Genomic DNA, 269,652 nt, shown 5'->3' with positions numbered 1-269,652 from the left:
GATCAAAGATATGTGTAACAAAGCTGTTGAGTTTTTTTTTTTTTAAGATTATTTATTTATTCATGAGAGACAGAGAGAGAGAGGCAGAAACACAGGCAGAGGGAGTAGCAGGCTCCACACAGGGAGCCGGACGTGGGACTCGATCCCCGGTCTCCAGGATCAGGCCTTGGGCTGAAGGCAACACTAAACCGCTGAGCCACCCAGGCTGCCCAGCTGTTGAGTTTTGAATTTCATGTGAAGAACTTTGGATGTTATTTAGAATGAAATGAGAAGTAGAGGATTTTAAGCAGAGGTGTGACATGGTATGGCTTTCCTTTTGAACTGAGCAGGCTAGCTTTTTTGTAGACAGACTATAAGGGTTTGAGAATGGAAGTCAGGAAAACAATTAGGAAGCTATTGTGATAATCCAAGTGGAAGACGATGTTGGCCTAGACCAAGATAATGTCTGTGGGGATGGTGGGAAGCAATTTTATTCTAGATATATTTTGAAGGTAGAGCCAACCAACAAAATTTGATGACAGATTGAATGTGAAGTGTGAGGGACAAGTCAAAGTCAGAGTTTTTAGAAGGATGGAATTGCCATTTACTGAAATATAGTGGAGCCAGCTGGGGAGGTGGGGATCAAGGTTTGGTTTTGGCTCTATTGAGTCTGAGATGCCCAAGGGACATATCCAAATGAAGATATATGGAGTAAGTGAATAGATCTATGAGTCTCAAATTCAAGAGAGAAGTATTTAAAGCTATTGAACTGATGAGATCAGCTAGAGAGTGAATGAAAAAACTGAAAATACCTATTTTGCAAATAGAATTAAACACTGAGGAATCAAAGTGGAAAGATCCCATAAGTCACCCCCTTACAGGAGTGTAACCTGATGGTCTTCGTAAGGTGCAGTGTTTTTCTGTCTTCTATCTTTACCTACTTCTTTGATGTCTTTGTCCAGTTCACCATTCTAATTGGATTCTCTGATCTGCCCTGATAATATGCATCACCTTCTTTACCTATGGGGTCATTATACTAGCTTATTGAATGTTCTAAAGATACCGAATGCCTTCCTTGAGGGGGTAGCTAGTTGAAAAGATGACTCAGAAGAAAAAATAGGATAATGAAAGTATGCAATTATATATTAACAGACTTATAAAATATGCAGAATAAATTTCAGATGTTGGAGGGGTCCTGCACTTGAATGCTGAAGGATGGTTAGAGCAATGGGGGCTGACACCAAACCAAGCGAAGCTTATCAAAAAAGACTAAACAGAGAATGTGAATCTTATGTGTCAGAGAGAAGTGTACATTTTTCAAAGGACAAACTTCGCTTAATAGACACAAAGACTGGGGTTAGAAGAGGGAACTGGTAAGCCATATAGACAAATGCTGGAAAGCCTTGATGTGAACATTCAGGCGTTCTTTTTTTTTTTTTTTTTTTACGATAGTACAGAGAGAGAGAGAGAGAGAGAGAGGCAGAGACACAGGCAGAGGGAGAAGCAGGCTCCATGCACCGGGAGCCCGACGTGGGACTCGATCCCGGGTCTCCAGGATCGCGCCCTTAGCCAAAGGCAGGCGCTAAACCGCTGCGCCACCCAGGGATCCCAACATTCAGGCGTTCTAAACTGATTTGAGATACCCTGAATGGGAGCTTTTAGAAAGGAGTAGTAGAACGTGATCAAAATGTGTAGTTTTAAGAGAACAACTCTCTTGTCCTTAAAAGTAAATTCTATGAAGGTGCACCTGAGAGGCTCAGTAGGTGTAGTGTCTGACTCTCAGTTCCGGCTCAGGTCATGAGCTCAGCATCCTGGGGCCAGGCTCCCCACTTAGCAGGGGAGTCTGCTTATTTCCCCCTCTCTGCCTCTCCCCGCCACTCACGTGCTCTCCTTCTCTCTAAAATAAATCTTTTTTAAAAAGTATATTTTATGAAACATGAAAAAATTATGGAAATGGAAACAGAGAAGTCAGTTCTCAGTTATGAATATATGACAATGACACAATATACACAGACCTTTAGCATTTTTAAAAACAAAAATTCAAAAAAAATAAAAAATAAAAATAAAAAATAAAATTCCCTCTTAAAGAATCAAAATAAGACCACAAAGATTAGCTTCTTCAAATCATGGAAGCAAAGAGTAAGTATTAGTATCCATTATTATTAAATACTTTTGCAAAGCTCATGGCATCTCAGGGGAGGCACTTCACACACCTAAATTCTTAGGAATCACCACCTTGTTCTCAGCAGTGACTAAGCTGACACTAGCCACAGTATGTTTCCTTCTACTGAAAGAAGGAACTTTGAAGGCAAATGCCTCTTTCCTTGATGTAGAGCTGCACTCAGGAGGTAACACTAGAACCATCGATTCCAGAATCTTATTTTAATGGTTATTCTTAAATTTTTAGTTCAGTGTAGTTAACATACAGTGGTGTATTAGTTTCAGGCATACAACATAGTGATCCAACAATTCCATATATTACTCAGGGCTCATCAAGATAGGCGCTCTCTTAAGGCCCTTCACCTATTTCACCGATCCTCCCACCTACCTGCCTTCTGGTAACCATCGGTTTGTTCTATATAATAATACAGTCTGTTTTCTGGTTTGTCTCTTTTTTTCCCTTTGTTCATTTGTTTTCTGAAGTCCCACATATGAATGAAATCATATGGTTTTGTTACTTGAATAAATGAAAGTCATTCACTTAAATCATTGATACAGTATAACGTCAGAATCATAATATATATTTAAGCCTAACAATTGCTATATTTAAGAGCTGTGTTGCCACCCTAGGGAAGCTTTAAAGCAAAGATGAGTAGTACTGAACCAGATCTGTCAAAATCTTATGGCTCGGGCAGCCCTGGTGGCCCAGTGGTTTAGCGCTGCCTTCAGCCCTGGGCATGATCCTGGAGACCCGGGATCGAGTCCCACGTCGGGCTTCCGACATGGAGCCTGCTTCTCCCTCTGCCTGTGTCTCTGCCTCTGTTTCTCAAATAAATAAGATCTTTAATCAAAAAAAAAAATCTTATGGCTCATATTGTCGATTGAACCGCGGTGAGGACCCTGGATAGTTTTCCCAAAGGATCAGCTCTTGGCCCTCTCAAGCATCTATGTAGTTAGGATCTCAGCTGCATTATCTAAAAGCTATTTCTAGGTTGCCTTCAAAATAGAGGCATCGCCTGCTTGATTCCGCTCTGACCACAAACCTCACACTACCTTTTGGCGCTGCATTGTGATCCTTTCAGGGCCTCCTGAAGAACTTGGCTGTTGACCAGGGTTAAAAAAAAAAAAAAAAATCCTTCTGCCATGTTCAAAATACTGGTTAGAGGTAATGGTGAAAACATTCAATTAAGTGATAAGCCACTATCATCTTTGGGGGGGGGGGTGGCACAGCTTCCCCTAAAACCGGTGGCCAAGCTTGTCCCCAGGATACGCTAAGGAAATTCAGCAGAGAGCGCCACGGAGTAATTACCCTCTACCCCTCGAAGAGCTGGGAGAGTTGCGTCCCGTGTCTGCGGCCATCCTGCTGTGGAGTAGAGAGAAAGCAACCAAGTTCGGAGACGCAGGGAGCCGCCTGGCCTTCCCGCGCCACGTCCAGGGGCACAGCCACGTTCCTCTTTTGCGTTTTCCTGCGACGGAAGGTGTGCTGTGACTGGCCGGATTCAGGTGTGACCCACAGTGCGGATTAACGGATGACACGCGAGCCGGTAACGACTTTAAGCCCACTTTTCTGAAAAACCTTATTTCCCACAATCGTTGCCACCGGAAACGGCTACGATTCTGGGCCCTGGGCACGCCGCGCGCCCACTCGGCCTTTGGAAAACTGCGCGGAACACGTCGAGCGAGGACGAACGCCCGCCGGCCGGCGCCGTCCCCGCTTAGCCCCACCCCCGCCGGGGCCCCGCGTCCTTGCTATTGGTTCCTTGCTACTGGTGCCGTCGGTTGCCGTGGAGACCAAGCTATGGCAACCGGGAGAAGCCAAACTTGGTCCTCCCTCGCGAACCGCGTAGGGCCCCCCGGCGAGCGGCCGGAATCCGCGAGGCGGTCATGGCGCTCTACGAGCTCTTCTCCCACCCGGTGGAGCGCGGCTACCGCGCGGGGCTCTGCTCCAAGGCCGCGCTGTTCCTGCTGCTGGCCGCCGCGCTCACGTACATCCCGCCCCTGCTGGTGGCCTTCCGGAGCCACGGTGAGCTGCTCGCGGCCGCTGCGCGCACAGCTCCCCGCGGCCGGCTGCGCCCGCGCCCGCCTTCCTGACCTGCTGTCCACCGCCCTCTCCACCGCAGGGTTTTGGCTGAAGCGGAGCAGTTACGAGGAGCAGCCGACCGTGCGCTTCCGGCACCAGGTGCTGTTCGTGGCCTTACTGGGACCCGAGCGAGGCGGGTTCCTCGCCTGGAGCACCTTCCCCGCCTTCAACCGGCTGCAGGGGGATCACCTGCGCGTCCCGCTGGTTTCGGTGCGTGGTTCCCGCCCGGGGCCTAGAGGGCTCCCGGGACTGGGCGGGGGGGACGGGGGAGCGGGGAGAGGGCGACCAGCCCCGGCCGTGGGAAGCCCAGCTTGGGTGTTAGGGGTCCCTGAACCCACGGAGGTTGTGTACAGAGACGCGTGGGCTTGGGCGTGGATTTAATTCCCCGGGAAGTGACTCCTGTTTCACTCGACTTCTCCAAGCCGTCCACAGCCCCCAAGAATGTTAGCCACTGCTGTCACCATGTGTCCTACCGAAGCCTGGGGATGGCCTGTCTCCGGCCCTCCTCGTTTCCGTGGGCCTGGCCTGATGAATGCGTGGTCGCGAAACTTTCTTCAGGAGTCACGAAGGCCGAGTGGTGTTCTTATTAATTACCCCAATTTTTCGGTGCAGTTGTGCATCAGAGCACCGACCGGTTGGACATGCATTTTTATGCAGACCTAACACGTGGAAACCGAGGCGCTGATTGGTTCAGCGATCTACCCAGAATGTGCTTGGATCCCAGCCCCGCCTCTCTGAGCTTGTAGAATTAGATGCTGCTCTTCTTGCAGTTGTCCAGGATGAAAAGGAGGCGTTTTACTGTCTTTAATTTAGAATTTGGTTCAGGATGAGTGAGTACTTCCTTTGCAATCGTTACCTTTCTGCTCATTTCTGAAAACATTTTCCTCTAGAAGTATGAAAATTCTACTTTTTCTTCTTCCAAAGCTGAATCTCTTTGCATATCTCAGAAATGATTGATCTACAAGGCAACTTGTGTAGCTGAAAAAAAATTCAGACTTTTTTTTTAGCAATTAAGTGAAAAAAAATTTTTTTAAGATTTTATTTATTCATGAGAGACACAGAGAGAGAGAGGCAGAGACACAGGCAGAGGAAGAAGCAGGCTGCCTGCAGGGAGCCCAGTGCCCACTCGATCCCAGGACCCCGGGATCATGACCTGAGCCAAAGGCAGACACTCAGTCACCGAGCCACCCAGGTGCTCCAAAAAAAACTTTTTTTTCCCTTTGATTGGTCATATGAATAACTACAAACAAACTAGAGTTCAGGTTACTTTTTTCCTGATTTTTCTGATTATAAAAATGCATATAAAATATATAATACCTAAATGTAAAATATTAAAGACTTGCAGATATATATAATGACATAAAATTAAAGTTTGAGTTTGATATATGTACATTTATTAATCTTACTCTTTTAAAGATCTGCATAAAATTTTCATTATAGGGAAAAAGTAATGGATTTAACTAGTTCCCTGTTGGTGGGTTCATGATGGGCTTTTACTATTTTCTTTCTTTTTTTTTTTTTTTGTTAAGATTTTATTTATTTATTCGTGAGAGACACACACAGAGAGAGGTAGAGACATATAGGAAGAGGGAGAAGCAGGCTCCATGCAGACAGACTGATGTGGGTACTCCATCCCAAAACTCCAGGATCATGCCCTCAGCCAAAGGCACACGCTCAACCTCTGAGCCACCCAGGCATCCCAGGATTTTACTTTTTTCACTATTAAAGAGCATACTGCAGTGAACAAGATTCTACTTTATTTTACTTAGAGACACAGGCAGAGGGAGAAGCAGGCTTCATGCAGGGAACCCGACATGAGACTCAATCCCGGGTCTCCAGGATCACGCCCTGGGCTGAAGGTGGTGCTAAACCACTGAGCCACCCGGGCTGCTCTGGATCAGATCTTTTAAAATGATTTTAAAAAGTAAAACTGGAGTAGGAGACAAATTTCCCTCAATAACTCCTCTCTAATCATGACCTGTTGCCCATTTTCATTCTTGAGATGATAATGCCTGTGGGGAAGTGTGACTACGGAGAGAGGCTGTGTCAAGGTATGCTTTTCACGGTGTACTCACTGTATTTCTGGTGTTCTGCATGCATGGGTTTCCTTTCCAAACGTGGAAGCAAAGGTTTTCTTTATTCCAAACAAAAGATATACTTTATTATTATTATTTTAAATTTTTAAAATTTATTTAATTTATTATTTTTTAGAGAGTGAGAGTGCGAGCAGAGCGGGGTGGTGCAGAGGGAGGGAGGTGGAAGAAAGATAATCTTAAGCAGGCTCCACACTGGGAGGAGGCAGTGCTCACTTCCACAACCCTGAGATTATGACCTGAGCTGAAATCAAGAGTCTGATGCTCAACCAACTGAGCCATCCAAGCGCCCCTTGTTAGTTTTCCTTAGGTTAGCATTACCTGTCTTTTAAGTTTTTGTTAGAAGTTTTTGGGTTGTTTTTTTTTTTTTCCATTACATTTGAGTATTCCTCTCTATCATACTCTCAGGTTACTTGAGTCTAAGTGTGCCCTCTCTCTCTCTCTCTCTCAAATAAATAAATAAAATGAAAACTTAAAGTAATCGTGAAAGCAAGGAGAGAGCATTAGAGTTCATTCATTTGTTCATCCACTACAACTGTTTGGTTCTCCAGTTGGACTGCTAGTTAGTTAGGCTCTGATCTCCATAACCAGGAACTACTCCCTTGAGACCACTGCCCATGTTCTAGTGTCTGTGTGTCAATTTTTGATCCACGAAACCAACCATACCTGTATTTATATGGTGCCCAAAATTATTAATCATTTTTAATAGGGCAGATTTTACACTATAAAACACAAAACCAAAGCTCCTTTTTCCTAGTCTTTTTCCCCTCTCTGTTGTAGGCCAGTATCTATAAGTAATCCATGAACTATTTCATCTGTGTTCTTTTCAGTATATGATTTGCTTTCTTCCTAGCGAGCTCTTGGTTTGAGAATATTTTGAAATCTTGAGATACAAACAAATGAGCTAGAAGTTATAGTGGAAGTACAACAGCAACCCCAAAGGATAAACTCATTAGGAATAAGTTTAACAAGAAATGTATGCTTTTTTTATTTTTTTATTTCTTTATTTTTTATTATTATTTTTTAATTTATTTATGAGAGAGAGAGAGAGAGAGGCAGAGGGAGAAGCAGGCTCCATGCAGGGAGCTGGACGTGCGACTCAATCTCCAGGATCACACCCTGGTGGTGCTAAACCACTGGGGGGCAGCCCCCGTGGCGCAGCGGTTTAGCACCCCCTGCAGCCCAGGGCGTGGTCCTGGAGACCCTGGATCCAGTCCCATGTCGGGCTCCCTGCATGGAGCGTGCTTCTCCCTCTGCCCCTCTCTCTCTCTCTCTCTCTCTCTCTCTCTCTGCATTTCTATGAATAAATAAAATCTTTAAAAAAAAAATAAACCACTGGGCCACCGGGGCTGCCCTGCTTTTTTTTTTTTTTTAAAAAAGATTTTATTTATTTATTCATGAGAGACACAGAGAGAGAGAGGCAGAGACATAGGCTGAGAGAGAAGCAGGCTTGATGCAGGGAGTCCGATGGTGGGACTCGATCCCAGGACTCCAGGATTAAGCTCTGAGCTGAAGGCAGGCGCTCAACTGCTGAGCCACCCAGGCATCCTGAAATGTGTGCTTTAAAAAAAAATGTTTTTAAAGGAGGGTCCCTGGGTGGCTCAGTCAATTAAGCATCCAGCTCTTAATCTCAGCTCAGGTCTTGATCTCAGAGCCATGAGTTCAAGCCCAGCATTGGGTTCCAGGCTGGGCATAAAGCCCACTTAAATTAATAAACAAACAAACATTTTTAGAAAATAAATGTGCAGGATCTTTAGGAGTAAAATTTAAAAAGACTGATGAATGGCACAAAGAAGATAAATGGTAATCTCTGTCATATTTTGACAGCATGAATATATCCTCCTTTGCTTAATCTATAATTTTAATGCATCCTCAATGAAAACATGACAATTTGGGGGTACAGACAGCCATATGGACAAAGAAGGAAAAATTCTAGGAGAAAGAGAAGGGTAATACAAGCAGAATAGCTCTCCCAAATATTAAACTGTACCTTAAAGCCATAATAAGTAAAGCAGTGTGGTTTGGGGAACTTGTATAAAAAATATAGAAAAGGACTCAAATATGATGAAGGTGGCATTTTAAAATCAGTAGTGAAAGATGACTTGTACGATAAAATGGGAAGTTAAGATGGAGCCAATGCTTAGACTATACATTAGAATTAATGTCCAGATAGGTCTTGACCTATTCAATTTAAAATATGGAATAGGGATGCCTGGGTGGCTCAATAGGTTAAGCAACCGATTTTGACTTAGGTCATGATCTTAGGATACTGGGATTGAGTCTTGAATAGGGCTTCCTGCTCACTGGGGAGTCTCCCTCCTGCCTCCCCCCAACGCCGACTTGTGCACTCTCTCTCTCTCTCAAATAAAATCTTTTAAAAAAATTATTGGCATGGTAAAACCATAAGCACAATCAAAACACAAATAACAACTAGGAAAAAAGCTTTATCATTTGTATCACTTGTGAAAAGCTCATTTTCCTAACATAAAGTGCCTATAGGTCTATAAATAAAAGGCCAACGACCAATAGAAAAATGGGCAAAGAATGTAAACAGTTCAAAGAAAAAAAACCACATATGACTCTTAAACATATGAAGTCGCACTCATTATTAGAGAAATGCAAAGAATGTATCGATGCCATTTTTAAAATGTATCAAATAGGCAAAGCTTGAAGTCTGACAGCACCATGGTCAAGACATAGGAAAACTGGCGACCATTTGTGTATATCACTGGTGGGACTGTAGATTGATGTACCTCTTTGAAGGAATATTTGTCCATATTTATCCAAATTACAAATGCATGTGCCTGCTTCCACTTATAGTAAGGTATCCAAAGATTTGTGCATACACGTGAAATGACATGCATAAAAAGTTGCATTTGCAGCATTGTTATAACATAAATAACTAATATAGTAATAAAAGATTCATCAGAGAAATTGTGGTACTTCTACCCAGTGGAATGAATGTTGCATGGCCTTTTTTTTATTTTTATTTTTTATTTATGATAGTCACACAGAGAGAGAGAGAGAGAAAGGCAGAGACATAGGCAGAGGGAGAAGCAGGCTCCATGCACTGGGAGCCTGATGTGGGATTCGATCCCAGGTCTCCAGGATCGCGCCCTAAACCGCTGCGCCACCCAGGGATCCCTAGCCTTTTTTTTTTTAATGAGGTAGATCTCTATATATTGATGTGGAATTACTTCCAAAAGAAACTGATAAGTATAAAAAACAAAAATTGTATATAGTATGTTTCCACTCATATAAAAATAATAGAAAAATAACAAAATATGTGTATGGGTGTGTATACATATATGTACATGCGCATGCTCTTACTCTTTCTGACAACACTTATTGCTCTGCAGAAGGAACTAAGTGGCTGAGGTTAGGGTGGGGGAGAAACATTTTTACTATATATCCTTTTGTACTTTTTAAATTTTGTACCATGAGAATGTAGTACATAAGACTTTTAGATTATAATGACAATAATTTTTTAAAGATTTTATTTTTATTTATTAATGAGAGACACACAGAGAGAGAGAGAGGTAGAGACACAACACAGGCAGAGGGAGAAGTAGGCTCGCATGCAGGGAGCCCGACATGGGACCTGCTCCCGGGACCCCAGGATCATGCCCTGGGCTGAAGGTGGCGCTAAACTGCTGAGCCACCCGGGCTGTCCAATGACAATAATTTTTTAAAGATTTATTTATTTGAGAGAGAGAGAGAAAAAAAAAAAGCACGTGAACAGGGGGAAAGGCAACAGGAAAGGGAGAGAATCTCAAGCAGACCCCATGCTGAGCATGGAGCTCTATGCCGGGCTTGATCTCACCACCCTGAGATCAACAACTGAGCTGAAACCAAGAGTTGGATGCTCAGTCAACTGATCCCGCCAGGAGCCCCATAATGACAATAATTTTTAAAGGAAAAATTTACAAGTAAGGCAAAAACAAACCAAAAAACAATGAAAATTTAAAAGCAGGTAAGGGGACACCTGGGTGGCTCAGGGTTTGAGCGCCTGCCTTCAGCCCAGGGTGTGATCCTGGAGTCCCAGAATCGAGTCCCACATCAGGCTTCCTGCATGGAGCCTGCTTCTCCCTCTGCCTATGTCTCTGCCCCCGCCCCTGTGTGTGTGTGTGTGTGTGTGTGTGTGATGAATAAATTAATAAATAATTTTAAAAAGCAGGTAAGTATATAAAATGACATAACTGCTTTGGAAAATAGTTTGCAGTTCCTCAAAAAGTGAAACATGGAATTAAGGTATTTTCCAACACTTCCACTCCTAGGTATATGTGTACCCAAGAGAATTGAAGAGCTGACAAAAACTCGTGCGCAAATGTTCATAACAGCTTTATTCCTAATAGCGGAAAAGTAGAAACAACCCAAATGTCCATCAATGAATGGTTAAACAAAATGGTTATAGCCATATAATGGAATGTTATTCAGCCACCAAAAGAAATGGAATCATATGCTATGGCATGGATGAACCTTTAAAACATGCTAAGTGAAGCCACAAGGTAGCACAGTTTATGATTCCATTTATGTGAAATGTTCAGAAGAGTCAAATCTGTAGAGACAGGGGTTCCAGGGGGTTGGTAAATTGGGGGTGGGGAGAAATGGTAGTGACTGCTAATGAGCATAGGGTTTCTTTTTTGGGTGATGAAAATGTTTTGAAATTTGAATTAGGTGTGATAGTTGTACAATTTCATGAAATCCTAAAATCTAACAAACTATATTTTCTGTAATTTTATGGTATGTGGATTATGTCTCAATTTTGTTTTAAACAGGTAGGTGATCCCCTGGTGATAAACTTACAAACCATAGTAATAAAAATTATTGTTGATTTACTGTTTCAGGCATATGCTAGGCATTTTATCATTAGATAATACATTTAAAGTCCTTTACATAGAACTTGGCCTGTGATAATCACTAAGTGTTAGCCCTTAAATTTTTTTTACATATATTATGTCTTTAATCTGCATAGTAACCATGTGATGTAGAGGTTATACCCCCCAGAGAAGTGACATCATTTGCCTAGTTCTTTTTTTTTTAAGATTTTATTTATTTATTCATGAGAGACAGAGAGAGAGAGAGAGAGAGAGAGAGAGAGGCAGAGACACAGGCAGAGGGAGAAGCAGGCTCCATGCAGGGAGCCCAATGTGGGACTCGATCCCGGGTCTCCAGGATCACACCCTGGACAGAAGGCAGCGCTAAACCGCTGAGCCACCCAAGGCTGCCCATTTGCCTAGTTCTTAATTGAACAGTCAAGACTATAACACAAGGGTTTGTCATTCTATATCATATACTCTTAACCCTTATTGCAACAAAATGCTCCCCCCCCCCCCCGCCAAATCCCAACAGGCTAGACTAACTATAGCCTGTCTAAGAAACTCCACAGGAGACCAGGGAAGCAGTGGTTTTAGGTCAAGGTTTGACCAAATACTTGGGGGTGGCTTTGTGGTTGCTAATTTGGGAAAATGCCTCAGAAGCCAGAAATAGCCTTCCTTCTGCTTTAATCAGCTCACCTTGGACAGCATCTCTAAAGTCCCTGTGCTTTTAATGCTTTATAAATCCGAGTTTCATATTGTTGCTGTTGTTAAGGACAGAAGAAAAAAAGCACAAGGTGACCAGTCCCTTCAACAAGCCTGATTTAGCCCTTTAAGGCATGTGTGGACCTGGAAACTATGGGGGCTGAAGGCTATAGGAGGATGCAAGAAGAGTAGAGAGCATCATGTCTAAGATACAGTTTGCACATTATTTTAACCATGAAAACCAAATGTTGAGCAAAACCAAATGACTCAGTCAGAGGAGGGGCAGAGGGAGAGAGAAAAAGGATATCTCAAGCAGACTCCATGCAGAGCATGGAGCCCATCATGGGGCTCCATCTCAAGGATCCCAAGATCATGATCTGAGCTGAAATCAAGAGTTGGGTGCTTAATCAACTGAGCCATCCAGGCACTCCAAAAGCCTTCTTAAGAGCCCAGACCAATGGATTTAGTTCCATTTATGGATTTTTAAAAAAATGTATCTCCAATATGCTTGATGGCATCAAGGACAAAATTTCGTAGACAAGTATGAATATCGGGCAGCCCAGGTGGCTCAGCAGTTTAGCACCACCTTCAGCCCAGGGCATGATCCTAGAGTCTCAGGTTCGAGTCCCACATCAGACTCCCTGCATGGAACCTGTTTCTCCTTCTGCCAGTGTCTCTGCTTCTCTCTCTTTCTGTGTCTCTCATGAATAAATAAATAAAGTCTTAAAAGTATGGATATCATTGAGTCATAAAGTGATGCAAAAGAATCACAATGGAAAGAAGTTTTAGGAATCCCTAGATCAATTTATTTTGCTTATATTTTTATGTGCATAAATATGATCTAATATAAATATACCTAGAATCTAAAAGCTTTTAATAAGTATAAAGGAAAAAAAAATAAGTATAAAGGAAATGCTAGTAATTAGAAAGCATTGTGTCATAATTTAAAGAAGTATTGTGCTTTTTTGTTGGCATATAAAGTAATGATGCATTTTATAATTGATAGTATCTTAGCTTCATTGAAATACAGGTAGCAAGGATTTGATGAGTCTAGGAGCCATGAAGTATTGGTCCTTACTCTGTTGGAGACCCAAAGACTGATGCCAAAGAGTATTTTCAACATTAAAAGAAAAAAATGAAACACCAATGATGACAAGTATATAGTAAAATAGACACTGGTATAAAGTAAGAAATTAGGGGTGCCTGGGTGGCTCAGTGGTTGAGCATCTGCCTTTGGCTCAGGTCGTGATTCCATAGTCCTAGGATCAAGTCCTGCATCTGGCTCCCCACAGGGAGCCTGCTTCTCGCTCTGCCTATGTCTCTGCCTCTCTCTCTGCATCTCTCATCAATCAATAAATAAAATCTTTATAAATAAATAAATAGGGCAGCCTGGGTGGCTCAGCGGTTTAGCGCCTGCCTTCAGCCCAGGGCGTGATCCTGGAGTCCCGGAATCGAGTCCCACGTCGGGTTCCCTGCATGGAGCCTGCTTCTCCCCTGCCTGTGTCTCTGCCTCTCTCTCTGTGTGTATCTCTCATGAATAAATAAATTAAATATTTTTAATTAATTAATTAATTAACCTTGAGGCACCTGGCTGGCTCAGTCAGTATAGTTTGCGACTCTTAATCTAGGGGTTGTAAGTACGAGCCCCATGTGGCATGTTGAGATTACTTAAAAGAAAAATCTTACAAAAAATGAAGACATTAACTTTTAATAAAAGAATGTGACTCAAAAGCATAAAAGTTATGAAAACAAACAAGATCCTAACAAAATTCCAACAAACCATCAAATACTTTGCAAGTCAGAGCACTCTGGAAACAATGGCAGTGATTAAGTTTACAGTAACTCTTACAGTCACATGGTATGCAGGTTAGTGAATCTTGTTCCAGCTCCAAACCCACTCTCCTATATGCTCCTTTGTGACCTCACGCTGAGTTGCTGAAAACCACATTCCCCTTCACCCACTGGCTCTTGAGGTCCTACCTGTAGGAGGTATGATGAGCCTGCTTCTGGGAGTTGGAAAAAACTGCAACCAGAGTGAAGAACCATTCATAGGGGTGGAGGGGAGGGAGAGGGTGATGTGGGATGAGGAACTGATGCAAACAGGAAGGAGAAAGTCTCCTTCAGCCTTACTCCCTCTAGTGGGTTCTTTGTCTAGGTTTCTGTGGTCTGGCCCAGCTCCAAGAGGTAACACTGGTCCCTTCCCTTCCTTCTCTAGCTCTAGGCACAGACCTCCATCCTGCCATCACCCTCTGCATGTTACCACATAATTCCCTTCCTGCCTTTCTGGTCCTCTAATACCTTAGTTAATAATTATCTCCTATACTAAACTCCCTCCATTAAAGTTATTGTTTATTTTATAAAAGATTTTATTTATTCATGAGACAAAGAAAGAGAGGCAGAAACACAGGCAGAGGGAGAAGCAGGCTCCGTGCAGGGAGCCCAATGTGAGTCTCGATCCCGGGACTCCAGAATCATGCCCTGGGCCGAAGGCAGGCACTCAACTGCTGAGCCACCCAGGTATCCCCTAAAGTTATTGTTTATTTTAGTTTCTGTCTTCCACCTTGCACCCAGATGGATCCAGGCTGACTGATGAGAATTGACCAAACCTGCCAATGCCTATATTGATCTCATCTAGTATATTAGTATTGGTTTCACATATATCCTAAAGGATTACCTGCTTTAACTCCCAGAAATCTTTGAAGTCAGATTCTTGTGGGTTATTATAGAAGGAACACATAATAGAGCCTGAAATCTAAGTCCTAGCCCCAGTTTTGGCACTGGGCCCCAAACCATCTCTTAGCCTCAGCATAACTATATAAAGATCTCTAAATAGGGACACCTGGGTGGCTCAGTGGTTGAGCCTCTGCCTTTGACCCAGAGCGTGATCCCGGAGTCCTGAGTTGGGGTCCCGCATCAAGCTCCCTGTGTGGAGCCTGCTTCCTTCTGCCTGTGTCTCTGCCTCTCACTCTCTCTGTGTCTGTCATGAATGGATAAATAGAATCTTTAATAAATAAATAAATAATAAATATCTCTAAATATTGCTAATTATTACTATAACTGGGATATGCAGAGGAATCAGATGGGACAATCAGTGGATATAAAAATTGTTCCAGTTGTATATCTGCCTTATAAAAATAAGGTGCCAATATAACTTACGAATTCTCTTAGCCAAACACACCGATTGGGTTTTAGATACTAACCTTGAACTTGTGTTAAAGAAGTATTAGTTCTCCGAATGCCTGTCTTTGTAACTTGCACATGTGTTAAGCTTGATTTGAACTAAATGGAACAAAGGAGTGGATTTCATCAGTGGTCCGAGTGCTGGCATAGAAACAGCCCACCCTGCCAGCCCCGTGGGGATGAGAGCCGGACCTGGCAATGGGCACTTGTGGGAAATGCAGTGTTTGCATCATCCTTCACCACATGACTACCTTGGCCTCTGCTTCCACCTCCTCCTCACTCACTCGGCTGCACTGGCCTTGTCGTTCCCATAAGCACTGACCCACTTTGCCCACTTTGCGTAGAGCACAGAGCAGGTGCGCTCTGTCCGCAGGGATCACCCTTCCCCTAGATGTATCTGTGCCTCTTCATCTCACTTCATTCCAGCCTCCCACAGTCAGATCCTCCTGAATATTTTCTGTACAAATGGCTGTGAAATCATACCGTGTCATTCTTTAATTGAAGCCTGCTTCATTTCTCTTTGTGGTACTTATCACATTTATTTGTTTATCGATCTGTTTTCTGCCTCCCTGGCTGGGAATGTAAGCCCCATTAGGATAAGGAATTTGTTTATTTTGTTTGCCATTGTATTTCCAGCACCTGACAGTGCCTGGCATGTAGTAAGCCCTTAAACAAATATTTGACAGAGTAATGAGTGAATTTAACAAGCATACACTAGCTATGGTGCTGTGCCAGATATCTATCCTGTGTGAACATGGAGTAAAAATATGTGCACAAATAATATACTTACTGACTTGCTCTCAAACTTTTGATGCTGGCTTTTTGCAAAAAGATTTGTCCTACCCAACATCTTCTCCTTGAGGGTTTGTTGTTGTTTTTAAGTCTAGACATTTTAGTCCTGGAAAGAGGACCAGATTTGAAGTCAAAGACATGGTTTCAAATCTTTACCATTACTAGCCATGCCCAATAAATCCTTCAATCTCCCTGTACCTCGATTTTCTCATCCATACAGTGGGGATAATACTAGCTCTGCTTACCTCAGGCTTATTGTAAATATCAAATGAAAAAAAAATGCATTTCTCTCACGCTGCGTTGGGGTCTGGATTCTTCTGACAACCCCCGCCCCCCCACCCCGGCCACTATCCTGTCTTGCAAGGTGAGACATTTGATCTTTGTCTTCCTGTCCAACCCTAAAGACCCAGAAGCCATGGATCCACTACAGAGAGTGAACCTGACTTTGTCTTGCAAGTCTTCCCAACTGAAGAAAATTCACAGGAAGACAAGGCAGCCTCTTTTCCATCCTACTCATAGTTGCTCATACATAATTGCCTCCGTAACTTGATCATCAGCCCTGGTAACAAATCTCCCTCCCCTACACCTGTGAAGCTGATGGAACAGGACAGAGAAAACAGAATCCAACAGAAGAGAAAGGGTAGGTTTCTCTAAAACAAGGCCTAGGATAAGGACATTATTGTCTGGAAGGAAAGACATGATTAAAAGGTCCTGAAAACTGAGATAGCTCCATCTCAAACAACCTTAGGAGCCCGAAAAAGGACAAAGAATGGCTTCCTTGCATAATAATAACAACAGTGGAAAGCAACGTGAATCCATTCACGGAGTATGCCAATGGGAATGTTGATATGCCATAGTAGAACCCTTCTGGGACCCTGCAGGGGAGTAGGATCAGTTGTAGCAACAGGATCCAGAGCTGTCCCGAGGAATCATGTCCCCAGTGATCATACTTCAGTGACATGACTCCTGTTAGTCATTTTAGGATCAATATGAGGTCCAACTATGGGTAGTAAGACTGGATTCTGGTGATTTTTGTGAGCTGTCATTTGTAGTTTTTGTGCTTAGATCTCTATTTTCCCTACCTTCCTGTACATAGTTTATAAACCATCTGTGTGGTTTTCATGACTTGCTGATTTTATTTAGGTTTCTCTTTAATTGTATTGATTGGTACTAAAAGATGCACGAGGCTTTCAAGCCCTGATGTCAGTGAGAATGAGTTCCAGTATCAATAGTCTGAGGGCAAAGACACTTGTGGTTGAAAAAATTAAAATAGAGTTTGGTGGTTTTCTCCTGAGTCTGCTTGGGAGATGAATGTATAATGATTAGGATACATTTCTTTTTTATTAAAAAAAAATGACTTCTAGAGCAATAGATTTTAAATATTCTCTACAAACTCAAACATGTTTAACATGTTTCTTTTTTTTTTTTTAAGATTTTATTTATTTATTCATGAGAGATACAGAGAGAGAGAGGCAGAGACACAGGCAGAGGGAGAAGCAGGCTCCATGCAGGGAGCCTGACATAGGACTCGATCCTGGGACTCCAGGATCACGCCCTGGGCTGAAGGCAGCGTTAAACCGCTGAGCCACAGGGGCTGCCCTCAGACATGTTTCTAAAGAAAAAAGAAAACAGCAGCAACAAAACGCAAAAGATTGAAGGAGACAACTAAAATAAACAAACAAGCACACATATATATGCCATCAGGTGTTTTTCTTGCTGCCTCCGAGCTCCTCCTGTTCAGTATGACCCTTGAATATTTGAGAAGCATGATTATGAAGTTCAGGTTCCAGCATATATCCAGCAATATCTTTCCCCTATATTGATCCACTTATACCCATGTATTATTTCTTTTTTTTCTTTCGGTGAGGGAGATAAATACTCTGTGTAGCAGAACAGTGGGTTACTGTGTACAGCGGGTACTGTGGTTTTTAGCCAGGTCCCTGAAGGACCAGGGTCACTGGCTCTCTTTGGGTTTCCTAGACTAGAGAAGAAGACAGGAACCAGGATGGGAAAATGGACATGCTGCATTTTAAACTGGAGCTTCCTCTGCAGTCCACGGAGCATGTTCTTGGTGTACAGCTCATCCTGACTTTCTCCTATCAATTGCACGTGAGTCTATTCCTTAGGGAAGCCCGTCCCTGCCTTTTTGTCTTTTTTTAAAGATTTTATTTATTTATTTGAAAGAGAGAGAGAGAGAGGGAGCAGAGGAGGGGCAGAGGGAGAGGGAGAAGCAGACTCCTCATAGAACAGGGAGCCCGAAACAGGGCTCGATCCTAGGACCCTGGAATCATGACCTAAGCCGAAGACAGATGCTTAACTCATGGAGCCACCCAGGTGCCCCATGTCTCTTAATAGAACTGAGCCCTCTTTCTGATTTCTAGGAAAACCCATGCTGCAGAAGACTCTTTTCTGAGATGTAGTTTGGAATTTAATTGAGGCAAATCATGGGTTTCTCATTGGAGTCGTATCAATGTGTGTGAGCCTTCGACAGCTCAGAGGGTTCTGGGCAGAGGGCTTCCTGTATGGCTAGGCAGGTGTTTGAGGGGCTGGCATGCTGCCGCCACAAACAGGGATGCCAAGAGCCCACAGACTTCAGATCTACCTGAACTTGTCTCTCCTAATGATTTCAGAGGATGTCCACGTTCGTGATGCAGAGCATGGCGTTTCTCCAATCGTCCTTCGCTGTGCCAGGGTCCCAGTTATATGTGAATGGAGAGCTGAGGCTGCAGCAGAAGCAGCCTCTGAGCAGTGGAGGCCTCGATGTCCGATACAACGTAAGGAGGCTTCATATTGTCCATCTCTTTTTGTTTCTCTATGTTACTGTTTTATCAAGTTCTTTGAAGAGGGAGACATGAATGTTAGAAATAGCATTTCTCTGTGGGTGGTACAGAAAAGGATTTCTGAGGAATTCTTGCCATGAATTCTTTCAAAATCTAGAGATAGATACACCTATATTTACATCTAAAAAGAGGGACGCCTGGGTGGCTCAGTGGTTGAGTGGCTGCCTTTGGCTCAGGTCCTGATGCCAGGGTCCTTGGATCGAGTCCCACATCAGGCTCCCTGCAAGGAACCTGCTTCTTCCTCTGCCTGTGTCTTTACTGTCTCTGTGTCTCTCATGAATAAATAAATAAAATGAAAATGTATTTAAAAAAGAGAGAAGAAAAATCTGTCCGTAAGAACTAAAATATTTATTGTTTGTGGGTGTGTATGTGCACACACGTGCCATATTCCAAGTGGTCTTTTTAATTGGGGAAGTCATACTAACCACTGTTAGGGAGCATATAATGTATGCCAGCCCTGAGTAATGAGGTCACAAATTATCATCTCATTCAGCCATCACAGCTGCCCCACGAGATGCCTGCTCCTGTCGTTTCCCAGCTGTCCAGCCGCTTGTCCTGTCATGGTCCCCCTTGCTCCTTTCTAGCCAAACCGGCCCTTTTGCTGTTGCTCAAACCCACAGAGCAGCTCCTGCCCTTCCCCCCCAGCTTTCCCCATTGACCTTTCCCTCTGCCACGTAACTGCATAGCTTGCTCTAGGTAACTGCATAGCTTGCTCTACGGCTCCATTAAGGTCCCTGTTCAAATGTCCCTGAGCACCACCCTTCCCTGACACCTCTATCTATTCTAGATACATGGATTTATAGTCCCTCTACCTGTAGTCAATATAAATTTAAATAAAAAGGAGGGGAGGCTATAACATATAACTTGTTATTTGAAGGTTTATATATTAGATTATATCAATTGGAACGTGATATTAGAAGGCAGGAGATTGTTTCCTTCTTCCAAAGATCGTTTGCTAGCTCCATCTCTGCATTTAAAAGACATAAATTACAGAGCATCCAATATGCATTATCCTAGTTCCTAGTTCCATCTCTGCATTTAAAAGATGTAAATTACAGAGTATTCAATATGCTTATTATTTGCACTTGATCACGTTTACATCTCTACATTTAAAAGTGGTAAATTACAGAGCATCCAAGGAAAAGCAAAAAAAAAGAAAAAAAAAGACAAAGGAGTTGAAAATATGGTCTCTTAAAAAAAAAAAACAAAAGAATTATTGCTCCTCTTGAAATAGAGAAGGGTATTTTATAAGAAACTGTAAGACTTGTTAAAGGTGGATATTGACCCCTTTTCCTATCTCTGTAAAATGGAAGACTGAGGAGTGCCTGGGTGGTGCAGTCAGTTGAGCATCCAACTCTTGGTTTTGGCTCAGGTCATGATCTCAGGGTCATGATACCAAGTCCTGTGTTGGACTCCGTGCTCAGCTCAGTGTCTGCTTGAGTTTCTCTCTCCTCACCCTTTGCCTCTCCCACTTGTGTGTGCTCTCTCTCTCTCTCTCTCTCTCTCTCTCACTCTAAAGTAAATAAATCTTTTTTTTTTTTTTAATTTTTTTATTTATTTATGATAGTCACACACACAGAGAGAGAGGCAGAGACATAGGCAGAGGGAGAAGCAGGCTCCACGCACTGGGAGCCCGATGTGGGACTCGATCCCGGGTCTCCAGGATCGCGCCCTGGGCCAAAGGCAGGCGCCAAACCGCTGCGCCACCCAGGGATCCCTAAAGTAAATAAATCTTAAAAAAAAAAAAAAAAAAGCACCAGAAGACTGAATGTAGATGATTTAAATTGTTGCAAGGTGGGCAGGGGATAAAGGGTTGGTGGTCACCATCTCTCCATTTGTAAAAAAAAGGATTACGTATGTAGGAGTAGATCACCAGGTACAAGAGGGTGGTCCCTGAGATCAGCCTGGGTGGGTGGAAGGGTGGAAAAAGGAGTGGAGAAGTGGCTGGGGGCTTATCCCACATCCTCCTGCTGTTTCCCAGGTATCCGTAATCAACGGGACCAGTCCTTTTGCCTATGACTACGACCTCACCCACATTGTTGCTGCTTACCAGGAAAGGAATGGTGAGTCATAGGTACAGTTCATTCAGCCACTTCTCAAGGACCTTCCAGATTAGTGAGAACATTGGAGACCTTGTCATGATGAAAGTGTCAATACTGGTGAATACTCAGTGATGGGAGGGGAACAAGCTACCCAGATTTATCCTTTGCCTCCTGATCTAAAGACCCACAACCTTACCCCCACCACACTACTCTTAGAGTCTAGCAGGTAAGTGCTGATTTATGTGCCGTATTTATTTATTAAGTGCCACATTTATCTCACCACTGGCTTGATGTATTTCCTTTTTTATATAATTGAGTTGCTCCCCACCATACCTACAAAAGAAGCCAAAGACAAATTGTTATCCCTAATTTTCAGATAGAATGAAGGAATGTGAGTGACTTACCCCATGTAAGCAGTGGAGGTAGAGCAGAAGGCCTAGGCTGGAAGGCAGAGTGTGTCCATCCCTTACAGAGGAAAGGCTCTCAGGCCAGCCCAGGTGTTTGACTCAGCACTTTTGGCTGGTTGGTGGTCTGAGGTTTTTCTCTGAAGGCATCTGAAGCATTACTTGGCAACAAGATATCATGAATACTGTACACACATACTTATCAAGTTTAGAAACTGCAGTTCCAGTATTTCTTCCTGATTTTTTCATAATGCATTGATGGCATTATTCCAAAACTAAAGGAATTTTAAAACAAAACCACTCATCTACAACTTTTCTTTGTTTATTTCTTCCAGTCTTTGTCCATAGCAGATTTTTTTATACAGCTCTTATCGTAGTTTAGAAACATTTTAGGATCCAATTTTTTTTGTACTTCGTAATATAAATATTTCCCCACGCTGCTACAAAGTTTTAATTGGTATTATTTTTAGTGGTAGTATAGGATTCCTTTACTTAGCCATTCAGCAATTGTAGAAGAATATATAGACGGTTCCAAGTTTGTTTGTTTGTTTTAAGATTTATCTATTTGAGGGAGAGAGAGTGTGGGTGGAGGGGCAGAGGGAGAGGAACAGAAATCCTCAAGTGGACTCCCGGCTGAGCACAGAGTCCATACAGGGTTTGATCCCACGACCCTAAGATCATGACCCGAGCCAAAACCAAGAGTTGATGCTTGATGCTTAATTGACTGAGCCACCCAGGCACCTTCACCATTCTGTTTTTAACAAAAAAATTTTAAGTATGTTCTACACCCAGCATGGAGCCCAGTACACAGGGCCTGAACTCGTGACCCTGAGATCAAGACCTGAGCTGAGATTAAGGGTCAGACGCTCAACTGACTGAGCCACCCAGGGGCCTTTTAATATAAATATTTTGACAAGTATTTTAACAAATTTGTGAGCAACTTTGCATATTCAGTTCTCTTTCCTTTTGAATCATTTCTTTGGAATAAGTTCTAACGTGCAGAATTTGCCTGAGAGGCCAAAAAGTACTTTTATAGCCCTGATTATTTTATTGAGAGAGCATTCATGGATTAACTTCTGCTTATATTACAGTAACCACCATCCTGATGGACCCCCACCCCATCTGGCTGGTGGGAAGGGCTGCCGAAGCTCCATTTGTCATTAATGCTGTCATCCGATACCCAGTAGAAGTAATTTCATATCCTTTCAGTTAAAGAGCCACAGTAGTTCAGTTTCCAAAAAGGAGGGTTCCTCCATCATCCCCAGAAGCAACAGATGTGGGAAGCCTTTGATTGGAAACTGCTACGTTATTGTGGCCCCGCTCAAATGACTCCATCTGCTGTTCATACAGGGGGAATGATACTCATTTCCTCTTCATATTTCTCTCTGGGCAGTTCTTCAGGTCAAAATCATCCATATTTATATCTTAATCCTCTTTTATCATCCCTTTTATCTTAAGGGTATTTGAAACATTTTTGCCATTTCCCATCTAAACTAAACCTTTGGTTTAACTTCCATTTAGAAAATATCATCTGGGACTCCTTAACTCTCTGTACATATCTACCAGGATTCTGGGAAATGATCAAGTTTGCCTGGATCCAGTATGTCAGTATCCTGCTTATCTTCCTCTGGGTGTTTGAAAGAATCAAAAGATTTGTGTTTCAAAATCAGGTGGTGACCACAATCCCTGTCGCAGTAATGCCCCAGGGAGAAACATATAAGGAGCACTTATCATAAGAAGACCACTTGTGAGAACTAAGCAGGACCCTGGCTACCTCCTTATTGTCTGAGAACTGCCATCTTAAGAAATTTTTGCAGAGAGCCCATGGACACGTGCCAGTGTGTATGCTTTTCCTATCAGAGACAAAGCACAATCCTTTCTCATTTTTCTATATACAAATTCTGTATTTTCTAAGCACCTCACCCGGGACTAGTTTGTAGAAACATCTAAGGGTTCCTGAAAGCTATAATTTGCTTCTTTTTTTTTTTTTTCCTTGCCTTAGGCTTCAATTTCAGGAGACAACTACAGTCATTTTAGAACCCTTGGAAAGAATCCCATCTCTAATCGAGCAAAGACTTTTCCTCTCTTGAACTGAGAAACATGCTATGCATTTCTTCCCACTATTGTAAACCACTTTTTACTCTTTTCAGGTCTCTTTTGTGAGAGATGTGCAAATCAGTAAGTTGCACTTTCCACTGCTGAGCATCAAAATTTCCCACTCAAAACTTTGGTTTCCAGCACCGAGAGGCCATGAAGGGGAGAATGGAAGCGCCCGAGAGCACATACACGAACACGTGTATGGGTGGGTGACTCCAGGACACTAGGACCATACACCTGCCCTCCAGCTAACAGACAGTCGTCTATCATTATTAGCTCAGCTGAGCGGCCCTTTATCCCTGCCCTGCCATGGCTGGCTTGTTGCCCTGCCTTTCGCCCTTTCTGTGCCCCTGGAACAGCAGGCTTCAGCCAGAGTGCTGTTTCGTTCACAATCCCCTCGGCAACAGTGGGGGAAGTAAGGATTGCAATCGCAGTTTCTTTCTCTGGCCCTCATCCAACAGGCTGGACAGTTGCCACTCCTCCTCCTTGACAGCCCTCCCCTTTCTTGAAAAGGACATGGGTGACAGAGGAGCTGTTGTTGGTATTGGCTCCCACTGCCAACAACCACAGAGTTTATTTGGAGGGCTAGCGGGAAACCCAGCACTTGTATTTCCCTTGATGAAGGAACAGGGTGCCCATCAGAATGAGCAGCTTTGGGGCGGACACACAAGGTGCAGCAAGGGGGTAAAGAGGATGCTCACCCAGGCAACTTAATCTGACCTGGCCATTAGCAGAATGTCAAGTAGTCCAGCAGGTTCACCCTCTTGCCTAAGTGAGCGTCTGTAGGATGGGACAACTGAATGCGGCTCTGTTGCGCATGAAGACTAGTTCTCCATTCTTGCCTTGAGGAAACAAACCGTCCTCAAAGGATAAATGGATCTACTTTATGATCCTGAGATATCATTGACACTGAGACATGCCTGCTCTGATCCATGCTAACATACTCCTCGGTGAATGCTGCAGTTTACCTTGGAGATTCAGTTGTCATTTCCAAAGCACCTTTTCTTCCAGGCTGACCAAAATAAAAGTTTTGGAAACAGCTGTTTTGAAGTATTCAAGTACAAAAAATAGCTTAACACTGGCCCCTCTGCCTTTTCTTGTAATATCTAGGGCTGTTTATATACCTAAGCATTTTTTTTTCTTAAGATAGAAATGAAAAAAAGGGTTTCTGGATTGAATCACAAAAAGGTAATGAGATATGGAAAAGAGCTAAAGACATGATGAACACTGCTTTGCATTTTGTTAAATTATTTTAATGCAAAATTTGTATAAAGAACCATGATATTTTTTCTACCTTTCGAATTAAAATACTCAAAACGGAAGGTTTCTTGTGGCTTTTTCAAGAAGAGTTTGGAAAGGGGGTGGGGAGGGCAGAGGTTGCGCACACTTCTCCGCGTTACTCACCGGCAGCCATGTGTTGCCAGGTCTCTGCCCAAAGACCTTGGAACTTTTGTTAGCTCTTTGGCAACGTCCCCTGGTCTGGCCCCAAGTACATGTGAGTTTTTGGTGGAATCCACATAGCATGTGGAAAACACAGGCTGGAAAATTACAGCTGTGTCTGGTGAATGTCAAATTATTTACAGATCAGATGTTGGTGGCTTCTGAACCCGAATGAAACAATGTACCTGCGAGAGGGAGAAAGGTGAGAAATACACAGGATTTTACCAACCGAGCTGTAACTCAGAGCTAAGCTAAGTCAGGGTTTGAGACAATTACTCAATATTTGTTGATTGGGATGGGGGGAGATCTCTAACTTTGGCGCAATGATTATCCAGTTTCTGTGTGACTCAAGTGAGGCTCCGGAGCCCCCTGCTTAGGTCCCGTCATCTAAAAATTTGGTCTTCTTTTTTTCTTTCTCCTCCTATTCATGCTTTTTTTTTTTTTTAATTTTTCATTTATTCTTTTAAGAGAGTATGAGGGGAGGGAAAGGAAGGAGAGGGCCAGAGGGAAAGGGAGAAGCAGATGCCCCCTAGAGCAGGGAGCCCTGCAGGGATCACCACTTGAGTGGAAGCAGAATCACCCAGGTGCCCCATCATGTTCATGCTTTTTTAAAGATGTCTTGTTTCTTTTTGACCAGATAAATTCTAAATGCCTATTGGCAGAAAATGTAGTTACAGAAACCTGAAGAAAATAAGTTGTCCTTAGACGTCCCATTGGTATTCTGATACATGTCTTTCTATTGTACTGTTTCTAATTTTTTCACTGTAATAACAACACTTCTATGAACTTTGTGTATAAATCCTTGTTGCCGTTTCTTTCCTTAAAATAGATTCTGGAGGGGTGCCTGGGTGGCTCAGTAGTTTAAGCATCCAGGTCTTAATCTCAGGGTCCTAAGTTCAAGCCCCATGATGGGCTCCTGCTGGGTGTGGAGCCTACTATTAAAAAAAAACAAAAAAAGATAAATCCTAGAAAGGAATTGCTAATTCAAAAAGCTTATGGCTGTTCTTAAGGATTTCGGTTCATGTTGCCAAACCGCATCCTGGAAAGAATGCACTAATTTATAGTCCCAGCAGCAGAGGCTTCTTTTAGATCCCACCACGAACTGCAAGGGGTCAGGATTCTCTTTTTTCAGATGCCTGGACTCTTGTTATCTGGGTGGGGGAGGGCCTGCTTTACTCACTGAAACTTACCCTGTATTTATCCGGACCTGCTCTCAAGCCCGGACCTCCGGATCAGGCTAGAACGGAGGGGGGCAGCCAGCCCCGGGCCCGGCTCCTACGGACCTGGTGTCCGGCCCCAGCTCGGCTGCTGCTGGGGAGGCCGCGCGTGTCCGCCGGGCATCCAGAGGCCTCGGACGGGGCGCAGGTCAGCCGAGGCCGGGGGCTGGGGCGCGGCCTGGCTCCCGAGTCGCCTCGCTGCGAGGATGCACCGAGGGCGCGGAGGACGCCCGCCCAAGGAGGGGGTCTCCTTCCCCGGGACGCGCGCGGGAGGCCGCTCTCGTGGCGGGTCGGGAGGCTGAGAGGGAGCGCGAGCCCTTCGACGTCCTCCCCGGCCCGGGCCCACCTGCGCCCGCCCTCCCCGGGTCCCCCGGCGCCCGCCCCCGGGCGCGCCCCTCCCCCGAGCTGGGGACGGTGGCGGGAGCCGGGGGCCAACCAGCTCCTTCCTTCCTTGCGTCCCTCCCGCCCGGCCCCCGCCCGCCGGCTCCGGGACCGCAGCCACGTCTGAAAGCGCCTCATTGTGCGCGCTCTCCTCCGGCGGCGGCGCGGAGCGGCGGCACCCAGCGCGCGGGGCGCGGGGGCGCGGGGGGCGCGCGGGGGGCTCGGGGGGCGGGCGGGGCTGCGGGGGCGCGGGGGGCGCGCGGGGGGCACGCGGGGGGCACGCGGGGGGCGGGGGCGGGCGGGGGTGGAGGTCCAGGGCCCGGGCAGGGGCGCCCGAGTCTGCGTCTGGCCGCTGCCCGGCGACTGCACCCCCAGCCACCCCACACCCATCCCGTCCCCACGACGCCTCCCCTTTGCCGAGACCCTCCTGCCCCGGTGCCGCCCCCCGCCGCCTGAGAGCTCCCGGTGCCTCCGACGTCGGTATCCGCCGCCCGGCGCCCGTCCTCCCCGAGCCTTCTCGCGGGTGTCACCGGGAGCCCCTCGCCGGCCCTGCGAGCCTGCGGAGCACGTCGGCCCCTGCGGACCCTCGGGCGAAGCCTGGAACCGGGAAGCGGCGAAGTCGGGGCTCCTGCCCGCCTCGGGAGAGAGGCGCCGCCTCCGCGCCGCGCCATCGGGCCGGCCGCCCGCTGCGGGGTACGTTGCTTGGTGCTCTCTCGGCGCCGGACGCCCCCAGCCAGGGGCACCCACCCGGAGCGGGGCAGTCGGGTCTGGGAGACGAGCTGAGGGTGGTGATTCGATCGCAACGAGGGAAGGGCCCTGCACTCCAGGCGCCGGCTGCAAAGTGCGTTCCTGCGGCTTCGGCTCACCTGAGATCGCTGCTGGGGATCCCCACACTCCTGAAGCGTGAGATTCCAAGGGCAGGGAATTAATCTAGGCGCTTCCCCCACGGAACTCTCCGGGGAGAGCAGCTTGGTGAGTGAGTGAACGTAGAACCCCAGGCCGCTGAACTGGAGTCTGGCGGCCCCTGCTTCGGCTGCTGGATCTTGGGCAGCAGTGAAGACCTCTCCCGGCCTCGGCACACAGGAACTGTCCTTTCTCCCGATCTTGGGCGGGAGCTTTGCGGGTGGGATGCCCGAGGCCTACGGAGCGGAAGGACTTGGCCGCCGGGAGCGGAGAGGGAGTGTGCCGAGCACCAGAGCCCGGGAGAAGAGTGTGCGGCTGCTGGAGCGTTGGCCCAGCTGAGGGTTCTGCGGTTCCATTTAGCCCTCTCCTCCCACCCGCGGGGCAGGTGCTGTTACAGCGGCCTTTACAAAGGAGCCAGCTGAAGCACCAAGACCTGAGGGGTGCCTTGCTCAAAGTCACACCTCAGTGGGGCAGAGGCAGAAATTGCACCCCGTCTGGCTTCAGAAGCCAGCCTTCCAGCCATTATTTGCTGCTGCTTTGCATGTACATGTTCTGTCCCTGCCCCGGCTTGCCACATTCTCTTGCTAGGATGCTGGGTCACTTCAGCCAGGCCACGCTGTTGTTCTTGAGCTTTCCTTATGAAGAAGCTTTCGATGGGATCCCTAGAATATAGCTGTAACCCCGGATTTGAAAGATTGAACAAACACAAGCATATTATGTGGCAAGATATTGTTCTAAAAGCTTGAGCAATATTATTAACTCGTCGAATCTTCAGAGCAGGTCCTGACTTGGGTTATATTACTTCCTCTATTTTATTTTATTTTTTCTTTTTTTTAAAGTAAGCTCTAAGTCCAATGTGAGGCTTGAACTCATGACTCCAAGATCAAGAGTCACAAAGCTCTATGGACAGCCAGCCAGGCAAAATTTCCCCCTTTTATAAAACAACAGGTGCCAAGAGATTAAGTACCTCGCCCAAGATCACACAGTCAATGATCAAATGGAGTTCATGAGCCACTGGGCTATTCCTACTCCCTGTCACGGGACAGCATCCTGCTTCTAATCTAGTAAGGGGAGATAAGTACAGAAATACATGAATAAGAGTATTCCACATGGCGATAGTAGCATTGACAGATATTTCTCAATATCACCTAGTACTCGTGCCATGTTGAAATTTCCAACTGCCTCAAAGATATCTTCTTGCCCTTGGTTTGTTTGAATCAGAATCCAAACAACGTCCACACACTGCATCTGGCTGTTATGTGTTTTGAGTCATCTTCTAAGACAGCCCCTTCCTTTTTTTCTTTTAATGTAATTGAATTCTAAGAATTATTTAATTCTCAAAAAATAATAAATTAATCAAAAGGTTAAAAAATAAACCAGAGAAATTCCAGATTATCCCATTAGATGACTCAGTCAACACCTGGAGAAACACAGGAGGATGTGCTAAATGTGCACTCCGTACCCCCATCCCCTGCATATGTTACTTCAGAAAGGGGGCGGAAGCCCCTGCGCTTCAAGTCTCCCTAGCTGTAAGTCTCTATGATTAGGTCCTGTGCAAAGGGCATTTTGAGGATCCCCAAAATTCAGAGCCAGGGAAAGGTGTTTTGTGTTATCTGCTCACTTGCTCTCAAATGCCCCCAGGGTGGCTCGGAGCCAGGGAGACTTAAGAGTCCTTTCCTGGACAATTTGATTTCATTTCCCAATAGATTCCTGCAAGCAAATCTGTTTCCTCCAGCAGCATCTGGCCTGTGTGACTCCAGCTTCCCTGCCTCGGGCTAATGCCACGGAGCCACTCATTAGCACTGGCAGAGAGATAGCAGATGTGGCCCGGGTTGGGCTTAGGCCGGATTCCCAGGTGACGGTGGGCTTGGGGATCTTGATACCCTTCAGTGCATAGGAAGGAATTCTCCAGCCCATGCTTCTGTCCTACTCTGGCCCACTGGTACCCAGGTGAGCTGGGAGATGGATTTGCAGGCACTTCTCCTTCTGCAATGAAAGCTGGAGCAGGCAAATTCTATCCATGCCTCCTGTAACCAATGTTATGATTCTATAATTGCCAAGGTAATACAAGTCTATCGTAGACTGGAACCTGGAAAAGGCAGCAAAGCACTAAGAAGAAAAAAGTACCTGTAACCTGGCCATAGAAAGATAACTACTAATATTCAGTACGCATCCTTCCAGATTTCTTCTATACATTTTTGTGGGGTTTTTTTTAAAGATTTTATTTATTTATTCATGAGAAACACACAGAGAGAGGCAGAGACATAGGCAGAGGGAGAAGCAGGCTCCTTGTGGGAAGCCTGATGTGGGACTTGATCCCAGGACCCTGGGATCACAACCTGAGCCAAAGGCAGACCCTCAACCACTGAGCCACCCAGGTGTCCCTGTGAGTTTTTGTTTTTTTTTTTACTATTGTATTTATTTAATTGAGAGAGAAACAGGGAGAGAGAGAGAGAGAGAGAGCATGAATGGGGCAAGGAACAGAAGGAATGAGAAGCAGACTCCTCACTTAGCAGGGAGCCCCATGTGGGGCTCCAACCCAGGACCCCAGGATCATTACCTGAACCAAAGGCAGATGCTCAACCAACTGAACCACCCAGGTGTCCCTTGGATATATATTTTAGAGTCGCATTGCTGCATCACATAGTAACCCTATTTTTAAACTTTTGAGGAACTACCTGTTTTCTGCAGGAACTACACCATTTCCATCCCCCCCACCAGTGCATGAAGATTCCCCACCTTCTCACCAATACTGGTTATTATCTACCTTTTTTATTATAACCATCCTAGTTGATGGCAAGTGGTCTGTCATTATAGTTTTGTTGTTTTTTCTTTTTAAAGATTCTATTTATTTGAGAGAGAGAGAGAGTACAAGCAGAGGGAGGAGTAGGGAGAGCAAGAGGGAGAAGCAGGCTCAGCTGAGCAGGGAGCTTGATGTGGGGCTCCATATCAGGACCTTGGGATCATGACCTGAGCCAAAGGCAAACGCTTAACCAACTGAGCTACTACACAGACACCTCCCATTATAATTTTTTTCCATTATAATTTTTTAAAAAGATTTTATTTATTTATTCATGAGAGACACAGAGAGAGGCAGAGACATAGGCAGAGGGAGAAGCAGGCTCTCTGTGGAGAACCTGATGAGGGACTTAATCCCAAGACCTTGGGATCATGACCCGAGCCAAAGGCAGACCCTCAACCACTGAGCCACAGGCATCCCCCCCCCATTATAGTTTTGATTGGCATTTCCCTAATGACTAAAAATGTCAAGCATCGTTTCATGAGCTTGTAGACAATTTGTATTTGTATATCTTTGGAGAAATGTCTACTCAGATCTCTTGCCCATTTTTCAATTGGGTTGTGTTTGTTTCTATATTGAATTGTAAGAGCTCTTTATATATTCTGGATCCCTTGCTACACATATGATTTGCAAGTATTCTCTCCCACCTGGGGGTGTCCTTTCACCTTTTTGATGATGTCCTTTGATATTTGTATATATTTTTATATTTGTGCATTTTTAACACACTGTATGTTCTAGTACTTGAACATACATAGCATTTTCCACTCAACACTATGTAGTTAAGAGCTCTAAAGTTAGATGGCTAGGACTTAAATTCTGACTCAGCTGTGTGGTCTTTTAGGCAAGTTTTTTTTTTTTTTTTAGAGATTTATTTATTTATTCATGAGAGAGACAGAGAGAGAGGCAGAGACACAGGCAGAGGGAGTAGCAGGCTCCCTGCAAGGAGCCCACAGGCCTGGATCCCAGGACTCTGTAATCAAGCCCTGAGCTGAAGGCAGACGCTCAACCACTGAGCCACCCAGGAGTCTGCTTTAGGCAAGTTTCTTAATCTTTCCAAACCTTAGTTGCCTCTTCTGTAAAATAGGGAAGAGTATCAGGTCCATGTCAAAGGGTTGTTCTAAAGATTAAATCAGAAGATGGGCAGAAAAGTCATGGCATATAGGAAGCCCTCAACAGATGGTATTTACTGGTGTTCCATGTTTCCAGTCCACCATAAACATGCATCCTTCTCTCCTCCCTTGCTTTTCTCTCTCTTTTTTATTTTTTCTCTTTCCCTCCTTTTCAACCTTTTCCCTAACAGATGCCCTAGACTCCATTAGAACTGGTTTGCCCCCAGGGGTGGCCCTTGATGCCAAGAGTCCACTGATCCTTCATCTGGAATCTGTTTTTTCTAGTCCTTGGGATTCCTGAACAGCCTCCAGCTGATGCCAAACAGAGAAATCTGAGCCATGAATTTGTACCTAGTATTATATTTCACTCCCTTTGATACCCTGCCAGGGCCGGGAGAGGCTGTGCACAGGAGATGCTGCTGAGTGAGGGGTATGCAGAGCTGGGGTACAGGTGAGGATTTCCCAGAGAGCTGGGTTCCTGGGCTTGCATCAGTCTGATGCAGTCCTGAGTGCATCAGTCTGTGGAACATCAGACTCTTGATCACAGCTCAGGTCTTGATCTCGGGGTTGTGAGTTTGAGCCCTGCATTGTGCTCCACATGGAGCCTACTTAAAAAAAAAAAAAAAGGTAAAATGCTTAGCAGGAAGAAACATGGGGCACATGGGGAATTCCCCCCTTTGGATTTGGATCACACAGTATCTGACTTCCATTAAGCAAATATTTATTCTTCATAAATTTTATTTACTTGAGAGAGAGAGATAGTGAAAGCGAGAGAGCAAGAGCATGGTCAGGTGGAAAGGGAGAAGCATGTTCTCTGCTGAGCAGGGGGCCAATGTGGGGCTCAACTCAGGCCTCTGGGATCATGACCTGAGCCAAAGGCAGACACTTAACTGACTGGACCACCCACGTGCCCCAGGCAAATATTTATTAATATCATCGACTCATTCAGTCTTCGGGGACATTCTTGGACATGATAACTGTCTTATTCAGCCAGGATTCTTGACTTTTTATTGAAATATAACATAACATGCAGAAAAGAACACAAGTCATAAAAATATAGCTTGATAACACACTCAGGTAGTTAGCACCTCATCAAGAAACACAGTGTGACCTGCCCTCAGAAGTTCTATCCATGTTCACTACAGTCCTGCCCTCTCCCCACCCCAACCCACCAAGGGGACCACTCTCTAAATAAAACACTTGGTTGTAAATGGCAGATATTGAACTCATGCTGGTTTTACTAAAAATGGAGCCTTTTCCCCAGCATGAGAAGTCCAACCGAATCCAGATGCTGCCAGCTGCCCATGCGCTCTCAGATTTTCTTTCTTTAGCTCAGTTTCTCTGCTGGCTTTGTAACTAGGGAGTTTCCCTCTTCCCTGCAAATCTAAAAAATACTGAGATTGGACTTGGGGCAGATGTCCTTTTTTTTTTTTTTTTTTTTAAGATTTCATTTATTTATTCATGAGGGACACAGAGAGAGAGACCAAGACATAGGCAGAGGGAGAAGCAGGTTCCATGCAGGGAGCCTGATGCAGGACTCGATCCCAGGACCCCAGGATCATGACCTGTGCTGAAGGCAGATGCTGAACCACTGAGCCACCCACGTGCCCCAGATGTCCATTCCTAAGCCTATCACTTGGTCGGGGGATAGTGTATGGAATATATAGATGAACCAGGCTTGAGACACATGATTCCTTAAGAACCAGGAAGTGAGTGGTCAGCCCCATGCAAACCACATGCACTTTGTGTGAGTGAGGGTGGTTCCTCGAAGAAAAATCTTGAGGCTGTTAGCAGAATAAGGAGGAACAGGTACCGAGTGGACCCAAGCAAAGCCTGTCTAGTGCACCTGTGTAGCGTGAGCCCCACACTGGGTGCCTGGGAACAGACACACTTACTTACAAAAAAAACCCCACAATCTTGACTCTCAAGTTGGTCACAGGCAAGAAGGGCAGAGTGATGCATGCCTTAAGAAAGGCACAGGTGGGCAGCCCGGGTGGCTCAGTGGTTTAGCGCCGCCTTCGGCCTGGGGTGTGATCCCAGAGACCCTGGATCGAGTCCCATGTCGGGCTCCCTGCGTGGAGCCTGCTTCTCCCTCTGTCTGTGTCTCTGTCTCTCTATCTCATGAATAAATAAATAAAATATGAAAGAAAGAAAGAAGAAAGAAAGAAGAAGAAAGAAAGAAAGAAAGAAAGGCACAGGTGAGGTGTCTTGGGAGGAAGCTGAGATGACTCCTGGTGGGAGCCAGGGCTGGGCACTTAAAGCAGAGCAGAGGAGAACATGGGTGTAATGATTCCAGGTGATCTGACACACAGGATGCTGAGTGGGGACTTTTGGGAAGTGAGGTGGGAGAACCGAAGGTTGCTGAGTAGGAGAACGACAGCATCTATACAGCATAGGCGGCTCTGGTGGGTCTGTGCAATGTGAAATGCTGAGAGACACAGTGGGGGATTTTTCCAGAATCCAAGAGAGAAGTATGCAAGCCAGGACTAGCACAACCCTCCCCTGGCACTGGATAGTTGGGCCACTCACTCGGACTACCATCTGGTCCTTTGGCCACTTCATCGGTGTGTCCCTGAAGCCTAGCTACATTGTCTGCTGTGATAAGGACGTTACACATTGGACCTCCTGGATTGATCATGCTCTTGCTCTCTCTCACACTCTTGCTCTCTCAAATAAACAAAATCTTTTTTTTTTAAGAGTTTAATTTATTTAGTCATGAGAGACACAGAGAGGGAGAGAGAGAGGTGGAGACACAGGCAGAGGGAGAAGCAGGCTCCATGCAGGGAGCCCAATGTGGGACTCGATCCTAGGACTCCAGGATCATGCCCTGAGCCAAAGGCAGACGCTCAACCACTGAGCCACCCAGGGATCCCTCAAATAAACAAAATCTTAAAGATAAATAAAGCAGCTAGAGGTAATTTCTACTTCCCAGGAATGTTGAGAGGATGCAGTTCAATCATGAAGAGAAAGGACTTATCCCAGTGCCTTCCTGACCTGTTCTTCCTAACTTTGAACCCTGAGGCAATTGAATTTGCTACACCTAAGGCTTCTTATCAGAAAACTCTCCTGTAGGATCCGCAGGACCCTGCTGTCTCTGGATACTCTGCATGGGGTAGGATGTGTTAATTCCCTTCCTAGTTGTTGAGTTCCAATTAATAGGATCAGATATCAGTTCTGTATTGTGTGAGTCACCTAAGAAAACCTCTGGTTTCTCTGGAGGGCAGGTAACAAGCACGCTGGCCTGCATTCAAGATCCTCCCTAGCCAGGAAAGGGCTGGGCTGGCCAGGGCAGCTGTGTTTGGGCCAAACTCAGGATCCAGTGCTCTGCAGGGATTTCGTAGGAATGGGCCAAATGACTGTAATGGGAGAGCACTAGGAACTTTGAGATGGAAGTCCTGGGTTGGGGGTCCCACTTGCCCTGCTGTCTTTCCAAACCTTGGGTCCTTCACAGAAATAATGGAAATCATAATGTCCACCAAAGGAGCAATTGAGTTAAATCACAGCATCTACACTTGTGTGGGGTTCAGGACGCAGTGCTGGAGTCAGTAGCAGACCACAAAGCTGCCGGCCGTCCTCCACCTACTCCGGAAGCCTCCAGATAAGTGAAATCTGCTCACGATTTAGATCTGGCTTCTGGTGGTGATGTGGACAAAGCAGGGGCCTTAGTGGAGAGTAAATGCTGTGAAAGCACAGAAGGCCCCTTCCTTCCAAACCTGCTCTTCCCTGAGATCATGGCAAGAGCAACAGGTGCAAAGAAAAAACCCTGGGACCTTGGGGTGTGCGAACCTGGCTCAGTGTTCCTTTCACTCTGTGGGTCAAGTGTGACATTCTTAAGATCCATTGAAGGCCACAGGGATGGTTGGGACCAGAGGTGGTCACAGGAGATTCTGGGATTCCAGATGTAGGTGACCTCAGCGTGTCTCATCTGGGTAGAGACCTCCCAAGGTTCCTTCTCTCCCAACACAGCATCATCAACAGTAGCACGAGGTGGAGGTAAGGCATCGGCAAGCCCTTCCTCATCTGTGTTGGTAGCAGCTTCCCCACGACAAGCCCGAGAGGCTAAATGTTATCATCCTCATTTTACAGAGGACAAGACTGAGCCTTGGAGAAGTCAAGTCATTTGCTCCAGGTTTCATAGCTCCTAAGTGGCTATGAGAGGGCCCACTGCCAGCCCTCTCTCCTCCACCCAGCAGGAGACACCATCAATTCACACTCACTTGGAAAAATGTACCCAGCCCCTGGTCTGTGCCCAGCTCCAGCCAGGGGCTGGGTCGCTCTGTTCCCACCTGCAGAGAACTTTCTGTCCGCCTGGGAATGCAAAGCCCTCCCACGGTGCAGGGCTCCTTCCTCCGTGAGACTGACCCAGCCTCCCTCCTGCTTTCTCAGGCTCTGAAAAACCTGCGGGCACTTTCCATGGATCTGTGACTGAAGTGTGCAGCTCTCCGGGCAGCCCTGGACTAGAGTGAGTAACCCCAGCATGGAAAGGGCAGAAAGGCCAGGAGCCTGCCTGCTGTCACCTCTCCCTTCATCGCTCTCTTCTGCGCCTTCACAGGGCTCCAGAAGGGTACCCTCCCCCTGGAGTCCGTGCATCCTCTAGCCCTTTCCTCCCTGTAGATGGCAACAGTTGGTGTTCTTTGTCTAGGTCATCATTTACTTTTAATAATAAAAGCTATTATTTGCTTGGTGAAAAGAAGTCCGGCCAACCCAGAAGCACACTGTGTAGAAAGGGCAAGTTACAGGAGTTACTACATGCCCTGCCCCCCAGACTCCTGTCATGACTCCAGTCCAGTATCAATCCTCTTTTTACTGATGAATAAACTGAGTTACAGATTTATTAAGCGTTTGGTCCAGGATCACAGACTAGGAAGTGGCTGAGCCCAGTGAAGGAGTCAAATCACCCATCAAGCTGTTTTGCTGGGCATCCCTGGGTGGCTCAGCGGTTTAGCGCCTGCCTTTGGCCCAGGGCGTGGTCCTGGAGTCCTGGGATCGAGTCTTGCATTGGGCTCCCTGCATGGAGCCTGCTTCTCTCTTTGCCTGTGTCTCTGCCTCTCTCTCTCTCTGTGTGTCTCTCGTGGATAAAAAAAAAAAAAAAAAAAAAAAAAGGCTGTTTAGCTAAACAACCTAAAATGGTCTCCCTACAAAGGAAATTCTCAAGCAAAAGGAAGGAATCCTTTTTAAAAATCGTTATTTCCCTCTCCAGAAAAAGAAAGGAAGAAAGAGTAAGGCAGAGACAGAGAGGGAAGGAAAGATGGGAAAGACAGGAAGGAAGGCACTAGGGGTGAGCATGTATCTCCCATAGCATCTGCAACTGGCCTCTTGCTCTGCATAGACAAGATCTTGGCTGACCTCTTAAAGTCCTCTTCCTGGGAGAGGCTCCACCTGAGACGGCTGCGGTCTGGGGAGCCCCCCCCCCCGTCGGGTGGTCGGTCGGGGCGGGGGTGCTCCCTGCAAGCGGCAGGCTGGCGCTGGGGTGCGGCGGGCCCCGGGGTGCGGTCCCTAATGCTGCCCCGCAGGGCCACCTGGGTCGGCTGCGGTCTGGGGAGCTCCCCCCACCCAGGTCGCGTGGTCGGTCGGGGCGGGGGTGCCCCCTGCAAGCGGCAGGCTGGCGCTGGGGTGCGGCGGGCCCTAACGCCGCCCGGCTGCTCTCTCCCGCGCAGGCCCGGCCGGCGGCATGTGGCTGCCGCGCATCTCCAGCACGGCGGTGACCGTGCTCCTGCTGGCGCAGACCGGCATCCTGCTCTTCCTGGTCTCCTGGCCCAGGCCGCCGTCGCCCGCGAGCGGCAAAGAGCGGGTGCACGTGCTGGTGCTGTCCTCGTGGCGCTCGGGCTCGTCCTTCGTGGGCCAGCTCTTCAGCCAGCACCCCGACGTCTTCTACCTGATGGAGCCCGGGTGGCACGTGTGGACCACGCTGTCCCAGGCGAGCGCGCCGGCGCTGCACATGGCCGTGCGCGACGTGGTGCGCTCCGTCTTCCTGTGCGACATGGACGTGTTCGACGCCTACCTGCCGTGGCGCCGCAACCTGTCGGACCTCTTCCAGTACGCGGTGAGCCGCGCGCTGTGCTCGCCGCCCGCCTGCAGCGCCTTCCCGCGCGGCGCCATCAGCAGCGAGGCGGTGTGCAAGCCGCTGTGCGCGCGGCAGCCCTTCCGCCTGGCCCAGGAGGCCTGCCGCGCCTACAGCCACGTGGTGCTCAAGGAGGTGCGCTTCTTCAACCTGCAGGTGCTCTACTCGCTGCTGCGGGACCCCGCGCTCAACCTGCGCATCGTGCACCTGGTGCGCGACCCGCGGGCCGTGCTGCGCTCGCGCGAGCAGACAGCCAAGGCGCTGGCGCGCGACAACGGCATCGTGCTGGGCACCAACGGCACGTGGGTGGAGGCCGACCCGGGCCTGCGCGTGGTGCGCGAGGTGTGCCGCAGCCACGTGCGCATAGCCGAGGCCGCCACGCAGAAGCCGCCGCCCTTCCTGCAGGGCCGCTACCGCCTGGTGCGTTTCGAGGATCTGGCGCGGGCGCCGCTGCCTGAGATCCGCGCGCTCTACGCCTTCGCGGGCCTGAGCCTCACGCCGCAGCTCGAGGCCTGGATGCACAACATCACGCACGGGTCTGGGCCTGGCGCGCGCCGCGAGGCCTTCAAGACCTCGTCGAGGGACGCGGTCAACGTCTCGCAGGCCTGGCGCCACACGCTGCCCTTCGCCAAGATCCGCCGGGTGCAGGATCTGTGTGCCGGGGCGCTGCAGCTGCTGGGCTACCGGCCCGTGTTCTCGGAGAGGGAGCAGCGCGACCTCACCCTGGACCTGGTGCTGCCGCGCGGCCCTAGCAGCTTCAGCTGGGCCTCATCCACAGACACGCACCCTGGACCTTAGCGGACGCCCCTGCGTTGTGGCGGTGGGGAGGGAGCCGGGCACACAGGTCCAGGGCAGCTATTGGAGGGGCCGGGAGTTTGGGAGCCCTCCCCTGTAATAGGAACAGACTGAGTCCCCAGAGCTCCAAGCTTCTTCCTTCTTGCTTCTGAATTTTCTTTTGAGTGCTCCTTAGCAGCTGGATTCCCATCAGGCGCACACTTCATGGAAAGCAAAACTGTGTCCACACTTCTGGGCACAGGGAATGAGTTCAGGTGACTTGGCTGTACTCAAGTGCTTTCTTCCAAAGTCTGTTTTCCTTTTGGATGCATCGTCCAGCAGCTGAGAAGGGGGCCCCAGCCCTGTTTTAGAGTAGAGGGGCATCGTGGTGAGGCCGGCTCTGAAATCTGTACAGCACCCCCACCCAACACACACACACACTCTGGACTTCGGTCCCCCATGTCCCACCGCCACACTCTAGCAAAGCAACTGGCCTTTATATTCACTTCTTTCTTTCAGCAAGAAATCAGACAAGATGCCTCTTATCTTGTGATCTCCCTGTGGCTTCTCTCTGCCCCGTTACCTGCCCAGTTACCTGGGGTAAACCTTTGATTTGTCTTGACCCAAAGGATCCTACCCACAGAAATAAACATAGTAATTTTTGTTTACTGGACTTCACAGTCTGTAAAGTTGAACAAGTGAAATGCAAAACTGAAGGGACCCGTCCAAGGTCACACAATGAGAGGAAGAAGGGAGGAGGGGAGTTTTGCTCTGATGCTATAGTAGGAAGGAGAGGGTGAATCAGGCTTGCACAGACCTGTCTCCTTCGTGAAGGAGGGTCAGATTTTCCCATCTATCTGCACTAGGAAGAGTAAGCAGCTGTAGTTGGGGCCGCAGGTGCAGGATGCAGGAAGTGATGAGGTATCTGGGCCCAGAGTGCAGAGCCTAGGGAGCCTCCTGGATAAGCCTGGAGGGAGGCAGTGAAGGGGAAAGGTAGAGGATGAAAAGGATAGAGAGGCCTGGACAGCAAGCCAGACAGAGTGTGTGGCAGAGCAAGAGGTTGGCATCAGGATCAGTGCCTGGAGGGCAGGTGGCAGGATGACTGTAACTAGATAAATCTCGCCAGGAGGGCAAAAGAAAAATGGCTCTGCTGTGGTGGTTTTCACTTGGTCCTCCCAGGCCAGGCCCTAGAGGAGAGCAGAATCCCTTTCCTACCTGTAAGCCCTGGCTCCAGCAGCAGAGACTTAATAAAGGGATGTTGGATGTGTAGAGGTCTTGGTCCTGAGTTCAGGAAATGAGAATGAGAGTTAGCAAGTGCCTAGTAGGTGTTTAAAAGGGAAAAAGAGGAGGGGGAATGAAAGCTCAAAGAACCCCTGAGAAGAACAGGGACGCAGATCTGAGTGAGCACAGACTTGGGGCATGGTGTTGGTGCTAGGACTGACATTTGCCAGAACTTGCATGCCTGTTACCTCTGGAAATGAATGGGCTGCCTCACTTGCCATCAGTTGCCAGAAGGGGTTCTGGAGGTTGCCAGCTTCTTTTTCTCAGCCCAAGTGTGGCCTTGGACCGGTGGGACCTCGGTTGTGCACCCCCATCCTTGCTGCAAAGCAGGTGGGCAAAAGGGACTCTGGCACTTCTTTTCTTGCAAGGAATAGAGAGATACTGACCTTGAAGCTGAAGCTTGAGGACATCTCACTTAAGGATCTGTAAAACTGTAGAAGCTTCAGGCCCCATAAAACCTCCATCTGCCCCTTCACAATAACGTGGGAAGGTAATTAGAACTCTGAATTTACTGGGGCACCTGGGTGGCTCAGTTGGTCAAATGCCTAATTTGGCTCCGGTCGTGAACCCAGGGTCCTGGGATGGAGCCCCACATGGAGCTTCCCACTCAGCAGGAGTCTGCTTCTCCCTCTCTCCTTGCCCTGCCCCCTGCGCCTGCTGGTGCTCTCTCTCAAATAAATAAATCTTTAAAAAATAAACATTTTTTTAAAACCCTGAATTTATTAATGGGGACTCTGCAACTTAGGAAGGTTCAGGCCACAGAGCTTAAAATACAGGACAGACCTCAAACTCACATCTCTGACTTCAGTGCTTATAGTTCTAACAAAGTGAACTGGATGCAGTAAAAGATCCCACTACAGGCTTGGAAAGCCACATCATTTCATCCAGTACTGACATGGCTCTCTAGGGGTGAGGGAGTCCTCCTGGCATTGGGCTGCAGATATCTTAAGGACCAGGACGTTGGAACGTATGGTGTGCAGTGGGCTGGGGCACTGGGACCCCTGTTGTTGGCCTCTTTTCTCCCTCCCTGCACCTTCCTGTCCTCTGCCCTGTGCTGGCCACTGGGGATAAAAGCCAATCGGCCTGCCTGGAAGGAATGCAATGTCAACTGGAAGAGTCAGCCTAGGAATGTTCCTGGACAATGTGGTATGTTCAGGCAAAGAGGGATAAGCAAGAGGTTTGCGGTGCCCGAAGCCAAGAACGGGGAGACTCTGATCTCTTATGGAGTCCAGGAAGGCTTTTGGGATAGCTCGAAGCCCAACCTGATAGTGGCATCATACAAATTTCATTTGCCCCTGCTCTGGTCATGGATTGTATTGATGGTCACAATTAATGGTCCTTACTGTGTGATTCATTCATCCTGGCTGGACACCCGAGGTCCCCCAAATGGGATGCCTGGCTCCCAGACTTGGCTCCGTGCATCTAATGTACCCTGGGCCTCTGGGTAAGTTCCCTGGCATATCGGATTCTAAGCAAGCCTGGGGGTGAACCCAGATCAGGTTTCAGGACAAGAACAGGCAGTGCCCAATTGAGTGCTTCAATGAGTCAGGGCAGTTCAGAACTTGGGGACAAAGTAGGGGGAGACCAGTAACAGACCTTGCTCTTGTGGAGAATGCAGACCCCAAATAAACAGTCCCACAGACAAACACGCAAATGTAAATGTCAATCGTGCTCTAAGAAGAAGCAATAAGAATGGGGAGAGGATGACCCACTGAATCTAGGCTCATGAGGTAAGAGAAGCCCCTAAGACGTGATCAAGTTTGTATGTCTCTAGTAAAGATTCCTAGAAGTAGGACAACTGGATCAAAGACCATTAATGTCTTTAAATGTGAAACTGCCAAACTACTCTAAAAATGGAGTAACAACTCATACCCTCCAGAATGAGGTGAAGAAAGCTCTTCCCATCCCTCTTCTTCTAACCACTCCTACCTCACAACTATCACCTGTACAGGTAAGCCAGTCATTTCATCCTTACTACTATTACTACGTGCTAAAAAGAAATGAGCTTAACAAGCCATGAAAAGACATGGAGGAAATCGAAATGCCCATTATTAAGTGAAAGAAAAGTCAGTGGTTACATGCTGTACAATTCCAACTATATGACATTCTTGAAAAGGCAAAATTAGGGCAGCCCTCGTGGCTTGGCGGTTTAGCACCGCCTTCTGCCCCGGGACTGATCCTGGACACCCGGGATCGAGTCCTGCGTTGGGCTCCCTGCGTGGAGCCTGCTTCTCCCTCTGCCTATGTCTCTGCCTCTCTCTCTGTGTGTGTTTCTCATGAATAAATAAATAAAATCTTTAAAAAAAAGAAAAGAAAAGGCAAAACTAGGAAGACAGTAAAAAGGATTAGTGGTTGCTAGGGAATGGAGATGGGGAGGAGAAGGATTAATAGATGTAGTCAGGGTTTGGGGGGTAACGAAAATACTCTCTATGATACTATAATGATGGAAATGATGGGAATATGTTATTAGATATTTGTTCAAACCCACAGAATGTACAACACCAAAAGCAAATTCCAAGGTACACTATGGACCTTGGATGATTATGATGTGTGCATGTAGGTTTATCCTTGGTAACAAATGTACCCCTCTAGTGAGTGATATTGGTAATGGGAGAGGCCATGAATGTGTGAGGGCAGGAGGTGTATGGGACATCACTGTACCTTTCCTCAATTATGTTATAAACCTAAAACTGTTCTAAAAAAGTTAAATCTTTTTTAAAAACTGGAACAAAAGTATTGGTAGCCTGAGGAGGATGTGAGAGTCTGCTGAAATGAGAGGATTTGGCCAGTTACATGGAGACTGAAGCAACCACCTAAGACTGGACTTACAATTTTCCTGGGGTGGGCAGTTCTTCAGTCAATGAAGTATTTTCTCACTTGGGGTTAGGACTGGAGAACCTGGTTGGCCCTATAGTTCTTTTTTAAGATTTTATTTATTTATTCATGAGAGACACACACAGAGAGAGGCAGAGGCATAGATAGAGGGAGAGGCAGGCTCCCCACAGGGAGCCCGATGCAGGACTTGATCCTGGAACTCGGGGGTCATGCCCTGAGCCGAAGGGAGACACTCAACTGCTGAGCCGCCCAGGAGTCCTGGCCTACAGTTCTGGTGCCCTTCTGATTCCAGTCTTCAAATCCTCCACATCTCCATTCATTTGTTCAACACACATTATGAATTAAGCATAAATCAGTGCAAAAGGAGGGAAGAATCACTGGGATTAGGGATGTATGTACATAGGGGTATGAGTTGCAATTTTTAATAAGGTGATCAGGGTAGGTCTTATTTAAAAAAAAGTGATATTTGAGCAAAGTATTAAAGGATGTGAGTCAATTAAGGGGTAGCTACAGGTAGAGTGTCCCAGAGGAGGAAAAAGGCAATACAAAAATCCTAAGGAGGGAAACAATTTGGTATATTGGAAGAACAGCAAGAGGCTGGTGGGTCTGGTGCGGTGGGCCAAAAGGAGAGTGCTAGATGAGAAAGTAATAAGAGAGAGGAGGTCAGGGGTGCCTGGGTGTCTCAGTGGGTTAAGTGTCTGCCTTCTGCTCAGGTCACGATCTTGGGGTCCTGGGCTGGAGCCCTGGGCTGGGTTCCCTGCTCAGCAGGGGGTCTGATTCTACCTCTCTGCCTCTGCCCTCCACTTGTGCTCTCTCTCAAATAAATAAATAAATAAAATCGAGAGAGAGAGGAAGTCAGATCATGTAGGACTTTACAGGCCTTGGTGAGGAGAGGACTTTGGCTTTTACTTGGAATTAGAGGGCATCCAAGGCCACTCTTGCTCTGTGGTACTCCTTTGTCAAACAAATACGCACATAATATTAAAAAATGTGTGCAATATGTCAGATATTTTTTAAAGTAATAGAATAAGTACTCAGTTAAATAAATATTTCATTATCTGGGACGCCTGGGTGGCTCAGGAGTTGAGTATCTATCTGCCTTTGGCTCAGGGCATGATCCCGCAGTCCTGGAATCGAGTCCCACATCGGGCTTCCTGCATGGAACCTGCTTCTCCCTCTGCCTGTGTCTCTGCCTCTCTCTGTGTGTTTCTCATGAATAAATAAATAAAATCTTTAAAAAATAAATAAAAATTTCATTATCATTTCACTGCTTACATTAATATGAATTAATGTATTGTTAGTTCTGCAAGTTTTTTTTAACTGGATTTAAATTAATCACACTGTGGGGCCACCTAGCTGGTCAAAATAGCATGGGACTCTTGATCTGGGGGTTGTGAGTTCAAGCCCCATATTGGGTGTAGAGATTACTTAACTAAAAAAGAAAACTTAAAAAGTTAATCTCTCTGTGGCCTTCTTCTGCAACTTAGATTTTCCCCACACCTTTGTATTCATGAGATTCATCATGTTGGTTGCAAGTGTAAGTCATTTCTTAAAAAGATTATTTATTTATTTATGTAACAGAGAGAGAGAGAGAGAGAGAGCAAGCACAAGCAGGAGTGGCAGGCAAAGAGAGAGGGAGAAGCAGACTCCCTGTAGAGTAGGGAGCTGGACACAGAGCTGGGATCCTGGGATCATGACCTGAGTAGAAGACAAACACTTAACTGACTGAGCCACCCAGGAGCCCCAGGTTTAAGTCATTTATTTCTATTACTGAATAGTATTTTGTTGAAAATCATATCACAGTTTCATTTACCCATTCTCGTCTTGATGGACATGGCTTGTTTTTAATTGCTTGCTGTTACATGCTACTAGGAACCATCTTGTATGAATCTCCTGCTACAAATGCTATAGGATATTTACCTGGAAGTGATTTGCTGGATCATGAGAATCTTCATTTAACATTGTTCCAAAATGGTTGTTGTCAATTTACTCCTCTAGAGTTCCAGTTGCTCTACAATCTCACCAACAACGGACATTTTCAGACTTTAAAATTTTTGGCTATCGAGTGGTTGACAAATGATTTCATTGTGATTTCATTTTGTGTTTCACTGATTAATAATAAGGCTACATATCTTTTCCTATTTTTGTTGGCAAATTGTATTCTTTCTTTGATGAAGTACCTATTCAGGTATTTTGTTTATCATTTTCTTATTGAGTTTTAGGAGTGCTTTATAGATTCTGGATACTACTCCTATTCCAGTTACATGTATTGCAAATATCTTTACCCAGTTTGCGGCTTGTCTTTTTGCTGTTTTTATAGTAACACTTGAATAACACAAGTCTAAAAGTAGTTAGATTTATAAAGTCTTTCCTTTATAATCTTTGCTTTTTCTATCTTAAGAGCACCTTCAGTATTGTGAGGTCTTACTGATATTCAACATTGTCTTCTAAAAGTTTTTACTTAAGGGGGGGTGGGGTAGAGGGAGAAGTAGACTTCCCGCTGAGCAGGGAGCCTAATACAGGACTCAGTCCTGGGATTCTGGGATCATGACCTGAGGGGAATGTAGACTGAGCCACCCAGGCACCCTGTCTTCTAAAAGTTTTATAATTCTGCATCTCACTATAAGTGAAATAAGTGAGGTTGTGGAGTTCTAAAAAGCAAGCAAACAAAAAACTTAGTTGCTTCATAATTTTCTTACAGTCTTGTGTTTTTTCCTGGACTTCGTATTGCCTTTCAGTTTTTTTCCCATTAAGAGAAAAAATAGATACCTTTTTCACCCTGCCATTAAAAATTTGAGCTTAACCATTTTTTCCATAGCTTGAAATCAATTCCACTATTTTTTCTGAGGATACTCTTCTTTCTGTTCTAATCTGCTTAGATGGCTGCTAGAATTGTGCACAGAAGTTAGACTAAGTAAATCCATCATTTCTTGTATTGCACATCTTTCTCTTTCTTGATTTTCACTTTCTAACTTAATTGGAGGACATACTCAGCTTTCTTAGAAAGCGTATATAAAATATATATATTCTGAGTCCTGCTAGTATAAAAAGTCTTTTTTTTTAAGGATTTTATTTATTTGACAGAAAGAGAACACAAAGCAGGGGAAGCAGTAGAGGGAAAAGCAGGCTCCCCACTGAGCAGGGAGCTGAAGCTGGGTTTGATCCCAGGACAATGGGACCATGACCTGAGCCAAAGCAGATGCTTAACCAACTCAGCCACCCAGGCACTTAAATCTCTTTTTTTTTAACCTCTCGATTCAGAATTTGACTGGGGATAGAATTGTAAATTCAGGGATCCCTGGGTGGCTCAGCGGTTCAGCACTTGCCTTCAGCCCAGGGCGTGATCCTGGGGTCCCTGGATTGAGGCCGGCACGTTGGGCTCCCTGCATGGGGCCTGCTTCTCCCTCTGCCTGTGTCTCTGCCTCTCTCTCTCTCTCTCTCTCTCTGTGTCTCTCATGAATAAATAAATAAAAATCTTAAAAAATAGAATTTTGTAAATTCAAAATAATGTTTCCTAATGTGATACACAATTGATTGTTATATAACCCTAAAATAATTGGTTTCTTCTATTTCACACACACTCTGGTGGTCTGGGAAATGTACCAAAGATAGCATTATTAAATATTTCATGGCTTTTATATGCCTATTCTTGCTGTTTTATTTATTTTTAAAGATTTTATTTATTTATTCATGAGAGACACAGAGAGAGAGAGGCAGAGACACAGGCAGAGGGAGAAGCAGGCTCCATGCATGGAGCCCGACGTGGGACTCGATCCCGGGTCTCCAGGATCACGCCCTGGGCCAAAGACAGGCGCCAAACCACTGAGCCACCCAGGGATCCCCCTACTGTTGCTGTTTTAGATATGTTTCTTGGTTAATGCAAAATTGCAGTTGCGGTGTTGAGGCACTGGCGTTAGCTCTCAAAGTCTTCAAGAGGGAACTCTAATAAATAACTTGCTAATATTCTTGAATTAATATTATGTAAAATACTATGAATTTTGCACTCAATTCTTTTTAATTTAAAGTAAGCTAAGCTTTCAAAAAAATCACTTTCCCTCCAAATACTGAAGGTATTGCTGTATTGTCTTCCAGCCTCCTTCTCCAGGTTCTCATCGCCAGATCCATTTCAAATCTACGCGTCAGGTGTGGGGTCGGTATGCAATTCCCCCACTTTCTTATAGGTGGCGCTGCAGAGAAGGGCAGAGTAGAGCGCATCCTAATGGACTGGAGAGACTTGCCCAGTAGGGGGGCGTAGCCCGCGGGTGCCGGGTCTCGGAGAGCCGCACGCAACGTCAGGGGCGGGAACAACTCTCGCCCCGCCCCCGGCCATCTGCGGCGCCCTGTGATTGGAGGGAGGGCCCCTCACTAGGTCGCGCCGTTGGGCTAGGAGGAAGAGGGCCCCATTCGAGGGTGACGCTGAGGCGGCGGAGGTGCGGGGCGCTCTAGTCCGTGAGTGCTAGCGAGCCTCGACAGCACCTCGGACGCTCTCCTCGGCTCTCTGCGGTGGATGGCGGCGGGATGGAGCACGAGGCGAGCGGCGGCAGCGGCGGGTCGGCCGGGCTCCTGCAGCAGATCCTCAGCCTGAAGCTCGTGCCGCGGGTGGGCAACGGGACCCTGTGCCCCAACTCCACTTCTCTCTGCTCCTTCCCAGGTACCGGCCCCGCCCCGTGCCGCGCTTGCGCAGTGCGCGCCTCGGCGCCGCCGCCGGCCCGCGAGGCGCCCCTTCCTCAGGGGGCGGGCGGGTGACGGGGCGCCCTGCGCCGGGCGGTCCTACGCTCCGGGAAGGGGGTTCCCGCTCGCTCTGTGGAGAGCCGGCGGAGATAGCCCTTCGGCGGTCGCTTCCTCGCCGGCACCGCGGGCGGGTCACTGCGACGCGGCGCTGGAGCCCGAGCGGAGCGAGCGGCCGCGAGGGGCCGGTCCGCGGAGGGAGCTCGGACACCGCCCGGACTGACGTGGCTTTTGGAGGTTCCAGACGCCCCCGGGTCCCCCTGGGACCCGGAGGAGCGCGGGAGGCGGTCGCCCCTCCTTGTTTGGGCCCCTGTGGTGCGTGCGGGCCGCGCTGCTCCGTCTGGCGGGCCGAGGGGCCGAGCGCAGCCTCCCTCGGCGTGGTCTCGCCCGCAGGCTGTCTGCAGATCGCTCGCACCTCGGTCCGGAGGCGCCCACCCCGCCGGCTTCTCTTTCTAGGAGTCGCTTTCCGAGACCTGTTGCCGAGCCCCCCACTCGTGCGTTTGAGATCTTTGACACAGGTTCCTTTTCCTTCTTCTTACGCCCACTGGAGCTTCTGCTGGGCCTGGTGTGAGGGTTTTTCGAGATTATAGGACGAGGTGGAAAGCTCGCGTGCTCCGAAAGCCGGGAGGAGGAGAAATTGCTTGGGAAGGCTGCTAAAGGCTTTGAGGGGAGGGCACAGTTCGATGTTGGACTTCAAAGGCAGGAAGACACGACAGTGGCGATGGAAGGGCGAGGGTGAGTTGTCCAGCAAAGCTGACTGGTATCGTGACTCAGTAAACAATTCGAGCCCTGGGCCTGAGACCCGCAAAGGAGGGACGATTGGATTACTGACGGCAGTCATAAACAAGGCACCCGAGATTTCTCACCGCTGGGAAGCGACTGCCAGGCGCCATTCAGTGGACGCCCGGGACTCCCTGTGTATTACCTGCCTAGTGTTTTCCCGGACAACTGATGATAACCGTGTTGGGGCAGATGCAGATGTCAGTGTGGAACGATACCTAAAATGATAATCTGGCAACTTTGTTTCAAAACCTGAAATCACATTTGACAGTGACAACAGAAATGTAGGGCATTCCGGAGACACTGTCTAAAAAAATGAAATGTTCGTGCAGCCCGGAGGTACTGCTGGACCAGATTAGCCTGTTTTTGTTTTCTTATTTTCCCACCCAACTCTTACTTTGAAATTTCCAAACATACTGGAAAAGTGAAGTCCTAGTATAATGAAGAACCTATAGTCTTTACTTAGATAGACTCATTATTGATATTTTTATTGTTTTTGCATCTCTATGCACATATATGCATGTATTACGTATGTGTATGTATACGTATATACTTCTACCTTCTACAGAGCCATTTCAAAGGAAGAAACATTTTTGCTTTCTACAGAGCCATTTGAAAGGAAGTTATTAAGTGATGGTGCCTGACACCTAATACTTAAGCACGTTTTACAACAAGTCCACTTCCTGTCTTAGCGAAAAAATCCATATCACACCCAAGAAATTTAACATTAATAAAATAATGGTGTCTAGGGGCACCTGGCTGACTCAATCCATAGAGCATGCGACTCTTAGGGTTGTGAGTTCAAGCCCTGTGTTGGTTGTGGAGCCTACTTAAAATTAAAAATAATAATAATGCTGTCTAATGTATAGGCCTTATTTAAATTTTCCAATTGTCTGAATAATGTCTTTTATAGCTTTTTTATTTAAAAAAAAAAAACAACCAGATCTAATCAACTATCACACATTGCATTTAATTACTGTCTTTTTTAGTCTCCTTGAATCTAGACCAGTTACTCCATCTTTGTTTCTTGAGATTGATATTTTTGAAGTCTTTGTTAATTTCCTAGACAGTCCCATAATCTAAGTTTATCTGATTACTTTTTCATGGTTACATTCAAATAAACATTTTTGTTTAGAATACAAGGGGCACTTGGGTGGCTCATTCGTTTAAGCTGGTGACTGTTGATTTTGACTCAGGTCATGGTCCTGGGATTGTGAGATGGAGCCTCCTGCTGGCTCTGTGCTCAGGAGTCTCCTTGAGATTCTCTCTTTCCCTTTCCTTGCTTGTAAAATAAGTAAATCTGAAAAGAATACTATCTATATAGGTGATGCCCATTTCCCACTGCATTACATCAGGAAACACTGAACATCAGTGAGTATCAGTAATGCTATTAATAATCGTTTGGTTAAGGTGGTGTTTATCAGATCTCCACAGAAAGGGTACCTTAAGCCTTTTGTGATAAGTCATATGCAAGGTTTCTTTGAAACTGAATATTCTCTTTAGTCTGTCTGGCTTTTGTTGCCTTTTTAGGATTGAGATAAGTGGATTTGGGACAGTAGTTTTAACATTATGTTATAGTAGCTATGACAATGAGAATTGTTTTGCTTTCAGAAATTATTCTGAAAATAAGAAACTGCCATATGTACGTGATTTTATGGGTGCTTCAGTGGATGTATAATTTGGAGGTGTCGATTACTAGGAATTATTCATTCAGGAAGTATGTATTTGGCCCAGTGCACACTCTGGGCTGGGGGTATAAACATGCATGAGATAGAGCCCTTGACCTCAAGTTGATCTGAATGTGATGGGTAAACACATAGCCTACCTGCTGTGTCTCATTTTTAACTGGACTAATAGATGTTCGGGGCACATGGAGTGTGATCCTTTTAGAGGCATCAAAGCCTGCTTACAGTGAGTTCCATTCATTGACCTGAATCTGGAATAGTTCCTATTTTGGCCTCACAGAAAAGGTTATTTGCACTTTATGCTAAGTCACTATGGTAAAATCACCGCTCTAGAATGCTCAGGTTTGTCACTATCAGGAAGCTTTGAATTGATTTTTTTTTTTTTTTTTTTACCTGCACTTGCAATTTAGCCATTTAGATTTCTGCCTAACCCTCCTTATTCCAAGTTGTTCAGATTTCTTTTGTTGTTGTCATCAGTTTTTGGCAAATCTGAATGCCAAGAAAGGCAGACCTTTTCTTTTAACAGGAATGGTATTAACTCTCTGAAGGTATGAATTTTGTTAATATGAACATTAAGTATGTGATGGTTAAACCTACTTGTGTTTTGGTTGTGCCATTGCTAGAGTCAAGAATGGGTCAACAGTTTAAAAAACAAAAAAGAATGGGTCACAATTGGACCAATTATTTACTCATTCACTCAACAAATATTGATTCAGGTCTGTTGCCTGCCTTCTCTAGGTACCAAGTAAAAATGTAGGGAACAAAACAAAGGAGCTTTCATTCTGACGGGGATAGAAAGAAAATAAAATTAAAAGAATGGAAAGGAACAGTCAGTGGTGAGTGTAAGATGGTTGGGCCAGTGAGTGGTGGGTCTTGTGTGTCAGGTGGAATGCTGTCTTAAGGTCACGGGGACACTATATGATGATGCCATTGGAGCTGAAATCTGAAGTACAAGGGGGCAAGACACACAGCTATTGGGAGAAGAGCATTCTGAGCAAAGGCACAGTAGGTTCAGAGCCCTGGAATAGGAGCTTGTTTAGGAAACATAAAGAAGGCCGTTGAGGAGAATGGAACAGTGTGGGCAAAGTGGGAAGGCGGAGGTGAGGTCAGATTCTGAAAGGTAGTAGTGCTGGAGGGCTTTGAGCAGAGGAGGGATGCTCTGATGGACTTTTTCTTTTAAGTGCACAATTCAGCGATTTTTAGCATCAACAGAGTTTGCAACCATCACCACAAGCAACTTTGGAATACTTTATCAACTTCATCCTCATTAGCACTGACTTTCTGGCTTTGTGTGGAGAATAGATGGAAGGCCAGATCAGGGCAGACAAGATCTAGCCAGGCTAGGACCAAGAGACCCCTGGGGTGAGGCAGGCCAGATGGGCACGACCAGGGATGAGCAAGCAGTCCCTCAGTAGTGTCAGGAAAGAGGTGGCAACCCACAGTGGGTAGTCCCAGTGGGCAGGTCATCACTGTTAGGAGTGGAAGGGTCTCTAGGAAAAACTCACTGCTTTCTTTTATTCTCACACTATTCTCGCATTCGCAGTATTCTGACAGCAGTTATATGGGTTTTCTGCACATCGAGCAGTTCTGTGACACTAGTTGGGTGTCCTGCAGCTCAGTTTAGTTTGTATGCTGTCTTCCTGGAGTTAGCACCAGATCCCACAGGTTAAGGGCTCAATTTCCCCACTTCACATGCCAGCCAAAAGTCCAGATTGTCCTGTGTGCTTCTGACCAGCTGGCTCTCAGCCGGAGATTGCTATGACCCCCTTCCGTGGTTAAGTTCTAGAGCAGCTCGCACAACTCAGGAAAGCTGCTAGATCACCAGTTTGGGACACAGGATATTAAAGGATATAAATGAACATCAGATAAAGAGATATGTAGGGTGAGGTTCATAGGGGATTCTGAACAAAGGACCTTCTGTCCCTGTGCAGTTGGGAGACTGCCACCCTCCTGCACATAGGTGTATTCACTGAACCTGGAAGTTCTCTGAATCCCGTGCTTTTGGGATTTTATGGAGGCTTCATCGTGTACCCAGGATTGATTATTAAATCTACTTCCAGCCCTTCTCCCCTTTTTAGAGAATGGAGGGTGGGCCTGAAATTTCCATGCTTATAATACCTATTTTTTTCTGGTGACCACCTTGCAGCCCACAAAGAGTTCTGTCCTGAGAACAAAAGAAGTGCCTGGAAATTCCAAGGGATTTTAGGAGTTCTGTAACAGAAACCATGGTCAAAGACTAAACATTAGAACAAAAGATTTTTCTAGTGCTACATTTTTTTTTAAAGATTTATTTTAGAGAGAAAGAGCATGTGTGCGTGTGGGGGGAAGGGCAGAGGAAGAATGGGGCTTAAGCAGAATCCTGCTGAGCGTGGGGCCTAACATGGGGCTCAGTCTCACGACCCTGAGATCATGACCTAATGTTTAACTGGCTGAACTGCCCAGGTGCCCCCCAGCACCACTATTTTAAGGGTTTTAAGTTTCTGTGTCAGGAACTAGGGCAGAAAACTATATATATATATATATATATATATATATATATATATATATATATTTCTTATTATTTTGCAAGAGAACAGATGGACCCCCTGGTAGGTAGGGGGTTCAGTAAGGGAGGGGTCTCACAGTGAGTGGCGTGGAGAGATGTAGGCTGGTGGGCAGTTAGTATCAAGGCAGTTCAGCATTGAGTTGAGGACCAGGTAGGACTACAGTTCCTGGGAGGACTGATGTGGTCTACTTAGAACCCTGGCTTCAGAGGAGCTGACTGTGTTCGTATGGTTGTTTGACCTGGAGCATAAAATAGAGTGGGACCAGCTAAAAGGATAGCTGAGTGCTGAGCCTCACCCTGCCCACTTGGCTTAGGCTTCTTCCACTGCTATTAATCGGGGCCAGGTTGGTCTTGAGGCCTTGCTTGGAAATTGGATGACTCTGCTGTGGAAGTAAGAGGGTCAGGGGAGCCAGTCATTGCTAACCCCCTTTGAGAATACAGAACTCACCTAGAAGAATCTGCAACCTATGTAGCTTATCTAACTGAAATGTCTTCCTGAAAAACAGATTCTTAAAGATAATAAGCCCCTTGTGGGCACATCTTGTATCTTGTCTTATTTCATTGATGGGCCTGAATCCTCCTATGCAGTGGGCTCAGTAAATACTTTGTCAAATGAATTGACTCTTAGTGCTTGTATTAGTTTGCTGTTGCTCCTGTAACATCTTACCACAATTCAGTGGCTGAAAACAACACAGATTTATCATCTTAGAGTCCTGGAGGTCAGAAATCCCAAATGGGTCAGCAGTTCTGCTTTCCTTCTGAAGGCTCTTGGAAGAATTGGTTTCCATCCCTTGTCTAGCTGTGGGAAGTTGCCTGTACTCCTTGGCTCACGGCCCCTCCCCTTGTCTTTAAAGCCAGCAGCAGAGCATCTTCAAATCTCTCTGACCCTTCTGCCTCCCTCCTGCAAGCATCCTTGTCATTACATTAGCCCTACCCAGAGAAGCAAGGCCACTCACTTGTTCCAGGATCCCAATTCTAATCACACTCGCAAACTGCCTTTGCCACCTACGCACAGGCTCTGGGGATGACTGTGGACATCTTTGGAGCCCAGTCTGTCACTAGTGCTTAATCTGATTTCCCCTTATAAATTTTTTAAAATATTTTATTTTTTTATTCATGGGAGACACACAGAGGCAGAGACATAGGCAGAGGGAGAAGCAGGCTCCTATGGGGAGCCTGATGCAGGACTCAATCCCAGGACCCCAGGTTCATGACCTGAGCTGCTCAACCACTGAGCCACCCAGGTGTCCCCTTATAATTTTTTTGTTACAGATAACTTATCTGCTTTATACTTCAACATAAAGGGGGAAGTGATGTGACTTTAACTGTCAGAGTAAGCAAAGCTGAAGATAATGCACTTGATTTGAAATAGTGAACAAAGAAACGCCGTAAGATATGTAGACACAGATTTTTGACAGTGTGTTGAACCAGAGAAATGAAAAGTACTATATGTTGATCAATAAATAGCTATTAAATAGCAAATTAAGGTACAGTAGGTTAAAGGAAAATCACTTAGTTTTCTTTTAAGTGTTTTATTGATCGAGGTTTGCCTTTGCTATTAAGAGTCCCATAATAATCTCATCTATCTGAAAAGTGTTTTATAAACTATACTACTCATCTAACATAATAAAGCCTTTTTTTCTATTTAATGTGACTTAAGTGACGCTATATAAAATATGTAGGCACTGAGGTAGCTAATGGATGCAGCTCAAGGTTGTAAGAGGGTGCAGTGTGTGTCCTCTTCTCAGAAACTCAGGGAAGTGCTGACCTGCCATGCTCATCCTTGTTTACAAATAGGCCTTTCAGCTTATAGGAAACTGGAGATGTAGATAGTGTCCTAGCAATCCTCCTTGGGCAGATGCTGTTCTCCAAGGAGATTGGAAATAAGTGAGTGTTGGTGTCTTAGTCTGCTTAGGCTGCTGTAACAAAATGCCCTATGTTGAGTGGTTTAAATAACAGAAACTTATTATCTCACAGTTCTGGATCCTGGAAGTCCAAGATCAGGGTGCCAGCATGGCCATGTTGTATTGAGTGCTCTCGATCTCGCTATGTCCTTGCATGGCAGGGAGAGAGAGAGGGAGATGACAGGGAAGAGAGAGAGAGAGAGATCTCTTTCTCTTCTTATAAGGCCTTATCCTATTGGACCCACTTTTTTTTTTTAAAGATTTTATTTATTTATTCATGAGAGACGACAGACAGAGAGAGAGAGAGAGAGAGGCAGAGACACAGGCAGAGGGAGAAGCAGGCTCCATGCAGGGAGCCTCATCTGGGACTCTATCCTGGGTCTCCAGGATCACACCCTGGGCTGAAGGCAGCAACCACTGAGCCACCCAGGCTGCCCATATCGGACCCACTTTTATGGAAGTTGTGAGTTGGTGTGTCTTGGTGGGTCTAGGCCTCCCCTCCCAGTTCACTGTCCTAATGGCTCGATTGCATCCAGTGGTGAAGCCAGTCTCTAGCAGTGCCTTGAGTTGCTATGGAAAGCAGTTCTTACTTCTAAAACTTGGGGACCTCCAGCAGGACCTGAGAACGGAGTCAGGTCACTGGTGGGGTCTCAAGTCAGTTGTGGCAGCCAGCAACCAGTATGGCAACTGCTCTGAGTGCTCAGAGGCAGATTTGCATCCCTCTGTCCACCCTGGAACAGTGGTGTTCCTGGTGCCACCATAAGGTTTAGCAGACTAGGTGGTGGAATGGAGGTGAGTCTGTGAGTGATCTGAGTAGCTAGTAAGGGCTGTGGGATTGAAGATGGGGTTACTGCTCTGGAAGGGTACGGCATGGTGCTGTTCATGGCCTGGGGTCAAGCTGGCAGTAGGTGGTGATGGGTGTGGGGAGTGTGGGGCAGTGTGGGGGGGATGGTTAGGCTGGGAAGACCAGACAGCTCACTGAGCCAGAGTGCACATTGGCTGCCCAGGCAGGAGGGATCTGTGAGTACAACAGCTCTGGCGGGTGCACATTTATTGGAGGGACAGTATCTGGATGCTAGACAGTGCAACCTCTGCGAGCTGCTGCGAAGAAGAGAGGGTTGAGTCTCCTAAGTTGTGGAAGTGAGAGGAGCTCTGGCCTGAGGCTGGAACGGAAGCTGCAGTAGTATAGGTCTGTTTCCAAGGAGAACGGGGCTCAAACCCTGAGAATTGAGAACCCTGCCTACAATTTCTGATCAACACTATTGACTGGAAAGGTGTCTTTTTTTCTTTGGCAGAGGGACAGTAGTTAATTAGTATATGTATATATATTTTTTAAACATATTAGTGTCTTACATTATGCATATTTAATTTTTAAGCTTGGGACCTTACCTATTTGAATCACTTTATGCTCCATATTGCATCATATAACTTGGTTTAGCAGAATTTCCCAAACCGTCAAGCAGAACCCGTTTCAACAGTATTATTAAATTATTCTGAAAATCTATCTTGTTCAGCAAAAAAAAAAAAAAGTTTCACAAACGGTTTGAAACTTTTTATAGCTAGCTAATAGCTTTTTACCAGAGTGCCAAAACACCCTCAGTCATTTTTTTTTTTTAAGATTTTATGTATTTGAGAGAGCAGGGTGAAAGGGGCAGAAGGAGAGGGACAAACAGGCTCCCTGCTGAGCTGAGCAGAGAGCCCTACATGTGGCTCGATCTCAGGACCCTGAGATCGTGACCTGAGCTGAAGGCAGATGCTTAACCGACTGAGCCACCCAAGTGCCCATAGTCGTTTGTTATTTTTATTTAAAATTTTTTTTTAAAGATTTTATTTATTTATTCATGAGAGACACACAGAACAAGAGAGAGAGGAACAGACACAGGCAGAGGGAGAAGCAGGCTCTATGCAGGGAGCCTGGTGTGGAACTCGATCCTGGGTCTCCAGGATCACACCCTGGGCTAAAGGCGGCACTAAACCACTGAGCCACTTGGGCTGCCCCGTTCGTTATTTTTTTTATTTTTTTTTATTTTTAGTTGTTTATGATAGTCACACACAGAGAGAGAGGGGGAGGCAGAGACACAGGCAGAGGGAGAAGCAGGAGGCAGAGGGAGAAGCAGGCTCCATGCACCGGGAGCCCGACGTGGGACTCGATTCCGGGTCTCCAGGATCGCGCCCCGGGCCAAAGGCAGGCGCCAAACCGCTGCGCCACCCAGGGATCCCCCGTTTGTTATTTTTAATAAGCCTTGAGCCCTAGATGGGGCATGCCTGATACTTTAACTTGGAGCCTTTCATCCAGACTTGGACTAGGTGTCCTAATTTAGGTATGTGTAGAATATGTTTTTTTTTTTTTAAGGTTTATTATTTATTCATAAGAAACACAGAGAGAGGGGCAGAGACATAGGCAGAGGGAGAAGCAGGCTCCCTGCAACGAGCCTGATGCGGGGCTCTATCCCAGGACCCTGGGATCATGCCCTGAGCTGAAGGGTTCAACAACCACTGAGCCCCCCAGGTGCCGCAGAATATGGTATTAATTGAAACTTTGTGAGTCAGAATGAACACTGAGAATTCAGTCATCAGTGACAACGCTGTCAGTGGTGGTTTGAAGGGATTTGGCCTCCACTCTTAATCTCCCACCCCCAACAATTCAGAAATAATCTGGAAAGAAAGCATGCACAGCAGTAATCCTTACAACTGCTTCGAGTACAGCTTCAGATACAACTTTGAGAAAAGCCTGTGATCCTCCCCTTCCTGCTCTCCACCATCCCCTGGCCCAGTGGTGCTCCTGATTGTCTCTGTAATTGTTCATTCTGATCAGATCAGCCTTCCTGAACTGCTCTTTTAGAAACAAAGGCTCTTTTTTTCTTTTTCTAGTGTTTTTTATAGTAATTTTGTAAAAGCCAATAAGCAGCTAGAAAAGCTTTTTTTAAAAAATGAAAGTAGGGGCTCCTGGGTGGCTCATTCAGTTAAGCAACCCGCACTTGATCCTGGCTCAGGTCTTGATTGCAGGGCCATGAGTTCAAGCCCTGCATTGGACTTCTCACAATTAAAAAAGAGAAAAAACAGTCAAAGTAAAAGAACGGTTATCAGTACTCCCCCAACCTATCCCACTCCCCAGAAATAACACTTTTCTGTTGCTTGCTGTACAGCACGAGACAGCATAGAGAATGAGAGCATGGCCTCGGGTGTCAGGCTCCAACCAGGCTCCAACTAGACTCCAACAGGGCTCTGCCTCCTGCTGGCAGTGTGGGCTCACCAGCAGTATATAGACTCCAGGAAGTTCCTTTCCCCCCTTTGCCTCTGTTTCCTCATCTAGGAACCAGGGATATTCAGGATCTGTGCCTCATAAATTTGTGACAGGATTGCTTGTGTTAAGATTTGTAAAGCACTTAGAAGAGGGCCTGCTCATGTGTAAATATTTATTAAATGCACCTATGTCCAGACTCTTCTCTGGAGTACATAGAATTATTTACAGACATATGTTTGTTTCTTTTGTTTTGTTTTTACAAAAACAGGATCTTTTTCTATATACTATTCTGCAGCTTGCTTTTTTTTTTTTTTACTTCCCACTGTGTCTTGGACATCTTATCCCTTCAGTATATAAATATCTATCCCATATTTTCATGTGATTGTGTAGTGTTACATTATGTGGGTGCACCAAAATGTATTTGACAAGTCCTACATTGACATGCAAGCAGTTGATGTCTAGCCTTTGCCATGAGAGATCGTGCTGCTTGGAACACCTCGTACCTCTGCCCTCACCTGCAGGTGTATCCCTACAGGTGGTATTCTTGGAAGTAAAGTCACTGTGGCAAAGGGCATGCACACTGGAATTTTTTGGATGTACACTTCTAAATTACCCTCCAGAAAGGTTTTCTGGTCTGTATTCTGTAAGGTGGGACCTGTGACATAATGTCCTGATGACTCTTTACTGCTTAGAACCTTTAATGGTGCTTCTAGGGCTCTCACATTGAAGTATTTAGTCTGGCCTTCAAAACCCACTATAACATGACCTCATCTGTCTCTGTAGCTTTTTTTTTTTAAGTAGGCCCCATGGGAATCCCTGGGTGGCTCAGTGGTTTAGCCTGCCTTCAGCCCAGGGCGTGATCCCAGAGTCCTGGGATCGAGTCCCGCATCGGGCTCCCTTCATGGAGCCTGCTTCTCCTTCTGCCTGTGTCTCTGCCTCCCTCTCTCCTCCATGTCTTTCATGAATAAATAAATAAAATCGTAAAAAAAAAAAAATAAAGTAGGCTCCATGCCTAATGTGGGTCTTGAACTCACAATTCTGAGATCAAAAGTCATATGTTCTACTGACTGAACCAGTCAGGCACCCCCATCTTTGTTTTAACTGCTTTTAATTTTATAGACCCTCTGGTTCAGTCAGACCAGTGGTTTTTAATCGGGGTGATTTTTGACCCCCATCCCCACCCCAGGACATTTGGCAAAGTCTGGAAATATATTTGATTGTTGCAACTGGGGAGAGGGTGCTACTGACATATAGTAGAGGGTAGAGGCCAGGGGTGCTGCTCCATATCCTGCAATGTGCAGGACTGCACACAAACACAAACACACACACACCCCATAAAGGGTTAACTGGTCTGGATGACCGTAGTGCTGAGTTAGGCTGTTTACTGAAATTGCCTATTACTTACCTGCTTCCAAAGCAAGGATGGATAACAGATTTTATCTGACGTGGCACCTTCATTGTACCCATGTGGGCACCAAAGGGCTATTTTGAGAATTCTAAAGCTTTGCCTGGGCTCAGTGGGGGAAATTGCCATGTGTGCTATTTTCCAGATTGCAAAGTCATGACGGCAGGATGGTTGTTATCTCCTCCTTTTTTCTATTTTCCAAGGGGACTCACACATTGGTTATCAAATATTTTAACATTGCCTGAATTGCAGTCATCTTAAAAGTTAATTAGACATTCCCCATAGGAACTGGCTCCTCCATCACTGTGTGCCATTTGTCTCTAAGCCAGACACTCCTATTTTCTGGTATTTATTTCATATCTTAAGGAACTTTGCTATTCTAAGAGGCAGTGGACTGATACTTACTGCTTTGTCTTGAAAATGATTGTTGAATGAATAAAATCGTATACATTTTTCATTTTAAGACTAAAATGATTAGCCACTTTAGAGGTTGACCCACTTACTCTGGAAAGGGCCATATAGTAAATATTTCGGGCTCTGTTTCAGCTCTGCTCTTGTAGCTTGAAAGTGGCCATAGGCTGGGATCCCTGGGTGGCGCAGCGGTTTGGCTCCTGCCTTTGGCCCAGGGCGCGATCCTGGAGACCCGGGATCGAGTCCCACGTCGGGCTCCCGGTGCATGGAGCCTGCTTCTCCCTCTGCCTGTGCTCTGCCTCTCTCTCTCTCTCTGTGACTATCATAAATAAATAAAAATAAAAAAAAAAAAAAGAAAGTGGCCATAGGCAAGACTTAAATGAATGGGCACAGCTGTGTTACAGTAAGAACTTATGCACAAAACAAGCTGGTGGCGTGTGAGCCGTAGTTTGCTGATCCCTCTGGAACCATCAATATGTGAATGTTTGACTGATGAACCTACACTGCACCTGGATGGCTTTGAAAATGAAATAAGCGGGTATGATGACTAGCCCCTGGTAATCAGTGTGCTAGGAAGGTCGGTGGCTTACAACCTTTCTTTGCTTTCCCTTGTAGAGATGTGGTATGGTGTGTTCCTGTGGGCACTGGTGTCCTCTCTCTTCTTCCATGTCCCTGCTGGATTACTGGCCCTCTTCACCCTCAGACATCACAAATATGGTAGGTTCATGTCTGTAAGCATCCTGTTGATGGGCATCGTGGGACCAATTACTGCTGGAATCTTGACAAGTATGTTAGACATTAAAATACCAGTCAAAACGTTTCATATGACTAGTCATTTAATTTCTGGATCCATTTTAGAAACATGTCTGAGTAAAATGAAAAAAAAAAGCAGCTTTTAACCACGGGCCCTTTTTTTAGTGTCTTTGTTTTTTTTTTTTTCTACCTTTAATCCCACCTCTGCCCATTATTTGGCTAACATCTTTGATTTCCTAAGTTATATTGTCTCATATCTTTCATGTAAGCCAGATGAGGTTTTGTGAGATAGGTTACTAGTAAGAGAAGCTGTTTATGTTTTTGGAAGCTACTGCTTCTTTCTTGTCCGCTATCTATCAATTAACTGGTGGCATCCCAAGATTGTTGATGAGTTTCTTCTCATTCAAGTGGTCACTTGAGGGATAGAAGACTAATTCCAATGACAAGAATTCTTGTTTAGACAAGTACCTGATTTGTCTTCTAGTATTTTTCCAAAACCCCTCTCAGAACTTTCTGAATAAAAATTGATACAACAAATACATTATTTTTACTTCTTTTTTAAAAAATCATTTGACTTTTAGTCATATCACAAAGATGAGAATAAGTTTAAATCATTTTTAAGCTCAATTAAGTATAAATATCATTTATGTTTTATATAATTTAAAAATTTTAAGGAAGCAAAACTAAAAACACTCCATTATCACATCCCTTAGTGAAAGCCACAATTTGCATTTTGGTATATGCTTTCAGACTTTTTTCTTGGTATGTATGTAAACAAATATATGCTTAAAAAATAGAAACATGTTCCTCCTAATTTGTAATGTATGAATTTAAGTCTTGAGTTTTACAGAACTGTCCCTCTGTCTTTTCTTTGACTTGAGTTTTTTGGGGGGATAAAGTGGCCTCATTTCTGTGTGTTCTGTAGGTGATGAAAAGTTTGTGGTAAAAAGAGGAAGAGGCCAGTTTTCTCCGGTCTGCATTAAGGTTTCCATAACTGGCTTTATATAGTATTTTTAACTATATCACCTGCTGCTGCTCTTGAGAGACCTGCTCCAGTTTCCTTGTTGGACTCCTGGCTCCTAGGGCCTGTCTCAGATTTCTCATCAGTAAAATAAGAATAATACCATCCACCTCAGATGCTGTGTGATGATAAAAGGAAATGTTTAAAGAACTTAATATAATACCGAACACTTAGAAACTGTGCACTAAGCCTGTCTGTTCTATTTTTAAGACTCCAGTATGAATAGAGTCTCTTTCCTGTTTTGCTGCTCCCCATGGCCAGCTTTTCCCTTTCTTCCCTGCCTCATCATCCAGACCCCACTTTAGGGCCTACTTCAAATTTCTCACACTTCTTTCTACCTAGCCCACTCTCTTTGGAGCTGAACTACGAAGGGTCTGATGAAATGGGTTTGTTGCAGATGTTAATAACAGTATGTATATGCCTAGCCACTGGAGACTGTTCAAAGTCACAGGTGTTCCAGGCAACGATACAGATAATGGTTAATTTGCTCTCTTTCTTTAAATGTGTTAATATGCTTTCATATCACAGGTATAAAATGTGTAGATGTTTGATTTGAGATGCTGTATATTGTATTATTCAAAGTTTGGTTCATGCTTATGCTTTCTGAGTCTCGGCTTGGTTCTGAACATTGATGAGAATAGGGATCATCCCTTATCAGACGTAGAGGTAAATAAATATTAGCGTGAATGAACACACTGACCAAAGAGCATCTGTTTGGAACAGTTTTTGAGAGGAGGATCCTTTGGGAACTTTGGGTCTATTTTTTGTCCAGCTTATGAATTCTTGGCTTTCTCGGTACAATGCTGAGTCCCTATAGCAATTCAGATGGGTTTCTAGGGAGATTAAGATGTTTGTGTTTGGTTTATTCAGTTTCTTGGAAGTTGTGGTGACTAACATAATAAAAACAATGATATCTGGAACAGAAAGGATCCCCTTAGGAACTCTCCCCTCATGCCATTAATAACAACTTCACAAGTGTAGAGCCATCCTCTCCTTTTCTCATCCTCTGCTCCCTCCTCTATCCACTTTGAGAGGGAAATTCTGAGTACAGTAGAGGGTGGATTGAGGATTCCCTGTGGCTTCTGAAATATTTCTTGCTTAGTCTCACATAGAAGCTTTGTTGGCATTCATTACCGGGATTTTTTTTAGGTACCTGTTAAATGCTAAGCATGGCAAAGAAGAGATATTTCTGAATTTGTAATTGGGTCATGTGGAAATTGCTATATCTTTGTGCTTTTGTTTATGACTTCCAGATTATTTTATTCAGTGAATCTAGGAGTCTCAGTTTTAAGAACTCACTTTTCAACATCTAAAAGCACTAAGAGATTTGCAAATTGTATGGGGAATACTTAAAACCCTAGAGTAGGCAGCAAAAAAAATATAAGGAAAAGAAAACATTTTTACAATATTTAAATTTTAATGTAAAACAATCCAGAGCATTCTACGTATGATAGGATTTTAAGTGCTATATTTTCCTTATTATATTAACTTTGATTTTTTTTTTTAAACACCTCTTGAATTTTTGAACAGGTGCTGCAATTGCTGGAGTGTACCGAGCAGCAGGAAAGGAAATGATACCATTTGAAGCCCTCACCTTGGGCACTGGACAGACGTTTTGTGTAGTGGTGGTCTCCTTTTTACGGGTTTTAGCTACTCTATAGCAGATAGCCTTATGTCATGATACTGAACCTAAGTTTTACGGAATCCTCAAAAAGAATACATTATGGAATGTAGTGTTTTCTTAATTCTTCAAATGGAAGAAACTTGGATGAAGAAGTATGTGAAAAATGACATCTCAGCCCTTTCTTCAGTTTGAAGCTCCAGGAATTGAAGATCTTTCTGGACTCCAATTGTTCTCAACCAAAACAAACTGAGTTTCTTAGCACTTTTTTTGTCCTTTTTTAAAGTTTAATTTAAGCAGTTTTACAGGTGCACCTTTACCCATGCTAGGTCAACAGTGTTTCTGGGTTGACATCCTTCACACTGCAATTTACAATATTCTGTGAGAAAATGTAGTGTTGCATATTTCAGAGAAGCTATGAAAAATACTGGTTTCTTTCTGAGCAGAATATACTGTACTATACTGTACTAAAATCTAACCTTGATTAATCTTTGGCAGGCTCTTTTTTCACTACATCTGAATGACATTAAGTGCCAAGTAGGTTTTGGTTGAGTAGAGCTTTGAGAACAAATTTGGTAAAATGTAATAGGAAAAAAAATCCTACAACACAAGTAGTGGGTGGCTTCATTTCCACTGTTGAAAGAAAAAGATGATGTGACATTTTATGGATAACTATCTTGACCTCTGATTACTTAATATATTTTAAGAGATGTGAATTTGTTGTTTTGTATATTTTATCAGAATAAGCTAGCTAATTGAGACCCCCCCCCTCCAGAATTCCTGTATCCCTTTTCTCATCACTTTCATTCTATTGACTTTGTTTAGTTAAATTGGGAACATACCCTATTAAATAACTTGAGTTCAAAATTTTAAGCCAGGTTGGCTAGAATGCTCTTTGGACATTGAGGTACCAAAAAAAATTTTTTTTAAACACTCTGCTATAGTTTTTCTTAGTGACTTTGGTTGAAATTGTAGAAATGCAGCTTAAACTAGACTTAGTGGTTATTAATTTCCTGGTCTTACTGTGATTACCACTTTTACAGTATTGGTGTCACTCCCAGAAAGTGCCTAAAGTTTAATTTTCAGATGTGCTTCCACATTTATATTTCCCTTTAAGAGAATGTATATCCTTACAGAGAATTAAACATCAAGTTTCTTAAACCCAATTTTAGCTATCTTAATTTTTCTTCTACTGCCTAACTTTCTTTTTCATTAAAAGGCCTGAAAACTGTGACCTTCAAAAGAGAAATGATTGCAAAAATTGTCTACCTTGATCCTTACCACCTCAACTGTGTTAAATGGAATACAGTCCTTGTTCTCTGGTTGAATATATCAGAATAGTTTCTGATCATTAAATCTGATGTTTTTAAAGAAAAGTTTTCATTGTAACAGTGAGACTAACAGCCCACAGGTCATGTACACACAAACACATCCGTTCCATTTAAAGCAACATGTGCTCTGGCTTCTGATTAAAAATAGCCAGAAGGACCAACTAACCAGGGAAAGTCAAAGGGGAAAGAGATCACAGAAGATTAATTGGACACTTTCTCTTTAACTAAGAAGCCATTAGACTACTTAGCAAAATTATAGTGACATATGCTCAGACCAGGTGGAAAGTTATAAGTAGGCTTGGAATGCCAGCAAATGTTTTTATAAATTCCCCAACAAGGAATGCTCTTCAGTGCTCAAAATCTTTCAAGCAAACTTTAAGTGTTTTTCTTAAAGATTTTATTTTATAAGATCTTCTTTATTTATTTGAAAGAGAGCACACGCACATACATAAGGGGAGGGGCAGAGGGAAGACCGGCAGAGACATGGGGCTGGATCCCAGGACCCTGAGATCGGGAACCTGAGCCAAAGGCAGACACTTAACCAACTGAGCCACCCAGATGCCCCAAGGTTTTAGTTTTAAGTTCTCTCTGTGACCAGTGTGGGGCTTGAACTCACGATTCTAAGATCAAGCGTCGGATACTCCACTGGCTGAGCCAGCTAGGAGCCCCTGAGTCTCTAAATAAGACTCAACATTTTTCAGTTCAAGGAGCTGTGATTTTGCAAAGTAGCTCTTCACTTTAATACATTTGAGACATTCTTATCTTTTGTTATAGCAAATGATTATAATCATCTCCCTTGAAGTATGCCTCTTATTAGAATTCTCACCTAAAACATTCTTTTGGATAGAATTTTTCGAATTGAACATATAGACCTATGGTTGTTAGGCCTCCCCCCCGAATACTAATTTTTGAACGTATTGATGGATGATTTAAATATTTGGTTATTAGAGCTAAGACACAAAAATTAATGCATTTTGAAAGATGTTTTTGTTTCCATCTGTTTCTTTGCTGTACTATGGTTATCCACTTTTTAAAAACTTCAAATATAAGATGTATCTTCAAATTATTGAGGATTTCATCCACTCCAATATATTAACATCCTCCTGTGAATAAATTTATATAGACCTTCATATGCATTGAGCTTTGTAGCTTGAAATGTTTTTAAGGAGAAACTATTTGAATGATATAAAGAATGTCTAGTTTTCTTTGGGCTTTTTTTTTTTTATTTCTCAAATACACAATTATTTGTGGGTGGTCACTTAAGTGAAAAAATATTTGCATTTGTGTTGAACATTTTACTTTACCATATATAATTTTTAAGAATTTTTGCCAACAACTGGCTTTCTTAGGGCCTGTGCAACCACCCCTTCCCAGCTGGACATCTACTTTTCCTTTTCCTTTTTTTTTTTTTTTAATTTTTTTTATGCAGGAGAGAAGGAGGCAGCTCTCAACCATTAAAGCTGCAGTCTTTAATATGGGGGTTTGGGATGAAGGCATTTCATGAAGACAGTCCATATACAAATGTGTAATAAATATTCCAAGAAAAGAATGTCTCTTTGTGCTCTTAACTCATTTTTTAATTTTGCAGCAAAACATTGCTTCTTAGGAAATGTTTAAACCATGGAGAAGTTGATGCAAATAACTAAACCATTCCTTATGTTTTTTTAAATCTTAAATTATATGTTAGCTTCTGATTTCAGTGTCCTTTCTGACTGCTCTGGTTTGAATTAAATTCTTAATACAACTGCAGTGCATACCAAGCTTGCCTAAGACACCATTTCCTGGAATGTGAAGCCTTGGTGCCATCAGCTATCCACACAAATGCAGAAAGTTTTGTGACCGTGTGTTTCTGTTTTGTGCACTGTTAGGCTGGTTGTGATGAATATCAGCTTAACTTTTGTATGAGATTATTTCACTAACTGCCACAGTCAAAATGATCAAATCTTTGTACGATGGAAATTATTTAAATTTTATTTTTCTACTGACATTTCTAATTCTGGTAAAATGTTTATCAATAAAGAATTTAAATTCTGTTACCTGGAATGGTTCTTTCTTTTTTCAGTGGCCAATGAATTTAATCCTTTGCCGTAAAGTTGTCCGACTTAAATTTTTGAGTTTTTCAGTAACTGAATGCTTTACATATGTTTAACTGTATTTCTTTTATGTCCAACTTCTTACTAATTTTGGTAAAATTCTTGTTCAAGGAAGTGATTAAACTATGTCCATGTGTACTTCAGTCCTGTTAAATGCACTTCGTGGGCTGTCTCTACCATCAAGAAGCTTTTTGTCTGATTGCACACTGGGATGGCTGAAAGCTCACATAGTGTATGACAAAAATTATTCCAACAGTAGGCTCACATGAAGAGCAGCTCCAACGTTAGTTTGGCACTCTTGGTGACATCATAGAAGTCTTCCTCTGCTCTGCCGTTTTCAGCAAATTGTTCGATTTGGGTGTCACGGTCACAAGATAGATGACCACTGCAGTCACAGGCGGTGTAGATAGACATATAATGTCTGGCAGGAGACTGCCCACCCATTCTATTTTTTATTGAGGTATAATACACAGAAAAGTGCCCAAATCTTAAATGTATAGCTTGATGAATTTTTATGTATTCACATGTTTATGTGACTACCATTCACAACAAGGTACAGAACAATTTCTAGCGCCCCAGGAGAACTCTACATGCAGAGTTCAACCAGAAACCGCCAGGATTATATGTATCCAGGACTCAAGGTAGGAGGAAATTTTCTTCAATTTTCAAAAGGTGATAACCCAAGATTGGACAATGGAAGTAGACTGTGTAAGATGAGGGGCTAAATGTGCGCAGTATGGTAGAGAGGACCCCATAAATCATTGCTAAGAAAACGCAGTAATAATGAACCAGGAATTTTCTAGGGAGTTGAGGGAATTTGTACTCTGGCCAACTGGAGAGCCCTGTGTAAAGGGGGCCAACCATTGCTTATTTCCAGCCCATTTTTACTTTGTGAGATTTTGAGCCCAGAATAGTCAGATTTTCCAGTTTTTCAAGAGAAGTTGGAAATCAAGATTATTTGAAATTTCCATTTTTAAGCACTTGCAACTAATCTGACTTCACATAAAATGCTTTTCAGGTCAAACAACACATGCCTTTGGCCTGGAGTTGGCCTCTTTATTTGAAACAATGGAAGGTAGCTCCTACCCTGATTACCATTAAAGTGGTTAGAAACTGAATTTGGGTGCCTGAGTGTCTCAGTCCATTAAGTCTGCCTTTGGCTCAGGTTGTGATCCTGGGGTCCTGGGATCGAGTTCCACATCAGGCTCCCTGCTCCTCAGGGAGTCTGCTTCTGCCTCTGCGCTTTTCTCTCTCTCTGATGAATAAATAAAATCTTAAAAGACATTTTGTTAATTTGAACAAATGTTTGGAGTGCTAGTGAGCTGTAAAGAGACTGGGAGAAAAAAAAAAAGACTGGGAGAAATGAGATGATGCTGGAGGAGAGTCTGCTAGAGAACCCCAACACATCCTTTTCCCCAGACTTGGACCTCATTGATGGGGCAAAGGGCTATGTCCTGGTGTGTCACTGCAGGTTCACTAATGCTATCCAAGGGAAAAGGCTGAGCATGTTAAACTCCCAAACACCAGGTCCTAATTTCACATCCATTCTTTTCTCCTCCCATAAGGAAGATCATAGACCTAAATGCACAAACTAAAACTATAAAACTGAAAACAAGAGTTAAGTTTCATGATCTTGAGCTAGGCCAAAGCTTCTTTGGTAGAACCCCAAAAGCACCAAGGACAAGAGAAAAATAGGTAAATTGGACTTCAAAATGAGAAAAAAATTTCCTTTAAAGATTTTATTCATGAGAGACAGAGGGGCAGAGAGACAGGCAGAGGGAGAAGCAGGCTCCATGCAGGGAGTCTGACATGGGACTCGATCCCTGGTCTCCAAGATCAGGCCCTGGGCTGAAGGCGGTGCTAAACCACTGAGCCGCCTGGGCTGCCCAAAAAGAAAATTTTATGCTTCAATGCATGCCATTAAGGAAGTGATGGCACACAATAGAAAGGCCTATGTTTTATGAGATTGATATTTAGAATACATAAAGAAATCTTGAAACTCAACAATAAAAAGACAACCTGATTTTAAAATGGGCAAAGGATCTGAATAGACATTCTCAGAAGAACATGTAACATGGCCAATAAAGACATGAAAAGATGTGAAAAGATGCTTAACATCATTAGTCATCAGGGAAGTGTGCAAATGCAAATCAAAACTACAATGAAATGCCACTTCACATCCACTAAGATGGCTTTAATCAAAAAGACGAGTATTGGCAAGGTGTGCAGAAACTGGACTCTTCATACATTGCTGCTGAGGATATATAAAAAGGCTCAGCTGCTTTGGGAAGCAATGTGGCAGATCCTTGAAAGGTAAAGCACAGAATTACTATGTGATCAAGCAACTCCACAGGTACACGTCTAAGAGAAATAAGCTCTGAAGATGTGCTAACTGAAAGAAGACAATCAAAAGACACACTGTATAATACCATTTATCTGAAAAGTCCAGAATAGGCAAATCTATAGAGACAATAAGATTAAGCCTGAGGCTGGGGATTGGGAAGAAATGGGAAAGAGTCTCGTTTTTGGTGTGATGGTTGCACAAGTCTGTGAACTTACTAGAACTACTGAGTCGTGTACTTTAAATGGGTACGTTTTATGGTCTGGGAATTATGCTTCAATTAGGCTGTCTTTTAAAGTTTGCTGGCATACTGTCCTTTTAATCACAGATGCTCAGCTATTTTTTAATTTAGATAACTGTAGGACTAGGTGCCTCAGACCCAGTCATCCAGAGTATCAACAAGCAGCAATTTTCAGCTGAAAAAAAACTAAACCTGAACAAAGAGGATGTTAATTGTTGATGTCTCATCTGCATTTGTTTCTGATTACTGCCTCCCATAGTTGGATTATAATTTTAAAAGTTTTAGTCTGGTAAAGTTATAAAGATTGTATATGGCTATACTTCTATATGGATATACTTGAAGGACTCATGGGGATGATGTCTAAATTCTAAAATGCAGCTGATTCCTGTCCACAGTAGTTATGTCTACAAAGTCACTGCGCACACTCAATTAGAGAGTACTGAACCACTATTGGGGGAAATACAGGGTTGGGTTCCTGCGAGTCTCTAGTCACAATATTTTTGTCAACTGATCAATATATAATTTTGTTTTATGTAGGTTTCTGTTCAAAGACACCTTATTTAACGTATCTTTCTTACAGTAGTTACGTGCAGTATTTCTTTATAATAAAACTATTTTAATTATAGCATTTTTGTGTGAACTACAACACTGACACTGTATTACTTAACTCTTTCCGTCAGTCTATGCACACATGCAGTACACGTATATAGTACATGTAGTAAACACATAACGATATTCACAGAGTATTGTGAACACATACTGTATACTGCACAGTAATACAAATAGGGTCCTGAAAGAAATTAGAGATTTCATTAAAATGGTAATTAAAATCTTACTGTTGATGGAACAGCAGGATGTGTGTTGCAGCATACAGTGTGGTTAAACCTCTTGACCTTGGCTTGCCCCCAAAAACCAAGGAAGAGGTTGGTGGAATTTATTCTGCGGAAGAGGAACAGGGCAGCATGTCAGTGTTTGGCAATTCAACCTCAGAAGTTTGCCTCTCAGGACTTGTTGACAGAGCTGGCAACCTTCCCTCCCAAACTGGCTCAAAAAGTTGGGTCAGCCTTGTCTGCTTGGCTTTTTGCCTCAAATCTTTAAGCATCTTGGCATAAGGGGCAAATGCCAGTGAGGTCAGGCATTTAAATTTAAGGCTGCGATCAAGCATAGGGTCACACTCTTCCATGTCATTGAAAATTCTTTCCAAGGCAGAATTCCATTCTGATATATTAGTCATTGTAAGAGGGTCAATTCTTTTTTTAAAAAAATATTTTATTTATTCATGAGAGACACAGAGACAGAGAGCAACTCCACAGGTACATGTCCGAGGCAGAGACACAGGGAGAGGGAGAAGCAGGCTCCACGCAGGGAGCCGGACGTGGGACTCAATCCCGGGTCTCCAGGATCACACCCTGGGCTGAAGGCTGTGCTAAACACCACTGAGCCACCCGGGCTTCCCAAGAGGGTCAATTCTTGAAGTCTTAGGCCGACTTTCATCACCATCGCCGACTCCAATGCCTTGTTTTGCCATCTCGTCCAGGTCTTCATTGGTGGGTTCCACTGCCTTCTCTGCCAAAATTTCCTCCACATCTTCCTCCTTCACGTCATCAAAGCCTTCTCCACTTATTTGCCGTGTGATATACGCTATGTTTTTGACACTGTTCTTTATACTCTCTGTAACACCTTCAAAGCCTTCGGAATTTTGCACACAGTCTGGCCAAACAGGTTCCCAACAGCTGTTGAGAGCAGCTTGTTTGATGCTGTCCCAGGCTGTCCCAACATAATAACATTGCGTAGAGTGACTGACTTCCAGTAGTCCAACACGGTAGTCTCTGCGCAACTTGCCTCACCTGCTAGTTTAACATTGTTCACGCCAGGGATCCCTGGGTGGCGCAGCGGTTTGGCGCCTGCCTTTGGCCCAGGGCGCGATCCTGGAGACCCGGGATCGAATCCCACGTAGGGCTCCCAGTGCATGGAGCCTGCTTCTCTCTCTGCCTTTCTCTCTCTCTGTATGACTATCGTAATAAAAAAAAAAAAATTAAAAAAAAAAAAAAACAAAAAACATTGTTCACGCCACACCGCCTCTTGAAACGCGCCACCCAGCCAGCGCTGGCCGAGAGAGGTTTCACGTTTTTCTGGCCCTGGGTTACATGACCGTAAATTTCTTTGGCTTTCAGCCTCAAGACAATGCTGTCCACCACGCCTTTTCTGTCGGTTGTCATCTCACGAATCCACAAACTTCGTCGTTTTTCCATCTTTTCCGTAGCTTCCTCATGTACTATAGACGTTACTTGCGCACTTTCCGGGGCGGCCTCCCGGACAGATGGGCGAATTTCCTTTTCCTTTTCCTTTTTTTTTTTTTTTTTTGATGTACCGGATTGTTGATTCCTTAACATTGAACTCGCGGCCAGCAGCGCTACAGCTCGCGCCGGCACGAAGCTTATCTAGTACACGTATTTTCCCCATACGGCACCTCACAGCCTTCTTGCGCTTAGGGAGCACTGGCAGCACTTCGCCACTACGTCGGGCGGTCATTTTAAACCGCGAAATCACCACCAAAAAGCACAAAAATGCAAAAAACCCCACACGGCCCTAAGTATATAGAGAAAAAGACAATCCTTTACACCCAGAGAGAGGAAGCAAGAAAGCCCAGTGCGCCTGCCCTGTTCAATCTCAGCTAGTTTACCGCACCGCTGCTGGACTCGAGTTTCACCCTCTGCGCATGTCCGCGAATAACCTCAGAAAGCACCGCGAATATTGATTTTCGGGGTTACAGTCAGTGTAAGCAAGTAAGCGAACTAGAAAATACCAACCCATGAGTAACGAAGGTCAGCAATATCCCCACGGACACGTAATTCTGTTTAAGCACATTTATTAAAGCAGAGACCCGACAGCGCCAAAGACTACAAGTCCCGGCATGCACCGCTTCAGCGCGGAGCCTGGACTCTAGTCAAGCACTATAGTCCCGTCAGGGGGACGAGGCGTTGGCCTGGAAGTGTCGCGTTTGGACTACGTAACACTCTCTGCGCGTGCGTACACGTCGCGGGGTGGGGGGGGCCCGCCCCAGCCGCCGCCGCCGCCGCCGCCGCCGCCGCCGCCCCCGCTGCAGCTTATGGTCTCTCTCTAGAGCTTTGCCGTTTGGGGCAGCTGCTGAGGTCGTGTGGCTCCGCCCGCCCCGCGCGGCAGCGACATGGAGGAATTCGACTCTGAAGACTTCTCCACCTCGGAGGAGGACGAAGACTACGTGCCGTCGGGTGAGCGATTCGGCCGGAGGCGAGAGAAGGCTTGCCCCGCCCCCCGCTTCACGTGAGGCGCTCTGGGCCCGGCGTGCGTGGCTCGGCGGCGCGGTCTCCGGCGGCCCCGTCGCGCAAGCCCCGCTTCCTCGGCCGCCTTCCCGTCCGCGCGACCGCCCCGGGCCGAGACGCCCGCGCGGGGGCGGCTCGCGCAGCCGACGCCCGCGGCGTGTTCGGGCCGCCGCCCCCTCTCGGAGCGCGGGAACCCGCACGTGGACGCTGGCTGGGTCGGTCGGCGCAGGCGCCGGGGCGGCCGCTCCAGTGTTCACGTCTAATGGGACGCGGTGTGAGCCGTGTAGGTTGTCGTCAGACCCTCCTTGCGTCCCGAGGGACTTGCTAGCTGGCACCACGTCCAGGATCAGCCTGTCTGCTTTATGCCGTCGCGTGGCGTCTGGTTATTAGAAATTCACCCGATGAGGCATTTTGTCTCTGCGGTGCATACCTATTCCTCTTTTTTTTTTTTTTCAGGCCCCTCTTCCTCTCGCTTTTTGGTGGTATAGGCTTCTCAGACTAAATCTTGTCAAAATAAGTCTTGTCACTCAGACCTACCCCTTCTGCTCTATTGCTTTCCCCAGACTTCCCATCTCATCTAAAGCAGCCATCCACACACACGTGCTGGTGCAAAACAGAAACCCCAGGAGTCACTCATCCTTGCTTGCTTTCTGTCTTCTGGTTCAGGCAGTAAGTTCTGTGGTGTCTATGTGGGAAGCTGGTTTCTGACCGCCTCCCGGCCCATCTCGCTGTCCCTGGACCGCCATTCTTTCCTAGGATTAGCCGTAGCTTCCCAACTGGTTTGCCTGACTCCGTTTCCGTCCTCGTCCACCAACGTTGCTCTTACGGTAATGGCCAGAGTGATTCAATGAAAACTAGTTTTCATTTTAATCAAAGTTGTGAGTACTCATACTTAAAAATAGGGGTGCCTGGGGGCTCAGTTCCTTTAACGTGGGACTCTTGATTTTGGCTCGGGTCCTGGCCCCAGGATCGTGAAATTGAGCCAGGGTTGGGCTCCAGTGCTAGCGGTGGAACCTGCTTAAGAGTCTCTCTGCCCCTCCCCCATCTCAGTCAGTGTACTGGTCTGTGTTTTGATAGATGCTTAAGAGTTGCATGACAGTCACCAAAATTAACGGTGGCAAGGCCACCCTCCTCCAAATAAAACATAGACCATGATGTTTGAATAGAAACAGTTTTATTTCTTCTTTTCCAATAGGTATGCTTCTTGTTTCTTTTGCTTGCTTTACTGTTTGTTTGTTTGTTTTTTTTTTAATTTTATTTATTTATTCACGACAGACAGGCAGAGAGAGAAGCAGGCTCCATGCTGGGAGCCCAATGCGGGACTCAATCCCGGATCTCCAGGATCACGGCCTGGGCTGCAGGCGGTGCTAAACCGCTGAGCCACCCGGGCTGCCTTGCTTTACAGCTTTTAATAAGACTTCCATGGGGATTCCTGGATGGCTCAGCGTTTTAGCGCGCCTTCGGCCCAGGGAGTGATCCTGCAGTACAACATCGGGCTCCCTGCGTGGAGCCTGCTTCTCCCTCTGCCTGTGTCTCTGCCTCTCTCTCTGTCTCTCTCTCTCTCTGTCTTTCATGAATAAATAAATAAAATTCAAAAAAAAAAAAAAAAGATGGGATCCCTGGGTGGCGCAGCGGTTTAGCGCCTGCCTTTGGCCCAGGGCGCGATCCTGGAGACCCAGGATCGAGTCCCACGTCGGGCTCCCGGTGCATGGAGCCTGCTTCTCCCTCTGCCTATGTCTCTGCCTCTCTCTGTGTGTGACTATCATAAATTAAAAAAAAAAAAAAAAAAAAAAAAGACTTCCAGCATGATGTCAAATAGGAGTAGTGAGAGTGGATGGATTTGCCTTGTTCTCAATTTTAAGAGGGAATTATCACTGTTTCACGAGTTAGTATGTTAGCTACAGTTTACAGATGCCTTTTGAGTCTGCACGTTTTAAGTCCTTTACATTGAATTATACATTATTAGCTCACTCATATGATGCTACAGAGTATGTGCTATTCTCCTCATTTTACAGATGAAGAAAATGAGGCACAGAGAATTTAAGCAAATTGATCAAAGTCATTCAGCTACAGAGTAGCTGAACTGGGATTTGAACCCTGACAGTCTGCATATACTGCTCTTCACATGCATTTTATCAGGTTAAAGAACTTCCCTCTACTCATGATTTGCTGAGAGGAGAATTTTGTCAGATGCTTTTCCTCCATAGGATTCTGTGTGGTTGATTTTCTTCCTGTTAATATGGTGAATTACAGTTACTGATTTAAAAAAAATTTTTTTTTTTTTTACACTGCAGCACTTTATTTTCTTCACACGATGACACATTGCTGGGGCCTAATGTTCTCACATGACAGTAGAATTTGTTGTCATCTCTTAAAGAATTGAGAATTGTGTGCAAAAACCTTACATAAAAGGATGAATAAATTTACAGTTGTAAGTGCAAACCAGCTCAAGGCAATTAACCACCCACAGTTTCTGGCAGGTGATTTTTAAATTTTGAATAGCCTTTTATTTCTGGGATAAAACTCCCTTGGTCATAGTGTATTATTCTTTTTAGACATTGCTGGGACTCTTGGGTTGCTCAGTCTGTTAAGTGTCTGACTCTTGATTTTGGCTCAGGTCATGATCTAAGATCCAGCCCCGCATTGGGCTCCACACTCAGCATGGAATCTGCTTGAGATTCTTTCCCCCTCCCCCCTCCCTCCTCTGCTCTTTCTACTGCTCTCCCATGAGCTCTCTCTACTCTCTTTCCAAAATAAATAAATAATAAATAAACAAATAAATAAATAAATAAATAAATAAATAAATCTTTTTATATGTTGCTGAATTTTGTTTGCTACTATTTGTTGAGAAATTTTTTAAGATTTATTTATCTATCATAGAGAGAGAGGGGCAGAGACACAGGAGGAGGGAGAAGCAGGCTCCATGCCAGGAGCCTGACGTGGGACTTGATCCCGGGACTCCAGGATCACGCCCTGGGCCAAAGGCAGGCGCTAAACCGCTGAGCCACCCAGGGATCCCCCTGTTGAGAATTTTTGTATCTGCTTATGAGGGATATTGGTCTGTAGTTGTAATTTCCATGTCTTTAGTATCAGATACTGCTAGCCTCAAAAGGAAACATTTTTCCAATGTGATTTTTTTTTTTTTTAAGATTTTATTTATTCATGAGAGACACACACACAGAGAGGCAGGCTCCATGCAGGGATCCCAGTGTGGGACCCCATCCTAGGACTCCAAGATCACACCCTGGGCTGAAGGCAGATGCTTAACTGCTGAGCCTCCCAGGCATCCCTCCAATATGATTTTTATTTGCCTGTATATTTGCTTTCAGTTTTATTAGATACTTTCTCAGATTTTCAGTGATTCTTAGTTTGGCTCTTGTTTAATCATGGGGATCTAAAAAGGTGATTGGAAGCTCTGGGTCTTTGAACAAGGTATGTTCATTTTGTTCTTTGTTGTCTATAGGGATGTTATTCTGCTTCTTAGTCTTTTTTTTTTTTTTGTCATAGTAACTGCATGGAGCGTGATCTTTTTGTGCATGTGTATAATTTAAAAGTTGCTTATCTCTTATCAATGAAATTGAGCATTTTAAACATATGTAATATCCAAAGCCATATTTTTCTCTTTGTTTGAACTGTTTGCAACCCTTTTATGATGAAAAATGATCTTATGTTACTACAAAAGTAGTGTGTTAGCTTTGTAGAAAATCAGAAAATTCAGACTGTTAAGCATAAGAAAATAGAATCATTGCATTCCCACCACCCAAAGATTATTGTATTAATCCTTTAGTGAATCCTTTAGTGAACTCTGAACTTTTTTACACCCAGGTATAGACACTTGTGTTTTGTTTTGTTTTTAAAGATTTATTTATTTATTTATTCATTCAGAGTGAGAGAGAGGTAGAGACACAGGCAGAGGGAGAAGCAGGCCCCATGCAGGAAGCCTGACGTGGGACTCGATCCTGGGTCTCCAGGATCACACCCCAGGCTGCAGGCGGCGCTAAACTGCTGCACCACCGGGGCTGCCCCGACCTTTGTGTTTTAACCCCAACTTGAAATCATACTTTTTCATGTTATCTTGTAACCTGCTCTTTTCAGTGAACAGTCTCTCCCTGTTCATTTCAGTAAACTTTTGATTCATCTTATATACAGACCTTATTAAGATATTCCCTCTGGGCTCAGAATAGACTGTAGCTTGTTTATCCAAATCACAGTTAGGTTCAGGACTACTCATATTGTGTGGTTGTCCCATCCTTTAAATTTGTTTTAATCTGGCATGTTCTGTAATGACATTGATTTGCCTAAGAGATCAGGCATTATGTCCTGCAGAATGTCTTACCTTCTGGATTTGTCTGGTCACCCCCTCCTGGTATTTTAGGTTGTTCCTTTATTCTTTGAATTCTCTGGAATTCTGAAGTTCTGAAATTCCTGGAAGTTCTATCTAGATGCTTGATGGGCACCTGGGTGGCGTTCAGCATCTGCCTTCAGCTCAGGTCACCATCCCAGATTGAGCCCCTTGTTGGGCTCTCTGCTCAGTGGGGAATAGGCTTCTTCTTTTCTCCCTCTTGTGCTCTCCCTCTCTCAAATAAATAAAACCTTTTAAAAAAATACTTGATGGGTTCAAATGAAATATTTTTGGTTAGAATACATTATAGATGACTGTGTGTTTCATAATGCATAACGTCAAAAGACCTACAATCCTTGGTTGGTTCCCATAGTTGCAACTATTGGATTCAGGGGATGAGAATCTGAGCCCTGTGTTGTGTAATTGTTTCTTCCCTTGGAACTGAAGTATTCTGTGTAGTAAAATATAACACTTCATTTTTTGAAAACATTACTTGATAATCCCTGCCTAAATTAGTATCATTACAGTGTGAGAAGTGATATTTTTCTAATTTTTGTGGTTCTTCTACAATTATTAGTTGATCTTATTCCCTAAAGTATTGCTTTCCCTCATCAGTTGGGACAGGATAAATGTTTGATTTATTTTCTTTAATTATTAACTTTCAAAATAGAGAATAATTTTAATAGTAGCTTTAAGTAGTATAAATTATCTTTTGTCTTTTTTTAAAACATCATAAAGGGCTTATGGATTTATTGATTCAATGTGTTTTAGTCCACTAGCAGGTATTCCTTTTAGTGCTCAAGTCATCATGTTTGGCCACTAGGAGTTCTTTCAAGCTGGATCCTAAATCCTTTTAATGCGACCCATTATTCTTAAATAATTTCCTTGCTTTCTGCACAGCAAGATGTCCCAGTTTTACTTTGTTCTTTCCCTCCCTCAGACCTGAAATTAGATGGTTTTTTTTTTTCAAGGATCCCTTTTTATGATGAATCGTATAAAGTAATATAATCTGGACTCTGAAGAGATGCTCATTGCTACCAGAGTGACATTGTTTCTGTGCCATTTCAGTGAACAGAACTAGAAAATATTTATTTTAGAGAGTACATATTGATGGTTTTTTAAAAAAGATTTTATTTTTCAGTAATCTTTACACCCAGTGTAGGATTTCGGCTTATAACCCCTAGAACAAGAGTTGCATCATCTACCTACTGAGCCAGCCAGGCGCCCCTCATATTGATATTTTTTTTTCATATTGATATTTTTGATTCAGTTTTAACATTTGAATTTTCATTTGATTTCTTTGACTTTATAATCCTGTGTCATTCCTCTGAAGATCTGGATCCCTAATGTTTAACATAATTACTTGCTTTAGCCTATTATGAAGGAAGTAGTTTCAAAATACCAATGTTGATGTTACCACATGGAATAAGGGCTTTTTTCTTTCTTTCTTTCTTTCTTTTTTCTTTTTCTTTTTTTTTTTTTTTAATCTTTACAATGGGTCTTGCTAAAGGTGCAACAGTCAAAATACTGTGTTTCTGAAGTCCTTGGAATAAATCCTGTCTGTCAGTTATGTTAATGCTTGGGTATGGGATCCCTGGGTGGCGCAGCGGTTTGGCGCCTGCCTTCGGCCCAGGGCACGATCCTGGAGACCCGGAATCGAATCCCACGTCGGGCTCCCGGCATGGAGCCTGCTCCTCCCTCTGTCTGTGTCTCTGCCTCTCTCTCTGTCTGTGATAAATAAATAAATCTTTAAAAAAAAAATGCTTGGGTATGCAGTTATTTATTCAAACAAGTATTTGTTAATTCAAACTGTTCTTAATTTAAGAGATTTTCAAAATTCTTCAGAAAGTTAATCACAGAGAATTCTCCCACTCTGTTCTACCCTTACCCTTATAGGTACTTTTTTTTTTTTTAAGATTTTATTTATTTATTCATGAGAGACAGAGAGAGAGAGAGAGAGAGAGAGAGAGAGAGAGAGAGAGGCAGATACACAAGCAGGCTCTTTGCAGGGAGCCTGACGTGGGACTCCATCCCGGGTCTCCAGGGTCACTCCCTGGGCTGAAGGCTGCGCTAAACCGCTGAGCCACTGGGGCTCCCCTACGTATTCTCATTAGTATTTTGTTTATCCTTTACAAATACAAAAAATAACATTGCAGCTACATACCTACTTAGCTTGTAGTTTGTGTTTTTTTTTTTTTTAATATTTTTTATTTATTTATTTTTATTTACTTATGACAATCACACAGATAGAGAGAGAGAGAGGCAGAGACACAGGCAGAGGGAGAAGCAGGCTCCATGCACCGGGAGCCCGACGTGGGACTCGATCCCGGGTCTCCAGGATCGCGCCCTGGGCCAAAGGCAGGCGCTAAACCGCTGCGCCACCCAGGGATCCCTAGTTTGTGTTTTTTAAAACTCTTTTTGCTGAAGTGATTTTTACAGGAGTTTCAGAGGAAGCAAAATGACATTTGTGCATTTAGACTGCCATCTTAGTCTGGAACTCAGTCCTGTGTTCAGGAAACGTTTTTACTTATCGATTGGTCTGTGGTATTCAGTCTCAATGTGTATTCTGCAGATTTTCACATGAATGGCTCCTCATCAGCTTTGTTCTTTTTAAAATCTCTGCCATTATATTTGTAGTTTTCAAGAGTTTAAAACATTTTTTAAAAGTTTTTTGAAAAATGTTTAAGTCACTATTTCATGAATGCCATACTTTCTCTTACCTCTTTGAGGCTATTAACTATAAAGAAGTGTGTGTTTTAATTTCCTCTGAATTCCTTTCTTGTTTTAGTCTTACCTTTTTTTTTTTTTTAAGATTTTATTTATTCATGAGAGACACACACACACACAGAGAAGCAGAGACATAGGTAGAGGGAAAAGCAGGCTCCATGTGGGGAGCCCGATGTGGGACTTGATCCCCGGACGCCAAGATCACACCCTGAGCCAAAGGCAGACACTTAACCGCTGAGCCACCCAGGCGTCCCATCAGTCTTACCTTTCATATTGGAGGCTTTCCTCAAGTGTTTGGTGGTCCTTGGTTCATTATGAGTGAAATACTTAGAAGCTGATTGGATGTACCAGAATATTCAAAACATTACTGTTTGTAACAGCCCCAAATTGGAAACAACCTAAATGTCAGCCCTAGAATGGATAAGTACATTGTGGTACAGTTGTGCAGTGAAATACTATTTTGGAATGAGAGTGAATAAATTAGAGCTTCAGTGAACAGTATGGGTGACCAACACATAGTATATTGAGTGAAAGCCAGATGCTTGAGAGTGCATATTGTAGGCGTCTGTTTAAGGGTAAAAAGAAGGCAAACATGGGATGCCTTGGTGGCTCAGTGGTTAAGCGTCTGTCTTTCGCTCAGGGCGTGATCCTGGGGTTCCGGGATGGAGTCCTGCATCAGGCTCCCTGTGAGGAGCCTGAATCTCCCTTTGCCTATGTCTCTGCTTCTCATGAAAAAATAAATAAGACCTTAAAAAAAAAAAAGGCAAACTTAATCTTTGGTATTAGGAGTCAGGATGGTTCTTGGAATGGGGTGGTGGCTAATGCCTGGAACAGGCATGAGGAACCTTCTGGGATGCTGGTTTGTGTTCTGGTTCTTGAGCTGGGCCTGGTTATACAAGTGTGTTCACTTTGCGTAATTTCATCAAGCTATAGAGTAGACTTGTGTGTTCTTCAGTGTATGTGTTATACTTCAAGTAAAAGGGTTTTTTTTTTTTTTAAAGATTTTATTTCTTTATGCGTGAGAGACACACGCAGAGAGAGGCAGAGACACAGAGAAGCAGGCTCCATGCAGGGAGCCTGATGTAGGACTTGATCCCGGGTCCCCAGGATCAGGCCCTGGGCTGAAGGCAGATGCTCAACCACTGAGCCACCCAGGTGTCCCTACTTCCAAGTAAAAGTTTACATGAAGTTAAAAAAAAAAAAAAAAAAAAAAAAAAAAACCCGGCTGAATTTCAATGTGGACAGCATTTATTGACTGATACCCACAGACTATGGTTATCCTGGGCATCCAAGTAACACCCTCTTATTGGGGACCCCTGAATGTTAGTGTCTGAAGATGGGAACTAGACATGTTTGATCTTTCTGCTGTGTCTAACTGGAAGTCCTTAGACCTCTTTTTTGTCAAGGTTTCTTTTGATTACTTTCGAAAGATATCCAAGATACGGTGGGAACATCAATTTCTTCTTGGAACAGTTTAGTAGTAGAATTGGAATTTCTACTCATTTATTCATTCAGCACATACTTAACAAACAAGATCCATGTCCTCAAGATATGTAGAGCATAGCAGAAATTGCAAACATTAAATATAAGTGGATACACTTATCGGGGGAAATATGGACTGTCATGGAAGCCTGGAATAGGGTAATTTAGCTTAGTCTTCAAGAACAGGAAGTCTTTCCTAAGGAAATGATATTTTAGTTAGATAAAGAATAGAGGAGAGTACTGGACTTTATTTTTAATGAAAATGTCTTGTCTTGATGTGAAAATCTTTACTCCTGTATGTCTGACCACTCTATTATGTGATTTCAGGTGGAGAGTATAGTGAAGATGATGTAAATGAATTAGTGAAGGAAGATGAAGTGGATGGTGAAGAGCAGACACAGAAAGCCAAAGGGAAAAAAAGAAAGGCTCAGAGCATTCCGGCCAGGTGATGCTGCCCTCAAGGTCCTTAGAAGTCGGGCTACTGTCACAGTATCCAGATGGCTGGGATTGGTTTCAGGAGTTCTCCCTCCCAGGGTTTCTTACCTTTGTCTTTTCAAGGGAAACATTTGTGACTTTAGGATTAAATTCTAGGTCTTAGGTGAGCTTTAAAAGTTTTTGAGCTTTAATTAAAAAAAATTTTTTTTAATAGATACCATGTACACTCGTTAAGAATTAAAAACTCAGTTACTACAAGAATGTGTACCCTCAGTATCACTTGTTGCTTTGAGAAGAACTATGTTGTCAGAGATAGTTTGTGTATGTAGGTGTATATTTCCTACTCTTTAAAAAAAACAAAAGACACTCCCCCCCACCGCCAAAACAAAGAGTGACATACTCTGCTTATAGTTTCTCATGTTCACTGTTTCTCATCTTAGAGATGTGTACCATGGGAGTACATTTAGCTGTACTTTATTCTTTTCAGTGACTGCATAATGTTACATTATATGGCTACACCTTGCATTATTCAAGTATTCCCTTATTAAGGGACATTTAGATTATACCTGCCTTTACTATAACCAACAAGACTTCAGTGAATATTCTTTGTTATGTCTTTGTATACAAGTACAGGTATTTCTGTAAATCAGATTTATAGAAGTAGAATTTTTTGATCCAGAGTTCTATGCAGTAAAAAATTTTTTTTTCATAAATACTAGCGAATTACCTTACATGGGCCTGGTATTGAATTACACTCCCTCTGCCCCAATTATGAAAATTCTAACAGGTTATTTAGCTCAAATAAGAAATGCCTCCATTGATATCTTTTACCTCTCTTTCATTGGTGTTTCTGTCTTTTTGGGCATTGAAGCAAAAAAGCAGATTATAGTTTATAAAAATGAGAAAAAAAAAGAATTTTAGGTATTAGATGATTCACTTGAAGTCAGAATAGACTAAGAAACAATTTACTCTTTTAGGTCTTGGGCCCAGTTCTTTTGTGCTTGAATTTTTCTGTATTCTAGCTTTCATATTTTAAGAAAGTGGGAGAAACCGATGTCCTACCCCCCCCAAAAAAAAAACACTAGGAAAAAACAGTGCAAATGAATTTGAGGCGCTCCTCAATAGAACATGTTTTCCAATTGGAGTGTATATTCTTGGAATACACTTTCTGGATTGTATTCAGATTGATTCAGTGAGGTGATTTTGGGTGTTTTCTTGGTGAAAATAGCTGGTCCTGATTTAGGAGTAGAACACTATATTTTGATTCTAAGTTTTTGGGGAAATTGCTAACTGTAAGAGCTCAGTTCTTCTTTTCTTTCACAAAATCTCAGCTTAACCTCCCCCCTTCCCCCCCTAATACGGGTGTTAATCAGTAGTTCCAGATTTTAAAATTTTCTCAGGTTTGCAACATTATGTTTGGAATTGAGGAAGGGATAGCAGAAATCATTTTGCACAATTTGTCTTGTCTCTCCTTTTTCTTGTGACTGTTGGTGATTAGGAAGAGAAAACAAGGTGGCTTCTCATTAGAAGAAGAGGAAGAGGAGGATGCCAATGAAGAATCAGAGGGCAATAGCAGTGAGGAGGAAGATGCAGCTGCAGAGCAGGAAAAAGGCATTGGGTCAGAGGATGCAAGGAAGAAGAAGGAGGATGAACTGTGGGCCAGCTTCCTCAATGATGTTGGACCAAAACCAAAAGTGCCCCCAAATACACAGGTTAAAGTAAGTCGATAGCCAAATGAAATGTAGGCTTTCCCAGAAATACCCCAAGTTCCCCAGGTAGATTTTTTTATTTCCATAATGAGATTTGATGCTTACAGCAGAAATCAGACTAGATGCCTTTTAACAATAATTCTATCAAGTGAAAAGCAAAGCATTCCCTATGGTAGGGAATAAATTTCTGATGGGTCTTTCTTTAATTGTGTAGAGATGAAACATTTAAGAACAGCCCTAAACAGCATGTTAGGATGGTTCTTTTACTTTCATCCTAATGTGAAACGGATTGCATTTCTTACCATTTCATAGAGAGGAGAGAAGCCTGAAGAGACGAGTTCGAGTAAATTGTTGGTCAGAGCAGAAGAGCTTGAGAAACCGAAAGAAACTGAAAAAGTTAAAATCACCAAGGTGTTTGATTTTGCTGGTGAAGAAGTCAGGTAAGGTGGCCTTCACAGATTTCAAAACTAGTTCTTTTAAAAATGAACATCATTCTGAATGGTGTTGGACATCTCTCCTCATTACGCCCTATCATCATATAATATTTTGGAAGAGTTCTCTATTACTCCAGGGAAACGATGGCTCCATGAATTATCAGGGAACATGGGAGGAAAGGTCCTTTCATATACAGTGATGTAGTGCTTGCTTCAGCAGTGCAGTATACATATACAGTGATGTAGTTGTGGGTATTAGGAACTATTTGGCTGAACACAAACAAGAAAATGTAAGAGTTTAGTATTCGGTTCTACTTGTCATGCTTTGTGACTTTGAGTCATTTCTCCCTCTGTCACTTTCCTTAACTGAAGTCTAAGCCCCACTGAGGCCCCTGAAATCAGGTAAAAATTTAAAGAAGAGAGAAATTTGGTTCCAATATTATTTTATGATCTTGGTATAATTTTTAAAATTGATTCATAGGTTTGTTATTAAAAAAAAAACACAACAACAGTAGAGACTTAATAACCTCCTGGCTCTTCTAGGTAGGAGCCACATGCCTAGAATTTCCTCTCCCCCTTATTTAGATTTTATTATGTGAAAACAACAGACCTATAGTTTAGAGCTAAATGGGAACAGATAAAGTACCAGTCGATAATTTTATAGGTGGCCACATTTATTTTACTTGGCAGTAATTAAGTGGACCTGTATGCTCTGAAAATGTATTTTGCCCTCAAATTTATATTTTTAGAAATAATATCTGGTTTCCAATTTCATTTATTTCATCTATTAAAAATAGATGTTGGAGTAAAAAGAATTTGGTATTAGTTTTATAAAGGGTATGGAACAAAACTTTTTTTTTTTTAATTTTTTTCTCCTCAACCTTTTCTTCTGAAAGATTTCACCCAGAAATGTTGCCATAGTTGATATTACAATGAACTATTACATATACCTGTTACACACATTCACCAGTGATTAATGTTTTTTGCCTCTCTTTCCACCATCTAGATCTGTGTTTCTTTTTCTCTTGCCTGAACCATATGAGAATTGCTTGTAGACATCATGATACTTCACTCTTAAATATTTCAGTGTTTTCCTAAGAACAAGGGCATTCTTATCATGACACAATGTAATGGTTACATCTAGTAAATTTCATATTAATGCAGATTATTACCTACCTCTGTGGTGAAGGATGTTGATTACAAATTTTCAACCTTATTGCAGGCCCCTACTTTTGTAAAACACAATGAAAAGGAATTGCTAGGAAAATAAATTTAAAAGATGTAGAAAATACAAGCCTAAATTTTTAACAGTGAGATTCAGCAGACATAAAGTGATATTTCAATAAATATAGTCAAAATGAATATCACATAGAAATAGGAAAAGATTTATATAGCTGTACATGCTGTTTAATAAAGTATGAATATAAATAATTAGTACAGGAAATCACTTAAAATTATACCTTTATTCTATAATTGAAACAAAAAATAAGAGTAAAATATTAATTCTAAGTACTTAACATCTAGGTGCACACTTTGAATAAATGCTGTGTGTATTTTTAGTTTTTATTGTGACAAAATAGCTCACTTCTTATTAATTTATTGGGTCTCTGGGATACATGACTGCCCTACTGGAGGATGATGTCTATGTAAGTTATTTCTATGTTTTCTTTCTTTCTTTCTTTCTTTCTTTCTTTCTTTCTTTCTTTCTTTCTTTCTTTTTTCTTTCTTTTTTCTTTCTTTCTTTCTTTCTTTCTTTCTTTCTTTCTTTCTTTCTTTCTTTCTTTCTTTCTTTCTTCTTTCTTTCTTTCTTTCTTTCTTTCTTTCTTTTTCTTTCTTTTTTTCTTTTTTAATAACATTCATCATAAAGAAAGTCATCTTACAGAGGTATTTTCCTGAGGATGGAAGTATAGATTTTAAAGCTATTCAGTAAGTTCAAGATTTTTATTTTTTACTTTTATATAAAGTGAAGCCAGTGATACCGTATTTTCAAAGTTCATCTTCAATGTTTCATCAGTAGCCATTTCCAGCAATTTATCCTGTCAAATTATAATTAAGTTATATTTCAGTGGAAACAAGGAATTCTGCATGCATGAGTGTCCTGTGTGTGAATATTCTTCTGATAGAATAGAAAATGGACGGAAGAGGCACCTGCGTAGCTTAGTGGTTGAGCATCTGCCTTTGGCTCAGGTCTTGGTCCTGAAGAAGAAGGGATCAAGTTCCGCATCGGGCTCCCTGCAGGGAGTCTGCTTATGACTCTGGGGGAAAAAAAAAAGGATAGAAAATGAAATTCAAAACATTCAGTGAAACATGTTAATTTGTAGAAACTTTTCCTCTAGGATTCTAGCTTTCATTTTTACTCTTATAATTTATTTGCTAGTGAAAATCATGTTGAATCATTTTCTGGCATAGAAGATTATTATTATTATTTTATTATTTTTAGATTTATTTATTTATTTATTTATGATAGACATAGAGAGAGAGGCAGAGACACAGGAGGAGGGAGAAGCAGGCTCCATGCCGGAAGCCTGACGCAGGACTTGATCCCGGGACTCCAGGATCGCGCCCTGGGCCAAAGGCAGATGCTAAACTGCTGAGCCACCCAGGGATTCCCCGCCCCCCTTTTTTTTTAGGGCATAGAAGATTATTAAAAATACCTAAGATCAAATAAGCCAGTTTTTTTTTTTTTTGAAGATTTTATTTATTTATTTATTCTGAGAAACAGAGAGAGAGAGAAGCAGAGACACAGGCAGAGGGAGAAGCAGGTTTTGTGCAGGGAGTCTGATGTGGGACTGGATCCCGGGACTCCAGGATCACGTCCTGGGCCGAAGGCAGGCGCTAAACAGCTGAGCCACAAGGGATCCCCAAATAAGCCAAGTTTTACTTTCTAATTAAGACCTTTAGAATTGGAGATCAACTGTTTTTTTTTTCTTTTAAAGGCACTAAGTTTATTCTAAAGCTCATTGTTCTCAACAGCATTTTTCCCTTGCATATGTGCACATTTATGGTCAGCTTTCAGCTTATCACATATAAAGACAGTCATTGAAAAATGTAATGCATCAGTCTTACATAATTTCAAATTTTTACTACTGTACTAAGAACAGTGGGGTTGTTAGTTTGTTTTGGTAGCAAGAATTTTCTCAATGAAGGAAGCAGTATGTTAATTTTATGTTCTAGCACAAGCTCCTTAATCTAATGTTTTCCTGTCTTGCAGCTGTGCCATTAGAGCATACTCTTCCATACACTTAAACCTCAAATCACATTTGTTGACAGTGTGATTCTAGTTTTATTTTACGATTAGTGCCAGTTATGTTGTCAGCCAGAAACTGATCACAGACTCCTTTATATCATGGTCATGTTTGTTTGTTTGTTTGTTTGTTTGTTTATTTATTTATTTATTTATTTATTTATTTATTTATTTATTTATGATAGTCACACAGAGAGAGAGAGAGAGAGAGGCAGAGACACAGGCAGAGGGAGAAGCAGGCTCCATGCACCGGGAGCCCGACATGGGATTCGATCCTGGGTCTCCAGGATCGCGCCCCGGGCCAAAGACAGGCGCTAAACCGCTGCGCCACCCAGGGATCCCTCATGGTCATGTTTAAATCACATACATAGCATGATAATTTTAATGTTAGTAGTAACCTAGCATTCTTCAAATTGCATTGATAAAACATTTTGCTAACTTTATTATCGTTCTCCCTATGAGAAGCCAGTTTCTGAGGACTTCAAGCTGTGGCATCACTGGAACATTACACTTGAATCACCTTCGTCAGGGATTCACCAAGCTTTCCAAGCAGACATCTTTGATACAGTCTTTTTCTTTTCTTTTCTTTTCTTTTCTTTTCTTTTCTTTTCTTTTCTTTTCTTTTCTTTTTTTTCTTTCTTTTCTCTTTTTTCTTTTCTTTTCTTTTCTTTTTTTTAAGATTTTATTTATTTATTCATGAGAGACACAGAGAGAAAGAGAGGCAGAGACACAGGCAGAGGGAGAAGCAGGCTCCATGCAGGGAGCCTGACATGGGACTCGATCCCAGGTCCCCAGGATCAGGCCCTGTGCTGAAGGCGGCGCTAACCTGCCGAGCCACCTGGGCTACCCCATACAGTCTTTTTCTAATGTCTTGGCAGTGGTTTATTCTTTTTAATTAGTTAGCAACGTAAAGCACTTCTTTCTCGGAAGACTGCAGTGCATTAACATTAACGTATGGAATTTTGCATCTCTTTCTATTTGACTTTTTAGATCAGTATGCTTTCTATCAATTCTTTTGATTTTGAATTTCTTTATGTTTTGTATGTAAATGCCACTGAGGTTTTGATGAATTCATTGCTTCATTAGCCAAAACCTTTGTAAAGAACTCACTAGGATTTTAGCGCTGCATGATCAACAACCAAATTCTGTGTGAGGGCTCATGTAGTCAAAGCAGTTTGACCTCAGTTGGCCTTTGTTTCTTTGGAATCACTTCCATTATCGTCGTGTGGTTTACTACTACTGTCACATTCAGAAAAAGGTATGTTTTCTTTACAGAAATATAGTGAGGTTTGTTTGGCCATCAGTAAATTAGGATTAAGAAAAATATACCAATTTTACTCTTCTTTTTTTTTCTTTTTAAGATTTTATTTATTCATTCATGAGAGACAGAGAGAGAGAGAGAGAGAGAGAGAGAGAGCTCTGGGGAGGCAGAGGGAGGAGCAGGCTCCCTCCCTGGATCCTGATGCAGAACTTGATCCCAGGACCCCAGGATCACGACCTGAACCAAAGGAAGAGACTCAACCACTCCAATTTTACTTTCTATTTTTTTTTTAAGATTTTATTTATTCATGAGAGACAGAGAGAGAGAGAGAGGCAGAGGCAGAGACACAGGCAGAGGGAGAAGCAGGCTTCAGGCAGGGGAGCCCGACGTGGGACTCGATCCTGGGTGTCCAGGATCAGGCCCTGGGCTGAAGGTGGTGCTAAACCGCTGAGCCACCCGGGCTGCCCATACTTTATTAAGTTTAAGCTATAAATTTAAAAAGTCATACTAGGTTATCAGTGAAAATGATTGTAAAAATAATTTATAAAGATAAATGCTTAGATTTTATCACAGTTTTGAGTTTTGATACAAAAACCCTAAACTATCATATGCATAAGCATATGTCTCACTGTGGATGATTAATCTGCTACTGTTACATGTGACCAGCTTGCAAGTTTGACAGTACCAGAACTGGTCTCCATTCTGGTTAATACAGTGAGTCTACCTATCATGTCTTGGCTATTGTGACATTGTCAAATTGCTAAACAGATTTCTAAATATTTACATTGTCTGTACCCATCTTGTTTTGAACCAATAACAGGTAGTTTTGTAGCCCAATTTCTAAATAGCTCTAGATATGATTCTACTCAAATTTTTTACCAATTATTCCAGTAATATTCTTTTTTTTTAAGTAATATTCTTTATGTAGCTGTATTTTTTATTCAGTCCGACATCCAGTGCAAGATGGCACTCTACTTTTTATTTTTATTTTTGTTTTTATTTTTTATTTTTTTTAAAACATTTTATTTATTTATTCATAGAGACACAGAGAGAGAGGCAGAGACACAGGCAGAGGGAGAAGCAGGCTCCATGCAGGGAGCCCGATGTGGGACTTGATTCCAGGTCCTCGGGATCACGCCCTGGGCCAAAGGCAGCGCTAAACCCGCTGAGCCACCAGGGCTGCCCGACACTCTACCTTTTTTTTTTCTTTTTTTTATGATAATCACACAAAGAGAGAGAGAGGCAGAGATACAGGCAGAGGGAGAAGCAGGCTCCATGCACTGGGAGCCCGACATGGGATTCGATCCCGGGTCTCCAGGATCGCGCCCTGGGCCAAAGGCAGGCGCCAAACCGCTGCGCCACCTAGGGATCCCAAAAGCCTTTCATTTAAAGTATTTCATGACACTGACATGTATAGTTAAACCTTGAACAATACGGGTTTCAACTGCACGGGTCCACTTATACGTAGATTTTGTTTTGATAAATACAGTACAGTATCATAAATGTATTTTCCTTATAACTTTATCTTAATCACATTTTCTTTTATGTAGCTTACTTTATTACAGGAATACAACATGTAATATATATATAACATACAAAATGTGTTAATTGACTACTTATGTTATTGGTAAGGCATCTTGTCAACAGTTAAGTTTTGAGGGAGTCAAAGTTACATGTGGACTTTCAACCGGCGTTGGGGAGGGGCAAGTGGCAGCGTCCCTGTTGCTTTTTTAAGGGTCAGCTGTATGTTTTTAAGAGTTGATTGGGGATGCCTGGGTGGCTCAGCGGTTGGGCGCCTGCCCTTGGCTCAGGGCATGATCCTCAGTCTCAGGATCTAGTCCCGCATCGGGTTCCCTGCCTGGAGCCTGCTTCTCCCTCTGCCTATGTCTCTGCCTTTCTCTCTCTGTGTCATTCATGAATAAATAAAATCTTAAAAAAAAAAAAGTCGATTTGTTTTGCAGGATGATGCTCAGTTTGGAATTTTGCAGTTTCCTCATGATTAGCTTCAAATTAGTGACTTAGACAAAAATGCTATATTGGCGATGTTTTGTCTTCCTTAGTGCATCACATCAATAACAGTATTGGTAGTGATAAATTAGATTGTTTAGGCAATATCTGTCAAAATTCTCCATTGTAAAAACACCCATTTCCTTGATAATCAATCATTTTGGGTATTCATTAAGTAATTCTTGATTATATAAATTAGTGATGTTATTTTACGGCCAGAATCACACTGGAAACTATTGAGTTGTCCAGTAGAGGGTAGCAGAACACTGACAGTAAGCCTTTAATAGTTTGGAAATCCTACAAAATAATGCAGAAGTTGTTTGATATAACATTAGGAATATATATTTTAAAATGTTTAGAAATCTTTCTTGGCTTCTGTTACTTCCCATGTGTCATAAAAGATATCCAAAAAAGATTTATTATAATTTTACCATTGGCCCTACAGAGTAAAAGAATAACTGTTATGAAAAACCATTAGATTTCCTGATCAAATACATTTTGTGGATGTATTAATATCTATAACAATGACACAAATTTCCTATTTTATTTTAAACAAAGCAAATGGATGATAATTTTAAGTATTACATGGATATTTGGAAGCATGATATTTCTGTCATTTGTCAGAGGGGATGGTCCCATGTCTTTAAAAAAAAACCAAAAAAATATATCCAGGTAAGCACCCTAGAAATACATTCTCACCCATATATTTTATATTCAAAAGAAACACAAGCTTATTACTTTAAAAACCATACATTACAGAGCTATATAAGATGATAAGCAAATGTTCTAATTCCTTCTTCCTTTTTTTTTTTAATTCCTTCTTCCTAAAGAAAATAAAACCCTGCTAATTGGCATGTTGGCAAGATTTTTTTTCACTTAAATTGCTTGTACTTAAAATTTAGATATTATATGGGATCCCTGGTTGGCTCAGTGGTCTAGCGCCTGCTTTCGGCCCAGAGTATGATCCTGGAGACCCAGGATGGAGTCCCACATCAGGCTCCCCGCCTGGAGCCTACTTCTCCCTCTGCCTGTGTCTCTGCCTCTCTCTCTCTCTCTCTTTGTCTCTCATGAATAAATAAAATCTTAAAAAAAAATAGATATTATAAGGAACCCTCACATAGGAACTTGAGAGGCCTGAATTTTAACTGACAACCAGATGCAAACTTGATAATATGGATTTGAGCATATCTTTTATGTATTTGTTTATTTTTTGTTGAGCATATCTTTTAATCTCTTGATGTCATTATTCTGCTTTTTATTTTTCCTTTTGTATCAAGATAAGGGCATTATTACATCTTTTTAAAAGATTTTTATTTATTTATTCATAGAGACACAGCTAGAGAGAGAGAGACAGAGACACAGGCAGAGGGAGAAGCAGCCACCATGCAGGGAGCCCGAGGCGGGACTCGATCCCGGGTCTCCAGGATCACGCCCCGGGCTGCAGGCAGCGCTAAACCGCTGCGCCACCAGGGCTGCCCACATTATTACATCTTTAAGAAATGTGAGAAGGCTAGTGATGACTGGGAAGAATTTATAAGTATAAGCATAAAGTAGTGTTAGCACAAAGTCTTTTAGTTTTTTCTAATTATGTTTTAATTGTTAAGCTTTGGATTTTTATCTTTTTGTTTTGTTTTCTTCCCCCTTGAAAAATGTGTAGCTTATTAACTTTTAAGAATGAGGAAAAATAGTATTTTTTAACCTTTTGTATCACATAATCAGCTGAGCCAGTTAGCTCAGATTTTTCCTAAGTGATTCACCTTTTGGAAAAGGCCAGTCATGGAAAGTTTTTGCCTAAATAAAGGCTTTTCACGAAGTTCTGAGTAAGTGAAATGAAGTTAAAATGACATTTCTGCTGATAGCACTTTAACTATAGCTAATAATGGCCCTTTCCTGTAGGCCTTTCCCTCTCTTATATTAGAAGTGATCTATGATTGCACTGTTCTCCTTGAAGATATTTTGAGAGCTTAATCCCTTCATATTACTTGTTAAAAATAGAGTTCTTCCAGACATACTATTCATGAAGAGTAAAATTCTGCTTTTTTACTTTTTTTTTTTTTTTTTTTTTTTTGCTTTTTTACTTTGTATTGATTCCCAAAGTCCTTGAGAGAAACAGCAGTTTATAGATGTCATTTTTTGTGACTCTGGATAGGACTTTGGCATTAAGAAGTTAACAAGAGATACTCCCGTAGACTATACCATTTTCATGCTTTCTTCATGACATTTACTGTATATCATGTGTTGTCATAACTTATTTCATGGTTAGCTGTCCTAATGGACTGTGAGCCCCTGAAGGGCAGAGAGGCCCATATATTATTATTTATAAGTTCCACATCTAACACAATGCTTGGGTCTGGGGTGCTTTTCAGAAAATGTTCACCGATTTGCTTTAGGTAGCTGCTGCAGGAGCTTTGTGAGTCCTGTGGTAAAACAGGTAAATAAAACAAAACATGGGACACCTGGGTGGCTCAGCGGCTGAGTGTCTACCTTTGGCTCAGGTCATGATCCTCTGTCCGGGGATCAAATCCCACATCAGGCTCCCTGTGAGGAGCCTGCTTCTCTCTCTGCCTATGCCTCTCTCTCTCTCATGAATAAATAAATAAATCTTTAAAAAAAATAAAAACAAGACAAAACATGCTTTGCATAAAGGCTTCTTTTACCTTTCTTATACCTTGAACCACTTGGTCTTCATATTTTATCATGAACATTCTAACATTTTACAGTGATGTTCCTTGATATGGATCTTAAAATTTCCCACATTAGGTATTCTGTGGTTGTTTTTTGTGAAAAGTCATCCTTCTAGGAAATTTTTTGTTAACAGCCTCTTTCATATGTCTTTCTGAAATTCCTACTTAACAGATATAATAATAACGCTATGCTAGGCCATGCTGTGATAACAAACCCAGAAATTCAGTAGCATAGCATGGTACAGTTGACCCTGAGAAACACAGGTTTCAACTGCATGGGTCTGCTTATATGTGGATTTCTTTTTGCAGAGCTGTAAATGTATTTTCTCTTGTATGATTTTCTTAATATTTTTTTCTTAGCCTTTATTGTAGGAATACAGTGATCACACATATGCAAAATGTGTTAAATCATTTGTTCATGTTATCGGTAAGGCTTCTTGTCAGCAGTAGGCTATTAGTAAAATTTTTAGGAAGTCAAAGCTTACATGTGGATTTTCAACTGTGTGGGGAGTCGGTACCCTTCACCCCTGCATTTTTCAAGGGTCAGCTCTACATATTACTGATGCAAAGTTCTATACAGATTGGGCAGCATTCCATCTTGTAACCATCTCAGCCATTTGGAACATACAGCTTTTGAGATTGTTATGGAAGAGGAATAAATAATAAATAGATTTTCATTTAATTATTTTGTTTTCAGAATGAGACGTCAGTCCTGCCATGTGAGCTCGGACCTTCTACAGTTTTCATTTCTCTAAAGAGTAATGGGTTTTGCTGGTTGAGTAGGGGACAGTGGCTTATAATATGAAGTTAGAGAAGGGGATGTGGACCTAGTTGCTCCTGAGATAAACTTTCAACTGATTTTAGCCCTTCTTTCCCTTCAAAGGCTCCCGGGATCTCAATTTACTGAGCCTTAGTAGGATACTGTAGTACAGATTGGCTTATTATTGGCCATTCCATATTGCTACAGGCTTAGATCAGAGAAAACAAAAACCAAAGCCAATTTCTACGTGTCTGTTTACTTCCTACCTTCAGAAAATTTGATTAGCATCTTTTTTCTGTTACATCTTTTCTCCATATCCTTAATAATTTTGCCTTTGTAAATTTATTTACCACTGTTTAGTAGGGTTTTGGTAGGGAGCAGAGAATAAAGCATGTGTTTAGACCGTCATTTCTAAGTGCAAGTGTCCACTTATTTTCATGAGCTGTCTCAGATTCTACCCAGGGCAAGGAGATTTAAAGCACCTTTTTTCTAGTTCAGTAACCCTGGGATTCTGCATTAAGCTTTAGGTCTGGATGTGGGTTTATTTTGATCGTCTGTGTAACACTGTAAGTTACTCCAAAGTTTAGTGGCTTAAAACAATTGTGTTCTTGTCATTTTCCATAGTTGTGGAGGGTAGCTGGGCTCTGGCAGCTCTTGCTCAGGATCTGTCATGCAGTTGGAATTAGTGGCTGGATGTGGAGCCATCTCGAAGACTTCCTTGCTTCCATGTCTTGGGCCTGGACTGGGATAGTCTCCTCAGGCATTTCTTCCTCTGTAGACTTCCCAGGTATTGTGTGTAGCATGGGAGATCCAGAGTAGCCAGGCTAACTTGAGGTTTCAAGGTTGCATTCTTAAGAGAGCACCAGGTAAGAGCTGTGTCGTCTTTTACCAGCCAGCCTCAAAGTCATGTACTGACACTCCCACTGAACTCTGTGAATTGGCAGCCACAAAGACCCACCTAGTTTTAAGCAGGGAGGTGGAAGGGGTGACATATATAATTCTTTCTCACTGGGATGATGTCCGGTTTTGGAAGAGCATGTAGAATGGCTTGTGGCAACCATCTTTGGGTTATAGAATCTACTCCAGGATTCTCTCTAGCATTGCTACTTAATCTCTTCCTAATTCTGGGAAGGTAACTTAGTTCCTTAGATTTCTGATTTCTTGTTCATGAATATAAATGTATCAGCTGTTGTTACAGAAATGCTGTATGACAAGCCATGCCAAACCTCAGTGGTATACAATAATAAGCATTTGTTTATTGCCTGTGTGTTTCCAGGTGTCTGGGGTTCAGCCAATCTGGGTTTAGCTCCAAGCTGCTGGGTGGATTCAGATCTTCAGTGTGTGTCCTTCAGCCATCTTGGACTAGCTGGTACCTGAGGTGTAAGAATACAGGGCTAAGGGGAGGAACTCAAGGGACTAATGAAATAGCACAATATTAAAGCTGCTTTTTCTGTCAGATCAGCTGACATCTCATTGACTATCAAAGCGTGCACCCAGGTTCAACGAATCAGTGGATTAGACAAGTTTCTTCTTGGTCAGTCAGGAAGGAATGTATATTTGCTGAATGATGGTCTGATCTCTGGTATAAATTCTCTCTCTTATTTTTGGCTCTTGGCTCCTGTTACTGAGAAGTTCATTGGGGAGAGTGAGAGATGCACAAATTAAGCCTAGTAAAGAGTAGGACCAGATTTTAGAGGGCCTCGAACAGGAGGTTCAGCAATTGCTGTCTCATCCTGAGTAAGACCGAGCCATTGCAAGAACATGGGCAGGGGAGTAACAGAAGCTGGTGTAGTGTTTAATCACTCCTCAAGATTAACTTGCCAGTGTTTCCCAGGGAAGGTTCTCAATACAGGACTCTCAAACTCACTCTGTGCTCCTGGAGTCAGTGACACCGTACGGAGTGCAGGAGTGAGATGGCTCTCAATAAGAAAACTTACTGCTGCTCCCAAGAGGCCTAGTCGGAAGGAGAGAAGAGGCAGAGACTTACATTCCTGCAAAGTTGGAATTTATCCAATTCACCTGTCAGTATTCTTGGCCCGTTTAATCTGGAGGACCTGGTTGAATGCTCATGGTGCAATGACCTTAATCTTGAACCCTCCTACAGATAGATTGGAATTTCTACAGAATTCCTCAGATGTTTTTGTTGACTTGGCAAGACTAAGCAGGCATTGGACACTTGTCCTCTCGTTAGTAGGAATCTCAGACACTGTAACCTTACTTGATCCTTTAGGAATCAGTTTTATTGAGGACCATTTTTCCAGATTTGAAATCAGACAGGATTCTTTATAGCTTTTTTTCACTCCCAAATGAGTGTTGTTTAGCCAGTTTTAAGGCATTTTGTTTCATCTTTGGGTTATTTTAGCTGTGAAACAGGAGCATTCTGCAGAATATTTCCAGATTATATAGTTGCTCTTCTTGAAATGTTAGTATTTTTCTCCCAAATATTCCATCTCCCCATTCCTCCCCAGACCTTAAATGTGAGTCCTAATCTACATGTGAGGTGGAGTGGGAGAGCTCTCTCAGCCGTCCTGTCCACAGCCCCCAGGGACTGTGACTCAGCAGTGACCACTGGAGTATGTAGAAGCTGACAGAAGTAATGGGGAGATTTTAGGGAGATAGGTACATACGTTGTTAATTCCTTTAGTAAAGGAAATTTATTTAGAACTGTTGTAGTAGACTTAAATCAGAAACCTTAGCCGCCAGAACTCATTGGGAGCCAATTGTGTGTTTTCCTTATTGTCACTTATTCCCTTTCCTTAGATTTTGAAAATTTTTAAAGATTTTATTTCTTTATTAATGAGAGACACAGAGAGAGAGGGGCAGAGACACAGGCAGAGGGAGAAGCAGGCTCTGTGCAGGGAGCCCGACGTGGGACTCTATCCCGGGTCTTCCAGGATCAGGCCCTGGGCTGAAGGCAGCGCTAAACTGCTGAGCCACCTGGGCTGCCCCCTTTGCTTAGATTTTGTTTCTCTCTTTTTATTCTTGTAAACTTGATGTCTCCTTCCTTGGCACAGGGTGACTAAGGAAGTGGATGCTACATCTAAAGAAGCCAAATCATTCTTCAAGCAAAATGAGAAAGAAAAGCCACAGGCTACTGTTCCTGCACCTCTGCCATCACTCCCTGCTGGGTCTGGGTGAGTGTTCTGGTCTCAGGCTCAGGTATGCCTGGCATGTTGAGAAGCTGTTTTCAGTACAAGCACTCACTTTAACTGTAGCTGGCCTGACTTGTTTTCTGAAAGCAGGCATTATGCTGCTGCTTTGCCTTTGCAGAAATAGTTACCAAAATGGAGATGCAAAGAAAAATTTCTTAGTTGATTCCAGCCTTAAAAAAGTGCTGATTTACAATGTTGTTGTTGTTTTTAAAGATTTTATTTATTTATTCATGAGATACACAGAGAGAGAGGCAGAGACACAGGCATAGGGAGAAGCAGGCTCCCCATGGGGAGCCCGATGCGGGTCTCGATCCCAGGACCCCAGGATCATGTCCTGAGCCAAAGGCAGATGCTCAACCGCTGAGCCACCCAGGCGTCCCCTGATTTCCAGTGTTGACCACAGAGCCGAACATGTAGTAGACTTTACACTTAAAAATAATTTTTGAATAAAAATATCAGCAGTTTATTAGCACTTCTAGTAAAGATCAGGGTTGAGCGCTCAGTCCCACCCCGCAAGGACCTCAAAGGAACATAGGAAGGTCAAAGCTGATTTACAAATAATTCTATTAACACGTTATGGGGAATTTAATAGTTTTCCTCTCTTTGTGTTTTCCATATTCCTTGAGTTATTTTTAGCTGAAGACTAGACTTTTTTTCCTTTGGGGGAAATACAAATTTCCTTCTTCATAACCTGTGTGTATGGTGTAAAGCATCAGAGTAAATATGAGAAGCCAAGGTGCGCTAGCCTACAGTGATGGTAACATGGACTGGCCCATCGGCAGCGCCCATCAACCACTGACTCCTGTGGGGAGGGCTGTGTCCTAGGGTTAGGGGTGGAGCAGATCACCTCTGGGGGCTTCTCTGACCTGTCATTCACACAGCTTGTCACTTCTTCCTTCTCTTCCTGAGCATACCTACCTACCTCGTTGCTATGGATAGTAAAGTTTTGTTTTTTACATTACATAACAAAATTTTTTTAAAAAAAAATCTTTGGTTTTCCTATCACATTATGAGCTTTTCTAGGACAGGCCTTTCTCATCTTTGTAGCCCTGGCTCCAAACAGTGCTATATAAGCTTGTGTGCTCATCTAGTTTGTGTTTACCCAAAGCAGACCCCGAGACAAAGGTTTGAGTACAAGTTATTATCATGGGAGGTGACTTCAGGAAGCTCCAGTAGGGAGGTGGAAGACGTGAGGAAGGAAGCCTGGGTAAGATGTATATCTTATATATCTAGCAGGTTATTGCCATTATTGGCTGGTGCTCACTTGGTTCTGCTTGGTATCTCAGGGAGGTGGTGAAGAACATGGCCAGGGCAAGGAGACTGGGATTGTTTTCTTACAGCTCCCGCCTGTCACTGGCTCAGGACTGCTTCTACATGCCCTCAGTCCCCAGCTGTGAGAAGCAGGGACTTGTGGTAAGATGCTGCTCTCAGCATGTGTGATGCTGCTCTCAGCATGTGTGGTGGTGGCGAGTGCAGGAATGTGGCTGGGCCATGTCCGCTTCTGCCGCATGCTCTTCATCTGCTCTTTACCCCAAGGCTTTCTATCCCACTGGAGCTAGTAGGTGGCAGAAGTCACATAGCAATTACATAGAAACTTAAGAAGGAAAAGGATTTGAGAGCTTGCTACCACGGTGGAAATGACAAACACCAAGGAGGGCAGCCATGGGAGTAACAGAATAATGTGAACAGGGCTCTCCACACTGGCCCTGATCATATTTTAAGACAGTAGTTTTCAAGCTGTGGTTTGCGATCATCATTTAAAATGGGGGTGCCTGGGTGGCTTAGTTGATTAAGCATCTGCCTTCAGCGCAGGTCATGATCCGAGGGTCCTGGAATCGAGCCTGCATCAGGCTCCCTGCTCTGTGAGGTATCTGCTTCTCTGCCTCTCCCCCCTGGTTGTCCATGCCTTTTCTCCCTCAAATAAATAAAAAAAAAGAAAATAGGGACACGTGGGTGACTCAGTGGTGAGCGTCTACCTTTGGCAGATCGTGATCCCTGGATCAAGTCCCACATCAGGCTCCCTCTACCTATGTCTGCCTCTCTCTGTGTGTCTCTCATGAATAAACAAAAAAACAAAAAAAGAAAAGAAAAGCAAAGAAAGAAAATGGAATGAAGAAATAGTGTACTATACTATGTGGTATTATTTCATAAAATTTTTATACCAAGTGACAAAATAAACTATTTTTAGTGAGGATTGGGATTAAAAAAAAAGTGTCTATAGGATGAAACAGCATGTTTTTAGCCTTATAATTATATTGTTTGAAAGGTTTTCTCTTCAAACCAGTAGCTTTCAGATTTGGTTGACTCACAGTAAGGAATATGTTTTATAGTATGTCCTAGTATATTTATAAATAATAAGTATGTAAAAAAGTAAAAGAAAATTTGGTGTAATATTTAACTTTACTACGCATGATGAATTCTCATTTGCTGTTTTAATGACTGTGTGTAGTATATGTCATTTAAAAAAATGTTTTGGTCCACTGAATTGATTTCACAATTTACTACAATCTGAATTTGACAAATAGTATTCTGCAGGTTTTACTTGGGTTACCAGGCATGTATGTGGTATTATTTAAACAGTGTCTCTTACATTTATTAAAAGTCCTACTGTAAAAATTAACTCTGGATTAAGTACCAGACAGAAATAAATATTTCTTTTTTTTTTTAAGATTTTATTTATTTATTCATGAGAGACCCAAAGAGAGAGGCAGAGGGAGAAGCAGGCTCCCTGCGGAGAGCCCAATGTGGGACTCGATCCCAGGACCCCAGGATCATGCCCTGAGCCAAAGGCAGACGCTCAACCACTGAGCCACCCAGGAGTCCCAGAAATAAATATTTCTTTAAATAATCCCCTATTGATGCTTAGAGATTCTAGTTGAAAACCATGTTTATTTCAGAAAACACTCTGTTGCTCTAATGATGAAGATAACTAGAGGAGAAGAGGCAGCTTACCAAGGTCAGCTTGCTTCAGTCACTGTGTCACTTGTGGAAGCGTCACTGTTCTGTATTCATGTCTTCCTTTCTTGGAAAGAGTGAATAGCTCTCAAGGATAAATTGCTGAGATGATATCTGTATTAGGGAGACCCAGCAGGAAACAGATGGCATCCTCAAATTAGCATTCTTTCGGGAGAGTTTAATAACTCACTAAGTGATGAAAAACCAGATATAGAATAGTGTGGTGTGCTTGGGGCTAGTAATATAATGCTGTATTACCTCCCCTAGACCTGAGGGGCCAAGAAGGGGAACAGTTTTGACACTGAAAGGGAGGGCCTCCTGACAGGAGCTGAGACCTTCACTTGAGCGATGGGCTCTCTAGAGGAAGCCAAGGACATTAATATCCAGATCTCCCATTCCTCCTTCTTTCCCATTGCTTGCTGTGACACTCCATTCTGACAGTAAAATGGTAAGGAAGACTCAGGATTATTACAGTAGGTGGCAAGACTATCACCATAAGGGGGAGAGATCAGGCTCAGCTCTCAGTACAGCAAAAACAGCTGGGGATTTATGGTCAAGGAGCAGAATGAAGGTAGCCAGGAGGGTGTCTGAGGATGAACATTTACTAAGAGACACCAGGGATAGGGAGATTCTTGTTAAACAGACTTAACAGGATTCTTGCTGAAGGCAGGCTGAGTACTTAGACATCAAGGCTGGGAAATGAGAAACTTACATATCAAGGGTGATCATATATCAAGATTGGAGGATTCTCTTAAAACTAGTCTGGCAGGATTCTTGCTAAAATTGGGCTCAATTGCTAAAATGCAAGCCTAGCAAGGATGGAGGCCAAGATTGAGGCCGAATTGAGAAGAGGACCCAAAGGAGCCTGATTAAGGTTTGATGAAGAAGAGTGTCTTTCTTGAGGTGTTTATACAGAACAGCATCTAGGACAGAGAGCTGAAAGACAGGTGGAATCTGGAGGGGCTGGTTGGTAAAATACCTTTTCAATAGATGAATGGGCTGCCAAGTCCCTTATAAAAGGGGGTCAAGTGAAATTTGATTAAAATCAGTGTCTTCTAAAGATTTTATTTATTTATTTAGAGTGCACCGGAGGAGTGCAGAGGGAGAGGGAGAGAGGATCTTAAGCATGGAGCCCAACATGGGACTTGATTTCATGACCCTCAGCTCATGATCTGAGTGAGCCAAAACTAAGAGTTGGATGCTTTTTTAAAAAAGATTTATTTATTTATTTATTTATTTATTTATTCATTCATTCGTTCGTTCATTCATTCATGAAAGACACAGAGGAGAGAGAGAGGCAGAGACACAGGCAGAGGGAGAAGCAGGCTCCATGCAGGGAGCCTGATGTGGGACTCGATCCCAGGACTCCAAGATCACGCCCTGGGCCAAAGGCAGGCGCTAAACCACTGAGCCACTAGGGATTCCCCAGGAGTTGGATGCTTAATCAGCTGAGCCACCCAGACACTCCAGTGTCTTATAAAATGCAGTAACGGAATGTAACAGATTACAAGATATGTCTGTTGAGTTAAAAAAGTGCTCAGAGTTGTACATGAAAATTTCTGAATAAATTTTTTAATGAGTCCAGAAGGTGACCTTCAAGGTTGTTGGCATGATCATTTTTCTGAAATGCATCTCAGAAAGCTTGTCCAGTTGTAATTGTGCGTGGGAAAAGATGGGGTCAAGAGGAATCCATCTGATCTGAGGTGTCCAAGTGGTCACATTTTATCAGTGCAAACATTAGAATCTGCTGCAGGAAGCACATGCCTGGCATGGGATGTGTTTTCAAGGGAAGAATCTGTAAGAATACAATTTATTAATATAAAATTATTGTAATACTTTTCCACAGATGTTTTTCATTTTCATTTTTTGGAGTTGCTTCAGTTTATAGAAATTGTCCAGCAGAAACACTTATATTTGTTTATTTTTCTCTCTCTAAACAGATTTAAGCAATACAGGAAAACCAGAGCAGGAGGGTAAAACATCCTGTCCCACATCCTTTGCTAGCAAATAAGAACAGATTCACAGAAGCAAATGTTTGTAACTGAAAATGCATTTCCTTTACATGTTTAAAATAGCACACTGCTTGGGCTATAAAAAGCCAAAGTTTATGCTTTGGGAATGAAGTAAACCAAACACCCGATTTTAATTAGAGGCAGAAATCAGAGACAACAAGAAGCGTTCTCTACATTTAGTTGTAGAAAGCACAATAGTCAGCTCAGTGTGTCTGAATTCCTGTAGTCCTGTTGTTCTAAACTCTTGATCCATTTCTTGCCCTGAATGCTCCCCACGACTGCCCACAGCCCCGCCAGTCCCCACTCCAGCATTGACAGCCATTTGAATCCAGCTTTCTTGGGTATTTGGGTAGGTCAGCCTTTATCCTCACACTTACTAGTCACCTATTCCAGTAGTAGGCTATTGTTAAAGTTTATTTATTTTTTATCTTTATTTTTTATGTTTTTGAAAGAGAACCTTTTACTATTTTTATGTACAGAAAATTCAACAGCGTCTACTCAGCCCAGCTTGGTGGCCAGTTCTTTAGCTTTTGCTTTTTCCAGCTTGGCGATGTGAGCCACTGACTTCAAACCCAGGACGTTGCCTCCCCAGTGATGGTGGATCTCATCATATCTGTCATTATAATTGGTTCTGATGGCTTCTACCAGCTTAGCCAGAACTCCCTTGTCTTCCAAGTTAACCTGTGTGAAGGCGACAGTGGTGCAGGTCTTCCTATGGACCAGATGCCCCAGCCTGGCCTTCTCCTTGATAATGCAGTAGGGAACCCCCATCTTACAACACAGGGCAGGCAGGAAGACAACCATCTCAATGGGATCCACATCATGGGCTATCACTACCAGCTGAGCCTTCTTGTTTTCCACCGAGGTGGTGACAGTGTAAACCCCTAGGACACAGAACCCATTAACCCTGGAGGACTGCTCCTTTCACAAAAGCCGTCCTACTACTCTGGGCCCAGCTATGACTCAGGGTTAAAAAGCTTGATTTTATGCTGCACAAAGATTTCAGGTGAGACTTGTTAAAGTTTATAATCCTAGCCGCAGGCATCAACTTACTTAAGGGCTTGCTGTTTAGTCGCTTCCTTATAGATTGGAAATGACCTGAAGCAATGAAACGTAAGAGTGAAAAACATCATTTTTCCATGTAGTTTTTTCTTGTCTTCTTGGTCTCTTGAGTGAAGAGAGAGAGAAAAGACTTTACTGTTGAGTCTCACACATTGTGAGTGGAGGTTAGCAACATTTGCCTCCCATATAGAAAAGTCAGGGGATCCCTGGGTGGCGCAGCGGTTTGGCGCCTGCCTTTGGCCCGGGGCGCGATCCTGGAGACCCGGGATCGAATCCCACGTCGGGCTCCCGGTGCAGGGAGCCTGCTTCTCCCTCTGCCTGTGTCTCTGCCTCTCTGTGTGTGTGTGTGTGTGTGTGTGTAACTATCATAAATTAAAAAAAAATTTTTAGAAAAGTCAGAATTTGGGACACCTGGGTGGCTCAGCGGTTAGGTGTCTGCCTTCAGCCCAGGGCGTGATCCTGAAGACCCGCGATTGAGTCCTGCATCAGGCTTCCTGCATGGGGCCTGCTTCTCTCTCTGCCTCTATGTCTCTGCCTCTCTCTGTGTCTCTCATTAATAAATAAATAAATTCTTTAAAAAAAAGAAAAGTTAGAATTCTGCATAGTGTACTGCTGAAGGTAGGAGACCCAGACAAAAGGCCTGGAGGACAGTAGCCCCCGACTGTCTCTGTGGTTTGTCTGTTCTCAGTGTGCTTGACCAGATGGTCTCCAGGAGCCGTTCATCTGTGCAGCATTCTTCCTGGCTGAGCAGGTGATTTCATCCCTCCCAGTCTCATTGGACAGGAGTTGACAAGACCTTGTTGGCTTTTAAGATTTTTACATTTTTCGGTATACAGCCTTCTGATAGCATTGAGCATTTCACTTTAAGTAACAAAAATTAGGCAGAGCCACAATGTTAGGTGGAAAGGTTTCTAATTTTTCATCAGAATCTCGTGTTACAATGATCAGAGTTCTGATCTATCTTGATCAGCTTTTAAGCCCTTTTACTTTTAAAGGAGCCGCTCTCGTGTGGAGAAGAGCATTTAAAAGCTAGGTGTAATAATATTTTGAGTATCTTTACTAACAGAAGAAAGGACCACCCGAATTATTCACAGTAAATGTATTCGTATCAACAACAACAAAGACAAGCTCCCTTGTCTAAAGTCAGAAGTCTGACTTTATCTCTTGGTCTGAGGCCCTGGTGAGATGCCTGAATAGTTGGTATGTGCCCCTGTTCTGGTGAAGAGATGTACCTGGTGAGGTTACTTTTAATGCGTAGAGAATGGCCACTCCAAGGAAGAGGAAAATCAGCTTGTTTCAAAAAAGTAAATATTATGAGTAAGGGCTTATGGGTAATAATTAAGATGATTGAGAGAAAGTGGGTTTCCAGCAGAAATGACCTGTAATATTATATAGTCTTTAAGGGAACAAATGGTATTAGTTTAATGACTTAAAATTGAATGTGCTTTTTTTCTTTTTAGAAACAGTTTTATTGAGCTGTTTTTATTTGAAATACACAGTTCATTGGTTTTAGCATATTCACAGAGTTGTGAGTTCATAAAGCTCTGCAACCACGATGATTTTCATCACTCCAGAAAAGAAATGCAGTTGCTCTGCATCCTTACCTATCTCCCACACTTGCAGGCAACTACTAATTGATCTTCTGTGTCTACTGGGTTTGCCTGTTTGGACATTTTATATAATTGCATCATACGATATTTGTCCTTTTTGTCTGGCTTTGACTTAGCATAATGTTTTCAAGATTCATTCATGCTTCTGTACTGCATTCCTTTTTATGGCCAAATAGTAATCCCCTGTATGAATATACCATGTTTTGTTGATCCATTCATTTCGATAGACATGGAATTGTTTTCATTTCTTGGCTATTACAAATAAGGTGTCTATGAACATTGATGTACAGGTTTTCATGTGGACATGTGTTTTCACTTGGGTATGTACATGGCTGTGGAATTGTTTTGTCATATGGCAATTTGGTCATGCTCTTGAATAGGAGAATGAGCCATAAGAGAAAAATCCAGGAATGTTACCAAAGGGTGGGTGCTTTGGGTGCCTAGATTTCTTCCACTGTGATTTCTCTGAAGCATGTGCAGTTCTGTTTGTAAGCTCTGGCTATAGGAAAAAAGCTGGGTAGAAAAACTATGATGTGGGACGCCTGGGTGGCTCAGCAGTTGAGCATCTGCCTTTGGCTCAGGTCATGATCCCAGGATCAAATCCCGCATCGGGCTCCCTGCATGGAGCCTGTTTCTCCCTCTGCCTATATCTCTGCCTCTCTCTCTCTGTCTCTCTCATGAATAAGTAAATAAAATCTTAAAAAAAAAAAACAAAAAAAACAACTATGATGTTCAGTAACACTATTATAGCAATGGCTAGAAAAAAAGAGAAGGCAGTTTTCTACTGTCTTAATTAATTCTAGAAATAGAGGGATGTTAGCCTTTTGATTTTTTTCCCACAACCAGCTTTAATCTTTCTACTGAGTGAGATTTCCTGTTTGATGATCATTTGGGATTTTAGTTCAGTTGACTCAGGACTGGCCCTGTTCTTATTTTATTGCTGGTTGAAGAGACGTTCTTGACATTCCCACTAACTCTTGAATTTAACTTTGTTATTCTTAGTGGTTGTGGTGCTGTCAATAGGAGGTGTTCAGAAATGTGTGGGGAAATATTTTGGTTGTTACAAGATTTGAGGAGACCACTGGTACTTAGTGTGTGGGGTTCGGGAATACTAAATATCTGCATTACCTAGGACAGTTTATACTGAGAAGAATTTTTTTTTCCAAAATCCCCTTTGAGACACACTGTTTTAGGGGAGTTGGTGGGGGGGGGTTCCCTCAGTTATATAACCACTGGGATTTTCTTCAGTTTCTGGTTTGAGACCCCGCTCCAGGGCAGGCATTCACAAACTGGCAGTTCCGAACCAAGCCTTCCATTAGATGTTCTTATTTGGCCAGTGTTTAAAAATCAGGAGAGTTGACATAAAAATCTGGATTCCTGGTTTTCTTTAGAAATGAGAATTGTCATTGCCCTCCATCTTTCCTTACAGCAGCATTGAGCTGGAACAGAGTGGATGGGGTTTGCCCTTTCCTGGCCCCAACTTAGCTGCTCCATTTTATGTTACCTGCTGGGTTCCTGTAGTCAGGTGTTTCTAATGCTGGGATGACATGTTTCCCTTTAATGACCAGGTCAGTTTTCTTTTAGGACCAGTTTGTCCTTTGGATTAAATATCAGACATACTATCTTCTCATGCATGCTGCATGTTAAGTGTTCTTTACCTTTTTCAAAAGGATAAACGGCTCCTATTGATAGATTATTGAATTTAAGGCACAGTGCTAAGTGTTTCACATGTATTATTTTCTTGAATCTATACATAAATACTTTAAGAGGTAGATACTAACTTTGTGCCCATTTCACCGACCAGGAAACTGAGGCTCAGGGAGGCGCTGTTAATTTGTGGAGATTCTGTAGTTGTTGGAGGCAGGGTTCCAGTCCAGAATCATTTGAGACCGGAGGCTGAGCTCTCAACCACAGTGTCATACAACCAGTCTTACCCTCCTAATTGACTTTTTTTTTTTTTTTTGGTATCTCTTCAGCTTTATAACTGATGAGGGACTCTTTGAAAGCTATTTTGAGGGGATCCCTGGGTGACTCAGTGGTTTAGCGCCTGCCTTTGGCCCAGGGCATGGTCCTGGAGTCCTGGGATTGAGTCCCACATCGGTCTCCCTGCATGGAGCCTGCTTCTCCCTCTGCCTGGTCTCTGCCTCTCTTTGTGTGTCTCTCATGAATAAATAAATAAAATCTTAAAAAAAAAAAAAAAAGAAAAAAGAAAGCTATTTTGAATTCTGTTGTGTGTGTTTTTTTTTTTTTTATAAGGAAATTAGATGACCCTTTCCTCCCATTTCCTTTGTAGACTTTTTCCCCATTAACCACAGCTAATCCAGGTTTCCTGTACTGAATTTCAGTCCCATTACTATCTCATGAAACTGAAGGGGTAGCACATTTTAAAAAATGAGCTTCAGGTGTGTTTGTACATTGATCATGTGTCAGCAGTCCACAGTGAAGATCTACTCAGTCACCTGGGGATAATAGTACTAATGGTTATTGCTGCTTCTGTGTGTAATTGGCTCCTACTGACTGAATCCTACATTGCAGATAGCTTATGTGAGGGTGTTGCCAAGGGAGTCAGGAGATAATCCTTGCCCAGTTCAGTGGGTTTCTTCTGGCAATCATTTGTTCCAGGGCAGGACTAGCTAGAAGTAGCTTTTAAAATGATTTTTTTTTCAAAGATTTTCTTGAGAGAGTGAGTGAGCATAAGCAGGAGGGACAAAGTGGGGAGAGAGAAGAGAATCTCAAGCAGACTCCCACTGATTGTGGAGCCCAACTCAGGGCTTGATCTCACGACCCTGAGATCACAACCTGAGCTGAAACCAAGAATCAGATGCTTAACCACCAGTACCACTGAGTCACCCCAAGATGTTATTTCAAGGACCTACTATGACAGTGGAAATGATTGATTCTGGCAGAGTTGGTGGTCCTGCTGTTAATCTTACTTGTCAACTCCAGAATGATGTATTTTGTATTATGGCAAGAAAACTCTGTACTGGACTTTACCTTCATGTTCTTCAGTGGATGCTAAATATTCAACTTCATTCAGTTTTCACTTATTCTTAACTGGCTTTTTAAATATACCTCTATGAGTAATGTAGTTACAGAGTAAATGAGTTTGAAATTGAAATTAAATTAATTCTCTAAAGATTTCCACATGAATAGTTGGAATATTTTGAATTTATTAAAGGTTATCTCATTCATGTTCTTAATTTGAGGAGATTGTTCCACGCTAAGCTAGGAACTGGAATAATTATGAATGGAGAGACTAGTAATATTCTTTGTGGTTTTGTTTTGTTTGGTTTAGTTGGGGGAGAGTGATAGAAAATTTGACCATTTGAGTCAGACACTGAAGTGCTGGCCATTGTGAGGGTCTAAATGAGAGCTCAAACACAGAAAAGCTTTCAAAGCAAGAAAATTTTTCATTTGTGGTCACCAGGAGAGGATAACCTCTGTCAGTTTGGATTTAATACCTACAGCAAATACTATGAGCCTAGGAAGTGTCCCTAATGGTTTTCGAACTATATATATTTTTTTATTTTTATTTATTTATGATAGTCACAGAGAGAGAGAGAGAGAGAGAGAGAGAGAGGCAGAGACACAGGCAGAGGGAGAAGCAGGCTCCAAGCACCGGGAGCCCGACGTGGGATTCGATCCTGGGTCTCCGGGATCGCGCTAAACCGCTGCGCCACCCAGGGATCCCTCCCTAATCGTTTTCAAGGTTGCCCAGAGTAGAACAAATTCTGGTGTTCTTAGAAAATCCTTAGGGAATTTGAACTTTATTACACAGAGCAGCCTTCTTCCTTTCGTTCTTATCATTGTGGTATAGTTTAAAAAAGTTTCAAAAGTCTGTAAGTTTAAGAGCCAATGGTTATATGTGTTATAAACTTTTAAAACTTAATTTTGCTATAGTCCTATAACCTCGGTTGTGCCAGATTTCTCTTGGTGCGAAATACGAGTCAGGAAAATGCTTTGGGGGGCACCTGGGTGACTCAGTACGTTAAGCATCTGTCTTTGGCTCAGGTCATGATCACAGGGTCCTGGGATTAAACCCAAGTTGGGCTCCCTGCTCAGTGAGGAATCTGTATCTTCCTCTCCCTTTGCCTGCTGCTCTCTCTGCTTGTGTTCTCTCTCTCTCTCAAATAAATAAGTAAAATCTTAAAAAAAAAAAAAAAAAGCGGGGGGAAGTGTTTTGGGTGCTTCTCTGGGAGTATAGGGAGGAATAGAAAGGATAGTTGAAATTATGACATTCACAGTTTACTTAGTATGATCATTGGAAATGGACTTGGAAGCAAAGTTGTGAAAACCTTCCTTTAAGGAGAGAATTATGATGCTCTAGGAATGAAGTGAAACCATTTTGGTTAATTTAACTAATATTAAAACACTAATTTGTCCATTGTTCTACGTTTCAGCTTCTTTTAGTGTACACTAGAGGGCAGAACTCTCCTGAAAAGATATTTCTTTGGCATGCTACAAGGAACTTGAAGCTTTCCTACATTTGGCATATATGAGTGCTATTATACATTTTTCTTTGCCTAATTATATTAGTGTCTCTTGGCATGAGATTTCTATATGCTATAGGTTTCTATATTTTTCTTTAGTTAAAATTTGTTTTATTTTCAACTCTTACCATTGTGTTTACAAATTGAAGGGTGGTTTTTCTTCTCTCGTTTTTTTCCTTGAGATGCAAAATCTTTTGTTTGTTTGCTTTTTTATCACAAATGAGAAAATAAAAATGACCCATAGTTCTACCACTTAATTTTTTTCAGAAAAAAAAAAAAAAACAGTGAAATTTCCTTGTCACCTGCCTGTTTCTTCATTCCCAACCCTAGAGGCTAATACAGTTGACCTTTAAACAGTGTGGTCTTCATGGTTGCCGATTCCCCTTCCCCAAGCAGTAAAAAATCTGTGTATAGGGATGCCTGGGTGGCTCAGTGGTTGAGCATCTGGCTTTGGCTCAGGGCATGATTCCAGAGACCGGGGATTGAGTCCTACATCTGACTCCCTGCATGGAGCCTGCTTCTCCCTCTGCCTGTGTTTCTACCTCTCTCTCTTTCTCTCTGTCTCATGAATAAATAAATAAAATCTTTAAAAAAAAAGAAAATCTGTGCAATAACTTTTGACTCCCCAGAAGCTTAACCACTAGTAGTGTGTTGTTGACCAGAAAGAAGCCTTACTAATAACATAAACAGTTGTCTGACACATATTTTAAATGTTACATGTATTATGTACTACATTCTTACAATAAAATAAGCTAGAGAAAGAAAAATCTTAAAATCATAAGGGAAAGAAAATACATTTATAGTTCTATACTGTAAAAAAAAAAAAAAAAACCCAGTAGAGGAAGCTGGTGGCTCAGTTGGTTAAGCATCTAACTCTTGATCTTAGCTCAGATCTTGATTTCAGGGTTGTGAGTTCAGGTCCCACATTGGGCTCTACTCTGGGCATCGGCCTACTTAAAAAAACAAAACAAAACAATGCATATAAATGAACGTGTGCAGTTAAAACCCATTAAAACATAAACAGACTCTATGTTAGTCTGCAGCTTGTACTTTTACTTAACAGTCTATTTTGGACATCTTTTCAGGTTCAATATAAGCATCTATGTATTTTAATGCCTGCATTGTACTCCATTATATAAATAGTCTGTAGTTTGAGTAACTATTCCCTTATTGATGAGCATTTAGTTTTCCAAATTTTACAGTTAGGAATAATTCTTTAATGATCCTTATACATGCATTTTTATGTTTCTTATGCTGTTATTTCTGGGGGATGGATTCTTAGAAATGGGATTGTTGAGTCATCATATATGAACCCTAAATCCTAACAGATGCTGCCAGATAGGCAGTACCAATCTGAAGTGTCCCTGGTGTTACATTAGAGGCTTTTTCCAGACACCATTACCTGTGTCTGTCAGGGTTTTCTCCACAGTCATGACATTAACTGGATTCTCATAACCTACTGGCTTCATTTGTGTTTCCTCTCTGAAAACCTTTACCAAATATAGATTGTTTTCAAGATAAACTAATACTGTATTTCTGTGTATTTGCCAAATGTAATTAAGATTTGAGTATCACTATAGGTAGTCTCCATCCTGTATCAAGTCATTAAATTTAGCTAATTCTTAGTTACCAAAGAGTTCAGGTAAAAATCTGAGTTTTATGAACACTGAGAGAAATTGTGAGCCAATTTAGGAACTGTATATTATAGGTCCATCAGGGATCCCTGGGTGGCTCAGGTATGTAGATTATTTATTCATTTGAGAGAGAACATGGAGAGGGAGAGGAATAAACTCTCCAATGCATGGCTCGATCCCAGGAGCTAAGATCATGACCTGAGCCAAAGGCAGATGCTTAACCAACTGAGCCATCTAGGTACTATTTCTACTCCCTGTGCTATTTCTTCCGTAGGTTCTTAATGTTGGAGGTTACTATTCCCAAATGTTGTAAAGTCAGTGAAGAATGTTACTTATCCTAAGCATAGCAATCAGTGATTCATGTGTTCTGATATAGGCATCTTGCTGCCATTTCATGGAAGGTTATGATTATATAGAAAGATTCATATTAAGTAAATATTATAATTTGGGTCCAGGAATTTTTCTTATGGGAGAGGCCGAGCAGCTGTGTTCTAATTATTTTGGTCAGGATTGAAAATCAGTCTGATCTGAAGGCCAGCAGTTACTATATTCAGTTGCTTAGCTCTGGATTCTTGCCAAAACCATTACCCAAGGGAACTTATAAATTTAAGCTGAAATAAGTTAAAACTTCTAAACTAGGCTAATATTTCTGTATCACTGAGAAAATGAAAGACTCTGAACAAGGATTTTTAGATCTAGTAATTCTGGATGCATAAGACCATAAAAATGTCACAGCCTTTCGATTATTAGCTTTTTCTTGAATTTGAAATGTGGTACAATTTCAATAGCTGCTAATTTGAGAATGAACAGGAAAAACCCATGTGTTGCCTTGGCTTCTGCTTTAAACTGAGATCTTTTAGCCCAATTGCTTGTGATATAGATGGTGAGCTATACAAGGGAGAAACCAAAGGAGAAGGAGAGTTTTCTCTACAGTCAGATGGAGCATAACTTGTTTAGACCAGAAAGGAGAATCAGATCCAAGGATAACCATGTGCAAAACACTCTTGATCTTGGTCTCTTGTCTCATGTAACGAGCTTCAAAAAAAGATTTGAGGACAAGTTTCCTTTAGAACAGTAACCACAAGCATCATGTCTGCTTTCCAGCCATGTTTCTGTATTGTGCTGTGGGTGAAGTAATTCCAAGTTTTTTATACTATTTCAGAAAGTCATTCCAGTTTAGCTTTTGTTGGACAGTCTGGACTTCAATTTCTCAGTCTTGATGTGGTGAAGCCAGCTTTCCTATTGGGCTAACTTAGGTCAGCTGTGTGTTTGACATTATTGTATAAGAACCAGAGAGGCCGAATTCCAGCTAAATGAAGGCTTAAAGTATCTGGCTTTATGAAATTGGAGCTATATTTTTTTTAAATTCATTTGAAGTAGGACTTCAGTTAACACCATAATGAAAGCAAAGCGTTGATGTTTTTTAGGCAGGGTAGGGACAGTCTGTGATAAAGGTATTTGTTTTCCTTATAGTTTATCAGTTGCTGACGAAATTAGTTGGCAATGGAAAATGAAACACAACTCCTTTCTCCCCATGATACACTGTCTCGGGCCACCCCTTGCTGATAAGACTGGTACGCCTCTGAGCTTCCTACTGCCACCTTTGCCATATTTAAGGTTTTCTCAAGATTCACAGACTTCTTCTCTTTGTGCATTTAGTAATATCATTCTTCTACTCTAAAGTTTTACCCATCTCTTTAATGTTGATGATTCTCTGTTCTGCCCTTCCAGTACTGCCTTTCTCCTTAGCTCCAGACCCATATGTCTTCCTGCTTGCTAGAAATTGATTCTGAATTTCCTTGACACCACACCAGTCCAACATTCAACTCATTGTCTCCGAGTCCTCCCATTTTACAGAGCTGAAGAAACGGAGTTTGTGAAGTTAAGTAGCTTATCTGAGAGAGAGAGAGCCTGGACTAGAATCGAAGGCTTCTTTCCAGTCCAGTGTGGTCTTCTGTTGGGCCAAACTGCCTGTCTGTCTCTGGAGGAAAACAATGTGCTACTGCTGTTCCCCTCAACCACTTAGGGTATGTTCAGTTATTTCCCTTTCTTTTCCTTACCTCCCCAACTGCCCAGTCCATTCAGTGCTTTTAATTATGCATTCATAAGGTCTATAAATATTCATTCCTATTCTTCTCCTCCTTTCTCTCCCCTCTTTCTCTATGTATTTCATCCCCATTCGCCTTTTTTCTGAGTCTTAAGCATCTGTCTCTGTGTGATTGGAGAATTTTCTAAAGGTTTGTACTATTGTAATCATTTCCTAAGTTTACTTAACAGCCTTCAGTCCCTCTTCCTGTAACCACCCTGTATGCCACTGCTGGGATAATTTGGCAGAGATTCAGTTTAGGTTATGACACTTGCTCAAAAATTTGATACTCATCTACAGTTAAGTTCACATTCTTTAGCCTGATATTAGTGAATGCCATACTATAGCTGTATAGCCAGCCATACCTTATTCTGAATTACTCTGACAGTCATAAAGGAAACCTTCCCTTTACCCATCTTCTCCCTCAGCTTTGTTCAGCTGTTCTCTACTGTCCCCTAGGTGCCTTCATCTGTCCCCTTCATCTATTGGAATCCTGCCTGCTTTTCAAGCCTCATCTCAGCCCTGCCACACTCTTCCCTGATATGTGCCTTCCTTGTATTCCTGTTCCACTAATGGCACCTTAAATGTTTGACCTTGAAGTATAGTTATTTTATTCTTTCTTATTCATGCCCTACCTTTTAAGCTCTTCTCTGTAACTTTGGATTTCTGCAGTTTTAATACAATGTGGATTTATGGCTTTTACAGGTTCTGAAAAATTCTCAAGCATTGTCTCTTTGAATATTGCCTCTTTTGCATTCTACTGTGTCTCCTACAACTCCTATTAGGTGTATGTCAGATTTTCAGTCTGTCTTCCATGTTATTTCACTTCTCTTTTGTTCCAGTTATTTCCTGTTTTCCAGTGCTTTACTTTTTCTTCAGCTGTGTCTAATCTCTTTTAATTTGTCCACTTGGTTTAATTTCAGTGACTGAGCACTTTATTTTTAAAAATTGTTTTGTTTGTTTTGAAATCTGCTTGTTCTTTTTCTTTCTTTTTTTTTAAGATTGATTTATTTATTTATTTATTTATTTATTTATTTATTTATGATAGAGAGAGAGGCAGAGACACAGGAGGAGGGAGAAGCAGGCTCCATGCCGGGAGCCCGACACGGGACTCGACCCCGGGACCCCAGGATCGCGCCCCAGGCCAGGTGCCAAACTGCTGAGCCACCCAGGGATCCCCTGCTTGTTCTTTTTCTATCGGATCTTGATTTTGAGGCTTTCTTTTATATTTGTAATAATTTTAAGTATATACTTATGGTTCCTGATAGTTCTTTTATGAGAAGTTCTTGGGGTTCTAGAGTTATTCTTATTTTTTGTTGGCTCTTCTGTGCATTATTTTCTTTTGTGTTTAGTATTTTTTATTCATCTTTAACAAGGTTTTGTCTATGAGGTGATGTCATATGGCCTTTAATGAAGTCATATTTCTTAGAGAAATAGGAGTGAATTTGTTTTTTTTCTGTATGCCCTGGCTTGGGCTAATTTTTGTGTTAATTTCTTGCTTTGGAGCTCCTGGAAAATTCAGGTACTATAATTGAAATTAGAATTGGGATCCCCAAGTCCATATGACTCTAGGCCCACGGTTTCAGTTCTCAAGAGGTGCTTTTTCCGCTATCCCTTGCAGCCCAGGCAGAAAGGCTTTTTTTGTCTGCTCCCTGGGCTGTTAGGTGAACTTTCCTGATATGTCCTCTGCTGCATAGAGTTTCTACTTTATTTAGGATTTTAATTCTAATTCTCCACCTTCCATAAGCCCAAGACCAGTCCCGTTATATAGGTATAACAAAACCCAGGCGGAAGTTATTAAAACTTCTTTCACCTCCCCATGCACTGCCCTAAAGCTGCTGTGTCTGCTCATGTGCTGCTACTGTGGTTTGCAGTTCCTTCTTCGAACTGGCACTCTGGGATTTCCCTTTCTGTCTTTGAATTTATCTATACATTTTTATTTATTTTTTTATTTATTTATGATAGTCACACAGAGAGAGAGAGAGAGAGGCAGAGACATAGGCAGAGGGAGAAGCAGGCTCCATGCACCGGGAGCCCGACGTGGGATTCGATCCCGGGTCTCCAGGATTGCGCCCTGGGCCAAAGGCAGGCGCTAAACCGCTGCGCCACCCAGGGATCCCCTATCTATACATTTAAAATAATTTGGAGTATATTTTATCTGACATTTTTGGTCTTTATCTGGAAAACGTTTGGGTTGTATTAAGCTTTAGTTTTGCCTGAACTAGAAGTTCACTGTCAGCTCTTTAAGGGCGAATACCCTATATTGCTTTTTTTCATGTTTCCCTACAACTAGTACAAAATGTTCATTCCATCTGATGAATTTGAAATGACCTAAAGGAAACATTTTGACTACTCTGAGCATAGGAAGAAATAGCCAGTACCTTTTAAAATACATCTAGTGAAAAAAAAAATAAAATAAAATACATCTAGTGACTTATCTTTCATATTACTTATGAGCCACTGCTTCTCCTACTCAACATCTGTTGATTTTCTTAGTTAAAAGACTGCCATCTCTTAAATGTTCAGTGCTTTTTTTTCTCTTCTGAGCTATTTAAATTGTTCTATCTGTTGGGTTTCCCTATTCTGTTTAGAAACAATATCTGGGAATACATTCTGATATAGTCTCTAAAACATCCATGAATTTTCCTGTGTAAAATTCTCTTATATCCATATCAGTTTCTTTGTAACCAAAAAGGGGTTTCAGCTGTATCTTACTGTTTTGAAAATCATTATCCTTGATTATTGTGGACGTTCTTTTTGTCTGTCTAGTGTCTGACTCCCTCAAACTTATAGATGCCACCTTTTGTTGGAGGCAAGAAGCTGAAAATTCAAAACCCTTGATTCCCCACCCTCATTTGCTTCTAGTTTTTAGTTAGGAACTTTGGCTTCGTAAATCAGACATCTGCCCAAGGTTTGAATCTAGGGCTTGTGAGACAGAGGCAAGGAGCACTGCAACTCTTGGGCTCTCTTGGGAGTACCAGCTGCAGCATATGCATAGCAGCTGTGACAGCTGTGTCTTCACCAGGATAATCTGTGGTGTGATTTGTGGGTATTCTTTCTAGCCTCTGAATGTGGTTTTTGAGCCCTCCTGGATTTTGTGAGTAACTCAATGCATTATTATTATTAGTATTAGACTTTTTATTTTGGGAGATTGTAGCTTTATATGCAGTTGTTAAAATAATACAGAGATTCTTGAACCCTTGACCCAGTATCACCTTATGGCAATATCTTATAATACCACAACCAGAATAATGACCTTGATACAGTCAAAATAGAAAACATTTCTGGGTTGTCTGGGTGGCTCAGTTGGTTAAGTGTCCAACTCTTGGTTTTAGCTCAGGTCATGATCTCATGAGTTCTAAGATCGAGCTTCATGTGGGGCTTTCAGCAGGGAGTCTGCTTAAAGATTTTCTCCCGGGCAGCCCTGGTGGCGCAGTGGTTTAGTACCACCTGCATCCTGGGGTGTGATCCTGGAGACCCAGGATCGAGTCCCATGTCGGGCTCCCTGCATGGAGCCTGCTTCTCTCCCTCTGCCTGTGTCTCTGCCTCTCTCTCTCTCTCTCAAATAAATAAAACATTAAAAAATATATATATTTTCTCCCTCTCCCCGTCACCACTTGTATGTGTATAAGTGCATTTTCTCTCTCTCTCTCAAATAAATAAATATTTAAAAGAAAGAAAACATTTCTAAGTCCATTAAGATCCCTAATGTTACTTTTATAATCACACCCACTAAAAAACTCCACACCCACTTTCCTGCTGCCCCTTCTGGCAACTGCAAATTTGTTCTCCATTTCTATAATTTTGTCATTTCAAGAATGAAAAACACACAGTATAAACCTTTTGAAATTGGCCCTTTTCACTTTACAGATTCATTCAGGTTGTGGTGTGTATCAATAGTTTGTTTTTATTGCTACTAGGATTCTGTGCTATGGATGCACCACAGCTTGTATCACCATTCTTCCACTGAAGGACATCTGGGTGGTTTCCAGTTATGGGCTGTTACAAAGTGCTGCAAATCTTCGAGCACATGTTTTTGTGTGTATATAGATTTTCTATTGCCACTATGACTAATTACTACAAATTTGACTGCTTACACAGCACAAATTCTCTTTTAATTTTGTAGACAGAAGTCTAAGATGGGTCTCATTATATTAAAATCAAAGCAGGTTTGTGTTTCTTGTGAATGTAGGACTTAGGTTCTCATTTTCTTGGGGTCTTGTCATCTGTGGACTAGCCACCTTCTGGAAACCATCCTCATTCTTGGTTTATGGCCCCCTTCTTCTGTTTTCAAAGCCAGCAACAACTTGTTGTTTTCCCTCTCAAGCTGTGAATCATGACTCCTCCTTCCATCCAGCTCATCTCTCTGACCCAGATGAGAAAGGTTCTCTGCTTTTAAGAACTCTATGATTAGATTGGGCCCACACAGACAACCTAGGATAAATCCACCCCATCCTAAGGTCCATACTCTTAATCACATCCATTTTGCTGTATATGATAATTAATTCACAGATTTTGGTAGCAGGTGAGAAAGGGTGTGGACATCTGTGGTATCCCTTATAATTTCATTTCTCAGAGATAAATGCTCTGAGAGGGGTGCAGTTGCTGGGTCATATGGTGGGTGCATGTTTAGGGTTTTTTGAGTGCTTTTTAAAATTTTTTATCTTAAGTAAACTCCATACCATATGTGGAACTCAAACACAAACCACAAGATCAAATGTTGCATGTTCTACCTGCCTGCAGCCAGGCACCCTGCACATTTTTTTAATTAAAATATTTATTAATGAATGAATGAATGAGAGGCAGAGACATAGGGAGAGGGAGAAGCAGGCTCCCCACAAGGAGCCTGATGCCGGACTCGATCCCCGGTCTCCAGGATCACATCCTGGGCCCGAAGGCAGCGCTAAACCGCTGAGCCACCCAGTCTGCCCTCTTCTCATCCTTTCAAGAGCATCTTTTACAGAGCAAATGTTTTTAATTTTGATGAAGTCCAGTTTATCAGTTTTTCCTTTTATGGATTGCACTTTTTGTGTCAAGTCTGAGAATTCTTTGCCTAGTCTTAGATCCCAGATTCCCACCCCCCTTGTTTTTTTAAAAAGATTCTATTTATTTATTCATGAAAGACAGAGAGAGGCAGAGGTATAGACATAGGCAGAGGAAGAAGCAGGCTTCTTGCAGGGAGCCTGATGTGGGACTCCATCTGGGATTCCTGGATCATGCCCTGAGCTGAAGGCAGATGCTCAATGCTACCCAGGTGTCCCCCAGATTATCCCCTTTGCTTTGTTGTAAAACTTTTATAATTTTATGTTCTACCTTTAAACTCATGATATATTTTTGATTTAATTTTTATATAAATTCTGAGGTTTAGGTCAAGGTTAATCTTTTTGCCTATACTGTCCATTTTCCAGCACTATTTCTTGAAAAGACCATTTTTAATTGTTTTTGTACCTTTGTCATTGAATTGCTTTTGCACTTTGGCTAAAAAAAAAATTTAGTCAAGCATATTTATGTGAGTCTAGTACTGTACTCTGTTCCTTCCATTTACATATGTCTGTCCTTCTGCCAGTACCACACAGTCTTGATTGCTAACCTGTATAATAAATCTCAAAATCTGATAGGCTGATTCCTCCCTCTTTATTCTTTTCAAAATTAACTATTTTATTTCCTTTGCCTTTTCATACATACACAGGCAGGCACAAGTAGGGGAAGAGGCAGAGAGGAGGGAGAGGGACAAGCAGACTCTGCCCTGACCGCAGGGCCTGATCCCATGAACCCAAGATCATGACCTGAGCTAAAACCAAGAGCCAAAACCAAGAGTCAGACACTAAACCAACTGAGCCATCCAGATGTCCCTACCTTTTCATATATATTTTAGAATAATTTTGTCTCTAGAAAAATCCTGGGAATTTGGCAGGAATTGTGTTAAATCTTGTTACAGACTGAATTGTGTGTCCCTTCCCCAAATTCGTAGGTTGAAGCCTTAACCCCACAATGTGAATGTATTTTGAGATAGGGCCTTAAGGAGGTATTTAACATTAAATGAGGTTGTAAGGGTAAGGTGTTAATTTATGAGGACTGATGTCTGAATAAAAAAGAGGAAGAGGGGCGCCTGGGTAGCAGAGTTGGTTGAGTGTCTGACTCTTGGTTTTGGCTCAGGGTCATGAGATCCAGCCCTGAGTCAGGCGCTGCGCTTGGTGTGGATTCTGCTTGAGATTCCCTCTCCCTTTCCCTCTGCTCCTCCTGTTCGTACTTGCACTCTCTCTCTCTTTCTCTCTCTCTCTCAAAAAAATAATACAATCTTAAAAAAAAAAAAAAAAAGGACAAGATATCAGAGAATACTCTCTCCAAGCATGCATAGAGGAGAGGCTATATGAAGACACAACAAGAAGACAGCTATCTGAAAGCCAGAAAGAGAGGTCTCACCAGGCACCTTGATCTTGGACTTCTAGCCTTCAGAACTGTGAGAAAATAAATTTCTCTTGTTTAAGCCACCCAGTGTATGGCTTTCTGTTATAGCAGCCCTCGTAGACTAATACAGACCTATAAATCAATCTGAGGGGGAATTGATATCTTTACTAGGTTGGGTCTTCCAGTCCATAAACACTGTATGTCCATGTCCTTCCATTCATGTAGATCTTCCTTGATTTCTTTTATCACCATTTTGTAGTTTTGATCCTACAAGTGCTATATATGTTTTGTTAGATTTCTATGTAATATTTTTCTCTTCAGTGATTATAAATAGTACTACATTTAAAATTTCAGTGGCCGCTGGTTCACTGCTAGCATATAGAACTATAATTGATTATGTTTATCTTATATCCTGAAAACCTGCTGAACTTACTTATTAGTACTAGGAACTTTTAATACACTTTGTGGGATTTTCTATATAGGTAATCATTATTACTTTTTCCTTTTCATTCCGTATTATACTGGCTCAAACTTCTGGCACTATGTTGAATAAAAACAGTGAAAGCAGACATCCTTGCTCTGTTCCCAGCTTAGGGAGAAGCATTCAGTCTTTTGATTAGCTTTAGTTTTTTTTTTTTATAGGTGCTTTTTAATCAAGTTGAGTAAGTTCTCTTCTACTCATTATTGTTTCAGAATTTTTATCGTGAGTGGGTATTACATTTTGTCAAGTACTTTTTCTTTATTAATTTTTGTTGTTCATGAGAGACACAGAGAGAGGCAGAGACATAGGCAGAGGGAGAAGCAGGATCCACGCAGGGAGCCCGATGTGGGACTCGATCTCTCTCTCTCTCTCTCATGAATGAATAAATAAAATCTTAAAAAGAAATAAAACATGGTACAAGCCACTGGTTTTTATTATATTCACAGAGCTTTGCAAACATCACCATAGTCCATTTCAGACCATTTTCATCACCCTAAAAAGAAATCCTGCACCTATTAGCAGCCACTCACCCCTTTAGCTGTCACTCTTACTTTTTTTTTTTTTTTTTTTATAGAGGCAGAGACACAAGGCAGAGGGAGAAGCAGGCTCCATGGAGGGAGCCTGACTTGGGACTCAATCCTGGGTCTCCAGGATCACGCCCTGGGCTGAAGGTGGCGCTAAACTGTTGAGCCACCCAAGCTGTCACTCTTCCATTTCCTCCCACTCCCGCCACTCCCAGCCTGGGCAACCACTAGTCTTTCTCTATGTACTTCTCTATTCTGGACATTTCATTTTAATGGGTTATATAATATGTGGCTTTGTGTGTCATTTCTTCAGTTAGTATAATGTTTCAAGTTATATCCATGTAGTAGTGTATTTCACTACTTTTTTTTTTAAGATTTTATTTATTTATTCATGATAGACATAGAAAGAGAGAGAGGGGCAGAGACACAGGCGGAAGGAGAAGCAGGCTCCATGCCAGAAGTCCAACGTGGGACTCGATCCCAGGGCTCCAGGATCATGCCCTGGGCCAAAGACAGGCGCTAAATCGCTGAGCCACCCAGGGATCCCCAAAGATTTCTTTATTTTAGAGAAAGAGAGAATGTGCTTGTGGGGAGAGGGGCAGAGGGAGACCGATAAAGAACCTCAAGCACTCCCTACTGAGCACAAAGCCCAATGCAGGACTCAGTCTCACAACAAGATCATGACCTGAGCTGAAACCAAGAGTCAGATGCTCAACTGACTATGCCACTGAGGCACCTCTCTCTCAATATCTTTTATTTTTTATTTATTTATTTATTTTAAAGATTTATTTATTTATTTATGATAGACATAGAGATAGAGAGAGAGGCAGAGACACAGGAGGAGGAAGAAGCAGGCTCCATGCAGGGAGCCCGACATGGGACTCGATCCTGGGACTCCAGGATTGCACCCTGGGCCAAAGGCAGGCGCCAAACTGCTGAGCCACCCAGGGATCCCCTCTCAATATCTTTTAAATAAATTCCTTTTCTGTCTTAGCCAGAGTCAATGTCTGTGTCTTCATCTAAAAATCCCAACAAATACCTTTCTCCAGCTGCATTTGTTAATAGCTTTTATTTTAGCACTTACTGTACTCACTCAGTTTACATATTAGTCTCTACCACTGCTCTGTGAGCTTAAGGGCATAGACTTTGTATCTTTGTATGTCCAGTCAGACACATGGTAAATAATTTATAGATATTTGTTGAATGAAAGAATAAATAAATGAATAGGTTTTATTAATGATCACTATTTTTTAAAATGTCTTGGGTAGACTTTGATCTATGAAGATTTCATTATTATCCTTTTGGCTATATCTTTTCTATCAGTCTTCATCTTAAAAGTAGAGAGCTTTTGGTCCTCCAGCTGTGTTCAGCAAGTAACTGACCCCGGAAACAGACTGTAATATTTATTATATGATTGGAATGACATTTTATTTCAGCTTAATCATGACCATAGTTCAAGCACAGACATGTGGGAAGTTCCTTACTCATTCCACGAGACTTATTTTGCAACTCCTACTGTTTCCTTTATTTCAGATTGACTTGTCTGTCCTCTTGCAGAACTATGGTTTCCACAGCAGTGCATTTCACAGTGCACATTCTTGTCAGAGTGAGCAAAAGCTTTGATGCGTGCCTGGAAGCCTTGTTTCCCAAACAGGAAGCACATGGTATTCCCTCAGCCTTTCCTGCACTTAACTTTGGGTTTCCTTATGGATAACCTTTTCCCTTGTTTTCTCCCATTTAGCATAGGTCGGGTTAAAATGTGTCAGAGGGATTTTGAACTACAAAGTGTCCCATTACTAAAGTGTCCAGGCTGTAAAAAAAAAAAAAAAAAAAAAAGTGTCCAGGCTGTGACTGGGGTTACTGCTGGTAAGATTGCTGCATGGAGGAGATGGGATAGATGTAGGCGACGTGGGGATATGAGCTAAATATTCTGACACTTGGCACAGTGTCCTATTTATTGCTAAGGCAGTTTGGAGAGACTGCTTTTTTTGGTGCTTTGGGGGATTTTCTTACGGATTTTACTGCAAGAAAAAATAGAACTGAGTGAACCTGAGGAGGGGCAGCAGGGAAATAAATTGTTGGACTTTTTGAGTGACTTCCCTGACTTTCATTTATAAACATAGTTAGTGGCTTCATGTTTTTCCTCCTTTGAAACTAAATCAACTAGATTGCACTTGAACACAGGAAGCCCTTTCTAGATCTTCTCTCATACTTCGTTTCTTATCTTCTTTGCCATCCTTTTCCTTCCTTCCTTCTTTCCTTCCTTCCCCCACCCTCTCTTTCTTTATTGTTGTTGTAATTTCAGCTAGATGCCTTGTTAAATGGACATTCATTGAAAATACTCAAGAAAGGGGTGAGATATAAAGCAAAATTTCAGAAAGATAAAGATATCATTTTAGTTGTGATTAGTATTCCTTCATCTCATTTATAAATTATAAAACTACAGGAAAGTACATTGAAGAGATTTGTGATGACTCACAATGTAGTGGTAAAAGAATGATGGGCAGCATTTTAGTGACAATTCTCCATATAGGTTAGTTTTCACAGGAGCGTTCACTTAATGAGTTTTGACAGTTGTATACATCCATGTAGCCACCACCCAAAATATGATCTAGTGTGATTCCATCATCTCGGAAAGTTCCCTCGTGTACCCTCCAGTTGGTTCTCCTCTCCCACCCCCTCAACACCCTCTGCCTTGAGCAACTGTTCATTTTTATTAGATTAGTTTTGCCTGTACCAGAACTTCATATAAATCAAATCATATGTTGTGTAACTCTTTTGTGCCTGCCCTCTTTCACTCAGCATAGTGAATATGAGATTCATCCATGTTGCTTTGTCTATCAGTAGTAGTTCATTCATTTTTATTTCCGTAGTATAAGAGTATACCATATCCATCCATTCTAGTGACAGACATTTGGGTTTGTTTCCAATTTTTTTTTAAGACATGTTTTTATTTCTCTTGGGTAAGCAAAAACCTAGGAATGGGATTTCTAGGGCACAAGGTAGATGTGTGTTTAATGTTATAACAAAGTGCCAGACAGATCTTCCAAATGATTGTACTATTTTATGTCCCTGCCAGCAGTGTATGAGGGTTCCACTTGGTCCATTTTCTTGCCCACATCTGGTGTTGTCAGTCTTTTTTATTTTAGTGGATATGAAATGTTACTTCCTGTGGTTTTAAAGTACATCATTCTGAAGACTAATAATGATGACATCTTTTTGTGTGCTTATTGGCCATTTGTGTCTTCTTTTGGGTAGTGTCTGTTCCAGGTTCATTTTGAATTGGGTTGTTCACCAGTCTGTCGTTGATTTGTAAAAGTTCTTTATATATTCTGGATATGGATATGCTGTCAGATATAAATGTTATTGAGTATTTTTCCCAGTCTGTGTCTTGCCTGTTCACCTTTTTCTGGTGTGTTTTGATGAGCAGAAATTTAAAATTTTGAAGTTCAGTTTGTCTGTTTTTTCCTTTTATGGTAAGTGCTATTTGCGTCCTAAGAAACCCACTGATCTTAAGGCTGAGAAGATTTCTGTCTCTCTTTTTTTTTAATAAATCTTATGGCTAATGGCTTAAGTTTAGATTTTTGCTATATTGGATTAATTTTTATATATGGACACATTTTAGATATTTTTCTAAAAGATTCTATTTATTTATTCATGAGAGATATATAGAGAGAGGCAGAGAAATAGACAGAGGGAGAAGCAGGCTTCTTACAGTAAGCCTGATGCAGGATTCAATCCTTAGACCCGGGATCGTGCCCTGAGCCACCCAGCCAGGTGTCCCCATTTTAGGTTTTTTTTTTTTTTTTAAAGATTTTATTTATTCATGAGAGACACACAGAGAGAGAAGCAGAGACATAGGCAGAGGGAGAGGCAGGCTCCATGCTGAGAGTCCGACATGGGACTCAATCCCGGGACTCCAGGATCACGCCCTGGGCCAAAGGCAGGCGCTAAACCACTAAGCCACCCACGGATCCCCAATTTTAGATTTTTTTAAAGTGTCATAAAGGTAATACCTGGTTATTTAAGAAGGCCAAATAATGTGAAAGGATGAAGAAGATGAATTAATAGTTTGACATTTCTCTTTCTTAGCCTCCTTTGTCCAGTACTGTAAGTAGTAGCCACATGTAGCTATGGAGCACCTGCAATGTGGGTAGTCCAGATTCAGGTGCACTGTAAGTATAAAATATACACTAAGTTTTAAAAACTTAGTAAGAAAAGCTTAAGCAAACTGTCTCAGGAATTTTTATGTCAGTTACTCTATTGAAGTACCATTAAATAGAACCAATGATTAAAATTCATTTTGCCTTTACATTCTTTAATGTGCTTTCTGTAAAGTTTTAAATTCTATATGTGACTCCAATTTATAGTTCTTATTATATTTCATTTGGACAGTTCTAGACTTTCCCTGAGCATTTTGTATCTGTGTATGGAATTTTTTTCCACATACAAAATTGCTTTTATTTGCATTAATGGTATCATCTAAGCCAGTTTTCCCGGAATTTGTCCTTTTTGCTTAAAAATACAAAATATATATAGACACTAATACATTTCATGTTAGTACATTGTAGATTTATCAGATATTCTTTTTTTTTTTAAGATTTTATTTATTCATGAGAGACAGAAAGAATCAGAGACATAGGCAGAGGGAGAAGCAAGCTCCTTACGGCAAGCCTGACGTGGGACTTGATCCCAGGACCTCCGGATCATGACCTGAGCCAAACGCAAGTGCTCAACCGCTGAGCCACCCAGGTGTCCCAGTTTATCTGATATTCTTATTGACAGCTGCGTAGTGTTCTATTTTGAATGTTCTGTAACTTATAAAGCCATTTTCCTATAAAGACATTTAGATTATTTACCAGTTGCTCTCTGATAATGTGTTTGTAGAGACAGCTTCATATTTAGACAGGCAATAAAACTCATATTAGAATTTCCTTCTCAAATTGAAATAGTTATTCCTTCTGGGATGAGTGAGTTGTATTGAGGAAATAAGGCAACCCTCCTAAAGGACAGAATAACTTACCAGCTATAATCAGAACAATCTGAAGGGGAACAAATACAATATAGTGTATTTCTCCTGCTGAAATTTAGACTGTGCCTCTCTTGTTCAGTGAGTTTAGGCAGCATAGAGGGTCACCAAGGAAAAGAACTAACATTTTTTGTCTCAGCATAAGGGATCTGTTTGTTTTATTTTTTTATTTTTATTATTTTTAAGATTTTTATTTATTTATTCATAGAGACACAGAGAGAGAGAGAGAGAGAGAGAGGCAGAGACACAGGCAGAGGGAGAAGCAGGACCATACAAAGAGCCTGACGTGGGACTCGATCCCGGGTCTCCAGGATCACGCCCTGGGCTGCAGGCGGCACTAAACCGCTGTGCCACTGGGGCTGCCCTTTTTTTGGTTTTTAAAGACATTTATTTGTTTTAGAGAGCACAAGTAGGTGGCAGGGCAGAGAGGGCGAGGGAGAGAGATTCTCAAGCCGACTTGCCACTGAGTGAGTAGCCCAACTTCAGGGCCAATTCCATGACCCATGAGACCACCACCCAAGCCAACACCAAGAGTTGGACACTCAACCAACTGAGCCACCCAAGCGCCTCACTTAGAAGAGTTTTTAATGTCTGCTCTATGAAAATTCTATAGAACAACTTCCTTCTCTCTTTTTTTTTTTTTGAGAGCAAAGCAACCTTCCTAATACTTATAAAACATTGTATGAGCATTTTGTGGGAGGAAAGACCCAGAAAAGAACAAATCTGTGAGTATTAGCAAGGATGAATGAGATTAGATTAGTTAAATATCCTTTGGTCAGTTTAACATCTGTTTGAATGCCAAAATGGGTCATCATCTAATTTCCATAAATTAGGTGGCCTGGGAAATACGCCTTCTTTTCAGTTAGCACATGAAACTGATAAATCCGAAGCTTGAAGTGGTTTTTAGAGGCAGGGAGGAAAGTCGACAGATGGAAGCAGCCGCTCCAGCAGAGGTGTATCCAGCACATTGTCAGCATTTCATCCTCAGGCCGGAGTTGTTTCAGTTCCTAAACTGGGAATTAAGTCTATGATCTGATTCTGTCCCTGGGAATTCTTTTAAAACAACGAGGTCATGAACTTTTTTCTTTATCTTACACTTAATAAAATTAATTTCTCTTTCCAGTTAGCAGTTTGCCTTTAGAATTTTGGAAGTGAAATATTTCCTTGGTGAGACTTTTATTTTCTTCTCCCTGACCCGTGTTCTGGTTGACTTAAGATTCATCCAGGCATTCGAAGCCAGTATGTGCATGTGTGTGTGTTCTTTTAAATACGTGGGAAATGAGTGCCAGGAGAAAAAGTGAGCAGTCTCTCGTATAAAAAAGTGATGGTTTTATTTTTCTTCATGAAAAGAAACCTGGAAGAAAAAGTTGAATGAACTTTTTGGAAGCAGACTGACTTCTAGACCTTAAACTGTGAGTTAAGGCCTAACTAGAGTACCTCTCATAGGTTTTCATGAACAAGATATTGATACACTGAGCCTAGTCTTGAGGTTTTTTTTTTAATTTTTATTTATTTATGATAGTCACACAGAGAGAGAGAGGCAGAGACACAGGCAGAGGGAGAAGCAGGCTCCATGCACCGGGAGCCCGATGTGGGATTCAATCCCGGGTCTCCAGGATCGCGCCCTGGGCCAAAGGCAGGCGCCAAACCGCTGTGCCACCCAGGGATCCCTAGTCTTGAGTTTTTAAACATTTCTAGTTCTGATTGAGTTTTGGAACCATTTTTCCAGGCAACTATATATTGCTTCCTTTGAGAACCTGACAGTGTCACTAATCTGGATCCTTTGGCAGAAGTTGACATCTTATTGACTCAGCACTCCTGATTGGAGTCTTGAAATCGTGGGTGTGTTCTTGCTGCCCAGTGTTGTTATTTGTGAACAGATATGAAATATCATATAATTTTTATTTATTTAGAGATTCTGAGCTCTTTGTCAGACTCTTCAGATTAAGATCCCTCTTGTAACTTTTGAGCCTCTGATACTTTACCAGTAAAGAGAAGAGAAAGCTGTTACTAATGTTACTCTTGGCTCCTTCTTTGGAAGTCGGTACAGTATAATTATATGTGCTCTTTACTTGGATAGTCCTGCCTTTTTCAGACCTTAGCTTCATGTAATTCTTCAAGCTGTAAAATAGGGATCATTCCTACCTCATAGAGCTGTTTTGAGAATGAAATGAGATAAAGTATCATGATACAGATGATGGCACAGAAGGTCTCAATACAAATTAGTTCTTGACCCCTTTTACCCCTTCTTAAATAAAAAGGTTAATCTTCACTTATTAGTTACTATTTGGATGAGGAAATTAAAAATGATTAGGAAAAATAGGTAGAGTTAACAAATAGATAAAACTAAATTAGTTGAAAAAACTGTGTAGGTTTAACCAATATTTACAGCCTCTTCCTTCTAAGTGAAAACTTTGAATTAGAAGAGAACGCTTTCTGGCAGAAATTTCACTGACTGTTCTTTCCTCTGTTTATCCTAATGTATAAAGAAACACCTGGGGTTCCTGGGTGGCTCAGTAGTTGAGCATCTGCCTTTGGCTTGGGTCGTGGTCCTGGAGTCCTGGGATCGAGTCCCATATAGGCTCCTGGTTTCTCCCTCTGCCTGTGTCTCCAACTCTCTCTCTGTTTCTCTGATGAATAAATAAGTAAAATCTTAAAAACAACAACAAAAGATAACATCTGAGGAGAGAGACTCAGAACTCGGTTCTTCCTGTGCATGTTAGGCTATATTAATGTTTGTATGTGTTGGACTATATAAACGCATATTCAGAAAAGAGCTTGAGCATAAAAACTTAGCTACAGGGGAAGCCTAACCATAGGATTTTTTTTTTTCTAACCATAGGATTTATGAAGATATTAACCTTAAAAAAATTCATTTGTGTTTGTAGAAATCTTTTAAGTTTATTAGTTTGTTCTGGTATCACATTTTTTTTAAGTCCTCAGTTTCATTTACTTAGGATATCATTAATTAGCTGTTACTTGATCATTTTATACATATATATATACACACACAGAAATCACTAATTATGAAGTTGTATGTTTCTAGTGACACTATTTAAGATGTTTTAATTTATAGCCTGTCTCAGAGAACATTTGGCAGTGTCTGCAGATATTTGTGGCTATCATAACCTGGGCTAGATACAGGGGAGGCAAGGGTACTACTGGCATCTAGGGGTTAGAAGCCAATGATGCTACTAAACATCCTGCGATATTATGAAGGATAGCCTCCCGCAAGAAAGAACTGTCCAGTTTGATAGATCAGTGCCCAGGTTGAAAAACCTTGATTAGCACTGCAGTGAAGCCTATGTGATTATTTAGCTTTTTTTTTTTTTACAGTTCTAAAATGTGCCCCCCTCTTTTTTTTTAACTTGGTACAGTATATGCTCATATAGGACATATTTGATAAATAAATAAACAAACTAAGCAAGCCGCAAGCCCTGTCTTGAATTTTGTTTTGGGCAAGTCCTTTATTTTATTTATTTATTTATTTATTTATTTATTTATTTATTTGGGGAGGGGGGCAAGTCCTTTAGCAATGAGTTGATTTCTACAAACTGATCTTCATTGTTGTCTAATAAGATTTATGGAATGTTTCTTTGAGTCTAGTGCCAATTAAAGGCTCCCAAGGAACATAAATGAAGTGTTTGATATAATCCTCATATTAAAGATACATTTATTACATGAAGCCTCCCAAAATATAAGATGGACTGTGTCTGAGTGCCAGAATATATAGCATTAAATGGAGATTTTAAAATTTTTTTAAAGGAAGACACTTGGCTGTCACTAAAACCTGCTTCTCTGAAACTTGGGGTTGTGAGTTCGAGCCCCACATTGGGGAAATAGATTGTACTTAAAATTTAATTTAAAAAATTTAAGAGAAACCTCTGACACACATAGACCACTGTCACATTCATTACAGTTGAATTAATTCTACCTGATTGAAACAAGAGCAGGGAACATCCTGTCTATGTCTGTCTATATTATTCTAGGACAGGAGTCTCAAACTCCATTATCAACCAGTCAGCTCTTGGTGCATGAAACATTACGAGATCTTACAGTTTTTCAAGAGATGTTGGAGATCTGGATTTTATGTGAATTTGTGTGTGAATTTTTTTTTCCTGTTTTAAGAAAAACAATGTGTGGTCAAACAAAAGCAGGCCAGTTTGGAAACACTGATTTGGCTTCTTAACCAGTTCTTGAGACTCTAAATAATACATAGAGAATAGATTGCCTTAGCATAGAAAACAGACTGATTCTATTTCCCCCTCTTAATCCCCTTCATATCTGGTGGACGCTTTGCAATCATTGCTTTTCCAGTTTCATCAGAGGAAACAAGTTGGGACATAATGTTTCTAGCAGTAGTCTGTGTTTAGGTGATTGCAGAATAGTCAGCTATTCACTGCAAAGCTAGGAGTCAAAATTTATAGAGTAAAGCAGAAGCCCACATCTAGCTAACCTTCTACATAGCAATATGTGTCTTAATTCTTTTATTATTGTTATTATTATTCCCCCAGTTAAAAAAAAAAATTCCCTGTGCCTAATGAAATCAGTCTCATTTACCTTTAAAAACTATGAAGGAGGGATGCCTGGATAGCTCAGCAGTTTAGCGCCACCTTCAGCCCAGGGCGTGATCCTGAAGACCTGGGATGAGTCCCACGTTAGGCTCCCTGCATGGAGCCTGCTTCTCCCTCTGCCTGTGTCTCTGCCTTTCTCTCTCTGTGTCTCTCTCATGAATAAATAAATAAAATCTTTTTTACAAAAAACTATGAAGGAGAACTATATTTACTTTTGACTTTTGAGCAACTCATTTTTATTTACATTATACATATTTTATTTATTTTAATTTATTTTTAAGATTTTATTTATTCATGAGAGACACAGAGAGAAAGAGAGGCAGAGACACAGGCAGAGGGAGAAGCAGGCTCTATGTAGGGAGCCCGACGCGGGACTCGATCCCGGGTCTCCAGGGTCATGCCCTGGGCTGAAGGCGGCGCTAAACCTCTGAGCCACCCAGGCTGCCCTATATATTTTTTTTAATTTATATTTCTGATCTACCTATTTTGTCCAAACCTTAAATTTGATACATTAGCCACATAAGTGTCTTGGTCTTTGTAAAGCAAGACATGATAGTGCAAGTATTGGAATATTTTACTCCATTTTTTCTTACTTTGTTTAAATTATTGAAAAATGAAAGTGCTGATGGCAGTGAAACATCTAGATCTCAGACTCCTTTTCTTTTTTTCTTTTTTAAAGATTTATTTTTTCATTTGAGAAAGAGCGAGCACGAGCAGAGAGGAGAAGCAGAGGGAGAAGCAGACTCCCCACTGAACAAGGAGCCTGACATGAGGCTTGATCCCAGGACTCTCATATCATGACCTAAGCTGAAGGCAGATCTTTAACCATCGGAACCACCCAGGCGCCCCCCCGCCGGCTCCTTTTTTTTAAAAAAATATTTTTTATTATGGAAAACTTCAAGCATACACAAAAGAGGAAAATATAATCCCTATACCTATGATCAGACTTCAGCAGTTACCAATATTTTGCCAATTGTGTTTTATGTTAAACCCTTCATATATATTATCAATTTGAATATTCAGAATAAATCTGTGAGGTAGATGTATTGTCTCCTTTTTATTTTTTTACTATGGAAAAGTCCAGACATGGAGAAAATAGTGTATGAATCTTGATATACACATCACCCAACTTCCACACTTACCAGCCCAGTTCTCATCTGTATCTCCTGTGATCACCCCATCCACTCCACCAAAATCCCCACCAAGCGTTTTGAAGCAAAACTTTAACACCGTGTCTTTTTATCTGTAAATATTTTAATTTGTATCTCTAAAAAGGAAGTATTCTTTTAGACACAGTTACCATTATTACATCTGAAGGATAGCACCAGTTCCTTGAGATCTTCAAGTATTCATTTGCTGTTCATAATTCCTTAATTCTATCATAAGGGTTTTATTTTTAACTGTTGATTTGCTCAAAGAAGGACACAAACAAGTCTGCAAATTAAATTTGACTCGAGTCTTTGAAGTCTCATTGGACCTCCTCTCCCCTGCCCCTGTCTCCTAGCAATTTTTTAACAGCTTTTTTAATTGTATCATAAAATTCACCCAATGTAAGTATATAGTTTATTATTATTTTTTAAGACTTATTTTTTAGGGCAGCCTGGCTGGCTCAGCGGTTTAGCGCTTACCTTTGGCTCAGGACGTGATCCTGGAGACCTGGGAAGAAGTCCCACATCCAGCTCCCTATGTGGAGTCTGCTTCTCCCTCTGCCTCTGTCTCTGCCTCTCTCTTTCTCTCTCTGTATCGCTCATGAATAAATAAATAAAATCTTTTTTAAAAAAATAAACTTTTACTTATTTTAGGGAGAGAGAGCAAGCCAGCACGGGGGAGTGGGGATGGGCAGAGGGAGAGAGAAACTCAGGCAGAATCTGCTCACTGAGCACAGAGCCTGACATGGAGCTCCATCCCACGACCCTGAAATTACAACCTGAACTGAAACCAAGAGTTGAATGCTTAACCGACTGCACTACCCAGGCACCCCTACAGCTTAATGATTTTTAGTAAATTGTTTAGAGTTGAGACCTTCATCATGTATAATTCGGTTTTAGGACATGTTCAACTCCTAAAAAGCTCCCTCTTACTCATTTATAGTCAGTTCCTGCTCCGGCCTTAGTCCCTGGCAACACAGGTCTGCTCCCTGTCCCTGTAGCTTTTCCTTTTCTAGAAATTTCCTGTACTAGAGTCACACTTTTCATGTCTTTAGTGTTTTAATGTCTTCTATTATTTGGTGTCATGTTTTTGAGGTTTATCCATGGTATTAGGATATATCAGTAGTTCTTTCTTTTTATAGCTGACTAATGTTCTTTTATAAGGATAAACAACATTTTGTTCCTCTTCATTTAGATCATTTCTACCTTTTGGCTATTATGAATCATGCTGCAATGAACATTTGTGTTACAAGTCTTTGCGTGGACATGTGTTGTCATTTCTCTTGGGTTGATACCTAGGAGTGTAATTGCTGGGTGGTATGGTAAATTTGTTTAAAGAAATTGCCAAGTTGTTTTCCAAATTCGCTGCATCATATTACATCCATATCATCAGTAGAAGGGGGTTCCCATTTCTTCACTTCTTTACCAACACCTGGTATTATTATTGTAACTCTCTCTGATCTAGTGGGTATGTATTAGTACCTCATTCTGTTTCATTTGCACTTCCCTAATGACTAATGACGTTGAGCATCTTCTCTTGTTTCATTAGCCAGTTACATACATCCTTTGATGAGATATCTTAAACTTTTTTTTTGCCATTTTTAACTGGGTATGGATAATATATCTTTTCATTAAGTTGGGGTTCCCCCCTTATTTTCCAGCTGCTCTGACACCCAAACTCAGTACTATCTCTTCAAGCCATGAAAATGCAGCTTTCTGCTTGATTTCTAGCCACTCCATGTCACAGGGACTGGCAGGTGCCTGCAGGCAGCATGCTGTCTTTTGGCTCTCAGGGTCATTTCCCTTCTTTTTGTCTGATATTGGTTGCTCTCTGGTGCCTTCATGTAACTGGTTTTTTTTATGTTTTGTCCAGGGTTTATAATTGTTACCTGTATCTGAAACAGTTAGTTCAAAAAAGCCACTCTGTCATTATTGTGTTATTCCATTTAAAAATAGCTTCTTTCTCTACTCTCCTACCACAGTTATGAATTTAACCTTGCCATTCAACTTTAGATATCACATGTACTTTATAATTACTTTCTGATTTGTAAGCTCTTTATAGGCTTACAGTAACTACAAATTAATACACTAAATATTTGAAATGGTGTGGAAAAACAACTAGCCTTTCATCATGATAAAATTTGTATTGTGTTGGTGGGCAAATAACCAACAATACATTATAGCCACGAAGAAGTTATTGGTTGCCTTTTCATTACCCAGCTACTTAAAATACACTCAAAACATTCACCAGAATGCAGTAGATGACCAGCATTTTCTAGAGTTAAAAATGAACAACTGATAAGCATTTATAAATGCTTAGTTGCATTAATGGTTCTCAAGCTGTTTGGTTTAGGACTTCTCTACATTCATACAAATAATTGAGGACTTCAAAGAGCTTTTGATATCTATTGGAATTTACTGTATTAGAAATTAAAACTAAGAAATCTAAAGTATTTGTTTCAAATAGTAATAAACTCAGTACCTATTAGTATAAATAGCATCTTTATGAAATGTAAATGTATTTTCCAAAACAAAAAGGAATTCCGTGAGAAGAGTGGAATTGTTTTACATTTATACAAATTTCTTTAATATGTCTTAATAGAAGATAGCCACATTTCCATACTTGCTTCACATGTTCCATCAGCTGTCCCTGTTGGTAGCATTGCCTATCATGTAATCTCTGAAATACTCTACTGGATGCTATATGAGAATGAAGAGAAAAAGCCAGATAATATCTTAGTGGTGCCATGAAATTACTTTTAACCTTTTCAATTGCTTGAAAAATCTCAGGCATCCCAGGGCACACTTTAGGAACTGCAAGTTCTCCAGAAAGAGACTCAAGTAATTTATCTCAGGGGCAGGGGAATTTGGTAGCCGAAGACAAAGGAGAGAAGGGAAGGTTATTTTCAAATATCTTTTGCATTTGGTCTTGTACTTATATTGCATTTTTAAAGGTGAATTATTAAATAATGCTTATATGTTCCTTTTGGTAGGAAAGTGCTTGAAGTAGTAGATTTTTAAAATGACCTTTTACATACATGTAGTCAGAGGGAAGAAGAGCCTCAGGAGATAACCTCTCCTGTCTGCTTGGTTCCAGCTGTCATCCTCTCTCAGAGCCCCTCTCTTTTTTCTGTGGTACTCAGCTCCACATTTAATTCCAGGGATTGTCATGTATATCTTATTTTTTTTTAAGATTTTATTTGTTTATTCATAGAGAGAGAGAGAGAGAGAGAGAGAGAGGCAGAGACACAGGCAGCGGGAGAAGCAGGCTCCATGCAGAGACCCTGACATGGGACTTGATCCCGGGTCTCCAGGATCATGCCCTGGGCTGAAGGCGGCAGTAAACCACTGAGCCACCCAGGCTGCCCTATATCTTATTTTTTTTACCTCTCCTCTCCCCCACTGGACTATTAGCTCCCTGAGGGCATGGAGCAAGGCCATTTGTACACTATTCTCAGTCTAGTACTTGATTCATAGTAGTATGTCAGGACCGAGTTACTAAATGAACAAGTGAGGATCTTTGGGAGCTCACGCCAGTTTCCCATTTGTCAGCACTGAGCAGTTCTGGGCAGTAGCCAGAAGATAGCTAACGTGCCTAAATACCATTTTTGCGTGGGAGAACAGCTTTCTGCGTCTGTTGCAGTTCCCTAGTCACACGAGATGAGCAATAAGTCTTTATAAGCAGTTTAGAAGGTGAAGCATGTGTCAGAAGAGGGGGCCACAGAATGGTTCTTTGGTGTTCAGACTTTTGTACATGACATCATCTTGCTGTTTAAAGATTTCCTTCTCATTCTTTTGTTATATCTTTCTCTAAATAAAATAAATTTTAAAAGAAAAAAAGACCCCATTTGGATTCGTCCCAAACCTGACTCTAGTGCCAGGGTAAAGAGCATTATACCAAAACATTTTGTGCCTGGGGCATTTGGGTGGCTCAGTTGATTAAGTGACCAGCTCTTGATCTCAGCTCAGGTCTTGATCTCAGGGATGTGAGTTCATGCCCAACATTAGGCTGTACGCTGGGTGTGGAGCCTACTTAAAAAACAACCAAAACATTTTAGACTTGGATGAAGTTGGCCAAATGCGTCATCTGTTTCCTTGTGGTGGTTTGTTCACTCAGTTTCTCAGCTCATCCACCACCAGGGCAGTTAGAGGCAAACAGCTGGATTTCGGAGCCAGTGGTTTGCTTGTAGGGGTCCAAGACTCTCCATTGCCACAAGATCTCCCCCTGTCACAGCAGCAGACCTCCGCTATAGCTCTTACTTACAGTTGTTGAGATCCACTCGGAGGCCCCTGCCCTTGCCTGTGGCTCCATGTAATACCATGTGTTTTCTCTTTAAAACAATCCATGGATAGGGACGCATGGGTGGCTCAGTGGTTGAGCATCTATCTGCCTTTGGCTCAGGGCATGATCCTGGGGTCCTGGGATCGAGTTCCACATTGGACTCCTCACAGGGAGCCTAGCCTGCTTCTCCCTCTGCCTATATCTCTGCCTCTCTGTGTCTCTCATGAATAAATAAGTAAAATCTTAAAAAAATAATAATAATCCATACGGGGCACCTGGGTGAGGCTCAGTTGTTGAGCGTCTGCATTCAGCTCAGGATGTGATGTTTGGGTCCTGGGATCTAGTCCTACATCTGGCTCTCTGAGGGGAGCCAGTTTCTCTCTCTGACTACATCTCTACCTCTCTCTGTATCTCTCATGAATAAATAAAAAAATAATAATAAAATAAATAAAACAATCCATGGAGCAGAAGGTTTGCGTTCATTAGTAGGGCCCACAGTGAACTACAGTTTCATAGTGAAGCAATTCTTTTCCTTCTTGAGTAGCAATGAAGAGCAGAGAGTACTCCTGTGGAAGGTGCTTGAGCTCACAACTTGTGTTGTATATTGAGATTAGCTTTATTATTGTGCTACATGGTTTTTTTATTTGCAGATTTATATGCCAGAACGGTATTACAATAGTATAAAAAATAAGTTAAATGTTAATAAATGTTAATGTTAAGTTAATACATTAAGGAATATAAAGTTAAAAAGTTGGGAGGGTCCAGGAGAATCCAGCAGGTCGGGTTGCCTTGTCTGGAAGGATGACAAGAGTTTGAGTTTGACTGTTTAACAGAGCAGTGTGCTCTATTTTAATTTCTACTTTGCTGGTCTTTCAACACAGTGTTGACCTCAGCACTCCTAAAGCTGCACCCTGGTCCCGACTACAGGAACAAACCATTGGTCTGTGTGGAGATACAGTTTCTGGTCTGAGGACATTTTTGCTTTGAAACCTTTAGGACAGACAAGTGGGGCAACAGGACAAGACAATAGTGACCCAGAACTGTCCTGTGTGACTCTCATCACCTAATCTGTATAGGTCATATGCTGTAGGAACATGCAAGTCTTTGATGCTAGTAAAAGTACCTCTGGGAGAGAAGAATTTCATTGAATATTTTGGTTTTTCTGAGCTTTCTTCATCGTATGCAAATAACCTCCTGAAGATAGGGGAATTATTGATCAAGACAGGCTCTTTTGCTTGTTTTTCTTAGGGCCGTGCTTCCAGCCCATGCTATCCTACACACTGCAGAATAGGAGAAGGAAGAGAGCAAAAAAAATAACAAAAGTTCTGAAAACAAATACAACGAAACTGAGGGAACCAAAAAGGAAACAAACATGAGAAATTCAGAAAGAAACCAGACAAGTAGAGAGCATTGCCATGTGTTCAGTTATTTTTTACAGTATATTTATGGAGGATACAGGTGCCTTGAAAGTTCTACTGTGTATTGTAAACGTTTTTTCATTCTATGAGCTTTTTATATCATTATCCCTTTCTGAGTCTTTTGTAATATCAGACCTAAGATTCTGTTTTGAGATGAGAACCATTGTTCGTGCTGCACCTCTTATCCCAAAGCAGCAAACCATAATACTGATATAGCCATTATCATTCTAGGAGACATTTATGGGGACTTGAATCTTTGACTTAAATCCCAGAATTTCACCTACATAAGTTCCCATTACTGTGGTTGGGTAGTGTTAATGTGTACAGGGCCATATTTATATGATGAAGTCATAAGCCCCGAGGCAGTAGAATCCAGTCTGCTTTGTTTACTTACCTCTGTATCAGCAGCACTTAGAACAGTTTATGTTAAAAATAGGCACTCAGTAAATACTTGTTGAATTAACTAATGGTTGGTTATAGGAAGAAAATTGGGGGATGGGGGGATATATTTGAAAGATAGCCAGAAATGTATCTTAACATTGAAGAAGTTGGATTAATGCTAGAGACCATGTTGACAATCAACTGCTATTTCTTATTACTGCTTTTTTAAAAAGAAGTCTTATATACAACTTTTTTTTTTTTTTAAGATTTATTTTAGTGATGCCTGGGTGGCTCAGTTGGTTAAGCATCTGCCCTCAGCTCAGGTCATGATTCCAAGGTCCTGGGATTGAGCTCCATGTTGGGCTCCCTACTCAGCAGGGAGCCTGCTTCTTCTCCCTCTGCCTTTCCCCTGCTTGTAATCTCTTGTGCTTTCTCTCTCTTTCTCAAATAAATAAATTTTTTTTTAAAAAAGTAAAGGTTTTTTTTTTAAGATTTTTTAAAAAAATTTATTAATTTATTCATGAGAGACACAGAGAGGCAGAGACATAGGCAGTGGAAAAAACAGGCTGGCTCCCTGTGGGGAACCTGATGCAGAACTCAATCCCAGGATCCCTGGATCACAAGCTGAGCCAAAGGCAGACACTCAACCACTGAGCCACCCAGGTGCCCCTAAAAAAAAAAAAAAAAAAAAGATTTATTTATTTTAGAGAGAAAGAGCCCACATGAGCTGGGGGAGAGGGAGAGAGAGAGAATCCCAAGCAGACTTCCTGCTGAGTCACAGAACCTGATTAGGGGCTCGATCTCACCACCCTGAGATCATGACCTGAGCTAAAATCAAGAGTCAGGTGCCCAACCAACTAAACCACCCAAGCCCCCCCTTATATACAACTTTTAAACATTTACCTATATCACATCTGTAGTTTGTTTAATATTTAATTTGTTTACTGAAAATTAATGTTTAAATATTAAACATTAATATGGCTTGTTCTTTTAAACACTTTAGCAGATAAAATATACAACTTATTACTGTTTGGTTTGTGGGTAAACTGGTGCTAATTTCCAATTATCTCGATTTTTTGCAGCTAATGGAAAAGTAGGATGGAGGGAATTTTAATCTGCTATAGAAAAGTTATTGTCATATTTGCTGTTTTTGTCTTTACTTTATGTTCTCTTTTGGCATTACTGAGATGGAGGAAGAGAGCTCCTATTTTCTTGCCATATACAAAAACCCTTTTTAGACCCTCTGGACATCCCATTTGTGATGCTCAATTACTTTTACAAAATTAGTTTGTTTCAATTAACCATAGCTGTTTTCTTTTTTTGCTATAGCTGTCTCTTAGTCTAAAAGCTTTTGCCTTTAAGCCAATCCCTTTGTTCTTTCCACACGATTTGGGCAGATTTAAGTATTCTTGCTTTCTGGCTGTGCTAGAAGGTGCCAGAACAATCTTGATTTTTTTTTTCCCGAAGACCTGGAATCACCTCTCATCCCAGGAATCCTGATTCCTTTTTAGTAGGGAATAATATTAGAAGTCAAATCTGGATTCAAGGGAGGTCATGAGTGTTGTTCACCAGCAAAAGTGCTTGAAAGCTGTTGCCATTAAACAATTTTAGTGACAGGTTTGTTCTAATAAAGTATCTTCTAATGAAGTATTGGATATAATTCTCATAATGAATACTTCATTAGAAGATACTTGCCTATGTACAAAAAATGTGTAACGTGCCTATAAGAGATATACACAAAATACATACCCTTACGTTCACAACCCAGTTTAAGAAAGAGTTTGTTACTCAACTTCAGAAGTTCCCTATGAATCCTTTATATTGCATTCCCTTTCCATTCTGGAGAGGTAAATAACCATCATCTTAATTTTTGTTTTTGTTATTCTCTTATTTTTCTTTATAGTTTTTAATCACTTGTATTAGTGCCTCTAAACAATCATTATTAGTTTTCCTTTCTTTTTAAACTTGAAATAAATGCTGTCATACGATATGTATTTTTCCTTTTTTTTTTTTTTTACTTAACATTATTTTGAGATCTGTGTTGATGCACAGATCACTCATCTTCACTGCTATATTTTCCATTGTATGAATATGCCACCATTCTTACTTTTTTTTTTTTACATTGTTTCCAGTTTTTTGCTTTTGGAAAAAAACTGTTGTGAACATTCTCATACATGTTTCCTTGTGTACATGCATAAGGGCTTGCCCAGATCACTGTCCTGGGAAATGTTTTTAACCATGAGCCTATATTAAGAAATCATTTTCATTGTGACCTCACTGCACATGCACACACTAATTTACACACACTATTGAAACAAAAATTTTACTAGTGTAGTAAGATAAACTGTAATACTTGTCTGTAGTGAGGTGAAAATATAACATTCTATTTTATTCTCTTTCATTAAAATAAAATACTGGTTGTGACATACTAAATTGATTAGTGATCCACTGGGTTACAAAAATCAGTTTGAAAAATTTCTCTAAGGGCAGCTCCGGTAGTGGTTTTGTGCTGCCTTCAGCCCAGAGCATGATCCTGGAGACCCGAGATTGAGTCCCATATTGGGCTCCCTGCATGGAGCCTGCTTCTCCCTCTGCTTGTGTCTCTGCCTCTCTCTCTCTCTCTCTCTCTCTCTCTCTCTCTCTCTCTCTCTCTGTGCCTCTCATAAATAAATAAATAAAATCTTAAAAAAAAAGAAAGAAAGAAAAGAAAGAAAGAAAGAAAGAAAGAAAGAAAAATTGCTCTGAGAATGAATTTGCTGGGAACAAAATATGTTTAAATGTGAACCTAAGAAAATTATGGTGATTTGGGGGCACCTGGCTGGCTTAGCTAGTAGAGCATGCAACTCTTGATCTCTGAGTTGTAGATTTGAGCCCTATGATGGATGAAGAGATTGCTTAAAAATAAAATCTTTAAAAAAAGAAAAAGATTGTGGTGATTTGTTTTTCAAAGTGGTTAATCAGTTTAGCAGTAAGTGAGAGTTCCTGTTGCTCTGGTCCTTGGCACACTCAGTGTTGCCAGTCTCATGGGTGTGAAATAGTATGTCCTGTAATTTTAATTTGCATATCCTGATTCCATATTCCTAATTAGATTATCTTGTGGAGAGATAGTGATTTAATCTGCAGTTAGATTGTGCTTTGATGTTCATCTAAATATAAAGTAGGTCTTAACTTTTCTTAGATCATGGTTCTTGACCCTTCAGGACCTTCAGCGAACAGAGAGCTGGTGAGAAGTTCCCAGGGATTCTCAAAAAGAGAGATAGTTAATTCTCTTACAAAAGTCATTTACTTTGCTGGGTTGAGATTTCTCTCCTCCTCCGTGCCCACCTCTCCTGTTGGACCCCAGCATCCTGAAACCTTCTGCAAAGGTTTAAAATGGCCTACAGCTTTGCATTGGTGGCAGAATTGAGTTGGTATCCATCACAGGGCCCCAACACATAGAACATTGTGTATATAGACAGTGTGTGCTAAAGAAGAGTGACAGAGCAGAGATTATAAATTCCACATGGACCAAAAGAATTGAAGAGAAAGGCAACTAATAAATGAAAGATCCTAAGAATATCCAGAAGAGAGTGGGAGGATGCATGTTTTCCCTAGGTATAAGATAATCAAACCAATTTCATTTAAATCGTAATAGACAAGATCATCCAGTAGCCTTGAGGCCCTGCCTTGGTGACACCTTGGTAACTGATAAGAATTACACGGACCCCACTTAGACACAACCATATTTGTTCACATTATTGGTGGAATGAGTAGGTGGGTATAACTCTACATGTGTAAATTGATCTTAAAAGAAAAATGGTTTATGCTTTCTTTACCATAGAAATTTTTTCAGCTCTGTTTCCCCTCAGGCTTCTCTTATTTATTTAATGCCAGGATTTAGAATTTATCCCACTACTTTGGCCCCAAGGAACTTTATCCCCCACCCAGCTGTCTGACTCAACATCCAGTCAGGGGATGAGGCTTAGATCCATTATTCTCTTTGGAGACTCCTCTAGTTCTTCTCTGCCTTCCACCTTCTCCAAAGTCCCCAAGAAATAAAGTTGTATTGTAGAATAAGGACCTGTGTGTTTAGTTTCTCAAACAGTGTCCTTCTAGAAGCTATCTTTTATCTGATGTGTGGTAAGAAGTATGTATGGGTAAGTCACAAAACAGGTATTCCAAGCTCTGTTGTGAGATGAACATTTGAAAAGATAGAAAGTATACAAGCCTTAGCCAAGTAGAAACTACTCGTCTCTCAGGAGATTGTTTTCAGTTTTCTTTGGAGAGTAGCCATTAACAATGCAAATGTGAGGTTTGGTTTGATATTGATAGCACAATAAACAAAACATTGAAAACTTTATATGGTACTTACGAAACACTGGCACTCAGAGAAACTGACTTTGGTCAAGTAGACAGCAAAGCACATCCCTTTTGGGCCAGAGGTTGTTATCCTTCTGTTCTGAATTTAAACCAGTTGTATTGTTTTTGTTTCTGTTTTTTAAGTAGGCTCCATGCCCAACGTGATGCTTGAACTCAGGACCCTGAGATCAAGAGTTGGCATGCTCCACTAACTAAGCCAGCCAGGTACCCCAAAACCAATTATTTTTACTGGTCCTGACTATGTCTCCAGATTTGCCTTGGGCTCTTATCCCTGGAGAAGGAGATAGGAAAATCTGACAGAAAGTGGCCACCTCCATTAGTGCTAGGAAGAGGTGGTGATGGTCCATGAAACTGCATACAGGCCACAGAAGCATGAAGTCTCAGGATAGATTGCCTTAATGTTTTTCCAAATCCAGGGCTTGAGATTTTGGTAGTTTTGTTATTTTGTCTCCTTCTCTCTCTCTCTCTCTCTCTCTCTCTCTCTCTCTCTATTTAAGAATAAGAATAAGTGTACACACTACCAATCAGAACTTGATCCACTTCACTGCCTATCAGCTTTGCAGAGCTTTGCTAGTTTGGGGCCAGTGGTATGAGTTATTCTCTAAATAAGAATCTGACCTTTCTTCCCCAGTTGCAGAAAAGAAGCTTGTGTGCACATGACCCAACTATTCCCAGACTTTTTGCAACTCTTAAAATTATTGAGTGGGTTATACTGTCGTTTGTAGTATAATAAATTAAAACTAAGAACTTTTTTTTTAGGTAACAAAGATATGATTATTGCAGGGTAGAATCTAGAAAATAAACAAAATCTTAACTTACCTGCAATAAGAAAAGAGTCAAAACAGATGAAATAGGGTCTAAAATTGAGGGCAGTTTGGAATGTTTATTGATTCATTTTGAAATAATAATACACCTATTACATGTTAATATAAGTTAGTGAGGAGAGTAGTATAGCAGTCCCCTATATCTGTGGGGGTTATGTTCCAAGATACCCAGTTGATACCTGAAAGCCCAAAACCCTCTACTTACCATGTTTTTTCCTTTACATAACATAGCTATGATAAAATTGAGTTTATAAATTAGGCACAGTAAGAGATTAAGAACAATAACTAGTAATAGAACAATTACAACAATACACTGTAATAAAAGTTACATGAATGTGGTTTCTCTGCCAGACTATCTTATTATATTGTTCCTCCCTTCTTCTTGTGATGATATGAGATGATAAAATGCCTATGTGATGAGAAGAAGTGAGCAGAATGATGTAGGTGTTGTGATATGTCAGGTTGCTATTGACCTCGCTTTGGGGCAGGAGGAGGGTGATCTGTTGCTAGACTCTGATTGGCTGTGGGTAACTGAAACCACAGAAATCAAAACTAGTTGAAAGGGGCTGCCATATTGTGGTTTTTTATATTTTCAGGGTCAAGCTTAAGAGAAAACAGCTGGATCTCAGATCTGCTTCTCTATTCAATCTGTTTTGATATGTTATTTTGGTTGAATTGTGTGAAAAAAAATCTAGCCTCACCCAGGTATGTAGTTGCAGAAGGAGTATTCTGATAGTTGTTTAGATAATTTTGGACATCACTCTGTGATACTACACCAAAATATGAATGGTGGTAGTTTTAAGATGTATTTATTTGAGGGATGCCTGGGTGACTCAGTGGTTGAGCGCATCTGCATTTGGCTTGGGGCGTGATCCCCAAGTCAGGATCGAGCCCCGCATCACCTCCTTGCAGGGAGCCTGCTTCTCCCTCTGTCTGTGTCTCTGCCTCTCTCTGTGTGTCTTTCATGAATAAAAAAAATCTTAAAAAAAAAAAAAGATGTATTTATTTGAGAGAGAGTGCATGCATGTGGGGGTGGGGTAGGGGCAGAGGGAGAGGGAGAATCTCAGGCCTACTTTGCATGAGTATGGAGCCCAGAGCAGAGTTTGATTTCACAACCTTAAGATCACAACCTGAGCCAAAACCAAGAGTTGGACACTTAATCAACTGTGCCACCTAGGTGTCCCTAGGTGGTAGTTTATTAAAGCTTGATGGCCAAAATAGGATCTGAGACCACATCAATAAACTATTTGTACTATTATATCAAAATCTTTGGTTTCTCTTGTACTTTGAATGAATTTTTTTAATCAATCTGCATGATTTATAACACCATGCATTAGTCACTTAGAAAATACTAGTTTACTGAGTTATATAGATATAATGTTGGTTAATTTCATTAACAAGCTACATTCATTAATATACTGCCAATCTGGGAAGCCCGAGTGGCTCAGCAGCTTAGTGCCTGCCTTCAGCCCAGGGTGTGATCCTGGAGGCCTGGGATCAAGTCCCACATCAGGCTCCCTGCATGGAGCCTGCTTCTCTCTCTCTCTCTCTCTCTCTCTCTCTCTCTCTCTCTCTCTCTCTCTCTCTCTCTGTCTCTCATGAATAAATAAATAAAACCTTAAAAAATAATAAGAAAAAGTTATTTTAGGGGTGCCTGGCTTGCCTAGTTGGTAGAGCATGTGACTCTTGATCTCAGGGTCATGAAATTCAAGCCCCACATTAGGCATAAAGCTTACTTTGAAAAAAAGTTATTTTAGAATAATTTTTTTAATGAATTCAAGCCCCACATTGGGCATAAAGCTTACTTTGAAAAAAATTATTTTAGAATAATTTTTTAATTGAATGATCTGAGTAGATTGTTATTTCAGAAAAGTTGCTAAAATGATGTAGAGTTCCGATAAACTTTTCACTCATCTTCTCCTAATGTTAACATCTTACACAACCAAGGAACATTTAGTAAAATTAAGAGATTAATAGTGAGACAGAACTGTTAACCAAACTCTAGACTTTATTCCAGTTTTCCCACAAATGACCTTTTTTTGCTGTTCCAGGATCCAATCCAGAATACCCCGTCGCATTTAGGCAGGTAATTTTTAAGCTGCACTTTCTCCTTTTGCCCTACCATATTTAAGAACATAAATAAATTTTAGATTTATAGAAGAGTTGCGAAGATAAAACAGAGTGCCTTGTACCCTTCATCTAGCTTCCCTTGATGTGAATGTCTTGCCTAACCACAATGCATTTGTCTGAACTAATAGACCTCTGAGGCTACCATGCTTTTATATCCTCATGAGGACACCTCTCCTGGAGATGTGTCATAGATTTTTCAGCATCTCCGTATCTGTGAGCCTTGCAGTCAGGCAGACCAGGACTTTGCATCCCATCTGGCCATGTCCTCCTGTGGGACTTCCCTGAGCCTCAGCTGCCTCCTCTACAAATGGGCAAATGCAGTTTTGGTGGCAGGAAGAAACTGCTGCTTTCTTCTTAAGTGAAACTATCTTCTTTCCCACCTTCCCCCCAACTCTCCCTTCTTCCTTTGACTGTGTGGCAGTAAGAATACTTTTGGCAAAGTGTTGTCCTAGGCATACAGAGAAGAAAGAAAGAAGTCTCTGTCCTCAAAGGACTCAAATCCTAATGGGAAAGGGAAGTATCTCTATAGCTAACTTTGAAACAAGTTATTCTTAATTGTTGATCTGAAGCAGTCATCTCTAGCCCACATAATCATTCGGGGGACACCTGGGTGGCTCAGTGGTTGAGCATCTGCCTTTGGCTCAGGTTGTGATCCCGGGGTCCTGGGATCAAATTCCACATCAGGCTCCCCACAGGGAATCTGCTGTTCCCTCTATCTGTGTCTCTGCCTCTCTCTGTGTCTCTCATGAATGAATAAATAAAATCCTAAAAAAAAAAAAATCATTCGGAGGCACCTGGGTGGCTTAGTCGGTTAGGCAGCTCTTAATCTTGGCTGAGGTCATGATCTCAGGGTCCTGGGACTGAGCCCCATGTTGGGCTCCACTGGGCTCTGTGCTTAGTGGGGAGTCTGCTTGAGGACTCTTTCCCTCTCCCTTTGCCCCTCCCCACAACGGCAATGGGCTTGTACATGCATACTCTTTCTTGCAAATAGTTTTTTTTGTTTTTGTTTTTTTTTAAGAATCCTGGGGCACTTAGGTGGCTCAGTTGGTTAAGCATTTGCTATTGGTTCAAGTCATGATCCCAGGGTCATAGGATCGAGCCGCCATTGGGCTCACTGCTCAAGGGGACTCTGCTTCTCCCTCTCCTTTTGCCTCTCCCCCTGCTTGTGCTCTCTCGCATCCTCTCAAATAAATTAAGAATCTTTTGGCTAGGGGTGCCTGGATGGCCTCAGTCAATAGGGCGTGCAACTCTTGATCTCAGGATTCAAGAGTTCAAGCCCCATTTTGGACATAAAGCCAATTAAAAAATAATAATAAAATAGCACATAAAAAAAGAAGAAGAATCATTGGCTTGTGTACATCCCTATAAGCTCTTTCCTTACATATCACCACAGTTCACTGTAGTATGTGGCTTACACATACTACTTCTCCCATAGGCGTGGATCTTGAAGGCATATAGTCCAGTATTTCTTTATGGGCCAGAATCTTCTTTCCCCAAACTCTGCTGGATATTCTGCTACCCTTCAGGTAGTGGTAGCAGTAATGGCTTGGCACTAGTTCCTTCAACAAGCCTCAGGAGAGCATTATAGTATAGTTATTTAATATTATAGATAAACAGGTTTAGATAGGCTTGTTAATTTGCTCAAAGTAATAAGAGGCAGAATCCAGATTCACACGCAGGTTTGTCTGATGACAAAGCTCAAAATCCTTCCACTATCTTATGCTGCTTTTTCTTCCTTCCTTCCTTCCTTCCTTCCTTCCTTCCTTCCTTCCTTCCTTCCTTCCTTCCTTCCTTCCTTTATAGGAAGAGAGAGATGGAAGGAGGGAGAGCTAGCAAGGGTGGGGGCCAGAGAGAGAGAATCCTAAGCAAGCTCCATGCCCAGCACACAGCCTGACACAGGACTCGATCTCAGGATCCTGAGATCATCACCTGTGCTGAAATCAAGAATCAGATGCTTAACTGACTGAGCCACCCAGGTGCCCCTTACGATGCTTTTCCAGGGAAAGGAAAGCCAGGAAGCAAATACATGGTTGCTAGATATTTGCCATTCCTGTTATAAGTGATAATTTTCCCTTGGACGTTTACCCTGTCAGTTTTCTAAAAGAATGGCTTTCGTGCTGTCTGGACTTCAAATATTCCTTGAGAAACAGGAATTACATAAAGGTTGTGATTCACATTTAACTTTTTTTATATTTAGTATCTCCCAGTGAAAACCACTTAGTTCATTAAAGCAAACAAGCTTATTTTTCTGTTCATTTTGTGTTACATTAAAAAATCTTTTATAGGGATCCCTGGGTGGCGCAGTGGTTTGGCGCCTGCCTTTGGCCCAGGGCGCGATCCTGGAGACCTGGGATCGAGTCCCACGTCAGGCTCCCGGTGCATGGAGCCTGCTTCTCCCTCTGCCTGTGTCTCTGCCTCTCTCTCTCTCTCTCTCTCTCTCTGTGTGTGACTATCGTAAATAAAAAAAATTTTTTAAATTTAAAAAAAAGTCTTTTTTTATAATATTGGTATCAGGTGAATAACTATTTCGTTGGAGACATGATTGTATACTTAAGATTCTTAGAATGGATGTTTATGGTAGTTTCTGTGGAAATTCTTTTAAACAGAAAAAGTAAAAAAATAATAAACACTAAAAAGTAATTACAGCAGAAAGTGTTAAGTATTCCACTTCAATTATGAATAGTCTCTTTTGTTTCCGGAGAGAGACAGAGACCAGAGATTCAGTAGAATGATTTAAAACTTTAAAATTGGGGATCCCTGAGTGGCGCAGCAGTTTGGCGCCTGCCTTTGGCCCAGGGCGCGATCCTGGAGACCCAGGATCGAATCCCACATCGGGCTCCCGGTGCATGGAGCCTGCTTCTCCCTCTGCCTATGTCTCTGCGCCTCTCTCTCTCTCTCTCTCTGTGAGTATCATAAATAAAAATTAAAAAAAAATAAGATAAAAAAAATAAAACTTTAAAATTGGAAAAAAAGTGGTTTAGTAATACTGATAAAGAATTTTAAAAAAAATTTTTTTAGTGTTATTTCTCTAATATCATGGTCCATTTATTTTTTCGTTTTTTACCCAACTTCAATAATTAAGCATTAGTGTCCAGTGTTATTTTCATCTATATTAATACTCAACCCTACCATATTATTTTGAGGCAAATCCCATAATATAATTTTACTTATAAATATTTTAATATATATTTCTAAAAGAAAAATATTTACCTATAAATATTTTCTTTTTTCTTTTTTTAAACATAACCACAGTTACCATATCACACCTGAAAAATAATTGTTTTCTTAATATTGCCAAATATCCAGTCATTGTTTTAATTATCTGATTTGTCTCATGTTTGGTTATTTTTCTGTAGTGTATTTGAATCAGGATTCAACAAGGCTTAGGCTTGGCAGTTGGTTGATATATCTTAGTTCCCTTTTAATCTTAAATTTTCCATCCCATCTCTTATTTTTACTTGAAACATATTTGAGGGATCCCTGGGTGGCGCAGCGGTTTGGCGCCTGCCTTTGGCCCAGGGCGCGATCCTGGGGACCCGGGATCGAGTCCCACATCGGGCTCCCGGTGCATGGAGCCTGCTTCTCCCTCTGCCTGTGTCTCTGCCTTTCTCTCTCTCTGTGACTATCATAAATAAAAAAAAAAAAAAAAAAAAAAAGAAACATATTTGATAAAGAAACTAAGTTGTTTGTCCTGGAGATTTTCCCACATCCTAGATTTTGCTGGTTATATCCCCATAGTAGAATTTAACGTGTTCCTTTGACCTGTTTCCTGTAAGTTGGTAGGTATATCTAAAGATATGATGAGGTTCCGATTATATATATAATTTTTATTTTCAAAACTATCAGAGTGCTATGTAGGAATCATAATATCTAGGTTTTTTTATGATATTAGTAGCTATTGATCCTAGATCCATTTGTGGTTGCAAAGTGGTGACTATCTTAGTTTCTTCAAGTTGATGTAACAGATTACTAGAGACTAGGCAGTTTATAAACAACAGAAATTTACTTCTCAGTTCTGGAGGCTAGAAAGCCCAACCATGATCAAGATGGGTGTCTGGTGAGAGCCTGCTTCCTGGTTCTTTGCCTTTGATTGTCCTTAGGTGGCAGAAGGGGTGAGGGAGTTTTCTAGGGTTTCTTTTTTAAGCATACTTCCAGATATGATCACATTGTGATTAGATTACAGCGTGAATTTTGGGGAGATACTTAACATTCAATCTGTAGCTTTGACAATCTAATTCTTTTTTTTTTTTTTTTTTTTTAGATTTTATTATTTATTCATGAGAGACACACAGAGAGAGACAGACATAGGCAGAGGGAGAAGCAAATTCCCTGCAGGGAGCCCAGTGCAGGACTCAGTCCTAGGATCCCAGCATCCCGGATCACCACCTGATCCAGATGCCCTGACAATCTAAATCTGTCATTCCTTCTTCATTTATTAGCTGTTATACTTCCCTAAGTATGAACCTCTGTTTGGTTCCCAATTTATATAGGAAAGACAGAATAAGTGCTTTATTCTTCCTTTTTATTTACCTATTTTCAAAATGAGTTGGTTCACTAACATGTTTCAGTAGTAGCCAATTAGTATTTCTTACTATGAACTCATGAAGTTAAACATTTGATGCTGTCTCAGTCCCTTGCTGTCCTTATTATTGATTGTCAAATTGTTTCATTTGGTCAATAAGTACTTGTTCAAGTAAGTTTATAAGTCCTTTTGATAGTGACCCTCACTTCCAAATTATCTGGTATGACAAAATATCCCAGGCCTATTTTATACATTTCTTACCCCAGACCTGGTATCCACTATCTAACATAGGAGTCCTGGAGCCTTTTAGTGGGAAACACTATTTCAACACAACTAGGGATAAGGAGTTGCTACTGAGTAGGTTATTCTCACAAGGACTTTTCAGTACACAGAGCAAAGAACTTTGTTTTGTTTTGATTTCCTTACTCTCAGCACAGTACTGCTACTTCAAATCAGATTTAAGACTCTTCTTTTTAGCGCCGCCTGCAGCCCAGGGCGTGATCTTGGAGACCCTGGATGAGTCCCACATCGGGCTCCCTGCATGGTGCCTGCTTCTCCCTCTGCCTGTGTCTCTGCCTCTCTCTCTCTCTCTCTCTCTCTCTCTGCGTCTCTATGAATAAATAAATAAAATCTTAAAAAAAAAAAAAAAAAGACTCTTCTTTTGGGCAGCCTGGGCGGCTCAGCAGTTTACTGCCACCTTCAGTCCAGGGTGTGATCCTGGAGACCCGAGATCGAGTCCCACATGGGGCTCTGTGCGTGGAGCCTGTTTCTGCCTGTGTCAGTCTCTCTCTCTCTGTGTCTCTTATTAATTAAAAAATTTAAAAAAGGACTCTTTTTGTTCCAGTATGATTAACGTATAGTGTTATATTAGTTTCAACAATTCTGGAAAATAATATGATGGTTCCTCTTGAGTTATTTTACGTCTGAGGCTTCTACATTCCTAAACTGAGATCAAACACAAGGAATGATAGAATATCACATAAATGCCCATTTACTTCATTTCACAATATACAATAAAAACTTCAGTGACAGTACCAACACTACCATCATGAAGTGTGATTAGTACAAATGGATTAAGTTGGGTTTTGTTTTTGCAGTTCTTTTTGTCCTCGGGGTATTTTTCACTAGAAATGCAGAGTCAAATTCTAAAGTCCCTTGGAATAGTTTTTTGTTTGCTTCCAATTTTCTCTTGGAATAGCTGGATACATATTAGATTAATTTGTTTTTTACTTTTTTAAGGGTAGGGAGAGCAGAGGGAGAAAGAATCCCAAGCGAACTCTATGTGCTCAGAACTCTACACTCTACACAGAGTCTACTCAGTACTCAGTCTCACAACCCTGAGATCATGACCTGAACCAAAACCAGGAGTAGGACACTTAACCAACTGAGCCACCCAGGCGCCCTCATGTTTTATTTTTTATTTTTAGGGGATTGCTTTTGTTTCTACTTAAATTTTATTTTGTATTTATATAAAATTTATAAAAACATTTTCAAATAAATTTAGCTTCTGTGTTTCCTTTATTCTCTTTTTATACCATAAGGAATCTTGTTTTAATGGTTTATTTTTCATTAAAAAAAATTACAATTATCTCCCCTGACTTAGATTAACAATAGTATGATATATACAGTTTTCTCTGCCTTGCTTTTTTGTACTTAATATATTCTGGAGATCACCTGAAAGTAATACTTAGAGTTTCCTCATTCTTTTTTTTTTTTAAGATTATTTATTTATTCATGAGAGACACGGGGGGGGGCGGTGGCAGAGGGAGAAGCAGGCTCCGTGAAGGGAGCCTGAGAGAGAGAGAGAGAGAGAGAGAGAGAGAAAGAGAGAGAGAGAGAGAGAGAGAGAGGCAGGCAGAAGGAGAAGCTGACTCCATGCAGGGAGCCTGACAGGGGACTGGATCCCTGGATCAGGCCCTGGGCCGAAGGCAGTGCTAAACCGCTGAGCCACCCGGGCTGCCCTCATTCATTTCTTTTAACATGCAAACTATTTCATTGATAAGTGTACCAGAGCTTATTCAGTTAGTTTTCTTTGATAAACATTTAAGTTGTTTCTGGTCTTTTGTTTATTATAAAAAGTCCTGAAATGAGTAATCTTTATGCCTATGTGTTTTTGTGGTTTCTGGCCAGAATTTCAATGTGATTTAAAGCTATCCTTATTTAGGTTATGTCCAATTAAATGTCTGCAATAATTTTAAATAACATGTAATTAAAAAGAGATTGTAATAAATAATTATTCATTAGGGAAATGCAAATCAAACCACAGTGGGGTGCCTAGGTGGTTCAGTGGGTTAAGCACCCAACTCTTTTTTTTTTTTTAAGATTTATTTATTTATTCATTCAGAGAGAGCGAAGAGAGAGGCAGAGACACAGGCAGAGGGAGAAGCAGGCTCCATGCAGGAAGCCCGACGCAGGACTTGACCCCAAGTCCCCAGGATCACAGCCCGGGCTGCAGGCAGCGCTAAACCGCTGCACCACCTGGGCTGCCCAGCACCCAACTCTTGATCTCAGCTCAGGTCTTAATCTCAGTATCATGGGTTCAGACCCCACACTGGGCTCTGTGCTGAGGATGGAGCCTACTTAAAAAAATAAAAAATAAGAAAACAAAAAGATGGAAATAGCAAGTGTTGATTAGGACATAGAAAAATCGAAACCCTCATACGTTGCTGGTAGCGTGTAAAATAGTGTACCTGTATTCTTCTTAGAAAAGAATTTGGCAGTTCCTCAAATAGTTAAACACAGATTTACCATATGACTCAAAAATTCTACTCCTAGGTACATACCCAAGAAAAGTGAAGACAGATATCCACACAAAAACTTGTACACAAATGTTCATAACAACATTATTCATAGTAGTCAAAAACTAGAAACAACTCAATGTCTGTCAGCTGAAGAATAGATAAAATGTACATTTATTCTGAAGGGTTTTCCAATACAGACAGCCATTTCTTTGATTCTCCAGACATCAACTGGGGTTCAAGAATTCAGTTCTGATATTAACTACTTGGGAGTTAGCATATACCCACCAAGTCCCCAAGGACTTAGTCCCACAAGATGTTCCCCACCTAAGACACTAGTCACAAGTTTTGGGCCATCCATACTTTTGACCAGTTACCTGTAAATTAAAATCAGAGCCCCTTCTAAGATTTTATAATCACCTAGAATGGCTCCCAGAACTCAGGAAGGCCTTTACTTAAATTTACCAGTTTATTATAAAGGATACAGCTTAGAAACAGCCAGATGGAAGATATGCTTAGGGCATGGTATTCAGGAGGGTGCAAACAGAGTTTCCAGGCTAATCTCCAGGTACACACCCTCCCAGTACCTGGATGTATTTACTAATCTAGAAGTTCATCACATCTCTCTCTTCAGCAACCATTCCCCTTTCCTGAGGTCAGTGGGTAATACTAAAAGTTTCAACACTGTAATTACTTGGTTTTTATGTGACCAGCTCCTTCCTGAGGCTCTATCTAGGGGCTCTACTTTAAGTGGCCTCATTAGCATAAACTCCCCGCGTTATCTGAAAGGGCCCTTAGAAGAACAAAAGACACTCCTATGCTCAGAAAAGTCTGAGGGTGGGGATCCCTGGGCCTGCCTTTGGCCCAGGGCACCATCCTGGAGTCCCGGGAGGGCTTCCAGCATGGAGCCTGCTTCTCCCTCCTCCTGTCTCTCTCTCTCTCTCTCTCTCTCTCTCTCTCTCTCTCTCTCGAATAAATAAATAAATAAATAAATCTTTAAAAAAAAAAAAAAAGAAAGAAAAGTCTGAGGGTTTCCGGAGCTCTGTCCTAGGAACTAAGGACAAAGACCAAATATATTTCTCATTATACCACATCCATATACTAGAAGTAGAATTTATTCAGTTGTTTAAGGAAAAAAAGGGGGAATGAAGTACATTCAACCCACTAGGAATAGAAGAGAACTTCCTCAAACTGATAAAGGTCAATTTGTGAAAAACCAACTGACAGCCAGCATCTGACTTCATCACAAAACACTGGATGCTTTCCCAAGATAGAAATAAGACAAGGGCGTCCCCTCATGCCTTTTTCTTCAGCACTGTGTTAGAGGCACAGCAACTACACAAGAAAATGAAATAAGAGGCATTCAGACTGGAGAGGGTGAAGTTAAACTATATTCACCGATGACATGATCTTACATTACATAGAGAAATGTCTAAGTAATCCTCCAAAAAACAATGTGAATTAATAAATGTGTTCAGCAAGGCAGGATACAAGATCATTTTGATATGAAATGTTGGAGTCTGGCAGTGAATGGTCCAGAAAGAATTCTTGAGATATTTTTGTGCGGAAAAGGTTTTATTATAGCACGGCGACAGGACCTTTGGGCAGGAAGAACTGCACTGGGATTGTGAGGAGTGACTGATTATGTACTTTTAAGTTGTGAGGGAATTAGGGAGAGTGTAAGTCTAAGGAATTTGGGACTTTAAGGAATTAAGGACGTTGAGGAGCTAGCTGCTGTTCAGATTGGTTCATGAGACCCTTCCAACAGATACCACTGGACCATATGTTTAAAGGGTAATTTGCTAACATGTATCTTGGAAGGATTGAGGTAAAAGAAGTTTCCAAAAGGATTTTTAGATGTTAGAGACTTAAAAGGATCCTGGAGGTTGGACCATCATCAAGCTAGGGTTGCCTTTCATGCCTGCAAAGTATTAACATTGAGGCAGTTAAGGTCCTAGAGAAGAGGCACCTTGCCTGTCTCAAGTACTTGTCAGTGGGCTTCAAATTGTAAGGAGATTTAATTTTTTTCTACATTTCTTTTGCCTTTGTTCTCCATATCCATGATACAAAAATCAGTTGTTGATAAGCTGGTAATGAACAATCTAAAGATGAAATTAAGACATTTCTACTTTAAAAAGCATTAAGAATGATATACTTGGGAATAAATTTAACAGAAGATCTGTACATTGAAATCTCTAAAATACTGAAGAAGAAATGAGAAATCTAAATAAATGGAAAGACATCCATGTTCATGAGTTGGAAGACTTAATATGGTTTAAATGGCCAAAGTTGATGTAAGAGTCAATGCAGTACCTATCAGAATCCCAGCTGGCTTCTTTGTAGGAATTGGTAAACTGATTCTAAAATCATGGAGGGCCACTTGGCTGGCTCAGTTGGAAGAGCATGTGACTCTTAATCTCAGGGTTGGAGTTTGAGCCCCACGTTGGGTATAGAGTTACATACATATATACATATTTTAAAAATAAAATCATATGGAAACTTAAGGGATCCAGAATAGCCAAAACAGTCTTGGAAAAGAAGACCAAAGTTGGAGGATTTACATTTTCAGATTTCAGAATTTACTACAAAGCTACAGTAATGAAGACAGTGTGGTACAGCTTAAGAAAACACATACAGAGCAGTGGAGTTGAACTGAGAATTCAGAGATACAGTAGTTTCCCCCCTTATTTGTGGTTTTGCTTTCCAGGGTTTCAGTTACCTGTGGTCACTCATGGTCCAGAAGTAGATAGTTGATCCTGAAGGATGGTCAGAAGGTCAGTGGTAGCCTAGTGCTGTGTCATGGTGCATGTATCATTCACCTCACTTCCCCTGACCATGTAGACATTTTGTCATCTCACATCATCACAAGAAGAGTAAATACCAGACAATAAGGTGTTTTGAGAGAGAGACACCACACTCCTCTATAACTGTTATTGTTATCTCTTATTGTGCCTAATTTTATAAATTAAACTTTATTATAGGTATACATGTATAGGAAAAAATATATATAGGGTTCTGTACTATTCTTGGTTTTGGGTATCCTCCATGGATAAGGTGGCGGGATTACTGTACACTCACATTTATGGTCAGTTAATTTTTTCTAAATTTTTTTTAAAGATTTTTTTTTAAGGGATCCCTGAGTGGCGCAGCGGTTTGGCGCCTGCCTTTGGCCCAGGGCGCGATCCTGGAGACCCGGGATCGAATCCCACGTCAGGCTCCCGGTGCATGGAGCCTGCTTCTCCCTCTGCCTGTGTCTCTGCCTCTCACGTGCTCTCTCTCTCATGAATGAATAAAAATCTTAAAAAAATTTTTTTTTAAATTTTTATTTATTTATGATAGTCACATACACAGAGAGAGAGAAGAGGCAGAGACATAGGCAGAGGGAGAAGCAGGCTCCATGCAGGGAGCCCTACGTGAGACTCGGTCTGGTTCTCCAGGATCATACCCCGGGCTGAAGGCGGTGCTAAACCACTGAGCCACCCAGGCTGCCCAATTTTTTCTAAATTTTTAAAAAATATTTTATTTATTCATTTGAGAGAAAGAGACATAGGGTACAAGCAGTGGGAGAGGGAAAATGAGCAGACTCCCTGCTGAGCTGGGAGCTCAACGTGAATGGGGCTCAATTCCAGGACCTAAAGATCATGAACTGAGCCAAAGGCAACCATTCTAAGCCATCTAGGCACCCCATAAAATTTTTTAAAGATTTATTTATTTATTTATCATAGACAGAGAGAGAAAGAGAGAGAGAGAGAGAGAGAGGCAGAGACACAGGAGGAGGGAGAAGCAGGCTCCATGCCAGGAGCCTGACATGGGACTCGATCCCGGGACTCCAGGATCGCACCCTGGGCCAAAGGCAGGCGCTAAACCGCTGAGCCACCCAGGGATTCCCCCCATAATTTTTTTTTTAATGATGATTTATTTGAGAGAACATGAATGGGAGTGGGACAAAGGGAGAGGGAGAGAGAATCTCAAGCATACTCCTCACTGAGCATGAAGCCTGATAGGGGGCTCAATCTCACAAACCTGAGATCATAACGTGAGCCGAAACCAAGAATCTGGACACTCGACTGAGCCACCCAGGTGCCCCTGTGGTCAGTTAATCTTTGACCATGATGTCAAGATAATTAAATGGAGGTGGTGTAATGTAGTCTTTTCAACAAACAGTTCTGGGATAAGTGGCTATCTTTTGTCCACACAGTGTTTATAGTAGTGTTATTCACAATAGCTGAAGGGTGGAAATAATCCAAATGTCTATCCTCTGGTGAATGGATAAATAAAATGTGGTATAAAATCCATATGATGCAATATTAGCCACAAAAAATGAGGTACTGATTTCATGCTACAACGTTGGTAAACCTTGGAAACCTTATACTAAGTGAAAGAAGCCAGAAGGCCATATATTTTAAATTCCACTTATGTGGAATATCCAGAATAAGCAAATCCATGTGGAGAAAGTAGATTAATAGTTGTCAGGGCTGGAGAAGGTAAGGAATGGGGGCAGCTGGCTACTAATGGATACAGTGGGTTTTTTGGCAAGAGGAAAGCCAATGGAAATGTTCTGGAATTAGATGGTAGTGATGGTTACACAAATTTGTGACAATACTAATAACCACTGAAATGGGCAGTTTAAAATAGAGTGCATTTTTATGATGTGCAAATATGTCTCAATATCAAAAAAAAAGAGCTTGCAATAAATTACTATCTTATTTTGGTTTAAGGTAAACTGAAAAGAAGAAAACAACTTGCAGTTTACTGGGGTTTTTCAGTTTTTTTATGTCAAATCATCATTTCTTTCCCATTCAGGACAAGACAATGACCGTCAATGCAGAAGTCAGGAAATTGTAGGCTTTGGGCTTAAAATTTATTTATTTTTCTTCGTATTTTTTAATTTATTTTGAAATAATTTTGGATTTACTAAAGAGTTGTTAAGATAGTACAGAGAGTTCCCATTAGCCCTTCATCCAACTTAATTTCATGTTAAAATATCTTACATAAACCTGGTACATTTATCAAAACTAAGAAATTAACATTGTTACAATGCAACTAACTGCAGACTTTATATTTACATTTCACCAGTCTTCTAACTAACTTCCTTTTTGTGTTCAGGATCTAAACTAGGAATCTGCCTTGCAGTTAGTTGTCAGGTCTCCATAGTCTCCTCTAATTTGTGACAGTTTCTCAGTCTTGATTTTTCATGACTTAGCTACTTTTGATGAGTACTGGTCACGTGTTTCATAAACGTTCCTCCATTTGAGTTTGCTTCATGATATCTCGTGATAGAACTGGTTTTGGATGTTTGTAAAGACTGCCAGAGAAGTGGCATGTTCTTCATATTGCAGCTGATACCGACATTATTAGTGATGGTAACCTTGATCATTTAAGGTGGAATCTGCCAGGTTTCTCCACCGTAAAGTTACTATTTTTCCCTTTATTTTTTATTTTATTTTATTTTTTTATATTTTTCCCTTTAAATAGAAAACTTTTATTGCTGTTTTTCAGGGTACTTTAGATCAGTGTTTTTGTGATATGAATGAAGGAATACTGACTCAAATTATTGAACTTGAGCTCCCAAAGTGTGTTGTGGCATCAACTACGTGCTGTTTTGTGAGAAGGATGGATGAGAACATCTGAATTTTCCCAAGGAAAGCGAAATCACTTTTCAGTGGTGGGGCCGGGAAGTCCTGGGGACTGACCAGATTTCCCAATCTGTATTAGGTAGCAAAATACTACCTCAAAGGAGAGGAATGGAGCACAGTTATTTCCAGAGTTTGGATGGCATAATAATCTTTTTTGCAAGTGGGTGTTGACCTTTTTTTTTTTTTTTTTTGAGTAGAAGTCTTTAGGGCTGTTTTGGAAAATCAAAGTATACCTGGTGTAGAATATCTAGAAACTTAGTAGCATATTCTTTCTTTCACTCTACCTGCCCTTCTGGTATTATGTGTAGTAGAGCAATTATTCCCAAAGAACTTTGGCTAATTAACATTCTTGGTCCTTAGGCTATTTCATTTACATTTCACCAGGAGCTTTTATGTGGTAATCTAGGACATAATCTCCCCTCCTTTCTGTTCACGCTTACACACAGCGAGGGAGGCAGGTCTTCATGGACAATGTATTTGAACACTGAACACTTACGTTTTAACCATCACTTCATGCTGTTCACACTACCATCCAGTTCTTTTATTTTCTCTTAATGGATGTGCAGATTTCTTTTTGGTTAGAGATCTGGAAGCTTCCAGACTTCATCTGAAGAGGACTTTGATTATTCCTAGTGCAGCCTGACTATAGTCACTACTACAAGACCAGGCCTTGTGGCAGCTAATACTAACGTAGGACCAAATAACACATGTCATAGATCAACATTTCTCAGGACACCTGAGTGGCTCAGGTGGTTAAGCCACCAACTGCTGATTTCAGGTCATGATCTCAGGATCATTTGATCCAGCCCCGCATCAGGCTCTGTGCTCTGTGCAGAGTGTGCTTGAGATTCTCTCTCTCTCCACCCCCCCTTTACCCCTGAATCTACTCACATGCCTCTCTAAATTAATTAATAATTTAAAAAATCTTTAAAGAAGAAAGGTCAACATATCTCAAGCTCTTAAGATTCACTCAGTTACATTCCTTATATTCCAGCTTCCAATTGGTCTCCCTCAAACCAGTCATGACAGGAAGACAAATGATCTTAAACTCCTGTTAACTACATTCTCTCACAGGTTCTGGGGACATTTTTCCTAAAAGGTATTGCTTCTGGGTTGTTCTTAAAGATTATTATTTTCATTCTAAGAATTTATTTTGAATAGCCTTCCATTCAGCTTTCCTTCTTTTTTTTCTTCTCATGTGAACACACTTCCTTTTAATTTATTTTTTTAAGATTTTATTTATTTATTCGAGAGAGAGAGAGAGAGAGAGAGGCAGAAACACAGGCAGAGGGAGAAGCAGGCACCATGCAGGGAGCCTGTTGTGGGACTCCATCCTGGATGTCCAGGATTACACCCCAGGCTGAAGGTGGCGCTAAACTGCTGGGCCACCAGGGCTGCCCTAATTTAATTTATTTATTTGAGAGAGAGAACATGAGCAGGGGCAAGGGAGGCAGATGGGGAGGCTTGATCCCAGGACTGTGGGATTTTGACCTGAGCCAAAGGCAGACGCTTAATGGGTTGAGCCACCCAGACACCCGTGAATACACTTCTATAAAAACATCTGAACGTGAGCTATTTTTTTTTAATTTTTTTTAATTTTTATTTATTTATGATAGTCAGAGAGAGAGAGAGAGGCAGAGACACAGGCAGAGGGAGAAGCAGGCTCCATGCAGGGAGCCCGATGTGGGATTCGATCCCGGGTCTCCAGGATCGCGCCCTGGGCCAAAGGCAGGCGCCAAACCGCTGCGCCACCCAGGGATCCCCTGAATGTGAGCTATTATAATAGGATTGTTTGATGATGAATTGTACCGTTGTTTTATGGATATTTTCGAATAGACCTGCTTCTCATGATTTTGTTTTCTAAAGCAATTAAGCTGATTTATCTCCTGATTCCTTTGTTTTCTTACTGAGGTGAAATTCACAAAACATAAAATTTAAATTTTATGTATAATTATGTATAATAATTAATTATGTATAATTTTATGTATAATTTAAAGTATACGGTTTAATAATTTTTTTTTTTAATTTTTTATTTATGATAGGCACACAGTGAGAGAGAGAGAGAGGCAGAGACACAGGCAGAGGGAGAACCAGGCTCCATGCACCAGGAGCCTGACGTGGGATTTGATCCCGGGTCTCCAGGATCGCGCCCTGGGCCAAAGGCAGGCGCCAAACCGCTGCGCCACCCAGGGATCCCAAGTATACGGTTTAATGATACTTAGTACATTCATATTGTTGTGCAATCATCACCCTGATTGCTTTTTATGTTTGTGTTATAGTAATGAAAAAGAAATGTATATAGGCCTCCAAAACCTTGTATATGCTGAAAAGGCAAGCTTTTCATTGGCTTCAGAATTTGTGCATTATTGTTAGAGGTTGGTTAGCTTCATCCAACAGCCAAGCAATTGATCCATTGGGTTTTAAGTAACTATGGTTTATTAAAGCCATTGTCTTACCATAATTGTGCAAAATAAGAGCTCTCAAATCATTCATGCTGGTTTAATTTAGGGACAAAGGGCAAACAGTTTCTTACTAGAGATTTTTAATATGTTCTTATAATTAAATGCCTTTTAAAAATTTGGCATAAAGATGTTACATACTCATTACCCAGTCTACTCAGCTACCCAGTGGTCCACTGAATTATTCCCTTTCCTTTGCCTCCTTAGGAAATCAGCCTTGCACGAGCTGATCTTGCATTGATTGATTTACAGTGGTATGGCAGGATGGAGTAGGGCTAGTCAATATTAAGAGATTGATCATTTTTAGCTCACCAGGCTACCTTTGAGGCTCCACTTAGTTTACTAGGTAAGATAGTTCCAAATCTTAGTGCTTGGTTTCTATTTAGAAGCTTTTAAAATAGTTGAGCTAGTGATGAGATCATGAAATCCCTCCCAGGCTTCCCTTACGTGCTCTGGGGCCTTATGTTGCCCTTAAGACTGTGGGAATTGCCCCAGCTGTTTTGTCATGGACATATATTTTCTCTCAGATTCCTTCCCATTTTGGAACAATTCCATTAGCGATTGTTTCTCATCGACTGTTGTGGACTGGCACCTTTTTTGCCGGAGAAAAATGGAGGCAACACAGTAATATGAGGGAATCATAGCCAAGCTTTTCCCAAGCCACTTGAAGACTGCTCAGAGGTGGATTCCTCAATAAAGGAGCTGCCATTAAACCAGAGAGAAGAACATGTACATTCAGAGAGAACTGGCTGTCTCATTCCATAAGCATTTTGTTCTCTAACCAGCTAAAATGTGAAAGGGTTTTTGCTGATGTATTTAGAAATGTTTATTGTCATGCAATAGAGTCTTTACATTTAACCCAGAGATTTTTTTTTCCATTTTCCCAAGAACCAGGCTAGTCTCCATCTTGCCCAAGAACCACAAGTTGGAGCTCATGGAGACTGTTCGCTGATGGATCTGACCTTAAGTCTGGTTTTCTTCCAAGAACTCCACTGAGGGTGGGAAGTGATGAGCCAGCAGTGTGACCTCCTTACTACCTGCCCCTCTTACTCTAATTAAACAGATTTTTATGGTGTTTCTGTTAATGAGTCAGCTGGTAAAGAAAACAGTCTTTTTTTTTCTTTTGCCAAAGCTATTGTTAAGCAGAGATAGCAGAGGTGGGTTTTGTTGTTTTTTTTTTTTTTTTAAGATTTTTATTTATTTATTCATGAGAGACAGAGAGAGAGAGAGGCAGAGACAGGCAGAAGGAGAAGTAGGCTCCATGCAGGGAGCCTGATGTGGGACTCGATCCGGGGCTCCAGGATCACACCCTGAGTGGAAGGCAGGCGCTTAACCACTGAGCCACCCAGGCATCCTGATAGCAGAGTTTTATATTACATAAGTGCCTGTTATACTACTGATTTGTTCTTGCTGGAGAGTGGGGGAGGATACCACTGAAAATACAAGTGTTAACATGGATTTGTGAGTAGCAGTTTTTCAAACAATAAATCAGAGTTTTTCCCCAACAATAATAATTAGAAAGTACCACTGATCTGTACATCTTACAGTAAAAAGTAAACTCTAGGGCAGCCCGGGTGGCTCAGCAGTTTAGCACCTGCCTTCGGCCCAGGGTGTGATCCTGAGACCCAGGATCCAGTCCCACGTCGGGCTCCCTGCCTGAAGCCTGCTTCTCCCTCTGCCTGTGTCTCTGCCTCTCTCTGTGTGTCTCTCATGAATAATAAATAAAATCTTTTAAAAAATTAAAAAGTAAAAAATTAAAAAGTAAACTCTAACATCAGCAGAGGATTATAAAACCCCCAGCATCGCTGGCTCCACAAGCTGGTCATGGCAGTGTGCTAGAAACTGGGAACATCGTGGTGTAGCCTGTAATCATCAGGCCCCTGAAGTGCATATTTGAAGTGTTTAGCTTAGAAAATGTGTACTGTACAAGTATAGGAATTAAGAAAATGCCACTAAGGTTTTAGAAGTGAACGAGGCCGTGGGAAAGGAGCACAGAGAGTCTAAGGACCAGAGCAGAACCCAGAGACTAGGCCTCTCAATTCCTGCAGCCAGGTCTTTCCACTTGTAGCATACTGCCACCTCAGCTGGCTGCTTGGAAAGAGCAGTAAATGGAACACAGAAAGGGAGTCTTAGAAATGGTCACAAAAGCAAGAAGTGGGAAGGAAGCACAACCTCTCTACCTCCTCAGAAATGCTGTGGCTGCCTTTCCTTTTCTTGGCGCGGTGGAAGCTGTGTCAGCAGTGCTGGTTTGGGGCTGGGAAGGGAGGGTGGGAAGTCAGGTATTTTTTTCCTTATACCCTGCTGAAACCTGCTATTTACAGTACGGCCAAAGAAGCCTTCTCAAGGCTTAATTGCCAGAGCAATGCCAAATACACAGGATCTTGACGTATAATTCCCCCACTGAGAGGTTTTACTTTGGAGTTTTGCTTTAAGCCCTCTGCTGATCCAACCAATCACTTATTTTGGTGAGAAATTACCAGTCTTTTGGCAGTGCAATGATTGTACGATCTTTCATTGTTTTCTTCCTCAAGGTGAATGCCAGGCTCACCACTACAAAAAAAAAAAAAAAAGCCTTTCTGAACATGAGAGCAAAACTAGTTGGGTTTCCATAAGGTTATTGATAGCTTTGAATCAATTTTGGGCTCTGAACAGTAGGTCACACAGTCAAGAAAAGGAGCCATCAGGGAGAATGGTAGCTGCTGTACGCCTGTGCAGGCGGATAGATGGGCAAGCAATCACTGCTGAAACTTGCCTCATTTACAGCTATTAACATTTACCAAAAAATTCACTTAAAAAGTAGTGCCTTGTCAGTAAAACCCAGTGAGGTTACACATAACATCATTAGAATATAATTAACTGGAAACAAAAAGCATTAGAAAGTCTCTGGGAGTAGAAGCCCCAAATTTGCCCATTGGGCCTTTGGGCCAAGTGTAACACCAGCCTGAGAAAAGAATAGTCATCATGAAAATATTTTCTTTCCTTCCAAGCCAGGAAGCAGACTCACAATGGAGTCTGCTTCTCCATTCTGAATTTTGAGATGTGCAGGAAACAACCAGCCATTACCAGCTGAGGTTTTCCTGCTGATAAAAGGAACCCTGAGGCCACAGTGACCTATCTTGTTAATGAGTTAATGAAGAATCTAGTCCTTGCATTGACCCTATTCTTAAAAGCTTTCTGTGGAGCTGAAACAACATTCCTCTAATTTATGAGTTAACTCTTTCTTACTTAGCAAATGAGAAACAGTCTGGAGAGAAAAGAACCAGAGAAGCAGAGAGCCTATTGTCAGGCTTCTATTGCTTAATTTCTTTGTTGCAGCATTAACTTCACTTGCAGGCAGAAATCTCATTTAAAAAATACTTTTCAAAAAAATAAAAGATACTTTTCTTCTTATTGCAGAACCTTAATAAAACTGATCTTCTATTTGTTATTTTGCTTTTTACCCCAAAGCAGTGACAGTTTATTGAAGAATTTCCCCATCCATTACTCAAAAGAAACAGCTTTGAATCGAGCAAGATAGGTATTTGAATTTTGTGAATATTTCAGTGTAAGAAAGAGAAATTTTAACTTCTGTAAGTAAACGTTATTAACCTAGCATTTATTATAAGAGGCATTATCCTTTCTTCCATTTACTAGAGAAAGAACAGTCTCCTTTAAATTGAGTTATCTTGGAGAACTTTTAGAAATTACTTCTTCTCCCAAATTATTTTTTCTTTTAGTGATTGGTTATTGGTGATGTTCCATGATTCGAAGGGAGCCCCAGGGGGCCCAGGGTTATGGATACCTCTGTCCCAAGGTCATTTCTCAGCTTTGCAATTCTAAAAATGTGATTTTATCAGTCAGATATTGGTGAAATGATTCATGACAGCCATACTCATAAGGCTGGTGTTACATTTGGTTTAGAAAATGTTTATTTGGAAAAAAAATGTTTATTAACTTATAAATTACTATTTCATTAATCAGAAGAGTTTGTCCTATTAAGGCATCTCAAAACCAATACCCAGAAAATCATAAAAAGTAACAGGAGATTTTGTTTGGTTAGCAAAGGAAAAAAAAAAAAGGGATCCATCATTTTAAAGATGCCTCATACAAAGGCCCATTTTGAGACTTGGAAGGAATCTTGTATTCTACTATAAGACATGTATTTTTCAGTTGCTTGGTATTAGTGGCTTGTATATAGAACACTCTCTACCTAGTCAGTGCTCTATAGCCACTGCTAAATGTCTCAAGATGGTAAATTGAACACATGCTGCCACACATGTACCCCAAACTCCTAAATCAGACTGATGTTTTTATTTTTTTTATTTTTATTTTTTTAAATTTTTTTTTTATTTATTTATGATAGTCACAAAGAGAGAGAGAGGCAGAGACATAGGCAGAGGGAGAAGCAGGCTCCATGCACGGGGAGCCCGACGTGGGATTCGATCCCGGGTCTCCAGGATCGCACCCTGGGCCAAAGGCAGGCACTAAACTGCTGCGCCACCCAGGGATCCCCAGACTGATATTTTTAACAATGGTAAAAAAAAGAATGTTCTCGGTAGTCTAGAAATTTGAGAAATTCCTGAAGGACAGAAGGTGGATGGAATCCTATTAAAGTAGAAATCTGAAAGTCTAAAAGCCCCCTATGTCCCATCCCTTCCCTGTGATTACTGGATATAGGTTCTGCTGAATAGACTGATGTACTGAGGACCTGAAACATCAGAGCAAGCATATAGCTCAGTCACCAAACATCAGAGGAAAACTTCTAACATCAGTTATAAAAGAGAAGCTCCAAATTCAGGAAATTGAAAAGTTAAATGGGGGGAGGATCCAAGTAAATAGAATATAAAGAAGGAGACTTTTTTTTTTTTTTAATTGAGAGAGAAAGCAGGAGAAGGGCAACTGTAGAGAGGCAGAAAATCTCAAGCACACTCTGCACTGAGTTTGAAGCCCAACTCAGGGCTTGATCTCATGACTCTCATGACCTGAGCTGAAACCAAGAGTCGGTTGCCTAACCAACTGCGCCACCCAGGTGCCCCATAAAGAAGACAACTTTAAGGAAGGTGTGTTTATACCCTGAAAAGTATAAAAAGAGAATATTCATGAAATAAGAACAGCTATTATGGTAGTAAAGAATGAAGTTTATTTCCTAGATCTTGGAAATAAAATATGGTCGCCTAGCTAGAACCTCATTAAAGAGCTACATAGCATAATGAGAAGAACTAAAGGGAAGAGGAGAAAAAGCCAAAGAATTCTCTATAAAATAACAAAAAGAGATAAGGCTGACAGAGAGTGAATACAGTAATGGTTCATTTCAGAAGTTCCTGGGTGGCTCAGTGGTTGAGCGTCTGCCTTTGGCTCAGGTCATGATCCCAGGGTCCTGGGATCCAGTCCCACATCGGGCTTCCTGCATGGAGCCTGCTTCTCCCTCTGCCTATATCTCCTCCTCTCTCTCTGTGTCTCTCATGAATAAATAAATAAAATCTTGTGACGCCTGGGTGGGCTCAGCCATTGAGCATCTGCCTTTGGCCCAGGGTGTGATCCTGGAGTCCCAGGATTGAGTCCCACATCCGGCTCCCTGCATGGAGCCTGCTTCTCTCTCTGCCTGTGTCTCTGCCTCTCTCACAAATAAATACATAAAAATCTTTAATAAATTAAATAAATAAATAAATAAATAAATAAATAAATAAAATCTTTTTTAAAAAAGAAGTAGTTCCAGGGTTTATCTAGTGAGTTCTAGAAGAAGGGAAAATGGAGGGGAACACACCCTAAGAAATAATGAAAAAAAAAAATCCCAAATAGAAGAAAAGAATCCGTAGAATGGAAGGGTGGGTTCACCAGAGTGCCCTCTGTGAATTTATCAGTGTAAGAAGACTGACATTTTATACTGTTAGAAAGAGAACTACAGGGAATCCCTGGGTGGCGCAGCGGTTTGGCGCCTGCCTTTGGCCCAGGGCGCGATCATGGAGACCCGGGATCGAGTCCCACATCGGGCTCCCGGTGCATGGAGCCTGCTCCTCCCTCTGCCTGTGTCTCTGCCTCTCTCTCTCTCTCTCTCTCTCTTTGTGTGACTATCATAAAAAAAAAAAAAAATAGAAAGAGAACTACAGGAGCACCAGGGTGGCTTAGTGGTTGAGCATCTGCTTTTGGCTCAGGTGGTGGTCCTGAGGTCAAGTCCCACATCAGGCTCCCCTCAGGGAGTCTGCTTCTCCGAACTCTACCTGTGTTGTGTCTCTGCCTCTGTGTCTCTCGTGAATAAATTTTAAAAAATAAAAAAGGAACTACAGGCCCAAGGTTGTCACCTGCAGATTTAAGTGCAGATTCAGCCTCACTTGGAGTGGAATTTTACCATAGTTAATCTCGAATTTTCTGGTTGGCACCTATAAAGTAGTCTGCACATTCTTGCTCTCCATCCCTCAAAGGAAAATAAGGTAATCTGCATAAAACCTCGGGGAAAATAATCCAGTCTTAAACAGTCCTTTCTTTTCTTTTACCAGTCACTTTCTGCCCCACTTCCTTATAAATATCTTCTATTTTGTACACCTCCTAAGAGCTCCTTTCTGCTTGCTAGAATGGATGCTGCCTGATTTATGAATTATTAAAGCCAATTAGATCTTTAAAGTTTACTCTGTTGAATTTTGTTTTTTAAAAACACATCTAACAGAAACCTCAAAACATGAAAGATATGGAAAAATCCCAGAAGCTTCCAGAGAGAGCAGATAATCCAGCCTATAAAGAAGCACGACTCAGGCAGCCCCGGTGGCTCAGCGGTTTAGCACCGCCTTTGGCTTAGGGCAGGATCATGGAGACCCGGGATCAAGTCCCATGTCGGGCTCCCTGCATGGAGCCTGCTTCTCCCTCTGCCTGTGTCTCTGCCTCTCTCTATGTCTCTCATGAATAAATAAATAAAATCTAAAAAAAAAAAAAGAAGAAGAAGAAGAAGCAAGATTCATGTTGGCTGGCATCAGAGTCAACATTGGGTACAAGATGATGCTGACCCAATAAACATATTTATGGTTCTGGGGCCCCTGGTTGACTCAATCGGCTAAGCGTCTGGCTCTCGGTTTTGGCTCCAGTCATGATCTCAGGGTCATGCAATTGAGCCCTGTGTCGGACTCCACGCTCGGGATGTCTGCTTCTCTCTCTCCCTCTCCCTCTGTTCCTCCCCCACTTGTGCATGCATATGCTCTCTATCAAGTCTTTAAAAGATTTTTTTTTTTCTTAAAAACATATTCATGGTTCTGAGAGAAAATAACATAGAGCCTAAGAGTCCATACCCAGGAAAGATATCCCTTGGATTTTAAGGGTAAATGGCCTTTTTCAGGTGTATAAAAACTCAGTTTTCCCCTTGTGATGTCTATTTTATAGAATTACAAGAGAGATGTTATCCAGAAAAACGAAAAGGGAAACAAAAGAATCATTGATGAAGAGGGGGGAGAAAACAGGTTAAGTCTGTAATTTAGAACTTGGGCAGCTGCATGCTTCTGATAGCAGTGGCATCTGTAGGCACAGGTAAAAGCAGATACCAGAGGTCCCCCACCATGATGTGCTCTGACATCAATTGTGGTTGTCACCAGAAGTCTAGACCTCCAGATTAGATTCGTTTGTAAGATGCTAGTCCCCATCCCTTCCCTCCCTATCTTCTGATACCCACATGCACTTTGAGACTGAGTGATGTCTCTTTAATTTTATGGGAGTAGAAAAATTTTCCCTTCTAAGTTCTTCAACTGATCAAATAACTAAATTGGCATAAAACAGAATAGGAGAAAATTTTTAATTTTGTATGTTTGGGAGTCCCATAAAAATATGGGACTCAACAAAGTGACCAAAGAGGAAGCTTTTATACCCTTTCTTTTCCTTTGCTTTTCTTTTTTCTTTTCTTTTCTTTTCTTTTCTCTTCTTTCTTTTCTTTTCTTTCTTGCTTTTATACCCTTTAAACAAAGAGACAAATTTGTGAAGAATTGACAAGACAAAGGGATTTGGGCTGGGGGGGGTAGTAAATTGGTGAAGTAACAAGATTTATTTTTATGACCTTCTCGGCCCTGAATTCTCCCATCTCTGGTGATAAGGATGCCCTTACCCTTCTGGTACAGGGAAGGCACCTTTCACATGGGAGATTTATCTTCTGCTTTTAGGTGGATGGAGAAGGGTCAGAGAGTCTTCCTTGTACTATTTCTCAAGGACCTTTAATTCAAAATAATCATTGCCATATTGGGGCAGTAATCATTGGGGTTACAGACTCTGAACTCCTACAGTTTCAACTTGATGAATGATCCCTTGACCTTCTGCCTTCATGGGAAACTGGGCCCAGTGGTCTTATAGAGCAGCCTCCGACAGAAGCTGGTTTTTATCGCCTGTGCTTGACATTTTCCAAGACCTGAAGGTGAAACTAATGTCTTCCATATACCCTGTCACTGCTTCCAAATTCTCTTTCTTCCTCCTTCCAGAATTTGCTATTTTTTTTAAATTTTTCTAAAAATTTTTTTTTTATTTATTTATGATAGTCACAGAGAGATAGAGAGAGAGAGGCAGAGGGAGAAGCAGGTTCCATGCACTGGGAGCCTGACGTGGGATTCGATCCCGGGTCTCCAGGATCGCGCCTTGGGCCAAAGGCAAGCGCCAAACCGCTGCGCCACCCAGGGATCCCCAGAATTTGCTATTGAGGTTAGTAGAAGTACTAATGTATTTAAGCAACAAAGAGTAAGAGGAAATTATCAGAGAGTAGAACCTTTGAAATAGATTGTAGAGGTTTGTTGGTATCAGAGAATGCCTGTGGCTGAGTTGGGTTAAAGAAAACATTACTTGGGGGGGCACCTGGGTGGCTCAGTTGGTTGAGCATCTGACTCTTGCTTTGGGCTCTGGTCATGGTCTCGGGGTCGTGGGATTGAGCCCCATGTTGGGCTCCTTGCACAGTGGGGTGTCTGCTTGAGATTCTCTCTCTCCCTCTTTCTCTGCCCCTTCCCCCCAATAACTAAATCATGCTGCCTTTTTTATGGTTTTATTTATTTATTAATGAGAGACACAGAAAGAGACAGAGACATACGGGAAGAAGCAGGCTCCCTGTGAGGAGCCTGATGCAGGACTCTATCCCAGGTCCCTGAGATCATGACTTGAGCCAAAGGCAGACACTTAACCACTGAGCCACACAGGTGTCCCACGAATTTTATGTTCTAATAGCTCAAACATTTCTTTGTAAATCAAGAGATCTGGGGTCTTTGAAACCTGACCAGAGAGCAGATTACAGCATTTATAAGAAGACAAAGCCAATGCAAAAATAGATGGCTAGCTCCAGAAGGATCATTGAATTAGTTGAGTCCATGGACTGTCCTCCTCGGGAGACTAATTTTAGGGGCACCTGCCCCGTATGTGTACCCTTAGCCTTTGACCTGGTAAAGAGGCTTTTTTTTCTTCATCTCCAGATTTGTTTCAGTTTGATAGAGTATAGATTGTGCTGGGAGGGTCCCACCTTTCCTTTCTTTTTTAGCCTTGTTTTGACAGTTTCACATGAATAGTCAAAGATTCCACCTTTTTTTCCCTTCTCCCTCTCTTCTGATGGAAACCTCCTCCACTCCCTGTACCACCTCCAGCATCAGACAGGGCTGCTGGCCTATATAGCCTTTTTCTGGGGAGAAGTGCAGATGTTCTCCAGAGCATTCCAGGCTGGCAGGATTGTCTGGACAGGTGGGATTGCTGCAACAGTTTATCCTTATTATTACCCTCTTTCCTGTTCCTTTTCACCTGTTTCTGTTGTTTTAAAGGATTTTGTTTGGATTAATTACAGGAGAGAGAAAAAAGCAAACTGCCTAGCTGCAAATAGGTCGGGTGCCCTACAGAGGCAGCAAGTCAGGGATCAGTGGGAGTCAGTGGAGGTGGGGTAGTGATGATTGTTGGCCTTTCCAGATGATCAGGAGTAACCAATAATGCAATATGTCTGTTCTATGGAGGCTCTTTTAGGGCATTAATGATTAATAATGTCCACAGCCTCTCGCAGTTAAATTGGTCTCTCTGTGTCTCAGTCACTGAAGTAGAAAATGTGAAGGAGTGATTGCTCCAGGGTGGGGGCAGCCCACATGGCAGATGAATTAGAGTGCAGCCCAGAAGTTGCACAGTTTTAATGCCTTGCTCTAACCGCCATTACTTCCTTTCTTGTTTTTTAATAAGCTTGTGGGGAGAGCAAAAAAAGGAGTGGCCGTATAATAACCAGAATGTAGAATGAAGGTTTTAAAGACTTCCTTGCCTTGCCTTTTTCACTTCCCACCCCTTATTTAAAACAAAAACTTTCTGGTTTGATGACAATCATGTTGGCATTTCAGGACTTCCCTCTCTGATTCTAACTTGATAGAGGCCCATTCCTTTTTAGACATTTCCTATGATTTACTTCTTGACTTTACAGCACAGCATCTATCTGAATGGTCGCCATCAAAGATTGTGTCTCTCTAAAATTTAGCTTGTTCTTAGGCAATGGAATGAAAATGATTCTGTATTTGCTAAAGAAGAAGTGCTGATCAACTTGTTTCTCTTTAGATCTGTGATGTCACTACTTTCTTTGCTTTTATGTTGACCCAGTAGCCCTCCTCTTGCTCATCTAGAGATACCATTAAGTGAGTGGGCAAGTCACAGAATGAAAGAAAATATTTGCAAAATATATATATCTGATGTATATACTTAAAATAACTATGACAATAAAAAGACAAGTCCGTTTTTTAATGGGAAAAAATTAGACATTTCACAAAAAATTACAGAAAAAAAGTTTTCATCAGCATTAGTCATCAGGCAAATGCCAGTTAGAACCACAGTAGATCTCCACTCAGACCCCCAGAAATGGCTAAAATGAAAAAGACTGAGAACACTGTGTGTCAGTGAGAATATGGAACAGCTATTGATATGTTGCTGGTGGGAACCTAAACCATGAGGGTTAATCATTTTGGATAGTTGTTTCACATTTTGTTAAGTGTAAGAAACACCTACCCTGTGATTCAGCATTCTACTTTTGGGTTTTCATCCAAAAGAAATTAAAGCATGTCTAAATTTTTTTTTAAATAACCTGTATGAAAATGTTTTATTCGTGGTAACACAAAACTGGAAACAGCCCTGGTACGTCTTGACAGGAGAATGGATAAGCCAAGTGTAGCCAAACCAAGGAGCAGGCCACACAGCACTGATGAACTTCAGAAACCTATATGAGAGAGCCAGACACAAAAGAATAAATACCATATTATTCCATAAGTTCAAAAGAAGGCAAAACTAATCTAGGACAATAGAAGTCAGAATGGGGAGTGGGAATTGGCTGAGAAGGGAAATTTCTGGGAGGATAGAAATATTCTATATGGTGACTAGGGTGTGAGTTACACAAGCATTTACTAAACTGGAAGATAAAATGTACCCTAAATCTGTGCATTTCACTGTATGTACATTTCAATGCCAAAAAATGGGGCAGGTGGGTACTGCTGTAAAAGACAGGAGTGACAAGTTAAAGAAGCTTCTCTTCCTTCTCTGCTGTCAGTGCAAGAATGCTTGAACACAGAATGGGGGCCAAGGCAGGGGTTTGACTGCATTTGGTTGCCTTGGGGGGGGGGCAAGTTGGAGGCACTGTGGAGTTTGATTTTTTTCTTCTAAGTCTGTGTCCATCATTGCCTGATACACCCCACACAGCAGGTGGAGCAGTGCCTGACGGCAGAGGAAGCCCATCCCAAATAGCCGTGGAATGAGTGCCACTGCCCCTTAAAGTTGCCCTGGTGAATAAGACCCACTTTGTGGTTTTTTTTCCAACTTTCAATAACTGGAATTTGCTTCATTTTGTCATCATAAGGGGTGTCTTGTCTGCCTGAGAAACAGTCTTCAGAATAATTGCAAAATTGTGCTACTTGGACTCCATGTACTTGGGGATGGATAGTGAAGCTTGACTATTAATAAAATTAGGGGCATTCTTATCTTCTGATCTTCTGAGAGCTGTGAATAGTTTTATACTCTTCATATTCTAGTTAACAGCATACAAGACCTACTGAGAAATAAATGTGATTTTGGAAGACCTTTTATATTAAGTCTTAGAAGAATGTTGTAGCTTTCATCTCTTTCATCATTTCAGTGGTGTACTCCCTGGGGAGCAGATTGTTTCACTGGCTTTTCCAGGGGCGTGATCTGCCTGATGCATTCAGAACCAGATGTAGAAGGCAAAGCCACTTTATTCCTGGCCTCACCTTAACCCTCAGTTAGTCAGGCTTGGTTTCAGCTAAGTCATGATCTCAGGGTCACGGGATCAAGCCCCACATTGGGCTCTGTACTGAGCACAGAGTCTGCTTGGGATTCTCTGCCTCTCCCTCTGCCCCTCCCCCAGCTTAGGCTCTCTTGTGTGTGCACTCTCTCTCAAATTAATAAAAATCTTTTTTTTTAAGTCCTCAATTTCTATATCTGTCATTATTTTTGAAAACTAGCCTCGTGACTCCTCAGTGACTTAGTTTGGCTGACCCAAAATAACTCCATAGCCTTATCTGAAAGTTTGGACAGCCCATTCAGTTTATCTTCAAACCATGATGTTTGGATAATTACTTAAGTGGTAATGTGCTTCAGTGAGAGGCATCAGGAACTTTCTCTAAAGGCCTTCAAGGGCAACCTTGGTGGCTCAGCGGTTTAGCGCCACCTTCAGACCCAGGGTGTCATCCTGGGGACCCAGGATCGAGTCCCACATCGGGCTCCCTACATGGAGCCTGCTTCTCCCTCCACCTGTGTCTCTGCCTCTCTCTCCCTCTCTCTCTCTTTCTCTTGAATGAATAAATAAAATCTTTTTAAAAAAGAAAAAAAAATAAAGGCCTTCAAATTGTCATATGCTCCTACTATATATAGTACAGCTCCTCAGGCCCTGAGCCCAGAGGACCTCTGGTTCAGGAGTCATGATGGACCTGGAGTTTGCATTTTTTAATAACCACAGGAGATTGTCTACACTGAAAAATGTTATACTGGGTGTTTGAGGGAGGAGAAAGGAGAGGATTTCATCCCTAAAATTTATCAGGCCCCCTCAGGGGCTGTAGCTCCCTCTGAACCCTAATGAGGCTGTCCTTTTCTTTGTTTCCCTGGCAGCCGCCTGGCTGCTGGCATATGGCAGGAGTGTAAGACATTTTGAATGAATAAATACATTAATTAAAGGAACAAGTGACCCATACAGAGAACACTGTCAAATACAGCTCAATTCAGGTACTTCAGTGTTATGAGAAGGATTGTACATGTAGAAAATCTTTATTAAGGATTAAACAATAAGAAACATGTTAAATGACAAGAGCAGCAGAGGTCAAAAAGAACCCATTGCCAACCAGGAGGACCAAGCACTTAATAATAACTACCAGACTGATGGCCACACAGAAAAATCCCTTTCTCTTCTTTTCTGCTAAAGGAACAGAAAGATGTATTAACCCAGATTGGGTCTCAAGTCAGAGATCATATAGGTGCATAGTTTGCAGAAACAAATGTACTGTTCAGTCTCCTGATGCAATCTTGAGCCCTGCTCTCCCGACTCCTTTAGCTAGTTCTGATATTTTTTTGGTCCATATTTTATTTGATTTTTTTTCTAGGATTTTATTTATTTATTTGACAGAGAGAGAGAATGTACAAGCAGAGGGAGAGAGAGAGGCAGACTCCTCGCTGAGCAGGGAGCCCAATGCAGGTCCTGGGCTCAATCCCAGGACCCTGGGGTCATGACCCTAGCAGAAGGCAGACTTAACCAACTGAGCCACCCAGGTGCCCCATGGTCCATATTTTATTTTATTTTATTTTATTTTTAATATTTTATTTATTTATTCATGAGAGACAGAGAGAGAGACAGAGAGAAGCAGGCTCCACTCCACGTAGGGAGCCTAACATGGGACTCGATCCCGGGACTCCAGGATCACGCCCTGGGCCAAAGGCAGGCGCTAAACCACTAAAGCCACCCAGGGATCCCCCATGGTCCATATTTTAAACTGATGTCTTTAGCATACTGTTATTTCTTGGTTTATCAATTTTAGACATTGTTTATTAACTTCCTGTTAACTAGTTTTTAAGAAGCACCAGCTCTTGTTTTGGAAGAAGCATAACCTCTTGTCCACCCTGCCCCTCTGCATCCCAAGTTCTCCTTCCAGTCCCCCAGTTTAATGATACTGCCATCACTGTAGTCATATTGCTACTGAGGCAGGATGTGGACTAACGTTATATTTCCTCTCATGTATGTGTGTGTATATTTGTTAGTTTGCTTGTTTTTTTATTTCCCTATCACAAATTTTTTCCAGACTCTTTCAACAAGGCTGTAAAATCTCTCTCAATACTGTTCTTGACTATGTCAGAAAGTCTGTCATTTCTATCCCTCCCCCTTTCCCCCCCATCCCTTCTGGACCCTTCTACCCTCCTGCTCAAGTCAGCTCTTTGTTCTCTTGGCTTTCTGTCTGGCTGTTGTTCTGGGCCTGCGTTTTATCCCTCTGTGTAACTACTCTGTTTCTTGGATCCCTTGTTCTCTTCTTTCTAGGTTTATTTTCACATCTTCATAGAGCTCATCCTCCAGTAACATCCTGAGGAAATGGTTTATGGGAGATAAATTCTTGAGACTTTGCATTTCTTTTTTTTTTTTTTTGAGACTTTGCATTTCTGAATATACCTTTGTTCTAACTTCACGTTTTATTAGTGGTTTTCATGGGTATAATACTGCAGGTGGAAAATTATTTGTCTTTACAATTATGAGGACATTGCTGCACAGCCAAGCTTCTAGAAGTCTGAAGCCATTTGGAATCCTTTTGGGTTTTTTGTTTTTTTGCCATTGGGAATTCTTGCATATTTGTATATGACCTCATTCCCCAGCCCCTCACCCCCCATCTCCCCCACCCATGTCCCATTGGAAGTTTTTAGAATTTTCTTTTTATCCCTGGGATTCTTGCCAAACACCAAGACCCCCAACAGTGAGAAGAACCAATTCCTTTTTGCATCTTTTTCTAGCTGCTTATCACCATTTTATCCCTTCCATTGTGTGTACTAACTCCCGATTTGATTCTCGCTGAAGAAGAGAGAAAGTATCTGCATAAGTCTCTTACCTTGACATGGTTGGTATGACAGCTGGAGGGAGAGCTCATCTTTGGTGCAACTCAGTTTGCTGCCTATAGCAACTCTGTACACCTGGATAATTCTTTCTGGCAGATTCTGACAAGAAGTTGTTCAGTTAGCTGAGTATTGAGTTAGCTAATTGCTCCAATTACATCCATTCAGGTGTTGGTTTTAGCTTCAAAGCTGGACTCAGGCATTGCTCCTGGCTTATAACATAGTACTGTAAATGACTTTAAAACTAGTCCCCTAAAACCAAACAAAAACAGCCCTGCGTAAGGTGGCCAATGTCAAGGGAAAAAACCTCATTCGCCACACACCACATCAAATGAGGTCTCCTGACCTGATTGTTCCAAAACTGCAAGTTTCACATAAAATAAATCCAAATACCACTTTTGTTGTTGTTGTTCTTGTTAAATATTTTATTCATTTATTCATGAGAGACAGGCAGAGACACAGGCAGAGGGAGAAGCAGGCTCCATGCAGGGAGCTGGATGCAGGACTCGATTGCGGGACTCCGGGATCACACCCTGAGCCAAAGGCAGGCGCTCAACCACTGAGCCACCCAGGTGTCCCCTTTATTTGTGTTTCAATGGAGGTATCTTTGCCCCTGGTAGCCCAGATTGCAGTTTATGACAAGATCATTGAACATTCTGCAGGCTCTCGGGGTGGTGCTGAGGTTAAGAATTTGTCTTAACAAATCCCAGGCCACTGACAGCCATTCAAGGGGGGCTACCATCTGTTGCAATGAACAAATGCTTTTCCTGTGCCTGCTCTGAAATACTTAGTTCAGGGAAAACCTAGCCAAAGGTGGGCAGCAACTACGAGATTAGCCAGCACAGAGAATTGTTACTTTAGTAGGTATCATTATTGGAATCTATTTATAATGTGCGAAGTTGATGTTTTCTCAATATTCATACATTCTTTTAACAAATATTTATTGGGTGCCTACCATGTGTTTGGCACTGTGCCAGGTACTTGGGATTTTATCGGTGAACAAAACAGACATTGGTTCCAGCTTTGTGGAGTCTCCATTCCAGCATGGAGCTAGAGAGTAAACATGACAGATAGACTACACGGTGTGTCAGAAAATGCTATGTTATGAAGGGAAGAAAAATCTGGGGAGGGTAGGTGGGGTGAAGGTGAAGTGTTAAATAGGACAGTCAGGAGTAAGCCTCACTATGAAATTGAGCCTTGAACCAAGACTTGACAGTGGTGAGAAAGTGAACCAAGACACTGGGAAGAGGATATTGAGGGCAGAAGGGAGGGGCTTTTGAAGATCCCTCAGTGGGCGCATGCCTGAGGTACGATGATGGGCATAGTGTCAGGAGAGGAGGTCTGAGAGGGAAGCACAACCAAATGCCATTGCCCTCTGCTAGGATGTGGCAAGCTGCTGCAGGCAAAGTCCACTGCACAGGTGGGTAAAGGAGGCTGGAGTTAGGCACAGAAGTCTGGGGCAAGGATAAGGAGGACCCAGGGGTTAGAGGCACAGAACTGCTATGTGAGCCTTGGGCCTGGATTAGGTCACTCAGGCAGACAAGTCCAAATTGTGGGTTATTCTACAGGCAGGGCAACTATTCTAGATTAAGGAGATTAGCTTTTCTTGGTTTGGAATTTTTCAAAATGAAAAGTTTGGGGTTTGGGGGGATGCAGGGAAAAAGTCAAAATTTTAAATCTGTGCTGCCAGGATACCTGAGTGGCTCAGCAATTGAGCATCTGCCTTTGGCTCAGGGCATGATCCTGGGGTGCTGGGGTCGAGTCCCACATCGGGCTCCCTGCATGGAGCCTGCTTCTCCCTCTGCCTATGTCTCTGCCTCTCTCTCCGTGTCTCTCATGAATAAATAAATAAAACCTTTTAAAAAAATAAAATTTGTGCTGCCATAGATGAATTAGCCTCAGAAAAAGGTAGAACAAGCAACTCTTAAAATACCAGATCCACTAATTTTTCTCTAGTAGCAGCAGGATTTTAATTTCTTTCTGGATTCTAGAGCATCTTTTCAAGGACTAGGAGAGTAAGAGTGGAGACAACAGGAAATACTGATGATCTGCTCTTTGCCAGGCATTGTGCTAAGTGCTTTCGTGTACACTGCAGTGTCTTTCTCGTTTGTCGTCCTGGCAAATTCCTTCTCGTCCTTCAGACTTCAAACACCCCCACCCCCTCTCTGCAGCCTTCCTCAACTTACACTAATGCTCCTAGTACTCTTACCGAGCAGCAGTTTTCTCCTAATATAATTACTTGTTTACATATCTGTCTTGCATGAGTGAATTAAATGAGCATAAGAAACCTGTCTCCATTTCCAATGGCCAGCAGAGTCTGGCACACTGGAGCCGCTTAGTAAATAAGGCCTAACTTGATGAATATCTCATTTAATTGTCATCCTTCAATGCAGTTATTATCCTCATTTTACTAATTGATTAGTTGAGGCTGAGAGAACTGAACATGCCTGGGATTTAAAAACAAAAATTAAATGGTTAAGGGCAGGTTTCTGCACCTAGTGCTGAGCTACCATGCCCCACCAGTTTATAAACACAGATCCAAACTAGTGCTGGTGATGTGCGAGATTTGGCTGTCCAAGCAGTGCTCAGATATTCCAGAGTCTTTTTTTTTTTTAATTTTTATTTATGATAGTCACACAGAGAGAGAGAAAGAGGCAGAGACATAGGCAGAGGGAGAAGCAGGCTCCATGCACCGGGAGCCCGATATGGGATTCGATCCCGGGTCTCCAGGATCGCGCCCTGGGCCAAAGGCAGGCACCAAACCGCTGCACCACCCAGGGATCCCGATATTCCAGAGTCTTATCTCAAGTCTAGATTTCTGATTTTCCTGCCCCTCATGAAATTTTTCTATCAGCATAGGGGACAGACAGGGAGTTTCAATGCATTTCCTATAGGAAGATGTAATGGGCATGAACCGAGAGACATGTTGCTTCTAAATGCTTTAAGGTAGTCTTAAACCTAGGATTTAAAAGTCTTCGTTGTGGGGCACCTGCATGGCACAGTCAGTTGAGATCTGACTCCATTTCAACTCAGTGGTTGGTGGGTATCTCAGTGTCCTGAGATCAAGCCTATGTCAGCTCTGTGATCAGCTCAGAGTCTGCTTGAGATTCTCTCTCCCTCTGCCCCTACTCCCCTTAATTGAATAAGTCTTAAAAAAAAAAAAAGATATTGTTGAGAGAGTAGGCAAATCGGTAGAGAAAGATTAGCAGTTGCCTAAGGCTGGGGACATGGGGATGACTGCTGATGGGTAGGAGAGTTTTTTTTAAGGGCATGACAGACAGAATGTTCTAAAATTAGATTGTGGTAATGGCTGCACAACTGAAAATACTAAGTACCACTGACTTATGTACTTTAAATGGGTGAATGTGAATTATATGTGAATTGTATCTCAACAAAGGGCTTTAAAACGTATTAGCTTTGGGAGCACCCAGGTGGCTCAGCAATTTAGCACCGCCTTCGGCCCAGGGTGTAATCCTAGAGACCTGGGATCGAATCCCACGTCAGGCTCTCTGCATGGAGCCTGCTTCTTTCTCTGCCGGTGTCTCTGCCTCTCTCTCGGTGTGTGTCTCTCATGAATAAATAAATAAAATCTTTTTAAAAAGTATTAGCTTTTTATTTTTATTTTATTTTTTTATTTTTTATTTTTTTTAGTATTAGCTTTTTAAAGAATAATAAGTGATCATCAGATTTTCCAGCACTCTTTCAAAATCCAAGTAAATTTAGTAGCTTCTATATTTGGGTTATTGTCTCCATTATCTTCCTTCTTAGAGGAAACCTCCTCCTCAGTACAGTGAGGTAATTTTGGGGTTGTTTGTATTGCTTGCTTGTTTTCATTTGAGCTGCAGCATTCAGATGGGAGCGTTTATTTCCTAGCTCCAAGCCTCCTTCCTTCATCTGCATCTGAGCAGTGAGAATGCTGAACTTGCTCGTGCAGCCTGCTGATTGACCAGCTGAGCCTCACGGGCCAGAAGGTCATCTGGAAGCCCCTCCTCCTGCCCCAAGAGAGGGAGATGGACTCTCCCAGGGTACTCTACTGGCTTGGGGGCAAGGAGCTATGTGTCAGAGCTACAGTCTTGTTTTAATTCCCTCAAACCATGTCTGCATGGCAGGGTTGGCCAACCCTGTTTCAGCGAATGCTCATCTCAGCCAGCAATTGCTAAAGCACCATTTCAAACTTTCTGGCCATGACCCCTGGTGGATCTTGAGCATAAAGGCACATACTGTGAGGGGATCCCAGAACACTAAGAAACTGAATTTGTTCAGGGTTCGTGTATCACTTGTCAGTAGGGTTGGGTGATAGGAACTTTGTAGAACAAACCTCATTTCTGAATGAAAGAGCTGCTTTAGCAACCCCTAGCTGGCAGATAAAGGAAAGAGACTTGATTTATGCTTTCTCTTGCCTTAGAGATGAAGGATGGGAATTCTTTTTGGTGGTTAGTGATGCAATGGGTAAAAATCTTCCATTTATTAAAGAGAAACTATGTTGTGGTTGTACAGATTGCCCATCTGTGGTTAACGTCTATGAAAACCATTTCCTGCGTGCAATAAAAAGAAAGTGTTCTGCTTTCTCTACCAAATTCCGTGGGAACGGATATTTCTCTTTGTTGAAATCCACTACCCAAGGGGCGCCTGGGTGGCTCAGTTGGTTAAGCATCTGTCTTCAGCTCAGATTATAATCTCAGGGTCCTGGGATCGAGCCCTGCATCAGGCTTCCTCCTGCTCAGCAAGGAGTCTGCTGCTCTCCCTCTGCCCACTCCCCTCACTCCCCACCCTTCACCCCATGCTTGTGCTCATTTTCTCTGTCTCTCTCTCTTTCTCTGAAATAAATAAAATATTTTTTTAAAAAAGAGAGAAATCCATTGCCCTGCCTTAGCAAAGTGACATCCTAGGCTTAGGCTGAAACAACCCCCTTCTTTTGATCACCCTATGCAGGTAACTGGACTCCTCTAACTGCTGGATTGGGAGGGTGCCATGACAGGGAAGCCACTAATGCTGATGGTAGTGTGCCTCTGCTTTTTAAGGACAGGTGGGAGCAGCCCTGGGGAGGTGAGGAGGTGGGAGTCTAAACCTCTTCGGGGGCGGGGGGGGGGGGACAAAAAAACCTCTTCGAGTTGCCTGTTTAGGTTAGCAGGATTGCAGTTTCTAGGAGACTCAAAAAGATACCCTGGCTACAGAGTAAGCAAGTGATGTTGCAGATGCCACCGTGAGAGTGATATGGAGTCAGGACTCCAAGCAGGAGTGCCAAGTGCTGAGAAATGACCTTTTTACTGCTTTAGCCTAATCAAGTGAAAGGACCATAAAGCACACTCCCCTCTAGATAGGACTTTGAGGTGTCAGGAATCCCAGCTGTGTCCAACTTCTATATCCTCTCATTTGGAATTTAGCATGCTTCTTTAGGAGCAGTGAGAAGTTTGGAATGGAGAGGGAGTAATTTTGCAAGATGTATGGTAGCCGACTCATACGAGTTTCATTTTAAAGCCATGTGGTTTGTGTGCCTACCCATGTCTAGAAAGGAACACAGGCGTGACTCATTTTCCATGAAGTCTCCATGTTGTAAAACAAAAGGAATATTTCTGATCAGACTGAGGACACCCCCACATTCTGAAACTTAACCTGATCTCAACCTGGGAGGTGCCCAGGAACTTAACATCTATTTTACGTTGACATCCTCAGACATTTTCTTGAGGAGATTGAGACTTGCCTGGGAGAAAAAGAAAGCTGAAAGTCAAAGAAAAAACTAAATGCTGTGGTTTGAGAAAGCATGCCAAGTCCCTAATCAGCAATTAGCCAAACAAGCCATAATTGAAGCACATTTATCTTCTGTGTCCTATGCTTTGCTTCTCATGGTGGCTGGTTTGAGAGATGTGCTGTTTGCTCACCCATGTTTCCTGATAGGAGTGATTGGGGTGAGTGTGGCTCCTACCCTCAGATCAGGCAGGTAGTCCGCAGACCCACACTGGCTTTGCACTGTCACAGGAGAAAGTCAGCCAGGCTCTCCTTTGGGGGGCTCGTGACTGTCAGCAGCCAGGTCCTGATTCTGCCCCTTCTCGTTCTTACCTCTGTGGCTATTGGTTGGGAGCCCATGTAGAACCAGTATTTGGAAAACAAGCTGTGCCCTTCTCAGTTGAACTGCCAGACTCAACTGCATAAAGAAAAATGTCATTATGGGCTCGATTAGAAGCTGTATTTAATAATTCCTTGAAAATTCTGCCTCAGAACTGTAAATGGTATATTTGTGTTGGTCAGTAAATTATTCCTCCCAGCTGTACCTGATCATACAAATTAAAGCAACAGCACTTTGCACCTCAGGGGAAAGCATCCCCTTCCCCAGGCATAGTCCTCATTCCCAGTAAATTAAAGGTTTCCACTGTGGAGGGACAGGCCTTCTTCACTCCCTGACTGCTATAAAATGAGAGAGGCCCTTCCCTGCTGTGCCATGATCCCCACCATAGGAATAGTGGAAGGAAGGAAACTGCTGGAGCAGAGGCAGGAAGAGATGTGGCATTATTTCTTTCACAGAGAATGAGATGAAACCACAGGGGAGTGGAACAAAGAAGGGAAATTCAAGAGTATCATTTCCTAGGAGTCTTGTGGGCCAGCCAGAAGGGTTTTCCTTTGCCATTGACTTCTGTCACTTAACCCGTAGGCATAGCAGACCCCTGGGCTCTTGAGAAGAGTGTCTGGCTATGTAAATGAATGCTTCCATGTTGGCCAGAGACCTTTGTACTTACCATTGACTTGTCCAATCTAGGACTGTGCTGATGATCTTATAACCCTTGGCCTTTTCTCTAGTTACTGCTTTTTCACTTTTAGAAACTTTCTTACAAGCTAGAGTTTTATGATTCCTTTGAGATTAACCATATATTTGTCCTTACAACCGGATCCTTCACTTTTTTCACCTCAGTCTGTCCTGAGACATTGCCAGGGCGTTTATAGAGTGAAACACCAGAAATAGGCAGTCAGAACTTCGTGAACATCCTTAGAGTATTGTCCTACGTATTTACACATTGATTACAAAATCATTACAGAGGGGAGAGTATACCTTTACAGGTGAGAGCTCTGGCAGTCACCACCTTCCCCAAGGGACCACACTGAGCATCACGAGTCCCGAGCTGACCTGACACTCTGCCCATCGCTATGTGATGGTGCAGTAAGCAGTACCCAGCCTCATCTACCTGCCTACTTGGCACAAGAAACAAACCCTAAACAAGCAGTATTCTATAAGACTGCTAGCCTGGACTCCAAAACTTGGCAATGGCATCAAAGACGAAAAGTCAAACAAACAAAAGGCAGGAGACTATGCTAGATTAAAAGTAAAGGAGGCTAAGAAAACGTCAGATGTAGTGCCTGAAGGATGGAATAGGATGACTGTCAAGGCCATCTGGAAAGGCAGTGAGACAAATGAGAATAGGACTTTAGATGACACCATTGTATCAGTGTTAAAATTCTTGGGTACAGAGTGAGATGTCATGTTTATGTAGGAGAATACCTTTAGCCATCACATGTCCAAATGCTTTGAGGTAAAGTGGCATGATGTCTGCAATTTACTTAAAAGTAGTTTTGCACCCCCCAAAAAAAATTTAAATAGAGAAGGGCGGGAGGGGGAGAGAGAAAGCAAATATGGCAAAATGTTAATAGTGAGTGAATCTAAGCGAAAAGTATTCAGATAATAGTTCTCTGCTTTCAACTTTTCTGTCAGTGTGACATTTCTCAAACTAGAAAGTTGGAAATTTCTGCCAGACCACCCCCAGAGTTCTTGTGCGAGTGCTCCCATACCCCATTCCTTAGAAGCCCAAGTGGATTTAAAGCAAAAAAAAAGCCTGAGTGGAAGGAATGCTCATAGTAAAGCTCACACTTTCCCAACTGACACTACAAGTCCTTGTGCATTTCCACACAGATTTCTCTCTGCATTATATATATGAACCAAGTACTACAGATACCTTTGTACACCAAGGAAGTGTGAGGAACAGAACCTGGTCTTCCTAACACTTGTCTTACTTTGATCTTCTTTGAAAAGTCTGAACTAGGCAGCTAAATAAAAACAAACAATGGCCCTTTGTGACAGGACTCCCAAACCCACTGAACTGACTAGTTTCAGCTACACAATAGACCAGCAGAGGACTGTTCTTCACAAAGAAAAGGGACATTACATTAACTTTCTCTTGGAGTGTGATGCTAAATAAATGCACTGCCCAGCAGATCCCAGAAAAAAAGTCTTCATTGTCACTACAGAGCCTCTAACCCCAGTTACTTGTTTCAAGATGAATAGCCTTGATTACAACCAAGACCAGGAGACAGCGCAGGTAGACATCCCCTCCTGCTTTAGGAAAACAGTTCATGGCTTACTGTGAATGAATGGTTCATCCTCTCCAGGAAGAGCTGTCCATATCAGTAGAACCAAGTCAGCTAGAGTGGTTGGGCTTCCAGCATCAACTGAGAGGCCAGAGCAGGGCATAGGCTACCTCTGTGCTTCATGGACAAAGAAGAAAGAGCTAGAAAGGGCTTTCTGTAATGTATTGTTTCAGAAGAGATGAAAATTCAGAATTTTGCCACCAGAATAATCAGGTTTGTTTCAGAGACCTGTTTTAAAGATGTATGCCCCTGACATCAGATAAGACAGACTTGGGGCACTTGGGTGGCTCATTCCAGTTCTTGATTTCTGCTCAGGTCATGATCTCAGGGTCATGGCATCAAGTACCACATTGGGCTCTGCACTAAATGTAGAAGCTGCTTAATATTCTCTCCCTCCCCCTCTCCCTCTGCCCCTCCCCTTGCTGTCTAAATAAATAAAGAGGGCAGCCCGGGTGGCCCAGCGGTTTGGCGCCACCTTCGGCCCAGGGCGTGATCCTGGAGACCTGGGATCGTGTCCCACGTCGGGCTCCCTACATGGAGCCTGCTTCTCCCTCTGCCTGGGTCTCTGCCTCTCTCTCTCTCTTTCTCTGTGTCTTTCATGAATAAATAAATAAAATCTTTTAAAAAATAAATAAATAAATAAATAATTTTTTTTTTTTTAAGATTTTACTTATTTGACAGCACAAGTAGGGGAAATGGCAGAGGGAGAAGCAGATTCCCTGCTGAGTAATGTGGGGCTCCATCCCAGGACCCCAGGATCATGACCTGAGCTGAAGGTAGATGCTTAACTGAGCCACCCAGGTGCCCCAATAAATAAAATCTTTTAAAAAAATCAGACAGACTTAAGTGTACTTCATTCTTGGATTGGTGTAAGAGTAATAGAATTGAGTGGCAGATCCTTGGCTATTTGTATAAACACTGAAGCTGCTGCCATTTGCTGGCCTTTATGTCACCTTTTGCTGAAAGATGCCATTTGGGGAGGGATGCTGGCACTGTATCAATGTTAATAACAGATTCAAGAGTACTGACAGTTTGTCAAGCCACAAAATGTTTAAGATCATTTGGAATTTCTTCCCTGACTTCTGATTTTCCACTTTCCTGAGCCCAGTGTCCCATACCATACTGCCAGCACAATGTTGGGAAGTGAATGGGATTTAAACTCTCTCTAATGTAACGCTGGCTTCCAGGCCATTTCCCTGAGTTGTCTCATCTTGGGCTTTGGGGAGATTACTTAGAGATTTGCACAGGTGAGGAGTAAAACTGGCCCAGGGATGGGGGCTTTACTTTTCATTCTTACAGATTTTAGCTAAATCCAAAGAAGGTTTAAAGGAGAATAGTGGTTCCAACCCGACAGCTCTCACTGAAGACTTACCATCGTAAACTTTCTTCCATTTCTCAGGGAGTAGTACCATGCCAGTTCCAGATCCTTGTATGGCCCTGGAAAGTAGTCCATGTGTGAGCTACAAAAAAATCCACTCCTGCCTTGTAAACAGATGACAAATACTAAGGAAACTGTGTAGCTGTGCCAAAGAATCTTTGTTCCAAATAATTTGCATTTTAGTGGTTATGCAAGTTACAAGACAGAAGGCATAATGGAGCCAGGCTCTGTGTGTTGAAGTTCTAAGTAAAGGTCAGTAGTACTTCCTTGTACATGTGCTGACCCTATCCTTGCTGGTCTATTTTTACAGCTGCCTTTTCTGGCCTGTTGGTTCAAGTGCAGTGTTGACTCTTCCATTTGGATAAGCCCATTGTCAAACCACTGTGATTTAGTTCATTAAATATGTAGTGGTCACGCACTATGGTGAGGCTTTGTGCTACACTGTCAGTCAAGAATGAGTAAGACAGGGGCCCTGTGTACAGTGAGCTCCAGGACAACAGGGAAAATAAGAATACCCCCTACATACAACACCACCACCAAATCAGCAATGATAAAAGTTTCAGTATGGAAGGGATCCCCAAAAGCTACCTATTCCCAGCTCCAGCAGCAACCATGTAGAAAAGACAGACTGGAGGTAAAAGCACTGAGTGCTAGTACCACGTCTCCCCCTGGGAACTTGGGCCAGTTCCTAACCTTGGATTTTAGTTAACTCATCTCTAGATAAGGAGGTTGAATTAAACATCCTCTCAGATGGTCCCTCTTTTGTGCCCTCACAGTATGCTGTTATTATTTGCCTGTGTGATGATCTCTATTACATTGTTTCCTTGAAGCCAGAGATCATGCCTTATATATTCGTGTGTCCCTAGTTCCAAGCACAATGTCTAGTATACAGTAATTTCTCGGTAATCTGTTGGAGGAGTACAATGAATGACCGACTCAAAATTCACTCCCAAACCTAAAATTCTATTCTGTGGGCCAGCTGGGTGCCTGAGGCCAATTTTAAAGATCGTGGAGAAAGATGTGCCCACTTTTCCTTTACACTACAACCAATTGTAGTGTCCTGGCATCCTCTCTGTTTCCATTTAAGTTATTTTTCCTGGCTCCCTTCCAGCCCCTATGGTAAATACACAGCAGAATCCAGAGCATCATGATGGTGGCTACAAAACAAATCGGTTGGGCAAATCTGAGTTCATGCTTATGGAGCTGGAGCAAAAAAACCAAGTTACTATCATATCTTTCTGACAGATTCTACAGGATAGAGTTTATCACTTAGGTGCAGTGAATTTTGTTAAACTTCTATTTCTGGAGCTAAAGAGAAGCAGAAGTTTTAGCAGATTATCATCATAAACTTGGAATTCAGAAAGGAAGAAGCTAACTTTCATTTTGCCCTTTTTGTCCCTTTTACTTTTCTGAGTTCTGAATCTTTGTTTATGAGGTCTTCGTTGGTGTCTTCATTGGTGTCAATGTTAGCACAAGACATTGGGCTGGGTGCTGTGGGAAGGGAATTGAAGATAATTCTTTATTGAGGGATAACTAGACAGAATGTATGAGAAAGAAAGGCTTGGGGGGCACCTGGGTGGTGAAGTTGGTGAAGTGCCTGCCTTGGCTTAGTTAATAATCCCAGGGTCCTGTGATCGAGCGCGCTGCATCAGGCTCCTTGCTCAGTGGGGAGTCTGCTTCTTTCCTCTGTCCTTCCCCCTGATCTTTCTCTTTCTTTCTCTCTCTCTCAAAAATAAATAAAATATTTTAAAAAGAAAGAAAAAGAAAAGGCATGGTAGGAGCCTCTTTCACCATCATTGCCCACTGCCCTCAGCCATGCTCTCTTATGGTGTGAAAGCCTGCTGCTTAGAGCAGAGGCAAGCAGAGCCCATGCCACTTGGACAGTTTTGTCTTTACATCAGGCTTACAGTAGTTAGGCCAGTAGAGGACTGTGACATTCAGGAAGAGGTGGTTGAAATGCCATTGTTACATTGGAAACATCTTGGCAGCAATGTGCTAGACATGTCTGAGTATAACGTGGATATAATCTGCCAAGGGGCAAGTAAATGGTGCATTTCTTTGGACTTTGCCTTGCAGTAGGCGAATGAAGAGTCTTTTGAACGAAATACTGTGGTCTTCTGTGACACAGCTCACCATACTTTAGAACCAATACCAGAAAATCCGTGGCTGAGGAAAGAGGTGGTCTGTCAAAGCCAACTCTCTGATAATACCTTGCCCAGTACCTCCCCTTGATGGCTTTGGAGCCCAGAAATAGAGAAATCAGAGGTTCTGTTGATATGGTGCCTGAAATTGCACCAGTTCCTGCTGACAGCAGGGCAATCCCCAAGAGAGTTCTAACCTCCCCCTTTCCACAGCTGCCAAAGGCCTGTGGGAGGCCACTGCTGATTTACTCCCTCCTTGCTAGCTGCAGTTCTTGGTACCAGCGCGGTGCTCTCGGCAGTGCTCTTTCCCAGCAAAGAGCCAGCAGCCCTTGCCCAGAAGCTGAGGCTTTCTTGCCTGCTTTGGCTTTCCTGAATGTCTGATTGATGGACCTTAACAACAGAGATAGGGCCAAGTTCACAGTAAATGTGCCTGCCTGAAAACTGTGATGGAGTGATGCCAGAATTGTACCATGGAAGCCCCATGTGAAGGGGGTGATGAGTGTGAGCGCTCAAAAGCCTGCAGGAACCCCACATGCCAGGTTCCAGGAAGAAAGGGCTGTCATGATGAGCTTCTGCGTGTTTTGGCTGCTACTGTAAATGTGTCATTCACTTTGATTTAGCCTCAAATACAAGACAGGTAATTTTGCTTTCAAGACTTTCAGATTAGGAAATCATAAACCATGTTCATGACCCAATGAAAGCAGACCTGGAAGCTTTCTCTTAAAGCATATTAGTACTGGTGACATTTTGCTGATGTTTAGCAGTAAACAAGGCAAAGAGGGATTATGGCTTTTTACTTTTCTGGAACTCTCTTCACTTTTATGCAGCAAAAGATTATTTTCTCAGACCTCTCAAAGTGAATTGTCAGAAAGATTATATAATTTGGGAATAGTGTCAGAGCTATATAGGCTGAGAATGGGAGATGGTGTACAGAGCCTGTGGTGTTGCCCAGCTAAAAGCAGAAATTCTAGATGATTAAGAGCTGATTAGTGAATGAATGCAAATGAAAATTATAGTCCTTAGAATCCCTCAGTTTATTTTATTTTTTTATTTTTATTTTTTTTAGAATCCCTCAGTTTAAAAGTGTTGTGAGCACCCTTTATTTGAGCTACAGAGATCTGATTCTCTCCTAATTGTTTCTGTGATCCAGGTTACATTTATCGAGTGCCTACCGTGTACCCTCAGAGAAAAGTAGTGTAGCTCCTAAGCATCTTCATTAGATTCCCCTCAAAAAAAAAAAAAAAAAAAGATTCCCCTCAAAGCAGAACCTCAGATAAGTCTGTTAGTGTAGGTCATTCATTGGGAAGCCATCCTTGGGAAGTAGGAGTGAGGAGGTAGAGTGAATAAGAGGCGGAGGGAGGAAAAGCCAGTATGAGAGTGTGTTTCCAGGACTGCAAGGCCTCCTTGCCATCAGAACTTTTCATGAGCCTGGCCCCAATGGCATGAACTCCATCACACGGCCAGGCAGGCCAGGTAGTGCTTCTGACTTGTAGGCAGGGTCAGAGCAGGCCCTGCAGGCAGGAAAAGAAAGCCTGGGGGTGCGTGTTCTTGATGGATGTTGTCAGCAGTGACTCTGAGCTTGCTCAGAATTGACCAGTATGGCAGCAGCTAGAATCAGAGTCCTCAAGCATCTGCTATGAGAGGGATTGGTGCTGTACTGGGAGAAGGACTGGGTGCACTAAAAACACCAGCAGAAGGCATCTCATCCAGAGATTGGGACAGCGTCCAAGAAGGAAATGGCCTCTAAGCTAAGACAAGACTAGATGAATGGGAGATGAACTATGTTGGAGCTTAGATTGCAAGGGTAAATATGCTGAGGGAAGATAAGCAAGAATTTTGCAAGGTAAGGAAGATAGTCTTCATTGTAAGAGCAATAAAGGGTCAGGGAAGAGGAGGGGCATCTGGGTGGTTCAGGTGGTTAAGTGTCTACCTTTGGCTCAGGTTGTGATCCCAGGGTCCTGGGATCAAGCCCTGAATCAGGCTCCCTGCTCAGTGGGGAACCTGCTTCTCCCTCTCCATCTGCTCTTTGCCTTCCTTGTGTTCTCATGCTTTGTCAAACAAATAAATAAATAAATAAATAAATAAATAAATAAATAAATAAATAAATTTAAAAAGGGAGTGGGGGCTTAGGGAAGAGACATGTAAACAGAAAGACATGATAAGTTGTATATTCTAGAAAATTTCACCCTAATGACAGAATGTGAAATAGATGCCAGGGTGGAGCCCGTGAGTGAGGGTGAGACAAAGCAGAAGTCAGGGAAGCCAGTGAAGAAACTGCAGCTCTCCAGGTGAGAGGGTATAATGGTGAGAACCGGGGACACATTCTAAGTTTCTATGTCCTCACTCATGCTCTGCTCCTGGTAAATATAGCCTGAGTGCACACGCCTGCCTGTGTGTACATGCATGTGTGTGTGCGTGCTTGTGTTTTGATGAGACTGTCGTAGGGAGTGAGTTATCTAGAAAAGAATTTTTAGAAGATGTGAATTGAAAGTTCATAAAGAGCTGTTTGGAAAATTCTAAAGCAAACTGGGAAGGAAAATGACTGTGAGAAAATATCTCAAATACTCAGACATGAGACAGCACAGGGAGGGCTCTACACTGAGAATCAGAAAGACCTTACTTTGTCCTGGCTCTGCATTTTCTATTGGCTTGACCTTTGTTGTGTCATTTAACCTCTCTGAACTCTGTTTATTTGTCAAACTCAAAATGAGGATGATGATGCTTGCCCAGCCTATTCTGAGTCAGTGTAAAGCTAACAGTGTGTGGTGGGAAATGACCGCAACAGGGAAGCTAACATCCTCTAGACCAACATGAATAGGACAGGGGTATGGAGGGTCATGGTTTAGCCCCAAGAGTCTTGTGTTCAGTGTAGACACTGGCCTGTCTACCCACTCCGGGGCAGGAACAGGGCATCCTTCGCAGTCCATGTGCTTCAGGGAGGTGGGTTCCAGAAGGGTTAGTGTGACACTAGATCCTCTTGAAGGCTTCTCCCCCTGTTTGGAAACTCAGTGATCCTCCTTCACAGGCCATTGTGAGAGTAAGAAGAGAAAATAAAATAGTAAAGCGCCTGGAGAATTAGCATTGTAGGCAAGTGAAAGGTATGACTGTTGATGTTGTCAGTAGGTCTTATGATGTTAGCTCAAAGAAGATGTACACATTTGACTCTCTTATATCTCCTAGCAAAACAAAGTCACTCCCAGTTTCCTGCATGGTATATGATATATTTTAGTTTCATAAAGAGACCAATGACCATGTTCCTTTCCCCTAATACCACCTTCTTACTAACTAGCTATGTTCTATTTTCCTTATTTTTTTTTTCTCTTGCATTTAACAATGACTGGAAACATGTGACCTGCCAAGACTTGAACTTGGCATGTGGGGTTTCTCCCACAGTCCATGATCGAGTCACCAGCAGGGAGAACACAGGCTGTATATTCCCTCCTTTCAGGGTGAGGAATGTTCTCCACCTCCTGGGAAAATCCAGGGTCCTGACTCAACAGGAGTCAAAAGGAAACTGACCTTAGAGTCCTTCTAAGATACTGTGACTTCTTGCTCATCAGTGTTGGGATCTGTTTTTCTTTTTCTTAAAAGCATTCCCTGGGGCGGCGCCGGGTGGCTTAGTGGTTTAGTGCTGCCTTCCACCCAGGGGGTGATCCTGGAGACCCAGGATCGAGTCCCATGTCGGGCTCCCTGCATGGAGCCTGCTTCTCCCTCTGCCTATGTCTCTGCCTCTCTTCTCTCTCTCTCTCTCTCTCTCTCTCTCTGTCTCTCATGAGTAAATAAATAAAAATCTAAATAAATAAATAAAATGTAAAAAAAATTTTTTTCAAAAAAAAAAAAAGCATTCCCTGGGGTTTTAGGGCACAATAGATGACTGACTCAGTATGGCTGACATTTATTACACCTTTACTCTGTGCCAGGTGGTATCGTAAAGCACTTTACATAGAAGATACACCACAGCCCTATGAGTAACTATTCACTTGGTAGATGATCAAAAACCAAGGCAGATGTGTTTAAGTAGCCTAAAGTCACACAGAGCTGGAATATGAACATAGGCATGTGATTCCAAAGCCCTGTCTGAATCATGCTGCGCTTCTCCCTCCCTGCAAGCAGAGACCTGTCATAAGAGCATACAGAGGGCCTCAGGATTTCCTATTCCTTGGTCCTTAGAGCAGTCAGAGATGTTAAATAGAAAAAAGTGCGTTTGAATTCTGGTCTACTTAAGTGTTCTCCACAGCAGGCAGGAAGTACCCTAGATATAAAAATGGATTCCATTAAGATAAATAGCTCGAATCTCGGGAGCCCTGTGCTAACCAGAAAAAAATGTGAATCGAAAGCTGACAGTTCTTATATGCTTCATGTTTCATTTTTTTCCACTTTCTCTAGGTTAAAAAGATCAAGTGGCATGAGCAGCCTTTTGGGGAAAATTGGAGCCAAGAAGCAGAAGATGAGCACCCTAGAGAAATCCAAATTGGACTGGGAGAGCTTCAAGGAGGAGGAGGGCATTGGTGAAGAACTAGCCATCCACAATCGAGGGAAGGAAGGGTAAGAAATAGTAGATTCTATTCCTCTGAAAATCCTAAACTCTGAAATAGTTTATTGTAGACAGGCCACCCAGGGTTTTTTTTCTTTTTTTCTTTTTTCTTTTTTTTAAGATTTTATTTGTTTATTTGACAGAGAGAGAGAGAGAGAGAGAGAGCCAGAGAACACAAGCAGGGTTAAGCAGCAGGCAGAGGGAGAGGTAGAGGGAGAAGCAGGCTCCCCACTGAGCAGGAAGACTGATAGGAGACTCCATCCCAGAACTCTGGGATCATGACCCGAGCCAAAGGCAGATGCTTAACCAACTGAGCCACCTAGGCCAAGGCCACCCAGTTTAAATAAGCAGGTACTTTTCATGGTGAAACAAAAAATGTGTGAGTACTTTGGTTTGTCGGTAAAGCTCTGTTCTGGGAAGCAGGTCCTCTCGGTGAGAACACTGGAGGTCACGGGGTTAGGTGGGGTGGTATGTGAGCAGCCCTGCTCTCAGGGCCAGTCACGTCTGCCAGGCTGAGCTTTCCGAATGATAGCTTCTGTGAACTGTAAGTCACCTTGCTTCATCACATGGTCAGATCTGGCTCTGTCAGCCTTAGCCTGATCTGAATGATTTGGCCTTCAGTGAAGCCAGCCCAGTGGCTTCAAGAACAGAGCCAAGAATGCCTAGATATTGTCATCTTGTGGATTTTTGTCTGTGTCACTATGACCCAATCTGAGGCTTCAACCTGTATGACATGCCAGCCCTCAGCACCCAGACTATCACTTGCACCCCTCCTCTTCAATTTGGAATACAAAGAGGACATCAATAGGCCCGTATTCAGGAATGCCAAGAAAGACAGTGTTTGGTGAGTACTTAGGAACCTCAGAAGGAGCTAAGAAGCAAAGTTGCTGTATATCAGGTCCATGGCTCAAGATCATCACTCTCTGCCCCTAATGGTGAATAGAAGTGTCTTGGGGCTTATCGGATAACTCTGGGTCCTCCCCGCCCCTGCCTCTCACCAGAAAGGGCTTTCCATGCTGCACACAGCATTTCTGAGGCTCAGCTCCTTTGCCTGTGAATTGGGATAATGGTACCACACTGGAGGTGAGTGTGAAGATCTCATAAAATAATGCATGTAACATATGTATAACATACATACATGTGTATAAAGTACATAAAGCCCTTTGCAGAGTGCCTGTCACATAAAAGCATAATTAAATGGTAGTCATTCAGGTTATTTATAAGCTAAGTTAAAATAAAGACAGGTGAGGGGGTTATTTTGGGGGTCATACTTCTAAATTCGGCTTCAAGATCATTTGAATGAACCTACAAGCTGTTCAGTATGTTTTAAATGACTTTATGAGCTTGGTTAACTATCAGGCTCCTAAATCACTCTGTCAAAGATAGAATGCCACAGGATAGAGGCTAAAGTGCCAATGTCTTCTGAGGAAGGCCCAGGATAAAGCACAGGCAGGAGTCAGTGTTATGCAGAGAAGGCCTCTGACATTTGCCCCAAACATCCCTGTCTCTGACTCTATTCTGGTTACTCACAGGTCATTCCTCTTCTCCACATTTGCCTAGTGATATAAGGCAGCAGAAGGCCTGCCAGTGTGCAACACTTTATTGGTCCTCTGAGTATTGATTATGTGGGTCGGACAGTGTTCCTTCTGCTCAAGTTAATCGAGGTCTTATAAAAGGAAGTGATGCTGTTGAAGATAAGACAGAGTTAATAAATGTAGACTGAAAGAGAAAACAAGATTAAAAGGACATCTATCTGCCCAATGAGGACTTTTCAGGTGATAGAAAATCACCTAACTAGGTTAGGGAACCACTAATAGTATGCAGCCTTTAGGTACTCTGCTTTCCCCTCCTTCTCTGAACCTCTTCGCCCCACCCAACGATTCCACCAATCTGATTGTGTTTCTCCAGTGTGGATCTGATGTCTTCTTTGCTCTGCCTTTGGCTCTTCTTACCTTCCCTCTCCAGTGCCTGCTCCCACCTCCACTCACATGCCTTTCCTAGCTCTTGCAGGCAGATTAAGGGGCCCAACCCCTTGTACAGGGAACAAGCTGTAGCTCTGCTTCTTACCTTGGCTAAGCCTGAGAATCATCTTGCAGGGGTGCTTTCAGAGTTGGGGTAACAAGGCCACTCCTGTACAGAGCTGCTGGATCAAGAGTCACAGATAGCTGTATCTTTAACTCACTCCTCAGGTGCTTTTGATGCATGCCAGGGTTAAGAATCACTAGACCATAGCATCACAATTCCAGAGATTAGAGCAAGACAACCAGCTTCTGGCTGAGCCTTTCCAACACATACATAACTAGAGAGCCAATTTCAGAACAGGAAATGTCAAGAAGGACAAGAAGATTTCTCCTGAGAAGTGTGCCCAGTGGCACACTATGGAAGGAAAGAAGCATAGGGACCAAACCTATAAGGTCTTTGGGTAGAGGGCAGGCAGGTCAGGCCCCTAAACTCTCTCACAGGGATGCCAGTGGCAGCAAAGTCATCACCTGGGAGGGGGATACTCTGCAGGAGTATGTGGAGAACCCCAAGAGTTGTACCCCTGGAATAAAAGTGACCTTTGCTGAAACCAAGTGGTTTCAGAGCTACCTACCTGTGAGTACTGATTGACCTCTGCCATATATTTTTATAAGACTATGGCCTTTTCATAAGCACCAAATTTAAATTGATCTCTTATATAAGAATTCAAGTCATAAGTGGTGGTAAAAATATTCCTATTATGCACACAGTCCTGATTAAGACTGTATTGAGATTAAAAGCTTAGGTCATGCTTTTTATGATTTGATAGTAACTCCAGTTCAATAAATGCTAACACATCTTTCCCCTTGTAAAGATTTGATAGAATTTGAAGCTAGATTGGTCAATATATGGTTATTATTGTCCAGTTATTTAAAAGGCAATTTTGCCATCTTAAAAAATGCATATGCACATAAGGAGACAAGGTACCTAGAAACCACTGGCACAGGACCAGATAATTTCTAAAATCTGTATCTGATACTTCCATTGTCTACATTCTTTGCAGAAAATTTACTAGAACTCTCATTAGACATCAATAAACTAAGCACTCCAGTGAAGGGCCAGAGATTGACCCTTCATTGAATTAGAAGACAAAAAATGACTATATACTGATTAAAAGAGACATATGGAAACAGCAGGATTTGGGATAAGTGAAAATAAAAAAGAGACAGGATAAACCATGCAGCCACGAACCAGAAGGAAGGTGTAGTAGTCATACTGATATTAAACAAAACAGACTTTGAGACAAAAGTGTTACCAGAAATAGAAGTGGTCGCCTCATAATGGTGGAAACACTCAATGCATCTGGGAGATATGACTGTTCACATCCAGATGTCCCCCTGACCTTAACTGGACAGCAGTCACTCCCTGCAATTCAGCAGTCCCGCCCCAGCTGTGTTCCCAGCAGAAATTCAGTTGCGTGTTCCCCAAAGACAGATGTGAGGATTTCAATGATAGTGCTTTTCATAATATGCCCAAACTGGAAACAACTCAAGTATCCATCAGTAATGCAGTAGGCAAAGTGTGAAGATCGAATTGGCTTTATGCCGTGGTTCCTGAATCAGGCATCCTCTCTACCAAGAAAAAGGAAACTCTAGAGGGCTACAGAAAGGGAATGGTTTTTAAAAGGAGGACAAGGAAGTCATATATAGAAAAAAGGATTATTTCAGGTGAGGTCACCTCCATTTGTGTACAAAGGGTTTCAGTAGGTTCAGTAGGATTGCATCATCTTTCTTTGGAGGATGAAGAAGGCCCATGTGACATATTGGTGCTGACCAGAAGATTCCTCACTGACCGGTTAAAGGTTACATTCCTAGAGGGTTGAAACCGCAGTGAAGTTAGTTATTAAGTCTGGGTTTAATAACCTGGGGCTTTAACCTAAATGACACCATTTTGGGCCTCGGGTTTTCTTTTTAACAGTTTACAGATTGGGTTACTCTTTAGCAACCAGAATGAACATGACTAAATTCCAATAATAGAGTAGCAAAGTTCATTGCAGTATGATCCCATTTATATAAAAGGTCAAAAACAGGCAAAAGCAGTGTGTCTATTGAGTCATTTTGTGAAAGAAGCAAGTCATGAAAGAATTCACAGTATAAGTTTATTTATATCAAGTTCAAAATTAGGCACAACTAGACCATAATGTCAAGGGCACAGAAACTTAAAAGGCAAGCTCACACCTGGCTGGACCGGCATTGGCCTAACAGTTATGCAGGGGCCTCCTCTGAGCAGCCAGCATTCCACTTCTTGATTTGGCAATGGCCACATGAGCACTTGCTTTATGACAGGTCATTTGTCTTGCCTGTTGTATACACTTTAATCTGTGTATGTTACATTTTACACAAAACTGAATTAAAACTGGGGCACCTGGGTGGTGCATTCGGTTGGATGTCTGACTCTTGGTTTCAGCTCAGATCATGATCTCAGGGTCATGAGATTGAACCTCTTGTTGGGCTCTTTGCTCAGTGGGGAGTCTGCTAGAGATTCTCTCCCTCTTTCTCTGCCTCTCCACACCCCCACTCACTCATGGGCATGTGTAGGTGCTCGCTCTCTCATAAATAAATCTTAAAAAAAATAAATAAATTGAAACTCTATTTGTCCTGGCTCTACTACCAACCTGCCATGTGCTCTAGTCCATATCTTCATCTATAAGGTAGAAACTCTTCAGTGTACTATACTTCTCAAGTTTATCGTGAGAAATAAGTAGGGGAGATGTCTGGTGCGCTTATAAATAAGGAGTCCTCTGCCCACTCTTCTTTCTCCCATCTGCCATTATTGACCTCACTGTAAGGGGCATTGCTGCAAATGGAAAGCTAGGTGCCTTACTCTTTTAAATTCCCTCCTGGTGTCTTCCTGCCAGCCCTTCCAGAATACTTTCTACAGAGGTGGCAGCTATAGTTTGGGGGCATCTCCTCCAATCTCCCTGGCTCATGTCTCTTCCTTCTCGGGGCTGAGCTCCGGGCAGCCATCCGTCCTCACATTCCCTGCAAACCCCACACTCCAGGAGAGCTCACTAGTTATGTGGCTGAGGTTCCCCACTATGATGACTCCCAGATAATTTCTCCTTGCCCGACCCACTGTTGGACTGAACTCCAGACTCCTTGAAAAACAGCTGTTGGGTTGACCTCTCCATTTGCATGTCCAAGACACACATCAAACCTAACATCCAAAACCAAACACTTGCCTCCTTTCCAAAAAGATTCCTTCCTCAGTCAGAAAATGAGACCATCACCATCCAACTTTTAAAAGAAAAACCTAGGAGTCATTCTTGATTTCCTCTTTGAATTCACATTCTGAAAGTCCAGGAGACAGTTCATTCATAAAGTACTTGAGTCCAGCCCCATAGCCACTGCTCCAGCACAAGCCACAGATCTGTTGTGCTCCCTCCTTCCCTTTGTCCCTTCCCTGCAGTCTCCCCCACAGTAACTAAAAGGATTTTTAAAATACAACTTTTCCTCTGTTCCCTACTGGAAGCCCCCCAGTGGTACTAATAGTCAATGCTCAGTTCCTTATCCTGGCATTCTAGGCTCTTCCTGAGCTGGCTCTTGCCTACCTCATGTCCCCTTTTCCCCTTCTCATGACAGCCTCTGTAGGGTTTCTCCCAGTGCTCCTTCATGATGGCTTTTGTCACTTGGAGTTCGACTCATGCCACTCTAGCCACACCCCAGGAACTGTCAGCCCTATCACTTTGTTGGAGCATGTCGTGTTCTGGTTGATATGCAGTGGACCTCCAATGGCAGGGCCAGGTTCACCCCCAAAAGAGGACCCAGCCCAGAGCAGGCGCTGAGCCATCTCACTGTCTACATGCCTGTCCCACTAGCCACTAGACAATCATGGCTTTGTTTTAGGACCTAGTAGGATTAGAATTAGCCCCCCAGAAAAGAAGGGCATGATATATCAGAATGATGTCTCTGTCCAGGCATCATTTCCAGGCAGCAGAGTTGCTTAAAATCCCAGTACCCAAGATGGTCCATCATCTCCACAGCAGAGTGGCTGCTCTTCCTTTGAGCCCCAGACTCCCTGGCTTGCTCTAGCCCTGTAGCTGATCATCCAGGCACCCTGGCAGTGTGTGGGGCCAGCTGAGGTAGAGAGATCAAGGGGACGGCTTGGCTGCCGCTGGCATCAAATTGAAGGTCAAGGAGCACAACAATTGGAAACCAGGTGTGTTGATGATATAGAAAGGCATGAAGGAGCCCAGGGAAAGTCATTCTGCCTCCATGACCACCCAGGAGTCACTCAGAACCAGCACAGCCTGATGAGATGGGAGGACAGCAGTGAAGAAGCTTCACTAAAATCAGCATTATTTTACTCTGGGCCTCAAGAGGCTTACAAGTCACATACTATTCCACGGGGATGAGGGGGATGCAGGCTTGTGCAACACTGGACAGGTTGCTTCTCTCAGGCAAAACACTGCCTGTCCTATTGCACCCATCACAGGGCTTTATCTTCAGACATCCTCCACTGCCTGCTGTTTCCCAGAGCTGGGAACCAAGCTGACCCATGCTGCCTATCACATTTGTGCAGCGCTATATGTTTGCTCAGGGAACTGAATGCTGGCTCTCTCGGAAAAGTCATAACACAGCTGGCAGTGCCCTCAGTTGGGTACCTGCCTCACATGTCCTTGCACCTCCATGTGCTCCTCCTTTCCCTAACCAGTGGGGAGGAGGCCTGGATCTCAAACACTTGGTATCAGAAAAGTAATTTGGGTTGAAATATCAAAAAGATACCAGAGCCTGTTTTATCTAACCTGGTTCTGAAAGGAAAAGCTATAAAATAAAATCCCTTAGGTTTTGATGCTATTAGCATGTTTTATTAATGAAAGTAAAGAGCAGCTTCCTCTTAAATGGGCCACCTAGAGCAGTAGTAGCAAGAAGGTATGATGCTCTCACCCTACCTATGCCCCCCGCCTTGGCTTCCCAGTGGACTGGGCCCAATCAGGCTGGGCACAGACCAGAAAAACACTATTTCACTTGTCTGCTGGTGGCTGTGTTCTGGGATTCTAAACAGCTTACTGCGCCTGAAAACTTCCTGAAGTTCAGTTTAAATAGGCCATCTACCTGGGACCCCATGGAGGAGGCAGTGTTCCCCAGAAACCCTTGCTCTTCTGGAGCATTTGGTCTCTTGGCCCCTGTTCCAGCTGTCCCAGGTTCTGAGGCTTTGTAGTGGTACAGTCACCCCTCAATGCTCAGTTGTTCTTTGTTTTATTGTTTACAAAGCACTTCTCAAAGGCTCACTGCATTGTCAGAGGGGCGTTAAAATCTTTATTCCTGTTTTACAGTGAAGAAAAATAAGGCAGAGAAATTAAATATCTTGCCCAAAGTCAAATAGTAAATATCAGACCCGCTCTCATCCTCAGCACCTTTCCTGTCTCTCGGGGAGAGGAGTGGTCCATATCCAATAGAAGTTTTGTTCCTGGCCAGCTCTTGGCTGGATCCTGTTAGCAGCTGCAGATGGCTGTAAATGGGGAAATGAAGTCGCCAGGCCTGCCTTGATGGCCTTTGTCTGGGTTGCCCTTGAGAATTCAGTTGCGTTCTGCACCTGTGCCCCTCTTGGCTGCCTGAACCCTTCCCTAAACCTGAGCTCTGCCTGCACCTGCCTGTAAAGCGCCCAGCCTGCCTTTACTCTTGAGAGTCTCAAAGTCAGCTGGACCCAGCACAGCTTCAAGGAACCTGCAAGGCCATCAGTCATGCTCAGTGAGCATCCTAATTTAAGTATCACTTCCTCTTTAAAGGAAAATTGAGAAGACCACAAATGCTCAAGCCCACACACTTCCTCTTCCTTCTCTGACAGATAGCACTGGGTAACGGCTCTCTGGAGATATGCCCTAAATTCCCCTGTAGCCAGGGTGTGCACCCTTTTTTTTTCCTGCTGAACTTCAGGGGATAGTTAGGGCTGTCAAAATACTGATTCCCATCTCCATCTTCACCCAGGGCTGCTCAGCTAAGCTGGGGAGGGACGGGGGTGGGGGGAATGATGGTTGAGCCATGGCAGAGTCCTTTGGTCAATTTTGGTTAGCATCCCCTCTGGAGAATTGAGGGCCCCTTGGTGATCGGTGGAAGGCCAGCTTGTCCTGTCACGTGTCCACTTAACCCACGATAGTCCACCTTGTCTTCTTCTTTATCAAAAGGGGGTCCACAGTGTCTGTGGCTTTCCTGTCTGCCAAGGAATCTGAAATCCAGATACAGCCGTATCTGACCATAACACACATAGCCAGGCATCCTGTGTTTCACTCACTAAATCTGATGGCCTGATCTGGAGGGGTTATGTCAAAGCGAGGAGCAGGCCCTACTGTTATTTCCAACCATTCTGGCCTCTGTTTGGTGGTGTAGAGTCAACAGCATAGTTCCTGATCCCTGACCTAGTTGCTGATAATACCCATCAAGAGACCTGACTGCTCCCCTTTTGGATCTGTTGTCCTTCGGGACCCTGGCAGAAGCTGGCCTCCCAAAAATGTTGGTGGCATTAGCTGCCATTTTCTTGAGCACCTGCTCTGCTAAAGCATTTTATGAACACTCTTTCAGTCCACAAAGCAGCCCAAAATTCATTTTTCTTTCTTGTTAGATTAGGAAACAAGATTGACAAAATTAGGTGGTTTACCAGAGTCACACAGCTAGCAAGTGACAGTCAGGGTTTGAACTCAGAGCCACCTGGGCCTCTGCAGGAAGGCATGGGAATGGGCTGCAGCAGGGTGCCACAGCAGGGCATGCAGTGCCCCAGCTCTGCAAGGGAACACAGACTCCTGAACCTGGTAACGTTCTTGTCCTAAACATAATGACTTTGTGATGACAGATGCACATTTTACACAGTGCAACAAAAGAAAAATTAGTACAGAGATTCAATTATGTCTCCTATTTTCAATGATAGTTTTGCTCTCTCGGTAGATTAATTAGCAGCAGAGATCCCCTCCCCCAGGCGAGACACGACCCACTTTATGGCGTGAAGGTGCATTAAAATTCAGCTGTGTCTCATTAAGCCGCCAGCCACTCCTCCTTCCCTGCCCACTTCTGCCCTGCGCTACCTTCCCATCCCGCCCTGCCCAATGAGGACCTGGGGGAGCCAAGTCTGTGAAACTTGACCCCTGTTAGGGCACAGAGCCCCGACCTTGTGAGGGGCCCTGGATGTGGACTATGGGTGGCTGCTCTTGCTCTCATTCCCTTAGAGAGACCTCAGGGAGGCATTTTGGACCAGAGTGGGCAGAGGACACCCGAGAAGGGCAGGGGAAGGAAGAGAAGGGCACTGAAGACAGTGGAACCCCTTGAAAGGGAGTGCTCTATGTGCCCACTTGAAGCTTCCCTGCAGCCCCAGGAAGTAGTTTCTACAAAGACTCTGTTTCTTCCATTTTCAGATGCACCTTTTTCCCACAGTTGAATGTATAGTACATATGCAGGACGCATAGCTTTCCCTGGCCCCCCAACTCCACACACTACTAAGACCAGGAAATATGGCATCGCTATTTTGCTGTTGAGAAAAATGAGGCTCGGAAATGTTCAGTCCTTGGCCAGTGCAGCCTAGCTAATGTGAAACAGAGCTAGCTACCCACTGAACCCATGCCTGACTAAGCCTATGTGCTTCTGTCCCTAAAACCTTGTTACAGAACAGCAGTGTTTGAACCCAGGATAGGTTGTTGCTTTCTCCTTTTCATTTTACTTTCAATGACATCTGAACCAGAAGCATCGTTGTTTAGACCAAATACGAGTGGTTTGGATATTACTGAGTGAGTCGTGGGTGGTCACTGTGGTCAGCAGCTGTGGTCATCTACTTGTATTCGCTGTAAGCCAGTGATCCTGCCGGTCGAGTGGACAGTTCACACCTCCGTGGGTGGGGGGCGCTGTGCTCCTACAGGAGTCTGCTGACAAACCTTTTGTATTTTCTTCTAGGTACATTGAAAGGAAGGCTTTTCTAGACCGAGTGGACCACAGGCAGTTTGAAATCGAGCGAGACCTCAGGCTGAGCAAAATGAAACCCTGATGTTATGGGGAGGAAATCAACAGCAGCTTAATCTTGTTTACAATGTGAGCTTCTGGTGCATCTGTGAAATGTCTCCAGTGTTTCTCATCAGCTGTTCCCACCAAGCCCTCTTTTTCTACGTTGGATTTCTGTCTTTGTATCTTTATCTCACGTGTTTCATTCATTTTACTTTTAAAAGTTTGTCCTTAAAAATAAAAGTTGGTCCTGCGAGATGAGAGGCTGGTGAAGATAAGGACACCACTGGCCTTCCCTTTATTCTCCAAAGGCCACCAGCCAGGCCTGCCTGGGCTGGCCCTGGGGAGGAGAGCTGAGCAGCCGGAGGGTGCGTTTCTGGGCCCTTTCTGAAGTTGGCCTTGCCCCAGAGACCCAGGGAGGACTGCTCACTAATGTGGGTAGAATGCCAAGTCCTTGGCAGTTTTGTTCTTGTTCTGCTGCTGCTTCTCTCCTAATCTCTTCCTCTCTCCTAAATGGGATTCTTATTCACTGGTGTAAGGTCAGGCTGAAAATAAGCACGCATTATTGCTGAATTAGGGATGTTTTTCCCCCTTTGGCCTTTTTCCTCTTCCCAGACAGAGTTCAAGTCAGTTTAAGATGTGCTCCCACCTCAGTAATTCTTTTTGTTTGTCAAAGACTCTGAAAGACTCTCTTTTTTATACTCAGTAGGAAAATTTAAATTCCAAACTTCATAGTAATAAAGCAGTAAAACCCCACAATTTGCTTTTGGGGTGTGTGTGTGTCTGGGTGTCCTGAGCAATATGGACAGGTTAAGGGGAAGGTAGAGTTCCAAAGACTGGAAGCCAGTGCCTGTCTGGACATGTAGCCAGTGTGACCTTGACCACAGCTTGGCTTTCTGAGCCTTTGTTTCCTGGTGTGTAAATGGTACAAGTAACACCAGTACCTTATATGGTTGAGACAAGCTAATGATGTACCTGGAGTCCCCCATCCAGTCCTCGAATTCAGGGAAGAAGATCATGGCAACCAAGGCCTGATCCTCGATACTACATGGTTATGGGGTCATGGACCTGATTACTCAGAAAGGTAGTTTACTGGCTATGTTTGAACACATTGTCTATTCACATCCACTCTGATAAAGGATTTTAAAAGTGATAATAGAAGCCCTTTGAGGGCTTACAGATGGCCTGTAAGGCCTCAGTACAGTCCTGCACAGCGATACAGGAGTAACAGGAAAGTCCTCTAAGGTAAGACAAGACAGCGTTCCACTTAGGGCAAGTGCATCCAGACCCTCAGGAGCCACAGCTGAGACTGAGATGATGCCAGTCCTGCCGCATGTCAGCCTCTAGGCATCACCCTCTGTTTACCACCTCTTCCCTTCTGAGTCCTGAGGGCCTCTAGCGCTGGCTCTCTCACACAGTTCTTCATATTACGGCAGCCATATATGAGCCGGCTCCTTGTCTGGTTTGAGAAACGATCTGGAATCCCACAGAATAAGTGGTGCTGAGCCCATCAAAAGTTAGGGGTTTTCTTCTTTAGCAAATCTTCATGCCTTTGAAGCCTACAAGATCAGGACAGCAGCTGCAAGAGCATGCTGGGTTCTTCGCACAGGTGGGTTTGCTCCAAGGTATGTGGAGAGAAGTTGGAAAAATCAATGAGCACTGCAGCGTGTGCATTTGCACTTCAGTTTCTGTTCCCAGCCCTCAACACGGGCTTCTCTCCTGTGCCCTGCATTGGATTAAATTTACAGCTGTGCAAAGGTTAGTTCCTTTCTGCTGCTCTTGAGTTAGTGGATCTTTTCCCAGCAGGTTCACTGTACACATCTGATCTCCACTCAGTGACTTTTTACACATCCATGCATCTCTTACAGAAAGCCCTTCAGGAAGCAGCCTATTGGCCAGTCTGCCAAAACTAGGACTGGGCCCCTGTCCTGAGTGGTCGCCCAGCCACCAGACTTCAGAAAGCGCTAGGCTCATCAGAGTCTCTCCCTCTCCTCCCCTATAGACTAGGCAGGCTGCTGCAAGCAGAAGCAGTTGGGTTCTTTTATATCAAAAGAGCAAAACACCAAAAAGGAAGTTGAGAGTACCCCACTCTTTACTATCCAAGCCACGTGCAAGCTATCCTGACACCCTCACCGTGTGCCTTGCACCAAGTGGAACATAAACTCCATGCAGCCAGTAAAATAAAAAGCCCTTCAAGTCTAGCCCCTTTTGGCAGAATCTGGCAGCTTGTCAAGGAATGTGTAGCTATTTACACCATTCCTGTTACAGAAGAAGCCCTTCCTCCCAACTTTGTGCACCCTTACTTCAGTGTTCCCAGACTTTCACAGTTCAAATAATTTCATTTGCCTTTCAGCTGCCTCCATAGAACCTCTTTAAAAGCCACCTGCATTGGGGCGTTTGGCTGACTCAGTTAGTACATGTGACTCTTGATCTCAGGTTCTAAGTTCGAGCTCCAGGTTGAATGTAGAGATTACTTTAAAATATTTAAGGGGCGTCTGGGTGGCTCAGTCAGTTGAGTGCCTTCTGCCTGGGTCATGATCCCGGGGTCCTGGGATTGAGCCCCACATCAGGCTCCCTGCTCAGCGGGCAGCCTGCTTTTTCCTTCTCTTTGTCCCTGTATGTTCTCTCTCTCTCTCTCTCTCTCTCTCTCTCTCTCTCTCTCTCTCTCAAAATAATAAAATCTTTAAAAAATACATTTTTAAGTGACATATTAAACTAAGTTCATCATATTGATGAAGCCACTTCCTCTGGCTAATACCTATGCACGTGTGTATCTATGTGCACACATGTATCATCCTACAGTGAGACTTAAAAGAAGCTTCAAAGCTGGCTCTTAGATACATCTCATTGGCCTTTGCTGGATCATCTGCCTGCCCCCAGCTGGAGGGGAGGCTGAAAAAACTTGCCATGGGAGATGGGGAGGGGAATTAGGAATAGGTGATAGGGGGACGCCTGGGTGGCTCAGTGGTTGAGCGTCAGCCTTTGGCTCAAGGTGTGATCCTGGAGTCTGAGGATCGAGTCCTGCATGGGCTCCTTGTGGGGAGCCTGCTTCTCCCTCTGCCTATGTCTCTGCCTTTCTCTCTGTGTCTCTCATGAATAAATAAAATCTTAAAAAAAAAAAGTGGGTAATAGGTCAGCCAAACAGTGGTACCTGAACACTCAATTCTTTGTCATAAATCAACAGACTTGTCTCCATTTGGTCCTTTAAATTGTCACCAAGGAGTGGGAGGAGAGATGGGCCGGCAGCAGGGGCCAAACCGCTGCGCCACCCAGGGATCCCTGGGCCACGTATTGATAATTGTTGAATCTAAGTGAGGAATCCAGCAAGTCCTTCACACTGTTATCTCTACTTCTATTTGGATTTGTTATCGTTCGTGAATTGTTCTTTTTTGTGCCAGAGAGACAGAATGGAGCTGTTTAAAGGAAAGGACTAAGAAGTGCGTCAGCTGTTCTAGGACAGAACGGGCAGCCTCCCAGAGACCCACTCCCACTCTGCAGGTCTGACAGTGGCCAGGAATGTAGTGGCAGGGAACCTCTGGTCTATGAGGAGGTGCTCCCCGCCTCCCCAGATCCTGTGCTTGTTGTAACAACTTGGAACCCAGTCTTTGCAAGTTGCGTTTTGTCTCATCTTGTGGACCTCCTCACCCCCTGTGTTCTCTTACTGTTGTGGCTCAGTTCCCAGGGACAGGAACCAGCCAGCAAGACTGGTGCCGGGGCAGGCACATGAATGACTGCTAAGTGTAAACCAGGCCACAGGATACGGGAGTCTTCCCAGCCCTGCCTGATGGTGAACAGGGTGCTGGGTGCTGTGGCTGCTGGGCGGGGTGGGCCTCGGGTCTCCTGAGACCACCCTTGGGCCTTCCTGGGTAGTGGGCTGTGTTCCTGCCTGACCCTGTCTGTCAGGGCTGGGAGGACCTTCCTTCCCAGCCAGTGTTGCCACCTGTCCCCCCTCTACCTACCTCACTCTCAATGACCTGAGAGCTGCCTCAGTGAATGCCCGGCCTTTCCTGGTGGGCCCACTGAGACCAGGCTGGGTGGTGGGGCTGGCAGAGGTGTGACCATGTTTAGCCGAGAGCCCCCTTTTCCATTGGTCCTGTTTGAACCATGGCAGACACCATCTAGCCCAGTTTTTAAGAACAAGTGGATAGTATTTTAACTGGCTCTTCACATCTACATTTAGTGAAAACTATTGTTCCCAACTCCTAAGGGAAATGATTTGTTGTTGTTTTGTTGTTGTTGTTGTTGTTGTTGTAGATTTCCCTTTATCTGGAGTCGGGAGTCGGCAAGTGGAGTGGCTGAGTCAGTGCTGAGAGGCAATTGGGCTGGGGCACCATGCACCTCGCCTCCAGGCCCTTGGGCCAGGTCTGTTGTGTGAATGATGGGTACGGCCCAAGCGCAAAGTGCAGAGAGTCCCCAAAAGTTGTTTCCTGCCCCTGATCCGTGCCATGAGTCTTTGTCTTCTCCTTGTCCCACATGGGTGTGTCAGATTTCCAGGGCATCGAATGTCTTCTCATTGCTGAAAGAACTGCCCCCAAACAGTGTAAGGTCAAAGAATAATGAGCTTCCTTCTGCGATTCTGCTCACCCATTTGCTGAGGAACTCGGTGCTCTAATTAGGAGCTCAGCGATGGTCTCCGGGGAAGAAGGGAGGGTGGTGAGAAGAACTCGAGGGAGCCGTAGCCGCGGGAGCTGCGGGGAGGCCCTGGGATGGGAGCCCTGGCAGGCAAGTGGTGCAGTGGTCCCACTTCCTCGTGTGCCATCTGTCAGATGCCCCTCATGTTTCAGCTGAGGAAACTTGCCTGAGGTCAGACTGTGAAACCACCAGTGATCACACCTCCGCCTTGTGCCTGGAGGGGCGGGTGGGGGCGGGGAAGGCAAAACTAGACCGCCTTTCCCCCTCTGGATCCCAGCGCAGTGCTGAGTGCAGGGGGACGGGTGAACGCGAGATGAGGAGATGCTTGCTGTTGGAGAATGACAGCTGGCACTCGCAGGGCCCAGAGCTTGTGGCAGAAGTCCACCCCAGCTGTGGGCACACCCCTTCCGCTTCCAGTCCTGCCACTGCTCCGGGGCAGCGGCCGAACCACTCTGCAATGGCAGGAGCGCCTCACCCAGGCCCCCGGGCCTTGTTCACACAGGTCTCTGGTGAAGCGTCACTGAGGCATAAGCCGTGCTCTAGAACCAGGTTTCTGTGCTAAGCAAGGTACACGGTGTTGCCCTCCTTTGGGACGCCGCCGGTTTCAGGGAGTGCGGGGAGGAGGGGGCGGTGTCCAGTTGCCGGCTCCTTGGAGAGTTGAGATATCCTAAGGGCCTCTCACGCTGTACCTCCTTCGCTAGGGGTGTTCACAGGTTCCTCCCCTGGACTTTTCTGTAAACCCTTTTCTTTTTTTCGTGCCCTCCTAAGGCAGCTTAGATCCCAGAATACTATCAGATTCGATCTTGGTGCACAGGCAAGTCGACCACCCCGAGGAAAGTGGAATGTGTGAGTCCAGAAGATTCTGACCTGCTTCCCTGCAGCCAGGAATGGCCCAAACCACAGAGACCGTCTTTCAGGGTCTCCTCTCCATGGTCTGCCAGCCGGCTTTCATTGTGTTGTCACCTCAGCTGAGGGGGTAGACTGTGACCTATGCTTAAGTACAAGGTGGTAGGGAGGGCGTGCGGCGAAATTAACATTGCGTAAGAACACCATCCTAGTGTGACACACGGGTTGTCCTGCCTCTTATCTCCAGTCTTAACTGTGCCGTGATCTGGGTGCAGTCCTTCTGCGTCCCGGATACCTTGTTCAGAAGGTTGCTGAGAATGGTGAATACCGCTCAGCCTACCTCACGGTGTTTCGTTAACTGAAGTACACTATCCATGTGTTAGGTTACTATAATTAAATTGCTTGCCTGGCCCCCAGCTCCCCATGACAGGCTTATGTGAATATAAATTAGCACTTTGAGGATGTGTAATCTGGAACTGCCCTCAGCCCATGACGCAGCAACTTTACTCCTGGCTTGACATCCTGGAGAAGCCGTGCGAGGAGACAGGCTTATTGGCGATCGTAAAAACCTGGAATCTACCCAGTACCCATCAGGAGAAAGGATCGATTGTGAAATAGTCACACAGCACAGGACAGCACAGCAGTTAGCCGAATGAGGAGGGCTGCATGCATCAGCACAGATGAGCCTCATAAGCAATGATGATGCAAAAAGCAAGCAGCAAGTCCTAACATAGGATCCCAGTTACACAAGTTCAAAAACATGAACATGAAGGTGATGGTTGCCCAACACTGCAGATACACTGAATTTTACACTTTAAAATGGTTGGTTTTGGGGATGCCTGGGTGGCTCAGCAGTTGAGCATCTGCCTTCAGCTCAGGGCGTGATCCCGGAGTCCCGGGATCGAGTCCCGCATCGGGCTCCCTGCATGGAGCCTGCTTTTCCTTCCTCCGCCTGTCTCTGCCTCTCTATCTCTCATGAATAAATAAAAATCTTTTAAAAAATAAACTAAAATGGTTGGTTTTATGTTATGTGAATCTTAACTGAATATAGGGGTATATAATTATATATGTAATATAGGTAAATATAATTATGTATAATGAACGGGTGATAGTAAACTCAGCATAGCGGTTACCTCTCATGGGTTAGGTCATGGGTCAGAGAAAGAAAAGGAGCTTCATTTACAGATGTGGTTTTATATCTTAAATTGGGAGGTGACACACATTTCTTATATTATTCATTATGCCTTTATTTTCTGAAGTATTTCAAGACAAAAAAAAAAAAAAGACAAGCTCACATTTTTTTAGAAAGATTTTATTTATTTGACAGAGCCAGAGAGCACAAGCAGGAGGAATAGCAGAGAAGCAGAGAACTGAGCACAGGGCTCAATCCCAGGACCCCCGGATCATGACCCGAGCCAAAGGCAGGTGCTTCACTGACTGAGCCACCCAGGTGCCCCACAAGCTCACATTTAAACTTGCATCACCCCTGTCTGTCTCACAAAGAGATGTCCAAGGGATGGGCAGCACAGGGATGCAGGGGTTGCCATGGTGATGAGCTTGCTGGCCATCAAGGAACTTTCACTGCATCCCTAGCAGTGAATTTTCACTGCTGGGCTAGCAGGCATTCCAGAATGATCTTCCCAAATGGCTCCTCATTTCCCCAGGAGATGAGGGACTCACTCAGGCGAACTACCAGGTGCCCCCCCATGTCCCTTTCTCTGTAGAGCATGTTGGGTGGCTGGGAAACTAAAGGGTCTGTGCTAGGCCATGTGCCCCCTCCCAGCACAGCCAGTGGTTCCAGGACTGCTGAGTCAGCCTTCCCCTTGCCCACATGGCCTTGACAGATGCGCAGACAGGACACAGACCATACGTTAGAAAGATGCTTCAGTGGGCCTCGACTTGTTAGATGCAAATAAATAGTCCCTGACCCAGATAAACAAGGTTAAAATTAAAATGTGAAAACACCAAAATGAATTATAATGTGTGTTGTTTTTTTGTTTTTTGTTGTTGTTGTTTTTACAGATTTTATTTATTTATTCATGAGAGACACAGAGAAAGACAGGCAGAGACACAGGCAGAGGGAGAAGCAGGCTCCATGCAGGGAGCCTGATGTGGGACTCGATCCCGGGACTCCAGGATCACGCCCCGGGCAGAAGGCAGGCACTAAACCACTGAGCCACCCAGGGATCCCCAATGTGTGGGTTTTCTAGTTATGGAGCTGCCCATCTTCAAACTCTGCCCAGCATCCTCAGCTGTCCTCAGGGCCCTTGGGCCACAGGGGTGGGTGCCTTCTCAGAGGGAGGGGTGGCCAGAATCCTCAGGGTGTGGAGGGTTGCTGCCCAGCTGCTCTGCTCTCTTTGGCCTTCCCTCTTCTACCCTAACATTGCTGCATTATTTCTAAGTCTGGAGGCTCTCTGGGGCCCAGAGAATGGCTTCTAGGGCAGGGACAACCCTCTGTGTCCCAGCCACCTCATCGAGATTTCCTTTTCCTTTGCCTTTACTTGTCTCAAGCTGGACCCCACAGTTCTGTTACCAGTCTGCCCTTGAGCTCCATCATGGGACCTTTGAATTTGAGGTTAAGGTCCCATCCCCACTCATCTACCCCCAGCCTTCCTGCACCAACAGTGCAACCTGTGTGTGCCTGTGAGACTGCTGCGGACAGCTGGAGCTGGAGATGATGAGAAGCGTCGTTTTGCGGAAGCCTCTTGTCTTTGCAATGCAAGTTTTTTCCACAAAACTGCAAATAGCTCACATGGTATAATAAAAAAAAATTAACTAATTAAAAAATAAATAAATATTTGGTTTTTGTGCAGTTCTGGGTTCCTAAAGCCCTTGGGATTTGTATGCTAATGAGAAGATTCCTCAGGGAGCCCTGGATAGTTTCAGGATGGGGCCTGGTCACCAGCAACACCACTCCTGTAAGTAGAGGTTTTAAACTTTCACTCTGGGGCACCTGGGTGGCTCAGTTGGTAAAGCGTCTGCCTTTGGCTCAGGTCAGGATCCCAGGGTCCTTGAATCGAGTCCCACATTGGGCTCCCTGCTCAGCAGGGAGCCTGCTTCTCCCTCTCCCTGCCTTTCCCTGGGTATGTGCATGCTCTCTCTGATAAATAAATAAATAAAATATTTTTAAAAAAGTAAGCTTTCAGCCCTATCCCTGGGGCGGGAGGAGAGGCCAGAGATGGAATCCAGTCAGTCCAATGATTTAATCAATCCGGCCTATGTGAGGAGATCTTGTTAAAAACCTCTCAACAGTCAAGTTTGGGGAGCTTCTGAGTTGGGGAGCACATCCACATGCCAGGAGGGTGGCATACCCAAATTCCACAGGTACAGAGGTTCTTGCATGGAAGCCTTCTGGACCATCTTCGTCTGGCTATTCATTTGTATCCTTTACAATGAACAGTAATAATACATGGTGCACTTTCCTGAGTCCGTGAGTTCTAGCAAACCATCAAAGCTTTCGGGGGTGGTTGTGGACTGAGCAGAAGCCTGGGTAGTCCGAGCACCCCATTTGCGGCTGGTGTCTGAAGTGGAGGCAGCCTAGTGTGAAGGAACCTTTCATCAGCGGAGGGTCTTAGCTGACTCTGGGTACTTTGTGACAGAATTGAATTGTTGGACATCCAGGTTAGAGAATTTATCAGACCCCACTTTTGTCTATTCCCTTAACACCAAACATCCACCGCAGGTGACGGAGAGGCAGCATGGTCCAGTGAGACACCCATATTGCAGAGTGACTCGCTTGGGCACATGGCTTGGCCCCTGTCCTCCCCTGCCCCCATTTCTGTATCTGTAAAGCGAAGGGGAAGGGTTAAATCATCCCAAGGGTTCAGGGGTGGGGGCAGGGAGTGAACACTGGGAACCTACATTTCTAACAAGCAGCCAGGTGATGCTTATGCACTCTGAAGTTTGAGAACCCTGCTTATTAAAAGTTTAAAAAGCCTCCAGCTATGTATTTAGGACAATTCCACCTTCTTTTACTCTTTGCCACTTCAAATAATTCAAACTCCTAAATTCCTGACTCATCAACAAACCAGCAAATCAGCGCCAGTAATGAGGGTGCCAGGGGTTCCTTCCCTACTGTCTATGGAGACCCACCCCTAGGAACTTTCTCTGACTTCCAGAAGCCTTTGCAGGCACAGTCAAAAGCTTAGCAGGAAGCCCCTGAAAGTTAGCAGTAACTTGGAAAGCAGCTGAAGGCCCCCAGGGAAGCAAGCAAGAAATTCAAACGACAAAATCCACCCAAGTCCCAGCAAACACAGCTGAGGCGGCAACCCTTCGCTGCCAGGCTGGCAACAGATGGTCCTTCCATGACCTTGATCTGGGACCGGGCCATCAGTTTGGTACCAATGTTTCTTTTTTAATTTTGACTGCTTCTTGCAGCCTCACTTTGGTTCTCTGTAAGATGGGGGTGCCTTTGACAAGTATGAAAAAGCACTGACTGGACTGATGGCAACCACCTCATTCAGTGTGTCCTTGGAAAGAGGGAGCCAGTGAGGCTGGGGCAGCAGGAGAGCCAGAGCTGGCCTGGGCTTCTGTGAATGCAGATGGCAAACTGGTTCACTGACAACTACAGCAAGACCCCAGGCATCCCAGGATGAGTCAGGCTTAGGCTATCCCAGGCCTCACGACTGCTGAAGCTCCTTCCTTGGATTTCGGTAAGTGGAATATCTGGAAGGAAACCATTTATTTTTATTTTTTAAAGATTTTATTTATGTGGGATCCCTGGGTGGCGCAGCAGTTTGGCGCCTGCCTTTGGCCCAGGGCGCGATCCTGGAGACCCGGAATCGAATCCCACATCAGGCTCCCGGTGCATGGAGCCTGCTTCTCCCTCTGCCTGTGTCTCTGCCTCCCTCTCTCTCTCTCTGTGACTATCATAAATAAATAAAAATTTAAAAATAAATAAAAAAAATTATATAAAAAAAGATTTTATTTATGTGACAGAGATGCCACAAGCAGGAGTAGTAGCAGGCAGAGGGAGAGGGAGAAGCAGGCTCCTCACGGAGCAGGGAGCCCAACACAGGACTCAATCCTAGGACCCTGGGATGATGACCTGACCCAAAGGCAGATGCCCAGCTGACTGAGCCACCCAGGAGCCCTGGAAGGAAACCATTTAAAACCAACCCAAAGGTTGTCTGGGTGGCTCAGTCATTTGGGCATCTGACTCTTGGTGTTAGCTCAGGTTATGATCTCAGGGTCATAGGATTGAGCCCCGCATTGGGCTCCAGGGTCCCCATGAAGTTAACTTGAGAGTCTCTCCCTTTCCTTTACCCCGCCCCCCCCCCACACACATACTATCTTTCTCTCTCTTTTTTTCTCTCAAATAAATAAATTAAACCACAAGCACATCCCTTTCAAGAGCCTGAGATGCTGGCAGCAGGAACAATACCCCACAATGCCCAGAGCTCTCGGGCAGCTGCCCTGGCCTCTCTCCAAGCTGAGTCATGGCAATGAGTCTCCCTCAGGCTGCCGGCCGGCCCAGGGGTTGTTCTGTCCTTGTTCCCTCATCTCTCGCTGTGGCCCAGGTTATCCAGCAGCCTAAACCAATGTGCCCAGAGGCCAGAAAGTAAGAAGGGATCCTGCTTCAGTCACCAAGGGAGGTTTCCCTTCTCTCACCCCCACAGAAGGGAGACTCTGCTCCTTGTCTCCCGGGCAGGGAAAGAACTAGTCCAACTCCATGGTGCTTTGATGAACCCTGTTCTCTCCCTGGGGGCTCCTTCCTGACAGGGAACAGTTTGGGCTGAGCCTTTCCCTCCCCAGAGTATCTGGGGACACTGAGTGGGACACTAAGTGGAGTGCAGTAACAATGCAAGGGGAGAGAGCAGCAGACTGCTGGACCCCAGAGGGGGCCCCTCTGCACACCAGCTTTGCTGTCCACACAGGCCCCCTGAACTCTTGCTCATCCTTCAAGCTCCTGTTTGAGTGATGCCTCCCCCAGGAAGACTCAGCCACCACAGGCAGGGCAGGAGGGCAAAGCCCAATTCCACTTCCCCATCTGGGTCTGTCACCATGTCTCCAGGTCTTAGCCTGGCATTGGGGGGATGCCCCTCAGTAAGCATCACTCCATCCCACTCAGTCCATCATCTGGGTAAGATGTAGTCTTGTCTTTCTAGAACCTTCTGCCAGACATGGCTCTCATCAAACATTGAGCCCAAGGGCCTTGTGTAAAGAACTTGCTGGAGGTGACCCTCAAGGCCAGGACTTGGGCCAGCCTCCAGCATCTTAGCCTCCCCTGCTCTCAGCCCCATCGGTAAATGGAAGGGCTTTCTTCGGGAAGTGTGGGGTGACTCTTGCCTCAGGGGAACAGGAGAAGTAGAAAGCTACAGGCCAGAAAAGCCAGGCTGGTAGGTGGAGAGACAAGTCAGCAATTCTGACAATAGCATTTAACTGGTGCTTCCGTGTTGGGAGCCACAGCTGCCCTTACACGCTGTAGATCCCAGTCCTTCCAGGATGTTCCAACCAGGCCCATGGAACTGCACAGCTCTCGGCGGGGAGCCGTGAGGGGGTGGTTTCACATAGAAAGAACTAGGGAGGGGGGCTCCCTGGTGCTGTGGGTGGCTTTGCTGCTTTATTAAGCCCCATTTGACAGAGGGGGATGAAAATGCACGTAGAGTATAAATACCGTGCTGAAGTTCACAAGGCAGGACCAGAAACCAGGCCTGCCCTGCCCTGTCACCCAAGGCCAAAGGTGACAGGGAGGCCAGGTTCTTGCCAAAGTGCAGACCTCACTCCCTGCCGTGAGTTCCTTCCTGTTTCTACAGGGGTCAGTCTCCCTCCCGGGGAGCAGGGAGACTTTCCCAGCGCCCCCCAGGGCAGACCCTTGGCCTCCAGGCAGCAGAGCAGCTGATGGGGGGTGAGGGCCTGGCGCCCCCGCCTCACAGAGCCGCAGCTCTGGGGACTTGCACTGGTGACCTCAATGTGGCAACAGATCTTCTGGGCTCTTTAATAATTTAGAGAATGTATACTATTCAGGCAGGCGGCTTCATCCCTGGATTCAGAAACACAATTCCCTGGGGATTGTTTCCAGTGGACAGTGAAATTCCACTTGTCACAGTCACTGAGAACACAGGCCTGTTCCTGGAAGGGGCTCTGGTCTCCGGGTGTTTACAAACATCCTAGAAGACCAGGAGGCCAGCAGCCAGGGCCCTCGGGGAGCCAGAGCCGAGGTGGGAGCCAGTGGTTCTGCCCAGCTCAGCTGTCCCATTCTGGGGGCCCTTGGCAAGTCCCTTCCCTTCCCTTCTGTCTCCTGCCTGTGGGGTGGGGGTGACCGGGCTGTAGGCCCCGCGTGGGTCTTAGGGTCTTACTCCACTTGCTGTTCTCTTGCACCTCCTCTCCAGCCCCACTCAGTGTCTGGCCCTGGGTGTCAGGCCCCAGGGTGTCCATGGGAACCTGTCCAGGGGGCCTTGCATTTTGTAGGACTTGGCAATTGCATTTTCCCCTTGCAAACTCCTTTTTTTTTTTTTAAACAGACTCTTTTTTTAAAATTTTTATTTATTTTATGATAGTCACACAGAGAGAGAGAGAGAAAGAGGCAGAGACATAGGCAGAGGGAGAAGCAGGCTCCATGTACCGGCAGCCCAATGTGGGATTCGATCCGGGGTCTCCAGAATCACGCCCTGGGCCAAAGGCAGGCACCAAACCTCTGCGCCACCCAGGGATCCCTCCTTTTTTTTTTTTTTTTTTTAAGATTTTATTTATTTATTTGACAGAGAGCAAGAGAGCACAAGCAGGGGGAGCCGCAGAGGGAGAGGGAGAAGCAGGTTCCCCACTGAGCAGGGAGCCAAATGTCGGGCTGGATCCCAGGACTCTGGGATCATGACCTAAGTGGAAGGCAGATGCTTCACTGACTAAGTCACCCAGGTGCCCCACTCACAAATTGCTCATTAAAAATAAAAACAAAAAGTATCCAAGAACAGGCACTCATAGAGACAGAAGGTAGAATGGTGGTAGCAGTGGCTGGAGAAGGGGATAAAGGGGAGTTATGGTTTAATGGAGACACAGTGTCTGTTGAGGATGATGAGAGAGTTGTAGACATGGATAATAGTGATGGTTGTAGAACACTGTGCATGAACTTCATGCCACTGAATTGTACACTTAAAAAATAGTTAAAACATTGGGGGTGGCTTTTGGCTGGCTCAGTGGGAAGAGTGTGTGACTCTTGATCTCAGGGTCATGAGTTCAAGCCCCATGTTGGGTGTAGAGATTAACTTAAATAAACAAACTTTAAAAATCAGTTAAAATGGTAAGTGATACTGTTAAAAAATTCACAAGTAATGCATGCTCATGTAAAAGACATTGGAAAATAGAGAAAATAATTTTAGTTACACCAAAACCCCATTCCCTCCTCCAAAAACAGGCTCCTGTGAAATTCTGATCCACGAAGACAGAAAAAGCCCTACTTAGGAACCAGCATAGTCCAACCTCCCAATAGGCCCTCCCTAATATTGCAGGTGGTGAACAAAATCTCACCCCCCACCCCAAGATAACCATGGCTGATAATGTGCTATCTATCCTGCCACATTTTTCCCAAGGCAAATATATGACATAAGTATAAATACGTGATTTTTTATGAAAATAGGATCTGGGCACCTGGGTGGCTCAGTGGTTGAGCGTCTCCCTTTGGCTTGGGTCCTGATCCCAGGTCCTGGGATGGAATCCCACATCGGGCTCCCTGTGGGGAGCCTGCTTTTCCCTCTGCCTATGTCTCTGCCTCTCTGTGTGTCTCTCATGAATAAATAAATAAAATCTTTAAAAAAATTTTTTTTAAAAGCTTTTATTTATGTATTCATGACAGAGAGAGAGAGAGAGAGAGAGAGGCAGAGACACAGGGAGAGAGGGAGAGAAGCAGGCTCCACGCAGGGAGCCTGATGTGGGACTCGATCCCGGGTCTCCAGGATCACACTCCGGCCGAAGGCAGCGCCAAATCTCTGAGCCACCGGGGCTGCCCAAAATCTTTAAAATTTTGAAAAAAAAGTAGGATCTGAATATACTTATTCGGAAGCCTATTTTTCTTCACTTAACAGTATATTATAAATAAATTTCCGTGTCACTCTCTATCATTTGTGGTGACACCCAGGATTGGATTCTATCATATGAATATTCCATGATTTGTTCAATGTGCCCATCATTGAACACGTAAGTTGGCTTCCATGTTTTCCTGATATAAGGAAAGCTGCAAGTTACAGCCCTGTCATGTATATGTTTGGCTACTCATGAGTGCATTTTTAAAGATAAATTCCTGGAATTCCTGGGTCAAAGGGTCGCTGCCTGTTAGGGTTTTTTGCCCCGTCTTGCCAGATGGTATGCTGGAGCCATACGTCATTTATAGCTATTCCCACGAACAGCAAGAGATGCCACTTGAGCTGAGTAAGAGGATTCCTGTGCTGGCCAAACTCAGCCATTGCCAGTATTCAGGCTGTGGGGCCCCGATGGGGAGCAGTTTGGGGGTTTGGGGGTCCTCCCATACACATCTAACCCCTGTAATCTAAGACTAGGCTACCTTGCCAGGCAAAAGGTGCCTTGGAGCTGTGATTAAATTAAGGGTCTTGAGATGGAGAGGTTGTCCTGGATTACCTGGGTGGACCCACAGTAGTCATAAGGTTCTTATAAGAGGGAGTGAGGAGGGCCAGAGTCAAAGAAGATGTGATGAAGTAAACAGAGGTCGGAGGGATGTGGGGTCCCAGGCTAAGGAATGCAGGCAGTCTCTAGGAGCTAGAAGAGGCAAGGGGAGCTACCCTCCCTTAGAGACTCCAGAAGATACACAGCCCTGCCAGCCCATTTTGGACTTTCAACTTCCAAAACTGTAGGATAATAAGTTCGTATTGTTTTAACTCACTAAGTTTGTAGTAATTTGTTACAGCATCAATAGGAAACGAATACATCTATCTCCCTCCTGCCACCAGGTCCTGAGGTCTCATTGTCTAGGGCAAATGGTCCCTCTCTGTATCCAATAGCCTGATGACCTGAACATCGCCCCCCTCTCCAAACCAGAGCCTACCCAAGGTTCTGTGAATGGGGGACAGATGAGGAAGTGCCCTGCTCTAACCCCTGGGGCTCACCCTCTACCAGACTGTGGAATTACCCTCAGAGATACTGAAAACTGGATTTACTTAAAGTCACAGGATAAGTCTGAAGTGATGCCAAGACTGAACCCCAAGATTTAGCCTGGAGGGCCAGTGGGATCCCCATCTACTTCATTAAGCTGAGCGTCTCTTTCTGTGCCAGTCTGACTTGCTGGCCCTGGGAGAGGTAGTCATTCACACTTGAGAATAAGATAGGACATCTAATCTGGGTACTTCCTCAGCTGTTGAAGTGGTGTTACGACAGAGTAGTAGAACTCAACTCTTAAGTTGAAAACCACGCTTGGGGTGGTAGTTCCTGTTGTCATCACTCCAGAGCTCACAGGGTCCCATTGGTCACCCCCAACCCTAAAATCTCCTAGGTCTCCTTCAAACAAGCTCAGTTCCTGTTCTCTGTAGGAAGCTGCTTAACCATGCATGGCTCCTGCATGTGGCAATGATGGTCCCCGCTAATTACAAGGCAAGAGTTCTGTGCTAGGTCCAGTGTCCCAACCTTTTCCTGAGTCATTCAATTGAATCCTCTCAACCACCCAGGAAGTATTATCCTCCTACAGCCCCCCCCCCCCCCCCCCCCCCCCCCCCCCGACGAAACAGAACCCCAGGCAGATTAACTCACGCATATGCACAAAATGATTCAGGTGCAAGCAGCAGAGCAGGATTCAAACCAGGTAATCTGACTCCACAGCCAAGAGCTGCCTGGGTTGGCCTGTGGAAGCATTTTGTTTTGCTTACTCAGTCAATATTTCAAAATCCAGAGATTTATTAAAAAAACAATCTGGATTTCTAGATTCTCTGGAAAAATGTGATGTGCCAACTGAACTCACTATTGCCAAAGCAAGATTAGAACATGCAAGAAAATAGTGTTGGATTATAATCCAAGGTATAAAATGAATATCCACAAGTTCATACTGATATAAATAAATGAATAAATAAATAAATAAATGAAGAAGAAATTTCCCACACGGAGGAATTCCAAATGTTTTAATGTAGATACTCTGCTCTCTGGAGAAGGAGCATAAATCCTCTCTCCTTCCAAAGACTACAAAATAGAGAGCAGGGAGAAAACCTGATAGACACTGTATCAGCCACATGATCAAGGCCAACACCAACAGTTGTAAGTGGTGACAGCATGTATCCTTGATATGGTGTGGTGAGAATGACATTTTACCTCTGAGGTCTTCCTAAAAATCCATAACCCCAGTCTAACCATGGGAAAAACACCAGGCAAATCTCAGTTGAGGGACATTCCATAAACTCCCTGACCAGACTCATCAAAACTGTCAGTGTCATCAAAAGCAAGGAAAGTCTGAGAAACGGTCACAGCCCGGCAGAGCCTAAGGAGACATGACAGCTAAATGTAACTTGGGATTCTCCATGGGATCTTGGAACAGATTCAGGACATGGACAGTAGGAAAAAACTAAGGCTGTCTGAGCAGAGTATATGCTTTAGCTGATGAGGATGTACCAATGTCAGTTCATCAATGATGACAAAAGCACAATGACAATGTAAGATTATCACACAGTGCCCACAGGTGCCCCCAAAGGCTCACTGCGCTGTCCTGGGCCGGGAATCCTTCCATTAGAGAGGTCCCTCGTTACCCTGAGTGGGGGTGGGGAGAAGGAGCCACCTCCCAGGCCTTGGCCTTCTAGACATGGCAAGGCCCAGGGGACAGAAGCCTGGGTGTCCAGAGAGCTGGGGATGAAGCCTGTCTCTGCCCAGATTTACTCTGTGGCCAGGTCCAAATTCCCTTCCCTCTCAGTATCAGGAACAACAATAACTGTTGTCTCCCTGGGGCCCTGGTCAGCTCTCAAGGATCCTCTTGGGGTGTTGGCAACTGCTCAGGCACCCCAGCTGTCACTTCTGCCAGTCATGAGGCCCCCAGAGCCTGTCCTCTGTGGGACTGAGTCATCCTGGGATCTTTCACCTGCTGGGGAATGGGGGATGCAGCAGGTAGGGGGTACAACCTCTAACCCAAGGTGCTGGATCTCTGCCTTGGAATAAGTGAGGGTCTTGCCAGAGATCCCCCTTCCTGTGCTAAGGGATGAGTTAGCAACACCCTCCCCAAACAAGCAGCTGTAAGCCATTCTTGGGGGCCAGAGGGAGGCAAGGTTGGAGGTCATGGCCCCATGTGCACCCCTCCCCTGGGTTTCCATTTCCCTATACCCAGAGGGACAGAGGGGGCTCTTCCCACTGCTAGCCCAATTCTGGTCTAGGCCCCTAGAGAAGGGGCTTATGGGAGAGGACACAGAAACAGTGGGTGAAAACAATCCCGCTAAAGTAAGAGCGAAGGAAGGAGGAGCCTGGACTCAGGAGGAAGCCTCTGTGAGGGAGGGAGCCAGGGTGGGGGCTCTGAGACAGGGGGCACATATGGCCAGGAGCCCGGGCGCCAGGCTGAGCTGCTGCTCCCAGCTCAAGAGCCCCAGTGCCAGCTGTACGCAGGCGGGTAGGCACGGGCAGGGCTGCCTGCCAGATACACCACAGAGCGCCCTTTGAGGAGGTAGCAGCTGTGGCCCTGCCTGCTCCCTCCAACAATGCCTTACTGAGCACGGGGCTGGGGAAACTGAGGCACATAACTGACCACCCCATTCAAGGGGGCAGGCAATCCTGCTTAGGTGAAGCAGGAAGGGACCCCAGCTCATCTGTCCTAGAATCGGGACTTGGGTCTCATAGCGGGCCTCAATTTCCTCCTTTCTTGCACATTGAGTACCCCTCTCATTGCTGGGGACCACTGTTAGGACTCTCCCTGGGATCATCCTAGAGAAAGACCAAGGCTGCCCCACCTCTTGGGGAAGAAGGCTGAAACACTTCAGACACCACATGGATGACCTGCCAATGGGGGATTTTGAGGCCTGGAGAGCTGGGGATGGGTCTGAGTCTCTGAGGAAGTTTATCTCACCTGTACCGCTTCCTCTCTCTGTCCAATGACCTGAGGATTCTTGGCTCCCCACATCTGCAGAGGAAAGAGCCTGAAGCCCAGGGCACTTGCCCCCACAGATTTCTTAAAGAACTCTCTGTCCTGGGGTCCTGCCCGGAGCCACATCTGCCGCCAGCCAACCTCATGGAACCAGTTCTATCTTTCCTCCATGGAGGGGCAGGGGCATGGTGCTCATCTCCCTGGACTGACCTGGTCCCCACTCATCCTTCCTGGGGAGTAGCAGCCCTTTCTTCGGGTGCAGCTTTGCCTAGGAAGGGTCTCCAGTGAGCAGGGACAGGCTGTATATGGTGAGTGGCAGACCAGAGTGGTCACACTCCTGGTTCTGCCTTCTGGTAGCTGAGGGACCTCAGAGCCTCAGTTTATTAAATGTAACATGAGTACAGCAAGGCCGAGCTGGCAGGGGGTGGGAAATCAGGGCACCCTGCGTATATGCCCACCACCTGCGGGCACCACGGCAGAGGTAGGACCGATGAGGAAATTGGGGACGTTTAACCTTGGGAAGAAAGGCTGGGGCGGCGAAGGCCTGTCACCCTTGGCGCTGGGTGGCCGGGTCCTCCCTGAACGCCGGTCCAGCTCTGCTGGAGGACCCGACAATGCGCTCGGCTGTGCGCAGGCGGTCGGGAGCTGCCTGGCGCTGCGGGAGGGGCAGAGGGGGCGTGCGGGGCAGGGGGGTGGGTCTGGGCAGCAGCGGGGGGGTGGGGGGGGGCTCTGGGCCTGCAGCGGGGGGGGGGGGGGGGGGGGGCTCTGGGCCTGCAGCGGGGGGGGCCTCTGGGCCTGCAGCGGGGGGGGGGGGGGGCTCTGGGCCTGCAGCGGGGGGGGGGCCTCTGGGCCTGCAGCGGGGGGGGGGGGGCTCTGGGCCTGCAGCGGGGGGGGGGCCTCTGGGCCTGCAGCGGGGGGGGCTCTGGGCCTGCAGCGGGGGGGGGGGCTCTGGGCCTGCAGCGGGGGGGGCCTCTGGGCCTGCAGCGGGGGGGGGGCTCTGGGCCTGCAGCGGGGGGGGGGGCTCTGGGCCTGCAGCGGGGGGGGGGGCCTCTGGGCCTGCAGCGGGGGGGGCTCTGGGCCTGCAGCGGGGGGGGGGGCTCTGGGCCTGCAGCGGCGGGGGGGGGGGGGCGGGGGCTCTGGGCCTGCAGCGGGAGCAGCGGGCAGGGTTTCTCCGGCCCGGCGAGGCTGACCTGCAGTCGCCTTCAGACACAGGGACTGGAGCCCCGCCAGACCGCAGGGCAGGCGCCCAGCATCCCCGGCTGGGCGGCGTGGGGGGTGGGGGCCGTGGTCTTCAGACGCCGGTGGGCGCACGGGAGGCGGTGCGACTCGAGGCGGCCCTCGCACGCCGGGCAAAGGGTGGAGACCGCGCGCCCTCGCCGCGTTGGGCCGACAGAAAAATGCCGCGGTCCGGGGTCCTCGCCTTTAACGCGGCCCCCGGGGAAGAGACGGGAGGGGGAGGGGCGGCGCGGGGCGGCGCATGCGCGGCGCGGCTGGAGCCGCCGGACAGTCCGGCCGCCGGGAGCGCGCAGGAGCCCGCGGGGATCCCCGAGAGCGCCGGGACCCCGCGCGGGGGGCTCTGAGCGGCGCGGCCGAGCCGAGCCCCCAGCCTGCCGGCGCCGCTGCCCGCCCGGGCCCCGGGGGCGGCGGCCAAGATGTCCGTGCCGGTGAGTACCGGCCGCCGGCCGGGACCTCTGCTGCCCCCGGCCGGGCCTGAGACCTCGCGCCGCCCGCCGCGGGCCCGCTGCGCGGGGGGGTTGGGGGGCGGCTCGGGGCGGGCGGGGCGCCCCACCTGGGCCTGCCGGGCGGGCTGGGGTGCAGGGGGCGTCTCCCCCAGCCGGCCTCGCTGCCCTGCAGCCTGTCTCTCCATCGGCTCCCGGGAGCCGGCTCGCCCCGGGCTCCGGGCTCCGGGCTCCGGGCTGTCCCCGCGGGGAGCCCCCGCCGGCTTGGCCCCAGCAAACCCTGGGCCAGCCGGGCCGGGCCGAGCCCGTGCCGCCCCGCACCACCCCGCCCCCACCGGGACGGCCGGGCCTCGGGGAGGGGTCCCTGCCGCTCACCGGGAACCCCCCCCCCCGCGCCGGGCAGCGGGGTGAGGCGGGGGTCAGTGCTGCGCCGGGAAGCCCCGGGGTCGCTGCCCTGTGGCGCTCCAGGGTCGTCACCGGGATGGCCAGGCCTGGGGCCGGCTGCGATCCCCCGCGGGACAGCCCGTCCCCAGGGCGGCTCTGCGCCCACCCCTAGAAAGGCTGATGCCTTCACTCTACCGGCAAGTTTTCCGCCGGGTGCCGGGCCGGCCGCTTGCCCCCTCCTGGCCATGGGCTTCTCCTGTCGCCCGTCACCCGCTTCTCCTGGCCCAGCAGCAGGCTTGGGCAGCCCCCTGCCATCACCGCTGCACCCAGAGGCCAGCCGCCTGGGTGACAAGTGATCCTGGCCACCATCCCCACTCCCCCCACCCCCACCCCCTCTGTCACCAGGCCTCAGGTGCAGGCCCTAGCCCTCTTCACAGATGGACAGACTGAGGCAGGGGCCCGCATCCTGCGTCCTGCCCGGAAGGGGCGCCCTCTGCCGGCTGGGAAGCTGTGGTTTCCAGCCATTGTTTCTCTGCTGACTTAAGGTCTTTTCGCTCTTGACAGGAAGGGGCAGTGGGCCAAAGCGCCTGGCTCCTCACTCCTGCCCCATTCTCCGGGTGAAGCGGACAGTAGGGCCCTCCTGGCAGGGCGGGGTGGGGGGGCGGCTTTTAATTAACCACCACCGAGTGTGGAGATGACTGGAGGAAGGTGTTGTGTAAGTGCAAAGCGTTGTTATTATGGAATTAGAGACCTCAGCTCCCCACGCCTCCTAAGTGGTAATGCAGAGTTACAGATGAAAAAAGTAAGGCTTCCAGACTGTGCTGCTGTGAACTCCGCCCCCCTCTCCACCGCAGCCCCTTCCTCCCCACACCTGTTCTGGTTCAGAGCATAATTGCCTCATCTTGAAAGAAAGAAAGAAAGAAAGAAAGAAAGAGAGAGAGAGAGAGAGAGAGAGAGAGAGAGAAAGAAAGAAAGAAAGAAAGAAAGAAAGAAAGAAAGAAAGAAAGAAAGAAAGAAGAAAGAAAGAAAGAAAAGAAAGAGAGAAAGAGAGAAAGAGAGAAAGAGAGAAAGAAAGAAAGAAAAGAAAGAAAGAAAGAAAGAAGACAGAAAATGCTTGTCAAGCCCTTCTTCTCTGCTGTCCTGCAAAGCTCTGGATCTTTTCTGGTCCAGGGCATCAGGGGACTCCCCCCACCTTGACCCTGTGGGCACTAGCAGGAGGGGAAGTGGACCATCTGAGCCTGGTTGAAGGCCTGGGTCTTTAGGACAATCGTGAACAGGGAATGCAACTCAGGCCATATCATAAGCTGGATGGGTTTCAATTTGGGTGGTCTGCACTTGATTTGGTTTGGCTGTCACAGTCATAGCAGAGGTCTGGGCATAGAGCTTAGGATGGCACCCAGACCTCTTGCATTACAGGACTTCGGGCAGCCTTCTTGGGCTCTGTGCCTCAATGGGCCCATCTGTAACAAGAGAGGTATGGCAGGGGTATGGGGCAGGTTCCAGGTGTGACTTGGACAGACAGGCGATGCTGTGGATACCTGCTGTAAAGACCTGGAGCCCTGGCCTGCTCAGTGATGTCCATACCACTGCCAGCTTCAAGTCATTCCCCACACTCCTGCCCATAGCCATGGCCCTTGGGGGTTCTGCAAGCGGTAGACAGGGCTCTCACCATCTGCCCCCCAATGGCTGGGCTATCAGTAACCTGGCCCCCTCCTGGGATCTTGGGCAGTGTATGAGCTGGTTGCGCTGGGAGGAAAAGTTCACTTTTGTTGCTGCTGTGAAGGGTTCAGAAAATTGCTTTCATGTGCTGTGGAGTGGTGAGGCTCCTTGGAGGCTTCCCGGCTGAGCTGCCTCCTTAAGCCATGCTTTTGGAACCCAGAATGGTGACTGCCCATGTGGTGCTCACGGATGTGTTCGGGTTTTAAGCACACCCGTTCATTTGGGCAGTCTTTTCCTGGACTGGGCTGACGCAGGCACTTTGGCCCATAGAAATAACAAGACGCTTCAGAATGGAGTGGGAGGTGGTGGCAAGGAGAGAAGAGGTTGGGATGGGCCAGGTTGAGCCACGAGTGACTTCCTGTTAGAGCAGGGGCCTGTCTGGGGATTAACTGGTTTTACTCTGACATCTGACCGACATGGGCTGTCGGGCGTAGGGACGGGAGGGCACACAAGGTCATCTTGAGTCCCTGCTCTGTAGCTCCTTCCTCTTCCCTGAGCTGAGGGAAGTGTTCACACAGCACCTGGAGATTTACTTCCTGGCTATTCTCTGACATTGGCCTTCTTCTTGGCCATGGCCTTGGCACCCCAGGCCAGTCTCTTCCCCCTGGTCAGGCAGGAAGCATTTGAAAGGAAAAGTGCTGTGCCATCCACCTCAGACCCCTGGTGGGCATTGACATGATTCACGTTTAGGAGTGACAAAATGCTGGTTGCCCCCTGGCGCTGTCAGGCAAGAGGCCAGCTTCCAGCTTGTAGAGAAGTTCCCTGATGTCTGTTCCTGCCACTCGTTTCCTGTCTGAAATGTACGCTACCATTCTAGCCTTTCTGCTCCTTTCTATTTAATTTATTCATGTTAATTTAATTTTTTATTTTCCTTTTTAAAATGATTATTATTTTTCCTTCTTCTCCTTTATTGATTGATGATGGGTCCTTTGAAGGAATGAAGGTGCTGATGTGTGTGCCAGGAGCTGGGCTCTGGGCTTCACAGGCTTTGCAGCCCCACAGAGGATCTGTGTCTTGCCAGGGTTGCGTGGCCACTGAGAGACGAAGTTGGGGTGGGAACCAAACCTGGCAGGATGCAAAGCCGGAAAGTGAGCGTCATCCTGCATGGTCTCTCTAATTGTGGGGGCTGTGGCCTGTCGAGCTGTCCACAGAGGCCAAGGCTGCTGAGAGCCTGACCCTCTGCTTGTGGCTTTTCAAGTATGAGTTTGTGTAACCCCTTCGGGACCCTGGGGAGATAAGGCAGCTGGGACTGAGAGAGGCCAGGCAGCTTGCCCAGGGCTGTGCGGCAGGGTGGGTCTGGCCCAATGAGGCCCACCAGTGGTTGATGGAGGTCAGTGTCCCAGTTGTGGCACCTCGTTGAACCTCCACCACCGATCCCAGGAACCAGGGGCGGCAGGCTCTCAGCCAGCCAGCACTGTGATGGGAGAGCTGGCCAGGAAGCCAGGAGGCCTGCCCTGGGCTCACTGCTGGCCTGCGCAGCCAGGCTGTAGACAGCTAGCGCCTGATGGAACGGGCTCCAAAGAGAATGGCAGGGCAGGGGTGTGGGGAAGAGGCAAGGTCCTAGTCCAGAGTCCTCTGGTCAGTCTTCGAAGCACCTGGCCTGCCCCTCCTCCCATCTGGCCTTGGCTCTGCCTGGCCTCCCTTTGCAGGAAGTGACCTCCAGCCACTGCCTCGCTCACCAGGTTACTCCTGCTCACCCTCACGTGCTCAGGCGAAGGGCACCATTCTGCAGAGTCCTCTGGGACTCACATCTGTGGTTGTGTGTTTATTGTCGGGTTTATTTGGTTGCTCTCAGGCTTCCTTGGGGTAGGACTCAGGCCTGCTTGGCTCCTCTATCCCTGCCTCATTGTCCTAGCTTGCCCTGGCCGCCTGCTGAGGATGTGGCACTGGGAGTGCAGAGGAGCCCCTGCAGACGGGCTTGGCATCTCGGCTGCTGTCCTGGAAGCCTGCTTGGGGGCCAAGGGGGCGTTCCCAGAGAGGTTGCTTCGGGACCGGGAGGACGTTCAGTGAGTTGAGGGCAAGGGCTCTAGAATGAATCATGCTGGCCTGTCTACACCTCAAGCAGTTCCTGAAGCTCTCTGAGCCTGTCTCCCTCTCCGAATTACCGGGATATTAACGGCACTAACTCTTGGAGTTCTGTGAGAACTTGGCAGGGGTTGCAGAAAGCTCCTTCTGTTGAGGTTGTGATCTTTATCCTGCACCCCTGGCTGGTACAGTGGCTGAGATCCACTCATGGCTCTTGCGCACTTGGCTTGGGAGGGGTGACCAGCTCTCTGTGGCCTGCCCAGTCTTCCCCCAGGGGCCCTTTGTTTATCGTTGATGTGTTTCCAGCCAAGGCCTTAGCCTGGGGTGACCCTGGACCCTTGCCTGCCCCAGCTTGCCTACAGGACCCCTGTCTCTTGAGCTTTGGATGGGCAAGTACTGGTCTTCACCCCACCAACATCCAGCTGGCCCATGGTGCTGCAGGCCAGGTGGATGCCCTGCCCTGAGTGCCCCCAGGAGTGGGCACAGAGCTGCAGGCAGCGGAAGCCGCTGGGGCTCTGTAGGTCTGTCCTCAGGTGTGATCTGCAGCCGCCTGCTTGGGAAGGGATTAGCCCCTCTGCCAGAAGGCGGCACTTTAAGGGGGGCTTGAACCTGTGGGTGAGGCAAGTGGACCCCGAGGGCAGCCCCCACCGAGCCCCCACTGCCAGGCTTGGGGCTGCATTTCCTAGGTCAGGGGTGCCTGTGGCTCTGCCTACCCCCCATGCCCTCCACGTCATTGGGTCACCTTTGCTTCCTGGCCTTTGACTCGGCCTTTGTCACAGTCACCTGCTTTGATTGCATCCGGGTCAAACCGCATTGTTTCTTTGGTTTACTCTTAGTCACTGTTGGCTGGGCCATTTTCTCTCTCCAAGAAAAAGTGGCTGGGAACAGCTTGGGGACTGTGGTAGAGGTGGTGTTGGATGCCTGCTGGGGCAGGATTGATGGTCACAAGTTGCAGCTCTAAAATTAATCCCTTCTTTAAAGGGGATTAGAGGCTGAGGGGGCTTTTCTTTAATCTAAATTTATTATTTAAACCCCTCCAAGTTCCAAGAAGGATTTGAAGCAGATTATAGTGAAAGACACAAATAGTCTGGGATCGTGAAAAGATCCAGAACTATGTAACGTATGGGGAAGCAGACATGCATGACTTTAAGCTCCCTGACAGCCAGGGCAAAAAGGGTAACATGGTGGGTTTAGGATTGCAATAACTATTTGTGGTATTCCTAATCCCGTGTATTTTTTCCTCTGTGCTTTGTTTTATTTTTACCAGTTGAGACTCTTTTTGTTAAGAATATTTTACATTTTTGAAATGGACAGATGTTAGATGCGTTTTGACTAATGCAGATACCATGTAACCATCAATCAAATCAAGATAATTAACATCTCCATCTTCTCAGAAAGTTTGAAAGCATCCCTCTTACAGTCAACAGTCCCCATCCCTCTGTAAGGTGGCCAACATTCTGGTTTCTTTCATCGTGGCTTAGTTTAGCCTGTTTTTGAGTTTTCTTTTTTCTTTTTTTTTAAGATGGGAGGAGCAGGGAGAGGGAGAGAGAGAGAATCCCGAGCAGACTCTCCACTGAGCACAGAGCCCAAAAGGGCTTCGTCTCATGACCCTGAAACCATGACCTGAGCCGAAAACCAAGAGTTGGTCACTCACCTGGAGCCACCCAGGTGCTCCTGTTCTTGAACTTTCTATAAGTGGAAGTATATAGCAATGTACTCTCTGAGGTCAGGCTTCTTTCATTCATTATAACAGTTTTGAGATTTCCATCCATGTAGCGTGTTATCAAGAGTTCTTTGTTCACTGCTATGTTGAGTAGTGTTCCATTTATGAAAACGAAATTATATACTTATCCATTCTCTTGCTGATGGATATCTGTTTTTTTTTTTAAGATTTTATTTATTTATTCATGAGAGACACAGAGAGGCAGAGACACAGGCAGAGGGAGGAGAAGCAGGCTCCATGCAGGGAGCCCAATGCGGGACTAGATCCCAGGAATCTGGGATCATGCCCTGAGCCAAAGGCAGATGGTCAACCACTGAGCCATCCAGGTGTCCCAGTCTCTGGTTTTTGTATACTGTGTATTTTTAGGTTCTGGAGCATTGGCATTCTTGCTGGTGTAATACCCTATTTCAGTATTTTATAAAACCCAATATCCAAGAGGATTGTCTTGAGGCATGCCCAGAGAGTTGTCTGTATTACCAGATCCTGGGTCTCCCAAAGTTACATCTTGTTCAGGAAGTGGTGTGTTCAGGAACCTTTCTGTTCAGCCCTCCTCAGGTATCTGGGGTTTGTTTTCCCTCTTTCTAGGCTCCTCAAGAGGTAAAGTATCTTAGGTTTTTGAGTCACTTGTGTTTATCCTGGGCCCCTGTCCATTCTGAGGTCCTGGCAGAGAGAGGCTTCTAGGAGAGTAGGAGGTAGGAGAAGATGGAGCCTTACCTGAGAGCTGCCCACGTCGTTTCACACTCTCAGGCCTGGATAGATTCCTGGGCTCACTCCTCTTTGTCCTAAGACATCCCTCTAGGCAGGCATTCCAGGCCACTCTGCTTCAGCTCTGGGGAGCCCCAGCTTGGTGGATACCCCACCACTCAAGGAATGGGGAGTGGTTGTTTGAGAACCCCTCCCTGCATCCAGGACACTGCACACCTCCTGCTCTGTGCTTCACACTGAGAGAGTTGGCGAGCCTGTGCTAATTTTACGAATCTTTACTGTTATTTTTTTCTACAAAATGAGCCTTGGAGAAGATTCACACATCTGCTTAAATGCCACCTCCTCTGAGGGGACCCCCCCTTTAGCACCTTGTGTAAAATAGCCCCTGCCATCACCCTGCTGTCTGCTGCAGTCTCCTTCAGAGCCCTCATCCCCACAGATGGTCACGTGTTTATGCCACCTCACATACAGCCCCCCCAAAACACAGACCTGTTTTCATGGCAGCTGTATCCTGGCAGTGAGTAGGTGCTGAAGGAATGACCGTCACACTGTGCTGTGTTTAGCGAGAGACCCCATAACTAGCCACTTCCCACACAGCCATTCCCCCCAGGTTGGCTGATAGATATAGGGGCAACAGGGCTTCCCAGAGAGATTTTGCTCATGCGTCTCAGGAGGTTTTGTTCCTCATGGTTCAGGGGCTCAGGGAAGCTCAGGGCACCTGAGCAGGGACTGGGAGAGTCGAGAGGGCTTTAGTGGAGTGCCCAAGGGAGTGCCCCCTGGTGCCAGGCCTAGTGGGGCTGGTTTGTGCCAGCAGGTACAGGGGTGTTCCACTGACACCAAGGTGCGTTTGTCCACTGTGCAATCTCCTGGCCTGGTGATGAGCAGGACTACTGGTGTCCTTATACTTAACAAGTGCGCCAACTGAGGCTCTGAAAGGTACGGTGATAGCTGAGGGTCCCACGCCAGCTGGAGTCAGTAATGGTCTCTGCTCCTGTCCTGTAAGTTCCAGCTGGGTGAGGACTGGGGTGTGGGTGTCCTGGGGCCCATGGAGCCTTTCTCTGTGGGCTGGAGCAGGGCGGGTGGGATGTCCCAACAGTACTCTCCAAGGAGGGAGAAACAGTTGCGCTTTCCTGGAGGCTGCCTGCTGGAGCTCAGCTTTCTCTGTATCACTCCTTCCTTTCTGTGTATCCACTCTCACCTTGCTGCCCCCAGAACCCCTGAGTCCCCTCCTGTGACTGCACTGCCCCTCATGCCTCCCTCTGCCCACCCACCCCAGCCAAGTGGCCGGGCAGCATTGTTCTTTCTCTTCTGGGTCTCTGTGGGTGTGGGCACCTGTGCTCCTGCGGAAGTAGGCTTGGGGCGGGGGTGGGGGGGTGACAGATGGCATTTGAAGTCATCCCCCTTCAACTGCCCTGATATGCTGGGGCTGGTTGCTATGGGGAGAGGCGAGAGCAGATGGCTTCTTGACCGCACCCTTGTCCCTCCCAGCCAGGCTGTCAGCCAGGGCCAGACAGCCACCAGCAGATAAGCTTTTTCTCTAGGGACAGGACTTCCCTTTACCTTTCTTCATCCCCCACCTCCAGCCAGGACCCTGCTCCTCTCCCCCCACCCTCTGCGGCCTCTTCTGCGTTCCTCCCCCAGGCAGTGTTGGGAGGGGGGCAGTGAGGATGCAGGTGGTCGTGCTCCAGCTGACCAGCAGAAGGGGGTGGAGTGCATCTAGGCCCTCATTGTCTTCTTACACACAGGAGGGGCCTGGTTGTTGGACCAAGCCTCTACCCACCTACCAGCACCTAGGGGGATTCCCCATGGGGAGAGCTGGTCTCAGAGGGAGATGGGGAAAGAGAGGTGCAGAAGAGAAAGGGGACTTGGGCCACCAGGAGGCAGTGCCCTGGGGTGTGGCAGAGAGCCTCTGGGAAGCACTCCAGGGCCCAGCCACGTTGACTGGTTACCAGCTGCAGCCTGAGGCCTGCTATGAGCGGAGCCCCTCTCTGAAGCAGGCACCTCCCTGCAGGTGCCTCTAGTGCTCTTTAATTTTCAAATTAGAAAAGCAACGAAGAGGGGATCCCTGGGTGGCTCAGTGGTTTGGCGCCTGCCTTTGGCCCAGGGCTCGAACCTGGAGTCCCGGGATTGAGTCCCACGTTGAGCTCTGGGCATGGAGCCTGCTTCTCCCTCCTCCTGTGTCTTTGCCTCTCTCTCTCTCTATCATAAATAAATAAATAAATAAGAAATAAATAAATAATCTTTTAAAAAAAGAAAAGCAACGAAGAGAATGAGAAGAGTATTCCTTTCCTTCCAGTTCTCAGTCCTTGAGAGAGCCAGAGCAGGTAGGGGAGGGAGCCACTAGAGGGGGGCCATTGCAATTGCTGGGACCCAGGCCTGGATCTGGGAGGCTAGTCAGTCCTCTGCCCTCACTTGCTGTGTGCCTGCACCTGGCAGTTCCACTCCCCCACCCCTGCACCCGGGGTGAGAGGTGCAAGAGGATGGCAAGCTCCAGGCTGATGGGCCCACCCACCTTTCCACAGTCAGATTCATCAAGGACAGATGAACTGCCCCACTGGTCACTCCACCCTCAGAGAGGAGGGGAAAATGGGAAAGTTCTTTATGTCTGACAGCTCCAACATCACCCTAAGTACCGTTTGGGGTTATCTGGGTGCTTTTCTGTGGGGACACACCTGGGTAGCTGGGTGGGTGGGCTGCAGTTGTAGTTCCTGGTGCTACAACTTCCTGGTGGTGTGACCTGGGCACAGCACATCCCCTCTCTGGGCCTCTGACAGCAGGTGTGCGGGGTGTCCGGCCTGTGTGCCGCAGTGGTTCTGGATGCAGCTGGACTCATCTCTTTTCTGGGCCATTCACAGGCTGTCTTCAGCTCTCAGGCTGGTTTTGAGCTTGCCAATGTGAGCAGCCAGCCGAGGGGGAAGGCGGCAACAACCCATGGCCCTCCAGATGCATCATTTCTTCCTGTCCCTAGGGCTGGCAGGCCTTACCTCCGGCCTCAGGAAATCCTTTCCTGCTGCCGCTCCCAGAGCTGGCCATCAGCTGACCCATCCAGCCACCCTCTCAGGCTGCTGGGAAAGGGGCTGCCTGCAGTCACACTGTGCAAGCCATTTTAGCCTGCACCTTTCACTTCGCGTTGTCGTAAGCATTTTCTTGAACGATTTCAGTCTTTGAAAGTGGCCACCTTAATAGCTGCACAATATCCGTTGAGAGGCTCAGGTTGCCTAACGAGTCCCCTATAGTTGGACCTTTGGGTTATGTCCCCCACCTTTGTTTGCTGTTACAAATGCTGCAACAGACATTGCTGGGTCGAATGCAAGAAGAGTTCTTTGTGCGATGGGTCTGGCCTAAAGAGTAAGACCCAGAAAACCTAGAGAGTGGGAGCTGGGTCCGGAGCTCTACTCCTTATTTAGGATCTGGAACCAATAGCAGCCCCCACCCCAGTGCACACTTTAATGGACAGATGGGAACCACTGTCCCCATGTGCTGGTCCCACCATGTTTCCTACTCAGGGCCCCAAGGGGAGGGGTTGGTGATATTCCCCTCTCCAGCGTGTGAGCTGTGAGTTCTCAGCCTGGCAGGAGATGCCAGATTGTCTCCAGCCAGCAGCACCCTCTCCACCTTCCCCAAGTTCATCCTCATCACCCCTACATTCCCCTTCACTCCGTGTTGGAGAGGTGATACTGGGCCCCAGTTCTGAACTCAGTTGTGTTTAGGGAGTGCTTGCGTCTCAGCTGCTTGTCCTTCGGGGTCTCTGAGCACAACACCTTCTTTGGCTTTCTGAGCCCTAGTGCCCCCCTGCTCCTTCATTCCCTTCCAGTCCTGTCCCAGAGCTGTGTATCAAGCCCTTCGTCCCTTCTCTGGCCACCAGCTCTGATCCTTTTGTGGTAGGGAGCCTATGGGATGGGGAAGGGGTAGTAAACTGGGTCTCAACCTCTTCATCAGGAAAATGGGGCTAATTGTGAAGTCTGTTTTGCAGGATCGCTGTATACAATGAACCCATGGTCATAGAGCCTTTGGTCCAGGGCCAGCATCTTGGCTGTCCGGGGGGGCTGGGTCACTGTCAGAGCTTCTTGGCACCGAGGGTCTGCTTTCCCACACACCCCAGCTGGAGTGTTCTGGGACACTGCCCTGCCCCTCCCCCACCCATCTACCTGCAGGCCTGGGAGAGGGCATTCCTCTCCTCTTCCAGTTACTCCCCTTCCATCACAGTGGGGCAAAGATCCCAGGGCCTTGATTACAAAGCGGAAATGCCATTCTGGGAGGCACAGGCTTGGGGAGTGGGAGGGAGTTTAAGTGGAAAAGGAGCAAATTTTTGAAATGCCTCTGCCAGAGCTGGGTTCCCCTCCCCCGCCTGCCCGCCTCCAGCAGCAGCCCCGCCCCCAGCACTGCTTTAATCCAGAGCCAGAGTCGGGAGGGTCTCCGGTTCCCTTGGTCCCAGCCAGCCGCCTCCTCTCGCCCAAGGCCAGCCAGGGTGGAGTAGGGCCAGCACGCTGAGGGCCAGGCCTTTGCGTCCCTGCCCACCCCTGCAGAGACCTGCAGGCAGGCTTCTTCCTGGCTGTGAGGCCGGGTCTCTCCTCCTCTCCCCACAGGAGTGGAGACCCCGGAAAACCCAAGGACTCCCTCTAGCATCCAGCACAGACAAATTCTCAGGCATAGCCCAGCCAGTTCCCATCTGCTTCCTGGGAACCTTGGGTGCTAGCTGGGCTGAGGACAGGTCAGGGTTTTGGAGGGGTTGGGCCCACAGCTCCATGCCCGACTTTGGGGCAGAGACACTGGGAACAGCAGGAGGGGATGCCCGAGGTAGTATTTCCCTGACAGCTGGCTCCTCTCGTCGGGGAGTACGCAGTTTAAGAGTGACAAGGGGGCCAGTCTTGGGGAGGGCATAGGGTGGCAGCTGGTTGCCCCATTCCTTCTGGGTCATGAGTCCCACTGCTCCTTACTCCCCGCAGGCCATGAGTTCTGCCCATGTTCCCTGTGAAGTTTTGAGGAAATGGAGATGTGTAGGTCCCCCCATACCCAGTTTTTCTGGAGGGGAGAATAAGGAATCTTACTCTTTTTAAGATTTTATTTTTAAGAATCTCTGCACCCATTATGGGGCTCAGACTCACAGCCTTGAGATGAAGAGTTGCCTGCTCTACTGACTGAGCCAGCCAGGTGCCCCAAGGAATGTGATTTTTTAACAAGCTGTCTGGGGTCCCTAGCCCAATCCCTTCCTTTTACAAATGGGAGAGGACTGAGGTGGCACACCTGGCCACCTGAGTCACCTGAGCTCTGGGTTCCAGGTATGTGTTTCAGGTGTAAGGGCAGCTGTGAGTCCATCTTGGGCTTGTATATAGGCCATGCCTGAGGGTTCCCTGCAGGGCAAAGCCAGGTCTGCCCCCACTGCATCCCTGCCATTGTGGTGTCTGTAAGCTCAGCAAGTGGTCCAGCATATGACAACTGGAGACTCTGGAGATAAGGCACTGAACTGCCTGGTTCTGGAGCAGGTTCTATCCTAGACATCCCTGCTGACTGTTGTGCAACCCTGGACACGCTCTGGGACTCTGGCATCCCCGACTGTGCTGTGTGGGGTAGTGGTCGCTGACCTGCAGCCTCGAGAGGGAGGACTCCAGAGAACCAAGGTGCTCTCTGCTCAGTTTCCCTGTGGTGGTTCTTCCTTCCCTCTCATTCCTGGCAACATCTCCCCCTCCCACCATGTTGTTGGCAAGGGGGTTAGGCCTGGACAGCACTGACTGAGGGATTAGGGTGGGAGCAGAGCTCCTAGGCCAGAACTGGGGGGGGGGGACCCTTCGGGGTGGCTGGGTTTCAATTGGGTGGAGCAGGTGGGAGATGGTGAGCCCTTGACTACGGGGTAGACCGGAGCCTCAGGCACATCTGGTGGAATGGGATAAGCCCTGTGGCTCTGTGCCTCTTGAATTAGGGGACCCGTTGGGAGTTCTCCGTCTCCCTGCCTTGAGTCTTCCTTTCCTGGGGCTTTTACAGGGTAGGCCTGACAGAGAGGGTGAGGTGGACATTATGTTTTCTGCCAGCTGGGGTATGCCCCTTCCCTGGTACTTCTAGATTCAGATCGGAATCGGGTGGCCCGACGGAGACTTGCGTAACGCCAGGGTCTGGTGGGTGGTGAAGGCAGAAGTCGACTGACTTGAGGCTAGATTTTGGGGGGCAAATGGGGGGGTTATCCCCACAGTCTTCCCAGAGGAGGGGGCCTTGGCTTAGTCCTTGAGGAGGGACACGTTCCTGCCCTGGATGGCGGGCGGAGAATGCGCATTTGGAGAAAAGGTGACATCCCCGTGCTAGCCTCGAAGGAGCGGGTGCGGGTGCGGGTGCGGGTGCGGGGCGTTGGGAGCGGTCCCGCTGGGTGGCGCGCGCCCGCGCCCCGGCTCATTTGCATGGGGAGCCGCGGTGGCCAATGGGCGCGCGCGGCCGGGCATGCTGGGAGCCGGGCTGGGAGCCGGGCTGGGAGCCGGGCTGGGAGCCGGGTTGGGGCGGGGCGGGGCGGGGCGAGGGGCGGGCCCAGGGGCGGGGCGAGGGGGCCGCGCTTCTCCGGGCGGCGGCGGCGGCGGCTGCGGCGGCGGCAAGCGTGGTGACCGAGCCGTCCGACCAGACCGGGACCGCCCCGCAGCCGCCCGCGGCCTTCCCGGGCGCCCGCAGCTCGGTGTGCGCCCCTGCGGGAGGCGGGGCCCCGGCCGCCGGCCGCCGGCCGCGATGAACTACCTGGTGAGTGCGGCCGACGGGGCCGGGGCCGCAGCGGAGTCCGTGCGCCGCCGACCGGCCTCCCGGCGACCGCCCTGCCTGCGCCCGGGGCGGTCCCCAGCGAGGAGTCCAGTGAGTGGCATTTCCTGCCGGCCCTGCGGGTCCTGGGAACCGCTGGCCGCTGCGGCCTCGGCCTCGGCCTCGGCGGGGCCGGCCGGGCGGGGCTCCGAGGCCCTGGAAGCCCTCCCGCGTGGATCCCGGGGCCCGTGCGCCCACGGGGCGGTGGGGAGGGCGGGACTCAGGGCCGCTGGCCGGCAGGAGAGTTCCTGGATCCGGGAAAGTTGCTGGCGGGCGTCCGGCTCTCCCCCTGCCGGCCACCGCCTGCCGGGTGACCTTGGGCCTGCGAGACCCGCCTCCCGCCTCGGTTTCCTCAGCCACAGGGACAGGTCCGAGATTTCCTTGGACCATGAACTTCCAGGAGGCGTGGATTTCCAGGAAATGGGGTGGCGGTCCCTCCTTGCCGGTCTGTGTGTTCTGGAGTGGGGAGCTGCCCCCTCCCCGCCCCCAGGCTAGCGGTGGAGCGAGCAAGTGTGCGGTGACCTGACGGAGGAGGTGTTGGTGCTGGCCGACAGCCAGTCCTGGGTCTGTTAATGATTCAACCTCCAGCCTGTCCGTGCTGGATTCCAGGCCTGGGGGCAGGCACTTCACCTGTACCTACCGTGGTTGCAAATACTGAGGTAGAAGCGGGATCCTGGCCGCAGGTGTGCAGTGTGGCATGGTGACCCCGGTCCCAGCGTTGGAGGGCCCGGTGCGTGGAGCTGGAGGGGAAGCGAGGCTGCCATTTGGATGTCCCCCAGAGCTCCCAGCCCCTCGCTGCTGCCTGAGGCACAGCCCAGAGCAGTACTGAAGGAGTCGGAGAAGTTGAGGTTTGCTGAGGGCTGGGATGCTTGTGGACCGTGGAGGTTAGTGCCCGGGGAGATTTTGGGGTCTTGGATCCCAGACTGGGGGTAGCGGTTCATTGGTCAGTCTTGAGGACATGGAGTTTTTTTCCTTATCCCTACCATGAGGGTCCAGGCTGGGAGGCACTCTTCTGGTTTGCTGTGACTTCTCTGCAGATTTCAGCCAGGCTGGGACATGTTCCTCATCCTTCCTTCTGGGCCCGGAGACCCATCCTCCTGTGTCCATTTCCTTTCCCAGGTGGAGAGCTGATGATGTGGGGTCCCGGGGTGGCAGGGATGATGGGCTTAGAAGAACAGGTGTGTGCTGGGTGCTGGGAGTTGCTGCTGGCATGCCGTCCTGGCAGCAGCACCCACTACCCGCTTGCTCTGGGCAAGGAAGGGACTCTGTGGGAACTGGTGGAGGCCGGGCAGCCCCAGGTTCTGCTGGGACAGTTACCCTTGGTTCTAGGAGGGGAGCTGGAGCCTCTGGCCATTACAGTTTGTGCTGAGCCAGAGTGCGAGTGCTGTGGGCTGCTAGGAACGTTTCCTTGGGCCTAAACAGGGGATTGAAGCAAGGTCAGCGCCACTAGGGCATCCCTAGTGGGAAAAGCCCAAGACAGCTGCTTTCCTTGTTATACAGATGGGGAGACTGACTGAGGCACAGATTGGATTTAGAACTTGGTCTCCCGGTATGGCCCCATGCTCTGCTTCACATGTGCTCTACCACCCCCTCCCTTGGATTGGGGGTGCTCTGGTCCTTAGGGTGCTGTCATGCTCTACTGGCCACCATCTTGGTGGGGTCCTTCTGGCATCCGTTGTCTAGGCGTTCCTACCGCCCTTTTCTCTTGGGCCTGAAAACTCCCTCCCCTGCCTCCCAGGAGCCCACAGCCAGTGGGGGCAGCCAGAAGCAGAGGCCAGGTGTGCTCCCCAGGAGGCTTCTAGAGGGGTGAGGGACAGTGTTGGAGTCACACTTGGAGAACAAGGTGCAGGGTCAGGGGAATAGGGATTGTTCTCCAGCAAAGCCACAGGCCAAGATCCTCTTTCTCTGGGCCCTCCAAATAAGGGGCTGAAGGGTGGACTCCCTTCAAGGGAGGGTATGGGGCTGGGCCCTCTAGCGCTGGAGAGGCCCTGGCTCTGCTATCTTGCTGCCCTGATTCCCTTTCACTTTTAAGGGGTGAAGTTCTGGCCTGGAGTGGAAGGAGTTCAAACAGTGGAGGGGCAGGGCCCCATTGCAGACCCTCATCTCCACAGTGCATCCCAGAAATCAGGGGTTTGGTACTTTTATCTGAGCGAGAACCCCACTATTGTGCCTTTTGTCCCCCTCCATTCCTGCTCAGGTGGATGGTGCTGCTATAAGGGTTACCGCAAGTTATCATTTAGGACTAGAGAGTAGCAGAGCTGCAGGGGGCTTTGGACTGTCAAGGTGGAGAAAATGGGGTCTTAGGAGTGAGATCCCTCCTGTCCCCCCTGGGGCCATTCCTCCTGCCTCTTTCCCTCCATGATGACATATCTGGGGCTGGGTTACCCCTGAAGTGTTACCCTGAAGTCTCATGATGCTGAGCCCCCTCCAAGAGACCAGCCAGCCCACTCAAGAATCCTGAGTCCTCCCCACAAGGCCCCAGGGACAGAGAAGGAGAGTAATGAGTAATCAAGTGCAGGTCTGGGTTCTAACAGCCTGGGGCAGTTCCCTGGGCTGGGTGGCAATGGTGAGAGTTCTAGAGGGTTGTTTGTTCTCACCAGCTGTGGGGTGCTAGGGGCCCATGTCTGCCCAGTCTCCCAGGGACAGTGTCTGGGATGCCCTGGCAAGGGTGGGAGCAGGGTCCTGCTTCTGACTCAAAGCTGGCCCGGGACACAGAAGCAACTGCTGTGGCCGCTGCAAACAAGACTAGGCCACATTTCCTGTTTGTGTGAGGGAGCTGCTGGCAGTGGCCACTACAGACGTGGGTTTTTAGTCCTTCATTCAACAGATCTGCCGCTTAGGTGCTGAGTGTCAGACAGGGCCGAGGACCTGCGCACAGTCCCAGCCATGTCCGCTGAGCCTCCAGCACTTCTGAGATGGGTAGGGCAGGAGCTATGCTCCCCCTGGGACAGCTCTGGAATAGGGGCTTGCCCATGGTTTTGCTCTTTGGACTTGAGCCCAGACCCTGGCTACTAATTGTTCCTGGGGGTGTTAGGAGAATGCTGATAAGGCTGGCTGGGATGGAGTCTCATCAAAAATGAGGGCGTGGGGACTTGTGGGAAGGGAAGAGACTGTCCTCAGAGTGGGAGGGGACGGTCAGGACCCTGACTGGTGGCCCCCTGGCTGCTGCCTTTCTAGGGGGATTCCTGGGGCACCAGTGAGTAGAGGTTGTGGATGTGGACTACCATTCAACACATGCATTGGGCCTGTGTCCATTAGCTACTAGGGGCTTCTTGGGACAAGCAAACAGTATACCCCAGAAATAATCTTGGCCCGAGTGTGAGATGATTCTGGGCATGAAGCAAACTAGTGTTTCCCGAGTGAATACAATGTGTGAAGCTCTGTTTGGGGTGTGTGTGTGTGTGTGTGTGTGTGTGTGTGTTGGGGCTGAGCGACACAGAGAGAAAAGGCCTGTCAGATTTCCACTCCTGGCTTCCAGGAACCTAAGCATCACCCTGGGAGCCATCTACTCTGCTTTATCATAGAGCCCAGATCTGCCTCTGCTGCTTCCTAACTGTGTCCCTAGCAGGTCACGTAACTGTTGTGCGCCTCATGCACCTCAGTTTCCCTGTCTGTAAGGTGGAGGTAATCACAGTGTCTCCTAAGGTTGAAAGGGATGACCGAAATGTACAGAAGAGCTTGCTCCTATGGAGCTTGTCATTATTGCTGTTACTGTGAACCTGTCAGACATGTCCGTCCCCACTGGTCCCAGTTGCCAGGTCATGCCTTCCCACAGAGTCAGGGTTTGGGGGTACCCATACAGTTATCCAGTGTTCCCCAAGGCAGAGACTTGCATAGCCATCAGATGGCTGCAGTCCTCCAGATGTGCCCACCTGTGGCCAAGGCCCAGCTACTCTGTGTTTGAGAGCCCACCTGGCCCTGGGGGTTTGGTGCCCATGGGGCCCTAGGACACAATGAGAGCTATTCTAAGAGCCAGGCCGGGCCTGTGGGGCAGCCCTGTTGGCTCCATTTGCAACAACCAGGGTGTTGTTCTGAGTGGGCCTGGCTGGCAGGCCACTGCCTGGGGAGTGTTGGCATCAGGCTGAGGGTTCTCTTCTCCCCCTTCCTCTGGGGTGAGTGAGCCGCAGATGGTCTTCCTGGCTGCTCCCAGGGAGGCTAGGATACCATCTTCTGCAAGGGGGCCTTCTACCTAAGCCCACCCATTCAGGGCCAGGCTCCATGCATGCGTGCCTAAGGGTTCCATGCCGAAGAACACAGCCCCTCCCCCCATACCCCCAGGTACTCCCCCATGGGTACCTGGGTCAGAGGGCACAAAGTAGGCAGTAACAAGATGCTTTGGTCACTTTGAGTTAGGGACAATGGGGAATGCATGCCCAAGGAGGGGCATGTTCACCTACCTGGTGGAGTGACCCCTGAACGTATTCTGGAGGAATGGGACACAGTGGAAGGTTTCTTCAAAGCAGGAATGAGGTTGGCCAGAGACTTGGGGGTAAGTCAGGCAGCACTCTCTGTGGTCCCTTGGACACAGATGTCTGGCAGTGTCTGCCCAGACCGTGATGGCACCCTGACAGTGCGCCCCTTTGGAGGTCACAGCTATGCCTTGTTACAGGGTGGGTGGAGGCACCCGATTTGCCCAAGCTCTGGGGACTGGCTCCTCTTCCATGTAGGAGCAAGACACTGGGTCATGGGGAGTGTGTCTACAGCAGAAATGTTCAGGGGCTATAGGCTTTGCCCTGGCTGGGCTTACCTGCCATGGGGTGCCACCATCTGATGACATTTACTGAGCTCTCCTGCACTGTCTCCAGCCTGCCTGCCACTCTGGGGCCACAACCCTATCTTCCTCCAGCCTCTTCCTCCTCCAATACCTTGGCTCATGTCCATCCTCTGGCTGTGTGCTCTTCCTTAGCTGGTGTCATTGTGCCTGGTTTTCATTCTTCCTGAGTCATCTGAAGTGTTACTTCCTCGGGGAAGTCATCTCTGACCACCCTATATGCAGTGGTCCTGTCCCACATTATTATAGGTGCCTGTTTTCCCCTGTGCCCTAACAAATTGTTCGGTGTTTGCTCCACTGGAATGGAAACCCCATGCAGACATGGACAAGCTAGGCCTGCACCATCTAGTGGAGCCTGGCCCAGCACCTGGCAGAGAGCAGGAGCTATGCACATCTTTTGTTGAACAAAAGAACAATCCTCTGAAAGCAGGACTGTCGTCTTAGCACAGGGGATCTGGGTATTCAAAGAGGCTAAGGGACTTGCCCGGAGTCACCCAGCAGTGGAGGGAGAGCCAGACCCAGGTCTGGTTTTAGCTGCTGCTGAGTGACTGGGAAGAAGGAAGAAGGATCAGGGAGTAACGTGTCTCAGTAACAGCTGGGGAGGCTTAGAGGCCCAAAGCTGGGGTGCTCGTCAGCTGGAGCGCTCCGGCACCAGCAGGGCCTGTGGAGAGCCTGCCTCTGGAGCTCTGGGCGGGGGCCCCAGCTGATGCAGACAGAGCAGCTCCTGGTGCCAGGCACTCTGTGCCACGTGCCCAGCCCAAGAGGTGCTTCCCAGCCTGGCTCCAGCCGCCCCAGACTATACAGTTGCAACCGTTGTTGGCCTTGACTGCTCCGTGAGCTCACACCAAGGGGGTGGGGGCTGGCCACCCTGGGTGCAGGAGGCCCCAGTGGCTCTCGTGGGTGTGGGCAGACCCTCCCCCTCCTTCCCTGTTCCCTACTGGACCTTGCCCTCTGCAAGAGCCTCCCAGCTTCCCTGAGCACCCAGCCCCTCTGCCAGCCCTCCCTGGGCTGTCCTCCTGAGAGGTGAGGGGCCTCTGAGGGGCAGTCCCCTCTGTCTGCACCCCACCCCCTCTGACTGGGCTTGGAGGGGATTTTCCTGTGACTCACTCTGCTGGCACTTCCTGTGGTCACCAGGGCAGGGGCTGGGGGGACCCAGTGGGGTCACAGGGGGAGGGTGGGCCCGGTGTCCCGCCCCCTGACGGGATGTGATTCCCTGAGGCAGGCTGCAGACCATATTTGGGAAACTTGCTTTCTGTGCAGGCAGCTTGGGGATGGGGCCCGCGGGGGGGGGGGGGGGGGGGTGGAGGGGTGGGGGGGGTGGGGGGGGCATGGGCTGCAGGACAGCGGGACAGCCCCTGCCCCTGCCTGCTTCTCCTTGGGCTGTGGCCTCTAGACCTGCCTCAGCCTCCTCTGCCCCATTGTGCCTTGGAGCCTAAGGAAGTAGTCCACTGTCCTTTTTCAGAATGTGTATTTTTCAAACCCCAAGCCAAGAAGTGCTCATTAAATACAAACTGAGAAATTCTGAAAAACAGGAAGAGAAAGCATCCTCCATTGACAACCGCTATTCTTACCCTCTCCTCAGTTTGTTTAAGTTCATGTGACATCTTATTGAGGCATGGTCAATGCTTTGGTGCGTGTATAAGCATTGTAGTCATGAGGTGGGCAGTGTTGCAGAAGCAGCAGTTCTGAGGGCCTTCGCCCTGGTGCTCACCATGGTGCTGGGGCAAACCTGCCTTCCATGTGTAGCTGCCCACCTCGGCTGGCTTCTCCCCTGACCTGGCCTCTCTTGCTTCCCCAGCTGATCCCCATTTTTCCCCACCCTGGGAGGCCAGAGCAGCCCTGGCGTCCTCCCAACTGGTGCCTCCTTCCCTCCTGCCCTCTTCTGGGACCCTCTGGGACATCTCTGGGTCCAGCCTCATCCTTGCACTCACACCCGCGGAGCAGTACAGCAGACTCCGTGGCCTGGGAACACAGGGGCCAGTGAGGTTCTGGACCTACTAGCCTGGTGTCTACCAGTGCTGTGGTCCTCCCGCCTCTGTCCCACTGTCTCCCCCAAGGCCCTCTCCAGGTCTCATGCAGGCCACTTAGCAAGGCCTCTCCATGCCAGGGCCACATGGAGCTCCTGTCCCTGCTCTGGGAGGGTTTGCTGAGTAAAAGAGCCCCATCCAAGAAGCAGGCACTGGGAGAATTACCAGGAGAGCGCCAGGGTAAGAAGTAGGGCTGGGGGAAGGGTACTGCTCTACTTTGGCCATCCACTGTCTGTAATGAGATCCCTTTCTCGTTTTGCTGTATTTTCCTCATTGATTCCTTTGGTGAATGTATGTTCCTTTTCCAGAAGCACCCATGCTGGTGACGTGTGTCTAGCGTCTGTCCTTGGGTCAATGTCTGGAAAATACATAGAGTTGTTTTGTAGACATTTATGGTGTTTACAGAAAGGGTTCTGGGCAATAGATGGCCTGCTTGCTGTTCTAACTCGGGGGGCGTGGCCGACCTTCCTCACCAGATGCCCACCTGGGCTCCTGCTTGGGGTGTGGAGCCCCAGAGAAGAGAGCAGGATCGCGGGGGTCCTGATTGCATATGGGCCCCAATCTGCTTCGTAGTGGCCTTGGCCAGTCTTTTTCCCCTTCAGAGAACTTGCTGTTCATGTTCTGTTGGTTTTCTCCATGTCTTGTCTTTGCCTTGCTGGTTTGTAGAATGCTCCAGATTCTGGATTCATCCCTCTCTTGTCATTGGTGACCTGTTACCGTGTCAGCTTTGTGTTCTCTCCTATCCAGTAGAAACCATTCCGCTTTGGTGAGGTTGAAATCTGTTTGTCACTGTTGTTAACCTTATGTTGTGTGCTTTACAGTCTTTGTTTTTAGAGTTGTGTTTTATAACTTTTTTGCACTTTGGGGTCACAAAGGTATTCTCCCCAATAGTTTCTTTTGTTAGAGCTAGAGTTTTATCTTTCACACCTGGGTCTTTATTTGTCCTTTGTTTATGACATGAGGCAACTGTGGGGATTGATTTTTCTTCTTACAGTGAGTGAGTTTTCTAGCACCATCCATGAAGCAGCCCTGGCCTCCCACACTGATGTGTGGTAGCGCCTGTGGTGTCCGATGGGCTCCTGTTAGTGTGGGGCGTCTGCGAGCCCTGTCCTGGGCACTGGTCCCACTCATCCATGGTCCTGGCACATCCTCACAGCCTGAAAAGAGTGTGTCAGGCTGACCTGCTTATAGATGGACCCCTATTTCTCCATTTATTCTAGAAGGATTCTTTTTCTTTGGTCAAATTCCTTTAAAAAAAAAATTCTGCTGGCATTTCTGTTATAATTGTAACTTATTAAGTAAGCTTGGGCAAATTGGCCTTTTATAGTGCTTAGTCATCCTATGGTGAATTTGGTACATTTTCTCCTTTATTCAGGTTTTCCCTTGAGCCGTCTGGCAGAACGTACACATTTTTTGCTCTGAGGTCTCCTGTTGTCTTTGCTTGATTAATTCCTGGGTAGCTAGTAGCTTGTTGTTGTTGTGTGGGCTTTTCTGTACTTCTTTCTCATCCGTTACTGGTTCTGGTTTGTTGGAATTATTACGTAGATGATCATATGGTCTGCAGATGATGACCACTTTGTCCCTGTATGTCCCCTCCCTACGCTCTCGTTTTTTCCTCTCGGTTGGCAGGACAGCAGGACTGTGGAGTTGGAGCAGCAAGGGTGTGCATCCTGTTTTCTTCCCAGAATGTGCTGGTCATTATTTTCATTATTGCTGTCCTCCCCAGTGTTGGTCTGGGCTGTAGCGTGACTTTAGAGTGGTTTCCAAGAGTATGTTGAGTGTCATCCCTGGAGTGTAGGTGGTGGCTGCAGTTGAGGATTTTTGAGGTACTGTCCAGGCTTACTTGAAAACTGCCACGATCAGCTGGGCCTCTCTGCCAGCAGCAGAGGGGGCAGAGGTTCCAGGATCTCCTCAAGCCTTTCCTTAGTGCCCAGGAAGAGTTACCTTGGGTGGCAGTTGGGCAGCCTGCCAAGCCCCTGGCACACATCCTCATGCCTACCTGTGTACTCTCTCCCCAGAATGTGCTGGCCAAAGCCCTCTATGACAACGTGGCTGAGTCCCCGGATGAGCTCTCCTTCCGCAAGGGTGACATCATGACAGTGCTGGAGCGGGACACACAGGGCCTGGATGGCTGGTGGCTCTGCTCACTGCATGGGCGCCAAGGCATTGTGCCTGGGAACCGCCTTAAGATCCTGGTGGGCATGCATGACAAGAAGCCAGCAGGACCTGGACCCGGCCCACCCGTCACCTCGGCCCAGCCCCAGCCTGTCCTCCACGCCCCAGGTGCCCAGTACACACCCATGCTTCCTGCCACATACCAGCCCCAACCAGATAGTGTCTACCTGGTACCCACCCCCAGCAAGACTCAGCAAGGCCTCTACCAAGCCCCTGGGCCCAGCTCGCAGTTCCAGTCTCCCCCAGCCAAGCAGACATCTACATTCTCGAAGCAGATGCCCCATCACCCTTTTCCCAACCCAGCCCCGGACCTTTACCAGGTGCCCCCAGGGCCTGGCAGCCCTGCCCAGGACATTTACCAGGTGCCGCCTTCTGCTGGAATAGGGCATGACATCTACCAGGTGCCCCCATCTATGGATGCACGCAGTTGGGAGGGGACGAAGCCACCAGCAAAGGTAAGGCTGCCCTGTCATGACTGGGCAATCCCCTGGCGAGTTTTGCCCAGGCCCTGGTTTCTGGGTCCAGCCAAGCACCCTTGGGGTCTCCAGGGCTCCAGCCACAGCTGCATGTTTGGTCTGGGGCCAAGATGGGAGGTGAGTGTTTGGGGAATATGTTGTCTGTCTACTGAAGATGCACAGGCAGCCCACAGAGAAGACATCCAAGCTGGCCTTGGACCCTGAGGTGGCCTTCCGCAGATGGACCCCAATGGGAAGGTGTCCCCAGCAAAAATGCAATCTGTTAGAAGCCTAGAAGTCTGGAAGGGGTGGTAGGCAGGACTTGGCCGATGAAGCCTAAGCAGTAGGCTGGGGACCAACCCCTCAGAGTAGGGGGCGCTGGTGCTCCTGAAGACCAGATACCTGCCTGCGGGTGGAGGGTTTTGAGTTGAAGTGACTTGGCCAATCCATGTTCTGGTGAAGTCATTCTGCCCACGGAGTGCAGGATACTGGGCCTGGTGGGGGTGGGAAGAGGCACCCAGGAGTGGGGAGGTAACTAGGGGCAGTACTGGAAGGGGGGAGCTCAGGATAGCGGTTAGGCAAGAATGGCTGAAAATCCATAGGAGTAGATCACGTTAGAGACTTTTCTCTCCCGTATGTCACGGTTTATATATGAGTGCTATAGGGCTGACGAAGCACCTCCGTGAGCGTCAGGGGCCACACAACAGTCCAGATTGTTACTCCGTCCTCCTCAGCACAGAGCTTGCAAGTCATGGGCCAGGATGGTTGCCTCCTGAGAGATCAGCAACCTTGTGCCCAGGGGCTCCCATGAGTCCTCTGGGTGTGTGTTGGCTCCTAGGATGGGCACAGAGCACATCTTCGGGCATTCCTGGCTCCACGGGCACCCAGCCCTTCTCTTCTGGCCATGTCAGTGGGCCGGCAGAGTGACCTGTTTGTGATAATGCCTGGACCATGGGCAGAGGTGGGATGGCCAGAGTGGGGCCTCTCAGGTCACCTTGTGGGCTGTCGCCAGGAGAGGCTGGGCTGGGGGACACGGCCCCAAAGGTAGCACCCTCAGCTCCGCATAGGCCTGCCTGGGCACCCCACCCCCAAGTCCATCTGCCTGTGGGGAGGAGGCGGACTGAAGGCCCTAATCCATGGGCTGCTCTGGGCTGGGTCAGGAGCAACCTTTTTTCACCTTTGGCCTCTGTCTTTCCTTGGCCAACTCCCCTGAAGACTTTGGGAGGCCCAGAAGCAGAGACATCCCACATACTTTTGAGAAACAGAGTTGCCACACCCAGTTCTCCTTGTCTCCACCATGGCCGTTCCTCCATTGCAGCTCACCTTGGAGGACCTTGAGAAACCCAGCCCGTGCCAGCAGAGAGGTCCCTCAAAGCCAGCCCAGGCCCAGCTGCCAGCTCACCCCTCTGTAGAGAGGAGACCGCAGCAGGCAGCAAGCCCCAGAAGCCCTGGTGGGAGAGGGCAGGTGCTGGGCACGGTAGCGGGCCCATAGAAGATGCTGCTGAACTCTGACAGTTGGCTCCCTGAGCCCCAGACCGGGCCTCATGTGTGTGCTGTGTCTATTCTAGAGCCGCCTGTGTCTGGAGAGAGTGGCCAAGTCCTCAGGACCTGTCAGGGCTGAGGTGGGAGCCTTACCCATTCCAGCTGGGCGGTAATCAGCAGTCAAGAGTGTTGCCCTGCCCCTGCCTGCAGGACGCCACTTGGCAGCCGGCACACCTGGCCAGAGGTCAGGCTGGCTGGCTGAGGGTGAGGCTCCCTGGACACCGGCCACCGGGGTCACTACCTACCTGCTCCTTCAGCTGCCTAGCCAGAGACGTGCCAGGCAGGAGCACGCCATGTTGGACTGGAATAGCCCAGATGGGCCAATCCCAAGGTGGCTTTCAGGAGAGAAGCAGAGCCCTGCCAGAGAAACACCTGTCCTGTGAGGAGGTAGCAGGGAACAGTGCTTGGCTGGTGATCCTCGGGAGAGGCCATAGTCCATCTCCCTGTACACTCGTACTCAGAGTCTCTCTCTCTCTCTCTCTCTCTCTCTCTCTCTCTCTCTCTCACACACACACACACACACACACAGTATCCACACTTTGCATACCTCTCAGGGAGGCATGCCCTTTCCTCTTCCCGCTTCCCTCCCTGCATCTTAACCGACAAGCTTATCCTTCCAAGTGCTGGAAGCCCTGTGGGCCAGGAAGCGGTAGTGAGACCCAGGTGCTGGGCGGTGGACCCGAGCCCACATTTTGGCTGTGGGTTGTTTCCCTCCCAGGGGATGGGCTGGCACTCAGGTGACATCTGGGCTTAACTAGCTGGGCCCAGTGATAGGGCTGCTCAGAGCCTGTGTCCCCGAGGGCTCTGGCCTGGCTGGTGGCCCTGAAAGGAGAACCCTGTGTCCTGAGCTGGGTTGCCCTTCCGAGAAGCCTCGTTGCTCCTGGCCTGGGCAGCCTCTGGTAGCATCTGCTTTTAGGTTATGATCATGAGAGCAGTGATTATTTGTCGCAGAAAACACATAACGTGTGAAGAAGCCTGGAGAGGAGATGCCCCAATCAAGAGGTGATCACTGGGAATTTTGGCATGTTTTATCTATAGCACGTTCTTTATTTGTCTTGCACCAATTTGTATGCACTTTTTTTTAAATTTTATTTATTTATTCATGAGAATACACAGGAGAGAGAGGCAGAGACACAGGCAGAGGGAGACGCAGGCTCCATGCAGGGCGCCTTACGTGGGACTTGATCCTGGGTCTCCAGGATCACACCCTGGGCTGAAGGCGACACTAAACCACTGAGCCACCAGGGCTGCCCTGTATGCAGACTTTTGCATTTTGGAATTGTAGCTCCCACAGATGTCAAAAGCATTTTCTTGGGTCCCTAAGGTGATTGTGATGGCCACCCCAGATTTTACTGTGTCACCCCCTTGCCTTGCAACAGGCTTCAGGCAGTTTCTCATCACATGGGTGTGGATTACAAACAGATGATAACTGTGCTTCTCTGCCCACGTTTCAAGGTTGTGCTTTTCATAAATCTTGGGCTTCCCCTCAGAAGTCTGGGAAACTGAGGCTCTTCGTTCAAGAGATCAGGTGGTGTGAGGAGGGACCCTGCCAGAACTGTGGGTGGGGTGAGGGGGCCCTATGATCCAGGAAGCCAGAGGGGAGTGATGAGGTCAAATGCCAGGAGCCGGGATCCCTGGGTGGCGCAGCGGTTTAGCGCCTGCCTTTTGGCCCAGGGCGCGATCCTGGAGACCCGGGATCGAATCCCACGTCGAGCTCCCGATGCATGGAGCCTGCTTCTCCCTCTGCCTGTGTCTCTGCCTCTCTCTCTCTCTCTCTCTCTCTGTGTGTGTGTGACTATCATAAATAAATAAAAAATAAATAAATAAAATTAAAAAAAATAAAAATTAAAAAAAAAACAACAAAAAACAAATGCCAGGAGCCTGGGGCAGAGTGGCCTGTACGGCTGGGAAAGAGATCAGGGTCACACCGCAGCTTTAGCACCTCTGGCCTGGGGTGTGGCTGTGGGACTTCTATGGCAGAAGCAGGTGGGCCCCCAGATAGAGGTGTTTTTGAGAGGTTCCTCTTGGGGGAGTGCCTCTGGGTCAGGGCCCACAGCTGTGCTATGGCAGACACAGTTGAACTCAGTCCTTCTCCTGGGGAGCCCGGGACCTTGGAAGGGGAGCCGTGTCTGGGACGTCCCTCACTCTGGGTGAGAGCTTAGATGGTCACCTCCTTGATCCTACAGCGCTCCATCAGTGCTCCAGAGAAAGAAGCCAAGGGTCCTGGGTGGGAGTGGGCATGCCAGAGCGGGAGCCGGCCTGGGTCACGTGGGGAGATGTCCACTTTGCAGAAGGGGGAGGCCGGTAGCTGAGCTGCCTGGAGGGTGACTGGGGGCCCAGCAGAATGCAGCAGGGGTGGGGCCTTTCCCGGTGGTTCTCTGGGCCTTCAGCTTGACTTCTCACCCCTGTTCTCTGCAGACCCTGCCCTGCCTGGGTCTCTCGTGTGTCTTTGTGAGGTTTTGTGTGTTCTCTACACTGTTGACGTGTGTGAGGGGGCATGTGGGTCTTGGGTCAGGGGTTCTCTGTCTCCCCCTGGGCACTGGCTGTGTCACCCACCCCCGGGGCCCTTGGGGCCTGCTAATGGGGCCTCAGGTGCAGAGCAGGCCAGCCTGTGATTAGCGGGCTCAGCAGCTCTCTGGAGAGTGGGTTTCCCTAACAAGCATTTCCCCACTGGTGGCTGCCTTACAGTTTTTTTCTAACGGAGAACATTTGCTGGCCAGCGCAGCTGCTTACTGTCACCAGCTCAGCTGCAGGAGTGGCAAGCTGCCGACAGCCTGGGCCTGGGGTCCGGCCCCAGAGGCCTTCTGCCTCTGCTCCCTACTGTCTCTGTCTTTGGGAGGCACTGTGGGGGCTCTGAGGGAGCAGGTCCATACCCTTCTTCATGGGGCTGGGTCCCCACCTGCCCTTTGGAGTCCACAGGGCCTGGAGATGCCTTGGGTCTTGCCTCAAAGCCCTGCCGACCTGCCACGTCCCGCTGGCCCCCGCCTGCCCCGCCTGTCCTGTTGTTGGCAGGTTCTAGCGTCTAAAAATAACTCTGGAGGAGACTCAAGTCTGGGGCTCAAGGAGGGAGATGAGTCTGAGGAGGGCCGCCAACTCCACTTGCAGACACTCTGGGGGTGGGGGACGGGGAGTACCCCATGGAGGCGCTCGCCCTGGCAGCTAGCAGAGAGGCCAGGTCTGCTGTGCTGCCTGGGAGGTGGGCAGAGGATGTGTCGGCAGCAGCCGTGCCAGGCCTGGGGCTGGGCAGGAAAGTGCGGGTGCCTCCAGGGGCTGGGGTACTCTGCTGCTCCTAGTGCTTGCAGACACACAGGACACACAGGCATGCAGAGCTGGCTGGCAGTGCCTAGGGGACTAGGTGCAGGCACGAGATGCCAGGTTCTGGGGGCATCGAGCCCTGTTGCCCCCAGAGATGTGTGTGGGGAGGGCCTGAGTCAACTCTGTTCCAGACGTCCCTTTTGACTAGAGAACAAAAAAGCCTTTCTGTCCCGGAGTGCTGAGCAGGGAGCCTTGTGGGGGAGGCGTGCCCTGAGCTGGGTTAGACCCGGCCAGCCCCTCCCACTGGGCTGCAGGCTCCTGCAGGGCCCGGGGTTCTTGCCGGGAAAGGAGAGGCCGGTGAGAAGGGCTTTCAGCAGCTTGCTGTCCTGGACGCCAGGCCTGGGAAGCCTACGAGAGAGGGGAATGTGCTGAGCCCTTCTCTGGGCCAGCGTCCCCTAACTAAGGCCTTATCCTTTTCGGGTTAGCGGTGGTCTTGGCTGCCATGTGCGTGTGGTGTGCTGGGGAGCGTGGGGGTCTTGGTTCTAGTCTTGGTCACTCCCTCACACCCACACTCAACTTTCCAGAATAGCCCAGGATCTGGCCCTGAGGTCTGGGAGAGTCTTTGGTGGCCCTGCCTTCAGGAGTGTCCCCAGGATGTGCTTGGTTGATGAGGAGGGTAGGGTACCACCTTCTGGAAGCCCCAGGCCCCAACTGTTGGTACCTTCTGCAGGCCATGTCTAGGTCCAGCCTAAGGAGGGCACAGCCTGGCACTGTCATCTCTGTCCTAAAGCCAGGAGGTGGCTGCTGGGTCCCGCAGTTGGGGAGGCCCCTTGCTGGGCAGCCTTTCTGAGGAGGGTGCAGTGTGGAGGTGTTGTCAGGCAGGGCCATCCTAGTCAGGGATGACCCTCTTTGTCAGTCCCCATGGACCCTCCTCTGCGACTCTCCAGCTCATCCAGGTATAGACCACTGCCATTTCCTGGCCAGAACCAGATGCCTGTAAGCAAACCCTGGGGGTTCTAATGCACCCCAGACACTGTATCACATCGAAGAAAGGGCAAGAATACAAAGGGATGAGAATACCCTTGCCTCTCCCTGGACTCTACGCCCACTCTTGGAAACAGCCCCCCTTGTGTGCCTCGCCTACCTCCTGCGGGTATAGACTCTCCCCTGGGGATCTGAGGGTGGGTCCTGGAAGTTGGTGTCCAGGCTGTTGGTGACAGGTTGGTGACAGTTGGCTGTCTGCCCCCAGGTAGTGGTACCCACCCGTGTGGGGCAGGGATATGTGTTTGAGGCCTCCCAGCCAGAGCAGGACGAGTACGACATCCCACGCCACCTGCTAGCCCCGGGGCCACAGGACATCTACGACGTGCCCCCTGTTCGAGGGCTGCTTCCCAGCCAGTATGGCCAAGAGGTAGGTATTGGATCTAAGAGCTGGGGGTTTTTGGCCTGGCCCTGCTCAGGGAGCCGGGCTTTCTCTGCCCTGGTCAGGGTGGTCCTCGGGTTGGTACTGTGGGGTTCTGCTCTTCCTGTCCCCTCAGGTGGCCCTGGCACCTGTATCACTGCACCTTTTCTGCCTCAGGTATATGACACGCCCCCCATGGCCGTCAAGGGTCCTAATGGCCGGGATCCATCACTGGACGTGTATGACGTGCCCCCCAGTGTGGAGAAAGGCCTGCCGTTGACTAACCACCACGCGGTGAGCATTTGGGATGCTGGGGCCTGATGTCTACCCAGGCTTCAGGTTTGACTGAATACGTGCTGTGGGGCGGGGACTCACGTCTCCAGGCCTGGTGGCAGCAAGAGACTGGATTGCAGGCACCAGCTGTGCCCCTTACTCTCTGTGACAGAAGTGGAAACCGAGTGGTCCTCTGAGCCTCAGCCTTGTCTATAAAAGGCCTGTGGACCTTCTGAAGCAAGCTCTTGAGAGAATCACACAGGGTATTAGCCAGGAGGCCACCGTTGATCATTCACAGCAGGACACTTCTAAGAGTGAAAGGGGACCAGTCATTATGAGGGGGCACCAGGCTCAAACCAGGACTGTCCAGGGTGAACCAGGGTGTTGTCACCCTGAATAGAATACACAGATCAGCCAGGTTCCTGCCACAGAGTAGAGAATACGCAAGGGGTGATGACGGTGGTGGCGGCATGACAGCTGTCCTCTCACCAAGCGTTTGTAGTTGCACAGTGAATGAACTCGTGTCATCCTCACAACCAACCTGTGAGAGAGTTCTCCTGTCTTACAGCCGAGCAGATAGGCACAGAGAGGTCAAGTCACCTGCCTTAAGTCACACAGCTAGCAAGCAGTGGAGCCAGGATCTTGAACTCTGATCTAGCTCCAGAGTTGGGCTCTTTGCAGTAACCTGTGTGGATAAGAACTGTTAACGGATACTGCACCTGCGCCATGCCTGTATGTGTGCCTGGGTCCTACCCCAAGGCCCTGGGTGGGTGGGTGGACAGGCAGCCTTAACCATTCCTCTGCCCCCCAGGTGTATGATGTCCCTCCATCAGTGAGCAAGGACGTGCCTGATGGCCCACTGTTGCGTGAAGAGACCTATGACGTACCCCCTGCCTTTGCCAAGGCCAAGCCCTTTGACCCGACCCGCCACCCGCTGGTCCTTGCTGCACCCCCTCCGGACTCCCTGCCGGCTGAGGATGTGTATGACGTGCCTCCCCCTGCTCCTGACCTCTATGATGTGCCCCCTGGCTTGCGACGGCCTGGTCCCGGCACCCTCTATGACGTGCCCCGTGAGCGTCTTCTTCCTCCTGAGGCGGCTGATGGTGGCGTGGCTGATGACAATGTGTATGCAGTGCCACCGCCAGCAGAACGAGAGGCCCCGACGGATGCCAAGCGCCTGTCGGCCTCCAGTACAGGGAGCACACGCAGCAGCCAGTCGGCCTCCTCCCTGGAGGCTGCGGTGCCGGGCCGTGAGCCCTTGGAGCTGGAGGTGGCGGTGGAGGCCCTGGCACGGCTGCAGCAGGGCGTGAGTGCCACCGTAGCCCACCTCCTGGACCTGGCAGGCAGCGTCAGCGGGTGCGGGAGCTGGCGTAGCACCTCCGAGCCTCCGGAGCCACTGCTGCAGGACCTGCGGGCTGCTGTAGCTGCTGTCCAGGGGGCTGTCCACGAGCTGCTGGAGTTTGCCCGCAGCGCCATAGGCAACGCTGCCCACACTTCTGACCGCACGCTGCATGCGAAGCTTAGCCGGCAACTGCAGAAGATGGAGGATGTGTACCAGACACTGGTGGCCCATGGTCAGGCCCTCGACAGTGGCCGGGGAGCCCCAGGGGCCACTCCCGAAGACCTGGACCGCCTGGTAGCCTGCTCACGGGCTGTGCCTGAGGATGCCAAGCAGCTGGCCTCCTTCTTGCATGGCAATGCCTCGCTGCTCTTCAGACGGACCAAGGCCCCTGGGCCAGGGCCTGAGGGAGGTGGTCCCCTGCACCCCAATCCCATTGACAAGGCCAGCAGCATCCAGTCCCGGCCTCTGCCCTCACCCCCTAAGTTCACCTCCCAGGACTCCCCGGACGGGCAGTATGAGAACAGTGAGGGGGGCTGGATGGAGGATTACGACTATGTCCACCTGCAGGTAAGTGCCTACCTTGGGAATACTCTGGGGCAGCCTTCTGGCCTTGTCAGCTCTCTAATTCTGCTACCCCTGTCATAGGGACCTTGATCCCCTCCACACTGAGGGTTCTTGTGGCCAAAAGAGAATCTGGGCCCCAGTAGGCCTCAGTGAATCCCCGTGCCACTCTCTGACCTTCCAGTCCAGATGCACCCCCCCCCCACCCGCTCAAACCCGTTCCTCGACCAACCTCAGGCCTTTGGACCAACATGGCCATGTTATCAGGGCCCTGCAGTGCCAGCCAAGGATGGCTCCTGAGCACCTGCAGGGGCTGCGCTTCTCTAGGGCAAAAGTGGCTGGAGATAGATTTTTAAGTATAAGCAAAGACAAAGATAGTTCTAGGTGAGGGGAAATAAAGCAAGGAGATGAAAAGGTGGGAGTAGAGGTGAGACCTGGGTGCCAACTCAGTGCCCCAAGAAGGACCATTTCAGGTTGAGGATCAGCAGGTGCCGAGGATTAGCAGGTGCCAAGCGGTCAGAAATGGGTGAACAGGCCCTGTAATGCCAAGGGGAAGGGTTGGAATGTGATTTCTGGTGTAGGAGCAGGGGCAGGGAGAATGGTCTGGCCACATGGAGTATGCCCAGCCCCTTCCTGGGCTGTCATTTGGTGAAAGGGGCCCAGAGAAGAGCTGGAGAGGAGCTGCAGCCACCACTGCCTCCTCCTCCTCCCCCTCCCCTCCCCCTCCCTCTCCCCCTCTGAAGCCATCCCCACTGTGGGCCTGGTGCCCGCCAGCCAGAGCCTGAGCGTGGCCTGCAGTGCCACCTGGTGGCCACCTCTGAGGCCCCAAGCTCCACCAGGCCTAGGGGGCTTCTAAGCTCAGCAGGGTCCTTGTGCCTTGCCTCCAGGGGAAGGAAGAGTTTGAGAAGACCCAGAAGGAGCTGCTGGAGAAAGGCAACATCATGCGGCAGGGGAAGGGCCAGCTGGAGCTCCAGCAGGTAAGGGTGCCTGGTTCACCGGCGTCCCTGGGTTCGGGTGGCTTGTCTGCAGGGGGCCTGCCACCCCTCCCTGCTCAGCCGCACGGCAATCTGTGTTGGGTGGATTTATACGTGAGTTTTGGGGGAACACATACAGAAAAGCATAAAAAGACCGGGTGCAGTGCAGTGTGCGGGGGCTGGTTTGTAGCTCTGCTCGGGCCTCCAGGGCGGCCTCTCTCTCTCCTGTGTTTGAGATGATACTTTGTGAATATTTACGTCTGCTTTCATCTCAAGGTTTTTCCATAGCATTAAACATTCCTCATAAACTGTTGTTAAAGGCCACATAACATCTCTTATTGTTGAATGTTCACATTGTACCCAGTTTCCCTTCTTATAATGGTACTGCTGTGTTTATCTGCAGATGTAGAATTTTCTTCATACTTTAGATCACTTGAGAATGGGAAAGGGATTTTTTTTTTTTCCTTTTAAGAAATAAGGTAGTTTTAGGGGCACCTGGGTGGCTCAGTTAAGCATCTACCTTTGGTTCAGATCATGATCCCAGGTCCTGTGGTCAAGCCCCATGGTGGGCTCCCTGCTCACAGAAGACTCAGCTTCTCCCTCTACCACTTCCCACTGCTTGTGCCCTCTCTCTCTCTTTCTTGCTCAAGTAAATACATAAATTTTTTTAAAAAGATAGTTTTATTCTGATTATGAAGATGATAAAAAGTTAAATTACAGACTAGCACAAAATAAACACAGAAATATGACCCATCACGTTTTCCTGCACCCCACCGTCCCCCTGGGCATGGGGAAGGATGGCATAAGTGAGAACCCGTGGCTCACACCTGAACCCACAAAGCCACAGCTTGCCCAGCCAGCTGTGTAAGGTAGGGGTCATAGTTGTGTCCATCCCAGGGTCAGTGTGAGAATTGAGTGAGTGTCTGTCCCTGAGCCCGTGCACAGCTGGTCACAGCCACTCAGTTGCCTGGTCAGAACCAGCTCTGGGGAAGTGAACATGAGATCAGAGGGATGACTCCTGAGGCAGAGGCTGCCAGGAGTGGAAATTCTCCTCCCCCCTGCATTTATATCTCCTGGCAGACAGTATGACCTGTTGGTAAGGGCTAGAAGTCGGTTATAAAATACTGAACGTTCAGTTGACTGTAGAACAACATGGACTTCAACTGCATGGATCCACTTATATCTGGATTTTTTTCAATAAATGTATTGGAGATGAGGGCAGTTTGAAAAAACTTGGAGATGAACCATGTAGTGTGGAAATACTGAAACAATTCCGTGTTGTAAGGAAACAGTATATGATACATGTAAAGTACAAAATAGGTGTTAATCAACTATTTGTGTTATTGGTAAGGCTTCCAGGGAACAGGCTATTGATTAGTCGTTGACCTTTTCAGAAGTTACACACAGGTGTTTGCGAGGTGGGTGGGTCCCATAACTCCCATGTTCTGGGGGCACATGTGCTATGTGTCTAGTCTAATTAAAAAGGAGATAGGAGGGGATCCCTGGGTGGCACAGTGGTTTGGTGCCTGCCTTTGGCCCAGGGCGCGATCCTGGGGACCCAGGATCGAATCCCACGTCGGGCTCCTGGTGCATGGAGCCTGCTTCTCCCTCTGCCTGTGTCTCTGCCTCTGTCTCTGTCTCTCTCTCTCTCTCTGACTATCATAAATAAATAAAAATTAAAAAAATTAAAAAAAAGGAGATAGGAATATTCATGTTTAAAGGAAAGCATCTTGAAGAATAGTCACCATTTGTTTATGTGAATTTTGTTTTATGAAGTTTTACAAATACAGTGACCTTTCTTCATTTTTTTTAAAGATTTTTAAGTCTTTTTTAAGATTTTAAGTCTTCTTTAAAGATTTTAAGTCTGCACCCAGTATGGGGCTGAGACTCACAACCCTTAGATCAAGTCACACGCTCTACCAACTAAGCTATATTTCTATAGCTCCTCCTATATTTCTTCTTCTGTTTAAGGTTTTTATTACGGGAAATTGAATACCTTTATAAAATTAAAGAAGGCAGTCCCCTGGGTACCACTCACCCACCCCAACCCCTCTCAGCACAACTGCTAACCTGGTTATCTGGCACCCTTGCCCCACAAACCATTTTGGAGACATTACATCATTTCATCTGCAAATACTTTAGTGTTTCGTTCTAAAAGATAATTAACCAGGATTATATTTCATCAGATTATATTTCATGGCAACGTCTGAGTGCAGGGATTCCAGGTGACAGCTATCCTTTTTTCTGCTTGGTGTATTTGATTTTTTTTTTTTAAATTTATTTAGAGAGCGTGTGCACAAGCACGGGTGGGGGAAGGAGCAGAGCGAGGAGAGAATCCTGGCAGACTCCCACTGAGCACAGAGCTAGACACAGGGCTGGATCCCACAAGATCATGACCTGGGGAACGCTTCACCAGCTGAGCCACTCAGGCGCCCCTGTGTAATTTATTTATAACATCTACGTTAAAAACAAAATGTGGTTTTCTTTTTGATTCGTTTTAAAGTATATATAGATTCATAGGGAGCTGCTGAGAGAGTACGAAACTGTCCCGGGTACCCTTCACCCCGTTTCCCACAGTGATAGCATCCTAAGTAAATAGCAGCACCCAGACCAAGAGACCGACGTCCCTAACCACTGCGACTGCTCATTTGGTCTCCATTTCCATCGTTTTGTTATTTCAAAAATCTTACATAGATGGAATCATATCTTTTGGGATCAGCAGAAGCTACAGGGAGACTCTCAGGGAGGCTGGTGCTCTGCCTGTAGCATGGAGGTGGCTTGTGTCACACACTCCTGCCGGGAGCCAGCCCTTTATTTCCTTTGGGCTGTGTGGCTGTGGTTTTCACTCTGCTTTCCTTCCGCCCCAGCTGAAGCAGTTTGAGCGACTGGAGCAGGAAGTGTCACGGCCCATAGACCATGACCTGGCCAACTGGACCCCGACCCAGCCCCTGGCCCCAGGGCGGACAGGCAGCCTGGGGCCCTCGGACCGGCAGCTGTTGCTCTTCTACCTGGAGCAGTGCGAGGCGAACCTGACCACCCTGACCAACGCGGTGGATGCCTTCTTTACCGCCGTGGCCACCAACCAACCCCCCAAGATTTTCGTGGCACACAGCAAGTTCGTCATCCTCAGTGCCCACAAGCTGGTGTTCATTGGGGACACACTGTCACGGCAGGCCAAGGCGGCCGACGTGCGCAGCCAGGTGACCCACTACAGCAACCTGCTGTGTGACCTCCTGCGTGGCATTGTTGCCACCACCAAGGCCGCTGCCTTGCAGTACCCTTCGCCTGCCGCTGCTCAGGACATGGTGGACAGGGTCAAGGAGCTAGGGCACAGCACTCAGCAGTTCCGCCGGGTCCTGGGCCAGCTGGCTGCTGCCTGAGGGCAGATGACCAGAGGGATGGGGGTCAGGGGAGTAGGGCAGCGAGGGTCCCAGCTGCCCAGGGCACCTGCCCTGAGAGGGTTGCGCATGGGGACAGGCACCCCAGCTCTGCCTGGGCCTGGTGCCCCAGACTGTGCAGGGATTTGTACATATTTATGATGGGGCAGGATATGGGACGGTGTCTCCTCCGAGGAGCTCAAGCAGAGCTGGGCCCGCAGGAACCGAGGCTGAGGAGTGGGCTGGTGGTCTTCCCTGAGTACGCTGGGGGCTAGGCCTGGGCACAGAGGCCCCTCGACCCACATGGCCTCAGATGACCCCTTGAGCTGAGTCTGGCGCCACAGGAGTGCCATGTCCCCAGCCCCCTGCAGCGCAAGCGCCACTATACCAGGAGAAAAACTCTAAAACACTATTTTTCATTATTGATTTTCCAATCATTTGACTAATAGTCTACATTTAAATAAAAATTTAAAAATGAAAAGCCTCCGGTGTAAGAGGTGTGAGAGCCAGGAGGGTTCGTGGATGTGGGCAGGTGTGTCCTTGCTCTGGGAACCACAGGGTAGGAGCAGCAGATTGAGGGGGTGTGTGGTGAAGCTGTGGGTGGCTTCTCAGGACGCTGAAGAAAGATTGGGTCCCTTCAGGAGAAAACCAAAGCCCTGAGAAACAGGGCCCGGCCAGGCATCTTCTGCAAGGTGGGGGCAGGTCTGCCAGTGGCCCCAAGACCTTGGGAGCCAAGGCTGCTGGAGAGAAGTTGAGCCAACATCAAACAGCAGGACCTGAGCGCAGCGGCCGAGGAGGGCGGCGAGGCCTGAGGGAAGCCAGTGCGGACTGCAGCGCCTCCGGGAGCCTGCTGGGCTCTGTGGCCGCGCCTTCCAAGGCCCACTGAAGGCACCACTGGGGACGCTCGTTCCTCCTAAACTCGCTTTCACCAGCTTCACTCGGAACTTTGCTCTTAAGCTCATTGTTTCGGCTTGTGAGACTTCTTCCAAAGTGTCTTATTTGAACTACATGTAGACTTGGCCTCCAGGTTGGGGTGTGGGGGCACAGAGGGCCCCTGCCCTGGATCAGTGAGTGTGTCCTCTCCAGACTCGGAGTATGTCTGGCACCCCGAGGTGCCAGGGTGCTGCTCCTGGCTCTGACTGTCCTGCGTGGGACCTTGGCCTCACTCTCCCTACGTCTATGCAGAAAGGGTAGGATCTGTCAGCCCTCGGCTCCGAACTACACAGAGGGGACCCCGGCGAAGGCAGCCATCCTCCCACCCCCCGCAACCCGGTGAAGACACAAAGAAGAGGCATGTGGTTGCTCTTGGGGGTTTTATTTGCATTTTTCAGAAGTGGATGGGACAGGGTTCAGTTGGCCTCCAGAATTTCAAGAACCCAAGGAATAAACTTGGTGACAAGGGTGTACACCCCTGGTGAGGAGGGGTTGCACCGGCCGCTGCCCCAGGACACGATGCCCACCAGGGTCCAGGCTCCATCCTTCTGGCAGACCAGGGGGCCACCAGAGTCACCCTGCAGGAGGAGAAGGGACTCGTTTCCAAGGCTGAAGCGGGGTGCCAGGACCCTGGTGTGCCCCGCCCTTCCCCAGCCCAGGTTTTGTGCAGGGAAATGACCAGCGTAGTGTGGGCACGGGGAGCGGGCAGGAGCCCCCAGCTGTGGCCCCATGGCAGCCCCAGCTGTCACCTGCTCCCGGAGGGCCTGGGGCAGCGGGCTAACCCCCTGACCGGGCCGGTGTCTGCACAACGGGCTGGACACATCGAGCTCAGGGGGGCTGGCAGGAGGACGCCATCACCCCGGGAGCCCCGCACCAGCCCGGCCAGGGCAGCTGGCCTGGGCCAGGGGGAGCAGGTGCCGCAGAGAGGAGCCGCCCTCCCGACCCGAGCGGGCCTGAGCAGGGCAGGGCGAGGGCAGGGAGGGCAGAGCCGGGCCTACCATGCAGGAGGAGACGCCGCTGGCACCGGCGCAAATCATCACGTCGGTGATCTTGCTGCCCCAGAACTTCTTGCACTCGGCGTTGGACAGGAGGGGCAGGGCCGCCTGCTGCAGCTTGTCGGGGGTCTTGTTGGCTGCGGGGACACAGCCGGCCGGGGGGATCAGGACCCCCCCCTCCCGGTGGCAGGGACCAGTGGCCGCCTGGAGACCCCGCCTCCCCTGCCTGGTCCTAGTCCTTGGCCTTTGCCGCGGCCCCGGGACCGGAGCTGCCAACCGCCCCTGAGATGAACAGCGCCTGCGGCCCCGGTGGTGCTCAGACAGCCCCCACCCCCCCACACCCCCCCCACACACACCCGCTTCCGTGCGGCCTGGGCCCTGGGAGATGCTGGGGGGGCGCTGTCTCCCAGGGAAGGGGGCTGACACCCTTGGGCCCGGGGACACCGCGGGGGCGCGCCGCTCTGGGGGGGCACAGGAGGGAGCCCCCTCCCCTGGCCGCTCCTGTCCTGTTAAAGGGCCAGCAGGGGAGCTGGGGCCTGGGCAGGAGCAGCGAGGACGACGTTGCAGGGGGAGTGCGGGCGGGGAGCAGCCGGAGACCGAGGGGGGCCCCCACCCCCTGCACCCGGACGCCTGAGCGGCTCAACACGGCCACTGTCCTTGGGTGTGGGGAGCAGTCGGGGCGGGGATGGGGCGACAGGGGCCCTGGTGCAAGGCGGGGGCGAGGCTTGCTGGTACTTGGCTGTTTCTCAGCCGCTTCGTCTTCCAGCAGAGTCTATGCTCATCTCTACTCTTGTTTGGTAGCTTTTTCCTTGGGAGGGTTTTAAAGAACCAGATTTATGACTCGCAGTGGACGTGCTTGGGCTCCAGCACTTGGAGCCGAAGGAGCCTGCCTGCGGAAGCCCCCGGGACACTCACAGTTGTACCGGGTCCTGCCCCAGCCCGTGGTGGCGCAGAGGGAGCCCGCGGGGAAGCTGGCGTTGGCGCCGGGCAGGCACACGGGGGACGCGGTGGCCGAGAGCAGGGCGGGCGCGGCCAGCTTCAGCAGCGCGATGTCGTAGGGGCCCAGATCCTGGCCCCACAGGGGGTGCTCGAAAACCTGGGGACACGGGGCGGGGGCTCTTCATCTTCCAGGGGAGATGGAAGGGGGGCGGGCGCCCAGAAAGGAACGCAGATGGAGCTGCAGACAGAGTCCCTGGAAGCTGGCGTTTGACACATTGGTGGTATGTAGTTTTTACATTTTTGTGCTTTTCCTCAGTGAGCAAAACGTAACTTTATAATCGGAAACGACCTCCTTCAGTATTTGTGAAGGAGCTTTAAGACTCGGGAAAGAAGGTTCTGGACTGAGACATCTGAGGGGGTGAGGCCTGAGCAGAGGGGCCCCCCACTACCCCCCCACCCACCCCCACCCCCGGGCAGCGCTGCCGTGAGCCTCAGTACCTCAGCGATGGGCAACACCTGCACGGCCTCCTCCGTAGAGCTGTGGTCGGACACCCCAGCCACCACCAGGTGGCTCTTCCTGGAGAGACAGGGTGCTCAGGCACTGGCCACCTCGGAGGGGTGCCCGGGAAGAGTGCCTGCTGAGGTGACAGCCACTCGCCCCCAAGGGGGCCGCCTCCGGGACCAGACCAGGCTGGGGTCTGGGGGGGCGGGGGGCACAGGGCGGGGATTGTCTCCCAGGGCCGCGGCTCTGTCTGTAGCGGGACATAAGAGCTCCTTCCCCAGCTGCCACCTGCCAGACCCTCCTGCCAGCTCGCAGTGCCTGGAGGGGCTGTTGGGGAAGGAGCGAGGTTGCTCCCGCCCCCGGGGGCGCCTACCCCCGGTGCTGGCCTCACCTGACCCCGCAGTGGGCGGCCGTGACCACCCAGTGCTGGCTGATGAGGGAGCCCCCGCAGAAGTGGAAGCCGGAGCTAGTCTGGGAGAGAGGAGGTGCAGTCAGCCCTGCCTCCTGCCACACGCCTCCCACTCGAAGCTCCCCACGCCCGGCTTACCCCTCACCTGCAGGGACACCTGCCAGGGCCAGGAGTTGGGGACAGCATCCTCTCCATTGATGATCCGGGACAAGCCACTCAGCTGGGGGTGGATGGCAGGGACCCCACAGCCTGGGGACCAGGGACAGAGCAGCTGGTCAGTGGATGATGCCGCAAGGGGGCCAGGGGGGAAGACCCGGCACTTCAGGCTTCTGTGGCCACCTAGCCCCCAGAGCTTTGGCCGCTGCAGGGCCCTCAGCCCCTCCCCACCCAGCCGGCCGCTGCCTTCGGTGCCCTTGTGGAGGAGGGTCCTTGAGGCCGGGGGCATCTGGAGTTGGGGCCTAGAGCCAGACAGCTGGGTCCAGAGACCCAGGTAGCCAGCTCCCCGCCCCACCATGAGCCCCGAGAAGAGCATCCCTCCAGCTCCAAACCCAGGGGTCTGGGGCCTGGGGTTGGGATGTCCTGCTTGAGTCCCCAGGGCTGTCCCTGCAGCAGGAGCAGGTCGGCGGGGCCAAAGTGCTACTCTACCCAGAGGACAGAAGGGCAGGGACACATTCCCCAGGCAGGATTCCTACAGCTCAGAGACAGATGCAGATGATGGAGGAACCTGGACGACCCCCGGCTTCTGGGTGGATGGAGGAGGCCAGGATGAGGCAGGTCCACCAGGTCCAGTTGAGTTTGAGGGGCCCGTGGGACCTCTAGGCAGAGGAGGAGCAGGGAGCGGAGGAGAGGCCCCAAGGGGGCCTGAGAAGGGACGCTGTGGGGCCAGCCGGGGTGGGTGATTGGGAGTGTGAGGACTTGGCCCTTCTGGGCTGTGGGGGCCAGGGGTGGGAGAGGCTTGATCTGGGTCCACCAGGCCTGCCTGAACCTTGCGCTTACCTGAGCTGCTGCCAAAGAGAAGAAAGCCAAGGACAACCCAGAGAAAGGCCATGGTGTGTGGCTTGGGAGATGCGATAGGGTCTGTCCAAAGGACCCCCGTTATATCCCCCAGCCCACCAATTGCGGCCTGCCCCACCATCCTGTCCTTATCATGTGGCCTTGGGCTGAGAAACACCTGGCTCCTGTGCAGGCCTGGGAAAGAGGCAGCCCAGGGGCTGCTCCTGGGAAGGTTCTTTGGAACCACAGGTGCATGCAGCCAGCAGCTGGCTTGTGCCCCAGATGCCTGCTCTCTGCCCACTCCCTGGGGCACGGATGGGTGGGGGGGGACCAAGGTCCCACTTCATCTCTTAGGAGCAAGACTACAGAGGGCCCCCCCGCCAAGGACCCCCTGCCATTTGTCCCAGTGAAGACGCAAGTTCAAGAGCAGAATGCGGTCTCAGCGGCCTCAACACAGGAGACATCATCAATGTGTCTTTTATTGCTTTATGGAGACTTTGTGGAAACAGGGTCTGCAGAGAGGTCAGGGTGGGGGTGGGGGACTCAGTTGGCTTGCAGGATCTGCTGTACCCAGGGTATGAGCTTGGTGACACGGGCATACACGCCAGGAGTGGAGGTGGAGCAGGTGCTGCTGCCCCAGGACACGATGCCCACCAGGGTCCAGGCTCCATCCTTCTGGCAGACCAGGGGGCCACCAGAGTCACCCTGCAGGGAGAGGGGAGGAGGCTTAGATCCAGCAGCCCAGGTGGCCTGGCCCTAGGGACCCCTGGACCTTATTCCAGAGCCCAGTCCAGAGCCTGACAGCCAGTAGACACCCAGCACACCAGTATTGGAGGGGGATGAAAGAATGACCGAGCAGCAACTTCTGTGGTTTATGCCCTTGCGAGTCTGGGCCATCACCTGCGCCCTATAATAGAGGCCTGATAAAGCTGGTTTGATTGACAGGAAGGAAGCCTGGCTGGTGCCGGCCTGGCCGTGGAGCCGTGGTGAGGGAGAAGGGCTGTCCGACCCCATCTGCAGACACCTGGGCACCACACTCCACTACCCAGGCTGCGTACTGCTCTGCTCCAGGGGCGCCATTTGCTCAGTTCCTGATTTCAATGGAATTTTGCAGTGTGGTGGGTTTCAAGACCAGAGCCCCCTGCTCGGGCATCCGTCCGTTGAGGTCGTTGGTGATCGGCCGGGAGAGCCAACCGTGTTTACAACTGGTCAAGCATGAATTCCAAGGAGAGAGTGTCAGGCCCTCCAAAGAGGCCTGTGTGTTACTCCATCTCCTCTCTCTAGCCAAGACCCCTGGCCTGGGCTTTCGCTTGAACCCACCCCAGGCTGGGAGGGAAGGGGGTGCCAGGTGAGTCCGGGAGGCCATACCATGCAGGAGGAGACGCCACTGGCACCCGCACAGACCATAAGATCGGTGATCTTGCTGCCCCAGAACTTCTTACACTCGGCGTTGGACAGGAGGGGCAGGGCCGCCTGCTGCAGCTTGTCGGGGGTGTTGGCATCTGGAAGGGCAGGGTGGGTGGTCAGCAACCAGAGCCCCGCTCTCCAGCCCCCTGCCCCCAGCTGGAGGTCACTCACTGGTGTGTTTGGTCAGGCCCCAGCCCGTGGTGGCACACAGGGTCCCGGCAGGGAAGTCGTCGGTGGCCTGGGGCAGGCACACGGCGGACACGGTCTCGGAGAAGCGGGCGGGCGTGGCCAGCTTCAGCAGGGTGATGTCGTTGTTGATGGTGAATATGTTGAACTTGGGGTTCTTGAACACCTGTGGGGTGGGGTGGACAGCTGCGGTGATGGGGGGCTGGGAGGAGGCCGGGGCGGGGGGGTGGGGGGACCGGGCGCCAGGCTACCTCAGATCTCCTCCTGCGGCCCCAGGAGCCAGAGGTCAGGGCCGGGACCAATATGTGGACCTTGGACACGCTGCCTTCTGCTCCGCCCCGTCCCAATGGGGTGCCGGGGCGGTTGGGAGCTGCTGGGGGTGTTCAGGCCTCAGCCCGGGCTGTGCACTCCCGAGGGCCTGCTGTGCCTGGGGTCACCCCAGGGCCACCGTACCTTGGCGATCTTCAGCACCTGGATGCTCTCAGCAGCTGAGCCCTGGTCGAACTCCCCGGCTACAACCTGGTGGGTGGTTCTGGAGAGGGCCAGAGAAGGGAGGGGGTTCCTGCTGTGAGGCGGTGGGGCCTGCTGGGGTGCAGGGTACACGTCTGTCCCTTTGTGCACATGCTCAGAGATGGGAGCTCAAAATATCAGTTATCGCCCCCGAAACAACTGCACCTACAGCCCACCAGGTGTTTCCCTCCTGGTGACTTTGGGAGACCAGCAGGGTTTTCTACACATTCCGAAAGAAGGAAAGTGAGGAACAAGGATGTCCTAGGTCCAGCCCTCAGTTCTGAGTCTCCCCCCTACCAAGGGGTTTCCTGGGGACCCTGGGGCCTCACCTGACCCCGCAGTGGGCAGCAGTGACCACCCAGTCCTCGCTGATGAGGGAGCCCCCGCAGAAGTGGAAGCCGGTGCTGTCCTGGAGGAAGACGGGGAGGGTCAGGCCTACCTGGACGCCAGTAGCCCCCAGCCTGGCTCATACCCCAGTGTGTCCCCCACTCACGTACAGAAAACCCCCTCACCTGCAGGGACACCTGCCAGGGCCAGGAGCCCGGGACAGCGTCTTCCCCATTGACGATCCTGGACAGGCCACTTAACACCGGCTGGATGGCGGGGACCCCGCAGCCTGGAGGGGGTGCGAGGTAAGGGGTGGAGGGTGGGGGCCACGGGCTCCCTGCCCAGGTCCTACTCTCCCAGGAACCCCAGGGAAATTCAGTCTGACGTATGCTTCAGCCCAGACAAGCCCAACAGGTGGGCTGAGAGGTGGTGGCAGGGCCCCAGCATGGGCTGGAGGCAGGGCTCTGCGGGTCTGAAACCCAGCCCCGTGCGGCCTGGCTGAGCATTGTCATCATTCCCCCCTCCGCGCAGAGGAGATCATACAGCTGCTGCCTAACCTCACAAAGTTGGGATAAGGATGCGAGAAGACGGGGCGCCTGGGTGGCTCAGTCTGTTGAGCATCCGACTCTTGATTTCAGGCTCAGGTCCTGATCTCAGGGTTGTGAGATCGGCACCCCACCCCTGCACTGAGCTCTGGGCTCAACAGGTAGTCTGCTTCTCTCCTCTCCTCCTGCCCCTCCCCTACTCATTTTTTTCTCTCTCTCAAATAAATAAATCCTTAAAAAAAAAAAAAAAGGATGCAAGAAGACTAAGCAGGCAAAGCAGGAACTTGCTCTGGCCCCGGCACATAGTAAGCGCTCAGTGAACACAAGTTTAAAAGTGCCGGGTTCAAGGGTTCCAAAGCGCTGGTGGTGGCCAAGCTACACCTGCCCACCTGCTCTCCCTCTGCACCCATTTGGGAGCCCCTAGCTGTTCTGAGATTCTTTGCCCCCACTGGATTTGTCTTCCCTGTCCCTTGCACAGGGTACAAGGCCTCTTGGGTCAGTCGCAGGAAGGCCCACCTCCTCCTGGGGGCCTCCTGCTGGCTAGTTCAGTCCAATCCTCCCAGCTGTTGAGGCTCAGGTGGGGAGAGAGACCCACTCAGGCTCACACCACCGTGTGCAGCTGCACGGGGAGCAGGGATCCTGTTGCCCTTCTGGCCTCAGGGGCTGACGGGGAGCAGAGACATCCTTCCTGGCCTCTGCTTGCCCCAAACTCACCGAAGGCTGTGCCCAGGAGGGCGAAGCAGGAGAGGAGCCAGAGGAAGGCCATGGTGCGTGGTCAGGGAGGTGTGGGGCGCCTGCCTGGGGAGCTCCCCGTTATATCCAACAAGCTGTTATCAGCAAACCTTGAGGTGACAATCCCTTTCCTGGGCATGTGCCCGAGTAGGTAGGATGTGCCAGAGCAGGGCTGGCATCAGGCCTGGGACACCAACAGCTGTGGCCCATGGTTGAGCTTAGGTCTGGGTCAAGGGCAAAGGTAGGGCCAAGCAAAGTGGCCCTTGACCCACAGTCACAGGGAAGGGCTCAGAAAACTTGGGCTTCGTCTTCCAGGAAGGAGCTCTCGGACGGCAGCCAGGCCTGGGCAGGGTTTGAGGCCCAGCCGATTCTCCCATGGGCTGGAGGACCTTGGGCAGGAAGTTTAGTTGGCCTGTTAGTTAGTTATTCAAAACCCCTGGGCAGTGGGGTCAAGGAGGCAGGAGGTGTGAGGACCCAGGTGCAGGTGGCCAAGGTGTTGAGGATGCCCCTCCTGGTCCTGGGGATGGCCAAGAAGCTTCCATGAAGGTTCCCTTCAATATCTGGGGCCATCACCTGGGCTAATGTGCAGCATGGCTCAGAGGGGCAAGCTTCCTGCTGCCTGTTCACAGGAGGCTGGGTTTCACGGGTGCCATGGCCCCCTGGGATCGAGCATGTGGCAACCTGGAGCCATGGCCCCAGTGAGAGCCCAGGGGAGGCTGGATCAGACAGGAAATGGGGAGTAGGGGGTGGGGGTGTGCAGGGAGCCTGCTTCTGGCTTGGGCGACAGGGCAGGCAGTGGGGCCCTTTCTCAACACTTGGGAAACTGGGGAAGGAGAAATTTGAGGGTGAGCCTGCCAGGTACAGTGTGAGTCCCACAAAACACACAAGGAAAATGATTATCTCACAGCTGCTTTTAATTTCCATCGCACTGATGACAGTGGCATGCTCTGCGGTACAGGTCTCAGCACAAAACGGCTGTGTGGACTTGGGCAGGTTATGGGGCCTCTTTGGTTTTGTTTCTAAGTATGTGAAATGAGGATGCTTGTGGTATGGATCCTGCATTACGCAGCACATGACCCATCTGAGCTAGGACCAGGCCTAACACACGATCCATGCTGGTTGATCCTCTGTACTCCTTCCTGAATTTCCTACTGATGCCTTTCTCACATTCTAGAAGACAGTCTGATGACAGTGAGGGATGGCCACACTATCAGATAGAAAAGCTGGGCACAGAACAGGGGGCAGACGGTGGCCCTCAGCGAGACCAGGCTACCTATGCAAGCCCCTTTATCCTTTTGAGCCCAGCTTACTAGGCCCATAGTGGAGTGGAGCAAAGGAAAAGCAACCCAAATTTCTCCTCCTTTTAGGAAGCTTACACGGGGAAAGGAGAGGGAGTAAATTTTTTTTTTTTAAAGATTTATTTACTTATGATAGACACAGAGAGAGAGAGAGGCAGACGCAGGCAGAGGGAGAAGCAGGCTCCATGCAGGGAGCCCGACGTGGGATTCGATCCCGGGTCTCCAGGATCGTGCCCTGGACCAAAGGCTGGCGCTAAGCCGCTGAGCCACCCAGGGATCCCCCCGAGAGGGAGTAAATTTTAAAAAATTTTTTAAAAATAAAAAAAAAGTAAAAATAAATTTTAAAAAAGAGTAAATTTTTTTAAAAAAGAGCAAATTAAAAAAAAAAAAAGTAAAGTGTCCATTCCTACCAGCTAAGGAGTGGTCCTCAGCCTTGCTAAGTCAGGGGGCCGGCGGGGTGCGCCAAGCGCAGATCGGAGGCCGGAGGCCGTCGAGGCGCAGGCACGAGCACCAGCACGAGCAGGGCGGGCCCGGCCCCGGGGCGCCCGCCGCGTCCCCAGTCCCGGCACCGACGAGCCTCCAGGGCCCCGGGGACACGCGGCGGGGGCGGCCTGACGCGGTCCTTCCACCCGTGCGGCCGCGGTGGGAACCCGGCGGCCAGGTGCCCGGGCCGCACGGCACGCGGGGCCCACGGGGCGGGGGCGGGGCTCGGGGCGGACGTCGCGCGGGGGACCCGCCCGCCCCGCGCCCCCTCGCGCGCCCCCCGCGCCCCGGCCGCGGTCTGGGAGGTCTGGAGACGCGCGCAGCTGAGGTGGGGGCGGGGAGGGCCGCTCGTGCACCCACTGCGGCCGGGGGCCCGGGCCGCGCCCCTCCCGCCCCCTCCCTTCCCGCCCCTCCGCTCCCCTCCCGCCCCTCGCGACCCCAGACCCGGAGGAAGGAGCCCGCGGGCCGCGCCGTCCCTCCCTCGGGGGCCGCGCTCCTCCGCCCCCCGCGGTTAGGCCTCCGCCAGGGCCCGGGATGAGCGCGCACCTCCGGACCCGGTAGTTCCTCCGGCCAAGCCGACGGCCGCGGGTGTGTCCCGGCTTCCGCTTCTCGCTGGCGTTTCCGACGCGCCCTGGCCGGGGCCCCGCCGCCGGGCCCCCGAGCGCCGCAGCCCCGGACCCCCCGAGCGCCGCAGCCCCGGACCCCCGAGCGCCGCAGCCCCGGACCCCCGAGCGCCGCAGCCCCGGACCCCCCGAGCGCCCCAGCCCCGGACCCCCGAGCGCCGCAGCCCCGGACCCCCGAGCGCCGCAGCCCCGGACCCCCCGAGCGCCCCAGCCCCGGACCCCCGAGCGCCGCAGCCCCGGACCCCCCGAGCGCCCCAGCCCCGGACCCCCGAGCGCCGCAGCCCCGGACCCCCGAGCGCCGCAGCCCCGGACCCCCCGAGCGCCGCAGCCCCGGACCCCCCGAGCGCCCCAGCCCCGGACCCCCGAGCGCCGCAGCCCCGGACCCCCCGAGCGCCGCAGCCCCGGACCCCCGAGCGCCCCAGCCCCGGACCCCCGAGCGCCGCAGCCCCGGACCCCCCGAGCGCCGCAGCCCCGGACCCCCCCGAGCGCCGCAGCCCCGGACCCCCGAGCGCCGCAGCCCCGGACCCCCGAGCGCCGCAGCCCCGGACCCCCCGAGCGCCGCAGCCCCGGACCCCCCGAGCGCCGCAGCCCCGGACCCCCCGAGCGCCCCAGCCCCGGACCCCCCGAGCGCCCCAGCCCCGGACCCCCGAGCGCCCCAGCCCGGGACCCCCCGAGCGCCGCAGCCCCGGGCGCCTGCTTGCACGTGGGCAGCGCGGACGCTCTTCCTGGAAAAGCTGTGGCCTAGTGAGATTTGCTCGGGGCGACCCGGTCCACGTGCGCGCAGGGACCCCCGCATGGGCATGGGGACCGCGCCTGCAGCGAGCGCGAGGGAGCGGCCGGCTCTGGCTCTGGGCGGGCGTCGCTGTGGGGGACCGGGTCCTGCCCAGCCCCGGGGCCTGCCCAGCCCTGCGGGCTTCCTTCCGCGCTGGCGACTCAGACTGCGGCGTTGCTCAGCGCTGGACCTCGATGTTAGTCTCCGTAGGTAAAGGGGCCCCTCTTCTCCAAGACCTGCCTTGCAGGAGGTCAAATCCCAACTCTCTTTTGATCAATAATAAGATATATCGAAGTGTAATTTACGTATGAGACGCACAGATCTTAAGCGAACAGAGGGATGAGTTTCTATATGTACATATACACGCACCCCAGAGTGTAGCAACACCACAACCAAGAAACAAGATGCTGTCACCCCAGAAATTTCCCGAGGTTCCTTTCCAGTTCCCCCTTCTCTGGAGTAACCAGCAACCACTGTTCCTATTACTTTCACCATAAGTTTTGCCTGTTCTAGAAATTTCTATAAATGGAACCATTCTGTACGTTGTCTTTGTATCTGGGTTCTTTCACTCAGCCCAATGGTTTTGTGATTCACTTGCATTCTCGGCTGTATCAGGAGTGGTGTTGCACATCATAAGCACCCCAAAATTTACATACCGTTCCCTCACTGGGCCATTTGGGCTGCTGCTCCTTCCCCAGCCCACTCCTTTTTTTGCTCCTTTTTTTTTTTTTTAGATTTTATTTATTATTCATGAGAGACACAGAGAGAGGCAGACAGAGGCAGAGGGAGAAGCAGGCTGAGCCAAAGGCAGACACTCAACTGCTGAGCCACCCAGGCGTCCCCTCCTTTTGCTCCTTGTAATAAGGTGATTCTCAGCTCTACACATGGGCATGCAAGAAATGTCAGTTTTAAGATTTTTCTATTAGAGGGACTCTGTGGATTTAGGAGGACAATAAGTTTCTTTTTTTTTTTAAGATTTTATTTATTCATAAGAGACACAGAGACTGAGGCAGAGACATAGGCAGAGGGAGAAGCAGGCCCCCTGCAGGGAGCCCGATGCGGGACTCGACCCTGGGACCACACCATGAGCCAAAGCTGAGGCACCCAGTTTCTTAAGAGGCTCCCAGCGTCATCAGGAACCTTGGGGGGGTCCAGGCGCAAGCCCCTCAGCAAGCTGACAGCCCACACGATGCTGGGGCCCGGGCCCCTGGGCCCATGACCTGAACCGAAGGCAGATGCCTAACCCGTGAGCCACCCCCCCGCTGCCCTGAACATATGTGATCATTTCTCAGACGAGATATTTTTGTTTTAATACCTTTTTTTTTTTTTACGTTGTAATATCTTTGAAAGTGGGAACTGTCTCACAACTGACGGCCGCTTTCTGTTGCCGGCGCGGTGGCGGCGGGCCTGGACAAACGTGGCTGTGACTCCTAGTGGCGTGGCCGGCCAGGACCAGCCTCTCTGGGCCTTCAGGCCGCCGAGCGCCTGAGGCCCACTGAGGAAGGGGAGCCGATCCATGTCTGGCCTCCCCAGGGGCCCCTTCGCGTGTGGCCCAGCGAGAGGCCACACGGTGACGCTGGCACCTTGAAAGCCACACGGGGCAGCCCGAGCAACGTCTGAGTCCTGCGTCGCCGCCGCCCGTGGCTTCGGAGCGCCCCTCCGGGCGCGTGGCCCGTGTGTCAGGCAGGAGCCGCGATGGGCTCGGGCTGCCGGCGGGCGCCTCCGGGGGCCAAGCCAGAGCAGTACCCGGCTTCTGTCCCCCCCGCCCCGGGGCCCTGCTCCCGGCCCCCTCACCCTGGGGAGCCCCGAGTGTGGCCCAGAATGAGGACTGGCTGCAGCCGGGCAGGCGCGGCTGGCCCTGGCGCCGACAGACCCCTCGCTCGCCCCGGGGCCTGGCTCTCTGTCAAAGTACGAGCCCCCCGCGCCCCCCCCCGCGGAGACGCACACCCCGCCTTCACCTCCGGGACTGGGGGAGCTCTCCCTCCCCTTGCAGAAGCGTCTGAGGCCGGATTCCCCCTACACGCCAGTGGGCCTGGGTTGAGTTTCCCAGCAGACCCGGAGAGCCAGGGACTCGGGCCGCCGTTGTCTGTTCTGGAAAGTCCTCGAGGCAAGGAAAATCCAACCGGCTTGGCTCCCTGCTTGGAATAAGGGAAGGAAAAAAAGAGAAGAGAAGCCGAGCAAATGTGAATGACCCTGGCCTGAAACGGAACTGGGCTCACTGCGGACTGCTCACCCTCACGCCCAGGGCTGGCCCCCAGCTGGGCCCCCGGGTGTGGGGGGACACACAGCCAGAGGGATCAGAAAGCTCAGACCCAGTTAGCGCTCAGCACCCAGCCGCTGGCTCCCTGCGACCCTGGAAACGCGGCTGCCTCAGCCCTTCCCCACATTTGGGGGCCCTCCGGGAGCCCCTGGGCAGAGCCCCTGCCCCCCAGCCCACCCCGGGAAGCACTGTGAACAGAGCCCGTGCTGAGCGCACACAGCGCTTCTACAGATCACCACCAAACCTCCAGGCCGATGCAGTTCCAGTCAGGGGCAGTGACCCTGTGCCGCTCACTGGCCAGCTGCTCCCGGGGTGCCCCGGCCTCCTTCCCAGCCCACCTTCCTCTACAAA

At 46.0% G+C, this 269,652-nt stretch overlaps 7 protein-coding genes across 18 annotated transcripts; 5 read left to right on the top strand and 2 right to left on the bottom strand.

Moving 5' to 3' along the window:
- The first annotated feature begins 1,489 nt into the window (after nucleotides 1–1,489).
- TMEM231 (transmembrane protein 231) lies at nucleotides 1,490–25,034 on the top strand. Of its 2 annotated transcripts, XM_055306116.1 has the most exons (7): nucleotides 3,944–4,162; nucleotides 4,260–4,429; nucleotides 17,787–17,915; nucleotides 18,437–18,580; nucleotides 20,628–20,709; nucleotides 22,184–22,294; nucleotides 22,653–25,034. In XM_055306116.1, the coding sequence occupies exons 1-7, from the start codon at nucleotides 4,024–4,026 to the stop codon at nucleotides 22,826–22,828; spliced, it is 951 nt and encodes a 316-aa protein (XP_055162091.1). In that variant the 5' UTR covers nucleotides 3,944–4,023; the 3' UTR covers nucleotides 22,829–25,034. The 2 variants fall into 2 exon arrangements, with proteins under 2 accessions (XP_055162090.1, XP_055162091.1); XM_055306115.1 differs by having other exon boundaries at nucleotides 1,490–4,429; nucleotides 22,184–22,735.
- Nucleotides 25,035–26,906: 1,872 nt separating this feature from the next.
- Nucleotides 26,907–38,542, top strand: LOC129497851 (carbohydrate sulfotransferase 6). Of its 2 annotated transcripts, none has more exons than XM_055307041.1 (3): nucleotides 26,907–26,920; nucleotides 35,426–35,501; nucleotides 36,697–38,542. In XM_055307041.1, exon 3 carries the CDS (start codon nucleotides 36,711–36,713, stop codon nucleotides 37,896–37,898), a length of 1,188 nt encoding a protein of 395 aa, XP_055163016.1. In that variant the 5' UTR covers nucleotides 26,907–26,920; nucleotides 35,426–35,501; nucleotides 36,697–36,710; the 3' UTR covers nucleotides 37,899–38,542. The 2 variants fall into 2 exon arrangements, with proteins under 2 accessions (XP_055163016.1, XP_055163014.1); XM_055307039.1 differs by lacking the exon at nucleotides 26,907–26,920 and adding an exon at nucleotides 26,934–27,199.
- A 7,852-nt stretch (nucleotides 38,543–46,394) lies between these two features.
- On the top strand, nucleotides 46,395–63,253 carry TMEM170A (transmembrane protein 170A). Of its 7 annotated transcripts, none has more exons than XM_055306011.1 (3): nucleotides 46,395–46,641; nucleotides 59,308–59,409; nucleotides 61,997–63,253. In XM_055306011.1, exons 1-3 carry the CDS (start codon nucleotides 46,509–46,511, stop codon nucleotides 62,125–62,127), a joined length of 366 nt encoding a protein of 121 aa, XP_055161986.1. In that variant the 5' UTR covers nucleotides 46,395–46,508; the 3' UTR covers nucleotides 62,128–63,253. The 7 variants fall into 7 exon arrangements, with proteins under 7 accessions (XP_055161986.1, XP_055161984.1, XP_055161990.1 ...); XM_055306009.1 differs by having other exon boundaries at nucleotides 59,308–59,478; XM_055306015.1 differs by lacking the exon at nucleotides 46,395–46,641 and adding an exon at nucleotides 46,688–47,212 and having other exon boundaries at nucleotides 59,308–59,478.
- A 7,876-nt stretch (nucleotides 63,254–71,129) lies between these two features.
- Nucleotides 71,130–200,020, top strand: CFDP1 (craniofacial development protein 1). 2 transcript variants are annotated; one of them, XM_055306430.1, is made up of 7 exons: nucleotides 71,130–71,344; nucleotides 80,274–80,391; nucleotides 81,880–82,099; nucleotides 82,403–82,530; nucleotides 95,495–95,614; nucleotides 189,679–189,837; nucleotides 199,720–200,020. In XM_055306430.1, the coding sequence occupies exons 1-7, from the start codon at nucleotides 71,281–71,283 to the stop codon at nucleotides 199,808–199,810; spliced, it is 900 nt and encodes a 299-aa protein (XP_055162405.1). In that variant the 5' UTR covers nucleotides 71,130–71,280; the 3' UTR covers nucleotides 199,811–200,020. The 2 variants fall into 2 exon arrangements, with proteins under 2 accessions (XP_055162405.1, XP_055162406.1); XM_055306431.1 differs by lacking the exons at nucleotides 189,679–189,837; nucleotides 199,720–200,020 and adding an exon at nucleotides 129,177–129,539.
- A 19,689-nt stretch (nucleotides 200,021–219,709) lies between these two features.
- On the top strand, nucleotides 219,710–256,143 carry BCAR1 (BCAR1 scaffold protein, Cas family member). 3 transcript variants are annotated; one of them, XM_055305927.1, is made up of 7 exons: nucleotides 219,710–219,894; nucleotides 242,050–242,661; nucleotides 248,708–248,869; nucleotides 249,038–249,154; nucleotides 249,945–251,042; nucleotides 251,924–252,013; nucleotides 254,878–256,143. In XM_055305927.1, exons 1-7 carry the CDS (start codon nucleotides 219,883–219,885, stop codon nucleotides 255,388–255,390), a joined length of 2,604 nt encoding a protein of 867 aa, XP_055161902.1. In that variant the 5' UTR covers nucleotides 219,710–219,882; the 3' UTR covers nucleotides 255,391–256,143. The 3 variants fall into 3 exon arrangements, with proteins under 3 accessions (XP_055161902.1, XP_055161901.1, XP_055161903.1); XM_055305926.1 differs by lacking the exon at nucleotides 219,710–219,894 and adding an exon at nucleotides 233,019–233,179; XM_055305928.1 differs by lacking the exon at nucleotides 219,710–219,894 and adding an exon at nucleotides 234,096–234,117 and having other exon boundaries at nucleotides 254,878–256,142.
- Nucleotides 256,144–256,736: 593 nt separating this feature from the next.
- Nucleotides 256,737–259,972, bottom strand: LOC129497225 (chymotrypsinogen B-like). The gene is made up of 6 exons (XM_055305925.1): nucleotides 259,311–259,972; nucleotides 259,148–259,227; nucleotides 258,753–258,831; nucleotides 258,231–258,411; nucleotides 257,319–257,452; nucleotides 256,737–256,898 (listed from the first exon to the last, which is right to left on the bottom strand). Exons 1-6 carry the CDS (start codon nucleotides 259,695–259,697, stop codon nucleotides 256,737–256,739), a joined length of 1,023 nt encoding a protein of 340 aa, XP_055161900.1. The 5' UTR covers nucleotides 259,698–259,972.
- Nucleotides 259,973–260,690: 718 nt separating this feature from the next.
- CTRB1 (chymotrypsinogen B1) lies at nucleotides 260,691–264,586 on the bottom strand. Its single transcript, XM_055305924.1, has 7 exons — nucleotides 263,848–264,586; nucleotides 262,774–262,877; nucleotides 262,591–262,670; nucleotides 262,205–262,283; nucleotides 261,737–261,917; nucleotides 261,527–261,660; nucleotides 260,691–260,863 (listed from the first exon to the last, which is right to left on the bottom strand). Exons 1-7 carry the CDS (start codon nucleotides 263,897–263,899, stop codon nucleotides 260,702–260,704), a joined length of 792 nt encoding a protein of 263 aa, XP_055161899.1. The 5' UTR covers nucleotides 263,900–264,586; the 3' UTR covers nucleotides 260,691–260,701.
- Nucleotides 264,587–269,652: the final 5,066 nt, after the last annotated feature.

This window comes from Nyctereutes procyonoides, unplaced genomic scaffold, assembly GCF_905146905.1.
Source record: "Nyctereutes procyonoides isolate TBG_1078 unplaced genomic scaffold, NYPRO_anot_genome, whole genome shotgun sequence".
Taxonomy (NCBI): Eukaryota; Metazoa; Chordata; class Mammalia; order Carnivora; family Canidae; genus Nyctereutes; species Nyctereutes procyonoides.
This window is presented reverse-complemented; position numbering and strand designations above follow the sequence as displayed.

What these genes read in the sequence shown, in the direction of transcription:
- LOC129497851 (XM_055307041.1), top strand. Translation starts at nt 36,711, where the DNA reads ATGTGGCTGCCGCGCATCTCCAGCACGGCGGTGACCGTGCTCCTGCTG.
- BCAR1 (XM_055305927.1), top strand. An exon ending in ACGACTATGTCCACCTGCAG is followed by an intron (nt 251,043 to 251,923) that starts GTAAGTGCCTAC and finishes CCTTGCCTCCAG; the next exon opens with GGGAAGGAAGAGTTTGAGAA. An exon ending in GCCAGCTGGAGCTCCAGCAG is followed by an intron (nt 252,014 to 254,877) that starts GTAAGGGTGCCT and finishes CTTCCGCCCCAG; the next exon opens with CTGAAGCAGTTTGAGCGACT.
- TMEM170A (XM_055306009.1), top strand. Translation starts at nt 46,509, where the DNA reads ATGGAGCACGAGGCGAGCGGCGGCAGCGGCGGGTCGGCCGGGCTCCTG. An exon ending in TTCTCTCTGCTCCTTCCCAG is followed by an intron (nt 46,642 to 59,307) that starts GTACCGGCCCCG and finishes TTTCCCTTGTAG; the next exon opens with AGATGTGGTATGGTGTGTTC. An exon ending in TACTGCTGGAATCTTGACAA is followed by an intron (nt 59,479 to 61,996) that starts GTATGTTAGACA and finishes ATTTTTGAACAG; the next exon opens with GTGCTGCAATTGCTGGAGTG.
- CTRB1 (XM_055305924.1), bottom strand. Translation starts at nt 263,899, where the DNA reads ATGGCCTTCCTCTGGCTCCTCTCCTGCTTCGCCCTCCTGGGCACAGCC. An exon ending in CCTGGCAGGTGTCCCTGCAG is followed by an intron (nt 262,671 to 262,773) that starts GTGAGGGGGTTT and finishes GTCTTCCTCCAG; the next exon opens with GACAGCACCGGCTTCCACTT. An exon ending in GCTGCCCACTGCGGGGTCAG is followed by an intron (nt 262,284 to 262,590) that starts GTGAGGCCCCAG and finishes GGCCCTCTCCAG; the next exon opens with AACCACCCACCAGGTTGTAG.
- TMEM231 (XM_055306115.1), top strand. Translation starts at nt 3,938, where the DNA reads ATGGCAACCGGGAGAAGCCAAACTTGGTCCTCCCTCGCGAACCGCGTA. An exon ending in CTTTCTCCTATCAATTGCAC is followed by an intron (nt 17,916 to 18,436) that starts GTGAGTCTATTC and finishes TAATGATTTCAG; the next exon opens with AGGATGTCCACGTTCGTGAT. An exon ending in GCCTCGATGTCCGATACAAC is followed by an intron (nt 18,581 to 20,627) that starts GTAAGGAGGCTT and finishes GCTGTTTCCCAG; the next exon opens with GTATCCGTAATCAACGGGAC.
- LOC129497225 (XM_055305925.1), bottom strand. Translation starts at nt 259,697, where the DNA reads ATGCTCTTCTCGGGGCTCATGGTGGGGCGGGGAGCTGGCTACCTGGGT. An exon ending in CCTGGCAGGTGTCCCTGCAG is followed by an intron (nt 259,228 to 259,310) that starts GTGAGGGGTAAG and finishes CCTCTCTCCCAG; the next exon opens with ACTAGCTCCGGCTTCCACTT. An exon ending in GCGGCGTCTCCTCCTGCATG is followed by an intron (nt 256,899 to 257,318) that starts GTAGGCCCGGCT and finishes CTCCTCCTGCAG; the next exon opens with GGTGACTCTGGTGGCCCCCT.
- CFDP1 (XM_055306430.1), top strand. Translation starts at nt 71,281, where the DNA reads ATGGAGGAATTCGACTCTGAAGACTTCTCCACCTCGGAGGAGGACGAA. An exon ending in CGAAGACTACGTGCCGTCGG is followed by an intron (nt 71,345 to 80,273) that starts GTGAGCGATTCG and finishes ATGTGATTTCAG; the next exon opens with GTGGAGAGTATAGTGAAGAT. An exon ending in TCACTCCCTGCTGGGTCTGG is followed by an intron (nt 95,615 to 189,678) that starts GTGAGTGTTCTG and finishes CACTTTCTCTAG; the next exon opens with GTTAAAAAGATCAAGTGGCA.